Source organism: Populus alba, chromosome 1 (assembly GCF_005239225.2).
Source record: "Populus alba chromosome 1, ASM523922v2, whole genome shotgun sequence".
NCBI lineage: Eukaryota > Viridiplantae > Streptophyta > Magnoliopsida > Malpighiales > Salicaceae > Populus > Populus alba.
This window is the reverse complement of record NC_133284.1, coordinates 6,387,672-6,670,307: the sequence shown is the minus strand read 5'-3', so window position 1 is coordinate 6,670,307 and position 282,636 is coordinate 6,387,672. Positions and strand designations below refer to the sequence as shown.

The 282,636-nt window shown below is 33.6% G+C and overlaps 33 protein-coding genes and 2 pseudogenes across 51 annotated transcripts in view; 13 read left to right on the top strand and 22 right to left on the bottom strand.

The window, feature by feature from the left end:
- LOC118042101 (hsp70 nucleotide exchange factor FES1) overlaps positions 1-2,957 on the bottom strand; it is a 2,978-nt gene extending 21 nt beyond the window's left edge. Inside the window, exons 1-8 of the mRNA XM_035049673.2 lie at positions 2,476-2,957; positions 2,302-2,393; positions 2,050-2,200; positions 1,490-1,617; positions 1,136-1,294; positions 832-1,017; positions 524-730; positions 1-436 (exon numbers count right to left, since the gene is read on the bottom strand). The exon at positions 1-436 is cut by the window's left edge and continues 21 nt beyond it. Coding sequence (XP_034905564.1) covers positions 416-436; positions 524-730; positions 832-1,017; positions 1,136-1,294; positions 1,490-1,617; positions 2,050-2,200; positions 2,302-2,393; positions 2,476-2,734 — 1,203 coding nt within the window. The 5' untranslated portion in view covers positions 2,735-2,957 and the 3' untranslated portion in view covers positions 1-415. The remainder of the gene's footprint in view (positions 437-523; positions 731-831; positions 1,018-1,135; positions 1,295-1,489; positions 1,618-2,049; positions 2,201-2,301; positions 2,394-2,475) is intronic.
- A 2,870-nt stretch (positions 2,958-5,827) lies between these two features.
- Positions 5,828-10,358, top strand: LOC118042140 (U2 small nuclear ribonucleoprotein A'). Its single transcript, XM_035049722.2, has 8 exons — positions 5,828-6,063; positions 6,195-6,235; positions 6,411-6,540; positions 6,656-6,861; positions 7,131-7,304; positions 8,731-8,781; positions 8,885-9,049; positions 10,014-10,358. The coding sequence occupies exons 1-8, from the start codon at positions 5,982-5,984 to the stop codon at positions 10,017-10,019; spliced, it is 855 nt and encodes a 284-aa protein (XP_034905613.1). The 5' UTR covers positions 5,828-5,981; the 3' UTR covers positions 10,020-10,358.
- A 1,667-nt stretch (positions 10,359-12,025) lies between these two features.
- On the bottom strand, positions 12,026-14,870 carry LOC118042092 (eukaryotic peptide chain release factor subunit 1-3). Its single transcript, XM_035049661.2, has 3 exons — positions 14,719-14,870; positions 12,482-13,947; positions 12,026-12,373 (listed from the first exon to the last, which is right to left on the bottom strand). The coding sequence occupies exon 2, from the start codon at positions 13,915-13,917 to the stop codon at positions 12,607-12,609; it is 1,311 nt and encodes a 436-aa protein (XP_034905552.1). The 5' UTR covers positions 13,918-13,947; positions 14,719-14,870; the 3' UTR covers positions 12,026-12,373; positions 12,482-12,606.
- A 3,351-nt stretch (positions 14,871-18,221) lies between these two features.
- Positions 18,222-21,272, top strand: LOC118042062 (NADH dehydrogenase [ubiquinone] 1 alpha subcomplex subunit 2). The gene is made up of 3 exons (XM_035049612.2): positions 18,222-18,431; positions 18,553-18,659; positions 20,937-21,272. Exons 1-3 carry the CDS (start codon positions 18,346-18,348, stop codon positions 21,038-21,040), a joined length of 297 nt encoding a protein of 98 aa, XP_034905503.1. The 5' UTR covers positions 18,222-18,345; the 3' UTR covers positions 21,041-21,272.
- A 975-nt stretch (positions 21,273-22,247) lies between these two features.
- Positions 22,248-23,839, top strand: LOC118042053 (histone-lysine N-methyltransferase ASHR2). Its single transcript, XM_035049599.2, has one exon. The coding sequence runs from the start codon at positions 22,401-22,403 to the stop codon at positions 23,568-23,570; it is 1,170 nt and encodes a 389-aa protein (XP_034905490.1). The 5' UTR covers positions 22,248-22,400; the 3' UTR covers positions 23,571-23,839.
- A 7,046-nt stretch (positions 23,840-30,885) lies between these two features.
- LOC118042045 (uncharacterized) lies at positions 30,886-37,337 on the top strand. Its single transcript, XM_035049587.2, has 13 exons — positions 30,886-31,388; positions 33,295-33,432; positions 34,102-34,183; positions 34,437-34,513; positions 34,641-34,747; positions 35,418-35,535; positions 35,634-35,750; positions 35,881-35,972; positions 36,112-36,178; positions 36,267-36,345; positions 36,440-36,531; positions 36,749-36,892; positions 36,989-37,337. Exons 1-13 carry the CDS (start codon positions 31,167-31,169, stop codon positions 37,013-37,015), a joined length of 1,362 nt encoding a protein of 453 aa, XP_034905478.1. The 5' UTR covers positions 30,886-31,166; the 3' UTR covers positions 37,016-37,337.
- A 176-nt stretch (positions 37,338-37,513) lies between these two features.
- LOC140955764 (UPF0481 protein At3g47200-like) lies at positions 37,514-39,350 on the bottom strand. Its single transcript, XM_073410306.1, has 2 exons — positions 38,529-39,350; positions 37,514-38,448 (listed from the first exon to the last, which is right to left on the bottom strand). The coding sequence occupies exons 1-2, from the start codon at positions 39,099-39,101 to the stop codon at positions 37,615-37,617; spliced, it is 1,407 nt and encodes a 468-aa protein (XP_073266407.1). The 5' UTR covers positions 39,102-39,350; the 3' UTR covers positions 37,514-37,614.
- Positions 39,351-39,713: 363 nt separating this feature from the next.
- LOC118042974 (UPF0481 protein At3g47200) lies at positions 39,714-42,101 on the bottom strand. The gene is made up of 2 exons (XM_073408309.1): positions 41,443-42,101; positions 39,714-41,360 (listed from the first exon to the last, which is right to left on the bottom strand). Exons 1-2 carry the CDS (start codon positions 41,451-41,453, stop codon positions 40,544-40,546), a joined length of 828 nt encoding a protein of 275 aa, XP_073264410.1. The 5' UTR covers positions 41,454-42,101; the 3' UTR covers positions 39,714-40,543.
- A 14,273-nt stretch (positions 42,102-56,374) lies between these two features.
- On the bottom strand, positions 56,375-57,136 carry LOC118042038 (large ribosomal subunit protein eL21z/eL21y). The gene is made up of 2 exons (XM_035049575.2): positions 56,858-57,136; positions 56,375-56,767 (listed from the first exon to the last, which is right to left on the bottom strand). The coding sequence occupies exons 1-2, from the start codon at positions 57,092-57,094 to the stop codon at positions 56,510-56,512; spliced, it is 495 nt and encodes a 164-aa protein (XP_034905466.1). The 5' UTR covers positions 57,095-57,136; the 3' UTR covers positions 56,375-56,509.
- Positions 57,137-59,020: 1,884 nt separating this feature from the next.
- LOC118042025 (xyloglucan endotransglucosylase protein 34) lies at positions 59,021-61,678 on the bottom strand. Of its 2 annotated transcripts, XM_035049565.2 has the most exons (5): positions 61,539-61,678; positions 61,223-61,413; positions 60,978-61,078; positions 60,641-60,834; positions 59,021-59,745 (listed from the first exon to the last, which is right to left on the bottom strand). In XM_035049565.2, exons 2-5 carry the CDS (start codon positions 61,407-61,409, stop codon positions 59,346-59,348), a joined length of 882 nt encoding a protein of 293 aa, XP_034905456.1. In that variant the 5' UTR covers positions 61,410-61,413; positions 61,539-61,678; the 3' UTR covers positions 59,021-59,345. The 2 variants fall into 2 exon arrangements, with proteins under 2 accessions (XP_034905456.1, XP_034905448.1); XM_035049557.1 differs by lacking the exon at positions 61,539-61,678 and having other exon boundaries at positions 61,223-61,421.
- A 12,801-nt stretch (positions 61,679-74,479) lies between these two features.
- On the top strand, positions 74,480-79,315 carry LOC118042016 (respiratory burst oxidase homolog protein D). 3 transcript variants are annotated; one of them, XM_035049547.2, is made up of 13 exons: positions 74,480-74,569; positions 74,713-75,453; positions 75,537-75,699; positions 75,801-75,849; positions 76,041-76,154; positions 76,369-76,797; positions 76,882-77,268; positions 77,383-77,478; positions 77,588-77,703; positions 77,832-77,934; positions 78,025-78,095; positions 78,284-78,831; positions 78,961-79,315. In XM_035049547.2, exons 2-13 carry the CDS (start codon positions 74,859-74,861, stop codon positions 79,068-79,070), a joined length of 2,781 nt encoding a protein of 926 aa, XP_034905438.1. In that variant the 5' UTR covers positions 74,480-74,569; positions 74,713-74,858; the 3' UTR covers positions 79,071-79,315. The 3 variants fall into 3 exon arrangements, with proteins under 3 accessions (XP_034905438.1, XP_073266448.1, XP_034905427.1); XM_073410347.1 differs by lacking the exon at positions 74,480-74,569 and adding an exon at positions 74,613-74,629; XM_035049536.2 differs by lacking the exon at positions 74,480-74,569 and having other exon boundaries at positions 74,651-75,453.
- A 5,980-nt stretch (positions 79,316-85,295) lies between these two features.
- LOC118042009 (uncharacterized) lies at positions 85,296-89,081 on the bottom strand. The gene is made up of 2 exons (XM_035049522.2): positions 88,655-89,081; positions 85,296-86,142 (listed from the first exon to the last, which is right to left on the bottom strand). The coding sequence occupies exons 1-2, from the start codon at positions 88,954-88,956 to the stop codon at positions 85,695-85,697; spliced, it is 750 nt and encodes a 249-aa protein (XP_034905413.1). The 5' UTR covers positions 88,957-89,081; the 3' UTR covers positions 85,296-85,694.
- An 8,079-nt stretch (positions 89,082-97,160) lies between these two features.
- Positions 97,161-97,964, top strand: LOC118042964 (uncharacterized). Its single transcript, XM_035050741.1, has one exon. It carries the CDS (start codon positions 97,161-97,163, stop codon positions 97,962-97,964), a length of 804 nt encoding a protein of 267 aa, XP_034906632.1.
- An 11,095-nt stretch (positions 97,965-109,059) lies between these two features.
- Positions 109,060-111,589, bottom strand: LOC118042558 (calnexin homolog; annotated as a pseudogene).
- Positions 111,590-111,931: 342 nt separating this feature from the next.
- Positions 111,932-118,014, bottom strand: LOC118042548 (DNA replication licensing factor MCM2). Its single transcript, XM_035050252.2, has 17 exons — positions 117,738-118,014; positions 117,473-117,651; positions 116,733-116,911; positions 116,323-116,512; positions 115,987-116,206; positions 115,700-115,907; positions 115,301-115,435; positions 115,011-115,202; positions 114,746-114,918; positions 114,439-114,627; positions 114,237-114,353; positions 113,981-114,065; positions 113,751-113,900; positions 113,522-113,647; positions 113,268-113,450; positions 112,405-112,566; positions 111,932-112,305 (listed from the first exon to the last, which is right to left on the bottom strand). The coding sequence occupies exons 1-17, from the start codon at positions 117,953-117,955 to the stop codon at positions 112,186-112,188; spliced, it is 2,826 nt and encodes a 941-aa protein (XP_034906143.1). The 5' UTR covers positions 117,956-118,014; the 3' UTR covers positions 111,932-112,185.
- Positions 118,015-122,858: 4,844 nt separating this feature from the next.
- LOC118042915 (uncharacterized) lies at positions 122,859-124,167 on the bottom strand. Its single transcript, XM_035050673.2, has one exon. It carries the CDS (start codon positions 124,129-124,131, stop codon positions 123,079-123,081), a length of 1,053 nt encoding a protein of 350 aa, XP_034906564.1. The 5' UTR covers positions 124,132-124,167; the 3' UTR covers positions 122,859-123,078.
- Positions 124,168-125,676: 1,509 nt separating this feature from the next.
- LOC118043345 (probable 3-beta-hydroxysteroid-Delta(8),Delta(7)-isomerase) lies at positions 125,677-127,981 on the bottom strand (annotated as a pseudogene).
- A 1,890-nt stretch (positions 127,982-129,871) lies between these two features.
- LOC118043336 (binding partner of ACD11 1) lies at positions 129,872-131,897 on the bottom strand. Of its 2 annotated transcripts, none has more exons than XM_035051304.2 (4): positions 131,627-131,897; positions 131,446-131,521; positions 130,833-130,916; positions 129,872-130,394 (listed from the first exon to the last, which is right to left on the bottom strand). In XM_035051304.2, the coding sequence occupies exons 1-4, from the start codon at positions 131,743-131,745 to the stop codon at positions 130,107-130,109; spliced, it is 567 nt and encodes a 188-aa protein (XP_034907195.1). In that variant the 5' UTR covers positions 131,746-131,897; the 3' UTR covers positions 129,872-130,106. The 2 variants fall into 2 exon arrangements, with proteins under 2 accessions (XP_034907195.1, XP_034907187.1); XM_035051296.2 differs by having other exon boundaries at positions 131,446-131,524; positions 131,627-131,896.
- A 2,779-nt stretch (positions 131,898-134,676) lies between these two features.
- Positions 134,677-140,039, top strand: LOC118042900 (probable protein S-acyltransferase 6). Of its 5 annotated transcripts, XR_012168948.1 has the most exons (7): positions 134,679-134,856; positions 134,956-135,211; positions 136,178-136,360; positions 137,135-137,431; positions 138,520-138,753; positions 138,844-139,461; positions 139,784-140,039. XR_012168948.1 is itself a non-coding variant. In XM_035050654.2 (6 exons), exons 2-6 carry the CDS (start codon positions 135,041-135,043, stop codon positions 139,282-139,284), a joined length of 1,245 nt encoding a protein of 414 aa, XP_034906545.1. In that variant the 5' UTR covers positions 134,677-134,856; positions 134,956-135,040; the 3' UTR covers positions 139,285-139,658. The 5 variants fall into 5 exon arrangements, 4 of the variants coding, with proteins under 4 accessions (XP_034906545.1, XP_034906553.1, XP_034906536.1 ...); XM_035050654.2 differs by lacking the exon at positions 139,784-140,039 and having other exon boundaries at positions 134,677-134,856; positions 136,178-136,319; positions 137,175-137,431; positions 138,844-139,658; XM_035050645.2 differs by lacking the exon at positions 139,784-140,039 and having other exon boundaries at positions 138,844-139,658.
- A 3,438-nt stretch (positions 140,040-143,477) lies between these two features.
- Positions 143,478-148,988, bottom strand: LOC118042891 (potassium transporter 5). The gene is made up of 9 exons (XM_035050633.2): positions 148,764-148,988; positions 148,437-148,662; positions 146,746-146,994; positions 146,609-146,647; positions 146,165-146,425; positions 146,015-146,067; positions 145,519-145,633; positions 145,110-145,364; positions 143,478-144,603 (listed from the first exon to the last, which is right to left on the bottom strand). The coding sequence occupies exons 1-9, from the start codon at positions 148,923-148,925 to the stop codon at positions 143,525-143,527; spliced, it is 2,439 nt and encodes an 812-aa protein (XP_034906524.1). The 5' UTR covers positions 148,926-148,988; the 3' UTR covers positions 143,478-143,524.
- Positions 148,989-162,990: 14,002 nt separating this feature from the next.
- LOC118042874 (potassium transporter 5) lies at positions 162,991-167,489 on the bottom strand. Its single transcript, XM_035050612.2, has 9 exons — positions 167,311-167,489; positions 167,003-167,225; positions 166,408-166,656; positions 166,268-166,306; positions 165,792-166,052; positions 165,658-165,710; positions 165,239-165,353; positions 164,719-164,973; positions 162,991-164,300 (listed from the first exon to the last, which is right to left on the bottom strand). Exons 1-9 carry the CDS (start codon positions 167,482-167,484, stop codon positions 163,204-163,206), a joined length of 2,466 nt encoding a protein of 821 aa, XP_034906503.1. The 5' UTR covers positions 167,485-167,489; the 3' UTR covers positions 162,991-163,203.
- A 10,537-nt stretch (positions 167,490-178,026) lies between these two features.
- On the bottom strand, positions 178,027-181,386 carry LOC118042855 (U-box domain-containing protein 43). Its single transcript, XM_035050585.2, has 3 exons — positions 180,172-181,386; positions 179,717-180,014; positions 178,027-179,605 (listed from the first exon to the last, which is right to left on the bottom strand). The coding sequence occupies exons 1-3, from the start codon at positions 181,384-181,386 to the stop codon at positions 178,035-178,037; spliced, it is 3,084 nt and encodes a 1,027-aa protein (XP_034906476.1). The 3' UTR covers positions 178,027-178,034.
- A 2,762-nt stretch (positions 181,387-184,148) lies between these two features.
- LOC118042847 (ethylene-responsive transcription factor ERF087) lies at positions 184,149-185,554 on the bottom strand. Its single transcript, XM_035050572.2, has one exon. The coding sequence runs from the start codon at positions 185,285-185,287 to the stop codon at positions 184,406-184,408; it is 882 nt and encodes a 293-aa protein (XP_034906463.1). The 5' UTR covers positions 185,288-185,554; the 3' UTR covers positions 184,149-184,405.
- A 10,589-nt stretch (positions 185,555-196,143) lies between these two features.
- Positions 196,144-199,286, bottom strand: LOC118042834 (nudix hydrolase 12, mitochondrial). Of its 2 annotated transcripts, XM_035050560.2 has the most exons (6): positions 198,905-199,286; positions 198,694-198,788; positions 197,650-197,764; positions 197,438-197,521; positions 196,549-196,698; positions 196,144-196,458 (listed from the first exon to the last, which is right to left on the bottom strand). In XM_035050560.2, exons 2-6 carry the CDS (start codon positions 198,762-198,764, stop codon positions 196,378-196,380), a joined length of 501 nt encoding a protein of 166 aa, XP_034906451.1. In that variant the 5' UTR covers positions 198,765-198,788; positions 198,905-199,286; the 3' UTR covers positions 196,144-196,377. The 2 variants fall into 2 exon arrangements, with proteins under 2 accessions (XP_034906451.1, XP_034906447.1); XM_035050556.2 differs by having other exon boundaries at positions 198,694-199,285.
- Positions 199,287-205,567: 6,281 nt separating this feature from the next.
- Positions 205,568-206,531, bottom strand: LOC118042824 (small ribosomal subunit protein eS27y). The gene is made up of 4 exons (XM_035050550.1): positions 206,372-206,531; positions 206,182-206,283; positions 206,055-206,083; positions 205,568-205,921 (listed from the first exon to the last, which is right to left on the bottom strand). Exons 1-4 carry the CDS (start codon positions 206,372-206,374, stop codon positions 205,795-205,797), a joined length of 261 nt encoding a protein of 86 aa, XP_034906441.1. The 5' UTR covers positions 206,375-206,531; the 3' UTR covers positions 205,568-205,794.
- A 9,852-nt stretch (positions 206,532-216,383) lies between these two features.
- On the top strand, positions 216,384-219,779 carry LOC118042814 (indole-3-acetic acid-amido synthetase GH3.17). The gene is made up of 4 exons (XM_035050538.2): positions 216,384-217,038; positions 217,149-217,250; positions 217,367-218,211; positions 218,471-219,779. Exons 1-4 carry the CDS (start codon positions 216,749-216,751, stop codon positions 219,052-219,054), a joined length of 1,821 nt encoding a protein of 606 aa, XP_034906429.1. The 5' UTR covers positions 216,384-216,748; the 3' UTR covers positions 219,055-219,779.
- Positions 219,780-230,335: 10,556 nt separating this feature from the next.
- On the top strand, positions 230,336-235,524 carry LOC118042806 (uncharacterized). Its single transcript, XM_035050526.2, has 4 exons — positions 230,336-231,759; positions 232,537-233,108; positions 233,208-233,427; positions 234,099-235,524. Exons 1-4 carry the CDS (start codon positions 230,551-230,553, stop codon positions 235,443-235,445), a joined length of 3,348 nt encoding a protein of 1,115 aa, XP_034906417.1. The 5' UTR covers positions 230,336-230,550; the 3' UTR covers positions 235,446-235,524.
- Positions 235,525-236,127: 603 nt separating this feature from the next.
- On the top strand, positions 236,128-237,310 carry LOC118042799 (uncharacterized protein At4g14100). Its single transcript, XM_035050513.2, has 2 exons — positions 236,128-236,659; positions 236,870-237,310. The coding sequence occupies exons 1-2, from the start codon at positions 236,179-236,181 to the stop codon at positions 237,037-237,039; spliced, it is 651 nt and encodes a 216-aa protein (XP_034906404.1). The 5' UTR covers positions 236,128-236,178; the 3' UTR covers positions 237,040-237,310.
- Positions 237,311-241,848: 4,538 nt separating this feature from the next.
- LOC118042782 (E3 ubiquitin-protein ligase At3g02290) lies at positions 241,849-245,891 on the top strand. Of its 3 annotated transcripts, none has more exons than XM_035050494.2 (5): positions 241,849-242,452; positions 243,363-243,592; positions 244,280-244,712; positions 244,816-244,925; positions 245,477-245,891. In XM_035050494.2, the coding sequence occupies exons 2-5, from the start codon at positions 243,473-243,475 to the stop codon at positions 245,501-245,503; spliced, it is 690 nt and encodes a 229-aa protein (XP_034906385.1). In that variant the 5' UTR covers positions 241,849-242,452; positions 243,363-243,472; the 3' UTR covers positions 245,504-245,891. The 3 variants fall into 3 exon arrangements, with proteins under 3 accessions (XP_034906385.1, XP_034906377.1, XP_034906393.1); XM_035050486.2 differs by having other exon boundaries at positions 241,850-242,452; positions 243,381-243,592; XM_035050502.2 differs by lacking the exon at positions 241,849-242,452 and adding an exon at positions 242,484-242,639 and having other exon boundaries at positions 243,381-243,592.
- A 2,297-nt stretch (positions 245,892-248,188) lies between these two features.
- Positions 248,189-251,696, bottom strand: LOC118042748 (protein NRT1/ PTR FAMILY 6.1). Of its 5 annotated transcripts, none has more exons than XM_035050473.2 (6): positions 251,343-251,696; positions 251,176-251,236; positions 250,629-250,882; positions 250,081-250,298; positions 249,397-249,977; positions 248,189-249,156 (listed from the first exon to the last, which is right to left on the bottom strand). In XM_035050473.2, exons 1-6 carry the CDS (start codon positions 251,401-251,403, stop codon positions 248,277-248,279), a joined length of 2,055 nt encoding a protein of 684 aa, XP_034906364.1. In that variant the 5' UTR covers positions 251,404-251,696; the 3' UTR covers positions 248,189-248,276. The 5 variants fall into 5 exon arrangements, with proteins under 5 accessions (XP_034906364.1, XP_034906369.1, XP_034906367.1 ...); XM_035050478.2 differs by having other exon boundaries at positions 251,072-251,236; positions 251,347-251,696; XM_035050476.2 differs by having other exon boundaries at positions 251,347-251,696.
- A 3,819-nt stretch (positions 251,697-255,515) lies between these two features.
- LOC118042738 (mediator-associated protein 2) lies at positions 255,516-258,756 on the top strand. The gene is made up of 5 exons (XM_035050466.2): positions 255,516-255,698; positions 255,930-256,073; positions 256,316-256,394; positions 256,514-256,597; positions 258,156-258,756. Exons 2-5 carry the CDS (start codon positions 255,942-255,944, stop codon positions 258,554-258,556), a joined length of 696 nt encoding a protein of 231 aa, XP_034906357.1. The 5' UTR covers positions 255,516-255,698; positions 255,930-255,941; the 3' UTR covers positions 258,557-258,756.
- Positions 258,757-261,874: 3,118 nt separating this feature from the next.
- LOC118042716 (sterol 14-demethylase) lies at positions 261,875-264,533 on the top strand. The gene is made up of 3 exons (XM_035050439.2): positions 261,875-262,102; positions 262,514-263,017; positions 263,354-264,533. Exons 2-3 carry the CDS (start codon positions 262,550-262,552, stop codon positions 264,350-264,352), a joined length of 1,467 nt encoding a protein of 488 aa, XP_034906330.1. The 5' UTR covers positions 261,875-262,102; positions 262,514-262,549; the 3' UTR covers positions 264,353-264,533.
- A 301-nt stretch (positions 264,534-264,834) lies between these two features.
- On the bottom strand, positions 264,835-268,268 carry LOC118042725 (peptidyl-prolyl cis-trans isomerase FKBP19, chloroplastic). Of its 3 annotated transcripts, none has more exons than XR_004686500.2 (10): positions 268,008-268,268; positions 267,887-267,929; positions 267,659-267,799; positions 266,937-267,022; positions 266,781-266,831; positions 266,240-266,320; positions 266,115-266,159; positions 265,536-265,591; positions 265,314-265,409; positions 264,835-265,234 (listed from the first exon to the last, which is right to left on the bottom strand). XR_004686500.2 is itself a non-coding variant. In XM_035050450.2 (10 exons), exons 1-10 carry the CDS (start codon positions 268,068-268,070, stop codon positions 265,139-265,141), a joined length of 738 nt encoding a protein of 245 aa, XP_034906341.1. In that variant the 5' UTR covers positions 268,071-268,254; the 3' UTR covers positions 264,987-265,138. The 3 variants fall into 3 exon arrangements, 1 of the variants encoding a protein (XP_034906341.1); XR_004686501.2 differs by having other exon boundaries at positions 265,314-265,397; positions 268,008-268,266; XM_035050450.2 differs by having other exon boundaries at positions 264,987-265,234; positions 265,314-265,389; positions 268,008-268,254.
- A 1,508-nt stretch (positions 268,269-269,776) lies between these two features.
- On the bottom strand, positions 269,777-273,258 carry LOC118042699 (uncharacterized). 2 transcript variants are annotated; one of them, XM_035050419.2, is made up of 7 exons: positions 272,990-273,258; positions 271,965-272,136; positions 271,705-271,754; positions 271,096-271,396; positions 270,656-270,844; positions 270,359-270,541; positions 269,777-270,190 (listed from the first exon to the last, which is right to left on the bottom strand). In XM_035050419.2, exons 1-7 carry the CDS (start codon positions 273,169-273,171, stop codon positions 269,945-269,947), a joined length of 1,323 nt encoding a protein of 440 aa, XP_034906310.1. In that variant the 5' UTR covers positions 273,172-273,258; the 3' UTR covers positions 269,777-269,944. The 2 variants fall into 2 exon arrangements, with proteins under 2 accessions (XP_034906310.1, XP_034906318.1); XM_035050427.2 differs by having other exon boundaries at positions 271,965-272,130.
- Positions 273,259-277,735: 4,477 nt separating this feature from the next.
- On the bottom strand, positions 277,736-281,642 carry LOC118042689 (probable beta-1,4-xylosyltransferase IRX10). Its single transcript, XM_035050411.2, has 4 exons — positions 281,482-281,642; positions 280,195-280,583; positions 278,914-279,155; positions 277,736-278,419 (listed from the first exon to the last, which is right to left on the bottom strand). Exons 1-4 carry the CDS (start codon positions 281,573-281,575, stop codon positions 277,906-277,908), a joined length of 1,239 nt encoding a protein of 412 aa, XP_034906302.1. The 5' UTR covers positions 281,576-281,642; the 3' UTR covers positions 277,736-277,905.
- Positions 281,643-282,636: the final 994 nt, after the last annotated feature.

Here is a 282,636-nt window from a genome sequence, read left to right as displayed (position 1 = left end):
CAATTCGTGCAACCTTTTTCAGTTACCAAAATCTTAAATTTCTCTTACTCGTTTTAAAGTATTGATATTACATAGCTCTTTTCTTTTCATTAGCAAAAAATTAACCCGAAATTAACCTAGCTCACAGGGTAACAAGAGCCATTTATCTAGTATCAAACTAAAAGAACACTACTGCAGTAATCTCTACTTTTGCTGGGTGTTTTCTTTCCTTTTTATCCATATATCCTAACATTAACTAATTTCGAAGGTCAAAGTAATTCTTATGTGGAAAAATATTGGCACAACAAGTTCGAACCCATGCCCCCAGCAAAACTAGCCGCTCTATACCTATAGGAAATAAATCCATTGCAGGGCGACTGATGCAAGCACCGAAATCCCGACACCGTAAAAAGTGTATAGGCACAAGAATGTCTCTTCATGTTGGAACCTTCATCACCTGTTACAAAATTCCAGTTAATTCCTTCTAGTCAAATAAGATCGCATGGAAATTATAGCCAGAAACAAAGGAAGCTGTATTTTCCACCTTTCCTAGCTTTTCATGGAAAATCAGCTCGACTTCTCTTCTGAGGGTTTCTAAATCCACAGCATAGTCCCGATGATCTTCCTCTGCCATTAAATCTAGCAGCTGCTGCCTCATCCTCTCCAAGGAACCATCCAAATTACACAAATCCTTCAAAACCAAAGCCTCGGTTGTTTTAAGTTGCAGCAGATTCTTGATTGCAACAAGGGCCTGCAGGGATCACAGCCACGGGTTAAAACAAGGCATTGCCTGTTAAATACATTAAAACTCCATGTGATTATGCAACAACAAAACAGATTCTAAAGAACGACCTTTTCCTGGAGATCAAGATCTGTTGATGCTGTTAGATCAACTACAGACTTCAGGAAGAAGCGATTTCTGAAGCATGGAGACTCAGCTCTTACTATATTTTCTAACTGGTATTCAGCTAGATCAGCAACTACAGAAACAGCTTTCCTGCGGAGTCTAATATCATTGCTTGAGTTGCTCAGTATTTCCTGCGATGGAAGGAGAAAAGAGTGATCATTCCCAACTTTCCAAGGATCAGCACACATTGGAACACATCAAAATATTTGGTGCAATTATCAGCACTACATAGAACACTTCCTACGATACCTGAAGCATTGCATCCCCATCTTCAGCATAAAAAAATTCCTGGCCAGCTAAATTGTTTCGGATCAATGTCGAAACAGCATATAGTGCCTTAATGGCTTCTTCTATGGAACTAGATTTTACCATCTTTATCAGCTTAGACAGTGCCCCAAGTTCCAAAATCTGAAAGATATGATTTTTCAGAATTAGTTATTAACTCATTGTTAAGCATATCATCTATAAAGAACAGAGCAATCCACCACAAAAGAAGCAACCATTATTGACGAAGAGAATAAAAGATGAAGGAAGAACTTTAAAAATTATAGAATTGATGGTAAAACATGCTTCCAACAAGTTCACAGAAGAAAATTAACAGACCTGTTTTTGAACAGCTGCGTTATTCTGACAAGCTTTTCCGAGAACCCAAGCAGAAAGTCTCCTTATGTCTTGGTCAGGGTGATCAAGTTCTTGGATTACTATGGCAAGTCCACCAAGTTTGTTCAAATCTGAAACATAATAAGTGACAATATTAACACCGATAATGCAGCCAAAAAGCACATCTAGACTCTCTCCCGAACAAAACAAGCATAGGGATCATAATTATAAGGTCAGGTTCATTTAAGTAATGCAAAACTTCTCCAGGCATATCCTACAAATTGTTAGCGGGGCAAAGGAGGTTCAATAAATACGCTTACTAGATTGTTCTAGAGTATCGTAGTCTGAAGCCAGCAGGGGATCAAGAGACTAGAAGAAGAAGACGACAAGACCACTACATCTTTGTGAAATATTGGATGCACTGGTAACATTAAGAAATTTAATTAAAAAAAATTGTCTAAGCTTATTTAATTTGTTTATGACAGTGTAATAAACTCAAGTTCAAAGTTTATCGGCTCATAACCCAGAAGAAATTTATGAGAAATAGCAAGAATTACACTTACCATTTGCATTGTCAAGTGGCTCAACAAGTATAAGAAGCTCCTGCAACGCACGTTGGCGATCCTCCAAAGATGAAGAAGAATTGTTTAAATCATCTATTGCCATATGCATCAACTCTGCATCAGATGGCATTTTCATCTTCTCCATCAACTCCTAGATCACCAAAACAGCAGCAGAAAGAATTAATAACAGCTTACTAGCAGCAGCAGAAGCAAGCAAAACTAACCAAACCTTTGGTTACTAAAAATTCTAACCTTAAGTTCTAATTGACGCTTCTGTAACTCACTAGCAGACAGGCGCTGGACATCTTCCGCGCTTTCTTTTAATCTCGTTGGATCAGAATGCCCTAATTTATCACAAAAACAAGCATTATTTTCACTAAAAAACAAAAACAAAAGATTCAGAAAACAAAAGGAATGTTTTCATACCAATGGCCCAATGCAACATCCCCTCGAGAGAAGAAAACCCGCCGTCAAGGTCATCGTGGTCATTAACAACCGCAGCGGCGGATGAATCGTCGCTGTTTTCCGGCTCAGCCTTGCTCAAGAGATCAGGCTCGTCTTTACCCGTCGACCATAATAATCCAGCAGTAGCAGAAGTTTCATCAACTAGCTCGCCACTGCTCACCGCCGCAGCAGCTAAAATCACTGCCGTCGCCACCAGAAACCTTATTGCGACACGCTCCATGTTAACTAAAGATTAAACAGGAATTTGTTATGGTTGATGTAATGATTAATTGGTAATCATATGAAGTTGGGTTTGGTTTGTAAATGAAGTGGTTTCGTCTCGGTCTGTGAATGTAGAGGTTGTGGCATCACTGGTTTCTGGAAGGGAAGGAAAGAGGGAGGGGCCAGAGTCAAGGAAAGAGGTAAATAGATTCCACGTCATGTCTTAGAATCAACACCGTTGATTGGTGATCAAGTGGTGTCTATGGACTTTGATGACGGTTTTCTTTCTTTCCGTTCGAGATGATACGACAACGTATATTGCGTCATCATGTCCACTAGGAATTATCCACGTGGATGATTAGCCTTAATAGAATACTAACGTTATACTCGTACAAAAATCTGATCCTTTGTTTTTTTTTTTTTTTTTTTTATAAACAATATAAGTTACTTGATCCGCAAAACTAAAAACAAAAAAACTTAAAAACAAGCCGATAAAAAATATAAAGTATTGAAATCCAAATATAATCAAATTATATTAAAATTCGTTAAATAATTAAATTGAATCCTTCATTTGTTTTTTAAAAGGTTATACTTTATTATTTGTGTTACGTTAGTTTTTCTTTTTTGCAAAAAATAGGAAAAACAAGATTTATTAAAAAAATCGTTTATATATGTGTTGATTTAGATACATGTCATGGTTAATTGAAGAAGAAATCTAGAACAAAAAAGTTTATAGGTGTGTGTGTTAAAATTTTGAAATATGAATCGATTTATATCTCTGTTATTTACTTAAGTTCAATTAAAATTTATTTTATATGTTTCATAAACTTAAATGTAACTTTTAAAATTTATATAGAATTATTTGAAAATAAAACATGTTTATTTAATAAGTATAAAATTTACTTGTTTATTAAAAAAAACACTAAAAGTTATTAGTGTTTCTGGTATATCTTGAGGCAAAACACCAAAGATTGCAATGGTGTTTTGCCTTTTTTTCTTTATTTTTTATTATTTTATTATTATTATTTAATTTTATCATTTAATGTTGTGTTTTGCTCAGATTTAAGATTGATAACTTGTTTTGATTTTTCTTTCATGTAGTTCCTGCAATCTCAAAAAAAATATCATGCTATTAAATTGATGCTCGATCTAATAAAAAAGAATTTGAATTTTTTGTTTACAAAAATTAAAAATGAAAGGACCACAATTAAAACAAAAAAAATAAAAGCAAGCCTTTTTTTAAGAAAAATACGGTGTTGATTTCGATCCTCTTTCTCTCTTTTTTTTGGGCCTTCAATCGTCAAATTTTTTTCTTTTTAATTTAAACATTTAATGTTGTGTTGATTGGAGTTTGGGATTAAAAGTTTATTTTGATCTACTTCTTATTTAATTATCTCGATCTTAAAAAAAAAATTATTATTAAATTGATGCTCAATTTTATATATAAAAAAAGGTCTAGTTTTATTGTCCGAAAAAATTTTAAAAGAAATGGACCAAGATTGAAATAAAGATAAAACATAAGATTTTTCTCTAAAAAATTATGTCAATGCATTTTGCCTTTGCAATTTTGTCAGAAAAAAAAAAAAGTTATTCTTTTTAGTTTGTAAATTAAACAGGTTGGTCCAAAACTTTGTCTTACTCACATCATAGTTCTTAGTTTAAAAGAGAAAGAATCATTGGATTACAGTGAAAAAGTTAAATCATGAAAAATAAAGAAAAATAAAAAAGGATAAAAATAAGAAAATATTAGTTTAAAAAAGGAAAAAAAAATCAAACAAACTTGAACGAACCTTCTAAACTTGGTCTAATTTTTAAAACATGCAACTTGTGAAATCCTAGCTCTGAGTTTAATTAAAAATCTTAACTCTAAATAAATTTAATTTTAAATGATAAAATCATAAGAAAATATTAATAAAAAAATTACAAAAGAAAGAAAAAACAAAAATAATGAAGATAAAATTTGACAGAAACAAAAAAACCTAAGGAGGGTGAAATTTTAAAAAAAATCCCAAATAGAATAAATAGTAATTAAAATAATAAGAACCAAATTTGAAAGATAAAAAACTCACGGGAGGGAAATTAAAAAATATTTGTACATTGATAAATTATTTGTAGATTAAAAAAAAAGTAGGGGTGAAATTGAAAAATATTTGTAATCTGATAAATTATTTATAGATTAAAAAATAGCAAGTGGTGGAATTGAAAAACATTTGTAATTTGATAAATCATCTATGTATTTTAAAATGGTTGAGGTGAAATTGAAAAAAAATAATAATTTAATAGATTATTTTATAGATTAAAAAATAATAGAGGGGTGAAATTGAAAAACAATTGTAATTTCATAACTTATTCTAAAATAAAAAAAAATATTAATGAAAATTATAGAAACCAAATATGAAGGAAAAATAAATTGAAGGAGTTGCTCTGAAATTTTTGCATGGGTGGTGCACGATTCAAGATAGAGAGAAAGAAGAAAAAAAAAAAAAAAAGAGAGTCTATAACGCTAAACTAACAGCGATGTTGATACATACATCACACTACCATGTAGAAGATATTATGATATTTCAAACGTTGTTCTAAAAGGGTTTTTTTTATGTGGCCGAATAGCCCTGCACATGTCAATAAATGTTTTTTTCTTAATAATATTTAACATATGATAATTATAATAATACCTCTAAAAAACCTCAAAATTTACAATGAAACCAATATGAAATAATCAAAATATCCTTACTAGGAACTTAATTTTTTGTTTTTTAAAAAGGAACCAAAGTAATTTAACTATTCATGCCATACATATATAAATGCTTATATTCAGTCCCAGAGAGTGCTTGGAACGTCGAGTCAGCCCTTTTGCATTGACTTCTCTGTGGGAGGAATGCAAAGAAACTTGTTGGTGGAAAATTAGGAAGACATCCGTCACATAAGAGAAATAATAGCAAAATAGCTAGTGTGTGTGTGTGCGTGTGTGTGTGTGTGTGTTTTATCGATGATATACATCTCTGGTTTATGTTTGCGTCGCATCTTTTATGTTAGGGCCAGTGAGTGATGGTACTCGATATTACCACTAGGTCCATGAGTGTCAAATTTAATAAAACAAATAATTTGAATTTATGATAAGATTGAAAAGTAGAAAAATAGAAGAATATGAAATAAAAAAATAGTAAGCAAAAACTCGATGACAGCCAGAACGATGGAACTATAGAAAAATCTAGTAGTCTTCAAGAAGAGAATAGAGGAGAGGAGAAGAAGAAAGAATTAAAGCAGAGATGGTGAGACTGACAGCCGACTTGATTTGGAAAAGCCCTCATTTCTTCAATGCCATCAAGGAGCGCGAATTGGATCTTCGAGGTCTCTTCCTTATTTCTCCTTCCTTTCTAAACCCTAAACCCTAACAAGGACCACCCCGCACATACTCTCTCTCTTCTACTGCTTTCTTGCTCGTTAAATTTAATTGGGGGAAACCGGATTTTGACTTGCAGGTAACAAGATTCCTGTAATCGAAAACCTGGGTGCTACTGAGGTACTTCATCGTCTTCTTCTTCAACATGAACTTGCTAGCCTGAAACTTGGCTGTGTTATTTCATGTTCTGGATATCATGTGCCAGTTTTCTGTAGCATTCATTAATGGTGTAGAGTTGTATGTCCTGCACTCACGGTTCAATGACCCTGGCTTTGCTTGTTCTATTATTCACCAGGACCAATTTGATACCATCGATTTGTCTGACAACGAGATTGTCAAGCTTGAAAACATGCCTTATCTTAATCGGCTGGGCACTTTGATAATCAACAACAACAGAATTACCCGTATCAATCCTAACATTGGAGGTCAGCCTTTAACAATACTTCAATTCTTTCAAGTTATGCATCCTGTTGTAGACCTCATGGTGCCTTTTTTATTGGGTTACTAAGTACAACAAGTTTATGTTGCTTTATTTTGCAGAGTACTTGCCAAAACTTCACACGTTAGTTCTTATAAACAATAGGCTTGTCAATTTGGCAGAGATTGATCCTCTTGCTTCTCTTCCAAAGCTGCATTTCCTTAGTCTTTTGGATAATAACATCACCAAAAAGCCAAATTATAGGCTCTATGTGATTCACAAACTAAAATCACTCCGGGTTCTTGATTTTAAGAAAGTCAAAGGCAAGGTGAGACTACTTGCTTTACTGAATTTGCTTCGTTGTTCTGCAGTTCCTTGCTCTCTTCGTGTGCTTGGTGCCTTTATTTTCTCATACAGATGGTTTTGCTCAAGCAGTCTACTATATTCTACCTAAACAATACCAGAGTCTTAGACGAGTGCTATTGCATAAAAGATAAAAAAAAAAAATTCTTCTTCTGTCTGGTGTATTTTTGAAATATAGTATTTTATGTTTATTCATGTGTTGAATAGCCTTGCAATATTTCCATTGAATTGTAGGAGAGAGCGGAAGCAGAACATTTGTTTGCATCCAAAGAGGTTGAAGAAGAGGCTAGAAGGGAATCTGTCAAGACATTCACTCCAGGTGAGGTTATGAATGTTTTAGAAGTTATCGAGGAACAGCAGGCTCCTAAAGTGGTTGCCCCCACACCAGATCAGATTATAGCAATCAAGGTACTATGCTCATTTCACCTAATTACTTAATGTCAACCTCACCAGGTTTCAGCGGGTGTGGAGGTGTTGAGGGTGTTCTAACATATGTGAAGTGTCTTGGCATTGTTTTTATTGCTTAATATTTGCACTCTCTACTTGTCTATTTTGGAAGGAAAAGAGCTTGTATGATTATGATATGCTCTAGAGCATCAGGGGTGTTCAGCCTGTCTGTTCTTTCCAGCTTTGCCCAGTCCATACTTAATCTTATCTTTTCTATTATTTAGGGAAAGAAAGTCAGCCCAGTTACTAATCATGAAATAATGGTAACCTGGGTTGTCATCTGTGGATGACTGACCCCATCTGCCCTTAGCATGAACATCATTTTGTAATTTTTTTTTTTGTCTAAAATACCAAAATTCCAAATGGCATTCTCGATTTTCAATCTGCCGAGACCACCAGACACGGGAAACCATAAAATTTGTTCAATACCAAATGATCCAACCCGATTGACTTGTTTTTGCACATGGGATGCCCTGGTCTTTCTTTTTTAGTTGTATATGAGAACTGTTAATTACCTAGTGTTCGGAGATAAAGTGCTTGTGTAGCAATATCAAACAACCTATCTTTTTTTTTTCTTTGGGAAAAGAGAGAGCTGTAGCTTACAACTGGATTTGACATTGAAAAGATGGAGTTTTAGTGACTGTTTAGTGGCCGTGATTGTGAAGAATTAGGTGCATATTTCTGAAAAAAGAAAAATACAAGGGTGTAGAGGCAATTATAGCTATGGCTCATAAGCAAGCACATTCACACCAAGGAGAAGGCAATCACACCAGCTGATGGTTTCTTAAATCTCAATAATGTGATGTTATTGTCTCTGAATAAACAGATCACAGACCTCTGATTGTGATTTATCTTTGCTCTTCAACCTCTTGGAACTTGGAGTTTGGACTCTTCTATAATAAAGTAAAAAATCTCACTTCTTTTTTACCAGGAAAACCTGAATAAAGACCACATGTTGGATTAGTAAGACTGCTCAAATAATAACTTCTGCTACTATCTGTTTCCAATAAATATTGAAACTACTGAACTAATCCTAACTCTGAATCTCCAAAAAAGCCTATAAAACAATATATCAGCTGTCAAGCAACCCAAATTACCACAGCTAACTTAATGAGGACCAGAGAAAAATCAATTATGTTTGAAAAGGCCCTGATTGAGGTTAGGGCGCGCCCTCCACATTAAATATTCTTTTTCTTGAACATCCTGTTCTGTATATGTGAGGCACCATTATTGTTCCTAATGACCAGAAACTTGAATTTTGAAGTTACACGATGCTTAACGGTTTTTTTCCTTACTTGTGATGGATACTGCATATTTTGCTATCTGTGCTTCTTTAGATTAATTCAGGTTATCATTTGTTTCATTTGGTTGTATGATTGGTTTGCAGGCTGCCATTGTCAATTCCCAGACTCTTGAAGAAGTTGCAAGACTCGAGAAGGTGCATCTTTTTGCTTACTTGAATATCCTGAAATTGAAACTGTCAATATCTCATTTTTATCTCTATACTAACATTTCACATCCAAATTGTTATTGCCTAACAGGCATTGAACTCAGGTCAACTTCCTGCAGATCTTAAAATTTTGGATGGTACTGGGTCAAATAGTGTCAAAGAACAAGATGACAAAATGGCTACTGATAATCAAAATGAGGCCGAACCAAATAATTTGGAGGAACAGAAGGATAATGAAGCCACGCCTATGGAACAGGTATCATTCTACTTAAATTATGGGTTCAGAACTAATTTCTCCAAATCCTTATGCTCACGCATTCTCTTCTCCTCCTTTATAATTCTCATCATGAAGCTTTTTGTAGCATCTGCTTAAGAGGCTGGAATTTTTAGGCTTCTGTGTTTCTGAGTGCCTGTAAAATTGATTTTTTCCTCCCCTTAATGCAAGAATTTAAGCACTAATGACGGGACATGTTCCCCTTCCCATTTCCTTACTCCAGAACACCAATGGCTCTAGAACTCACTCTGGCATAACCTAATTTCCAACCCTTAGAAGCACTAAAGACAAGAATTTTATTCTACCAAGCATTTAAGGTGGTCAACTGATTTTTGAGGTGAATTTGTCTTGCACATAGTCGAAGTGGAGACAACAGTACTGGCTGGCCCCTTTCCTGACAACACATAATAAAAGGAATTCCTTTTCCAAGTCCTTTCTAACCCACTTCTAGTTGATAACCATGACTCATTAATGTGTAAAAACATTTGGTGGATAATAATAGGAAATGATTGGGATAACAGTTAATATGGTTTCTCAGCTCATACAATGAATCTGTCCTTCCATGTCAAAATAGAAAAAGCTCTCATGGGAAGACAATTAATACCTGCATTAATCTGGAAGTTTGGAGTCCAGGTCAACTCTGTGAACTTGAATGTGTTGATAGTTGTAAATTTCTTTTGTGTGGATTAGTCTTTCGTTGGCATAAAAGTTCTGTATTGTATTTATTGGAGTTTCAATCCTTTAAAATGCCTTCTTCCTTATAGTGGTACCATTTCACCCACATGGTTTTTATCCCTTTGGCAGCATGCTTTTTCAAGTTATATTATATTTTATTGTTTACTTTTCCCCCCTCGTTTCTCCCATGATAACAGGTTCTGATATTAATGCAATTTCCTTCAATCACAATGGATTCTGTTATTAATAAATCTTGTTTTTCATCTGTCAGGAATAAGAGTTATTCTCCAATCCAGTCCACAAGGAAAGTTGCGCCTTGGGAATTCCTTTGCGAGTGCTGTAATGAGAATTTCATCAGTTTTGCAGGGATCCTGTTCTGTGCAATTCTTCAAGCTTTCCCCCATCGTTCTTTGTCAGTTATTTTTTCGCTCAAGATGCATTGCTGACCTTTTGGGGATGTATACAGGTCGACTGTTATTTTTAGAGCAATCCTAGAGACCCTTTACTGATGGGTTAGCCCTAATTAGCTGCCATATTTACCTGCATTTCTGGTTTTTTTATATCCTAAAACAAGATGAATATTATTTATGCGTAAATTGCACAATTCAGACAGTTATATATCTGAAATTGAATGCCCGAGGAGAACAGAAAAGTCTTGCATAGCTTTGAAGAGGTCTGCATTCGTAGCGAATAACAACATGGAACATATAGTGATTTGTCATCTACACGCAACAAGTATGCCTATCAATCAAACTCACCACAAGTATGGCTATCCTGGCACACAAAAGGAAGGTCACGAACAGGTTTGCTTTTGGGGAAGCAAATTTGGAATTCCTGGATCCTTTTGTCTCAGATATCATTGGACTGAAAGATTCCGTACAAAATTTGATTAGGTGGTAAGTAGAGGAGATGGATTGCTGAGTTTTTCTTGCCTGATGGGATAAGTAGATCTGTTCTAACTTTGGGAAGTTGATCACTTGACTGCTCAGATTCAATTTTCATACTTTCAAAGTCTTGGATGGAAGGTTGATACTGTACAAGCTAGAATGAACGGTATGCAAGGACAGCGCTCCAAATTGTAGGGCAAACGAAAACGACTTTTTATTCGAGATAAAGGGGATGGAAGGAGGCGGAGGGAGTGCAGGTGAAGGATCACCTTGCTTCCCCACTGGAGGGAATATTTGCAGGCATGTAACATCGAAAAGGTGCTTGTTTTGCTCTTAACTGGATAAATTAAAGGAAATTAGATGAATAGAGAGAACTTGTGGCGTGATTATCTGGAATAAATTCACTTTCAATTTTCAGTTTGGCCCATCAGCACGTTGCCCTAGAACAGTTTTCTCGAATGTATCACCTGAGAATTGGTGAGGGATTTCTTCTGGGATGATGAATTCAGATCCAGCTGGGACAAAATGCTCTTTTACCGCAGGAATCGTATTCCTCAAACTGGTTCCATGACTGCAGATATTTCATGTCGATTTCCAACACCAAATCACTTCATAAAAAAAATCACATCATTGTATTATAATGAAAATTAATAGACATTTGATCGGTCCAATTTTATAAATAAAAATATTTAATTAGAAATAAATAATTGATTAAAATGAGATGTGAGTATGAAACTTCATCCTTCTGATTTTGCAAGAGAGAGTTGACGATAAAAAATCTTTGCACGAGAAGAAAACTACAAGCTTATTTGACTGGTTAGGCTCAAAGATCACCAACGTTTACAGTAAGACCTCAACGATTCATCCATTTGCATCCAAGATTATAGGATAGCCCATCTCCAACCATCATTATTTTATTGCAAAATGGCAGTTTAAATTTTAAAAGTACCAAGGGAAGTTGAAAAAGTAAAGTTCTTTGCATGCGGCAAGAGAGATTATCATAATATATTTCATCCCCGGCAAGCAAAATAATTTCAACCTGGAGTCTTGGACTAAAAACATTCCACTCTAGTCATGTGCCATTGAGATGAATGGATAAATCAGCAGCAGCTAGGCAGAGACGGTTCCTTTTCCTTCTCTCCGGAAAAAGAAGTCATATCACGGGACAGGCGGCTACGAGTTCAGACAATCGGTGTTGACGGCCTTAGAAGACATGTGGGGGGGTTGAGATATCAAACATCTCATCACCGCCAGATCACACGTTCGTTTTATCAACAAACTAACAAGCTAGTGCATGAATCAACACAACATCCAACTTCATTCAATCATGTTAATACAGTGATCTAATTCATTTGGATCAGAATATAAACTCAAATGAGATTTAGAGAGAGAGTGAGAAATAAATAAACACAATTATAATAGTAGATGATTAAGACAACCAAAAGTTAGGGTAACAATATAGGCATCTCCAATCTCACATAAGTATAAAAACTTGTTAAAGACAAACAAACCTTAATTGTTTTTAAAAATGCACAAGTATGTATTAATAAAAAACACAACCGCGGTGTTCTATGCGGATATCTGCAGTCTCATCCACTCTCACCAACCAAGTTGGTTCTGTAACATCTCAGACTCCAGGGCAACCCAAGAACATGATACATACTCCAGAAAAAATGCAGCTCCATGACACAAAGCAAGCATCATCACCACATTAAGCTTTTTGTAAATTGGAAATATGAGTCCCCTTCATTTAAAAAAAATGAACATTAGATATGTTGAAACCGGTCATTCCTCCAAAACAAAAATAAATGTAATACTATACTTTAGATGATATGAGTTCAGAGATTAGAACCTTGATTAGATCTTTAACAATGTTTTCTGAGCATTGGGGAAATTCGAGCGCGGCGCGGCGCGTGCTGGTGCAGGCTCTTTAGCCCCATTTTCCTGCACCAGCAATGGGGTGGAGTTGGCTGATTGCTATTCAGAATCATCATAAACATCTTCATCTGAAAGCTCATCAAATGATCTCATATCAAGCTGGTAACGGAGGATCCCACCAATCCCACCAAAACCTCTACAAAACTGGGATCCTTCTTGTGATTTGTTAGTAACAAACTCTAGAGAGCAACCAAACCGCTTGTACTCATTAGCAAACCACTCCAGCAGTGGCGTCTTATCCAGAACTTCTAATTCAGCATTGGTTACTGAATCCCTAAAGTTGCCCTGGTTGGATTCCTGCTCCTTATTCCAATGTTTTATGGTAACTTCACCAGTGGCAGAGTTTTTCAACTGGTACCTATTAATATCCAAACTTTCCCACACAATTAAAGTTTCAACAGCACCCATTTCCAAAGCTTTCAGTGTGTCATCTACACCAAAAACATATTTCCCAGTATCCTGACTTATCTCTTCAAAGTACTTTCCTATCAAGCGCTTCTCCTGTATAAATTTCACATTGGAAAGAATTTCCGCTGACAGCTCGATTGCCTGATTAAAACCATTCTCTCCTCCATATGAAACATCAACAACATTCAGAATCTTAGCCTGAAGTCGAGGATCAAACATATCTGATTGACTCAGCTCGGTCTTGAAGTCAGCTGATCCAGCAAGTATCAATCCCGAAACATTAGGCTGGCTGGTGGCGGGATTGATATAGAACTGGGTGGCAAGTTCTGCTGTCTTTCTCACATAGTTGTGGCGCTTCTCCATTCGAAGTCGAGCAAATCGAAGAGCAGACTGTCCTCCTCTCCCGTGCTTCTTAGGAAGGTCAACGGTAAACTTATGCAGCACTTCTCTGGTGTTGCCACTCAGTGTCCCAAAAAGAGTTCCATTCCCGTCCATGACAATAAAGCCGAACTTGTCATCAGATTCCAAGAGTTCATTCAGAGCTTCTGTGTGAAATTTGTTGTCACAGAGGTAAAGAGACGCATTTATGGGCCTGAAAGGCTCAAAGTCAATAGTTACTTTCTTTTCCTTCCCATCTTCGGTTACAATTGTTCCGGTGTAAAGCACAAGCCCATTGGGAGGAACCTTGTTGTAAAGTTTGAGCCTTTGCTGAGCAGATGTAATGGCACCCAGCACAGATTGACGATTGACCCTGCTCTTAATGTTTGAAGCAGTTCCAAACTCATCTCCAAGCATCTTAGTGACACGAGAAACCTGATCACGAGGAGGCATTATAAGGGAAATCATGCTTGTGCCATTACCTCGGGCAGCTTCCAGTGCTTTGATAAGCTTCTTAATCTTCCAAATCTCAATGTTCTTATCAGTCTCGTGGCCGTCTGACATTGTGGTGTGTTTAAGAACAGACAAATTTACCTGCAAAGACAGCACAACAATTTTATAATTAACCACCAAAACTGATACATGGTGTGGAGAGAAATCAAAAGAAAACATCAAAGAATAGTAAGATAATGGCTAAAACTAGATAATATATTAAAGCTGGAATTTATAAAATAAGATTTAGAGTTGTAGAGAAACCTGTGAAGTCTTAAGAACATATTGATAGGAAATAAAACATGTCTGTAGAATTGCTCAAGGCAGCTTTATCTATACTAGTTCTAGGTCTAAATAAACATAATAAAGAATAAGGAATCCAAATAGCACAATGATTCCTAATCTGAACAGGAATGTATAATCTTTTAGTTGTTCACGAACAATTAGCAAAGGGAAACGATATATTAATAACTTATAAAAAAACAATAAATCAAATTTCGCTGAACACAAAATCATACAACAATTCAAGTTTAGCAAAATACAAACAATTTTGGCTACCAATTTCAAACACAACATAATTTTATTCGAATCTCAATCAGATTTCATGAATTCTTGGTATAACTGCTAATCAAAGCAATCCACAAGAGAGAAATAGAATCTATGTAGCAAAAATCTAAAACAATAATAAAAAATAGAAAAATCACAAAATTCGCAAAGGGAGTAGCCAGAATCATAACTAATCGGACGATCGGTAACAAGAATCACAAAATGCACAAGAATGAAATGAAATAAAATAAAATAATGATAATAATTAAAAAATGATTTTCGCATTTAAGAAAAAGGAAAGAGAGAAAAGGAAAGACGGAGACGGACCTGTCGCCTGCTGAGAAGAAGAGCTGGGATTTTTAAGTTTGCCTGTAAAGAGAGTCCAGGGAAAAGATAGCACGCTACCTGCCTTTTTTATATGATACCCTAACCCTAACCTAGCCCAACTATTTAACCCTGGTTTGATTTTAATACCCAATCATGGTTAGATTATTCTTATTACGGAGACAATAATAAATATCGGACTTAAATATCTATTCTATCATCCAGTCTCTTCGTTGAGATAAAAAAAAAAAAAAAAAAAAAAAAAAAAAAAAAAAAAAAACCCTTCCCTCTTTGCTATTGTTTTTTTTTTTTTTTAAGTGAAAATTTTGAGTAAATTATAAGTTGGTGTTTTTATTTTATTAAAATTAGTTTACTAGTCCCTATTACCATCCTTAATTGTAGTTTCTGTATTTCAAAAACGCCTTATTTCTAATTAAATTCACCAATCTTACGTCATTCTCTCTTCTTCTTTTATTATATTTCAAAAAGTAAAAACAAAAATTTACTTGGCCTAGTACCAAACTACACCATTTCTCCGTTGACTCTAAAGCAGGACATTCACAAACGGATGCGTTTAATTGAGATTATCTGTTGAAAATATCTAATTGGATTTTTATTTTGGATTATAACATGGAGAGAGAACTCAAGAATAAAGCTGGGAATTTTTGTCGGGGGCCAGGTACGTAGGTATACAGTCGAAGGACCGGACGGGTCAAAATTGGCTTTGAGAGGAGGCCAGAGAGTAATTTTGTTTTTCATGAGAAGAGGATCGATCATCAGGTATAAAATTATCGTTTAGACAACATTTTAAAAAAATATATATTATTTTAATTTGCTAGTATAAAAAATATATATATTTTTTAATATATTCTAAACGATGAGTAATTTTAAGACATATGACTACCTCATCAACCCCATCCACGCTATCTTTGAATAAATCTATTTATAGTATGAGTGTTTTTTTTTAAAAAAAAAAAAAAAACCCTTGAATCTATTCGCTTTCTGAACTTTAAATGTAAAGTATTTTTTAAAATTGTTTCTCATTCTAAAAAGTATTAAATTAATGTTTTTTATGTGTTTTTTAATAATTGAATATATTATTGTTAAAAAAATCTAAAAAAATATTATTTTTATATATTTTTAAATAAAAAATATTTTATACTATATATTATATTGCCAAACACAAACTTAATATTTCCGACAAATGAAGCATAAACCCTGACATTCCTTGCAACTTTTTTTCTTTGCTCATCTGGCCATTCATTTTCGGAGATTCACGGGCTTTAGATTTTTAAATTAGTTAGGTGCCTCGCACTCGCACTATATCATAGGCTAACTTCTTATTTTCATAACAAATATTAAAAAAATATAAAACTAAAAGTGTCATGAGCTTCAAATATATTTAACTTATTTATCTAAAATTTTATATTTTTTAATCTTTTAAAAAAATTTGGTTTTTCTTTAGTAATAATAATAATAATTTTTAAAAATATATTAATGATAATAATAACAATGATGGATCCTTATGCAAGACCCATGAACCTTGGGTCATGACACTGGACTAAAGAGAATTGGATCCTAACATAAAACTTGGGAGAATTGGGTGTCGAGGCAAAACCTAATCAAAATAGATCCTGAGGCATGATCCATTTCCTCTAGGTCTTGACTCAAAATCAGGAGTGGGTCCAAACGCAGAACCCATTAAAATTGGTTCCTTGATACAGGACCTGAGAGAATTGGGTCCAGACCAAGTGCATTTGGGTTCCTAAAATTATTGGGTCTTGTTGTGTAGCTGAATCTAAAACTATGGTGTGTTTTAACGCCAGACCCAATAAAATTGGGCCTAACACAAGACCTAGGACCAATTGGTTTTGCATATGGAGCACTTAAGAGAATTATAATAATAATATTTATAGCATAAATAATAATATTTTTTATATTAATACTTTGAATTATAATAAAAATAATTATATTTATAACACAAATAATTATATTTAGAAACCCGAAAAATATTTATAATACAAATTATAATAATTTTTATATTAATACTTAGAATTATAGTAAAAATAATAATATTTTTGATGTAAATACTTTGAATTATATATAAAAAAATTATAACATAAATAATTATATTAAGAAACTCACTGCCCAAGACCTTTAAATTCTGACAAATGACCAAAGAAAATTGGATCTTGATGCAGAACCCAAACAAAATGGGTCATGTAAGACCCAAGACAACTGGCTCCAAACCCAGGACTCAAGAGATTTGGGTTTTGAAGAGCAACCATGCGAAATGGATCCTGATGCAAGACTTAAAAGCATTATGTCCTGACACCAAACCCAACAGAATTGCATCTAGATGTTGGATCCAAGGCCGATTGGTTCTGTGTATGGAACACCCAAGATAATTATAATAAAAATAATAATATTTATAGCACAAATAATTATATTTTTATATGAATACTTTGAGTTATGATAAAAATTATAATATTTATAGTACAAATAATAACATTTTTATATGAATACTTTAAATTATAATAAAAATAATAATATTTCAAACACAAATTATAATATTTTTGAGATGAATACTTTTAATTATATAAAAAAAAAAATACTTACAACACAAATAATTATATTAATACATTCAAGACCCAAGAACCTTGGGTCATGATGTGGGGCCCAACAACATTGGATCTTGACCCAAGACTCAAGGCTAAGGCATCCTGGGTGGATCTTTAGACCTGCTCGATTGGGTCTACAATCATAGGCATTGGTCTAGCCCCAGCATCGTGTGTCTTTAGACCCACTTGCCTAAGTCTGCAGTCATGTGTGTGGGTCTGCCTTAGCGCCTAGGGCAGCCCTAACACCATTTGTTTACAGATTGTGGCCTACAGCTCCATTTGGTTTGCAAGCACCCAAGATTTGTTTACCTTAGTCCCAAGTGCCTATAGTCCAGGGCTTGCAACCCTACCAAAACTAAAGCTAACTATTATCTCCTTAATTATCCCTTTAATGTTATATACATCCTAGTAGAAGATAACCCCATCCCTTATAGTCTTTTTAACTCTTTGTTGCAAGAGCAACTCTGCTTTTACATTATTCAATTTTACAATGTTTTGTGTTTATTTAAATAATAATAAAAACACTAATTTTTTTTAGTATATTGTATAATTTTTTTAATTATAAAATAGAAGTATTTTTTTAAAAAGCTTTTTATATTTTCTAATAACGAAGTGGTATAATTGCAAAATATTTGTCATTAAAGATTTAAATTGAAATAATTATTATATTCTTAGTCCCTGTTTGATATTATATTTTAAATAATGACCGGTAAATTTTAAAAAATTATTTTATTTAATTATTTTAAATTATTTTAAAATGTTAATATTAAAAATAATAAAAATAATATTTTAATATATTTTTAAACAATTTTTTTTTTTTTTTTAAATAACTAATACCACACGTTTATAAACACTAACAAAACCCGGTACATGCTCAGTAAAGGTAAGCTCAAGTTTTGATGTTTTTATTGTTTTAAATAAAAAAAGGGGTAAACTCAAGTGCAGAACAGAACAACAGAGGCCAAGGTTTGGAAGAGACCGAGCACCTCGTTTTGGCAGAGTAGAGATAATGGCTTGGAGAGGACAACTTTCTAAGAATCTGAAAGAGCTTCGGATTCTTCTATGTCAATCTTCTCCTTCAAGTTTATCTACTAGGTAGATATTCTCGATTTTTATTATTGATTTGTTATTGGTAACTAGAATATTTCAAGACTCCATTTTCTCTAGCCATTTTGAATTGACTGTATCCCATCATTAATGGGTTTTTCTTTGACAGAACATTTATAGAGAAGAATTACAAGGATCTGAAGACCCTTAACCCAAAACTCCCAATTCTGATCCGTGAATGCAATGGAATCGAGCCTCAGTTATGGGCAAGATATGGTATCTGTTTTCCTCTCCTTCATTTATATTTATTTATTTATTTATTTTTCTGTCATATCACTTTTTCTTTAAAATTCTCCTTATAGATGCTATATTTTGCTGTTTTTTGTGCGGACGTTTCACAGGCATTTGATTGGTTTATGGTAGAATTAGATTTCGTAGAATTTGCAAATTGATGAATGTTGGATCCCTAGATTTTATACATTTTTTGTTTTGTTTTGTTTTAATGTGGATTTATGACAATCCTTTGAAGTGGGGCTTTTCTTTTTTCTTTTTCTTTTTGAATGAATAAGTGGGGTTTTCCATTGTGTTTAGGGTTTCAATTAGTTTTTAGGGCTTTAAGCTATGGTTCTGTTCGTGCATTTGGTTAATTAAGCCTGGCTTTAGATACTCTACCTGAACATGATTTTAGAGTTTGTAGGAAGATTAAGAATAATAGTTATTCTCTTCTGAAATGACTCTAATCTATATGGTCATTTCAAATGCTCAAATCCATGAGCTTCAAATCACTTAATACGTTTCAAAATACCCAAATTGAACTAAGATTTTTTGCTTCAGATTCCTTCTATCAAATACCAAAGCGAAATGCATCCTAAACATAAATTAATACATAGAAGCCTCTTCTCAATTTGATTTTAGATACTTTTCCTTCTGAAGCATGCATATTATTGAGAAGCTGTGAGATATGCTATTGGCCCTCACATTTTCTCCTTTTCATCAATAATCTTATGGGACTGAATTCTGTATGTGCCAATGGCTTAAAGTCTTGGCAACAGCTAAGTAACAACGTAGTAACTCAATTTTCTCTAGTTAAAAGTTATACCTATGGTTTCAAGAAATATAATAGGTTAAATGGTTAAGGATGCTCATAGGTGCCATATTTTTATGGCCAACTGATAGACTTCATTTATACTTTTCTTGAATTTGTTCTATCAACTGCCTAACTTAGCTTGAAATAAAATAAATCTCAATGAGGAGCTGGTAGGCTAGCTACAGCTTACCCTTATAAGACACTTCTGATGGAATTTCAGAGGGGCAGATCATGCTATAAAATTTCTGTAGCTCTAAAGTTAAAAGGATTGGATTTCTTTTTCCAGTTACTTCTAATCTATTAACCTCAAGTTAATCTCTGACCTCATTGACTGTTTACTAATTGAAATTTTGTTGGTAAATTCAGCATTGATATGATCATCCTGTCTATTTTCATGGTTCTTATTTGATTGGAACATGTAACTTTTTTTATACAGACAGGATCTCTTGAATTTGCACATGATGCTTGCTAACTAATTACTGGACATTAAATGCACTGTTCACTTGTGCTTTTTAGGTTCTGTGGAAAAGAATTTATGTTCTCTCCGGAAGTTTATCATGATGGATGTAGATGATAATTTGGTGTTGTTTTATAAAGTCTTCTACATTCATTGATTCTTCTTCTTATTTGACTGTGGCACTTATTTGGTTCTTGCATGTTTGTTCTAAGAAAATGGGTGGGCTTGATTTATGTCTTATGCATAACCTTAATTTTGAGGTTGTCATTCATTTTATTTGTTCCTTTATCTTTTATCTTTTTTTCCTTTGGGAGTTCTCTATCCCTCACCACACACCAAGAGAGAGAGGGTGTTCCTCTAAGCTTATGCTAGAAATATAAAATCATTTTCTAACATATTTTCTGCACTCAATCATTTTATGCCTTTATATTTTGATGCATTCAAGTATCATATTGCATTGATAATGGCCTACAAATCCCTTGAAAGGAATGTTATAAATGATACAGAGTTAGTTAATTATAAAATCTTCTAGTTTTTTTCAACACTTCCTGGAATGTCTGGATGAGGCTAAAAGACGGAGAAGTAGAAGGGTCGTGTCTCACTCTATTTAGAAGTGAATTCACTCAATTGAAATTAGGAAAAGAGAACGAGGGAGATCCACAAGAAGAAGGTTCCAAAGGCTACTCAGAGAGCAAAATGGGGACAACGGGATGAAGATGCTCAACCAATCCAATCTGTCATTTGGCTAAGAAACACAACAATAGTAGTTTTTATTTTTGCGTGATGGTGAAATAACCTTGGTGTGTTTGCAACTATGGGTATGGAATTTTGTTCCATGTTCTTTCTTTGTTCATCCACAATTGCATGCTGTCCTTCATACTGGTATGAGGTATCCATTTGATGAGTAGTGTGGAATTTTTTTTGTGCTTTTATCTTTCTCTCATCACGGATTAGTTCTTTAGCTCAATGATTGTAATGTGGAGTTGTGCAACCTTCAATATCTATGCAGATTTTGGTGTTGAGAGGGGCGTTCGGTTGGAGGGTTTAAGTGAGGCGCAGATCTCGAAGGCCCTAGAAGAGCTTGGGAAAGTGGGTGCATCACTTAAAGGCTGATCTCGTTGCTGTTCATCTGTGTGAAATGAAATAAATTGATATTATGGGAAGAACTATTGAATCTGCCCTTTGCGTTGCTATCTCTCCCTGATGTGCTTGTCTAAGATTCTTATTTGGTAGTTGGACATTCAGTATTGTTGTCGTTTAGTTTGAACACAATCATAACATGGCATTGGCATGTTTCCTTCCTATTGAATAACCAGGGTTGACATTTTGTTTTTGGTATTGATAACCAGCACGACTTTTAGTTCTGTCCAAACCGGACAGGACCTCTCATTTGCAATCTTAAATGGGATGCTGGCTTCAATTGGAATCATCTTTCTTCTCTTTATCCTTGGTCGTTTGCCTTTTTGCCGCTTGACACTTGTTGGGAGTATACCGTGACAGGGGATGACAAATGTTCTTTATCGAGGATACAATGTGACATATGATGGAAACAGTAAAAGATATAAAGTTAGGGTTTTTCAAACCTTAAATAATTAGATTTTTTGCTTAGGTTTTTTTTTAAGGCGTTATACATGATGACATCATATGTTTTTAACGATATTGATCTTTAGCTAGTGGTTTTATCAAAATTTCGTGGGGATGTGGATCTTGTAGATCAGCTCGTTTGATTGTACACAAGTGGTCGAGTATATTTTGAAGGAGTGTACATCCTATGTTAACTTCATGTAGGTTTTGAGGGAATTCAGAAAATGCTAGCAAGAAAACACATAAACGGCATTGAACATCTATTCATCGTTTTTCTCCATCACCGTCCATGCTCTCTGAGATTTAAGCATACCTAATGATAACATGTTTTCATGTAAGCAACCTAATTTATCGAGTCCATTGATGTCATCTTCAAGCCCTTTGGGACGAACATGATGAGGAGGAAACAGAAATCTAACAATGGGGCGAATAAAGAATTACCTTTTGCAACATCCGTACTAAACAAGCAACAGTACAAGCGAGGCTGTCTTGTTTACCATATTCCTCGTGAGCAACAAAAACCAGCACAAGACGTCCTGTTTTGTCCCAACTCCCGTGTGGCATGTATCAATGGGCCAAGGAGAGGGGGCTTCAATTTCAGACAAATTGAACATTATGGCCCATTAAGCTCTTCTCAGTTCTCACCCAATACTATGGCATTTTGGTGGGAACTGGGAAGCTTTCTATATAATCACAGACCCTTCGGAAATATTTTTTTTTTGCCTTAGCCTTTTTAAAAAAAAAGAAGAAGAAAAAATCGTTTTTTTTTATTGACATCTATAAAAGCTAAAACCCTAGTTAAAGCACCAATTTAGCAGCTGAAGGCTCAAGTTGATTTTGAAAAGCGAGATAGAGGAGCCTAAGCCGCTCTGAAGAAAAGATAGAAAAGATGTCTGTTGGTGTAAACACAGAAACCCTAGTGAGAGTTGAGGAGATACAAGGAAGAGGAAGAGGGCTTGTATCCACTCAGCCCTTAAGAGGTGGCCAAATCGTCCTCGTAGATTCTCCAATCCTCCTCTATTCTGCACTCCCTTTAACCAAACAGCAACACTCAACCTTCCTTTACTGTGACAAATGCTTCAAAACTATACAATCAGCATCAGTATCTTGCCCCACCTGCTCTCACCAGCGTTTCTGTAGCCCCACTTGCCTTTCCGCTGCTCTGGCATCTTCTCACACTCCTTGGGTCTGCCAATCTCTTAGCCGCCTCCGCGACTGCCAAGATTTTCTACAGCATCATTCCGTGGAACGACAAATCCAAGCTCAATTCCTTGTTGCTGCTTACAATCTTGCATTCGTTTCACCTTCGGATTTTCAAATTTTGCTGTCGCTGCAAGGCCGTGCTGAAGATGAAGATCGAGCTGTTGTCCAGTCTCTGCATTCTGTAATCTCATCCCTGTGTCCTCCTCCACCAATTGAGGGTTTCTCTTTTAGCTTGGAACTTATTGCGGCTTTGGTTGCGAAAGACAGATTTAATGCTTTCGGATTAATGGAGCCTTTGAATCTTAATGAAGAGAATGGTGGGCAAAGATCGGTGAGGGCTTACGGTATTTATCCTAAGGCATCTCTTTTTAATCACGATTGCCTTCCAAATGCTTGTAGGTTTGATTATGTTGATACGAATAATAGTGGGAACACTGATATTGTTGTTAGAATGATTCATGATGTTCCGCAAGGACGGGAGATTTGTTTGAGTTATTTTCCTGTAAACAGTAATTACTCCACTAGACGGAAAAGATTGCTTGAGGACTATGGATTTACCTGTGACTGTGATCGCTGTAAGGTCGAAGCTACCTGGTCTGATGACGAGGCTGATGGTGATGATAATGAGGTGATGGAGGAGGATGTCGATGAGCCAATGGAGGCCGAATCTAATGGTGAAGAAATCGACAATGATAATAGCGCTGACTTTCCTCATGCCTATTTCTTTTTGAGATACATGTGTAATCGAAATAATTGCTGGGGTACACTAGCTCCTCTTCCTCCTCCTGATGCGAAGCCATCAAATTTATTGGAATGCAATGCCTGTGGTGTTATCAAGAATGATGAGGTTTGTTGATGCTGGCGGGGGTGCGAGCCTGGCTTTACTTGAATCATTAACCTCTTGAAGTCTCTATCTTGCTGCTTGCCAATTACTACTCAGGCCGTGTAAGTAGTGTTCTTCCATTAGAAAAGTTTTGTCAATAAATTTAATTTGAAGGGATTTCTTTTATCGTTGGTTTTTAGTTTTCTAGAATTTCAATAACAAGGAATATATGGCTTAAGTATTGAAAATGAATTCTACTATATGCTAAATGGTTTGGAGAGGTTCTATTTTATTTTATGGTAGATTCTAGAGCATTTTTGTATTATTCTAGCATTTTGTAAGCTAGGATGTGAATCAGCCATGCATTTAGCCTAAGCTCATTGCACTGTGCGGAATCAGAAAAATCTCTTTGACAACAACATTTATGAAAGAAAGACTCTTTTTAGTCTACCAATTTGAATCATGGATAATTGGATATAAAAGGTTTCATGCTTGAAAGCTCCCCGTTACTAAACTGCTGATAGAAGCATTGGTTTTCATTTAGAAAACACACTGTTTTCGTTGTATGCATACTGAATAGGAGCATCTCTTTTCTCGCTAATGAATATGTAATGGTGTAAGCCCATGTACATAGCATTTTTACCCAAGGATGACTTACATTGCATGCACAACCGAGCAGGGTTTTGATAGGTGATTGTGCAAGTCTCTGTGCCTATTGTATTTTATCTTACCTATCAACTTGGGCAAAAGGAAGAAACTTGTGTTATCCCTTTGATCTCAACCACTCTTGTATCTTCTTATTTCACTTTTCATTAATCTTTCTTCTTGGGAAAAAAATGGCTATAACTTTAATTCCATGCTTTGTTTCTCATTTTTGGACAAAAGATCTTGTTTGAAAACATCGATTATCTTATGCTGCAGCACTGCAGTTTATTGTTTTGGATTGGTGGCACTATCCTGGTACTAGGTGCTGAATTTAGAATTCAGAATTGATAAATGATGTCAAAGATGACAGAAATGCAAGTGTTATACATCCATGCACATTTTGAGGTTTCTCTTTTCAATCCTTGCCAGCCACACGCACGCAATTCTTGTGGAAAAGAATTGAAAGATTAGTGAATCTTTTGTTAGAATGAATGGCACAGTAGTTTTCGTTTCTGTGAAGCAATGCTGTAATGTTTAGTGCAAATGCATGCTGCAAATTTTCTATGGTTTTGTACCTTATGATTCAAGCGTTCTCTCTGCATAGATGCTTAAGCATGCAAAATTTGCTGGTTTGCAGAGATGGCTGTTCCTTATCATGATTATCGTCCAAAACAAAACGGAAATTAGGTGTTGTTTAGTACTTCATTGCTGTTTTTCGTTTTGTTTACTTTACTTGTTTGGTTGAATTGCTGCTTTTATTTTTACTGCGATCTAATTTAAAACTGGAGGAGTTTTTAGAAATAAGGAAAAGTGGTTTCGGATTTTTGTGATTAGAATAAATTAGTTACTACTTTATCACTATTGGCCGGATTAAAAAAAAATAACATAAAAATATTTCAAGTTGTAGAGAATTATTTGATGTCTTTATTAAATTTGACTTAATCAAATTTGTTATTTAGTCTAATTTTTAAATTAAATTATTTGAAAATAATTTTAATATGATCTAGTTGACTTAATCAATCTAAAAACATATTAATCAACTGATAGAAAAAATATATATAAGGATAAAATTAAAAAAAAAAAGAATCAACAGAACTTCTTATTTAGCTCGGCTTTAAAAAATAAATTGTCATAGGTTCACTCATTTAAAGTGGTTGTTATAAAAATATTTATTTTATCCTTAAAAATATTTAAGGATAAAATTAAAAAAAAATAATGTAATTAAAAAAAAAAAAAACTCTTCTTCAAACGTTCTGAGAATTCTTCTAATGTGATTTTGTAAATTTATCTATTTAAAAACCACCTAGAAAAATGCTAAAAAAAATTTGAGGAAATTGAAATGAAAAAAGGTGGGTTGAATTAAAAAGAGAGAAAACGAGAGAAAAAGAAGGAGAGGAGCAGCTCTATCATAATTCTCAATTGTTTTAGCATAGAAGAAATTTTTTTACAAAGAACCTTCCTTCGTCAAGTTGCTAGTTGATGAGTATGGGCTTTGCAACCCTGAAATTGAGTGATCCATGGTTGATGGGTTTGAGATAAGTTATCCCAGGTGGACGCTTGAGCTAGCTTTGAAGATCTCACTATCCGAGCCCAACTCACATGGATCTGGGCTCGAGCTTTGAAGATCTCACCATCCTGAGCTCATCATTTAAGGGCTCAAAGTCAGCTTCAAGGGCCTCACCTGGAGCCTAAGTGGTCCAATCCACTACCATTTACATGGGGTTTGAGATGGTCAGACCTGAACCCAACTCCATCATAGTGCCTTGCCTCGCAGTTGCGATTGGGATAGCCATGTCTTTGTGTCTACCTGTGCTTACCACCTTTGATTCAATGTTAACGCAACCTCTTTAACATAACATGTTTCACATCACAATATTAAGATAAGTTGCTCAGTCTATTCCATTATTTTCTCTCCTTTGCCATGCAGATTGAATTGATCCAAGGTATATAAGCATTCATAAATCACCATCAGGTAAGGGATTCAAAAAATTATCTTCTTCCACGTCTCATGCAATCTATCATCCTCATTTACTGTCTCTGCTGTAAACAATACACCTTTTCAAGCTACATTCCCCTTATTAACTTGAGCATCAAAACACTTCCTTGCACTCTATTTGTTTAGGAGGTTGCAATTTTTAAAGCCCAATAATTACCTGGGAAAGGCCCAAAATATCTCGAAGTTTGCTCTTGGCTTCTTAATTTAGCATTACAGTCCAATCTAATATATGTACAGGAGTGATTTCTATATGACTTAGTTGACTTAACTATTTAGAAGTAATTCCAATTATCGGTAAAAACATGGGTTGGTTTTTAAAGAATTTTAAGATGTTATATTTTTTAGTATTAAGATAATAATATATTGGATTAACACGAGTTTCGTGACTTACCTCACAAAACCTGCAACCTTGATTACGAACTTTACTGGGGTTAAAAATTATTTTATATTTAATGACACAATAATAAAAATAAATGTTTATAAAATTAAGTACCAAACAAATATCGATATGTTTGTTTGAGACTATAATAATTTTATAAAATACAAATTGAAATAAATTATGATGTCTAACTTAAAATCAATAAAATATTAAAAGATAAAATTGAAAGGAAAAAAAAAGAGTCAAAGAGCATTCAATAATAAAAAAAGTAAAATATATTTTTTAAAAAGAAGAAGAAGATAGGATTAAAAAGAAAAAGAAAAAGAAAAAGGAAAAAAGAACACCTCCTTTGCCATTCAAATGAACAATAGAGCAGGAAAGGAAAACTCAACTTTTTTAGTATATTAGTTGATTTTTAATGAAATTAAAACTTTATCTCATACAATTAGGCCCAAAAAGAATAAAATTAAAAAGGAAAAAAGAGTCTAGGTACCAATTTGTAAGAAAATAAAAAGCACCGAATCAAAAAGACAAAAAAATCCAAGGACGAATTTAAAAAAAAAGGTGTAAGAACAAAAGAAGTGAGGTGCTTCACTGAATCCACTTGTTTTAGTTTGTTAGGTAATTTTGATTTTATACACGTCGACAAATGGACACCGATTCAACTACTATCTTTTCCTTGTACTACGTTACACCATCATCAATGTCTTCTAGTCTTACAATAATGTTTTCCGATTTTTTTATTTTATTTTATTAGATAAAGGTTCTGCAAAACATCATGGGATAGGATGATGTCGGTTAAGAATAAAGGGAACAAACTGTAGACATTTTCTTATGCCTTATAGTTTAGGTGTCGAAATCCCATTAGGTAGCAGGCAGCTCTTGTGGATTATATGATATCGAAGATGTTTGAGTGTGGCTGTATGGAGTTAACAAGTCACATCTTGTTCTTAATTTTTCATTTTTTTGCTCAAAGAATTTAGGTATGATCATGCCTGTAATTTGTGATTGTGTGATTTTGAAGGGTAAACTAAGAATTTTGTTCTTTGTTAATGGATTTCTGTTAAAAAAGAAAGTTTAAAAGTTTGATAGTGTTTTTTTAAAATATATCTTAATAATATATTTTTTTTATTTTTTTAAAAATTACTTTTATATATCATTTTAAAACAGTTTAAAAATTTTAAAAATTAATTTTAAATTTTCATAAAACATTCCAAAATAAGTGTTTTGTTAATTATTGAAATTTATGATCTCATATAAAAAATAATTTTTTAATGGGAGAAAAAAAAACAGGTCTTGATAACTAGGCCAATTCTTTATTTAGAAAACAAGTATTTTCCATAATTAATAATTAACAATCTGGATGTGGATCCGACATTAAATAATATTTTTAAGATTAATTTTTGTTTTTCTGTAAATTCATAAGTGTTTTGTTTTTGTTTTTCATTTCTCTTCTTATCAATCGTACCATTAATAAGTATTAATTAACTGCATAATAACTTTCTAATAGTATTTTTAGCCATATTCCTATTATATACCAGACAATCTTCTCTGTTTTTTTGCCTTTAAATTACATTAATAGTTTTTTTTTGTATAATTTATACGAAAAAATGGATTAAATGTATATTATAAAAAATAAAAAAATTCTCAATAAAAAAATACAAAAACAAGATTTTAGTAACCGAAGCAACACAAGGGATTATAACCAGTGGCAAGTGGAAGTTTGAGTGAATCACAGCAATGGATTTTGATCACAAAGTAAGATAGGTATTTAGAAGTAGGGTAGTGATTATTTATCAAAATATATTAAAGTATATTTTATTTAAAAATATATTAAACTAATATATTTTTTTATTTTTAATATAATATATCAAAACAATTTGAAACATAAAAAAAATAATTAATTTAAAATAAAAAAGATAATTTTTTTTACAATACATTTAAAACGTAAAAACAATTTTGTGAATAGCTTCTGCCAGAATGCTTTGTGAACCTTTTGCCTTGGGTGGCCTCTCAATTTTGTCCACTCTAAGTTCTAACACATGGGAAACGGGGAGGAACCTTCGATCACTTTTATGCGAAGCAAAGGCATGGATTTCATTTCATGACATGCACCTTTAAGCAACCCACAATATTCCATGTGCCTCTGCCACTGCCACTGGCAGCAGTTTCTACGGCCTATGACGGCGGTGAAAAGGAAGAAGATAAGAAAAAACATCAAATTACAACCTCTAATTTTCGATTTCTTTATAGGAATATGTTACAGCCGCAGCGCCAACAGCTTGTGGGTTTGGTGGCACCGCCCCACTCCCACGGATGCAGAAGCCAGGATAACATTTATATTCTATCCGGGAAAGAATAATAATGCTATAATCTTAGAATTTAGGAGTTGTTTAACAAATAAGTACAAGTTGGGATTATGAATTTTTTTTTTTATACTATAATAGGGTTCTCTTGACTGTCCTTTTAATCTTTTGTTTGAAACAAAGAATTGTTAGTTGCTTTTGTGTTATTATAAACTAAAAACACTTGAAGTTTAATTTTTTTTTTTTTTTAAGAATACACTTGATCATTATGGATCCCATTAATCTAATGGTTTATGTGAAATTTTTAAGGTGATCAAAATTACTAAAAAATAATAATAATGAACTCTCTTCAAATGGAATAACCCAATTACACAAAGATTTTTTTTTTATATTTAGATTGCCACTAGAGACAAGTTTCTTTTTCTTTTTTCAAACTTAAATAATAAAAAATGAATATAATGAATTTTTGGGGACTATATATTTACTTTGTATTTTACATTGTGGTTGTCTTACTATAAATTTTATATTTTTACTATAATTTATTAGAGAGCAATATAAAATTATTATTGAGACCTCATCTAATAATTTAATTTTTTTTATTTTAGATGATTATTTGATATGGTATCGAAGTATTATTAATTAAATGATTATAAATTTAATTCTCACAATTCTCATTCTAATTAATAAAAATCAAGCGGATAATATATATATATATATATGTAAATTTTTAAATTTAAATGATTTTTATTTGAAAATATACATTAGAAAGTAATATAAAACTATTATCAAGAATTCAAAAATTATTATTAAGAACTTAATTAATAATTTGAACTTTTAAGTTATGATAAAAATTTGAGGATGAACATAAAAAAAAAAGGATAGATGTTAAAAATTTAAATTAATTTTAAATATTTTTATAAAACTTTTTGGAATGCAATTACAAACTACAACTATGAAAAATACTGCAACTACTCGTTCATAAAAAAAACAATTAAAAAAAAATTATAATCACTAGCAAAAAGAGAGATCTATGTATCTGGGATCACCATTGGAGCAAACTATCACAGCCTTTTTGAAACAGACGACAGTTTCTCATATCATATCATAGCAGCGAGAGAAAGGGAAAGAAATGACTAAAAATCTGAAGGGAAGATATTACTATCCAAAAAAACCAGGAAGAATTTATCGAGGAAAATCCCAATAATCAAGCTCCCTTATATCTAAAACTCACAACTATTTTTAATTTTATGCATGATGACTGGACAGCTTTTCTAAAAGTCTGACGTGGACGACAATCACCGAGGCAGTGATGGGAAACTAAAGAAAAATAAAAAAAATATGGAAAATCTGAATGTTTTTAATTCTTTAAGTTATTAGATAAAATTTCAAAAATAAAATTTATATTATTTTTTAATATATTTTTTAAATAAAAATTTTTTAGACTTGAAACTTACATAAATTCATATTATTTTATAATAAATAAAAATAATAAAATTTAATTTATAATTACTTGATCATTAAAATTTTAATATCATATTAAAAAATCATCTTAACTTATTAAATAAAATTTCAAAATATAATTTATATTATTATTTTATAATTTTCTTCTATTTCTTCATCAGAGTTTATAAGAAATAAGAATCTTATAATGAATTTATCCATCCTTTTTCTGGTTTTTGGGTAACCGAGAATAGATAAGATAAATAAAAATAGTAAAATGTTATTTTATTATTATTATTATTATTATTATAATCATCATCATCATCATCATCATCATCATCATCATCATCATCATCATCATCATCATCATCATCATCATCATCATCATCATCATCATCATGTATTAAATTTTCCTAATTCAATCTTAATTAGGATAATTTAAAAATATTAAGAAACATGACAAAACACGAGATTATATAAAAAAAAATCTCAATTTTAAAAATAAATTAAAAAAGCACAGGCAGTATAGTAATTTTAATCTGAGGCCACTACGGTGCAATAGCCTATTCGTCTGCCTATTATGTGCATAACGCACGCGCAATCCCATAAGGAAAATAAAGAGAGAGAGAAAGGGTGTGGGCACGTCGGTACACTGCAGGAAAAGCCTTTCTCCTTCTCCATATAATAGCAATCTTGAAAAGAAAAGCTTCCTGCTGTTCATCAAGAGGAGGAGGAGGAGGAGGAGGGAAAACCAGAGGAGCGAAAGCCTCAGCTGTAACCCAACAATAAATCCTCAGTAGTCTGTTATAGAGAGAAAATACTCCGTTTTTTTCTCATCTCTAGGCGGCCGAGAGCAAATAGCAATGGCAATGTACAAGCCTATTAAAGGGCAAGAGGAAGGCAGTGGAAATAGAGACAAGTCCCTGAAAAGTAACGATGAAGGTGTTCATGTGGATGATGATGAAGTTGTGGATGAAAACAAATCTTTCATCCTCCCTACTCATTCAAGGCAGCAACACGATGTACAACGACAGAAACAACAACGTCTTGTTTCTCTTGATGTTTTTCGTGGTCTCACTGTTGCGGTAATGTTTCCAGTCACCTTCTCCATTTTCATTTTTGATAATTTCTTACAACTTTATTTGTTCTTGCTTTGATGTTAAGCTTCTCTTATTGGAAAACCCATTTCGTGTTGCTCATGCATCAGACATTAACACATCTTGCGGTCTGTTTCTGTCAAGTCAATTAGACCATTCTTCTGACTCCTATTTCGCCATTGATGACCTGTTGTCCTTGCTTCTGAACCTAAAGAAAAGGACCACCACTCGCTAATATATTTCACACTCCCCGAAAAAAGAAAAACCAGAAAAGATATTGAGATATCTTAAATACAGATTTAGAAATCATGATGGATGATTCAGATGATTCCCCCTCCCCCCCCCCAGTGATTTGCCCGAAATTTATTTCTTGCCATATATAACTTCTTTTTACTTGCCTGCATTTAATTCCATCTTTAATATCCAAATAGAAAATGTATTTGGCATTATATTTTTGCTTTCATGTGTAATTTTTTAAATTAAATTAAATTTAGAAAATCTCATCATTCTGATTTTGAGTGTAATAAAAACTCACTCTCTATAAACAATACAAAAATAAATGTGGTCAGCACATTGATTTATTATATTACAAAAAAACTAATATTAAAACTAGTTTTTCTAAATAATCATTTATTCATCTTTTTTTAACTTTTGAAAAAATAAAATAAAGAAGAGATGGTAATATAAAAAATAAAATAAATTGAATTTATATATTTTTTTATAAATATATGAATTCAATTTATTTACTAATAAAATTTAAACGGAGTACAAAACACAAAATGATGAGTATGGTTACATGAATTTTTTTAAAACTATATTTCACTTTGAAATAAATTAAAATATATATTTTTTAGATTTTTTTTAACGTTAACATATTAAAATCATAAAAATATATTAATTTAATATTTTTAAAATAAAATTACTTTTAAAACGTACCTTAAAACAGTTGAAAACACAACGCCAGGACATAATCTATAAATACAGACAGGCGTTGTATGTAGTACCTATATGCTAGCAGTAATTATTTACAGTGAGCGAGTGATAATGGAGATTTATTTTTCTTGCCAGATTGATAGCTGGAAAAATGGTATTCGTGTGTAACTGTACACCCAATAAATAAATATACAGAATCCAACTATCCATCAGTTATATTTACTGAGCAATAAACAGTCAAGTTTCAGTGCATTTACATCTGTACTACTTTTATTATGAAGGGGGAGGTAAGTGTCATAGGTAGATAATTGTCTTAGACCCATTATAGAGTTCTGTCGCAACAGTCAAGTCTTGCCAATGGAGGACAGCTTGCCTGTGCTGTATACTGTATGATTCAGCTCGAGCCCTTCTTGAATGCTAAAGTAAGCCTATTGGCAGTAGAAATGACGCATCAGCCAGAACGTATCCCACTCCACTCAATTAGGCAACCATTTTTCCTCTTTATCGTTCTCTAGATACTAATAACAAATCAGAATAAAAGGAGGGTAAATGGATGTCCTGGTCTAATGTAAAAAATAACAGTGATGACATGCTTTAAGGACCGTAGCAAAGTGTTGACGAGATTTATAGAACAACCATTGATGTCCAGGATTTATTGTAAAGGAGCTTCAATGTACCAGTTCAAAAAAAAAAAGAAAAAGAAAAAAGCTTCAATGATGTAGGTAGATATTAAATTCTCCCGAAGTGGACTTTAAGTGGGTTGCACTTGGGTTTTAACCAAGTAATGAAGATTGGAGTTGGTTTAGTTGTAGCAAATTGATGATTTCTGTTCCATTTTGGCATAAAAATGACCAGGTAAACAATGGCTTACAACAGTTTCCTCTCTAATGGAACTCTGCTGTCTATATATTGTGAATTGAAGGATCATAGTTTTATGCTTTCTCACTCATGATCAATGCAGCTAATGATACTTGTGGATGATGCTGGTGGAGTTCTGCCTGCTATTAATCATTCACCATGGAATGGCTTAACACTTGCAGATGTTGTCATGCCATTTTTCCTATTCATTGTCGGTGTTTCGCTTGGACTCACATACAAGGTATCCGCGACTGGGAAATTTATTGTTTTTATGTTAGCATTCAAGCACTTGCAACATTACACTCATGCCATGATAACAATAACGAGCGCTGTTATTTTAATTTTATTTATGGGCAGCCTAAACGTATTGTGAAATCATGTTACTCGTAGATATCTAATGGTTCCCTTTCAGATGCTACTTCATCCAGCATTTCCACCAGTGTTGTCAAAAGGCGCTCACTTAAGCGCTATAGAGGCGAGGCTATAATGCTTTTATTAACCTCAGGCGAGAAATTTCAATGAAGCGTTGCCTAGGCGAGCGCCTCGTGCATTTTATAGGCTTAGCACTTTTTAGTGCCTTTTGCCTTTGACAATGCTGTTATTTCTTTAAATTATTGCATTTTGTTTTAAGGGTGAAAAATATAATTTTATATGACTATGTTATTGGTATTTTATATATTTTTTAATTTTTTAATAATCTAATCTTAATTGGGAAGATATGTATTTTAGATTTATACATATATATATTTTTTTCATATATAGCATGTCATCTTGGTTCATTTGGGCGAGTGCCTAGGGTATTTTACAAGCTTGGCACCTTTTACTTTTTTAGTGTATCTTGCCTTTGACAACACTGATTTCTACCACTACTGATGCTCTCATCCCTAACTGCATATTTTGTTTTCTACAGAAATTGTCATGCAAAGCTGTTGCAACTAGAAAAGCGATACTCCGGACGCTTAAACTTCTAATCATAGGTCTTTTTCTTCAAGGTCATCTTCAAGAACTTCAACTTTTAGATTATGTATTATAATCGAAACTCTTTCGCTATGTTCTGCCATATTTTATGTAAGTATTGTTTTCAAAAGGGAAGAGAATTGTGTGAAAAGGGTAAAAAAAAGCAAGAAGAAAGAAATGCTGCCATATTTTTTCAATTTATCCCATGGAAACAGAGTCTTCTGGCAGGTTATTCTGGAAAACACACCTTTATGTGGTTCTTAAACATTTATTATCTCTCCTTTCCAGGTGGCTTTTTACATGGTCTGAATGATCTAACTTATGGGGTTGATATGACACAGATAAGATGTATGGGTATCTTGCAGGTATTCTTTTTAACTTTCCTGATCATTTCTTATATCATCTACATGCGTTAAAGGGTTTAGTCTGGGCAGGGAATTGTTTTTTGTCAAATTGGATTGGCTCTACGTAATCCCTTGTTTTTTTCCCCAGAGAATAGCAATAGGATATTTAGTAGGTGCAATGTGTGAGATTTGGCTAAAAGGTGGTAGTCATGCTACTTCAGGATTATCCATGCTGAGGAAATATCAGTTTCAATGGTGAGTACTTTTCTCAGTGTCGCATCACACAATCATCTGCTTTGTCACTTCAATTCATGCTGCAGCAACCTACAATAAACCTGCCATGTCACTGTGCTTGTTGATTTATAAATTGAGCCAATTTGAAGTCTTTCCCCTGCTGTAAACCTGGTAATTGTGAAATTGAGTTTTGCTCTACAAGCTAGATGAATTTATTCAAAGAAACGAGAGAAATATTGTGAGATCATGCCCATGTAGCTCTGTTGTCTTAGAACTCAGTCTGTGGTTTAATTCTTTTTTCTAAAAAATGAAACTTCTTTGAGAAGAAATATGCCACATTTGAAGAGAGACAGGAGGGGGTGTGGGGAGGTGTTAAGAATCACTAATTTTACACTGCAGCATTTACTAGAAACATCGCTTCCGCTGGCATTTTAATATAACTCACATGTATTTTACCAGGAGACTATAGGTTATACCTTAAATCTGTCATGGAAACATCAAATTACATGGAAAGTTTGTCCATTATTATGAGTGAAGTATCTTGCACGTCTTTTAAGTACCTTTTAGTTGATAGCCCTTGGCAGCCTTTATTTATTCATTTGTCCCAGAAATAAATTTATGTTTGCGTGGATGCTTTTCCTTTTGTTGCTGTCAGAGAAACTTCTTAACTTGTTGGGCAACTCTCTGTCAGGGCTGCAGTTTTGATGCTTGTTACCATATATCTTTCCTTGTTATATGGTTTGCATGTTCCTGACTGGGAGTATCAGATTCCAGTTGCTGCCTCTTCTTCCACCCCTAAGATATTTCCTGTGAGCTTCTTATTTCCTTGCAATCTTTAGTAATGCTAAAGTAGGAAATTTATAAAAAAATGATAGCTCAGTGACTGATGATTTATTTTTGCTTGAAGGTGAAATGTGGGGTAAGGGGCGACACAGGACCTGCGTGTAATGCTGATGGAATGATTGACCGTACAATCTTGGGAATTCAACACCTGTATAGAAAGCCTATTTATGCACGAACTAAGGTAATTTCACCTCCGAGTGTCAGTTTTTGTTTCATTTTGGTACTTCTAAGAATGGTTCCTTGTTATTTCGGTTTTTACTATTCATTTATTATTAATGCAGATACTAATAATAGTTAATTTCCTACCACAGCCATGTAGTATCAATTCCCCTGGTTATGGCCCGCTACCTCCAGATGCTCCTTCATGGTGTCAGGCCCCTTTTGATCCTGAAGGACTCCTGAGGTTTGTTTTTGTTTCCTTGTGCCTTTCGTAAAGATCATCTTTTATGTGATACATCAGTATGTTTAAGCCTATGGGGATGACTCAATGTGTGCTTAATTTTACGGGCTCCCTGTGTGATCTTTGTACTTTGTCCTTGTAGCTCAGTAATGGCCATCGTCACCTGCCTGGTTGGTTTGCACTACGGGCACATCATTGTCCATTTCAAGGTGACATATTCTACCTGATCAAAGATTTTAATCTTTTAATTACATCAGTTTCCTTTGTTCAACTAATTTTTTCCCCTGCCACTTTCAGGAACACAAGGATAGAACCCTTCACTGGATGGTCCCATCCACTTGTTTTCTAGTCTTGGGTCTGGTTTTGGATTTGCTTGGTAAGAAGTTTATTTGCAGTTAACTTGTATTTGAATTTCATAGAGGTAGCATTACTGCTAGTACTGATTTATGGTTTCATTTTCCTACCCCTAGGAATGCATGTTAACAAGGCTCTTTACACATTCAGTTACATGTGTGTCACTGCTGGTGCTGCCGGCATTGTATTTACTGGAATCTACTTACTGGTAGGATATTTTATCACCTTTTACTGAAGATAAGTTTTTTATGATTATCATATTTATTTACTGGCATTGTATATTTGCTATTTGGCTATTTGCTATTTGGCTAGATCGTCAATTCATGTCTCATTCATTTTGTTTCTTTTCCTCTCTCTATCTACAAAGGAACCAGCCAAGTTTGTTGTAGGATAATAAGTGATGATTGAACGGGCTTTCCCTGCAGGTTGATGTGTGTGGATTCAGGTGGCCGATGTTGGTGCTAGAGTGGATGGGAATGCATGCTTTGTTGATTTTTATCCTTGCAACCAGCAATGTCTTGCCGGTGGTCCTGCAGGGATTTTATTGGAAGCAGCCTGGAAACAACATTGTAATTATTCCCTTTCTGTGGTCGGAAATTCTCTGTTTATGTGTTTGGTTTCTTCATTTGCAATATTGCAAGCTGACAAACTTCTATCTTTGGCAGCTTAGGTTCGTTGGAATTGGAAGATGAAAGGATAGCAGACTAGATGGTTTACATCTTGACCACGCTAGTTTACTTTCCAGTGCATTCTCCTGGAGAACTTGCTCGATACATTGTTCATCTCCAGTTGTAAAAAAATGATAGAGAATGTCAGCACAAGGTCTTTCTACTATTCGAAGCAGAAACATGTTCCTCCATCTCTCCCCTCGTATTTTAGGAGCTTTTTTAGTGATTCATTCAGGTTTTTTTTGTTTGTCTTGTGACAATTCTGATACGCAGCCTTATATAATGGGAGCTTTGAGATCATAAATTCGTTTTCATATTTACGACAGTCAATATTATTAACTGAAGATAAATGCCAAGAAAACATAATTGCTGTTCGGCAAACTGGCCTATCCCTGTTACAGATAAGGAAACAAATTCTCAAGAGGAGCCAACCTCATTTGTTGTCGAAGTAAATGAGATACAGGATAAAGAAAGTTATAAATCCATCCGTTTATTCATATATGATGCGATGAAACAAAACAAAAAAATAAAATAAAAGAACTGTTTCAGATAGTTGGGCGAAGCAAAGTCGCAATCCAAGGCTGTTAAAGGGAAAGAAATACAGACATTGCAAACAGTGGGATTCATAGTTTTCTGGGGGGCCAGCGTTTAGGAATGCGAGGAGGAGGAGGAGGAGGAGTTGGAAGGGGAGGGGGTGCAGCGGAACCCGTAGGAGAAAAGGGTAATCTCTTGTAATTAGAATTGTAGTAAGGTAGTATAGAATATACAGTGTTAGCACCAGTGAGGGCAAAGAGGATGAAAACAACAATAACAGACAAAAGAGCCCAAGGATTTCTGAAATAGGTGTGAATGAGATTGGCACGCCACTCATTCCAGGGCATCTGGCAATAGGCATTGACCTGCATGCGCACAACTTCAAGGCTGCTGTCTGGGTCCAACGCAATGTCCTTGGAGAGAGACTTGAACAGTTCAGCAACTGCCATGTCACTTCCAATAGCATTCTGGATGATTCCTCTTGAGTGTAGGAGGGCAACGTCCCTCTCATTATCAATGATGCTGTCCATGAAGAAGACATACGATGTTACCTCATTGCCTGCACCAACGTGGAGGCGCTCAAAGGCAATCAAATTCAGAAAGGTTGCCTCCGTGGCATCATCCACCACAATGACAGGAAGCTCAAGTACCCATCCACGGAATGAGATGCCTCTCAGGCTCTTGGTTTTGCCTTTCTTAAACTGGATTCCAGCTTCATTAATCGCTGTCGCTGATCGGATAATATCATTGGCATCATTAAGAAGTCCCCCCAGTACCCTGGGGATACGCATTTTCCAGGCGGGATCTTCCTGAATCAGGCTCTTCCTGTACAAATCCAATACATGCAAGCTTTTATCCAGCTTGGAGACGGGTGCGTTGGGGTAGCAGAAATTGAGCACGAGCTGGTTGACAAACTCTTCGTCCTGTGCGAAAGTAGAATTTTTCATAATGACAAATTGTAAAAAGGACCATCAATACAACATCAAACAAAAGATGGACGTACCTGAGCTCCGTCACTTTCAAGAGCAACCAGCTTGTAAAGAACAAGCATTGGCAGTTGATTTTCAAGCAACAACATATCACGCCGGATATACGGTGCAATGTGGAGCCTCCCGTGGCTGCTAAAAATGGGATCATTGGCAGCATAGCCATCCAATGAATGTGTAGCAAGGCGTATAATTTCCAACATGAAACAACCGTCAAGAATCATCAGTTGCAGAAATTTGTTCTTGTCATCTTTCCATGGCTCACCAAGCATATCATATGAGTCTTTTAAAACCTGGATTTCTTCATTTAAAGATTTAACGACTGCCTGTAGACGTCTTCCACCTCTGTTTAAATAATATGTGAGCGCTCGTTGCTTGTGCTCCTCCATTGGCTTCAGATGATCTTCACCATGATGGTACGGACCAAAGGAGACTGTCTGAGGCATGTAGGCAGTCTCGTTGAGGGCCGTAACAGAGGCAGGTATTTTGTAGATTGAACGTTTGTCCCAGAGAACGTTCTGCAGAGAAGTATCTGCCAAGCTCTGAAGTTCTTCTGTAACTTCAATGAGCAGCTGCTTTTCGTCGTCCATTGCTTCAAATTGCTCAACATGCAGTTTTTAGCACAGATGAGAAGAAGTGATGCAAGGCGGTCTCATTTCCGTCCACTTATATATTCCAAGAGGTAAATATATCGCAAGCATCCACTTTCTTGCCTACTTCATTTCTTCACAAACACCAAAAAAAAAAAGTAGCATAAATTCCTTCGATTAGATAAGGGCATTGTTTAAGCTAAAGAGATACGGTTCCAATTTCCAACTGCCATGTGAAAAACCCCTTGTGACCAGTAGCCCCACCTCTTCCACCTTAACTGAAATACATTCCTTTCTTCCAATAGGTGAACGCTGCAGTATCAAGCAACTCACTAGTCGTTATTGATACTTTCCCTCCTTCGAGGGCCTGGCATATATCTGTTGGGTTAAACAAAAAGTAAAGAACCTAGAAGCAATAGAGAGAAATGATTCAAAAAAAAAAAAAAAAAAAAAACCCGAATAAAACAAAGCTTAACAAAATAGATTACGTTTTATCCATTTTAGATTCCCCACAATATATATTTGATAGTCACTAGTCAGTTCAAGCAGCTATGCATAATCCATGAAAAATGTAGAGAAGCTTGTGCACATGCATAAGGAATTCGAAGGGAACATAAATTCTTATAAATCACCAGTAGTACCAAGCACCACTCTATCATTTGGTAACAGAAGGAAATAAAAGCTCAAGAAGTATAGGAGGATTCTCCGGTTATCACTTTACACACAGGCTAGCCTTTTGAAAAGAATTTTGAACTTTCTATGATTCATAGAGTAACCGAGAGGAAAAGTAGTGGCTAATGCCCCCTGCCACTGCTAGGCTAAATCTTCTAGGTTGAAAATTAAGAAGCTATTCGTCTGGTGCAAATGAGGCAACTCTTATTGCATAGATATATAAATGCTAACATTTGTACGGATAGCACGGTGATTAGCAGTTAGAACAATTGTTGTTGAAAACTCAAAGGAATATGACACTGAATATTTCATTTTTCCAACTACTGTAGTTACTCTATTGAGAAGGGTGAGATTCTGAGTCCAAATTCCATTCTTGGAAAATATACGAATAACCAAAATGAAAATCACTGGTAGAGCAGCAAAACCCTTTCTTGAGTGGGAAACAGGAATGCATCTCTTAGAACAATAGCAGAGAATCATCAGATTCTAGCACATTATATAAGCTGACACGAGGTCAATCCTCTTGCAAAATGACAAGCACTGTTTTATTAGTGAAACTAAGCAGTGGCCCAAATATTATAGCCCCAATAAAAGGTTCGTCGGAGCTTGGCATGAAATTACAACAAAATGTCAGATTATATAAAGATGACAAAAGCGCGCTGCCAAAAACCAGTAGACGGAGCATACGTTTCCGGGATACCAGCAGCAACAGGAGAGGAGGTTGATCCCAAAGAGCTAGAAACTGGGAAACCGATTGAACACAATGGCAATCAACGGCCATGCAAAGTTAGGTAGAGCGTACGAGGAAAAGTGGGAGGAGGAATAGGGGGTGGTGACGAAACCATAGGAGAGGGTGATGGAGATCCTTCTTCATAGAATTCTATTAGACTATATACCGTCTGCGCAATTGTGAGCGCAAAAAGGATGAGTGCAGCAACAAGAGATAGAATGGCCCATGGATTTCTGAAATACGTTTGGATAAGATTGGCGTGCCAGGCATTCCAAGGCTCCTTGCAGTAGGCATTGACCTGCCTGTTCACCAATTCTAGGCTGCTGTCCGGGTCCAATGCAATGTCCTTGGAAAGAGAGTTGAACAGTTTAGCAACAGCTTTGTCACTTCCAATAGCGTTCTGGATGATCCCTCTTGAGTGCAGGAGAGCAACATCCCTCTCATTGTCGATGATGTTGTCCATGAAGAAGACATAAGATGTGACCTCGTTTCCTGCACCGACATGGAAGCGCTCAAAGGCCATCAAATTCAAAAATAGCGTCTCAGTTACATCATCCACCACGATGACAGGGAGCTCAAGGACCCCATGGTGGAAGGAAATTTCTTTCAGGCTTCTAGTTTTACTTTTCTTGAACTGGATTCCAGTTTCATTGATCTCTGTTGCAGATCGGACAATATCATCGGCATCTTTATGCAGTCCACCCCATACTCTGCGTTGACGCCTTTTCCTGTTGGCGTCTTCCCGAAGGAGGCTCTTCCTGTATAAATCCCAATACATGCAAGCATTTACCCCACGTTGAGACACTCGCGTTGGGGTGACAAAAGGTGAGGACGAGCTTGTTGACGAACTCTTCATTCTGCGTAAAAGTAAAAAAATTATGGTGAACAACATAAACAAGAGATGTCGTGATTTTGTAATTCAATTAGGAGGATATATACCTTTTCCCCATCGCTTTCAGTAGCAACCAGCTTGTATAGAACAAGCATTGGTAACTGATTTTCAACAATCAACATGTCACGCCTGATAAATGGCGCCACGTAGACCCTTCCATGAATGCTAAAAACTGGATCATCAGCAGCATAGTCATTCGATGGTTGAATAGCAAGGCGCATTATTTCCAACATGAAACAGCCATCAAGAACCATCAGTTGCAGAAATTTGCCCGTATCATCATTCCATGATTTATCAAGCTGATCGTACGAATCCTTTAAATCCTGCACCACTTCATTTAAAGATAGGAGAAATAGCTCTAGAGATTTTCCAGATCTCCTTAGAAAAAAATAAAGAGCTCGGTGTTTGTGCTCCTCCATTGGCTTTAGCTGATCGTCGTAGGAATGGTAGGGCCCAAAGGACACTGTTTGGGGCCTGTAGGCTGCCCTGTTCAGGGCTGTGACAGAGGCAGGTACCTTGTAGATTGATCTTTTGTTCCATAGGATATTCTGCATCGAAGCATCCGCCTTAGTCTGAAGTTCCTCTGTAACATCAATCAGCAATTGCATTTCCTCCATTTATTCTTCAAGTCGCTAAACAGTTTTGATCACAGTGATTAAAAGAAGGAATGCAAAATACGTGCTTGATTTATCTCGCCATATCTTTTAAAAGAAGGAATTGCAAGACTATTCTTTCAAGCATCCAAGCTTAGTTTATCTGTCTTCATTGCTTCCCAGACAAGGAAATATTGATTTCTCAGTGTCAGTGCTGTTGTAATTAAGACTCTCACGTTGCCGCAGATTTATAAAATCTGTTTAATACCTTAATTTGAAGTTAATGAAATTAAAATAAATCAACATCAATTGAAAATGAATTTTAAGTAGTAGGCTTAAATTTAAGATTTAAAGAGCATATATAGAAAAACCCTTTTGATAAAAGAAGGCATAAAACTGCTTTCAGTAGTTAATGGCGGTTTGAGATCTAATGAGCTAGGATTCCCACAGAAAAACCCCTGTAAAGGCTACTATACAAGGTTCCATCTCTGCTACCTTCACTCGAAAAGAGATGACATGAACATTCTTTCTTGTAAATCGCAAAAGTTGATTCATGAGAACAAGTATGGAATCAATACTGTCGCCCTTTCTAGACAGAATATTTATCTTTTTTTTTTTTATAACCCGGGGTGTCCGGCTCAGCTTTCGCGCACCACAACTAATTTCCGGGTTCACTGAACATCTTGCAAGCCCAGTAAGCAGGTAAGACACCGCAGGGATGACAGGATACACAATATGAATATTTATCTTTTTTTTTTTAATTTAATGTAGATGTTCGGGTTCGGATAGTTTCCGCGCATCTAACTAGAAAATGACGAGAGAGAGAGAGAGAGAGAGAGAGGGGGGCTAGCAGCCAGTTTCACAGTGAGGAGCTTGCAATAGTTTATTCAGTCTTCATTGCTTCGCGAACAAGAAAAGTGATTCTCTGTGTAACTTCCCATTTCTGATGTAGCTTAGCTTGTAGATACTGACAGCTCTAAGCAGTGGAGTGATGATCTAGTAAAAAGAGAGAAAGATTCGAACAAAAAGAATGCTCAAGCAATCTATGTAATTATTATTAATTTGAAAGTTATTTGAAAGTATAGTGGTGATTATATTTTTTAATTTTTTTTATTTAAAAAATATATTAAAATAATATTTTTTTATTTTTTAAAATTATTTTTTGATTAATAACACATCAAAATAATTTAAAAACATAAAAAACCTAATTTCAAATAAAACATTTAAATTATTTAAAAAATATTGTTTGGAACACAATCCCAAATAAACGCTTGATTATAATTAATTTAATTTTGGTATTATTATTATTTAAAATTATTGTAATTTTAAACATTAATATTTTGTAAAACTTATCATAGAATCATGATCAATTTTGAAGGAATAGAAAAAATCAATAAAAAATTTAATATAATTAAATTAAAAGATTATAAATTATCATTTTTTTTTTATCTGGATCATTCTTTCTTCCATGTGTTAATCTACAGTTAGTGTTGATATTTATTTTATTTTATTTTAAAATAAGAGTATTTTTCCAGTGTCATTTGCATGAGGTTTTTTTAAAATTTATCCGTCTTAGATCATTCAATTTATCAAGCCTTAATTATTATCATGAAACCTGTCAATGAATTATTATTTTTATGTAAGTTTGCATGAAGAATAATTATTTTTTTTACAACAACAATTATTTCTATACTAATTTTTTGAGAAGAAAATAGAATTTTGTAAATTTGCATGAAGAATCATTATTTTTTTACAACTATTATTTCTGTATTGATTTCTGAAAAAAAAAAAGAGTTAAAATATTAGAAAGTAATAATCATCTTTTTTTTGTGAGGTTGTATGAGAGAAACGTAAAAAAAACATTAATTATTTTTGAAAACCAACAAAAAACAAAAGAAAAACAAAAACTATAAATCCTTATTATTTAGACCCCTTTGTTTTTCTATTGAATGTTAATCTATTTTGAGTCATTTTGTAATATATATTATATCATCTTAGATTATTAATTATAAATTATCAAACCTCTACTATTGTTAAAACACTTGAAAATTAATCATTAAGTTCTTACAAGATGATGGAGAATAAACATTTTTACAAAAATTATATTTTTATACTAATTTTTTTAAATAAAAAAAATATAAAAGTTATTAAAATAATCATCATTTTCTTATGAGGTTTTATGAAAAACACACAAACAAAAAACCATTAATTATTTGAAAAAAAAATGGTTAAAATAGTAGATAATGGAAAAAGGAAAAGAAAAAAAAAAACAAGAAGAAAGATGGTTTGATGAGGGCTGGTTATAACCATGACTTGAAAAAAATAAGAGACTTTGTGTCTACAATGACGTTGTATATAATTCAAAAATCTTCCCTACAATTAAATTGCATCCTCATGTAAGAAAAGAAAAACAAATACCTAAGTGAATTATTTCTTATTAAATAAAAACTTATTAATATTAATATCAATAATTTGTGGTCAATTGTAATCAAAAGCAATTTCTTTCTTTATAAGTCAGAATTCAACAAGTTTCTTTCTCTCTTTAAAAATAGAGATTAAAAAAAACTAAAAGTTTGGTATTATATTGAATTTATAACAACTAAAGAGACGGGGACCACCTAAAAGATAATGAACTAATTAAAATAACTTGTCAAATGAAATTTGAGGTTGCTATTTTTTTTTTCCACTTAATTTGATTCTATGTTTTTTAAATTCTAACACTTTCTTTAAAAAAAAAACAATTAGGCACTAATTTCACTTGAAAAGAGTTCAATTATACAAAAAATATATATATAATTCATGGACAAATTGAAATTTTTTTATAATGACTGTCGTCCTAATTCTACCAGGAGAGTGCACAGTACTCATTTAATAGTTAAAACAACCTAATTAATTGCTTAGTTGTTATATTAGTATATATATATATTACCTGAAGATAAATGCATTATTATGGCTGATGTTATTATTCTCATGTATGCCAAGAAAACATAATTGCTGTTCGGCAAACTGGTCCATCGTTGTTTCAGATAGGGAATTTGTGTTTAAGATAACTTAGTAGGAGTTGCAGCTAAATTATACCAATCAGACTTCTACTATTTTTTTGAGAAGGAATCTGTTTAAAACATTGATAGATAATTCTTAGACTGAGAAAAACAAGGAACTCAATAACTTCCAGGATCTAGAGAAACACACAATTAAAAAGACCCTTGACTCGTATTTAAAATAATAATTTAAACTCAAGACACTGGAAAATTACAAATACGGCTGTTAAACACATCTACATCTGTGGTGCCGGTGATTGTGGTGTGATGGTTTTGGGGGATGCATAGGAGCAGTGAGAGGAGGCGGAGTTGGAGTTGGAAGGGGAGGCGGTGCAGCGAAAACCATAGGAGGCAGAGGGTCTGTCGGGCGAGCGATTTGATTTGTAGTAAGGTATTATAGAATATGTAGTCTGAGCACCACCGTAGGAGGGCAACGAGGATGAGTGCAGCAATGACACACAAAATGGTCCATGGATTTCTGAAATAGGTGTGAATGAGATTGGCACGACACTCATTCCAGGGCATCTTGCAGAAGGAAGCATTGGGGGCCTGCATGCGCACAACCTTCAAGGCGCTGCTGGTGTGGGACCAACGCAATGTCCCTGGAGAGAGAGTTGAACAGTTGAGAAAACTGCCATATTGCTGACTTCAATAGCATTCTGGATGATTTCCTCTTGAGCGATAGTGGAGGGCAAAGTCCCTCTCATTACGAATGATGCTGTCCATGAAGGAGACATAGGATGTTACCTCGTTGCCTGCACCAACGTGGAGGCGCTCAAAGGCAATCAAATTCAGAAAGGCTACCTCGGTGGCACCATCCACCACAACGACAGGAAGCTCAAGTTACCCTCTACGGAATGAGATGCCTCTCAGGCTCTTGGTTTTACCTTTCTTGAACTGGATTCCAACATCATTAATCCCTGTCGTGATCGGTGAAAAATATCCCACTGACTAAACATTAAGAAGCCCCCCCCTTTACCCTGGGGAGACGCATTTTCCAGGCGGGATCTTCCTGAATCAGGCTCTTCCTGACAAATCCCAATACATGCAAGCTTTTCGATCAGCTTGGAGACGAGTGCGTGTATATTTGGGGTAGCTAGAAACTGAGCTGTACGTGAGCTCGTTGACAAACTCTTCGTCCTGGGCTATGAAAGTAGAAGTTTTCATACTGACAAATTGTATTATGTTAGATGTAAAAGGACCACCAATTACAAAATCAAACAAGAGATGGATGTACCTGAGCCCTCCGTCACTTTCAAGAGCAATACCAGCTATTGTAAAGAACAAGCATGTCGATGGGGGCAGTTGATTTTCAAGCAAAAACATATTCTACCCGGATAGCTTGGTGCAATGTTAGAGCCTCCCGTGGCTGCTAAAAATGGTATCATGGCTTTGCTATAGCCATCTATATTGAATGTATGTAGCAAGGGCGTAATAATTTTCCAACATGAAACAAACCGCTCAAGAATCATTTCTAGTCGCAGAAATGTTTCTTTGTCCATCTTTCCATGGCTCACCAAGCATATCATATGAGTCTCTTTTAAAACCTGGATTTCTTCATTTAAAGTCAACGACTGACCTTTTGTTAAGACGTCTTCCAGATCTATTTTAAATAATATCTGAGCGCTCTTTCGTTGCTTGTGCTCCGTCCATTGGCTTCAGATGATCTTCACCATTGATTGGTACGGACCAAAGGAGACTGCTGAGGCGGATGTAGGCAGTCTTGTTGAGGGGCCGTAACAGAGGCAGGTATTTTGTAAATTTGAACGTTTGTCCCAGAGAACATTCTGCAGAGAAGTAATCTGCCAAGTTTTATGAGTTCTTCTGCTAAATTGAATGAGCTCCTGGTTTTTCGTCCTCCATTGCTTCAAATGCTCTCAACATGCAGTTTTTAACACAGTGATGACAGAAGTGATGCAAGGCGTTCTCATTTCCGTCCTCTTTATATAAGAAACATTCCAAGAGGTACATATATCGCGAGCATCCAATTTCTTGTCGACTTCATTTCTTTCACAAAATCACAAAAAAAAAAAAAAAAGTAGCATAAATTCCGCCTTCGATTAAGATGAAGGGCATTTGTTGAAGCTAAAGAGATACGGTTTCCAATTTCCATACTGCCATTGTGAAAAACGCCTTGTGACCAGTAAGCCCCACCTCTTCGACCTTAACTGAAATACATTCCTTTCTTCCAATAGGTGAATGCTCCAATTATTAAGCAAACTCATTAGCTTTTATGACTAAGGTAAAGGATAAGGAGTTCGAATCTTGCCATTTCAATTTTATTTGATTAAAATTAAACATAAAGTAATGTGGACATATAAAAGTTCAACCGAAAAGGTTTTTTACTCGAGGAAGTATGTTAAAAAATTATATATAATTATAGTCTGAAACCTCATTTAATAGCTTAAGCTTTTAAAATTATTAATATAATTTTTTGATAATTTATTGGGGTTACATAAAAAGTTAAAACCAAGAAGCAATAGAGAGATTATTAAAAAAAAACAACAACTTATGTTTTTATCCATTTTTAATTCTCTTATAAGTATATATTTTTAGTAGTCAGTTCAAGCAGGTGTGTATAATCCATGAAACATGTAGAGGTGGTTGTGCACATGGAAGGAATTCGAAGGGAACATTTTAAATTTGTAAAAATCGAAATTTCACTAGAAGTACCAAGCCACAACTTTATCATTGTTGGTAACATATGTGATAAGCATCAACATGTTTTTTTATTTTATTATTTTTGTCTAAAAATCCTATGTTCTAAAAAAGACCAACAAAAGGTGAAGACTTAATACCTCTAGGCTCAGCTATACACCTAACCTAAGTACATGTGGGTCTGGAAAACCATCAAAAACAACATCCCTGAGCTCAAACATCTGGTGGTGTCCAGATAATAAATGTAAAATTTAAAAATCTTTTATAGGCTTCATACTAGTAGCAAGACTATTTTATAATCCTTAACATGAAATGTTAAGGACCTAGGATAGTCTTTTCTCTACACTCCTAGGCATATAAAAGTCTATCTTGTTCAAATCATCATTAATGTTGATTAAGGTATATTCCTATCAATATTAATGTTGTATGATAATAATGTATAAAACCTCATACAAAATCCTTTGTATTTCCTTACATAAATTAATGTCGAAGTAAGAGTTATTTCTATCAACATTAATGTTAATGTAAAGATTATATTTTTTTCTCGTCTTGTGTGTGTTTTTCAAGAGGAAAATGACCCTCCACTCGATCAAACAAAAATAAAAAAAGTTTGGGCGGTTTTATAAATATCCTTTGGAACTATCCAGATAATAAGGTTCAGATCTTTTATATCCTTTAGTGTGTATTTTATATTCTTAAAACATTTTATCGATCATGCATAAATAAAAACAAACACTTATGTTCTTGAATTAAAAGCTTATTCCTTTATTTATTGCAATCTCTTATAAAAAGTAATTGACTTTACCATTGGAGGACCCTTAAAAAATCCAACAAAACATGACTGCTTTTTACTATAGTGTCAAGATTTTTATCTAAACTAATTATCAATTTCTTCAAAACTTTTGAAGGCATGGATTATGGAACTGTGAGCATATGACCATCCTTTATCCAAAACACTCAAGATTCTCATCTCTATCGAACATGCAGTGGAATTTAGGACATCATTAATTGGCATTATCCGTGAGAAACTGATCAAAAAGCCATCGATTGTTTTTTTCAGAAATTAGTTTATTTGACATCCCTAATTACCATAAAAAAAAAATAATAATTAAGTCAACTTATGGAATGAGAGACCCACATAGATCTCACTGCCCAAACTATTGGTATAATCTTCTCTATCACAACCTCAACAACTCTTCAATAAGGATTAAGAAAGGTTATGCAATAATTTGATTGCTCTATGTCAGAGTATGATTTTAGCTCATTCATTCCCTAATTAACCTCTTTTAATTTTTTCTAAAGTTATTGTCTCTCTTAAAAGAGTTATCTCGCTTGGGAGACCTCTAATTATAAATTTTCTTTAGAGAAAACAACAGGACCATTAAGTAAATACATTTGCCATGTCCACCTCAATATGGTTCTCTTTGGTCTACTCACTTTAAACAAGCTTCTGTTTTGGTAAGATCATATAGTATTTTTTTTATAAAGCTCTTCCTTTACTCCACTTATTCAAGGCTTTAAAATCCATAGGCTCGATAATTTTTCAACCTTAGGCCTTCTCTTATTAAAACCTTTTAAGGCGAGGGGTTGTCAATGTTTGTGTGGACTTGTTATCCGTCCTTTCTGTGACTTTAAAAAAGTACAGTTTGGTAGAACTTTTTTTAGCTGGGATACTTGTGTTGAACCGCGTTCACTAACTTTGGTACAAGCGGTCATCAAAGCTTGTAATAAAGCCTGACTCCCAAATTATTATACCATGCACATACTAACCCCCTAAAGGTTATGAGGAGGATCTTTTCACATAAACATAACTATCTTAGATGGGCCCAATTCCAACCTATCTCCATACATTTTGCACGTGTTTCATGGTTTTTATCTTAGTAGAAATATAACCATTAGGTATACATGAGTAAACATTATAAATTACGTCACTCATTTTGATAAGGAAGAGTTTTAAATTGATGGGGGTAAGTGTAGACATTTCCGTTGCATATACTCTCCTACAAGCTGCTTTCCACTATTATGTTTATAGGTTTTTAGCATGGAACAACGAGATCAATAGCTTGCCTCCATCATTGTGATGGGGCAAATAGGTGTCTAAAATACTCATTATATGCATAAAGCATTGTCACACCCGACATCGCGGCGGCCCACAAAATTAATTCTCTCGATTATGGAAAAAAGAACAAGTTTCTGGCATCCGGTTCTTTTAAGGGAAAATATCTTGTTTAAGGAGTCGCCACCTAGTATCATGGTCACTAGGAACCCTAACTGGTCAACAGAGATTCTATGGTTCGGGACTAGTTACGTAAAAAGAAAGATATTATCACCCCTTAAACGTCCTGCCTAAGGCAGGCTGCATTGCTAGTTTCGTCTTAAATTGCTAAATGTTAATTAGTTTATGCTATGAAAATTTTCTTATAATATTCCTGACTCTGGCGCCAGTGAATATTCGAGCTCGAATAATTCCAACTCTGGCGTTGGTAAAAATTCGTAGCTACAACAAAAATTAGATCAATATATTTTATTCCCTACTCTAGCGCCGATAATTAAATTAAAACAAAAATTATTTTTAAGCATGCACATATTTTATTTTTTTCTAGTTAAATAAAATAAAAAATACAACGAATAAAAATAATATAAATTTAGACCGATATTTTTATTCCTGACTCTGGCGTCAGTGAATAAACCAGTAAATTTACATTATTTTTATTCATGCATACACATTTTTTAATTTTTTCTATTTTTTAATTTTTTCTGTTTTTTCTATTTTTTCTATTTTTTGGGCTGGGCCCAGCTCAGCCCACATGGGCTGGGCTCGACCCAGCCCAGCCCAGCCCAGCCGGTCACTGGCCCAAGCCGGTCACTGGCCCAAGCCGGTGATCAGGCTGGGCTGAGCAACACGCGTGCGCTAACGCACGCGTGTTGCTTCGGTGTGCAAGTGAATTAAAATTCACTTGCACATAGCCAATGCTAATTAAATTAACAAAGAAGCAAAGGGTTACTTACCTGGTGCTGGAGACCGAAGACGCTTGCAGTGCTGATGGGAGACGATGGGAGGTTAATGTTTGGTCTCTGTGTCTCCTGCTTGCGTTTTCCTTTTGCTTCCCCTGTCTTTCTGTTTTGAACTTCTCCCCTCGCTTTTTAACTTTGCTCGTCGCCCCGGTTGTTGAGAATGGAAGACGAAGACGATGATTGAAAAACTGGTTGGCCGACACTACCGCTTCTCCTCTGCTCCTTCTTCAGCTTTCCTTTGCTTCTGTGTTCACCGATTGCTTTCGTGTTCCAATAGCTTCTGAGATGCTGAAGGAACTAAGAAGATGATGAAGACGCTGGCTGGATTTATTTTGACTGATTTATGGGTTGTTCCGTTTTTTTTTTACAGAACAAAGACAATGGTTGCTCCTCTGCTTTTTGCTCCTCTTTTTTGTGAATTTGTTTCTCTGGATTTCTGCTCTGGGTATTTTTCTTCTGTTTTCTGGGTTTCGGTTTTTTCTTCAGTTTCTCCTGGGTCTTTTTTTCCTCCCCCCTTTCCGCGCTCAGTCGTTCCATGGCTTTTATAGCCAGAGAAAACAATGTCGTTTTCTTCCATTCATAAAGTGTGATAATTGCAGGAGGTAATGGCTGTGCGGCGGTGGGTGTCCGTTTTCGGGTCGGGGGAGGAAGATGAACAGTAACGGGAAACGGTGTCGTTTTGGTATTCACAGCTATATGCATTTCGGCCCTTGAATTTTGGAAAGTTTTGTAATTAAGCCCCTGGATAAATTGTAATTGGACCCCTGCATTTCGGCGCCTTTTACAAGTTAGTCTTTATACTTTAATCTGCTGCAATTGTGCCCCCAATTAATCCAAACTTTGGTAATTCTTCAATTAAGTCCCTGATTTCATTAATTAAATTAATTCCGAGCCAATTAAGTCCAAAAACTTATCAATTCTCCAATTAAACCTTGATTAGATTAATTAAATTAAATTTTCAAGCTTAATTAAGTCTCAAAACTTATCAATCTCTAATTAAACCTTTAATTGGATTAATTAAATTAATTTCAAGCTTAATTAAGTCTCAAAACTTATCATTCTTCCATTAAAACTCTTGATTGGATGAATTAAATTAATTCCAAGCTTAATTAAGTCTAAAAATTTTATCAATTCTTCAATTAAACCCTTAATTGGATTAAAACAAATTAATTCCAAACTTAATTAGATTTAATTCCAAAGTTTAATTAAACCCTAAAACTTCCAATCATGTTGCCCTTAGCCCAAGTTTTAATTCATTCTTTATTTATTTCATTTTACTTGTTTTTTTCATCATTTTTATTATTTTTTTTATCATCATTTTTTTATCGTTTTTTTAGTAAATAAAATAATAATAATAATTAAAATAAAAATGGTCAAAATTGGGTTATGACAAGCATCATGACGACGTTAACACTCTTTGGAAGGGGCTACCAATGAGGCTGAAAACTGTCATCATTTCATTCTACCCATACTCCTTTAGGTAGTGTAACTGTTTACAAACCCTAGATGTAACCTGTTGATATGGAGGTGTAAATGAGGGTGTTGTCACAGATGTTAAGACTTTCTGAGGTGGTAAAGTATGATTTGGCCTTTGAGTTGCAAATATAGCTTAGGTAGGGAGTTACACTTGGTTGACAAACTATTGAAAGGTTGGCTAGGCAGAAGAGTATGTTGTGGCAGGGAGGTATGTTACATATTCTATTTGAGGTGTGTTTTGATTGTCTACCATTGATGATTATTAGGGATATCAATAAACCTGTAGAGCAATTAATGCCTTTTTGATAGTTTTTTGTCGTGGTGTTAATTGATGATGTCCCAGAATCCGATACGGTAAAAAATGAGATTATTTGATGTTTGCAAGGGATTAATCATATGCTCATATCAATATTCCTCTCTTAATAGCGTAAGGAGATTATAATTAATGGTAAAAGTCCTAACACCTACAAAACAATCCATTTTGGTGGGATTTAGAAACCTTATGATGATGAAGTCAATGACTTTTAAATAAAGGATTTTGATAAATAAAATAAAGAGTTTAAAATTCCAAGAACAAAGGTGTTTGTTATTGTTTTGGTAAGATAAATGCTCTAATAATTAAGATATGAATGCTTAAGAGTAGAAATTTATGAACCTTTTATTTGGATGGTTCAGGGACTAATAATCTTTGAACCTTGTTGTTTTGATAGAGTAGAGGGGTTGGATTCATTTTATCCCGATGACTTCAATGAGAGATAAAAATTCCTTACATATTATTAGTGAAAGACAAATATCCCATGCAGATCATTAATGGGATAAGAATATGATAGGCTCTTATGAGACCTTTTATGCACCTATAGATGTGGGAAAATGATTATTTCTGACATAAATAATTCATTTTAGCAATTTTAAAAATAAATAAATAGGGCCTTATGGTCCTAACATGGATCTATAACAACCTTCATATCAATGGGGTTTGACATATAGTCAAGCCCAAGGGAGATAAGTCTGGTAGCTTGACAAACCCTTATTTTCTTGGGCTTCGCACGTGGCTAAATCCATGTATATTAAGTATGAAAGTTCGTCAAACCGTCGTTTACTTGGGCTTAACACATGGTAAAATCTAAGTATGTTAGTTTTGAAATCTCGCCACACTCACATTGACTTGGGCTCAACACATGGCCAAACCCAAATATATTAAGTTTGAAAACTCACCGGACCCACATTCACTTAGGTATTGCACATGGCCGAATTCAAGTATGTTGGGTTTGCAGTTCGCCAAGCCAACATTCATTTGGGCTCGGCACATTATAGAACCCAAGTTGGGTTTGATAGCTTGTCAGACTCATGTTCGCTTGGGTTATTATCTTGTTATGGTTTTTTAAGATTTTTTATTGAGTAAAAGATATTAAATCATCACCAATACTATACTTTTTTTCCTTTCTTTTTTTTTCGAGCAACTTACAACTACTATACCGAGGGCTTATAGACCAATGTTTTGATGAATACAAGAAATTTAATCAATAAAGAAATGGAGAGAACAAAACTCCGTGAGCATAGTAGCCCCATCGTCCCGCAATGAGGAGCATAGCAATAAAATATGTGGTAGTCAAGCTTAGAAACAATGTGTGAAATGAAAAGGCTAGAAAGACTAATGCTCCATATCACCTTAACTATATGAACTCGAAAAAAATACCTAAACCAAAGTAGATGCTTTCTGTTTAATGCTATTTTATTTTATTTTAGCACCCAGGTTAGGGAAGTTTGACCTAGACCGGTAATTAAGCCCACGCGTCCCAGTGTATAGATCTTTTTCAACTTGAGCTAACTATTTATTTATTTGTGTGTGTATAAAATCACAAAGTTAAAGATAATATCGGGATTGGAATAAGCATAATTAAAGCTTGCAGTTTTTTCCCTTCAGTTTATCAGTTTAAATTTATTTATTTAATAAATACTTAAAAGAAAATTCTATTTTAGTCTTAATAAATAGTATAAATATTATCTATTATAATCTTTAGAAAAAACTAAATAATATCACGTTATAGAAAGAAAGGATAAACGTTTAGAAATCTTTTACTTATTTTCTTTTAAATCAGTTTCAAAATCACAAATAAAAAACATTTAAATTTCATTACTTTTTGCACTATTTTTTTCTGTATGGAAATCTAAAAAAAAAAACTTGAGATGGAAGCCATTTTATTACTCAAGGTTTTTAACCCAAGATTTTTTCTTCGTTAAGAGTTATTCTACTACAATTAAAATGTCAATATGCTATCTAATATTTTTTAAATAGACGTCTACGAACTTAAAAAACTCAAAATACTAAAATTTTACTTATAATAATTTAGGATAGAGGAGAGTTCCTTTAAGACTTTTATCCATATTTATTTTTAATCACTATAAAATTAAGTCAAATATATGTCTAAAGCGAACCCGCAGTAATGCAAGGGCCATATGCTTGTGCTTCTCTATAATGACAATTACATGTACCATATTCATTCTTGTTTATCAATATGCCACAGGGTTTTAATCACAAATATTTATTATTATTATCAAACCCATCTCGTAGGCTAATCTTAAAATATTCTGATTGTCTAGCTAATATTTTAATTAAACTATGTAAAAATTAATTCATTTAATTAACTTAATTTACTTATTCAATCTAAGAACAATCAATTTAATCAATCAAGAAAAAAATAAATAAACAAAAAAAACTTCTTGCCTAACTTGGCCAATCTGGACGTAATTGAACCAAACCAATAAAAAAATAAATGATAATGAAATTAAAAATTTTAAAAAATAAAAATGATAGGAAAACCAACTTCTTGCCTAACTAGCCCTCATGTAAAAATCAAGTAGATGTAATCCATTCAACTTGATAGGTTCAAAAAAACAATTCAGATAACTGTTAAAAAATCCAAAATTGAAAAAATAATGAGATTGAAAAGAACAAAAAAAAAAGGGATCGGATTGAAAAGAGAGAAATGTTTTCCAAGTACTTTAGTTGTATCAGGTGAAAAAAAGCAATTTCTCGACAACACATACTTTTCTGAACGGCACGTTATATCAGTCCCACTCATATTCATAGCCTTGATCAATGTACCGAAAATCCTTGATCTAGAGAATCAGAAACGAAGTCCCTTGTTGAATGAAGATGCAATGTTATTGTCACATGTTGCTCTTGTTCTACTGAGAAAACACATTATTGTTATGCAGACACTTTTCATGAATTTACAACTCAGAAAAATCTCAGCTTGACGCCAATTTTACTATATGAGAAATGAATCAAATGTAAAACATAAAAAGAAGCGGATTATGAAAAAGTTTCATCATTAAAATCCACATCTCGAGACGTAACCAAACAAATAATACAGATAGCATCGATTTCCCATAAGAAATCGGGTAAACAACTAATAAATCAAGCAGAAGTGCAGTAGCGACCACTGATCAAGAAGAGAATTTAGGATTAGCCACGGAAATGTTGGGATTCGTCGTTTTATTCACTGGAATACTGAGTCAATAATGGAGTGTTAATTTTGGAGGACGCATAGGAGGAGAAGCGGAAGGAGGTGTCAGAAAAACCAAGAAGGCTAAGCATCAACAAATTCCAAAATCAACACCTCCAGAGCAAGACTTGAAAAGTGTAGATAATTTACATTTCCAGTAATCAGTAACATAAATACACCTGACAGTAGAGCCTCTATGTTGGTAACCGAGGTTCAAAGCTTAATGGATGGCAACCAGAAAAAAAATGGTCTTTAAGGAAGATTAAATTCCAAAATGGTATCAGAACAAACCTCAAACTCATGAACAGCAATCACAACCAACCCCTCCATGCAAAGACATTGAGGACATTCTCAAACAAAAGCATATAAGCGTCCAAGATTTTCAAATCTATCAGAAGCAATAAGAAGCACAACGACCCACAGAACCCATTCAACTACATGTCCAAACTAATTCCTCATCAAGCCAATAAGAATGGCAAACCAATTGTTACACCATAATGCATCATTTGCCCTAGCAAACACTCACAGCAGCAGAAACAGCAACAACTCAGATATGACAGCAGCATAGAAAATGCAAATTCATTAAAAGAAAATCAGACTGAAACCCCCAAATTAATCTATTCAGATTGATACGTAGTCAATTTCATCAGCACCAAAGGAAAGACAAACATATCTCACACGAAAGGATAATGCTAAATAATAGTAGTCTACTTTGTATGAAGCTAAATTACACATAACAAAAGTACACGTTCATCCACGTCTCACAAAACACGAGAAATTCTTGATAACAATGAAAGCATAGGAAATCATAAATAAGAAAAATCAATAACCACCCTTGAGATCATTGACCACATCATAAGGAATAGGAGTGACAGTTTCAATAGTAGCACCCTCCAACATAAATCCAGGCTTAGGTCCTTGAGGCTGCCTCTTAGTACTAATCTTTTCACCACAAGCTTTGGCCTCAGCCTTCAACTCATCATTCTTCTTCTTCCTTAACTTAAACTCCTCCCTGCACCTCGACGGCTGCACATGCTCCACCCTAACATGAATTTTCTTCCCAATAATCCTATTCCCAACCTACAAAAGTTTTGACTTTTAGTTTTCCAAAATCATAAATGAAAAATGCAAAACTACATAAAAAGTTTATTATATAGATAGATCTCGTGCCTGCTTGTTGATGACGACACCAATAGCGCGCTTGGTGACATTCCAGACGCGACCGGTGCGGCCATGGTAGAACTTGTGGGGCATGCCTTTGTGAACGGCGCCGTTTACCTTGATGTCGACATAGTCGCCTACCTTGTATGTTCTGAGATAAGTGGAGAGGGGGATGTAACCCTTCTTCCTGAAGGGACGAGCGAAGAGATCTCTGGTCCTTGATCGCACACCGTGTCCAGCCGGCATCCTTGCTGCTGCTAATATCACTACAAGGAAAGAAGTTAGCTGCCTCCATTTTCTAGCTTTTATATGGCACTCTCATTTTTTGATGCCCTAATTGGCATCTAGGGTTTTTTTTCCGGCTTTTGGGTTTGTTGATGGACCTAGTTTTTAATCTAAAGATGATGGACCTCTTGTGCTGGCCCATTTCATTATTTCACAATTAATCCCAGTTTCGAATTACTTGTAAATGTGGGCTGTGGTGGCCCAATAAAAATGAAGACCATTGAGAAATTTCAAATGGCTTCGACTTGTGTGAAATGTAAAAAACAGACCTCAAGAAATGAAGGGTTGATGTGCTCCTACATTAATTTTATGCTCGTAGTGTTCCACCCTTCCAAATTTATTTTCTTGATAACTTAAGAGCTTGTAGGATAGGCCCTAGGCCCATCCTTAGACTTTTATCTTTAGGTTTGGGCTTTGAGCCCTTTATGTAACTAAAAGGGCAAAAGGTAATAACTTGGCGCTCATTGCTCTTTTATTTTAATTATTTTAACTTCTTATATTGATCAAGTATTGCTAGTGATCAGATTCATAAATCAAAAGTTTAAGTATTTTTAATTGTGATCAGCTGACCTTGAGCCGTTTTGTTATTTTTGATCCATTACAAATGTATTCATCGTTTCGAAGTTAACGAAAATCTTAACATTCTATTCTTAAAAACGTAGAGCAGAACCCAAAGGACTAAAGAAGCAATTTATATATAGCATAGCAATTCGTCGGGGAATGAACCATGAGGCAAGAATATTAACTCGTTTTATTTTTTTCATTTGAAATTTTTTAGTTAAATTTATTTTTTCATTTTATTTATTTGTTGTAAATTTATTTTTTCACTATATTTATTTTTTCACGTGTTAGTTCCATCAATAAGTTCGTAATAATATTTTTTTATTAATAATAAATTTACCAACAGATAAAAAATTATCGATAAAAAATTTACTAATAAAATATTTTTATTGATGATTTTATTTATAAATTAATCACCAATAAAATATATATTTTACACCAACAAAAACAAAAAAATTCAATCGATAAAATTATTAAATATTATAGTGAAATTAATGGGCACCAGGTCAGGAATTGGGGAGAGAAAGTTTGCTTCCATTTTCAAGGGCGTGATTTAATTAATGAAGCATATTGTGAGAGAGGAGAGAAGGTTAGCATGAAGAGAGGAATTGCCTTGCTTTATTATTATTTTTTTGTTGATTTTTAAAATTTATTTTGACCAAAATTGTATAGTGCATAATATATAAGGGTATTATTATTTTTTCATTAATTTTTAAAATTTATTTTAACCAGAGGTGTAAAGTGTAATATTAAAAAATCTGATTGTAAAATCAAAAAATAATCAAACCATAAAATATTCAAGGTAATTTACCCATAAAAACACGATGTCGAGTGCCTCTCATCTTAATAGTAGAAGTAAAAATACCATGGTAGCTAGAAACTGATCACTTGTGTCAAATTTTGTATTGAATCTGAGAGAGAAGAAAGTTATCGAATATATCGTTGCACAATGACTTCCTTTCATCTGTTTGAGAAATTGTCCAGTAACGTCCAGAGATAATATTTTTCTTTTAGAAAAGATTTACCAGTTTTTTCATCCTCAAATACTTATAAATACAAATGTGTTCTATGGATGGAGGATGTATTTAGAAATTATAGCTATAGTTATTTTTTAAAATATTTTTCACTTGAAAATATATCAAAATAATATCTTTATATTTTTTAATATTAACATATTAAAATCATTTTTTTTTTAAATCACAGCCTTAACCAGTGATTGAATCAAGCAGGTGAACTTCAAATCCATGCATGTGAACACGTGGAAGTATCATTCATGTCAGAATACCAAACCTTGGACAGCTCATTGATCAAAGGAAACAGGCTAGGTAAAGAATAGCGATTATTTTCATTAACTTCATCAGAAGTAGGGCAAGCCGAGAGTAATAACGAAAACATGTATCCAGTGGATACGTTTTGTAGAGTAATACAAACGGTAAGACTGATGTTTAAAAAATGATAAAACAGTAGTCATCCTTGCGCAGGAGTTGCTGATGATGATGACAGAAGAGCCATAAATCACGCTCTCAATTATAGGTGGAAAAACAGGATGGAAGCAGCTGTGTGGAAATTAAGAGCTAGTGGGGCCTCGTCAATCAAACATTAATCCAATCATATAGCCAGCATCAACATGCTTGGTCTCCAACATTAGACTTCATATGTCTCTGTCTCTCTTGCATTCCGGTGGCATTGAAGCGTATCTTGATCTATCAGTGCAGTAATTGTAGATGGTGTATTTCTGGCGTACCCATCTGAGCCTCCTGTATTGCAAGGCATCAAGATCCTGGAACTCCTTCTGGTCCCACCATCTGGTGCCCTGCGTGGCGCAGAATTTCGCTTCCACGGAGGCTTCACAGCCGTCTATGTGGAAGCTCTTGTAGGAGGCTATAAAGGGCGCCTTGGACCAGTCTGTCTTCTCAAGTCCACCTCTGGTAGCCCAATCATCGGCGTTCCATAGGCTTGAGTAAATCTTCATTGGCTGGTTGAAAGGAAATTTCACTCCCAAGTCTTTGCAGTTCTTGAACACTCTGATTGGCACATCATCCACGAAGAACCTGAAGGGCACCCAGTCATATAATTAATCCAGCAGCACATCCAAAAAATTCGTTTTAACCCGTTTCTCATATAGAAATGATCACACACACATGAACGTTGCCAAGAACATGCCACTTGCACTGCAACTTTATTAAAATAAACTGCATGTACGAGAAGTTAATTAAATACTATATTATTAAACAAATTGATTGATAAGAGTATTAAATTTTACGGTTGATCTGATTGGATTTTTCCTCATATACCATGCTTGGCACATGCGTGATTTACTTTATAAGAACAGGACGGCCCAAGTTTATGTTATAAATTGTCCATTTCACATAATCAAATTAGAAAGGAGAAAAAAGTGTAGACCAGCTCAAAAGTTATGTCGGGATCGATAGTTGAAAACAATAATTTCAAGTCAGAAAAGAAACCTACTTTTACCAAATTTCAACACACGGTCCTCCAAGGTTTTGTTGATTTGTTTCGTCATTTCATATCTGTGTTTTTTGGCAATAAATCTAGTTGGATGCCAGTTGCATCAATGAGTTAGCTAGAATTCATTTATGCTGCTACATTATTCTAGTTAGGTGTTGAAGATCACCCCATGCCAAGGCCAAACTTTTGGATTTGAAGGACAAAAAAAAGTGTAGTTAGATACCAAACTTTTCAGGGGACGAAATCTAAAAGATTGATAGACCCACCCCCACCACCCACCATCTATGTTGCAGTCACATGAAACCCTCAAGAGTTTAGCCTATAACGGAGCTGCTGAAAAGAGAAAGGATCTGTATAGCCAAATGTAACTAATTTGAAAACGAAATTTAGTCAGTTCAGGTGTGGAGACCTTCTTCTTTTTGTGAGAAGGTTCCTACATAATTAATGCAGAAAGATATAATAGGAAAGGATACTTACACTACCAGGTACGAATTCCATAGGACGGAGTAAGAGTGGTATCTTGTGGTTGGGTCAAACCAGAGGTAAATCCTCTGTTCTCTGTCTCCCTTGCCTCCTGTGAAAACATTTGTCTGCAAAATGTAAGGCTGGCCAGTCCTGTTTCCTAAGAACTCAAAGTCTATTTCATCATGCTCTGAGTTTTGTGAAGATAGCTGCCAAAGAAACACACGAACAGTAACTTAATGTTAAAAAAATGGAATTAGAAGTTGGGAATGATGATAAAGGGAAAGATCTTCTAAAATCCCAAAGAAGCGAGATGAAAATGATCTGTCACGATGTGATGAGAAACGCTTACATAGAAAGCAGTAACTGTTCCAGCTGAATCACCAGGAACCAACTTCATTTGCATACTGAAATGGCCAAATAAGTATGACCCTTTTGATTGGAAACCAGTACCTTCGCAATGTCAAACCCACTACTGTTAGCACGATATACCATGTTTTGATGAAGAAAAACAAGAAATAAAAAGCCAGGAAGCTGTGTTGAAATGCAATGAACGATGGATAGCAAAAAAAAATGATCGATCTGATTGTAGTATACCCGTGTATTTATCCAGCTGGAGCTGAATCTCTGAGCCTCCATTGAAGTACTTAATGTGGTCAAAAGCCCATGTAGGAGCATAGTTCCTTCCAAAAGGCACATCCACTGGCTTCCTTGGGGCAGCTCCCATTGTCCCAGATACCATAAACAGCATGCCAAGAAACAAAGTCCATAGAGAAGCAGCCATATCTCTGCACATTTCCAAAGAACGGTTAGTTCTTGACACATAATATAAGACCTTAAAGGGACTTTAGAGATGTTAAGCGTGAGAAAAATCAAGACGCCAACATATTCAAGGTTCTAGAGCTAGCATTACCTGAGCGTAAAGAGCACTCCTGAAGGGGAGCTAGTTGGATGAGGAGAATGGAGGAGGAGAGGCCCTTTAAATAATGGTTATTTCAAAACTAAAATTAAATTATTGGAGTGTATGCGGGTGATAGCTATTTTGGGGTGTTGGTATGGTGGTGGAAAAGTATTTTTTTTAAAATTTAATTTTTTTTTTATTTTAAATTAATATGTTTCTGATGTTTTCAGATCATTTTAATATATTAATCTCAAAAATAATTTTTAAAAAATAAAAAAAATATTATTAACATGTTTTTTTAAATAAAAAACATTTTAAAAAAAAAAACAACTACACTATCAAACACATATTTAATTAAAAAAAACAATAATAATAGGCAGTGGTAATCCAGCTAGCTAGTAGCTACTACAACAGCCTGTTTTAATTTTTATGTGATGGTAGGTGGAGGAGAAATGTGCAATTATTTAACTTCTGGCTGTTGAAAATGTGGATGGACTATGGAGGGCATGCTCGACGACAGGAGAAGAAAGTGTTTTGAAAACATTTTGAAAGTTGGAAACGCCGAGACTCGTGTGGTATTTGTTTATTTTTCTGGGGGGGTTGATGGGAAAGGAAAAATATGTGAATTTGAGCACAGCTGACCACTAAATTTCCTTGTCTCCCTCTTTCTACCTGCATCTCTCACCTAAGATATCTGGGCCACCCTCACATATTCGGCTTTTGTCCCTGGTTTTTTCTCTTTTCGAGGACTGCACTTTTCTGCTTTTGTCTCGGGCTCTTTCGCTAATGATGACTTCAAGCCCACCGACTGTACTACGGTGACGTTTGGCGTGAAGGAAGGAGATTTCTACCGTCAAGGTAAATTGAAAAGATCAGGAAACACGCTCTTTCTTTTTTTCTTTCAAGAGATGAAGGTTCCGCTTCCAAAGCATTTCTCCTTTTGGTCACAAGCTTTATAACACACTTGATTTTGTTAATAGAGGCTAATTGCAGGTGAAGAGAGGCAAATTCGAGAGAAGCAAGCAAGCAAGTGAAATGGGTCGGATACTTTCTAATTTTCCTTCCTGGAAACCCACGATTACGATCTTATTATAACTTGAAAGTATAAAATTGTAAATAAATCAAATACGACGAGGAAAGGAAAAACAACAGTATTTGTGAAAAGAAAAAAATTAAGAAAATTGCATGGGTGGTGCAATGAACCGGTAAAAAATCGAAAAAAAACAAAAAAAAAAAATCAAACTACTCACATGAACAGTGAAATGAACCATTTTTTTTTAAAAAAATAAAATTAAAAAAAAAAAAAGAGAAAACTAAAAAAAAAAAGTTGCACTGTTTATGTGAACAGTGCAATGGATAGTAAAATAACCATTATTTTTATTTTAGTTTTGTTAGTGATTAGTTCATCTAAAAACAATCTACCGGTCATTATCTCCTTAATAAGTCACCTCTTTTTAAATAAATAAAAATAAAGTTAGATTTTACAAAGATAATTTTTAACCACTTGTCTAACATAACATTAGGAAAAGAAAAAAAAAGTGAAGTTTGAAAATTCAATTAATTTCTTCTTGCGAAAGATTTTGCCTAGCCTTTCGGTGCATCCTGCGTAGATGCCGCATATAAGCAACTTGAGAGATTAAACCCCAACCCATCAACTGATATCATAACTTACCATCAAGGTATTAGATCAGTTTGTTGACCAATATTAATTTTTTTGGTTTTAAAGAGCGATGCATAGATTTTCAGACGAAACAGTGAACAAAGACACTTTGTCGCTAGTGAAGAGATATGTGTACAGAAGACAACCTTTGAAATCCAGATGTGCTCCTGTCGTTGCGAGTTAGGGCTTGGGACTTGCATGAACACCGCAAGACTTCCCGCATCCACTCAATTTTATTTTCAAACGTGCCAAACATAGTGAAAAAATGGTTTCAGAAGGAGAGAAACAAGAAGAAAAAACAAAAGATGCCCCACTATCCAGTGGTCCATACTGCAGAGCATCACCATGTGTTTGCACGATCCATGTCTTTCTTCTCAGTTCTCAGCAACCACCACTTTCCATGTTCCTTTGTGTTTTCACAGACATAGCTAGCTTACGTTAAATCCTAAAAAGGTACATGTTGAACAAGTCACTACTGCGTTTTTCTTTGCCAGGACGCTTCATTTATTGTTGTTCTTTTTTCTGCTCGACAAACACATACGTTCCTGCAGAATTCTGTTGATTCGTTTATCGAAGACAGATAATTTTATGTTCCCTTTACTTGTGCTGTAGAGATTTGAATCTCACTTACAATTCGAGAGCTTATTTGTATACAATTAAGAAACACTACTTCGACGATGAAAGGTTGCCTTATTTTTAAATTTATTTTCACTGATGATTTTACATTTTTCAAGAGATAGTAAAAGAAAAGGAATTGTTCTTGAAAAATGAAAACCAAAAGTATCAATATCACTGGAACAGAAATGGAGATTATGAAATCTATTGCATGTTGCATGTTGGTGCTACGAGTTTTTAGATGCCAACTTTTAAATAATTCTATTAAGAATGATTGATGTGATTTTAAATACTTTCTATTGTTTGTTTTTGTAAAATAAATTTAAAAAATAATATAAATTATATTTTTAAACAAGTAATTAAAATTTGAAATTATATTCTTTCATCACCAGATTTTAACTTTTCAACTGCGACATGATAGATGTGCCTCCTCGTTAGTTAGAGACCAGAAAGAGATAAAGAGCGTGGGTGGGATTTAAATGTCACAGAGAGATTGGGCCACAGTTTTTTCACAATCACTGCAGCGTGGATATATATATATATATACACAGAGGATTGGGGCAGGGGGTCCATGTGAGATTATCATGTGACCTGGTCTCCGAACTCTGAACAGTGTCGTCCCTGCACATGAATGTGTTCAGGCAGTGCCACCCAAGAGATATACTAAACCCCCGACGTCAGTAAATCTCGACGGGCCAGCTGGGGGGGACCTGCGTGGTGCAAATCGTGATTTGCGATGATATCCTACCGCTGCACAGTGGGTCTTTTGTTATCTTTTTCTAAACTGATTCTGAACTGGCCTTTCTAGGGTTTTCCAGCTCCATCCGACTTGCCTTCCTGTTTGATCACCGGGAAAGATTCCGATGCCAGTTGTTAATGATGAATCTTTCTTGTTTCCTTCCCCCCTGTAATCCTCTTCCTATGTTTTTAATCGGATGAGTGCGTAACCCAGCCATGGTGTCGTCACAAATACCAAAAACACAAAAATTATTGTTTTATAATAGTTTTAGCCATGTGTGGTTAATGCTGGTACTTTAGATAAGAATTATATTACATAATAACATAAATTATATATTAAATTTTATCTAATAATTTAAGTTATTAAATTAATATAATTATTTAATATGATATCAAAATTTTAATAATTAAATAATTACGAATTCAAATCTCAATATTCTTATTTATTTAATAAAAATTAAATATAAATTAGTATGAATCTATACTACTTTTAATCCTATAGAGCTTTAACTTAAAGATTTATATTAAAAAATAATATATATAAATTATATCTTGAAATTTATCTAATAATTGAAATTATTAAATCATATAGTTATTTTTATGATTTATACGAAAATCTCATTCTGTAATTAAGTTTTATCTTTCACAATTCTTATACGATAATCCCACCCTGTAATTAAGTTTTATCTTTGGCATTTCTTTGATAGTATATGAGTTGAATTTGAACTAAGTTTTTCAACGCATCATATTTAGTATGGTTTTTTAAAACTGATTTGAGTTGTTTTTTTTTTAAAAAAAATTATAAATATATTTGTTAAGAAAAATATTTTGACTTCTAAGTTAAATCAAAATGTTGATTTAATAAAAATAAAAATTTTTCTAACTTTTTAATTTAAAAATTATAATTTATATTACATTATTTCTTAAAAAATTATGATGATCTCCAAAAAAAATTTCAATAAACTAATAAATATAGTTTTAGTGTTTGAATAATAGATGATCATATATTTATATTGATATTTCATTTCTTGTAGCTGGAAGAATAGATGATTGGTGGTTGATGTCTTAATTTCTACAAAACATTTTTTTTGTGAAATTTGGAGACTTTTCAATGATTAGATAAATAAATAGATAAGGTTTAACTCTAAAAATAAAAATATTTATTTTTGATCTTTTATGATAAATACTTTATGAATATATGATAAAAAAATAAAAATTACAATTTATTTATTGGAATAGTTAAGAGAAAATTTATAGTATTTGTATTATTAACCATGTCTCTTAGAAATGCATTAAAATAATATTATCGAAGTATAATTGTGATTGTTTTTCAAAATGCTTTTTATTTAAAAATATATTAAAATAATATATTTTTAAAAAAATTGATATCATCGTATCAAAACAACTTAAAAACACTAAATCAATATTAATTTTAAATAAATTAAAAAAAAAATTAAAAACACGGATTCAATCACTTTCCCGAATAATTTCTTATAAGGCCTATGTTCTTTTTTCTCTTAAATATTAAATATTTCTGTAAGGAAAAATTTCCTGACATTAATAATAATAATAATAATAATAATATCTTTTATACAGTGTTAATAGGGGTGGATGAGAATTATTTGTTCACAAGTCAATGCCGACAGGCTATAAAACACTTCAAGAACATATTTCGTTCATGTCAATCTCTCTATGATAAAGCAGTCGCGACCGGGAAGTGTACAGGTGTCGAGTTGTGATCAAGATTGATGGTTGATGTGGCACCTCCATCTGTATAGAAGTATGCCGACCAAAAATCAAATGCACCTTAGCTGTCTATAAATAATTCATAGCTAGTGCATGGAAGCTACCCAACTTGAACCACTCGGGGGTTCGGCTCATGTCATTGGCAACAACCAGGATTGAATAGATAGATCAGAGATAAACTAGACGTGTAACCTTGATACAGTGAATTTTTTTTATTATTATTATAAAAAATAATGTTCAAATGTTCTAAGAATTTTAAAAAAAAAAAAAAATACATAGCTGGGGTTATAGAATTGACTAAGTAAAATAAATTAATTTTTTTAAAAATTAGATGATAAAAAAGCAACGAGGGCAAATTAACTAAAAATAATAATCATAATAACTCAAAACAAATTCTAAAAAAAAAACATTTGATTAAATACAATATAATGAAATTAGATAGAAATAATAAAAAAATCAGTCCGAGTCAACCTTAAGTTAGTATGACAAACCTATAACCTGAGTAGTGTATGTAGAATAACCTAATAGAAAGTAAACGAGAAATAAATTCTCAAAATCTAATTGTGAACAAACCAACTGTAGAAGTATGAAACCGGAAAATCAAAAAATAACATAAAAAAATCAAAACCATGTAAGATGATCGAAATCCTGTGACTCGGATCATCCTAATGGAATGGCCCAATAAAAGCCAAAATATAAAAAAATGATGAAAAAGAATTTCAAAAAGAATTTCAAAAAGAATTAAATTTTGAAGGACATGATTAAAAAAAAAATTTACAATTCAATAAATAAGGATTGAGCCAACTAAGTTTAATCATCCAAACTTGTAATTTGATCATGAAATTTGGATAACCTAATATAAAAGAAAAAGAAAAAAAGAAAATTACAAGGTTTATTTTTTTTAAAAAAAAAAACCAACATCGAATGATGAGATTGTAAAAGAAAATAAGTCAAAGAAAACAAACAAAAACAAATAATGTCAACATGTGTTTACTTTTCAAACTCATGATTTATATTATTAGGCTAAAAGCATCATGTATGGAAGAACTACAAAATTAAATTCTCAACCAATCAAATATTAAAAGATAAAATTTAAAAAACAAAACAATTATACAAAAAAATCCTAAAAAAAATGGTGATTAAAGGAACGAGGAACAAAATTGAAACAAAAAAACTATATTAGAAGACAACTATAAATTATTGAATTAAAGGTGAGATTAAAAAGAAAAATCAATCCAACAAAAGAAAATGAAACAGAATCAAAAGAACAATGATCAAATTGTAAAAAATAGCATCTCATAAATTGGGATTAAATGATGAAATTGAAAACAAATCAAAATTTAAAAACAGGACTAAGAAGAAAAATAAAAAATCAAAAGATTAAAAATTAAAATTTCAATAAATAAGAGGACGAATCTAAATTTTTTAATGATCAGAGCAATTTTTAAGGGAATGAGAGAAAAAAAAAACCATTGTCAACAACAAATCACTCAATTATCAACAACATTTGCCACTCCAGCAAGAAAAAGATGCCAAAGTGATCCCAACAACATTATGAAAGAAGATTTTTGTCCCTTATGAGATGTCATACCAGTATCAAAAGACCATGAACACCTTCCATGTGCTGACGTGTGTGTTGCATGTACTAGTTATTTTTGAGTTTTTTTTATTATATTTTATACATATTAAAAGATTAAATTATCTTTCAACCAACTTGATTATAACAAAAAAAAAAAAAAAACCAAGGCTAAAAATACAAAAAAAAAAAAAAACTCATGTATATCAATTTATTTTATTTCATTACAATGTAGAAATATAAATATATTAAGTTGTCCCCAATCAATATGATAATCACTAATAGATATAAGGAAAAGGCCAAACTTTTCCTAATACCAAGCTAAAGTTTATAAAAAAATAAATTATCATTGTATTATTATAGCAAACAGTAACTTTCACTCTAGATCATGTTTTTCAGAGGACTATTAAGTTTTATTAATTCTATTATATATATATATATAATAAAATTGAGCTAATTCTCTGGATAAAAACTTGCTTAACTTTTTGCTTATTATAGTGAATCGAGTGCGAGCAATTGTTTTGAATTTGGATCCTTTGATGTTGAAAGAAAAACATGATCAATTATATATATATTCTTTCCATTTATAACATGTATAAAAATCATATGAATTCATTTTATTTTTTTTTTAAATTCTAGCAACATGAGAGAAAAAAGAGGAACACGAGAGAATCTAAACTCTTTTTTTTTCTTGAATATCCATGGGTGTATGGAAAAACAACGAAATATATACGAGAGGAATCATGAAAAGGAGGACGCCTTAAAGGGTGTCATGCTTTCAGCCCAGTCAGGTACTCCATAAAACTATCAAAATGGGTTACTGGCCTCACACTTGCCTTGGTTAATTACAAGTATGCTCTTTCTCAAAATAGTCCCACAGAAGACGTTGAATGGTTACTCATGCAGCCTGTCTGTTTAATATTGAATTAAACTTAATTTTTTAATTTTTTTTTAACACCATAAAATTAAAAATATCTAAAAATAATATAAAAATTATTTTTTTTTTCAAAAATACTTTTGCATCACCGAAATAAACAGTGCCAAAAAGCATCAGCCAGGCATAGCTGGGTCAACTGGCTTTGAGACCGCAGCTGCATGTTTGGGCTATCAATTTATGTTGATTGGGCTTTGTTGTTCCTTTCCCTTGGCAATTTCTCAGTTTTCAACCTTAATTTACAATCAGGACACCTTTATAATAATAAGCAATATACTGTCTTAGTTTTTAAACTCGGTTTATAGAATAAATCCTGGATCGGGGATTGTCATGACTCTACTCTTATGAATTCAAGTTAATTTTTTTTTTTAATTTTATAAAAAATAATAAAAAAATTAAAAAAATATATCAACAGGATTAGAGGTAAACTCAAGTTTTGTACTAAGTTATTCCATGTAAATCCTCACCCTAATTTTATTAAAACATAACTTTATTTAGATATCAAGTCACTCAAATCATGAATTAACTCGCCCGATCATGTCGGATTTTAAAACAATATTATCTATGACTCTATAGATTCATCTCATCCTCGTTCATTATTAGATGAGTGGATGGAGCAGCAGCTGGTAAAGAAACAATGACTTTGGTGGTTAAGTGAAAGCCATTAAACAAATGTACCATAGAAGGACTCCTTCCAGGTTCCAAAGGGAACAGATTTGTGAATAATTTTTAAAACAAGGCTGAAAATAAAAATTGCAATTTGATTCATCCACTCTACAGTACCGGGAGGAATTAAGTTTTGATTTTTACTATAAAAATGTTAATTCCACGTAAAACATTTCCTTGAAATCACCTTCCAACTAATAAATCAATAATATGCAATTCTTCTTTTAAGACACTTTCAAAAATTTCCATGCAATGCATTAATGGAATTAGGGTCCGCTCGTTCCATGTATGAAATTTCAACTTAATTATTATAGAAAGACTTTGAAAAAAATAATAATATATATATATATAGTTTCATCACGCCGACTATTAGCGGTCCAAGTTTCTATGTCGTAGTTTCAGTTAGACTTTAGCAACTTTCTTCGGAAGAAGATTGTGGATCCGCGTTCCGGGAAAGAGGGTGATGGAGACGTGTTGCCTCGAACCATTTTCACATGTTTTTGAAGAAGAAGCTCTAAACAAATCTCCCTCATTTTCAACACTCTTTAATTTCACTCGCGTCATGGGTTTCTCTTTAAATGGGCACCGTTTTTTGCTCATGTCTAGTGCTCAAATTGACCTCTTCATCTTAGCGATTCTGATTTACATCGATTGTCCTTGGAGCAAATACAGGGAATGATGAGAAAAAAGAGAAGCAAAGAGGTAAAATTTATGATGGGATCGTGTTTTATTTTTATTTAAAAATACAGTTGTGGTTGTTTTTTAAAATATGTTTTTACTTAGAATTATATTAAAATAATTTTTTTTATTTTTAAAAAATTATTTTAAAAATCAGCATATTAAAATAATCTAAAAACATTAAAAAATATTAATTTGAAGTAAATAAAAAAAATAATTTTTTTTTAAATTTTTAGCTTTTGAAATGCAAAAATAACCAGGACTTTCAACTTGTTTTTTTTGTTAAAATTTAATTTTTTAATTTTTTTATATTTTTAAATAGTATTGATATGTTAATATAAAAAATAATTTTTTTAAAACCATGATCAATGAAAATTAACATTAATTAATACGAGTTAATTTCATTTTATCTATATAAAAAAAAGTTTAAAAAAAATTATTTAAAAAAAAATTAAGGAATTTTAACCAAATCAACCTTTTAATTTCAACTCTAATTGTTATTATTATTTTTTTATATATAAAACTTAACTCAAATCAAACTTCATATCAACTCATTGGGCCAATCTAGTGTCATAAATTGAATACAGTATCGTGCATGTTACACAAAAGAATGAAGCATGATGATAATATTGAGTACTATGTGCTGAAAAAAAAGATAAAAAAGCTTATCAATACAAATTGCTTTTAATAATTTGTGAAGAAGGTTTCCTGGCTCGAATGAAGGGGTTCTAAACATCAAGGTTTCCTAGCTCCATTCTCAATTAAAAAAATATATACAAAACCTAGATAAAACTTACAGGATGAATAATTCATAAATAAATTTGTATTTATAATATTTTTTTAATGTGAATAACTAAGTTAACTTGTGTATATTTTAATTAATTTTATAAATTTTAAAATTAATAATTATATAAATATTTAATATACTTAAAATTAATAAAACTTGAATTAGTAACTTTTAAAAAATAAAATTTAGAATCTCATGTTCATTTTATTTGTTGTGTGGTTGCCTAAATTAGCGATGATACCTATTTCTAATCGTTCCTAGCTAGATCTATCAGTCTCATCACCGCTTCTTTTTTATAAAAGATTTAATGCCGCCATGAGAATGACAAAATAATGCACTTCTTCTTGATACTAGCATGAGTGCTACCTAATCAGCAGCACAATCCTTTCACCAAACTAATTACACATCGGTAACTGAGGCTTCCCATCATCAAATGACTTTGTCGTCATCCATCACAAATTGTTGGGCATTTACATTTCTTCCGTTTGTCTACGTGACTGCGGCTGCGTTTTATTTAAAACACAGCACGCAGCCGTTTGGTAATTAAAAATGTGTTTGGTATTGCGATAGCTGTTGTGGTTGTAGTTTAAAAAAAGTTATTTTATAAAAAGTACTTTTAGTTGAGGTTGGTTTGAAAAAATAGATGTTTGGTTAAAACTGTGGTTGAAATTGAGGTTGAAAAAAAAAGTAGTTTAATGTGTTTGGTTAAGAATGGTTTTGAAATTGAGCTTATAAAATAATTTTAAAAAATATATATTAATATTGATGGTTTTAAATTTAAATATTGTAAAATTAATTACTCCTATTACATCATGAAAAAAATAATACTTTATATAAAATATTTTTTATTATTTCATTAAACTATTTATAATTCCATTACGTACAAAATTCATTCGATAAAAACTACAAAATTGATATTATTGTGCGAATGAATTTAATTCAATCTATACTAGTTTTTCGAGAAAAAAATATTTTTTTGTGAATGAATTTAATTTTCTAAACTAGTTTTTTTTTTTAAAAAAAAAATTAATACAATTAAAACATTAAAATAAAAAAAAAACAAAAAAAAAATAAACTGTGGACAGTGCAAGTGAATTGCACTGTTCACGTGAACAATGCAATTCATTGGTGAACAGTGCAATGAATTGCACTGTTCCTTGTTTTTTATAACCGGCAGAGAATGAAAAGCATGTTTTTGTTGCTTTTTTTTTTCCAGCGTTTTAAACGTGAAAATTGCGTGGGCTCCATGAACAGTAAATCACTTTTTTTAGAAACCGTTTGGTAACGTGGTGGCTTCCACGTTTCCTACGATTTCAATCAACAAGCCGTTTGGTAATTAATAAACGCGTGTTACTGTTTACTGGGTCCCACGTGCAGCTGCGTTTAAAACGCGAGAAAAGAAGAAGCAGCTCCTGCCTGCTTTTTGCGCGTCCAAACTCAGGCTACTGTTGTGAACAGTGGATCATGCTCCACTGTTCACAAAACAGTTTTTTTTATTTATTTATTTATTACAGTGAAGGCATGCATCCACTGTTCAGTGAACAATGGAGCATGCCTCCACTGTTCGCAGAACACTTTTTTTTTTTTTTTTATATACCTATGTAGGTAATTAATTTCACTCGTATTATTTACGTGAACAACAATTTTTTTTTGTTTTTTTTAATTAGTTTAAGGTGAATTAAATTTACTCGTAATGTAATCTTAATTTTATTCTTGATAATATTTTACCTAATTTTGTAGTTCTTGTCGGATGAATTTTGTACGTAATAAAATTGTAAATAGTTTTTTGTTAAAATAATTTTTTTTATATAAAGTGTCATTTATTTCATGATGTAACAGCAATAGTTAAATCCATAATATTTAAATTAAAAACCATCAATATTAATATATATATTTTTAAAATTATTTTATAACCTCAATTTCAAAAGCATTCTTAACCAAACACATTAGAACTACTTTTTTTAAACCTCAATTTCAACCACAGTTTTAACCAAACACCTATTTTTTCAAACCAACCTCAATTAAAAGTACTTTTTATAAAATAATTTTTTTTAAACCACAACCACAACCGCTACCGCAATACCAAACACATTTTTAATTACCAAACGGCTGCGTGCTGTGTTTTAAATAAAACACAGCCGCAGTCGCGTAGACAAACTGAAGAAATGTAAATGCCCAACAATTTGTGATGGATAACGACAAAGTCATTTGATGATGGGAAGCCTCAGTTACCGATGTGTAATTAGTTTGGTGAAAGGATTGTGCTGCTGATTAGGTAGCACTCATGCTAGTATCAAGAAGAAGTGCATTATTTTGTCATTCTCATGGCGGCATTAAATCTTTAGCATCCATTTATGATCCAGAGAACATAAAAGATTTGATGAACGAAATGAGTCACAGATATGACTATTAAATTTATAGTTTTATTTTTTAAAAAATGATGCAAATGAAGTATGCCTGTTTAGAGGAAATAGAAAATAAAAAACCTTACCTGTACCATGAAACAAATAACAATTCAAAATCACAAAGCAAATAAATATAAAATTAATAATAAATTTGAAAAGTTTAGGAAAAATAACACAGCTCAAACAACAATTTTTAGTCCTTATTTCGTGAGTTTCATTAATCTCATTGGAAAATTATACGTAGAATCACCTGAAAAAATTTAATCCCGATCCAATAGTTGAATATCTTATAATCGTTGTATTTAAAAATTTTTTTTAAAAAAAATTCTTCTCACCCATTGTAAGAAATAATTCTTCATGAACTAGGCTTAAATTCAAATTCTAATTGACAAAAAATAATTTTTTATAGCCCGAAATATCTTTTTACAATAAATTCAAACCCAAACTCATAACTAGGTTCGACCTAAATCACAAACATTAGCTCAAGCAGGGTCAATGCTCATATGCTGGTTTAAGTTTAAAGCTCACTTTACATAAAACCTCCTATTTTAAAAGTTTGATGTTATTTAGGTCAAATTATAACTTTCAAATTTCCCATTTTATAAACACTATAAAAATTTTATTTATTTATTATGTAATGTAGAGTTCTTTTAGAGATTTTTTTTGTGTTTCATCAAAACATTTCAATTAATTATTCTTTGAGATTAATTTTTTTATTCACTTAGAATTTATTTAAATCATGTTACTATTCTATATTAAAAAGCTTGTGTTGGAGAATTTCAATAAAATTTTAACCTTAAAAATAAATAGATTTCATTTTAAATTTAACCTCAAATATACACTTTAACTGAGTTTTAACCAATTTTCCAACAATTATTTATGTTATCTTTAATAATGCCAACTAGCTAATTACAGTCAATATAACTCAATGCATATTCCTTGGAAGCAATCAAATTAGCGGATGTTTTAAAAATATAATAGTGATTGTTTTTTAAAATATTTTTTTAATATATTAAAATAATAATTTTTTTTATTTTTTAAAAAAATATTTTTGACATCAGCACACTGAAATAAAAAAAATTACTAAAAAATATTAATTTAATTTTTTTTTTTTAAAAAAAAACGTATAAATAAACACGGCTGGGAGTCTTTCCTGGTCTCTCCCTGATGAAGATTTCGTTTACAGCTAGCGCAAATTAGGTGAATAAACGAAGATAAAAGGAAGACTGATATGCTTGGTAGGTGATGACTCTTTGACCGGCATCCCTTTGTCGTGGTATTTGCGTATCTGACTGAAAGTATAAAAGATGCATGAAACCATTAATTCATTTATTCGCAACCTCCACTTTTTTTCTAACATTTTTGCGTCTGTATATATCAGGTTCCTCCTCCCTCTGCTCTTTGCCAACTACAATCTCTACACCAGCCAACTTTCTGCTTAAAGCTAATATTTTCTTCTTATACTTTCCCTTTCCGAACCCGCATTGTTTTAGCAAAAGTTTTGCAAGATAAGTACAGTAACTCAAAATGATCAGAAGCGAGGGCTTGAGGGGAGCTTCTTCTGAGGACAGTTCGGACACAGAAAGCATAGCAAGTGACAGAACAGCTTTTAGTGGGCCTTTAGGATCAGGAGGAGGAGGACTTCTCGATAAAAAGCATTCTTCCAAGAAGAGCGCGGGGTTCAATATTCCTCCTGAAACCACCATAAATTCCGGCTTCACTGACGATTCAACTTCCTTAGTGGAGATTACTTTGGATATTTGTGACGATTCTGTGGCAGTTCACAGCGTTCAGGGTGCTAATGAGGATCCCGAATTGACTTTGCTGGCGAAGACAGCGCTAGAGGGAAACAATTCCTCTTCGCTGCGGTCTTCCTTGTTTAGGAACACATCGTCCAAAATCAGGCAGGTCTCTCAGGAGCTAAAACGTTTCGCTTCAAGAAGGTCATCCACAGCTAGACGGTTGGATAGGACTAAGTCAGCTGCTGCTCATGCCTTGAAGGGACTTAAGTTCATTACTGCTAAAACTGGAAATGGATGGCCTGCTGTTGAGAAGCGATTTCAAGAACTTACTGCCTCTACCAATGGCCTCCTTCCAAGTTCCTTGTTTGGCGAATGCATAGGTGAGTACCGCTGTTAGCTATGAACTTATTCGTCCCCCTTCTGCGGTTGTTTCCTTACTGATCACTATATTTGTATATGACAGGTATGAACAAGGACTCTAAGGAATTTGCGAATGAATTATTTCGTGCACTTGCTCGGAGACATAACACAAATGGTGATTCAATTAACAAGGCACAGCTCAGACAGTTCTGGGATCAGATTGCCGATGAAAGCTTTGACTCTAGGCTCCAAACATTCTTTGACATGTAAAGTGTTTACTATTAATTGAACGGTTCTTTTTCCCTCTGAATTGTTGTCTATGCTGTTGATTAACAGTGACGTGTTTAATATTCGATAATCTGTGCAGGGTTGATAAAGATGCTGATGGAAGAATAACAGAAGAAGAAGTTTTGGAGGTAAGCTTCGAATGAATATTTTATTAACGTGGACCCGTTCAAACCAACCAAAAAAACATCACTCAATATGCACGATTCTTCTTCTTCTTTTCAATAAGATGAACGGAATAAATCAATCGTGATTGATTTATCGACTTTATTTCTTACATACCATTAGCAGTTGTGATTGACCATATCAAATTTATTTGTAGATTATCAGTCTAAGTGCTTCTGCAAACAAGCTCTCCAACATTCAGAAACAAGCCAAGGAGTATGCTGCACTGATTATGGAAGAATTAGACCCAGATAATGCTGGATACATCATGGTACAGCACACAAAAGTTTCCATCTTCTAAGTGCAATTAAACGACAGCCAATGTTCATTTATTTTTCTGGGCATAATTATTATTATTACTTTTAAATAATATAAATTATATCTTGAAATTTAATTAAAGATTATGTTTTTGAATTAAACTGTTTTTTTAATATAATATCTTAGATTTTTGACATGAAAATTGTTGTTTTCGTGTCAATAAACAGATTTATAACTTGGAAACACTACTATTGGAAGCTCCAACCCAATCCGTCAGAGTTAGCGATAGCCGACCTCTGAGTGAATTGTTGAGCCAAAAGCTGAAGCCTACACAAGAGAACAATCCATTAAAGAGATGGTACCCAAAAGTCAAGTACTTTTTGATGGATAACTGGCAGAGAGTTTGGATAATGATGTTGTGGATGGGAATCGTTGCCGGTTTATTTACTTACAAGTTCATAGAGTATCGACACAATAAGGCCGCATACGATGTAATGGGCTATTGCGTTTGTGTTGCCAAAGGAGGGGCAGAGACCCTTAAATTCAATATGGCCTTGATTTTACTACCAGTCTGCCGGAACACCATTACTTGGCTACGAAACAAGACCAAATTGGGAGTAGCTGTGCCTTTTGATGACAATCTAAATTTCCACAAGGTAACGAAACTAATCTATTCCATATTATGTTCGAGAAGTCTGCATGATCTTAAAATCTAAGGATGCTTGTTATGATTTGTTTAGGTTATTGCAGTAGGAATTGCCATTGGAACTGGATTACATGCAGGGGCTCATATAACGTGTGATTTCCCCCGACTTCTTCACGCCACTGAAAAAGAATACGAGCCTCTGAAACCTTACTTTGGAGATGAGCAACCTGATAACTACGGATGGTTTTTGAAAGGTGTGGAGGGGGTCACAGGCATTATAATGGTAGTGCTGATGGCCATAGGATTCACATTAGCCACGCCATGGTTCCGGCGCAACAGGCTCAACCTGCCTAAACCTCTCAAGAAACTCACTGGCTTCAATGCCTTCTGGTATTCCCACCATCTGTTCGTTATTGTCTACACTCTCCTCGTGGTCCATGGAATTTACCTCTACCTCACAAAGACATGGTATAAGAAGACGGTCAGTGCTTTGCTCCTCCCTTGCGTTGCTACTGATGAATTAAGAATTTGCTTCTCTTCTACCTCTCAAGTTGTTATAAATAAACAATCCATTTCCAATTTTTCTTGACTGCAGACATGGATGTACCTAGCAGTGCCGGTTATCCTTTATGCGTGTGAAAGGTTGATCAGGGCTTTTAGATCAAGCATCAGAGCTGTTAAGATTCTCAAGGTATGGTACAATGAAGTCTATATGAATTACGTACTACTTATCTTCAACTTCTACTGGCTAATCTGTACCATACTGAAGACCAGTATTTTGTCCATAAACACTTTATCAGGTAGCCGTCTATCCTGGAAACGTCCTGGCATTGCACATGTCAAAGCCCCAAGGCTTCAAATACAAAAGTGGGCAGTACATGTTTGTCAACTGCGCTGCTGTTTCTCCATTTCAATGGTAAGTTAATTTAATTTCCGTGGCAGATTGCTAGCTGGTGCCTACTTAATTATGCCAAAGAAACCCAATCCAATTACATTGTATAATTATTGACCTTGGACGCTAATGCATAGTTGGTATGAACACAGGCACCCATTCTCTATCACTTCTTCGCCAGGAGATGACTACCTGAGCGTGCACATTCGAACACTCGGTGATTGGACGAGGCAACTCCAAACTGTTTTCTCTGAGGTCTGTTGTTAGCTAATGACTACATCATGCAAACCAAATTTCCTTCGTGCTTTGTTCCGAACAATCTCTTATGTTTTCAATTGTTGTTAGGTTTGTCAGCCTCCACCTGCTGAGAATAGTGGATTACTCAGAGCTGATATGCAAGGAGAAAACAATCCTAGGTAAATTAAGATCTCTAATCAGCCTTCTTCTTTAATGACTCTTTTCCTTACTTCAAGAACTTGTGCCAGTTACATTTATGTGAGGTTTACGGGCTGTCTCATTTGGAATATTGGCCATCCATAATAGAAGAGTAGTTTTATTGCCTTGAACATGTCAATGACAAGTGGAGATCAAATCAATGCTACAGCTTTCCGAAGATATTAATCGATGGTCCATTCGGAGCACCGGCACAAGAGTACAAGAAATATGAAGTGGTGCTCCTTGTAGGGCTTGGCATTGGAGCCACACCTATGGTCAGCATTGTCAAGGACATCATCAACAACATGAAACTTAAGGAAAAGGATGGAGAGGATAATGGAGCACTAGAGGGCTTGGAAAGTGGTAGAGGACCACCCAATAAGAACAAGAATATTAGTAGCAGAAGTTTCAAAACAAGAAAAGCATATTTCTATTGGGTCACGAGGGAACAAGGTTCATTCGAGTGGTTCAAAGAGATGATGAATGAGGTGGCGGAGATGGACGACAAGCAGGTGATAGAATTGCACAACTATTGCACAAGTGTATACGAGGAAGGGGATGCAAGGTCAGCCCTCATTGCAATGCTCCAGTCATTACACCATGCCAAGAATGGCGTGGATGTGGTTTCAGGCACTCGGGTCAAATCCCACTTTGCCAAACCCATCTGGCGACAAGTTTACAAGAAAATCGCTCTCCGACATCCAGATGCTCGAATTGGTCAGTTCACCGACCCTTGCCCACCCACTTCGTTGGGCCCTCCTTCTTTCTTTTGTTTTTTTTTTGTCTGTCCACGAAACTAAGAAGATCTTACAAACTAATCAATGCCGTGTCAACATTTACGAGCAGGAGTTTTCTACTGCGGGGCACCAGCACTTACAAAGGAGCTAAGGCACCTGGCTCTAGACTTTTCTCACAAGACCTCTACGAAGTTTGATTTTCATAAAGAAAACTTTTAAGGAAGGAAGAAGAAATGAGAGGATTACCTTTAATGTTGCTGACTGGTGAAACGTCACTACCCCGTCAGCACCCCATTGCAAATAGTAGCTTTGTTTCCTGAATTTGCTTTGTTGACTTCTTGCTTTCAGATTGAAACAATTCTTTTAGAGGCTCATATCAAATCTGAAGTAAAAGTGTATTGCAATCCATGATTTTTGCACGCTATATTTGAGTAAAAGTATTTTCTGAAGCTATTCTTAAATTCGATCGTGAGTAAATTAGCAGAACTCATGGCTTTTTTTCAAAGAGAGCTTGGTCTCTCTCTTTTTCGCTCGGTAATTAATTATTTGTTGTTTCATTATGATTTAGTAAAAATTTAAAAACAAAGTACATGGGTGACTTGTCTTGCTAGTACTAAAAAAAATAACATTAATATCATGCACTAAGCACATACATATTTTTTAAGAAAGGTAAAGCCATAAAACATATAAAAACCAGTGCTGGATTTATCAGATATAGAGAATGGTGGGTGGAAATTACCAATGTGGGAATTCCTAATTACCCACTTACAGAGGTTGGCAGAGCCCACTAATCTGTTGATGGGTCCTAAAGTGGATTCCACATCCTGAACCTTAAGACTAGCATGAAATAGAGCTATATATGATGCAGTCTCCATCAATGGTGTTGGTGATTCCGTCTCTCACTAGATCATCTACAAAAACCTTGTGCTAAATTCTGATGCTTAATTTGATGTGACACGTTCTTCCAACAAGAGAGTGTATGTTAAAAGCTCAAACAATTAATAAGCAATATAATCTGTTGAAGCACAAATTAAAAGATCACATCCAGATTTAAACAGAGACACTTCAAAGTGGGAAATCCATCTCTTAAGACAATGATCGCAAGATCATGGTATCAAAAACAGATCCAGTTCATTGAGACACTTGCCGACGTCGCAACCAAGGTTTAGTTGCACCACCAGACACGGCTGTTGAATAGAGGCGAAAACACCTACCCTTTTCAGCTTACACGGAAGGGCTATGGCTCTGGAAAGTCCTTATCTCAAATAGGGTAATGCCCCCCGCGCTATCAAACTGATCACAGGAAAGGTCAAACCTGGCGGACGCAGTCAACTGACGGTCTCTTCGTGGAAGGATGATGGTACCTATAGGCTATAACCAGACCCGTTGGAGTATAGGCTATGGAGAAAAAAAATTAGCGTCAAGCTATTTTCTTTTTAATGTAAAAAATTGATGTTTAGGCACTCCAACTCTATTTTAAGAAGAATAATAAAAAAAAAGAGGACGCCCCTAGAGTTATATAACTAGTTAAGTCAAATAAACTGGATTTAATTAAATTAAATAAAAAACAAAAAACAATAAGATATAGATTAAATTTTAAAAAAAAGTGATTAAGATAACCTGATGAAATTTTTTTACCGAAAAAAGACAAACAATGTATCTCAATTCATAACTCATTAAATACAAAAAAACAAAGCCACATACAAAAACAGCATGAAAAACTGGTTCTGGATAACACGAGTTAACATAATAAACCTGTAAACTTAGTAATCAGAGTCAAGTCAACCTGGAATATCCCGCTAAACTCGTAACCCATATCATGAAATTGAAATAACTTAATAAAAAATAAAGACTTTTAGAAATTCTTTTTTTAAAAGAAAACCTTGTTAATTTTACAAACCAATGACCCGAGTCATTAAACCTGAAATACCTATATTTGAAAAAACTATAAAATTCAATTTTCAATCAATCAAATATTAAAAAATAATTTTTTCAAAAAAAATCAATTATACAAAAAGATTTAAAAATAGCAACTAAAAGAATAATAATCAAAATTCAAATACCAAATAAATATTATATTTTATCGAATGATGAAATTGGAAAGAAAAATTAATTTAGAAAAAAGACAAAAAAAAATCAAAAGAGGATAAAAAATGACTTAGAAAGTAAAAACTGAAGGATAAAATTGAAATGAATAATAACTTTTTTTTAAAAGAGCGAAGAAAAAAAAATTAAAAATCAAAATAATAAGGATCAAATTAAAAAAATATAATATTATCAATTTGGATTGAAAGATGAAATTAAAAACAAATAATTTTTTTACAAAAGGCCAAATAAAAAATAAAAAGTAAAAGAATAAGAACCAAGTTAAAAACTATAATACTTGTAAATTGAGATTAAATGATAAAATTGAAAACAAATAAAATTTTTATAAAATGATCAAGAATAAAAAAATAAAAAAAAATAAAGATTGAAGTTGAAATACCAACAACAAATATAATTAAATTGTAATTTTTTTTAAAAAAAAAAAAGAGAAAAGAAAAAAGATAAAAAGATTAACCATTTCATTGTTAATTTCAAGGGTTGTAAAATCATTGCATTGTTTTTTTAAAAGGGGAAAAAACCAAGCATGTCTCTGGTCATAATTAAGAGGAATTTCTCTTTTAATGGTTGCTAAAGTAAATCCATTGTATAAAAAATTTATGAAAGGAAAATATCCCTTAATAATTATAGAATGACAAATAAACATGTAAAAATATAAATTTAGCCCTATAAGCCAATTCAAATGGTTTTTTTCTAGACAAAAACATAATGCCTATATATATACATACAGAGAGAGAGACATATATTGGATCCAATGAAATATAAATTTTCGTTGAGAGTTTTCTCTTTGTATGAATTCAAGAGCTCTATCGCATATAATATATGTAAAAAACAAACAATGAAAAATAATTTACGGTATATATTCTGTCAAGGGAAAACAACAGCAAAGGAAGTGTTTTCAAACAATCGTGTGAAAGGCAAGCTTTCTGCTGCATGCGTTTACCAGAAGAAACCAGTGACGAACCTGTTCAATATTCCACAGAAAAACTAAACATTTTCCGCACTTTGAATATGCTAATCAACCAAGCTTGAAGACAAGTCCTCTGACTTGGCATACAAAAGGTGCTGAACAATAATTTCATGGAGATATATAATTTTTTTTCTGTTCTTTTTTATTTGCGAAAAAGGTGTGATGGTCGAATTGAAGAAGATCTTCGGGAAATATTCAAAGTAATACGTAAACATACAAAGGGCCGCAGAGAGAAACTGGAAAAGAAAATATATACCCAGGGCAATGCGTACTATTATTTGAATCCATTGCATCTGTACAATTAATTTCTAGCTATTTTGTAAACTAAAAACTGTGGATCTTTTACTGTACAGTACCCATCTCTTATTATTCTTCCTCTTACATTTAAAAGTCACCGTTCATAGCTAATATTTCTCCTTAGATCTTTGAAATTTTTGTTCTTTTATACTTTGATTGTTGAACTCAATTTTTTTTTCTATCTCATTCGTTTCAGTTTTCAAGTTATGTTGGCACCTGTTATTTTCTTTGGCTTATTCAATGTGTTATGAAATATTTTTAATTTTTTTTTTTAAAAAAAAAAAAAAAAACCAAGCGTGTAGGCTTGGCCTTTTCTTTTTTAAAACAAAATTTTCATTATTTTTTTCATTTTCATTTTAATTAATACTCTTATTTAATTTTAATTAATACTCTTGAATTTATAAAAATAATGTGTTTAGCGACTAGAATTAACATTTAAGATAAATTAAAAAAAAATGTATAAAATAGCCAGGACAATCGAGTTAAAACTTCGCTTCTTACAAGGAAGTTGAATTTCCCACTCGAGTTTTTAATTAGCATTGGCAACACTTTTCTAACTCTTCGGTTCATATATTTCTTAATTAATTTTATTAAGTGTAAATATCATCTTTTATTTTCTTAATTAATAAATTTTTTGATATAAAAAAATATAGCTATATTGTTGTCGTCTTATATATATATATATGTGTGTGTGTGTGTGTGTGTGTGTATATATATATATTAAAAATTAACTTAAAATTATACTTGCAGCATAATACAGGTACACCGAGTAATATTATAAACTAAAAGAATTGGAGCATTTCTATGGTATTTTCCATTATTCCTCCCGAGTCAAATGCAATGTGGATTGCACTATGCATCCATTGTGTTTTAGCCTAACAAAATATAATTTGATTCCTAAATTGTTTTTTTCTTATTTGGTTTTTAGGTTTTTCCGATTCAATCTTAAATTAGCTTTCTCAAGTTTTGTCCCTTCAATGATAAAAACAAGAGAGAAAATCGAAACAAAAGAAAAAGGAGAGAGAGAGCTTTTCGCCAGCCATATTCTAACCATAAAACTATCAATCTTGTTGACGAGTTTATCTTGGAGAGCGGAACTCTATGAAGGTTGCTTTCTCAATTAAAAATTCCAAAAATATATAGATTGTAACTCAAAAATATTTGTTTTGAATCATTTTTTTATAGGTTTTATAAAATTATTGGAAGGTGTTTTGGGATTGAAAATTGATAAAGGCAAGTTCAAAGAATTTGATAATTTTGAACCGGGAATTATGAATTTGTCACCTCCAATATTGAATCATGCATAAAGCTTAATAAACTCATTTATGGATCATCACGATAGAGTTAAACATAAGAAGATGCTTGTTCTTATAACCTAATAAGAATAACTCATAAGTTTTGATCCGATAATTAAATCAAGTTTAAAATTTATCAAATTAAAAGACTTTTAAATTAGACTTGAAAGATGTTTTAGCCAATTTTATTTTTGTATTTTAGCTTAATTTCATATTTTAAGTTTTCTTTTCTATTTGATTTAGAATTTTGATTTTTTTTTCTATATTATAAAGGTTAATTTTTAGTCTATTTAAGAAGTTGTAAATCTTTTAAAGGGACATATCAAATTAGAAAAAAAATATACTATAATAACATACAAATTAGGGCTTTTATGTTGAAAAAAAATATTATCATATTGTTTGTTTTTGTATGCTTGATATATTTATCATGTTACACTTGACTTATTTATCACCATTTTTTTCTTACCTTCATTCTTTTGTAAGAAAATATTCTCCTTTTGTTCCTTTTTTTTAACAAAAAAATAATTTATTTTTTTATTCTTTATACTTGAAGTATTATCACTATACATCACTACAACTTTCATTATAAGAAATAAGCAAAAGATAAATCCCATTGATATATAGAAGAAAACAATAACGGGAAAAAAAAAAAGAAAAAAGAGTAGTGCTACCAGCCCAAAATAGCGAAGGACAGCCTTAGTTACAAGTATTTTAAGGGTGGGTTTGCAGATAGAACAAAAGGGTTTGTGTGATCAATTGGAAGAGAAGTAGATTTGGATCCAACGTTTCCTCGATTGCCATTGAATGAAAGGAAAAGTAGATTTTAATTCAAGCAATGTTCCTCTCAATTGTGCCTCATAAACTCCTGGAAAAATTGGACCAGCAAAATGACGACGAATTTGACAGATTAGATCAGATTGTCCCAGCCATTGATCCATGGCTTAGGCAAGTGATCAACTGAATTTGCTAAACATATCCCAGCTCAATTTTTAATTTACTAGAAACCACAACAGTTTGAAATACTCACGATCAGATCTCTCCTACTTACTTCCCAATTCAATGATAAAAGATATTTTTTTCTGGACGGATTGGGCTGAACAGTTTAATCACACTGACAAGGTCCTGCTATCGACTTACACCATCCATTTTAGGGTGAAGGGCGGGAGGCATTTTTTTTTTCTGGGTTAAAAAATATAATAACCTTACTTTTGCAATACAATCTGAGTTACATCCTAGATTATATTTTAGTCCATGTATTTTGGTGGTGACAAATCAAGTTCTGGTGAGATTACCCTAGCAATTGAATTTTAGTATCTCCTTGTCAACATACGCATGAACTTAAACCTGCATGATAATTTCTACATGTCCACTTGAACCAGAAGGAGTGATCCTTCAATAAAAGAATCAAGTTTGAAGTTCCAGATTCATGGGAATCATCAATGACTTTTTGTGTCCGCCACTAAAATCTTAGACAAAACTGAAACACGAGGACTAAACGTTTAGTTCAAAGAACACAAGCCAAAATGTATCATCTAAAAAAGAAAAAAAAAAGGGGGGGGGGACTGAAAGATTAAATGTTCAACTGAGAAAGAAAGGATATATGCTCAAAGAAAGCCAAGAAAGAGCTAAGCATGCAAGTGATAATGGTAAATATGCAACCCAATAAAGCATCAAAACCACACCGAAAATAAACTTCACTGAAGGAAATTTAAATCACACTAAGAGATTATGATTGCAGCAGAATCATAAGTAAATAACATTACATGGCAAGGCAATGCATAAAAGAAAAGTTAGGCGAAATACAGTATGCTCATCATTTGTATTTTTTTCTCCACAGAAAATTAGAACACGATATCCAAAGATAGAATACAATAACAGGGAAATAGAATATGGATGCATCATGACATGGCCAAAATGTACTGTGTACTGATAGCTAATTACTGAGTTTAAGTCATCTCCTCTAAGGACAACTGAATAATCCATTGGTCAGCTTCCAACATATGATCTCTCAGTGTTTCAAGAGAAAGAAAGGGATGACCAGAAGGCATCAAATTACAGCTAAAATGGATCTGCAGGCAATAAAATGGATCAGATATTCTAAATCTTTGCTCAGTAAGAGGATAATGAAAAAACTAAACAAGTAAATAGGCACTATTGGAGTCCTTTATTGATGTTTTTCTATAGGCCCTTGCTTCCATTTTTACTAGAGGTATGAGGAGAATCATCGGTAGAGGATTCTGCCAATGTTATATCAGTAGAGTACTTTTTGATCCTCAAGGAAATAAGGATACTTGATACAATCCCAAGTAAAGGAAATAGGTAAGACCAAATCTGAGATTTTTTAGAGCCAGATGCTGAAGCAACAGCAGCACCAGCAAGGCTACCAATGGATGTGTTCTGTAGGATCATTGGGAGGCAGCCAACAACTGTAGGAAGCAGAAAATCAACCATGAACCCAACTTTTGTTGCAGCTAGAGCGTAGTTTATAAGATAGGAGGGCATGGGTGAGAAGCGAGCAAGAAGAACAAATTTCCATCCATCCTTTTCAACTCCTCTGGAAAGCAGATGGAAATATTTGTTACTCTGCACCCACTCCATTGCTGAACTGGAACTCCTGAAAACTAGCCTGAAAAAATTCGCAATGTCAAAATGGATCCTGAAACTAGTAAACAAAAACTAGAGAGAAAGCAAGTATGGCAATAAATATCAAAATGGGGAACATCGATGTTGGTAAGGCACTAAGCTCTAGTTCTCCTGTCTTCACCAACTCCTCACAGGCCTTTTTTGGTCTTGACCATTTCCTTTTAGTGCACATGACTGCACCTCAATCTTGTAGCTATAAAAACAAGAAAAACTTGAAAAGTTTCACTGAGTTCATTTTCCATTTCTTATATTGCATGTTCTCTTGTGAACTTAAATAGTTTCACTGGGTTCATTTTTCAATCAATCTAAACTTCTATGATGGAAATTATTCAAGACATGTTTCTTGATTGCACAACGTGCACCACAAAGTATGAAGTCCATATTAGGTTTCTGCTCTTCAATCATCCTACTCAATTATATGAGGAAACGATCTTTAAAGATTTTACTTTCATCTGCTTTCATGGCTTTAATATTCAGCAAAAGGTGATGATTTTGGTGTTCATTGTAGGAACAATTCCAAACAATTAGGGTTTATTTGATGGACAAAAATTTAGTTGAATTTCCTAAAACCTATATTACAATTCAACAAGAAACTGAGATGAGCATATTACTAGGAAGAACACTTCCTGATGACCTAACTAAGCCTAAACAAAACCAGGTGATGGTATGCTTGACTAGACTCGCAACAAAAGACCTATTATCCATAAAGTAAAACAACTGAAAACCAAACATTTTTAAAAAGCACCCTACATGTAGAAACTTATTTCTCATACTAATAAAACTAAAACATAGTTGATGTATTAAACCAGACAAAAAATTAATGTCTTGAGACACACAACCCATGACAGATCTGCGTATCAAAGTGTTGATCCTCTGCAATATTAATTCCCATCCACTTACTGCTTATTCCGACTTTTCACCATTAACAAACTTAGTTTCTCCATTGACAACTTAATATATTTCAAAGTAGTTATTTTAATTCATCACAGCATCTATAAGCAAAACACTTTCTGATGACCTAACTAAGCCTAAAAAAACCAAGTGATGATGTGCTTGACTAGACTCGCAAAAAAAGACCTACTATCTGTAATGCAAAACAACTGAAACCAAACATTGAAAAGCACCCTGCATATAGAATTTTATTTCTCATACTAATAAAACTAAAACATAGTTATTGTACTAAACCTGACAAAAAACTATTGTCTTGAGATGTAGAACCTATGACAGATCTGTGTATTAAAATGTTGATCCTCTGCAATATTAATTTCCGTCCACTTACTGCTTATTCTAACTTTTTACCATTAACAAACTTAGTTTCTCTATTGACAATTAAATAAAATTCAAAGTAGTTATTTTAATTGATCACAGCATCTATAAGCATGGAGTTAGTTCCCAGATGAGGTACACCATCCTTGAGTGTGAGCATGACATGCCAAGCCATGTGTGTACAAGGTGCCACCAAGCATAAGCCAGTACTTGGGGTGTATTCATGCAAGTGAGCTTGGATGAGAATGAGTTTGCAGTATCTGTGAGCTGTTTCATTGTCTAATTGGTACGGTTGCTTTTACACGTGCCATTTCAGGCATATTTCATACTATGTGTATATAGTTTATAGCAAGTCCTAAATGTCATCTCTTGATCCAAGATAGCAGAAAAGGTCAGTGTAAGAGATTCTGCGGATAAAAATATCTCCATTCACTCAAATTTTTCAACTTCTCCACTATTTGTAATTTCATTTTCATTTTCCTCCTACCCTATTTGGTAGAAGAAAATATTAGATCATATTACATCATTTGTTTACACCTCTGACAAACCTGCCACATCAATTTTATTATTCTGATAAATGTTTTACTATTTATCAACCGCACCATATCATGAATATGCTAATAACCTCTTCTAAATTTCATAGGCAAGTCAGTTAGCAACTACATTCAAGGACAAAGGAGCCCAGAAAGGATAAGATAAATCAAAACTATAAACACACGAATCCCCTATCACTCGATGACTATCCGAAAGAAAAAGCTTTAAGAAATGCGTGCCAGAGGAAACAAAAGAGCATTGAAAAGTGTAATCACATTCATGCATAGAAAGAAATTTGAACGAGCATATTTATTATATACTCACTATAATTCACTTTGAACTCTACCCCATCACTTCAAAACTGATAAAAATGAACAGAAGATTCATCTAGACAGATACAATACAAGAGAATGCAGACATGATGTACCATGAAAATTCTAGCAGGTAGCCTAAAAAGGTATAACAACAAGAAGAAGCTGGAATTTCCCCAACATTTTTGGTAAAATCCAATCACCTCAACATTAATTACCCATTAATCATCTTACAGAAGACACACATGATTTCATTTTTATGTTTCCAAGTAAAAAAAACGATCACTGTATTAATAAAGGAACCAATTGATAGAAACATAAGAAAACGCGATCTGGGAAGCAATCGAATAAAAAGGAAAAACAAATGAAGACATTTTGAAGTACCTGCCGATCCAGAAGGAAAGAGAGGCACCTAAGACCTTGGCAAAGAAGACACAGAGAACAGCAGGCAAGAACCCAAACAGCAAAGAAGCACCAGCCTCGAAGAAAACAGCGCAAGGCAAGCAGAGAGCGAGAGCGACTGTGTGAATCCCAACGTAAACAGGCATTGCCCAAACCCCTAATCGATCTGACCATTCACCAAGTAGCTCAAGAGACGCGTCTTTGTCCCATCCGAATTGTTTGCTCAGTTCTCTTGCTATAGCTATCAGCCCAATCACAGCTGCTACTTTCCACCATTTACCCATCTCTCACTGCAGGCTTTGCTTTTCTTGAAGACACAAGGCAACTTCCTCTGTTTTATTGTTAATTCTCTGTTTGTTGAATCCCTCAGGAGACGCGCATTGTTCGTTCTGTTTTGAGATGTTTTATGAATAAAGAAACAAATAGAGGCCTGCTTTCCCCATTCGTCTTTGCTGTCTATAGGCCTTTTGATGATGGGCCTTTTGGGCTATTCATTCATGGGCCATAAGGAAATTCTATTCCGAATTATTTTCCTTTTTTTTTTTCCTCATCCCTTTTCTATATCACACCCCCTTGCTTACGTCATTGATGAGAAGATAAATATATAAAATTTTAAATTTACTGAATTATATATCTAGCAGATTATGTCTCCTTACTAGCTTGTTAAGGTGACATATCTACATTATTTATTTTCATAGACTTAATTTTATTTATTTATTTTCATAACTTGTTTGGTGATTAATTTATAAAATTCTAACCTTGATTAACATCCATAAAAATACATTTTCTTGGATGCACCAATTCCATATTGAGATACGTACGTCCTTGAGATTGTCAAAGATTGGGTGTTAGTCTCTATTAGTGTTGCTGTAGAGCCAACCTTTTTATTTTTATTTTCAACACTTTAATGTTTTCTAGGTTTTTTTCTTAGCTTTTCGGTTTTCTCAAGAGAACATTGAGAATTCTTCTTTGTTTTGTCATTATAGGAGCATTTTCATCCAGAAGTGAAAGTGACAAATAACCACATACGGGGAAAAAAAAAGAATATATAAAAGAAACAGATGAATCAATTAACCGTACGTATATTTCAATATATTTAGATAGCATCAAGTACCATAATCTATTAAATTATTGTATGATATTATAATAATTGTTCTTTAAAGCATTTTTTATTTAAAAACATATTAAAATAATATTTTTAAATCATCACATTAAAATAATTCAAAAATAATAAAAAAAAAACACTAGCCTGCCAAAATAACAAACTATGGTGTTTATAATCTGTCATACAATATGAAAAACTCCTATAGTTTTTTTTTAATAGTTTCTGTCCACCTCCCAACGCCTTTTTTTCCCCTTAAAAATCAGAATAAGTACCCTTTTATTTTAATTTGAGATTCAAGTACGAATCATAGAACATAGAATATCTGTATTCAGAATTTCCAAAGGTTTCCCATTCAATCTCTTCATCTGAGAAGAAGTCGATGCCGGCATTAATTTGTGCTGGTCAGCAAAAACACGTGCACTGCTGTGGTAAGAGATTGGGTCGACCTTATCCCCCACGTCTGGATTGTATTCAAGTAGAGATGCTATCAATCTACTCTCCTTTTTTCCCCTTCAGACTCGGTGAATGATACAGTCACCTAACCCTTCTCGAATCCGCGACGACATCTTTGACACGTTCTTCCTTGTTCACATGCCAGGCTGGACCACCCCACCTCTTCATTTTAACCTATAAAGGCTGAGAAAGCAATGCTCGGGCATAATGGTGCCCTGTGCTTTTTTTTTTTTTTTTCTTTTGTTTTATATTGTGGGTATTCAGATCAATTTACGTACATCTCGATTAATTTTTTGAAGTTCTAAAATTAATAACTAGATAAATCTTTAATGACCCTGAAATTTGTAACACTCAAATTAATAATAACAAATTTAAAACCTGACCAGTTGAATTATATCATTTATATTTAAGTTAACTAATATCTTTTATAATTATTATTATTATTATTAACGTTGGTGTCCGAGTCAGTATGTGCTTATCTTGACTAATTTTATGGGTCCTAAAGTTAACGACCATGTAAGCTTTTAGTGACCATGAGGTTTGTGAGACTCGAACTGGTGATATTTGAAAATCAAATATAGAACCTGACAAATTAAATTATAACCCAGGGAGAGAGAGAGAGAGAGAGAGAGAGAGAGAGAGAGAGAGAGAGAGAGATGGTGTATGTTTGTAATGAAAGACCCCATGAAAGGCAAATATGGTGAAGGATCATTACACTAGAGATGGAAGGTCCAGGCTCGAAAAAGTTGACTCCAGTTCTCTTGCACCAATATCCTTGAACCAAGAGTTCATCCGTGAAATTCAAGCCCGTAAAAGTGCTTGAGGTGGTCCTGAATATTGTATTTTTCTTCAAGGCACCATCTTCCATCCCCATCTTTCTTCAAATTTGTATTTAGTATAACCTATTCAATCCAAATTGCGAAAGAGTGTCACGAGCCAGAACACCATGGAATAGTAAAGATGAAAAATAAAAGGAGGGAATTCCAGTTAATATATGCGATTTAGAGCTTGATTCTGATTAATTCATTTATTGTGTTAGTATTTTTTATTTAAAAATATATTAAAATAATATATAATTTTTTAAAAAAACTATATTATTATTCAAAAACATTAAAAAAAAACTTAAAAAACACAGCGCAACGTAAAACTAGGCTTGAAACGCTCTCCTCACCTCCTTCAGCCACACTACTCAACCCAGTCAACATCTAAGATTGTTTTTCCATGTCATTAGCACAATACCATTACTAATTTGCCACATCATCACTTAATATACATATCATAACTATAGCCTTTTTCATTTAAATGACACCTAATGTTTCTATTTTTTACATACCACATCTTATAATTTCACTTAATTATTATGATTTTGAGTGTCCACGCATTTATTTAAATTAAAATAAATTTTGACGTAATGCATTGTAAGAATTCCTAAAGTACATGTACTTGTTTTTTAAAGTTGGAGTCCCGTAATTCACGCCAGATATTGAATTATTTTTAAAGGATAATATTGATGTCTAGGATGATAATATTGAATTATTTTTAAAGTGACATATGCTTTAGTGATAGACTAAAAAAAAATTATTTATTCTTTTGGTTCTAGGTGTCTTTTATGTTTTTTTTTCTAGAATATGTCAATTGATATTTGTTTTATTTTGAGACTATGCTTTAGTCTAGGATGATAATATTGAATTAAGTTACATATGGTTTAGTCTCGAGACAAAACAAATATTAACTGACATATTCTAAAAAAGACACACCTAGAATCAAAAGAGTAGTTTTTTTTGGCCTGTCACTGAAGGGACTTCAGGTCATTCCGTGTGCATCAAAACTAAGCCCTTGATTAGCTCTTAAGTTGGATAATTTCATTCAAATCGATTATAATATTAGTATATATTTATAAAAATATATACTAATGGAATTAAGATAATAAATAACTGAAAATAATTTTAAATTTCAAGAATATTTTTTTCTTGAATTTTAAGTGAGTTAATACTAAAAAAATCTATATATATATATATATATATATTTATCTTAAGAAATAAAAAATTATTATCTTTTTATGTAATTATTGAAAGGGTACTTGTATCCCCAAATCTTGTCAATTATCATATTTCTAATATTTTTATAGTAAATAATTATTTATCATCAGACATATAGTTTTAGAATTTATTAATATTCAATTTCTTTGAGTTTAACTTGTTTATCAAACTCATTTTATTTTAGATAATTTTTATTTATAATTTTTTTAAAAAAAATTCAATTACCAGTAGCATTGATTTGAAACGCATGGGAGCCTATCATTGTGGGTCACAGATCACTCTCTTATTTTTATTTTTATTTTCAGAATCTTTTTTATCTTTTGTTAGAATCGGACCCAGTCGGGAGATTATGTTGGTTTCTCTGCAGAGATTATTTGAAGGTGAGATGCAGCATGCAAGCAGATTATTCCACCTTGGAACATGAACACGGTCAACAGTTGAATGAGTCCCAGATCCATCACTGATTTTTCCAGTATCCAGAGGATTTTCCTTGCGTAAATAAATTGGCAATGATCTCAGTTTTTTCAAGTGTCAAGACTCGAGAGGGACACAAATCCTTGTCGTACGCAACGTTAATTCTTGAAGTGTGGCAAACACGGAAGGCATCGATGGTCTTGATCAGCGTGCAACTGGTTGTTATGCTCCACTGCTCAACTAGTCGTATATATTGCAGCATTTGGCGCTGTGATCTGATCTTTATTGTTTGATTATTTGTAAACCAACCAAATATGTCTATACTGCTGACTGCTTTCTTTCATTATCTTGCTTGTAGATTGTGTTGATTGTATAATTAATTGTCTTTGTCACGTAATAGCGGTATCATGACAGCACCTCATCTAAACTAAACTTCAAATGTATTTATTGCAAACCAAATTATATAAAATCTTATATAAAAAAACAAATAACAATATATAATACTATAAAATACAAACTTTAAATAAAATAATAGAATAATAAAACACTGCAAGACATACTAAAAAGAAATAGGCATACCTACTCAAAAAATAAAAAATCATGAACTCTAAAGATTAATATGCGTGAAACCAGAAATCAATAAGGATAGCTAGGATGAAGATTATTAGAAACTATAACTAAAATAAAAAAAATACTTAAAAATATCTTGAAGTATATATCATAAAAAGGTTAAAACTCGTAAATTAGAGATTAAAATGTACTTATAAAATCAAAATATATCAACTCAATTGATCCCAAACACTATCTAAATTGACCGAACCTAATAAAATCAATCAATCCTTATTCCTTGATTAACTAGTTGATCAAAATTAACAAATTAGTCGGTCAAAATCATCGATTAAGATGTTGATTTACTAGTCTCCCAAAACTGCATATCCTTAAAAAATAATTTAACTTGTTCCACAAAGTTCCATGACTCAATCTAGTCCTCATTTAAATCATTTCAAACCTAACTAACATCCTAAACTATAAATTAAACATCTTAAATAATCCAATAAAATCAAGCATAGAAACTTTAGGATCTTAGCTTAAAAACCTGTGTGTGTGATAGTGACTTCACATATATATTTGAGAAATCAGATCATATATCTGTACGTGGAAAATAATGGTTCAAATTTAGCACATCTAAAATCCAAGTTTTCTATATCGAACTTCATAATTTAATAGACTGCTACACACATATATATATAGTAATCTGTCGATTAGAATTGAATTTTAAAAATTTAATATTCTAGCTTTTTATATAAAATAGTATGGCCTGGAAAAGTAAGATTTTAAGAATTTTTCTCTCTTAAAAATTCAAACTTTCGAGAATCTCACTTTCCCAACTAGGACTCAAGAACACCTAACGTGATGGGAAGAGGCCAGGTTGGGGGATTCGGATAAGGGTGGGGGCCGGATATGCCTACCGTCTCATGAAGAATCTATATACATACACCTAATTATTTACATCCACATATTTTTTTTCGGTCTTATATCAGTATATTTAAATTTTGGATAATTGATTTTTTAAAATAAAGATCTTATTGGATTTATCTTTCTATTATCTGATTTAAACAAATATCAAAATCATGGTAAAGTTCAATTTTCCTTTTCTTTTATTCACTTAATATTTATTTTTATATTATGCATCAGCCTAATTTAAGATATATTACATGTGATTATAAAAAAACATATATAATTTTATTAATAGAGATTCTTTGAGGGGGTCTCAATTTCGATGGAGGAAAAGTTTCTTTTCCTCTATCCCATGCATCGGCAATAAACAAAGGTGAGGGTACCAGCTCTAAACCACCATGCTGCTATGCTCTCCTCATCGCCCAGCTCCCTCTAACCCAGTGGAATCTTTCACAAATATATCCTAATTATTTTTATTGTTAAAACAAAAGCACAAATTGTTCTACCTAGCGCACGAGTTCAGGCATGGAGGAGGGCCTAGTATTTTTTTTTTTTTTTAATTTATCTTTTATTGTCATGATGTATATATGACATACATAATTTGTATCATTTCCTCCGATCCATCGTGCTATGGTTATCGTAACTTGCTCTGGATTTCTTTCTCTTCTTTTTACTCCCCGATAATAGCATAAATGAAGAATCGAAGGGAGACCCTGCATTTAAGTGCTTCGATTAATGGTGGTATTTTTCAATTTTGTTTACTGTCAGATATATAGGATAAAGTTTTTGATTGTTGTGAAATCCAGGAACAACTCCTAGGATGTTGATAAGTATAATATATATCGAAGTTCTCTGCAACTTAATTCGTAGAGAATGGTCAATGGGATGATTACATTGATCGAGATCAGTGGCCTGTAATTGTCTCCGTTTCCTCAGACACGGCAACACATGAAGGAGCACAGAGGAGAGAAAAAAGAGATATTCTTTGTTTATCTACAAAGTTATATTCAAATATATAAAAGTATTCCGATGCAATGTGATAATCTAGTTTTATTAGCATGGACCGTACATTCATGGCAAGACGAGAAACGTAGAAATCGACATGCAAGCAAACGACAAATACATAGAGTAGATGGACGGATGCCTCTGAATATGCTCTGGGTTTGCTCACCAGGACCAGGATCTCTCTTCTTTTTTTCCTGTTTCTGTAACTTCAAGTTCAAGGCATCTTCTGCAGTGTTCTTGAATATATTGCTAAATATATCGGTTCAATATTATTTTTTTTAATCAATGATCTGTAACTTGATTAGTATTAGAATTCCATTCTCTTAAGAAATCTTAAATTTGAATAGCTTTTTTTCTACTGAATTTTTTGTTTTTGACATCTGTTTTATTTTTTCCTTTTTTTTCCATAAATTAAAATATTAATTTCCCGATACAATTTAATCCTTCCAAAAAACCTTGAATTCAAAATCTTCATTTATAATAATAATAAAAAAAATAGACTATGACCGTTGACCATGCCTTTGGATTTTCGGTAGATGGTACCGTTAATTAAACTGAAATATTACCTTAATTCCAGTCTTGCCCGATAAGAGTCCATATGATTTTTACATAATTTAACACAACTCGCTATTTAGAAAAAATAACATAATTTAAAATACAATTGCGTTTCTAAATATTGATTTTTACACAACTCGCTATTAGAAATAACAATTGTTTAGATAGAAGTTGAAATGCACGTCTTATGCAAATTAATTCATATACATAAAAGATAAAATTCAAGATTCAATTACCAAGAAAAAGAGATAAATGGAAGAGAAAAAAAAAATGAGAAGAAATAATAGGCTAATACTGTTATAAATATTTCAACAAAACGATTCTAACCATCTATTGAAAGACCACAAAACTATTCTAATGATAAATTAACTCTAAACAAAACCTCTAAACAATATTAACCATAAATCAACCCTGAACAAAACGCCTTACAAATTATAACTTTGTTTGGTGATATTTTAATATGTAGTTAGAATTATATCATCGAAATCTTTTTAACTGTTTAGGTGTGTTAAAAACAGAATCCCAGTGTATCATCGATAACTCATTTTGCTTATTGGATCTCTATAAATATTTTGGTTAACATTTGTATATGTAAATTAATTTGTATGGGACATGCATTTTGATTTCTAACTAAACAACCGTTATTCACAATAACAGTTTTGTACAAAACTAATATTCAAAAACACAATCGTATTTAAGTCATGTTATTTTTCTAAAAAAAGTTTGTATACTATTCTGCCAAATTTTTTACCAAACTATGTGTTGAAACGGTAAAAGAACCCAAGTCCGAGTAGCCGATTTCTTTGTGAGAAATAGGGGTCGCCCTTTCTTGGTGAGAGAAGATCATCTGCTAAACAAGTATAAGATATGATGATGATAACAACAAATAATGTGAATATTATAAAATTAGTTGAAAAGTAATCATAGAAGCAGCCCCAGGCAAGGAGCAGGGTGGGAGAATCTGCAGGTTCAAAGATTTATGTTAAACCTAGTGGTAAAGGCGGGATCTAAATTTCAAAAACTTTCCTGTGGCCTCAATTGGCGTTCGGTGAAAAGGATGTGCAAAAAAAAAAAGAAAAGAAAAAAGATCCAGTCAAACTTCGGTAGTCGAAGTTTCAAACACAACAAAAACAAATGCAAAGTACTTAATTTGTGCTAAAAAATAAAAAGGCTTTTCCAGGGTCTCCCTCCCTCCCTCTCTCTCTCTCTCTCACTAAAAACCAAGCTACCCTTTCTCAAAAACCCAATTTTCTTGTATAAAAACACTCTCATCCATCCTCACCTCTCAAAAGGTAAAGCAAAGCTCACAAGTAGAAATAAAAAAGAAACCTTTCTCCTTTCTCATCACTTGTTACTATTTAATCATCATCTACTAATGAACCAAAAGTGAACCATATACTCTTACTCGCCATACATACGTCTCTCTCTGTCGTTACCTTTAAAGCTGGTTCGTGTGGAAATGGGTATAAGGTTTTTGAATCTGCAAATCATCCCGTGGTGTTTTCATTTGATGGGCAATCCTATATCATGCTTGCAAATCCAGTCTGAGCCACCGGCAGGTACAGTCAAGCTTATAAGATCGGATGGGCTAGTGAAGGTCTATGACAGACCAATCTATGTTTCTGAGCTAATGGTAGAGTTTCCTAAACACCTGGTTTGCCATTCTGATTCATTCTATATAGGCCAAAAGATCCCAGCTCTTCCTGAGAATGACCTGCTTCAATTAGGCCACAAGTACTTTCTTCTACCTAAACATTGCTTCCAATCCGTGTTGTCTTTTGTCACTATAGCTTCCTTCGCCAGCTCCTCGCTACAGCCTCAGCCATCATCTTCAAGAAATGCGTTTCTAAAAAAGGCAGCTACTTGCCAACCTTTTGATATCCAAAAATCTCCAAATGGGTGCTTGAGGATACGTGTATCAGATGAGTTTTTATCACAATTAATGGAGGAAGGTGAAGTCAAGGAGAGTGAAGAAGATGAGAACTCAAGAAATTGTAGACCAACAAGCAGAGTTTGCACTACTCCTCAGTTAGAGAAAGATTATACGCAGCTTGTTGGGTCACGCCAATGGAAACCAAAGTTGGAGTCAATAAGGGAGAACGAAAGGAGGAAGCTTTCTTCTTCCTTTGGAATGAAGAGAAGTAAGAAATCTCAGTCTAAAGTAACACAAAAGAGTACTCAAGAACAACACCTTCGCTCAACACCTACCAATCATAGCAAGTCTTCTCTAAAAGCCAAGATCAATATTAAATCAAGAAAGTGATCATGGATTTGTTTCTAGTCTCTCTTGTTTTCTGGGGTTCTTATCACCCTTGCTGTACTGTGTAAAATTAGTGATACTTAGTTAGATCATACAAAAGAACTGAATGAAAAGGGTTTCAATTTTCCATCTCTCTGTTTGAATATGTCTCTTTGTTAAAAATTTATCATCGCGTTAATTATGCTGCATTAATTGGGAATTAACTAGCAATCTGCTGTGAATGTTTTATAAACTAGATGAAAGACAATAGAAAGGAAAAACTGATGATGGCAAGAAAGAAAGTAGACCCATTTGAACATTTGGTGTGTCTATAAAGTCCATAATTTCTTTAACAAAACAGCAAAACTATAATGGCAATATGTGGCGGAAGAATGATAGGTGTTCAAAGCAGTTCTCTTAGATATTTTCTTTTTATATTATTTAATAATACTGAATTACAAGTTTTTTTATAAATATAAAATTTAAAATAATCAAGAGATTAAATAAATTCAAGAAAATTATAATCTGAATAAGAATTATATTCTATCAATTGAACCGGTCAATCATTTCTCAACCGATCTATTAATTTGTTACATCTAATTAGTTGACTGGTTTTCAATTGGTGGATTAGTTCCTTTATTCTTTAAAAAAAATTAGAAATCAATTTTAATTTTCAACACCCCTTCTAAAAGCTAATTTCTTCATAACTCTCCGCATATCTCTTATTTTGATAAAAACATCATTTTTTAGAGGTTTTGTAAATATATCCGTAACTTGATTTTATGTCTTCACATACTTGACTTTAATTTTCTTATTTGTAATACAATCTCTTAAGTAATGAAATCTTGTGTTAATATACTTACTTTTACCATGAAAAACTAGATTTTAAGTAAGGCAATGACCAATAGTTGTCAACATAAATCTCCATAGGATTCTATTGTGGTATTCAAAATTCTTTTAATAATTTTCTTGGCCGTATAAAATGATAAACACATGATATAGTAGCTATATATTTAGCTTCATATGTTGATAAAGTAACTATTAATTGTTTTTTGAACTTCATGTGAATGTTTTGTCTCCCATATATATATATATATAAAACTCATAATACTCCTTCTATCATTCATATCGATCTAACCTAATCATAATCATTATAACCCATAAGCTCAAAGTTATTAGAATAACCATAGAACAAACTAAAATCAATAATACATTTGATATACTAGAAAATTCGCTTTAATGCCATGACATGTATCTTGATTAATGTCTTTATAAACCTACTCACAAGTCTAACTCCAAAAATAATATTTAGATGAGCACATGTTAAATATCTCAAACTCCTAACTAGAATTTTGAATGTTGTAGGGTTTATCTTATCCCCTTCATCATTCTTTGACATCATTTTTGCATAATCCTCCATCTTGAATTTCTTGAGAATCTATTTCACAAACTTCTCTTGGCTTTCAAAGATTTCATCATCTCATTGTTTGATCTCAATCCCTAAGTAGCATTGGCTACTATCTCAAAAGAGACATCATCCAGATATTGGTGAATGATTGTTAGTGCTTGTTGATTCTTTTTCCATGCTTTTTGTATGACCTCTTATCTATAGGTTCCTCAAAACCTTTTTCAATTGTCACTCATACATCCTGGGAATTTAGCGATGCTTTTACTTTAATACACCAAGTTTCATATTTGTCCTTTATCAACCTAGGATAATGAAGTAAAAAGTTTGAATGGACCATGTTAAATAATCAAACTTGAGATCTGATACCACTTGTTGGAAGAAAGGTAGGTGTGGTACAATATCAAAACAGTAATGCAAAGTAAAAAACTCAAAAACAAAAAGAAGATTGAGAATAATATATATTTTTATTAGGTGTTTCTCTATAAGCTTTCTTGATTTTTCTCTCACTTTTACAAGTTTTTTTTATAGGCATGAAGTCCTAAATAATTATATTATATGGACTAAACTATTCAATCAATTTATTTAATTTAACGAGTCCGTTAGTTTCCAACAGAAGGATCGATTGCTCTTTTCTTCAAACATCCAAAAATTGAGTTTATTTTTCAAGAGCATATCATTCTACAAGGAGAAAGAAATAAATGAGGATAGAAAGAGACAAGTGATAATGATATCTTCTGCACATGATGAGCTATGAGTTTTGACCCAAAGGATAAAACATAAAACATGCATACGGTGGATTCCATTTAATCCACAGTGAATGGATGGGATGCATCTGGATATGGGCTGGCTAGCAGTGCTGTTGAACTGATTGGTCTCCGAAGAAGATCAACAAACAAGAAAGGGTGCCCAGAGTTTGATCCCTTTCAATTGAAAAGCAGAAGACGACAAACTAACAGTCAAAGAAAGCCATCTTTAACGTTTTTGCACAAGAAAATGCTACTGATACTGCCTGCCAAATTGTATGCGGGCGTCTGCTGTATGACTTAATTTTATATGCTATTAAATCAGCGACTAACTCCGTGAGCCCCCACCGGGCCACCAGGCTCACCCGTCCACACGTGCTCTACACATCCCACTCGAAGTCCAAACCGAACCAAACCCACCGATCCTTTCGTCATTTCATTTTCATGTCCTTTCTGTCCGAGTTTAAACATGTTTTTACTGCCCTTACCGTGTCCAAAGCTGTCTGCTTCTACTGTTATGGCGATCTTGGAAGTCTGCTCCACCAAAACCCAGGATGGATGGAGCAACAAGTTGTGGGTGCATGTCAGCCAATTTATGGTCAGCATTTATCAGCACTCAGCAGCGTGATTGGTTGGTATGAATGCTTGCAAAATAACAGTTGTGGAGGGAAATTATCATCTCTTTCTTTCTAAAAACACAGTACTGCAAGCTTTCATAGTTGTGGCCAGCCTATGATCCTGTCTGATCAACCAAAAAAAGGGGAATAAAAGTAATAATATGTTATGTTAGGGAGGAAACCGCTAGGTAAATAGACCTTGAAGTAAAAAACTGTAGGAAAAACCTTTTGGACGCCGACTGCGCTAGTGCTTGCTACCATTTTTTTTTTTACCTTGACCGGTGAATTCTTTTGACTGGTTCTAGAGCCCCGCGAGTCGTGCGATAATACATATAGTAGACAGTAGGAGACCACTCCAATAGAATATGGGATTTTAGGCTGACTGATAAAGTTGATTAATCTTGACTGACCAGTGGAATTGATTTGGATTAGTTTTTTCCCTTGCTTTTGCTGTTTTTTGTTGAATTATTTTAGTGATTTGGTCTTGTAGTTTTCTGAATTCAAGTTTCAATTCTAAATTTCATTGCCCTCATAATTGAATGAGGAATGGGAAAATCGCTTAGAAATAAAACGAGAGATAAAGCTTTTGATAAAGAAAAAAAAATTACTAGCCATAAAAAATGACTAATGTTCTTGTTAATGAATAAACAACCTCAATACATGTTGTTTTGTTCTTTAATCATGCTAGAAAAATAGATTGGAATCTGAAGAACTTTTGGGATTGAAAATAAAGTTACCGTGGCTTCTAAAAAAATAAAAAATTCAAGTAAAAGAGGTGGTGGAGAATCATGTTTTAGGAATTCAAAAACTCAAAATCCAACTTTTTAGCTATCAATTGATGCAATTAAACTATGTAAATAACTTAACAAATATTTTTATAGCTCAATGGGACAAATCTAGGCCCTAAAATAGGTTTGGTTGCATGAGACAAAAATAATAGCTAAAAAAAGCCATAACAAAATACCTACCATTTCATCAAACTAAAATTTTTTAAAGAGATTCATGATGCCCTCTTTAAAGAATTGAATTTGTCGTACATTTTTCATCCAAGTTTCCTGAAATTAGGCTCACAATATCATATAATTTGTTATTTTTTTTAATTTATTATTTTTTCAGATATTATATATTTTTTCTTTATGCTTTCAAATTCTTATTTTTTTTTCTAGTAAATGCTATTTTTCTAGTCTATTTTAAAAACTTGTTAACCTCTTTGAGAAGGAGACACCATTACACTTATTTTAAGAGGATAAAACAGTGCGGTTTATATCTACAATTTTTTTTGTCTTTACGTGATTATTTGCTTTTCTCTTAGCTTCCACTCATAGTGATAAAAAATTATTGTAGTGAACGATATATTGTCAGTTTGTCTCCAAGAGGGATGTAGTATGGTGGTAAAAGGTTTGAGATTTGCATAGCAGGTTTCGAGTTCGAGTCAAGACGTGCATTTTTTGTAAAAACCTGGAACAGCCGGGGTTTTACTCACTCACCTGAACCCATAAAATACGCTTTTTAGGGGACAGGATTTCCTTGAATCCAAAAAAAAAATATATATATATTATCAGTTTTATTTATTTTAAAAAAAAAAGTTGCCCAAACTTTTTTCTTTAAGGCTAGTCAAGCGAGCTCATCTTTCCGGGCCTAGGCATCCCTTGCCTTTTTAAATTCCACATCAACTCTTTTTAAAAAAATTATTTCATTTTTTTAAAATAATAATTAAAAAAATATTTGATTATGTTATAATTTTCATATAAGATTAGAGCTTTTGATAGTAATATTAATAATTATATATAAACCTGATATGCAAAAGTTTTACAAAATATGCTTATGAATATTTAATGAGAATAAAATTTTTATTTTTTTATTGTTAATTTTTTATATAATCTTATTCAAGTTAATTATTATTTTATTTTATCATACACTCACTTAAAAATTATCTAATCATGCTTTTTTTTTATTATTATTGAAACTTATTTTTCAAATCACAATGTGTTTTTATTTAAAAAAAATACTTAAGATATACAAAATTATAGCGGTGAATCCTAAATAAAATTGCACTCCTCCTTTTCATGCAAACATGAATACCACCATGAAAATTATTTATAAGCCCTATCTTTATACGAGAGAATAAGAAAATACAGTTAACGGTATACTAAATAATTTTTTTTTTTATACATGTTTGGCATTTTTGTTGTATCTATCTAGACAATTGTTTTCTTTTCCTTCTATATTAATCACTCTCGAGAATTTCAAGCATGTAAATTTATGACAGGATTTATTTTAAATTAAAAACCAATCTTTTTTTTTCATTTAAACAAAAACAATCAATTAGATAAATATATTCTGGGTTAGGAATCAAAATATAGCTTTTAAAGTATAAGGATCAAAAGGTGATTTAATTTGGTGTTCAAACTTCAAATATGTTAAATCATCCAACTCAAATTAATGAACACAATCAATCTGATCGATCAAAACATGTGAAATAAATCAAAAAAATTATATAGTCAAATTGAAAATTTCCAAACATTCCAAATCTTATAATAATGAAATTTTTCTACCCTTTATTATTATAATTATAAGAAAAAAAACATTATTTATTTTCTCAAATTTCACCATGGATTCACTATGTCAATAGTTTCTTTAAAAAATTTTTTTTTCAATATGATTTTTTTTTTTATCAATTTCTTCCTTTTAAGATCAAATTGAAGTTCAATTGCTTTAAATTTATTGACTAAGTACAAGATAAAAAGAAAGAGCACTAGAGTTAAAAAGGTGAAGAAAAAAAAAAGATGGCAGTTTTGAAATTGGGTCAAAAAGTTCATTCTCATCCTATTTTTTAAATTATAAATTTTCAATCCCTTGGTTTTTTACAAATTCAGTTTTAATCCAAAATTTTATTTTTTTTTATTTTTTTATCCCTAGTTAGAGAGAGGATAAAGAAAATGGTCAAATTCTGATTGTAGAGAAAGAAAGTCTCAATTGACACCGATTTCAACCACGGAAAAGATCAATTTTGATGTTAACAAGTTGAATTTATCCTAAGTATTATTTGCCCTTCATTTTATTTGAGATAGTAGATTTGAGTTCTAAAAGATTTTTTATTTCGAGTTGATTTTAGATATTTGGATAGATTTTTTATTTATTTGAGGCCATTGCAATGGGTTTATTGGGGTGTTTAAAACATTTTATTGATGTGTTTTGAGTCAAAAAAATGATTGAAAAATAAGTTTTTATGTCAAAAAAACCACTAAACTCAATTTTTTGCTTTTATTTAAAAAAAAACAAAAACATTTTGGGGGTGAACAACATATATATCGTGTGCCTATTACCAAATAAAAAAAATAAAATCCCTAGCGTGCCTGAATGCCCTTTAAAAATGGGAAAAATGTTTTTATTTTTAATTAATACCTTTTTTAATATATATTATTTTGAAATTAGTTTTTTTAATTTATATTTAAATTAATACTTTTCTTTCTTATTTTTTAGATTCTTTATTTAGCATTTGTTAAAAATATTGTTTTTTATTCTGTTTGTGTTTAATGTCCCAAAGAAATTATTTTAATTCATCTATATTTTTTATGTTTTATATAAAAAAAAACTTTATTTTTTAAAATAAAAAATATCTATTTCTAAAAAGAAAAAGTGACCTTTAAAAAAAAAAAAAAAAAAAACTAAACCGTGTGAAATAATCACTGGGAACCCATATATTGTAACCCTTCTCACACTCCTCCATTGTGGATTCACCATGCAAGTTTTTTTTCTCGTATTGATCTCTTCAATTTGATAGCTAAAAATGAAAGGGAGATGAACAATCACTTTTCTTACTGGGCAAAGTCGAACTGTACTGGGGCAGTGATGAAGAGAAAATATTTTAGGATATTATTCTTAGATTTCATAATTTTCTCCAACTCCTCATAACAAATTTAAATTAATTTTAATCATCAGAATATTAGAATTATTAAATTATAATTCATGCCATTTATTTTTTTATGATTTTATAAGTTAATCCTCTTGATTTTATGGTTTTTTAACCAAAAGAATTAATTAAAAAATAATTTCATTAAAGATGTAGGAATTTTCTCCAAATTAACCTATTTCAGCTAACATTACTGCAAATCGCATTATTTCATTGGCCCTTTTCTTTAATCGAATTAGATTATCTTGCATATTTCACTCATAATATCTGCACTTATAATGTGACTCATAAACTTTAGGCTTAATTGCAATATGATCGTAAAGATCATTAAGATATGATGACAAAGCATCATCACAGCATGATCATCGTACGTGTACACGGCTTAGGCTTTCATATGATAATCTTCATTAAATATTAAGTTATCAACTATAAATAATACTACCCCAGTTCATATTTCCAAATAGTAATCGAAATTGGCCTTAAAGTTTTTTTTTTTTTTCCTTAAAAAAAAGATGGTTAACAAGACCAGCATATTGACCTCCACTCCATAACGGCTAAATAACAAAAAAAATAATGTAAAAAGTATTAAAAATGTAGAGATTATTTTAAGTGTTTTAGGTGCTACTTTATAAGATTTAGATCCAGCGGCACATATCAATAACTTTTAAAATAAAAAAAAAAAAAAAATACTTCTATAGTCCTCTGAATATCCTAAGAATAGTCTACAGTGTAAATATTATATATAGATAATATCACCACAGTGATTTTTCCATGTGTTTTGTTTTAAAATTACAGTGTAATAAGCATCGGTCTCCCATCTGATTTCTGCATGTCAACGTTATTAGCGCTTGTTTGATGCTAAAATCAAATCCATAATTAAGAATTCACATGATTTTGCAATGATCAATTGTGTGGTAAAATGATTTCTTCAATCTTGGAAATCATTCGCGGGCACGTGAAGAAGGGGGGAGTTGATGAGGCCCTGAAACAGTTTCGATAGATGAATATGGATGGAATAAAACCAGACTCGCTTTCGGTTGCTAGTGTTCTTCCTGCCTGCGCAAGAACAATAGCTCATAAGAATGGGAAAGCGATTCACGGACACTTACTTGGAAATGGAAGAGACCTTAATCTTATAGTTCAAAAAGCTACTGTGGACATGTATGCCAAATCAGAACTTGTCGATTGTGCTTTAAAAGTTTTTGAAAGGATGAAGAAGAGGGATGCAATCTCATGGACTCTGATGATATTAATTAGGCTTTTTGATGAGGCAAGAGCCTTTATTGAGAAGCATCACATTGAAGGGCACGCAGAGGCACTGAGAGCACTGCTAGATGGGTGCTGGATCCACCATAGATGAAATATAGGTAAGCGAGTCTTTAAGCTAAGAGTGAGCATTTTTGGTTCGGTTCGGTTTTGAACTGAAAAAAACAACCAAACCGGTTCTTTTTTTTTTTTTGAAAAAAATCCGAAACCGTCAAACCGACCGGTTTCTGTCCAGTCCGGTTCGGTTTTTTATTTCAAAAAACCGAGAAAACCTATATGCTCATATTTTTTCTCAAACTCGCCAATAAAATGCCTTTTCACAACTATTGTTTTCCCTGCATTGTGCAAACGAATTAAAAGCCAAAAATCAACACCACTAATTTCATCCCAAATCCAAAACTCTGCTATAAATCAAAACCCAAAATTTCTTGCAAAATAAACATGGTTTTTCCTATATTTTTCAAATACCCAAATGCCAAAATTCCAAACCTTATTTTTTAAAATCAAAACCCCAAATCTTCTTATACAAATAAATCTTATCTTCCCTGCATTTAAAAGAAAACTCAAAAGCTAAAAAACAAAACCCATGTTTTTTTATATAAAAAATATCAAAACTCAAACTGGTTCTATATCAGGGGGAGGGAGAGGGAGAGGGGGCTGCTAGGAGGGAGAGGGAGAGAAAGAGTGAGAGGGGGGAATAATTTTTCTATTTATAGTGCCTTTTTTTGAACCGGTTCGGTTCGGTCCGGGTTAACCGATTCCTGCATTACAAAACCAAGAACCGAACCGAGATTTTTCCTAACTATTCTAATCGGTTTTTTTTTTCAGTATGGTTTTTTTGGTTAATTTTTTCTCGGTTTTCTGGTTTTTTTGCACAACCCTACTTTAAGCGACTTAGTTGTTTTGAACCTCTTAAAACTTGACATAAAAATTGGATTTATGTTCTTCATGAATTTGGATCGAGATACATGAGTTTGAATTGGGCTTTGTGTTTAAGCTTTGATTATTGTTGAAAAATTAAGTTCATTGTTGAAGAAGAGACTATTCATGCTTAAGTTACTAAATATATAAGAGAAAATGAGAAAAAATATAAAAATAAATTGTTGAAGAGTGAAATGTTGAATATAAAAAAAAAATTATTTTTTCATGTATTTAATGACTCAAGTATTTATAGATCTCGATGACGACAGCTTACTTTAATACGTAGAGAGTGACATAATAATTAATTAGTGAAAATATTAGGACTCATCATTGGTAATAATGTCTAGCTCTTTATTGATGAAGAGATTAGTGATTTTCAGTGACACGTTGAATATAAAGAATCATTGGTCAAGAAAGAAGATGCATGATTGTATAAAATATGATAAATGTTTACACTATCCATTGTCAATAAAATAGTGTTAACTTCACATAAAAATTTGTACTATAAGGAATATATCAATAAAAGCATAAAAATTTTGTGTGAGGATGGTGTGCGCCTTGTTTATAATTCCTTGAAACTCAAAAAATATTCCATATATGCATATTAGGCAATGTGTCAAGAGAATTAGAGAAAAAATTTATGGGTGTAATTATTTAAAATAATACATTAAGTTTATCTGTTTTTATGTTTTAAAAGTATTTTTAAAAGAAATTGAATTTTTTTCATCAAATTATTTTTTTATTATTATTTTATATCGTTAATATATTGATATTAAAAATATATTATTTTAATATATTTTAAAAAATTATTATTATTATAAAATTGGAAAAACTATTGAAGATTGGGACGTTGCCGCTTGAGCCACAGCCAACTGGCATGCTGATAATGGAAAATTGGATATGAGCTTGAAACCTAAGAGACGTTATGGCTGGATAGAGTTCCAAAATAAAGTTCACGTGTGTGGGACTGGAAATGCATCCCACCCAAGATCAGAGAATACACACACACGCACGCACACACGGAGTTGTAATGCTTGATGAAAAAAGGCAGAAACTGAAGCACAGAGGCCTGCTTCAGATGTTAGACTCCATGATGAGGATGAAGAGAGGGGGTGCATTCAAATTTGGCACAGTGAAATGCTGTCACTTTCTTTTGTGCTTATTTCTACACAGCCTAGGGCAACTATTCGCTTCCCCAAAATCCTCCGTGTGTTGCGGATGTCATGATTCTATGAAGTTTATTTCTAAGAGTAGTATAGGGAGAAATGATAATAAAGGACCCAAACTCTTTCCACCATTTTAAGGATGGAGTTTGTTCGTGGGGGGTTTCTTGGCGATTCAGTTCCTGACATCTTGATTTTGGTATCTGGGTCATCAAATTGCTGAGGTCAGAATTTCAACTCATATCCTGACAGAAGCAGAAACTCCCAAGTTTATGGCAAATCAGATGGAAATGGATTGGCATTCCTGTGTCAATCTGCATGAAATCATGTGAATCGATTTAGAAATTTGAAAATTTCATCCTGTACATTTCTTATCTCGGTTTCATTCCACCAGGCTGTCCAGTTGGTTCTAGGTTCTAACCACTGCTTCGAAAATTGAATGGGAGGGGCTGAGTCGCTGAGATGTGAAACAGCTCCACTGCTTCAGGAGAGAAAAGATACTGAAATCTATATCTCCACTCAATTTCCCACGGATGCGATGATGAAAGGTGTGGAAGATGAAATTGTCTGGAGGTTGTGGAGTGGGTTTTATGCTGCCATGTAATCCAGCAATGGAAATTGGAGCATTCAGTCAATCGAGCAGGGTGCGATGAACCAACATGTGGTGCTACCGCATCCTCTACACTGCAGCTGAAGCAAGGTATTAAGGCGATCGTGATCTGAGACTAGCACGGCTTTGAGGCCAAAAATTTCACCGAGGGATCGTACTTTGTTTTGAGTTCTTCTATGGCTTCACAACATGCATCCATCGCATTTACGAAGTGTCTGACCACCTGGTTTTTAGGAGAATGAAAACTAGAATGATTTCAGACAAATCTACGGATTACTTGTTTGAATTTAGTTTTAGTTCACCAGAAACCGGTTACTATTGGTTCTCTGAGATGTGCATTATCGTAGTTGTGTTACTGCGATTCATACCAGTGCCTTCTCATTAGTTATTCTTGACCTCGAATGAATTCCGGGTTGGCAGTAAACCTACGAAGTCAGGGAGCTCCATCCGGCATATAGAAAGGCAAAAGCTGCACAAGTTTGGATTAAGAGATCATATCACTTCTTACTGCTAAAATTACATCACCATGTGATTCAAACATAAAGATGAACATGACAGCACCATTTGTAAACTAATTCTGCAGCTCGAAGATGTCATTTAGAAAGCAATCTAGGATTAGAAACAAAGAGAAGGCCTATCTATATACACAAATGCCTACGAGTTTCCCTTCTTGTAGCCCTCCTACGAGGAGGCACAGCAGCGTCTTCATCCTCATTCTCATCATCATTCTCATCCTCACGATCCCTCTCTCTACTGCTTCCTTGGTTGATTGAAGTCACAGCAGCATCAGCACTGCTTGTTTCGGGGACATCAACCTGCAAAATTACAAAGAGAATTTGTTTCATGTCGATCAGACCGTGGAACAGCGCTTTCAAGAAACGTGTCAATGCTTTATGATTCAAACAACATACCACTGGTCTTCTGCCACCAAATAGTCTTCTATAGAAAATTGTGAAAATAACAATCACAATGGAAGCAAGGATGCCAATAGTTATATTGGGCTGTTTTTCTCCCTGTTCAATGAGGCCCTGCAAGACAAGTAATTCGGTTTCATGTTGTTTCTCTGTATGTGTCTGCGACCTTCTCATCACTAGCTATCAGAATATTGTCAAAGAGTATGCCATCCTGCATGGTCCAAATCTCAATACCAATTGCAGCAATACGCTCAAAATCAGGTTTCTCAAGCTCAAAGTAAACAGGGTTTGGGATCTCTTGAGGTTTCCATATTCCCTTGGAATTTGGGTTGTCAATTAGAGGAGCATGCCATTTTCACTTAAAAGCAGGACTTCTCTTCATCGGTCTCTTCCACTCACCACAGCCAGGTGCTAGCTCACACTTAGGATTGTCATTTTTTGGTGGCTCCCATTCACCATCCTCCTCCTCATCCCACTCTCCAGGCTTTAAAGCATCAGGATCATCAATTTCCTCAGGCTCGTCATCCAACCACCCTTCTGGTTTCACGGCATCCTCGTCTTCTATTTCCATTGGTGCATCCTCATCCCAATCATCTGGCTTCACCGCATCTGGATCTGGAATCTTTGCCCGCTCGTCCCAGTCCTTTGGTTTCCTGTCATCTGGATCAGGAATTGTCTTGGGTGGAATAAGAGCAGGCTCAGAATCTTCTGCAGATAGGAAATTTGCCTTCTTCTTCTCCTCTCCATCTATTAGAATCTTCAATTTATTATCTGGTTTCAATATTGCAGTATAGACATGGGAGAATTTGTCAGGTGGCACTGAAGGGGGGGTGCTTGAGATGGTGCTCTACAGACTCCCCACTCTTGGGGTTCTTTGAGTTTGAATATGAAGTGAACCTTGTTGGTGGAGCCACACTTGTCAAGTCCAAACATTATGGAATAAGGAGACTCATTATCAAATTCCTTGGGGTTTTCCATCCAACCTCCTGGTGACGGAGGTACTTCAAGTAGGCACGACCACATTGAAGTCCATTTTGCAGCCGAACCTCAAACTGTAGGACAACTGTCTAGCTCTTTCACAATGGCATACCTTTTGGCCTTCTCACTGACAAGAAGTCCATAATCATCATGTCCCTCGCTTTTCGAGAGCTTCCAGACACCTAATACAAAATGGATGCCATTCTAGAACACCATAAATTGCAAAAAGACTAAACCAGCCATAAAGTAAATCATGACACCTGCAACATATTCAAGTTTATACAGAATCATTATATTTAGGCAGAATTTTCTAGTACCATACAGATTCTTGTACCAGAATCAGCCTTTAGTTTTTACAGCTGAAACAATGTACAAGAATTATTACAATGCAACTCTATGAAACATATTTTCCCTTCACATTAGAATTTTCCTTCGTGACTAAAATCACAAGTAGACAGACCCCTCGACACCAATGAAGTTACATTTGTTAGCTTGATAACTAAATTAATCTCATACATCACACAGAGCAAACCTTTGTCATTACCCATCCACCAAGTTCAAAAAACCTAGGCTGATGACTGTCCTTGTCCCCTATAATGTTTCTTCAGTAACAGATTTTTACTGACAGTTATATAACATGCTCATTGAATTCTAAAAGAGAACCAAGCACAACCAAACTAGTTTGCTTAGCATTCAATTAACCAAGACATCAGGCGTAGTTCATATATATTCAGTTTTGGCGCGTGAGAACAAGACCCCCACAGTCAAGCCTTGAGTAGGTCATCCACGCTCAGATTAGTATATTGATTTCAGACATCGTTCATCTTTGAGGTCAACACAAACAGACACAGACGCAAAAGAAAAGCCATCTCTGTACTTTTTAAGAAAGAAAAAGATGATAAGCAAACTTTACAGCAAAACCCACAACAGAAAGCAAGTCAAGTGCTATGAATGAAAAAAAAAAAAAACCATCATTAGATTTCTGTAAATAAGAGCAACAAAAAATAAAAAAATTGGATATAAGAAATGAAAAGCAAAGCAAACCTTGATAGTAATCTTTCTCAGAGAGAAAATCCACTTTCCTTTAAAAGATTCATCAAATGGCTCGTAAAACATCTGAAACCATAAGTCAAGAACACCAAGCTGTATGAGATTATTATTAATATTATACTAGCCATAGTTATTAATTTATGATGGAAATAAATGAAGCTTATTAACTAGTCCTATTTCACAGACTATGTATGTAATCCTTATATTTTTTAATCCGTTTCCCTTGGATGTTTTTTTTTTGGTCAAATTCATGTTCTTTTCTGAAAAATAGAAAATGAACTCAATAGTTCAAAACAAGCGGATCTTTTCCTCAAGCAAACAGTTTTTTAGAGACTACATGCAAGAGGGCATCGGAAATGAACCCATTCCCTTTCAGAAAACAAAAGCGTCCACATGCATGAAAATGCATTTAGATCTTGCGAGAATTTCTTTTAGAATTTAAATCCACAAGTACAGTTCTTCAATCTACTAGGAATTGTTTCGAACAAAAATATATAACGAATGGCACCCGAAAAAAAGAGTTACGCCTCAAAGATATCGCCGGAGAAATTCTTCTGATAATCATTACTTTTGTTGCTCCTCCAATACCAACCAAAACACTGTTGAAATTCTAACTAAATGATTAACCTAATCTAATGATGTGCAACACATTCTGATACTGTTTAGTGTCTTGGAAGGAGATGTCTGATCATTCGTCGTTCTTCATCCAACTTGAAGTTGGCAGCAGAAAAATCAGTGCTCGAGAAGAAGGGTCTAAGATCACTGATCCCACGCTCTTCAGCCTGCAAAAAATACATCAAAACTCGAGGTCAATAATAATCAATGCGAGGTACAACCCTTTTGTGACGAAATAGGCAAACCAAAGTACTGGTTTCCGTTACCATGTTCAGCAGATCATCTACTTTCACGTCTATGTGGGTAAGCCCTGACGCCGATCCAGAAATGATTTCTTCAAAACGCAGTGCTCTGTTCACAATCTCTTGTAGAAGATTGAGAAGCATTCTATTGTAATCCATCTTGTAAGTAATGTACTTTCTGAAACTCTGCATTAGCATATCAATTATTTTCAGTAATCAACCTCTAAAAACACTAGCATTTATGTAATCAGCTAATTCCCCTGGTCAACATATTCAGGGTGTCATGACATACATGTTGCAGAGGTAGTGAAAGAGTACAGAACTGGTTGTGAGTTATAGGCAAATGGTGAGCAACACAAAAATGATGAAAGATATCCAACAGTTCAGGGGAGCAAATCCAGTACAAGGAGCTATATCCAAAAGCTTTAAAATCGATGATATGTTTTTGATTTGCAGGGATTTCTAAGTGCAGCATAATCCAGTCAGAAGCATCGGGTAACAATAGAGTTGAAAATATCATACTTGAAAATCTAAAAGTTCAGTAACCACAATGACCACTGACCAGTCGAATCTTAAAACATATTTCCATGCATCTATTTATAACCTATTTCTAACAGTAGCGCATTCAAGATGTCGAGTATTATTACTGCTGTCAACATAGAAAGAAATAAAAGTAAATCAGGGTAAAGAACGTGGCAGCTTCGTATTGTGCACTCATGCATCTCTCTCTCTCTCTCTCTCTCTCTCTCTCTCTCTCTCTCTCTCTCTGTTTCTTTCCTTTTCACGATGGACAAACTGATGTGGGTATTAGTAGCATGTCAAGAAGTGCAGACAACATAGAACAAAAGGAAGGTTTCATAAAAGAAATTAACAATTTCTTTATGTACCTTTTGCAGAGCCCTCTGCACCCCATATTTTTGTGTCGAAATGAATGAATTTAGCAAAACACTTATTGCCATGTCCACATCTTCTTCAGTGACATGCTGTCTGAGGTGCATTCTGGCATGTGCTTCAGACATCCGTATCATTGATTCTATGTGCCTCACTGCTATAGGTACACCTTGTCCATGCTGTCAAGAGATTGTTAATACAGGATTACCACTCAAAAATCATTGAGAGAAACAAGATCAATGAGTCTCACCGAAGATTCTCTCCGCAGCTCAGCATAAACTTGTGTGAGTTTTTCCATGTCAGAATCATGAAACCTTGGGAATATGTTCAACTTGGCATAGGTCAAGTACTTCTTCAGCAAATCTTGAGAAAGAATCTGAAACAAGATGGAGAATCTCTCTATGATTAAAAATCAAAGAAAAAGATGACAAAAAACAAACAGAAAAAAGAAGATGATGGTAAGAGCTTGAGCATGCCACCTCTGGATCAACTGGCCTGGCAGAGGCTTGATCTTCCTGAGACTCGCCATAGGACCTATCATCTATATTAGCACCCTTGGCCTGTGATTTGAAATGACTATCAACTACAAACTCTGCAAGCATCTCATCTGCTATGGGGTCAACCACATCCTGCAATTAATCAAACTTCCTTCCTGGTAAGATTGAGTAGACATGTAAAAAAGAAAAATCAGAGTTTGTAGAAGAGTTACCTTGACAACACAGAGGATGTCAAAACGAGAAACGATGGGATCTGTCAACTCAACATTCTGTGAAAATGTTTTGGAGGAGTCATATCTGACAGGTTGATTGAAATAAGAAGTTAACACTTGAAAAACTTGTTGCAAATTCAAATGTTTTCGCATTTGGCCCACCTGATGAGTACCCCATTAAAAAAAAAAACTCTACATGCTTTTCCTCAACCAATTTTCAGTTTTAGAAACTAAATAAATTTATCAACTTGAATACCTTCCTCCAACAGGATTTGCAGCAGCAATAACAGAGCACCGAGCCTGGAGAGAAGTAACAATGCCAGCCTTGGATATACTAATACTCTGCTGCTCCATTGCTTCATGGATGCTTACCCTGATCATGGGTAGATCTTTATTGTTCACAAAAGCAACAGGAACAGGAACTCAGATTACCAAGAAATAAACAAACGTTTCCATACCTGTCCTGATCATTCATCTTGTCAAACTCATCAATCAGACAGATCCCTTTGTCGGCTAGAACAAGGGCTCCTCCTTCAAGGGTCCACTCTCTTGTCACTGGGTCCTTGTGCACTGCAGCTGTTAGACCAACAGCAGAAGCCCCTTTACCAGTAGTATACACGGCCCTTTGTCCAGTCTTTTCAACATACCTGAGAAAAAAATATCATCCTTGGTTAATGCACCATTGCCATTATACCATCTCAAGAAAGAGACCGTATACCATCTCAAGAAAGAGACCGTTTAGAATTGTCTAAGCATAGGTCTTACTTCAGAAATTGAGATTTTGCCGTGCCAGGATCACCTAGGAGAAGCACATTGATGTCTCCTCGCAGCCGATGTTTCCCTTCAACATTTTTCTCTTGGCCTCCAAACATAGCCAGAGCTAATGCAGTTTTTATGTCCTCATGTCCATAGATGGATGGGGCAATAGACTTGATAATCTAAAAATTCAGTTCAAGAATGTAATCATAAGCAGTTTTTTATGATATAACAGAAACCACGGTCCACACAAAAGAAAACAAAGGAAACTCACTCTTTCCCCTATCCTTGGGTCTTTAGACAACTTTTCAATTTCTTCTTTGTCCTCCTGAGTGAGCTTGTATGCAGAAAAGAGATCCTGCTTCTTTGTGACATAGTTTGCTTCGATTACAGTGGAGAAGACAGGAAATCCATTCTTTGTGTTCAAAGACAAGTCAAAATTATTTGTATATATGCCAGTGACCTCCTGAGAAATACATCACGTGGATAAAAAAAGATAATGAGGAAGCAGCCACCAAGAAAGCAAGCAAGCAAAAACAAGCAAGTCCAAGAAAGGGATCATACAATTTCTTCCCCAGGGCGTGCACAGTCAATCAAATCATTCAACAGTATCACTTCCTTGTATCTTGGAAGCCGACCTGCAGGCACAATTCCAGGGCTTTCTTGGAGTGTAAGCTTCTGGTAATTTCTGTAAATTGTCTGCAGCAAGACTTAGAAAACTATGTCAACGAGTTTCAAGTCTATGAATCTACTCCATACAACTGCAAAAATAACCTTGTCGAAAACTAGTTAAATTTCTTAAGATCATATTATTTCTGGTTATTAGGACAAGGAAACAAAGATGCTCAACTGAGACTAATACAACAAGGAATATCTGATATACAAGATTAACGATAATTTCTTCATCCTCTCAGACATTTCAGCAAGGGAAGGGAGGAAATTGGACAGATATGAGATATTTACCTGCTCAATGTTAACAGTGAATGGTCCTTTTGATTGGCATTCAGGGCAAGAACCAACCTTGACTTCTGAATAAGAATTCTGAAAGAATGGTCCCAAAATTGCTCCACACTTGTTGCAATCATATTTTACCTGCTGCAACTGAGGGAAGACACCAGATCGCCTAGTCACAACTCCTCCAACACGAATCATAGTGTTCAAATGAATTTGCCTGAAAAACACATTGTACAAAGTTGAAACCTCATGGCAAAAGGGAGAAAAAGTCATAAAAATTAAATAATTAACAATACCTGATGTTTCTGATCTGATCATAGACTGGTAAGTTGGTGATGCGGACATAGATCTTCTGATGGATATTTTTGTAGTTAGGATGCAAATCAAAGACAACTTTCATGGCTACTTCTTCCATGACCTCTAGGACAGATTGAGGGGCATCAGCGAGCCAGATGGCAATATTGGGATGGACATAAATAAATTGTTTGTAATCAATCTCCAAGCTACACTTATTGGCTGCAGATGTAACATTAAATAAGTTAAATGATTAACAACAGCGAAGGCCTAGTCAGTGCATAAATTGTTTAGCATACACAATCACAAGCTAAGATCACATTTGACAGATGTTTCACCTGACACCATTTCATTTATCAGTCGAACATATTCAAAATATCCATCTTCATTCTTCGGATTCACATATGTAAGTAAGAATTCCTTAAACTTCTTAGCAATGAAACGACGAACTTCATCTCTGGTAACCCACTCCCTGAGAGTTCCTTGGACACGGTACATCTCAAACTCGCCTTCATCGCCATCTTCATCCTACATAGGTATCACTTTGGTAATGAGAAAAAATAGCATGATGCTTCGTATGAAACAGCACAAAATTATCTCAAAAATGAAGCGAAAAGATTAAACAATACTGTTCATCCTACATAGGTATCACTTTGGTAATGAGAAAAAATAGCATGATGCTTCGTATGAAACAGCACAAAATTATCTCAAAAATGAAGCGAAAAGATTAAATAATACTGTTCATCACCTCATCTTGATAATCCTCTGTTTGATCAGTCATAGGCACATCTTCCCTTGAATGTCTACTCTGTGATCTACCTGGTGAGCTTTGCAAACCATCATCAGTATCAACATTATCATAGCTTCTTGGGGGCCTGAAATCAGCTCTAGACCTTTTTGAAGGCCTGTAACTGTCATCATCCGTATCTGCAACCAAATTTCCAATGATGAACAACTTTCTTAGCATCATACATTCCACAAATTTTTGAACAAACAGTGAAATTTGAGTTTCGCCAAAAAAAGATTTCAAGTACCATTAGACATGCTAAGAGAAGTGAAAGGCTAAAATTTTAAAATGTACTTACTGTATAAATAAAATGTGTATCACATAATCATATTAGCTCATATTCGTTATTTGAAGATATTAACTTTATATAAAAAAAAGTATCTCTTAACTTCTAATTATAACATAGGAACAAATTATCCCACAAGAACAAGACTCAACAATGTCAAAAACAGAGGCGCAGCACAATGACATCTAATGAAATTAAGGTATAAACTATGATACAGGCAGCTTCAAAAACATAGATCGCGTTGAATTTGAATCTATAAACCTCTCAATTAGTCATGACAAAATCAACTAACTTAAACTCACAGAGAGCAAAAAAGAAACTGAATTTTTTTTTTTAAAAAAAAAGGCCAACTTTAGGGTTTCTTTTTTATTTTTATTTGTGCATAAAAGCTACAAATTAGTGAAGAAGAAGGTACCATTGTCATGTAGAAGCTCAGGGAGCTTCCGATTCGAAAATCTAACATCACGAGCCTCGAGCTCCAACTCAGCCGCCCTTCGATCCTGAATCACCTGATCAGGATCCCTATCATCCTCGAACGATTCGTCCAGCCCCACGGTCTCGTACTGATCATGCTCATCCATTCTCCGATAATCACTACATTTCATCCCACGTATAAATAAACATTCACACAAAAAGCAAATAATCATCATAACAATAAGAGCAATAATTAGTAAACTGACTCCATAAAATTGTCGTTGAATAGATCCTCTCCTTCCTCTTCTTCTTCTTCGGGTTCTTCGGGCTCTTCAGGGAGGATTTGGGGATCAACGGCGGCTTCATCGTCGTCGTCGGTGTAGTTCTGGCTGGTGTTGTGAGGGAGCTGATCGGTGTTGAATCCTGCAGATGTGGTTGGAGAATCCGGCGATGATGGTGGATTTCCAGAATTGCCAGACGCCATTATCTCCTTTTAGGGGGGTTTCTGGAAATGCAAGATTTGGGGATTTTCTTTTTTCTCAGCCCATACACTGTACTTATGAGAAAGTGGCGGGGGGCGTTGTTTTGGCGGGAAGTATTGGCGCCAATTTGGCATACGTGGCTGCACTCTGGGTCTGGACTATTTTATTAGCTATAGAGCCCAAGTTCATCCTTAATTTTGGGTTAGGCTAAAGTATGCTTTGGTCCATTTCAGAAATTCGGACTTGAAAGCCCAAATGTTAAATTTGAATTTGGGAAGGCTTCAAGAATCCCAGACAGCAGCGGCAGTTTGACACCGAAAAAAAAATAACCGAATTGCTTCTGTTCATTAATAGTATTTATTATGCAAAGCTCGTTCAAAATAAAACTTCAGACTTGATAAAACCAGGCTCCACTCTCTCATCTTTTTGGTTGATGAAGCTACGTTGTCTCATCTCATTTTACTATTTGTGAATAGCAATATTTACAAGGTACTATTTATGCATAATACTAATCATATTATCTATAAATAGTATTTCGTCATGTGTTTTTGTATGTACTTATTGGATACTATTCAAGCTATATATTCTTAGGTTTTGAGAAAGACAATAGGGATTTAAACACTTACCCTTATATTTCTTCATTATACAAATAAAATGAAACAAGAAACATGTATCTCGGACCAAAAAACATCATTTTCATCCTCTTGAATTTTCACACTTTTATCACTAAATAAAAACTCAAATACTAACTTAAGCATTGAAGTGTCTCTCTTTCCATGAGAAATTTATTTACAAGTACAACTAAGACCCAAAACTTATCAATTAAGGAAAGTCAATGGTTTTTTTTTTTTTTTGAAGTTTTTTCATGACTTCATCAAAAATATATTCTTCTATGAAAAGGCATCTTAGCCTAGGTTATCAATTTTCATTTCAATTCGATTATGTTTTTAATTGAAATAATACATTTTGGTTTCAAAGTATTTTATAATGTCATTGCGAGGTTATATTATTCATGTGTGTTTATGTGTAAAAAAAAAAATATATATTAATTCAACATGCATAATTCCAATTTAAATCCAAAATAAATTAACTTGAAACTATGCCATTTAAATTTTAAATACAACATCATGTATCTAGATATAATTTCAAAATTTAAGCATTCATATTTTGTAAATACAAGATTATTGGTTGGTGTTGTGCTACAAGTCAGTCATTTTTTAAAACATAAAAAGAAACATTTATATTTTATAGTAGAAAAAAAAAATTAAACAGCGTAGGAGCCGACCTCATCGACTCGATAGGTCTAGAGATAACTTGATGACTGGTAAAAACATAGTTTGACTATAAAAAATTCAAGACCATATTTTAAAATACCATTGAAACGATAACATGTTAAATCAACTTGAATTAATCTTTTAAATCCGTGATTCAGGTCATGAGACCATGATAACCCCTATATAAAATAAACTGAAACAAATTATGAAGTTTGATTCCCAAGAAACTCATTGTTAAATAACGAGATTATGAAAAATTAAATCTAAAAAAAAAACATAATAAACTGACTTAAGTCTACACGAGTTAACTTGCAAAATTTCTAACCCGGGTCATGAGATTGAGATAATATCTTAAAAAATAAACTAAAACAAATGACAAAGCTTAATTCATAATCAACCAAATATTAAAGATGTTGAATGATGAAATTGAAAAAAAAAATTAATTAAAAAAATAAACAAAAAAAACTTGAGTTAGTCGTATTAACCAGCTAGACCTATATGCATATAATTAGCTTCTCAGAGCAAGTATATAAAATAAAATATCACGGCAATACTAGTATTTTAACAAAATAAAGTTTGATAAGAAGTTACGATAATAAGTATAAAACGCCAAACAATCAATTAATTTCAACTAGGCAGGATTTAAAAAATCATGTTATGAAATATTTTTGATTTCACAAAGATTATGGCATCCTTTTTAACTATTATTCTAGTCATCGCAAAAAATTATAAACTAAATAGGAACTATTAAAAAAACCTTATTATTGTTGTCCAATAATCATAAAATGATTAGATGATTACACATGTAGTATAATTTTGTTTAGTTTATAATCATGCAAACATATAAAAACATGGTAAACTTGCAATTATTATAAAAATTTAGGTAGAATGCATGTTGAGCAAATATATAAACTTGCAACGGATATATAAAAAACAAACCTAACAGGTAAACTAAACAAGTATTAAAACCATACTTAAATAAAACTAGTTTGGAGTGCTTACTTGTTGAAGTCTTTAGAAAAGAATTCAACCTGAATATTTTTTTTATTATTGTCAAAGATTAATAATTTGTCCTCGAGGCACTTTTTCCTCCCATTTTATGCAACATGACTAACTTCAATAAACATTCAAGGATTTTAACAATCTCTTTTTGTTTATGTGTGCTTCCAAATAAGGTCTAATGAACTCAAATAAATTATACTAAATATTTATATACAAAGAGCGAACTTAATCTCCTAGAATAGAAATAATAAATAGAAGAACAAGTCTAAGAAAAACCAACAACAAATGGATGAAATAACTCAAAAAATTCTTTAATCCACTTTCACCCATTCAAAATACTTATATACAATCATTCTCATCACATAATCAATGTATTAGTTCTTGAAATATTTTGAGAATTAAAAAAAATTACTAATCAAGTAGGGATTTAATAACAAAATATTTAATAGCTTTTAGTATTCGGTTAATACTTTAAAAACTAATATCACAATTATTTTCATGTGCTCTTTTCAGAAGCTAAAATTACAACTAAAAGCCATGGCTTTCTCAAACGGAGCCATAGTGTCTTACATCATGCTAAAAGTCACATATGGTCCCTTTACTTTTCAATTAAAGCAAAAAAAAAAAAATTGTATATAAAACAAGTGAAAAGCAAGTCCCAAAACTAAGTGAAAAAGGTTAAAAAAACAACCCTCCTGCTTGGAAATAAAATGTCCCTGAAAATTCTTGCTTCCATTAGATTTTTTGTATCCGACCTTTGATTGGAAATAATGATTTAATTTAAAGTAGAGGGTTTGTCAATCAAAAATATAAAGTAAAAAGCTTTCTAGCCATTGATTATGATTTTATAATTAATATAGATATTTAAATTAACTTACATATATTTGATTAGTTAATTTTATAACTTTTAAAATTAATAATCTATAATAATTTTAAAATTTATAAAACTCAACTGATAAATTCTAAAATCTGATCAAATGATTCTAAGCGAGGAGGAGGCTGTTCTCGAACTTCAATACTCATGTGTGGCTAGCTAGATCAGCACGCATCATAGTCTCTTTTTGTCAGCGTGGATGATGAGAGAATAATGGCATATATATATATATATATATATATAAAGCTTTTGGAGGCAAGAGACGACGACGGTGATGTATTGGGTGGGGGCCTTTTTTTTATATATATATATAAAAAAAATCAGACCGGACCACAGCATAACAGAAGCCATCTATCTGGAATATTTAACACTGCAAGCCTGTCAGTGACAAACCTTCCATCAGAATTAGAACAGTGGTCAATGATTAATTGGTGGCGAATAAGCTTTTGAAGACTGGGCTAGGACGTGATTGGTTAACTAGACATATCTTGTTGGATAGCCCCGGCGAGTCCAGGGTATTTTGAGCTTCAAATATTTAGTAATATAATATTTAAAAAATTATCTAGTTTTGCACTTTAAAAAAAAACAAATTATGATAATATTAAAAATTTTACATGAATAATTCTGTATTTTTAAAGTAATTTGCTTATTAATATTGAGCGAGACATGTATTTTTATACTATAATTTTTTTATATATTTTATTCATATTCATGGCTCTTATATTTTTCATATAAAACCGTAATTTTTACCAAAATTTACTTTCATAATAAGTTTTAACTTAAAAAAAACAATGTTTTTCATAAGAAAAAATAAATACATAAATAAAAAAACAAAGTTTTTGATCAAAATTGTACATGTTTTTTCTTTTTTTTTTTTGTTTATTTCAAATCACTATGATTTCTGTGAATATTTTTGCCGACTGTTATTACTTTTTATTCAATAAACCATGAGGCCAATAAAAAGATCATTTTGTTGTCAAAATGAAAAGATTACATGAATAAGAAAATAGAGTTTTGATGAAAAAAATACATTTATTTCTCTATAACTCTGTTCTTATTTTTTTCCTTTCTACTGTGTGATTAAATAAAAAAAAGATTTAAAAAATATCATCAAAAATCATAATTGTAGCTCCTCTCTGTTAATCTAAAGAGAATGCGAGACAAGGAAACGGCAGATTAATGCATAAAGGAATTAAAGGCGGAAATGCAAAGGAATGGAACTGCTAAAGTCGCGCTCCTAATTAATCCAACAAGAAGAGCCTGCCTTCGTTCGAGTGAGGAAGGGAAATGATAGGTGTCTTCTTAGTTCTCACGCAGAGATACAAAACTATGCATTTGATTTAGAAGAAAAACTCGTCCAGACAAGATATGTCTAAAAAATCCTTAACTAAACGCCATGATCAATAGTTGCAGTCAAAGATTCTACCAACCAATTTCCATTGGAACTGGTCAAGTTTTGTGCAAATTGTCTCGTCAATTCTATGAGAAAGAATATTACAGTCGAGTTGACCTTCTGTCACCAAATTTTCACAGTTGATGGTCAGTGGACGATCTGATAGTCTGTCCGTCCGCCTCGGGGTGTGGTCAAATATGAGCTTAAATTTCCCCAATGTTCTTGTTAACTAAGATACCTGTTTCAATTACAAGCTTCAGCCATGGTGAAGAGATGGCATCTGGGCAGCAATCGATCTGGGAACGCTGCTTGTGGAATGGAAGCAAATCTTGATGCCCTGGCCTCTGCAAAAGAAGGAATCAGAGAGAAAAGAACTGGCATTCCTTTTTATTATGTATGAACAGATCGTACTGGCAGGAGCAGTACTTAGGAAACATGTCCAGCATAGCAAAAATTAGATCACAAGTCCCTAGCTAGTAGGCAGAGGGGGATTGTTTCATACAGAAATGAAATCACATCAGCCACCGAACTGCTAGTGAAAAATATGAACACCAAAATCTACTAAGAGTACTGCTAATCTAACTAGCTAAACATTACATCCCTGATTGCCCAGCCTCCAGGATACCCACATGTTCCGCAACCATACTCTGGCGTCTTCGTTGTGTACCGATATGAACCTGGACTCTGTGTCAGTGGCGATGGATATTGATGCTGACGCACTCCGTGATCCAGAGCAATTGATGGTGGAAGTTGTAATGGAAAGGCTGGCGGAGGCATAGTGTAACATACCTTTACTTGATGAGATAACTCCATGGAAGGCAACCCGGTTCCTGGTGAAGGGGAACTGAAGCTGATATCATCAAGGGAAGGGTATCGGCATGCTTTCCTTGACTTAACATCGACCTCTACGGATGGATAAAGAACTTTCTTAGGTGATGAGAAACGAATTCCAGGTGGCAAATCAACTTTTGGACTATCAATTCCTTCCTTCTGGACTTTCTCATTCACCTCATAGGAAAGATTCAGGACACCATTAGGGTTCCCATCGCTGTTTCGGACCTGATAGCTTACAAACCTGACACTACCGTTAAACTCCTCTGTCAAATCCTTGAATGGAACACAAACTTCCCCGATAGATTTGTTACCAAAGATGGCACCTTCGCAGCGCAATTTAAATTTGAAAAAGAGATGATCACCATGACCAGGAAGTGAAGTGGTATTGAGATCAAACTGCATCTTATGATTCCATTCAGGATTGCTGCCTCCTTCTCTGTCCGCTGGTGTCTTTTGCCGCTGCAGAAGTTGCTGCTGTTCGTTCTTCTGCGCTTCATCGTTTAGAGGTGTCTTTTGACACTGCAGGCGTTGTCGTTGCTTTTCGTTCTTCTTCAACACACAACGAAGAAAATCCACTGCTGTCTTTTGTCGCTGCTGTTCATTCTTCCTTGGTTCATCGTTAAAAACGGAGACAACAACATAGACTGAGAGCTTCTGAAAGAAATTGAACGCTTTGAGATCTCTGCAGGAAATTACTTTCAATTCTAGAGAGACCCCCTCCATGGTATGTTCTGCTTTCTTCTCTACTGAGCTATTGTGATCTCTTTCAACACCACATGAAAGGAATCTCCCTTTTGCCATAAATCTAGCTTTAGGAACAAGAAGCAAAATAAAACAAGGGAAGAAGCTTCGACCAAGCCTCTAAAGTATCTATCTTATGACACGCTATTTGACTGGCCCACTTAAAGAGTTTTCAAGTGTCCATTCATATCTGGTATTTTTTTTATTGTGTTTTATACTTTATTGTTTTGTATTTTTAATATTAACATATTAAAATAATCTAAATATATTATTTTTTTAATTTAAAGTAAAAATAATTATTTTTTAAAAAATATTTTTAAAATATAAAAATATAACAAAACCAGAACCAAAATAACTGTGACATGATTTCTAATGCTAAGAGCTCATGTTCTATCTTTTTACTATCAATAAATACCCTATTTGTTTTTTTTTCTTAAAAGGTATATGCATAATCATGACAAATATCTTCATTTATAATTTTGAAATCTGCCTGATCTGACAAATCGATTCAATCCGGCCATTCCAGAGCTGGAATCAAACTGAGTAAAAAAAAAATAAAAAAAATCATAATTCGTGTGATCTGGTAAGTTAACCCAATAACCTGTTATTTTTATTTTTAAATAAAATAATATTATTTTATTTTTAAAAATAAAAATTAACCTAAATAATCCAATCAAATACCTAAAACTCGAATTTTAATTCGGGTTTAAAATCTATATCCCACCATTCCAAATGGTGGCCTTAATTTCTAGCAATCATAGGCAATCCATACAAATTCAAACTTCGAGGGCAGCGTGTTTTGAATTGGCCTTCTATTTTTGAGGTACAATCGCTTTTTCATGATGTGAAAACCTAGCAGTCAAGTCGCCTTGTCGGCCCACACCAACAAAAGAGAGAAAAGAACGAAAGAAAAAGAAGCAGTCACCCTGTCCACGCAGAATGCTTCGCTTATAGATTTAGACGCTGCAATTCGATAAAGTGAGATAACTTGAAACGAACCCAAACTAACGTACCACTCAAGAACCCTAAGAAGGCACGACAAATTTTTACCAAGCGATGAAAGGACAGCTTATAATTGATGCAACAACATTACTCTTCTCCAGAAAGTTTTCCGTGTTCATTTATGCAATTATCAGCATGCCAAGGAAAATGAAGGATACTCCACAGTACGAATACAAGACCCGTCCATACAATAAACAATCAAGCACAGTACGCTTTAGCAATGGTGGGAAATCCCACTAGTGGCAGTACCAAAAACCATTTCTAGGAATTCATTTACAACATCCATTTCACTTGAGAGTTGAGACCCTGCTTTCAATCCTCTTTTTGTCAAAAAGGAAAAGAGAACCAGTTGATTTGTACCTAGGAGCATTGAAAATAGATTATTGCTCGATTGCGTTTGGTATTCTGCGAAGAAACACATCATTCTCTACTTTCAAACTCCTAAAGACATTGTATGATAACCATATAAGCTGTAAAATAAAACTAAAAAATTATGCCGAGCCGCTAAGCAAACAGATAACCCTAGTAAAATGCTTCACATCCACCAGCCGCAGACTACAAATGAAGCTCACATCCATAAGCATGGCATGGAATAGAAGGTAGTTGTGTCAGTGCAAACAATCTCTGTGGAGCAATTATTGTTTCTTGAGATTTGGAGGTCTATGTTGCTGATTGTGATAGTATAATTGGTTTCAAGATTACAAATTTGATTGCATAAATTAACAACATGAAATAAAATGCACAATAAAATCTCATACTCTTATCCAACCAAGTCTTGGTATGATATAGTCTGTATCTACCTCAGTGACTTTTGGTCCTTTTCTGGCCTTGAACTTGGACTGCTGAGCAAATCTTGTTCCAACAACGAACAGCGATGAGTGATGGTATTACAACCCAGGAGGCATTTGCACCGATATAGTACACATAATAGTGATATGAACTTGCAGCAAAGTGATCACCTTCCAAGTAGGCCGTTAGGAAATACACAGCTGTTCCATAGAGCTGTCCCAAAGAAACGGAAAACTGAAGTATGTAGCTGTATGATTTTCCTGAAGCAATAGCATACCTGCCAAAAGTCAGCAAGAAACACTGTTTAAGAATTAAGGGATTGAAGGTAATGGAAGATGATATGAAGTCTGTTGACACTTGAACAAAAAAATGAATCTTCGTTCTAGATACCAAGTCAAGTGAAATCAAACACTGCCAGGAGGCTAGCTGGACCCTCAAAAACAGCAGTCACTCCTTCAACAACAGCATCCCTTGCAGCATATCTTGAAATCACCTTTGCTATATTCTCTCCCTGCCAAAAATATAATGAGTACCATTATTTACCAAAGCTTTACAATTCCATATTCTCTCTCTGAAATAAAGGGTTAAAATGGCCTCTCAATTGTAAATAATGCTAAATGCCACAGATGAAAATGAAGTGTATATGAATAAAAGAGAAAAAGAAGAAGTACTTACAAACTTCAGCTAGATAATGAGCAGTCTTGTCCTTGTAAAATTCTGGCCAGAAAACAAAATAACCCTCGAGAATCAAGTGTGTGAGACCAGTGAGCCCACCAGCACATGAGCAATCTATCAATTTTGTCTAATTTACGAGACCTTCCTGAAATTGGAGAAATGGCCTATTGCAATTAATTAATTAATTACTCAAAAAACATTCTATTCTCTGGAAGTAAGTTCATTAGATTAATAAAACGACGAGTACCGATTATCGAATGCACTAATCACAAAGGAACAGGATGCAAAACAAATTTTGTTATAAAATCTAGTATGGACCAAAAAATATGCTAGAAACCAAAAAACTATCACTGGTCAGAGAAAATGTTGCATTTGCAGAGGTAGGAAATCTATAATGAAGATTCAAAAAATACATCTAAACAAGAAACGGTCTGCAACCGTTCCTTTTCGTTACTTGAAAGGGAGCGAGAAAAAATAAAAACATCGATTCTCCATTGGGAAAGAATTGTAGTTCCAAATCCAAAGTGAACAAGCCTTAATACCCTTTCCAGTCTACCAAGTGCAAACACGGAACAAAATTAGATCTTGAACTACATATATAAAAATTGGAAAAAAGATCTCAAATTTCAATTAGCAAATGCAGAGTAGAGTGGAATAAGTTCATCTACTTTGTTTATTTTTTATTACTCATTGAAGATTTTGTTTCTGCCAATGGGTAGCCCAGCAAGGCAACAGCCATTAATAACTAAGTGAGAAACTGAAAGCCAATCCCTCTAAAAAGATCCTTTAGCTTCTGCAGCCATAAGAATACTCTGAAAAACATCTAGTACATGATTGAAAGTTGAAATCAAAGTGGGCCATACAGAATATGCATGCTTCAAAATCTATGTTTACTGCTACTGCTAATAAACCAAAACTACAAACTGCGGGATTTTTCAAAGGGAATCTATAAAATCTACAATCCAGTAAAGTATAGTTAATGAAAGCCCACTTTCAGTCTTGGAAAAAAAGATTGAAAAAAAGAGTGTAAAAAGAGGGCAAACCAGAGAGGATCCAGATGAGAGAAACGACGAGAAGGGAGGAGAGTCCATAGACAGAGACAATGGTGAATTGAGTGAAGAAATTAGGAACATAGCCAGGCAGTTTGAGATCTGTTGGTGCGTAAGGATGCGGCTGCCCCTCCATTTTCGCTTGTTTGCCTCCGCCTCAACTCTTTCTCTTATGTGAGGCGTCGTGATGCCAACTTTGTTTTTGAATTTCTATTGGATTGGATTTGATTAGAGTCAGACGCAATGGCCTGTCGTTCTGCGGTATCTCTGGAGTGGGCGGGTGGCATTCAACTCTATCAATCTTTTTGTCTTTTTTCTTTCTCTGGTTTTTGTTTGTGCACATGATTTACTTAACACTTCTTGTTTCAAGGAGTTTCTCTAGTGAAAATGTTGATGTCAATTGGCAACACTTTAATTTGGATTAATACTCGTGAATGGATTGTTATTTCATATGTTCTTAAAACTTTTTATACTGTATATTTTAGGTTTTTTTAAAAAAAAAAATCTATATTTTTTAGTTTTTGAGAGTATTTATCATTGCAATTGATTTTTTATTTGTTTTTTTTTATATAAATATATTAAAAAATATTTTTATTTTGTAAGATTTATTTTTATATTAATAAATTCAAAAATCCAAAAACCAAATAAAAATTATTTTTTTGAAAAACAGTGTTTTAACTACAATATCAAGTCAATCATGTCAAATGTTTTTAAAATAATGTTATAATTTTGAAAAAAATTACTTTAATCCTTGTATAATTTAGTTATTATTTAATTTTTTTTTATTTTTTAAAATTACATATATTATAATTTATAAGTTATATAACACTTATCATCCTCATTAATATACACCAAAGAAATCAATAAAAAAAATTGAATTATTTGTAGAATTCTTATTATATTTCAATTAATAACTAAAAAAAAAATTGTATCAAATATTATAATTTTTCTGCTAAAAAAAACACAATCAAACCACCACCTTCATTATTTTCTCCTCATCAGAATCTGGCAATTCAAATTAAATTCACAGAGAAAACTTCTGTAAGAAATTGTATTAAATATCCATGATAATTACTCCACGATCACATTGGAATAATGAATTGACAAAATAAGAAAACTTTGAATTAGATAGCTGGAGCAAGTTAATCTTCGATGTGATATAATTATTTTTTATAAATTCTACAAGATTAGATTAATTATTTTATTATACAAAAAATTACTATTTTACTATATAATTAAATAATATAATATAATGCATATTACACATAGGTGTTTTAATCCTTTTTTTAAGCAATGTAATTATTTTTATGCATTTAAAAACAAAATCAACATAACTTTTTTACGATGATTAATTTGTCATTTTACATTGATTTTATTATAAATTTGAAGGTTATTAATAGACATCAGTGTAATCAATATATTAATATTATTAGAAAAAAGTTGCTGGCATATACAAGGTTGTCCAGCTATCAAATATCATCTTCTGTTATGACATTTGAAAGGTCTCAATGCCACCAACAAGATGTGATGGTGTGCCCTAAATGCTTTTCGGATTTGGTGCCGATTATGTTTTTCCCTTTCTTCTTTTGTTTCTCTCCACCCCATATTCAGCATCAACCCCATTAAAAATTCAGATTGGCCCTGCAATTTATTTTTTATTCATATCTAGTTTATGCCTAGTTGATTACTATTTTTTGAATAATCTATAAAATTATAAATATTTTTTTAATTTCACCCTTTAATATTTTTTTAATATATAAATAATCTATCAAATTAAAAATATTTTTTAATTTCACCACATTGTGATTTTTTAAGTTTTCAAATTTGATTTTTATTTTTTGATTGATATTTATTTTGTTTAAGATCATTTTTAATTTATTTTTTTTCTATCAAATTTTAAACAAAAAACCTAATACAATTCCAAACAAACACCAAGACAAAGCATATAAAAATTTTATGTTCCAATGTTCATACAAGCATATTGATATATATAAATATATATTTTTTTAAAACTAAATTTACGCTATACTAAACATACATGGGTCAATATCAAACTTACAACTAAACTTTTATAATGATTTCTACTAAAAATTACAAAACGGTAGAACTAAAAAGGTTGAAATTTTAAAATGTAGTGTACGTGTTTTTGTAAAATTATGTCTCAAAGTGTTTTTGCCATTCGCGTATTGAAATTATTTAATTTTTTTAAAAAGAGTATATTTAATTTTCTTTCACTCCAAGTACTTGAAAGTCATCAGCAAACATAATTTTAATGATCCACGACATAGACAGGTAAACTCTTGATGGTTGGAATATGGAAAGTCTTGTTCGATACATTTTTATATATAAGAAAGAAAAAGAAAACCCAACCTTTGTTCAGAAATCTCCAAATTGTTTGCAAATAAGAGATTATCATGCAATAAACATCAGTTTCTGTAATTAATTACAGTATGCATTTAAGCAGATCCAGCTGTAATGCGGGCAACAAATAGTAGCTAGGCTCATTTCTGCTTCTTAAAGTTAGGAGCTAGGACCATTCCTCTTCACACTCCCCAGTGACAAGACACGTTTGGACGTCTTATCAAGTGCACCGGACAGCCACCCAGCACCAGCCGAAACATAGTTTTCTGCTGCCAGCTCAGCATCATAGACTGCTGCTCTTGTTTGGAGCGCTAGTGTTCTTCCTTTCTCTGACAGCTTGTAATTCTCCTCTAGTTCTCTGGCCTTGCTCAGCATTTCAACGCTTTTCAAAGCCACTGTCTGTATCGCAACTTGCACTGCCGGAACAAATCTGGACGATCCATGGTTCTGTAATTGAATAATAGAGACTCAGTTTTCCAGGTCATGGCCACATGGTTAATTTTGAACTATCCGAAACTGATTACAGAAAGCATGAAAGATGAAGGTCGTGACGAAGAAGATGTGCAGAAGTACAAAATTACTAAGGTAATCGCCGGACTAAGATTCAGGCCGGTTGATGATGTCGTGGCCTAGGACGTCAGACCAAGCATGACCCTAGCCCAACACCAACTGAAACTAGACCTACTAGAATAGGTTGTGCCCAAGCCCACATATACAGCGACTTGAACACATGTGCATGGTAAAATGGAAGCTATTTTAACATTTTCCGGGCTAGTAGCGATTAAGGAGCCTTAATTCGGCACTCCAATTCATAACGATGTCAATATTGGAGCAAAGAGAGGAGAGAGCATCGTTTATCATAAAACACAGAGAGATAGAAAACACCTTTCTTATATCTGGACCGGTGATAGGGATCTCTATATCATGCGCAGACAATATCCGGATTGGTTGCCCACCAAGGAGAGCATCCTGCAAACAGTGATTTCTACTTTGTAATTTTAAAAATTACATCAAAGAGTTGATTAAGAGGGTGTTTAACATAGCAGATGAAAGATCTTGACAGTAATCAAGATTTACTTCCCGTGGGCTAGTCTTGACAGAAATAATATGAATTGAATAAAATATACCTGGCAATTGAGTTTTTCTCTCTAGGTTTTAAGATGAATCTTTCATCAAGAGTTAGAATTGTGGGCTTTTCCTTGAAACAACATTTGAGTTAGAATCTATGGATAACTAATGGATTTGAAAGCGAAATTCAACCAATCGAGTATTTTACGTGATGATTGTTATCTTTGAGTTTAAAATGAAGTAACTTGGATATATATAATCAAGCGAGAGGTACCTATCTATTTACCAAGGCTTCCTAAGTTAGCTTGGAGAAGTCGACGAGTGCTTACTCACAGAGACCGTGAAGTAGAAAGAAAGAAAGAAAAGCCCTTTTCTTTACCTTCAACGAACAGCATGAATATCATATTATAAAGATCAAATCCATTCTTACACTCAGGAGAAGAGCAGTCTGAAAAGCAAATGGCTGTGCGAAAGTCACCAGAGCTGACTGCATTTGGTCTTTGTCTCTGCTAAACACTCCAAAACATCAGATCATAAGAACTACTAGAAAGAAAGAAAAGAAGACATTCAGAAAATCAAAAGAGCAGATCATAATGAAACTGTTTAATTACTTCTGAAGCACAATCTTCTCAACAGTTCCACAGTAAGAGAAGAAGGTATTCAACTCTGCGTGAGTCACACTGGGGGACAGGTTGAGAACTTGAACAGTTAAATCTGACTGAGCCATCATGCTTAAAGCTTCGACCTCACCACCCTTCTACCGGAAGTCTATATATCTGTTGTAAGAGAAAGAGATGTATCTTTCTCTTACTACTACAAAGATGCCGCCAGGTAATTGAATGGATAGGTTGAACTTTATAATTAGGGATATATTTACATGGCTGAAGAATAAAGGGGAAAGGATATATTCCTCTTTAAAAAGATGAAATTGTTTCCACGATTTCCTCGGCGGATGTATTCTGCATTAGCACCTGAAAGACTATAGCATAACATGTACATGTGTAACATGACAGGAAGACATTTCCGGTAATTCATATGAAACCACACTGTAGCTATAATGTAAAAAAGCATCTAAAATACACAACTCAAAACTTTGTTGCTGATAATGTTTTCTACTTGCCCGCAACCTTGGGAGCATATAGGAAAAAAAAGAACTAATTTAATGATACTATGTAAATTAAATAGAAATCGCTTGATGATGTAGTATTTGCAAAATTTGATCGCAATTCCAATTTTGTTCCTAATTATATTTTACCTGATATTGTCGCGTGCTTAAAAAACAAAAAAAGACTGTAGTCTTTGTTAGATATATTTCATACGTGATGAAATTGTAGATAATATAATAAAACAATGAAAAATATTTTATATAAAATATTATTTATTTCATGATATAATAACAATAGTTAAATCTATAATATTTAAATTAAAAACCATGAATATTAGTATATATTTTTTAAAATTATTTTATAACTTTAATTTTAAAAATATTATTAATCAAACACGTTAAATTACTTTTTGTTCAACCTCAAATTCAACCATAATTTTAAACAAACATACATAAATATCAAATCAACCTCAACTAAAACCACTTTTTATAAAATAATTTTTTAAAATCATAATCACAATAACTATTCTTACAATATCAAACGCACTCGAATTATAGGCTTAGTTTGGATGCCTTTTCTTTTACTCTTGAATTGGGCTAGATAAGCCCTTTTCCTCTAATTCTTTTTTTTTACTCCTCCTCCTTTTTTCCTCTCCTCAGTTGGGCCTCCGTTTTTTTTTTTTATTTTCCCTCTTCCTCGATTGGGCTTAATTTTGTAGCTGGGCTGGGCTGTATTTTCTCCTCCTTTTGCAGTTCGGTGGGTTTTTTTTCATGACCTTTTCTCCAACCCTTTTGTAGGCTTTCGTTTTTGCAGCCTGGTCAATAACCTAATGCAAAAAAAAATCATAACTAGTCTATCCATATAGTTCGTTCGAATTCCACATATTGGTCCATAGAATGATTTTTTTTTAGCTTTTAATCAAAACATGAACCTCCGACATAATTTGGGCAAGTTAGGGTTGCAATTAAAGAGATTCATATCATAGATTTCAATCATTGAATTCTAAGGCCACTCGAAGTAATTCATAATAAAATGAAAAAATATAAGAGTGTGAGCTTCACCTGGCTGTGGAAAACGATACATAATTGATCATGTTTTTGTTCAATAAAAGTTTTGGCTCGATAATATGTTGATTGGATTATGTAGATATTTGTGGATGTTTTTATAAATTTTATAAAACAAGAAAGAGAGCCTAGGAAAAGTTGGAGGCAATTTGATGCCCAGCTCGCATGGACCAGGCCGAGGGCGAGGCGAGCACGCATCCATGCTTGTCTAGCTCGCCCGAGCTAGGCCATTCTGCTGAAACCTATTATTATCGTTTGTTATTAAGTGTTGGTACTACCACCTGAAAAAAGCGTACTTGGCATGATGGGGAAAAAAAATCTTAGTCGCTGGTGATGATGTTTTTAAATTTAATGTACTCATTAATGATGTTTTTTTTTGAAGTATTTGTATAATAAATAATCAAATATTTATATTAATATTTTATTCTTTAAAGTTCATAAAATTAATAATTAATGATAAAAGATGCAACACCTATAAAAATAGTTTTTTTTTTATGAAATTAAGGGATGAACTAATGTTAAAGCCAGTGATTATTAATAAAAAAGTTATAATAGATAAGAGAATTAGTTAGAGATTTTAAGAACAAGAACATTTGTTCTGCTATAAGAATAAAAATATGAATATTTAAAGAATAGAAAAATATGAATTTTTTACCTCAATAAGGGGTATATGTAAAATTGAAGTGTTATTTTCTTTTAATAATATTAATAAAAATTAAATATTATTTACACAGATTAATATTAATGAAAATATAATAAGTTTTTTATATGTATTGAGACAATTATTGCACGGAACCTATAGTGATGATCACCGGTTCCACTCGCATTTGGACAAACAATGTACACCGAGTCCGGTCACGAGTATCGAGTCAAAAAAATATCAAGGTTTTTTTTTTTTTTTTAAATAATGTAATTTTGATGAATGTTTTCTGGCCCGGGCAGGTAGAAAATCCAAAACCTAATTTCAGTGACTTTGAAAAGGGCCATGGCAGTTCGGCGTGGAGAAAAGACAGCTGCCCTCCGTAGAAAAAGAAAACAGAGATGGAAAAAAGGAATAGGGAGAATGGGGCCAAGACAGGAAACGAAAGATAAAAAGAACGTGCCACTTTTGGAGCCAAAGATTCTCCGAAGAACACTTTGGGAGCTGCGATTACATCGCTGTTCTGTAATTACTTTTTGACTCCTTTTCCTAGAGCTTTTCTCGTGCCCACGTCATTATCCCTCTTATTTGTTTTTCTTTTCCTTTTTATTCTTGTGCTAGCAAATAATAAATAATTAAGAATCATGCAAATTATTCACATCTTCAAAAGAAGATAAAGACCCGTTAGCAAACTAATTATCACATTTTTTATTATATTTTAAAATATAAAAATTATTTTAATATATTTTTAAATAAAAACATATTCTTAAAAACAATCATAACAATAAATATATTAATAATATTAGTCCATCATTAAATCCGCCGATTCAAAAAGCTACGTCTATTATTTTTTCTAGTTAAAATGAAAAAAATGGCCACGAAAGCAAAAGCACGGTTCTTCATCTTCTTCTTCTTCTCTCATCAGCTGTCTTTCCTTCCCTGTTTTTGCCCTGCCTTTTCCCTCCCCCCCTCTCTCTTTCACCTCCGGTAGGGAGATTCTCTCACCTCCCTCCATCCCTTCTTAACTCTAGGTAAAACAAGAAATTTCCTTTCCAGCTTTCCCGCCCGTTTACCTTGCCTTCCTCCTTTTGCCTTTTGTCTTTAATGTTTTTTTTTTTTTTTCGCTACAGGTTTGAAAAATGATAATAATTCCCTAGATCTCCTTGTTCATTGTAAATGGGGAGATCTGAGGGTGAGTGAAAGGGATATCTTTTAATGGGGGGCGGTGAGAGAATGCGAGGAGGAAGTGGAGGAGAAAAAATGTACAACACGTCAACTCCAATGCCTACGCATCAACTTTCCGATTCTAATCGCCGAATTATGGGTAGCCATAACGATAATAGAGCTCGTAATCTTCGAGTCTACCAAGCTTGGAAAGGCAACAATGTAATACCTTCTTTTCAACTTGTTTCCCCTTTCCCTTTTCACTTGTATTTTCTCTCCCTGTCTTTACGTGTTTGTTATTATCATGTTTTATGTTTGTCCGCCTTTCTTTTTGTTTTTGGCTCTTACCCCGCTTCGTTTCTTAGCTTTCAAACCAATTTACAACTTTTTTACCTACAAAATCAGTGAAAATAATTTGCCCCGCAATTAATTTTCTTTCTCAAAATTCTACCTTTTTTTTCCCCTTTCCAATTGCTAGTGTTTCTGCAGCCTAATGAATCTTTATGTAATCTTTTCACCAAAAAAACTTTATGTAATCTTAAATCCATCTTAGTAATTAAATGTTTCATAATAAGTATTTTGCATTACGAAGTATACTTCCTTTCGAACTAATAAATTCATGGAAACATCAAGGCTACAATGTTGGAAGTCATTAGGCATGTCAAATGCACTAATGTTTATAAGCAACTTCATAGTCAAGACCCAATATCCTGCCATCCGAGTAAAAATCACTGCTTCAGTTATTACAAGTGTTATGTTTGTTCTTTGTCCATACTGTGCTTCCAAAAAGAAGTTTTTGTTAACATTTAATAGGTGATAATCTAGCAGAAAAATCATTTTCCTGCAGCATCTGTTGATTTTTTGTTCTGTGGTTGCTTAGAACAAGAAAATTACAAGAATGATTATTGCATTTGTAACATTTGTATTTGCACATAACATGTTCTATTTCATGTGATTAACTTTCAACATGTTTCATTGGTTGAATCTTTCACAGTCTAAGTATGGATCCTTCATTTTATTTTCTTTCTTTTGTGTCGAGCAGGGTGGTGTGTCATTTAATTCATGTCTAGTTGTAGCTATCAAGTGTGCTGCTTCATGTTTACCGTTTACGGCTACAAAGCATGTGAAACGTATAGATCATGAAATAAGCAAACATACAACTGACTCGATCCTCTAATTCTTCTGCAGATATTCTGCCTTGGGGGTAGACTAGTTTTTGGTCCAGATGTCAGGTCGCTATTCCTTACAATCCTTCTAATCATGATTCCAGTAGTCTTATTTTCCGCTTTTGTTTCTCAAAGGCTCATTGAAGACTTCCAACACCAGCTAGGTGATTATATTGTAGTTATATGTGCCATCTTGACAGCATACGTGAGTCATTCCTCTTTTACTGATCTTCAATTAGAGCTGTTTCATAATATATTACCATCACTTCCCAGCATTGACAAAGTTTTTTTTTTTTTTACCAAAATGAACCTAAATATACCAATAAATAGATAAATAAAAAAAGAAGAGATCATTGTAAATGTCATAACAGGTCCCTGTATCACCAAATCTATCCTGAAAGATGGTGGTAAAATGAAGCAGATTGATGTGAAACATAAAATGAAAGCAGCTGTGGAGCTTCATCCAAATTGATTTCCTGAAAGTAGTTATAGTTAAATTTGTTTATAGCCACACTGGCCCCACACCCAAAATCTTTTGAGATTTGAGTTCTGAGAAAACGGTGTAAAAGGAGTTTGGAACCGTATTGTAAAATTGAAGCCTTCTCAACTTGGCTAAATGGCTGTACAATTTCTAGTTGATTTATGTTTCTCATTTATTGGAGACTGATATACAGCCTGCAAAGGTCTGAACTTTGACATTAGACAAAAAGGAATCAAGTTACTTTGATTCAAAGGCTGAGAGAAACTTGTCTTGCTTTTCCTTCCCTTGAGTTTTGACATGGCAGGATAATGGTCATCAATCAAACATGAAATCGTATGATATCTCATACTTCTTTTGTTGCTCTTGCTCTGAGCATTTTTTTAGCTAAAACAGTGCTAACATCATTGCTGACTGACCTTATAATGTACAAGTTCTTCCATATTCTAGTGAATTTATTTGGCAATTTGGCTTTTGTCATTGGGTTGTCAACGTGTTCAGGTTATTATTCTTCTCTTCCTTACTTCTGCAAGAGATCCAGGTATTATTCCTCGTAATCTCCACCCTCCAGAAGATGAAGGCTCAAGTATATCTTCTGATTGGCCAGGAAGTCAGGTTTCTGGCCCAAGTTTACCTCCCACAAAAGATGTTATGGTGAATGGGATGGTAGTCAAGGTCAAATACTGCCAAACGTGCATGCTATACCGCTCACCACGATGCTCTCATTGCTCTATATGCAACAACTGCGTTGAGCGTTTTGATCATCATTGCCCGTGGGTGGGGCAATGTATTGGCAAGGTATCTTCCAGTTTAACAGTGTTCTATCATGCATAATTTGATTTAATTATGGATTTGGTTCTTATCTTTTCTTAATTTTTTTTTGTACATTCACATTTTGGTTGAATGTTTTGCTTCCATCAATTTTAAACCATTTGGCTTGCCTAGGGCCAACATGATGTCCTCCAACTCCCTCATCTATTAGTGCATCCGCCACCACATATATCAGATAAAATGGTTTGAAATGCTTTTGTAGTATATACCCAATGACAACTGAATATACTGTGATTAGGCATGCCACTGTGGTAGTTCATGGCGAGTGCATTTATAGTTATGCGCTTACTGTGTGTGACAGATACTGAATCCCCTGGCTTTCTTTGGATGTTTTTAATGCTAAAATGGACTGGAAATAAAAAAAAGCAAAAAGATTGAGCTAGTAAAGAATGCATGATTTTCTTTCTTTCTTTTTCTATACACAGTGGATATTCTTGGAGCTGGCCAATGTGTAAGATTTCATTAGAATTTCGAAACCAATTTATTTGGAGAGGAGGTTTTGGGGGTGATTTAGTTAGGAGTGATATGTCAAATCAACAACCTGTTAAATGATCATATTCATGTTAGTAGTTCGAAGCTAGATCATCTGGCATGAACTTTTATGTTTCAAATTTCAATACTTGATAAGTAATCTGAGACTTGTGTCATTTTTTTTGTTCTGTAATTTGTTTTATTTCGGAGAAGATTTTTTTTATCATAGGATTGCACAATATAGCTAAATAAGCATTTTTCAGAGCTTCCAGGTTGACTTTGTGGGGGTGCTTGAGATATAAGGTCTGGGCTAAAGAGCTGAAATATTCTGCAATCTGGATTGACTGACTAATGATGTTGATTGCACATAAGATGATTCTTTAATGTATTCAGTTATTGTTTGTGAAAACTTTGTTTTAAATGGCACGGAGAACTAATGATATCCCGATCCTCCTGTAGGCAAAAAATAGATAGATCTGATCTCTTAAGATCCTACTGATTTTACTTTACTGGGTTTTGTTGTAAAATGCTGTCTGACCTTCATAGGCCTAACTATTCTATGCCTCTATGTGTTCTGTTGACAGAGGAATTACAGATTCTTTTTCATGTTTGTGTCTTCCACAACTATTCTATGCCTCTATGTTCTTGCATTCTGCTGGGTCAACATCAGGAAGATAATGGATACAGATCATTGTGATATATGGAGGGCCTTTCTGAAGTCTCCTGTTTCAGGAATCCTGGTATTGTACACATTTATATGTGCTTGGTTTGTTGGAGGCCTCACTGCATTTCATCTGTACTTGATATGCACCAATCAGGTTGCAATTTTCTCTTCACCCACACTTTCTCTGTTGTTCCAAATGCTTTTCCTCATTACTCAACCTGCAAGTTATTTTATTTTTGTGCAGACAACATACGAGAACTTCAGGTATAGGTATGATGGAAAGATGAATCCTTACAACCTTGGTTGTGTTCGTAATGTTCTGGAGGTTTTCTTCACAAAAATTCCAAAATCGAAGAACAAGTTCCGTGCAAAGGTCCTGGTTGATTCATCTTCTGGCTATGCTGCTTCAATGCCGTTGAGCCATGTCTTGAGCCCAGAGGTGCCCAAAAGGAGCTTCGACATAGAAGTGGGAAAACGACAAGCTGTTGCTGATGAGGATTTTGAAGATTTACAAAGTCAGATTGACAGTATTGGTGGATTGGAGAGGTGTGGAACCCAGCCAAGACACGCAAATTGGGATCATAAAGCCAACTGGGAGATAACACCAGATATACAGGTGTTGGCTGCTGAGTTTGGAATGGAACCTGGTTTGGCAGATGGGCAGAAAATTTCTCGTGATCATTGAAGTTTGTTTCAAAAAGCATGTTATAGTGAGTGGAAAGTTTTCTGATCCAAGTTAATATGACATCTCTAACGGGGCTGATTGAAACTGGTCCCTGACATGGCATTCAACTCAAAGTGCCCATCGAAAGGATGTTAGATGCTTCACGTGTGGAAGGAGAGAATGCTCTTGTTTGTTTAGGTATGAAATGGTACATGCTGTAAATTTGCCTGCTTTGATAGTTTGGGATTGTTGTTGTGCTATTACGTGTTCATTTTTCTGGAAATCTGTTGAGTGTTAATACTTGTCAATTGATTCGTAATGTTAGAACCGTTGGCCTCTTACATAAGCTCTAATTCAGTCATTAATGGTAGATTACAAGGGATACTTTATTGGAATGGGGGAACCACTCCCTGTTTTCAGAAGGTGGTGTAACTCAAAATTTATTATTTTTTTCTTAATTCCTTCTTAAATTTTTGTGCCAGGGAAATACTTTGCTAAACTGCAATGTGTTTGTTTCCAGGGAAAACTGAAAATAATTGGTTAATCAGTGAGAACTAATCCAGTGTCTCTATGAGGTTCCAAGTTTCTCACCTCTGTTCACGTGATATCCTGATTCATACGCCATCGGGGATCATTGAGAGAAACTAGTTTGCGAATTTGATATTGAGAAATCTCTGCAGTTACTACCAGAAAACCTTTTCTTGCTCTTTCAAATTGAAAAGAGGGAGAGCTATCATGTAGTTGTAACTTCAATTGTTTTTTGGAAAAAAAAGAAAAAGAAACATTCATCTTAAAATCACCCTCGTTTCCAAATAAATGACAGCATTGTGTAATTGTTTTTTAAAAAACAGTAGGCACACAGTACAGATGTCAGGTCGAATGCCCTAAATCCAAACAATACAATTATTTTTAAGAAGGCATCTTGCACCGACAGAGACGACACATGTTACCACTGACCCGCCACAGAACGATGCAATTGTGATGGTAGACAGGCGAACATGGCAAGCGTGTGGCAGCAGACCCTACTGAAGTCTCGTCTGAGCAAACTGTCCATGTCAGACATGATTCTTGATCTCCAACCTTTACCTTATCCAGACTTCCAGTGGACTCCTTGCTCGCGGATTGCATGTTTGGTGCTTCGTAAGCACTGATATGCTCTGCCAGCCTGATCCAAGCATCATCCTTAAGAATATGATTAAGATTTGTTACTGTCTCGGAAGAGGGGTTTGGCGGTTGCTACTGCGTGGATTCATCAAGATTGTCACCAATAAATTAACCGTAAAAAAGCAGCACACCATCTGATTCTGAGTTCCCCGAACCAGAAAATTCACGCCATGTTATTCAAAATATGATATGAACACTAACAGAAATTTTATAAAAACAGACAAAAAAAATTTCATCAATAAATTATGATGAATATCTCCATCGCTATATCCTTTATAAACAGTGCATGAATGTGTTTATAAATAAGATAGGCAAGGCAAAGTTATTAAGAAGCTGGTAAAATTGTATTCCGTTAAAAAAACACTATAATTTTATAATTTTAGATTTTACTATGTATTCAATTGAGTTTAGATTTTGTTAGATGATTCTACAAGTTCAATTTTATGACGCCTGAAAATGTGTTTTTGTTGTTAAAATTTTTTTTTCTAGATTATTTTGAATTTTAATTACTTTTTTCTACTTGGATTTTTTTATTATTATCTAGTATTATGTTATCTACCTCCCACCAGCTACGTGACATCTTAGGAGCAGAGAGACAAGCCAAATTGTGAGAGAAACAGTGATGAAGAACAAAATAAATATAGGGTTAGGAATAATCCGAATTGAAAATGGAGAAACCATGGGTCTATGGGTTTAACTTGTTTGTTTTTTCATTTCAAAATTATTTTTGAAAAAAAAATTAATTTTTTTTTTATATTTTTTTACTTTAAATTAATATTTTTTGATGATTTTAGATAATTTTGATGCGCTAATATAAAAAATAATTTAAAAAAATAAAAAGATATTATTTTAATATATTTATAAGTAAAAAATATTTTAAAAAATAACTTTAATCATACTTTCAAACACTAATAAGATTCCAAATTATTGAGCTTTTGGATTATGTTTCTTAATATGTCAGTGTAAGTTTCCAGATCTATTCAGGTATTTTCAAGAAAAAAGAAAAAGAAAAAAAAGAAGCCCGAATATGTACAATTCTGCTTATCGTGCTCGAACTTTCTTTTGTTTATCAAATTCATACAAATGTCTGTTTACATTACTATATAATTATAAAAAACTAGTTACAAAAATTCCAATAAAATTGAATATATGAAAATCGCTTTCATAAATAATGTTATAGGATTATAATTTCTAGTTTAATTGTGACTAACAAATAGGGTAAATCGAGTTTCTTTTTGTTATTTTTATTTTAAAAATGACCTCATCTTTTACATTTTTATTTTGTTATAACAAAACTTGAATTATATATAATACAATTAATTCAACAACAACAATAATCAAGTTTTGTTCTTAAAGGTTAAATTTTTTCTAATAAATATCTTTTAATATCAACATTGAAATATGAAATTGAAAAAAAAATATCAATTAAAAAATTTATCAAGGTAAAAATAATAATAATTAATAGAATGAGGATTAAATATAGTAGGAAAAAAAAATCATAAGGAAGGTAAAATTGCAAAAAAAAACACTCACTTTTAAAAATCACCTCAACTAAAACAAATATTAATTAAAAGAATAAGGACTAAATCTGACATATAAAAAAATTAAAGAAGGATAAAAATAAAAAAAACTCTAATTTTATAAATTATTTAAAATAAAAATAAATAGTAATAAAAAAATATGAATCGATTATGAAAAATAAAACAAATTAAAGAGTTGTTTTTAAAATTTAAAGGGTTAAATATAAAAATTAAGGATGAAAAAAAAAAAAAAATCACTGAAACCAAACTAAAAGCTGGTTGGTAACAGGGCCACAGGACAGACACCAAGACTATTCGAAAATTGTCAGCAGGAGAGGATGGGTCCTGGGAGATTTTTAGTCAACACAAGATAGGTTAGGCATTCAAAACTTTGAAGTTCGGCAATAAACATGAGTGCGGGGTTTGGAAGTGCCTTGTGGACTTTCCCTTGACTGAAAAATCTATTGAAATTCTTGGAGCTTATGTTAACCAAATGCTAAAAGCAATTTGTTTTTTTTTTAATATTCTCTGGGAAAGAAAGTACATTTATGGAAGCAGCCGGTCTGCGCCTGTGCGAGTGGAATTCTTCACTGGTTTACCAATCTGAATGCAAGTTGTGCAATTTTCCAGCACAACCATGTAAAAAGTGCATGAAGATCCCTAACATATTGACATGCTTTTAATCCTAAAACAATCGGGTTTGAATGCCACCAAATATCAATCAACAACATGGTACCACGCACCACCAACATGCACATGCTTATAGTAAATTCATACCTTTCATGCATATTTTTATCTCTTTTCTTTTTTTTCTCTTGTTATTACAGACTACAATTCTACATAGAAAAAAAAAAAAAAGGATTCCCACCTAGTGCAGCTTCACTGTTCTTACATAATATCTACCTCAATGCAGTCTCATTCAGCCTATCATCATTCGCGAAGAAAGGTCAAATACAATGAAGTTTTTCGAGCTTCATCGGTTGCAGTAATACAGTTGATCAATGACATTATATATCAATCTAACGTGAGTAATTACTTTTATCAAATTAGCTTACCTTGTCTTAGCGATGAGAAATAATTCATTCATTCATTTGTTTCTATGAGAGAAAGGAAAAAGAAGAATCAATTACAAGTAGCAATACCGATTCACTAAAATACAATGCTATTCTTAGAGGATGTTTGATATTGTTGTTGAAAAGTGTTTTTTAAAAAAATTAAAATATATTTTTTTTGTTTTGAATTAATATATTTTTAATGTTTTTAAATTATTTTAATATGCTAATCTCAAAAATAATTTTTAAAAAATAATAAAAAATATTATTAGCATGTTTTTTTGAATGAAAAACATTTTCAAAAATAACAACAATCATATTCTCAAACACACTCTTAATCATTTAAAATCTTCAAGGCTCGATCTTGAACCATTCTCTTGCATTACATGTAATAAAGCACTCTTGACAACAATCATACAAATAATATACATTTTGTTTTCAGTAACTTCTGCTGCTATGAAATGAACAAGCTGCACCATGCACGCACACATTTTCTTTCACACCAAAGTACTTTCAAGCACAATATCATATCTCATATGTCATTCCAACCCTGAGAATCCTTGTTCGTGGGATTGCCAAAAATTTCTCCCCTGTTCTGAAGTTCTTCCTCAGGAAAGAATAAACGTGGTTAACAACTAGTCTCTTGAACCAGGATGATTTTGGTTCTGCCACCACTTCTGTTTCTCCTAGCAGATAAACCACACCTTTCTCCCCGGCTTTTTGTACAAACTGGATCTCGTCTTCAGCACCGTTAGAGACCTGGGCAGATGCGATTCCAGCAGAAGAATTTGACAAGTTGATTCCACTGATGGATCGGATGGAACCTGAAGAAACACGGGGTGCGGTGAATGACTGATTAGGCTGTTGAAGTGGTTCCTCAACATGAACTGTTGTTGATCGTCTTCCTCGTCCATCCTTCTCTACAAGTAGAGTGGAATGTTGGATGTTCTCTGGTTCAAATGTTGATTCGATGTTGCCTGCTTCATGAATGAAGTATTCGTGGCGGATGAATTCTTTCAAGTGTTCGACGAGCTGCCTTTCAAACTCATGAGACTCCACAATTGCATCTTTGTATCCATACCTCACAACACATCGGAACATACGGTACTCTTGTGGCTCGATTTGTCGGAACAGAAATCGCTCCTCGATTGCCACTTTACTTATTGGAATAGACTTAATTGAAACAAACACTAGAACTGAATGAGTGGAAGGTATGTTGGAAATGAAGTGAGGGAATATTGGAGGAATGCCCTGGACAAGCTCAGAGTACAAAAGTCCTATTCCCGGCAGCTGGTTCATATTTGCGTTTGCCGCCAGTTGCCTGATATATTCACTAGAGACCTTGTTTTTAAGCTCGTATAGGTACCTTTCTCTGTGCACATAATGCCATGTCCCCATGGCCACCATTAAGAAAAAAGATAATGCTAGTGGAAGGTACCCACCTTGTTTGAATTTGTATAGTACAGCTGATAGATAAACGACCTCTATAGCACCAAATACAAAAAAGAAAAGAGTTACCGATAACATCCTCGCCTTCCATATAACTAGCATTATAAGTGTAACCATACAGGTTGTCATAACCATAACAGCAACCACAGCAATTCCTGCATGCAGAGAAGCTTGTCGTTCATTTCACTTGTGATAGAGAAAAGGCATATCTTGAATAATTGCCCTCCACATCTTAATGTTGTGTTTATTAATTTTAATTTACAGGACATAATTTCCGGCTGTGTGAGTGAACTGAAGATCACATCTTGAGAAATCTATTGATCAGAGGCCTATCGATCCAAACTAGACCAATTATTTAAAATCACAACTAGGCATGCGCGATTCTACTAGACGTGCACAATCTAGGCAAAAAAAAAAAAAAAACGAAGGGCAACGCATAGTCTGTAACTTTACACAAGTTTTGAGTCAATTTAGCTATCATGAAGGGCGCCATTCTTAGCACTGCAGCTCCACTATTCGCAACTGCAGTGCAACCCTTCACTATCTTTTACTTTTTCTCAAAAGAGAATTAGGAATTTTTGAATCCCAAGAATAGGAATTATAAGCTCTTTAATTAATAAAACAAATTGAGCTGCTGAAATTGAGTTTCCTGGTTGCTTACCATAGGCATGCCCAATCTTTTCAGTTGTCCTGAATGCCAAAGTGACGATTACACAAGCAACCATAAGCATGTAGTTGATCTCAGGTATGTAAACCTGACCCTCATACTTAGCAGAAGTGTGGACAATCTTAACCCTGGGAAAACAATTGAGACGCAAGGATTGAGCAACGATTGAAAATGCTCCTGAAATCATGGCTTGGCTAGCAATAATTGCAGCAGCAACAGCAACAACAAACATTGGCCAATATAATGGATCTGCGCGCCAATGAAAAGTAATTACTTTACTAGGAATTTATGCTTTCATTCTCCGACAGCAATAAATATGACCTAAGAAAGTACTTCATCCATAACGAAGAAAGAAATTGAGATGGTTAATTGCAGATGTTTTTCCTGGCCACTTGGTTTTTACCTGGCACAGACTTGTAGAAGGTATCAGACACGTCATTCGGGAATTTGGAAAGGTATGCTGCTTGCCCAGCATATGCAGCTAGTAATGCCGGAAACACTATGCTGGAGAAACTAATCTGCGAATAGAAGCACATACGATTTGTCATCTGTAATGATATGAAAAAGGATTCTAATCGTAAAAGGTTTTTTAAATTAAAAATGATTTGTGTTTAGAATCCTTATTGAAATAGTTAACTATTTATGTGTTTTTTAGTGTTTTCAACATAAATTGGCAGAATAATGGGAGTCTGGCAATAGGTTATGTCACAAACTTATATTAGTCATAATTAAAGCTATATTATAAACCATGAATCTATAGCCCAAGGACATGCTCAGTAATTAAATGAATCGTGTTCTCTCATGTTCGATTTTCGGATTCCTAAGCAGGTTTCCGTAGCTAAAACTGCTGAGAGCTGAAAGAAGATTAGAAATTAAATAATGCTTATGTATCTACTCACTTGAATTGCCCTGACGCTAAAGTGACCTAGATCAGCAAACATAGCTTCGGTCCCTGTCATGAACCTACTACGTTAGAGAAGAAAATTTACAAGGAAAAAAGAGGAAAAGAGAAAAAGAAGAGGAGAGAACTTCATAGCTAGACTGATCACCTGTAATGCATAGAACTACCCCACCAAGTGAAATCCATCCTTGCTTGCCATTTCTTTTGAAGTAATCGATTATATATTTTGGATTGAAGGCACGTAATACACCAAGATCATACTTGAACAAGTTGAAAAGACCGATTCCACCTATGAATGAAAACCACAAGAAGATAACTGGGGCGAAGGCGAAGCCCACTTTATCGGTGCCCAACCGCTGAAGAGTGAATAGGACAATCAAGATTGCAATTGAAACACCCACAACGGTATCTGGATAATTAAACAAACGCAATGTCACTGAAAGAGTTGGATCATAATTAGCCGTGTAGTGAGAGGGGTGGGTAACTAGCACCAATGTATTTCTCTCCTAAAAAAAATCCATGTTTTCTAGTTCCATTGATATGTAAGTATTTGAAAAACATAGCAGTGAAGATCATGGTTTCTAGTACGTACCTTCACCAAGGGACTTTATCCCACTCACTGCTGAAAGAACTGCAAAAGAACATTTAATCACAATTATTATTCGGGATTTCTCCGGAGAAACACTAACCTGAAATTATATATTTATATATAGTTGTCTGAGCACAAACCTGAAATGCATGGAGTGAGGACGCCATCTCCAATGACCATAGAAGTTCCCAGAATGGTTACTAGGAAAAGTATGATTTTAATGGTTTTACTACTTTCCATCTTCTCTTTAATCTCTTGAGCCCGCCTCAACTGACTAGATGGCGTGTCAAGCTTGTAGTTGGATAGTTGACCGTCCTCTGGCTGGTCATTTGGAATTAAGCTCACCTTTGCATACCGGCATAACAGCGAATAGAGTGCAAATGTTCCACCTGTTCATGAGTACATCTATTAGTTTGTAAGATGATACAGTAATGGAACCTTCACATCTACTTTCCAGCTCCTGAATGCCCAACAAGGCAACAACATGAATCGAACAGTTCCAACACGATGCTGTGCTGATTAGTCATTGAAACCGCCAGTGCTTTTGTTGTCTAGCTGATTAGTCATTTGCTAATCCAGAGTGCAAATGGGTGTGGAAAAATCATTTTTTCATCTTTTATTTAACTAAGTTTTTTTAAAAATAGAAACTATATCAACCTAATATTTATGTACTTTTTTAAAATCACAATAACCATCTAAAAAATAAATTAAAATAAAGTGTTAACTCTAAATCTATATAAACACATCATATGAGGACTAATTTTTTTTTAAAAAAATCAATAAGCAAAGGAAAAAGGGTCAAAATGCAAAAAATATATATTATGAATTACAATGCATGAGTGTGAGGAAAATTTTTGATACCATAATAACCTTATAAAAAACAAATATAAATAAATCATCAACTCTAAATTCCTATAAAGACATCATATAAAGATTAAATTTAAAAAAATATCAACAAGCAAAGGAAAAAAATAAGGGTCAAAATACAAAAAAAAAAAAAAAACAACGTGAATTCCAAGTGCAATCCACAATGCTAATAGATGTGGGGAAACAATGTTTTTACTGTACCATTTAGCTTTATAGTTAATTTTAATATAACGATAAATATATAAAAATAAATTAAAATAAATTTTTAATTTAAAATTTTTATAAACACATCATATAAGGATTAAATTAAAAAAATTAATAAGCAAAAAATAAAAAGAATCAAAATGCAAATTAATAATAATATGAAAAGAATGTTTTGCCCGCACCTTTTTAGCTTTATAGCTAATTTGATATTACGATAACCATATAAAAATAACTTTAAATAAATTATTAACTTTAAATCTTTATAAACACATCATATAAAGATGAATTAAAAAAAATAATAAGCAAAGGAATAAAAGGGTTAAAATAAAATAAAAACTATAAATTACTATAATAATCTTCCTTGCTAATAGGTGTACGGAGATTATGTTTTTCTCGCAACTTTTAACCTAATTGTTAATTATTTTTTCAGCGTAAACAAATAGTACATAGTAAGAAGGAGGTCTATAATTTATGGCACACATATCCCTTTGAAAAACATGACCGAGTCATACATATTAATTATCTTGGTACAATGATTCCTTATACATGCCAGCCCATTTTCTGTATCACATTACTGAATTAATTATATGTTCTCATTTCTTAAATATTTTAGGTGATGGAAGAACTTGAGTAGCTCATGCACCCTCAATCCCTGTTTTCGTTCTAATTTAATTTCAAAGGAATGGATATTGTCCCTGATTGTTGTCAATAAACATTAACCTTGATTTGTGAATATTCTTAACAAGATTTGGTAACTTACCGTCGCCATGATCGTTGGCTCTAAGCACGATGAAGACGTACTTAATCATGGGCACGAGCACAATGGTATAGATGATTAGGGACAGTACCCCGAGAATGTCGTCGTTTTCGTGAATGGTGCCGTCGGTGAAAGTGCTTGCATAGACGTAAAGTGGAGAGGTTCCTATGTCTCCATAAACTACTCCGACGCTTTGAAATGCCAAGCTCAATGTCCTCTTCCAATTGATCTGCACATTTACGAACACACACAAGAAATGTTAAATATATATGATCGAGGATGCATGAGTGGCAGAAAACATGGCGAACAAAGGTGATTGATATGACAGACCTTAGAGGTGTGGCTATGAGGCATGGAAACTCTTCCGGCCTCCACATTGAGGGAGTCGACGCGACGCAGCTTTGCCCATGATAACTTTCGATCTTTCAGCTTAGTTTCCACTTCTGTTGTTTGTGCTTCTTCTGCCATTTCCATCTGGTTTGTTTCCGTCATCTTCCTCTTACTGCTATTGTTTCCCTTCTGAAAGCTGCCTCGCTGCTTTGGATTTATATAGGCACTGTACTCAGAGATGGTTATTCTTTTATTGGTGATATTGTCTCATAAAAAAAATCAAAATAAATACTCAGTGGAGTCGTGCGTGTTAGTTAGATCATAGCAGCATTTCTTTTTCCTTTATTTAATTTCCTCCCTCCCTCAGATTTAGCTCTTCCTATTATTTAAATCTATGGTTTATTTGCGTTTTGTTTTGCCTACACGAGAGCTCGATCGACCCCGTAACGGGATAATGGAAAAATCACTCACTAACCGGACACCTGATCACAAGCTTTTCAATAGCATATCTCGCATGACTATCGCTGCCCTGCTACCACAAATAGTCATGTCGGCCAGTTAGTAACAAAACGGTCTTAACCTTTAGGGTTTAGCTCAGGGTTCAAATTTTATGATTTGTATCAGATGTAATTCAACAATTTCATTTTTATGATCATATCCAAAATCAAGTGGTGAAATATTTTCAAAGGAGCATAATTTAGTATGAGATGTTTCCCTGATACCATTATTTGATTGTTCAATATTATTGTGGTTTTTAGACGAAAAAAATCAGAATATTATATTTATATATCTCAGAATGAGGCTTCCAACGGCCTGGTAGAATTATAGATTGGATATGTCCTACGTTTCCAATTTGACTGGTTCATTATTGTTAATTTATAACTGCATTATTTGTGATGATATCAGGGCATCAGGCTTCCAATGACCTGTTTGTTTTCCTGGATCGCTGTGATGCCCTGATATCATCATCCCTTCAGACAATGTAGGTTTGAAGCTGATGTTTTGCCTTTATGCTGATATCACTCTGCTCCCAACAACTTCGCTAGAGAAATTTAGTACAATTATATAAGATTTTATGGGGAGGGAAAATCAAAGCACATTAAATTGAATTGCTATTGCTCTAATGATTATGCACTAATTTCTTGATCCCAACCACTCGGGCTATTTCTTTAGACAAATTCACCCGCTTTAATACTATATATTATCAACATAATATGAGGAATTTAATATATATATATATATATAGAGAGAGAGAGAGAGAAGTATATTGTTTATAATTCAATTTAATTGGATATTCTTGATGAAAAATAAGTGAATTTGATGAATTTCTTTAAAGATATTTCTTTGTTAATTTGACACAAATATATACAGTGCCTTTTTTAATTTTAATATTAGAACAACTTGAACAATTAAGACTTAAGTTGAATATAAAAATCTTGGATTCAGATCTTAAGAGAGGGGAAGGCTCCCGATTCTAGACACCCAGATTATATATTAAGAAGAAAAGAAAATCCAGCTGAAGGAGTTATTAGATTTGCTAAAATGATCGGTAACGTTGAGTAAGGAAAAAAGTGTTAATTACGCAAGAGAAAATATTGGAGTAGCTTCTCAATTTTACCCAAGAGAAAATTTATTTGATTATTCATATAATTTCTACTTTTTACACTAAACTTCACACATAACTATGATTTAAACCTTAATTTTATATATAAAAAAATAATTTTTTTTTATTTTTATTTTTTAAAAATCTATTTCTCATTTATTTTGCATAAAAAACTCATATCATAATAATTTTAACTAAATACATTTTTTATTATAAAAAAACTACAATTAAAAATATGTTTTTTTTTTTTTATAAAAACACTAAACTTTTTCTTTCTTGCAAAAAGTCAATGTCCTTATCGCTCGTGAATCCTGGAAACGTACGTACGGGGATGTACTTTGGAGCAGCAATTATTAGAAAACTCAAATTATTGAAGTAATTAGTGTCTATATATATAATGCTGACCGAAGAACATGTATTCAATACATTATTTGAAAAGTGAAGTCAAGACCCGGCAAATCAACCAAGAAAAAAAGAGAGTATTATTTCCTCATTCAAGACGTCATTGCAGCTTAAAAATCTAACAGGCCAACTTTATATATATATATAGAGAGAGAGAGAGAGAGTAAATGAAACATTATTGCAATAATAATTGGCAGTATTATAGTAGTTTAACGAAGTCAGAGACACTTATATCTTAAAATAAACGAAAAGAGGACAATAATTAGAGTTGAGAATTTCATGAAGATGGGTAAGCAATCTGCGTGTGTGTTGACTAGTTGAGATTCTTCAATTCATGCCAACTAAAGGCGCATCCATGGGAAAGTTCATGAACTGTCAGATTCGTGCATCGAGTTGCTAATTTCCTTTTCTTACTCTGTCAGGATTTGTCTTCTTCTATATTACAACCATGCCTACTGAAATTATAAAACAAGGTATTAATAGGATGTATGATAGTATGGTAGCGGTTGTTTTTTAAAATAATTTTTTATGCTAAAATATATGTTAATAATTTTTTTTTTTTTTTAAAAAATTATTTTTGACATCAACACATCAAAACGATCCAAAACGTACAAAACATATTAAATTTTAGCAAAAAAAAAAAATTAAATTTTTTGGTAACGCGGTTTACACCGCGTTCCTAAACGGTCTCTAAAAATTAAGTTTGTTATACAAGCTTTATTTCTCAAAAATAAAAATAAAATTCTTGGACCTAATTAACTTCCTTCATTCGTGCATTACAAGTTTTCATATCAAGTTATATGAAATTTATGAGTTTTAAGTTTTTTTTTTATGATAACATTAGCAATTACTTTCATGAATAATTATATATGAATCTACCATGCAAATTTTTTTTTAAAAAAATTACTCATGAATATCCAATGAGAATTGTTGCTACCCAATTTTGACCTATATTTTTGATAAATTTTAAAAATAAAAAATAGCAAAAAAACAAAGAAAAATACGCAAAAAATATATTTTTGATATATTTGCATAGTTTTTAGCATTTTCAATGTCATCTCAAAAGAATTTAAATTTTTAAAGGTATTTGGAACGCGTTTAACTTTTAACTCGTAAATTTTATAATCACTAATTTTCCTTATTGAGTCGACGTTGAAATTGCCCGCTTTCAAAACTACAAAAAAAAAAAGAAAAAAAATCAAAAATTTACAAAAAAAAAGGAAAAGAAAAGGAAAGGAAAAGTTGAGGGACCAATTTGGAAACCTAGCAACACTTCTCCTATAAATATCATGCTATGGTGAAAAAAAGGGGAGGGAGAAGAATTTACTCGCGTGGGTGGAGAAATTTTTGGGGAGACAAAAAATGGTGAAAAAAAGGAAAAGGAAAACAAAACCCTAAAAAGCCTAATTTCTCCACGCTAGGCTGCGGTGCCCCCTCCTTTGATAAAAAAAAAAAATCCAGATCCCCTTTAGCTGCGACCTTCTCCCCTGGGCCATTTCATCTTCTTTGGAGTCGTCCCTTACCTTTGAAAAAAGGCAAAAAACCAGAGAACCTTCAGCCGGTTCTCTCTCAAAACCATCAAAAGACTCCTTTTCTCCCAACACCAGGCCTAAAACACATTGTTTTATTTCAACAACAATAAGCTTACAATAGCTAAACAAAAGCTCAATACACGCCATCTCTCTTTCTCTATAGTGTTTCTCTCTAATCTCTCCACACACAATAACATAAACTTAGCTGCCTATTTATACACAAAATGAAAGTAAGAAAAAAAAAATCAAACTTCAAGTGTGAAGGCGGTTGGCGGTTTGAGAAGTCGCTGGCGGTGACTACAGACGGTGACTTGGTGGCCATGGTTGGTGGTTGCCTTCCTTGACCTTCTAGATTGAGTTTAATGCAATGCAACAAATCTCCCCTTTAAACTCAATTGAGAGATGTCATGCCAAGCATGAACTTTAACATGATAAATATTTCTCCCTTCAATGGCTTTGTAAAGATATCTGCAACTTGATCATTTGTTTTACAGGATATCAGTTCAACTTCTTTGTTCTTCACATGCTCTCGGATAAAGTGATGACGTGTGTTAATGTGTTTACTTCTTTCATGATACACTGGGTTCTTTGCTAATGTAATCACTGATCGATTATCAATATAAATCTCTGTAGGATTTTCTTGAGGAAATCCCAAATGCTTCAGCATATTCCTTAACCATATTAGATGGCATACAGCTGAGTTGGCAGTAACATACTCAGCTTCATAGCTTGATAATGTTACTATCAATTGCTTCTTGGATGACCATGTGAAAGATGTATCTCTCATGAAAAGACAAATCTTGTTGTGCTTTTCCTTTCATCCAGATCTCTACCCCAATCACTATCTGAGTAGCCAACAAGATTGAAGTTTTTAGTTGAGGTATAAAACATACCTTCATTTATTGTTTCTTTGATGTAGCGAAGAATTCTCTTGGCTGCAATCAAGTGAGACTGGTTTGGTGTCTCCATATATCTACTGATAAGTCCAACTCCTTAGAGGATATCCAGTCTGGTACATGTCAAGTACCTTAAGCTTCCTACTAAGCTTTTGAAGTAAGTTGAATCAACATTTCCAACTTTACTCTTCCTTAATTCTACTTCATTCTCAACTAGAGTTGATATCGGATTGCAGCTTTCCATCTTGAACCTTTCAAGAATATATTTGGCATAATTGCTTTGGGATATAAAAATTCCTTCTTCTTTTTGCACCACTTTTAAGCCAAGAAATTGTGCCATCAGACCAATGTCTATCATCTCAAACTCATGTACCATGCTTTTCTTGAAGGCTTTAAACATGGTAGGGTTGTTGCTGGTGAATAACAAATCATCAACATACATGCACACAAATAATATGTTGCCATCTGCTTCTTTCTTCACATATATTGCGTGTTTATATAGACATTTTTCAAATCCATTATCTTGAAAATACCTGTCAATTCTGGTATTCTAAGCACGTGGAGCTTGCTTCAAACCGTAGAGGGCTTTCTTCAACTTGTATATTTTGCCTTCATTTTCAGCTTCAATGCATCTAAGTGGTTGTTCAACATAGATCTCTTCTTCTAGGAAGCCATTCAAAAATGCTGACTTCACATCGAGTTGATAGATCTTCCATCTGTGTTGTACAGCTAGTGAGATCATCAGTTTGATTATCTCTAGCCGAGCTACTGGAGCAAATACTTATCCATAGTCAATGCCTTCTCTCTATTTATAGCCTTTTGCCACTAATCTTGCTTTGTATCTTTGCACTTCTCCTTTTGCATTCTTCTTTGTCTTATAGACCCATTTGACACCTATTGCTTTCTTGTTTTCTGGTAGATTAGTCAGCTTTCAGGTATCATTCTTCTTAATAGCATGTATTTCTTCATTCATTGCTTCTATCCATTTCTCTTATGTGATAACTTTGTTGAAGCTAAGTGGGTCATTATCTGTAAAGAAACAAAATAAAGTTGTATCTTCCATGACTTGAGTGACATCGTACAACTCGTCTAGATTTCTCATCCTTCTTGGTCCTTCTGATGAGGATGCTGATGATGGTGTTGATGATGATTCTAGTGTGTTTCTCCTGTTGAATACAGGGAATCTGTGTACCGGACTTTGTGGCTCATGACCTTCTACAAGTATTGTTGGTACTTCTACTTCGTCTTCAAGGATCAAATCAGTGCTGATCCATTTGACTGCTTCTTGATCATCATTCCATTGCCAGGATTTATCTTCTTCAAAGATAACATCTCTACTCATAATTGTATTTTTTTTTATGGGATTATACAGCTTGTATCCCATCCTTCTATCACCATATCCAACAAAGATGCATTTCTCGCTTTTATCATCGAGTTTGGTCTTTCTTGCATCTTGGATCTTTACATATGCCACACAACCAAAGACTTGTAGATGAGTAACACTTGGTTTGTGACCACTCCATGCTTCTTCTGGAGTGACAATTTGCAAACTTCTAGTTGGGCAGCGATTCAGTAGATACACTGCACATGATATAGCTTTAGTCTAGTATTGTTTGGGCAACTTCTTTGCTTTGAGTAGACTTCTTGCCATGTCAATAATAGTTCAATTCTTTCTCTTAGCTACACCATTCAGTTGTGGTGTATAAGCTGGTGTTGTTTGATGTTTGTTGCCTTGTTGTGTATAAAAGGCTTCAAAGTCATTTGCTGTATATTCTCCATCTTGATCAGATCTCACGGTTCTGATCTTATAACCACTTTGCTTCTCAACAATTACTTTAAAATCTTTAAGACAATTAAACACTTCTGACTTTCTTTTCATAAAGTATATCCATGTCTTTATGCTAAAATATCAATGAAAGTGCGGAAGTACCTATTTTGTCCAGTCGATATAGGCTTTATAGGACCACACACATTTGTGTGCACTAACTTCAGTGGCCTCTTTGCTTTCCAGTTGATTTCTTTAGCAAAATTGGATCTGTGATGTTTGCCAAGGACACAACACTCACAGACTTCATCTGGATGATCAATGTGGGGTATACCTTTGACCATCTTCTTGCATACTAGCATGCTCAGACTTGTGAAATTCAGATGTCCAAGCCTTAGGTGCCAAAACCACTCTTCACTATTGGTGATGGCACTCAAACACTTTATTGTATCAGATTGGATGTTTAAAGGAAACATCCTATTCTTGGACATCTTCACATAGGCAATTAATCTCTCATTGTAGTCTGTAATTGTCAGATGACAATTCTTCGTAAAAAGAGTATAACCTTTCTCCATAAGTTGACCTATACTCACCAAGTTCTGCTTTATGGCCGGGACATAACAAACATCGGTGATGTAGCTATGATCGCCATTCTTTAACTTGATTGAGATGTTGCCTTTACCTTTGAATGGTACTTTTAAGGTATCTCCAAAGGTGACTAGACCTTGTATGGTCTCATCTAGATCACCAAATAGATCCCGTTGGCCACACATATGATTGCTGGCTCCAGAATCTAGATACCAAATATTCTCTTGATTCTCGCCAAGTCTTTGTTGGACAAATAATGCAGCTGCTCCTCTGCTGTTGGCATCCTCTGCATAGTTGGCTTGTTCACGTACCTCTAATGGAGCTTTCCTTCGACATTCAGTGTTATAATGCCCAAATTGATTGCAATTATAACACTGGATATTCCTCTTGTCATGGTTATTGTAATCGCCTCCTCTTTCTTTAGAAGTGAATGCTTGTTGTCCTTGACCTCTTCTAGTGGTGTTTCTAACACCTCTTTCTCTGAATCTTGTATTCCAAGATCCTCTTTCTTGAAATTGCTGAAATCCTCCTCATCTTTGTTGACTTCTTCTTTGAGTGGTATATCCACTTGTTGAAGTCTCCATTTGCTCATATCTGTCCTTGAGAGACAACTTTGATTGTAAGGCATGCTCAATTGCCTTATCTCCATTTCTTTTCACAATCTTTTGCTTATGAGCTTGCAAAGAACTCATAAGCTCATCCACCATCAACTTGTCCACTTCTTTGGACTCTTTAATAGTGACAACAACAAAATCAAATTTTAGATCTAGGGATCTCAATTTTTTTTCCAGTAATTCGAGCATCTATAAAGGCTTCTTCATTTCTCTCATCTGATTGACTATCACTATAATTCTTGTGTGACACTCAGAAATAGATTATGAGGGCTTCATTTGCAACAATTCAAATTCACCTCGCAAAGATTGCAAATGAAGCTTTTTGATTCTGTTAGCACTTTTGTATTTTTATTAGAGAGCCTCTCATATCTCCTTTAATGTTTCTGCGGAAGTAATAATCTCAAATATGGCTTCATCAAGACCTTGATAGATGATGGTCTTTACTTCGTTGTCTTTCTTTCTATTTGCTTTGAGGACTTGCTTCTCGGCCTCTTGCAGAGCATCTTTTACTTCTTTGGTCTCTGGTTCATCATAACCATATTGCACAATCTCTATACACTCTTGTGAACCAAGAAATGCCTTCAATTTGATACACCAACTATCATAGTTGTCTTTAGTTAGCTTCGGGATGAGTGTTTGTGCATTTTCTGTAGTTATTTTTCTCTTTGAATCACTATATCACCTTTTGGGAGTCAAATTTGGCAAAACAGACACCATATATGGATTCAAAATGCTCAAAATAGTAGGGAACCGGTCTGACTTTGTTAAAAATAGGTCAAAAATAGGTTGAACTAGTCAAAAAACCGATTCTGGACGTCGGGCGGTTCGCTGGGGGTTGAACCAGGAATATTCTCTTGGCTCGGCTTGGCGGCGGCTCGACGCGGCTCAAATATGGCCTGCGTGTGGCTCAGTTGTCTTCTTCCTCGGGGCGCATAGGATGCACGTGAGCTACAGTGATTGAAGTTTTAAGGCATGTATAGGTTACCTCTTGCTCCGATGAAGCTGATTTTTGCATCGGTGAGTTCGTATGGATGAAACCTACACCGTGGAATGATCAAAATGTGTTTAATTTTGACAACTTTAAAAATTCAAGTATATCCCAAAACTCTTCTGTTTTCTAACGAATGGGGCTCTGATACCAATTGTTGGTGGGAGAAACCACTGGTGGTGACTTTGAAACACTCAGAGGGGATAAAACACACTGTTTTATTTCAACAACAATAAGCTTACAATAGCTAAACAAAAGCTTAATACACGCCCTCTCTTTCTCTCTAGTGTTTCTCTCTAATCTATCCTCATACAATAACATAAACTTAGCTACCTATTTATACACAAAATGAAAGTAAAAAAAAAAAAAATCAAACTTCAAGTGTGAAGGCGGCAGGGGGCTGGCAGTTTGAGAAGTCGTTGGCGGGACTGCAGGCAATGACTTGGTGGCCATGGTTGGTGATTTCCTTCCTTGACCTTCTAAATTGAATTTAATGCAATGCAACACTATTGCTTTTATGATAATGCACTAATTTCGTGATTCCAACCACTTCGGTTGTTTCTTTAGACACATTCACCTACTTTAATACTATATATTATCAACAGAATATAAGGAATTCACTATATATAGAGAGAAGTATATTGTTTATAATTCAATTTAATTGGATATTCTTGATGAAAAATAAGTGAATTTGATGAATTTCTTTAAAGATACTTCTTTGTCAATTTGACATAGATATATACCGTGTCTTTTTTAATAATAATATTAGAACAATTGAACAATTAAGACTTAAGTTGAATATGAAAATCTCGGATTCAGATCTTAAGAGAGGGGAGGGCTATCGATGCTAGACACCCCGGTTATATATTAAGAAGAAAAGAAAATCCAGCTGAAGGAGTTACTGGATTTGCTAAAGTGATCGGTAACGTTGAGACGTTGAGTCAGGAAAAGGTGTTAATTACGCAAGAGAAAATATTGAAGTAGCTTCTCAATTTTACCCAAGAGAAAATTTATTTGATTATTCATATAATTTCTATTTTTTACACTAAAGTCCACACATAACTATGATTTAAACCTTAATTTTATATATAAAAAAATAATTTGTTTTATTTTTATTTTTTAAAAATCTATTTCTCATTTATTTTGCATAAAAAACTCATATCATAATAATTTTAACTAAATACATTTAAAAAAAAAAAACTACAATTAAAAATATGTTTTTTTTTTTTATATATATAAAAACACTAAACTTTTTCTTTCTTGCAAAAAGTCAATGTCCTTATCGCTCGTGAATCCTGGAAACGTACGTACGGGGATGTACTTTGGAGCAGCAATTATTAGAAAACTCAAATTATTGAAGTAATTAGTGTCTATATATATAATGCTGACCGAAGAACATGTATTCAATATATTATTTGAAAAGAGAAGTCAAGACCCGGCAAATCAACCAAGAAAAAAAGAGAGTATTATTTCCTCATTCAAGACGTCATTGCAGCTTAAAATCTAACAGGCCAGCTATATATATATATATATATATATATATATATATAGAGTAAATGAAACATTATTGCAATAATAATTGGCAGTATTATAGTAGTTTAACGAAGTCAGAGACACTTATATCTTAAAATAAACGAAAAGAGGACAATAATTAGAGTTGAGAATTTCATGAAGATGGGTAAGCAATCTGCGTGTGTGTTGACTAGCTGAGATTCTTCAATTCATGCCAACTAAAGGCGCATCCATGGGAAAGTTCATGAACTGTCAGATTCGTGCATCGAGTTGCTAATTTCCTTTTCTTTCTGATTTGTCTTCTTCTATATTACAACCATGCCTACTGAAATTATAAAACAAGGTTTTAAAAATTAAGTTTGTTATAAAAGCTTTATTTCTTATAAAAAAAAAAAAAATTCTCGGACCTAATTAACTTCCTTCATTCGTGCATTACAAGTTTTCATATCAACTTATATGAAATTTATGAGTTTTAAGTTTTTTTATGATAACATCAGCAATTACTTTATGAATAATTATAAATGAATCTACCATGCATTTTTTTTTAAAGAAAATTACTCATGAATATCCAATGAGAATTGTTGCTACCCAATTTTGACCCATATTTTTTGAAATTTTTTTTCAGAAAAATAAAAAAATAGTAAAAAAACAAAGAAAAACCCAAAAAACGTATTTTTGATATATTTACATAGTTTTTAGCATTTTCAATGTCATCTCAAAATAATTTAAATTTTTAAAAGTATTTGGAATATGTTCAACTCTTAACACGTAAATTTTATAATCACTGATTTTTCTTGTTGAGTCAACGTTGAAATTGCCTATTTTCAAAAATACAAAAAAATAAGAAAAAATCAAAATTTACACAAAAAAAAAAAGAAAAGAAAAGGAAAAGTTGAGGGATCAATTTGGAAACCTAGCAACATTTCTCCTATAAATATCATGCTACAATGAAAAAAAGGGGCCGAGATGAATTTACTCGCGAGGGCGGAGAAAATTTTTTGGGGAGACGAAAAATGGTGAAAAAAAGGAAAAGGAAAACAAAACCCTAAAAAGCCTAATCTTCTCCATGCTAGGCCGTGATGCCCCCTCCCTTGATAAAAAAAACCAGATCCCCCTCAGCTGTGACCTTTTCCCTTGGGCCATTTCGTCTTCCCTGGAGCTGCCCCTTGCCTTTGAAAAAAGGCAAAAAACCAGAAAACCTTCAGCCGGTTCTCTCCCAAAACCATCAAAAGACTCCCCTTCTCCCAACACCAGGCCACCCTTCTCCTCCAAAAAACAAACCGGCCCCTCTCCATTTCTTTTCCTCTTCTGGAGCCACCGAACACATACTCTCAGCCTCCACAGACTACCCAAACCAGCCTTCTCCGTCTTCACCGATATGTCATCCTCTAGCTCACAGAACAAGAGCCACCATTTCCAATATCTCACTCAGTCGTTTCTCCTTCACCATCACCGTGCAGCTCATGAAGACCCGGCAACCCCTCTTCTTTTCTACATCTCCTTCAACCAGCCCCGGAACCAGCCAAAGGACAGCAGCCCCACAGGCCATTCACCCCGATTTGCTCCTTCCCCTCCAACCGAGAGGGAGCAGCCCACAGGCCCTCGTCTTCGCCAAGACACGAACCGGCCACCTACAGCTGCACAAACCGGATGGAAACCCAGAGCCTAGCAGCCGGCATCCCCCTTGATCTTGCTGCCACCTGAAACAGAGAAGAAGGTGAAACAAAAAGAACAAGAACAAATCTGCAGAAGAAACAAATTTGAAACAAGGGAAGACTGAGAGCAGATCTAAAAAAGAAAGAAAATTAAAACCAAATGTCTTGCGTTTTTTTCTTCTTCTGCAAGTAACGATGGCTGCCAGCCTGCCACCACGGGCAGGGAAGAGAAGAGAGGAGGAAACCGTTCCAAAACCCCCTGCTTGTCGGACTTTCTTGCGGCGGCGCATGAACCCACGCGCCGCCAGTGGCGGTTGCACGTGGAGGAGACACGCCGCCACTGTTCCTCCATTTCCAGAAGTCCTCCTCTGCAATTCCGGGATGTTTAGGGGTCTGTTTTGTAATTTTTACATGCTGAAACATGAGTTTAAAATTACCGTTAGTATTTTTGTTTAATTTATATTATTTTATAATATGTAAAGCTGATGCATAGTAAAAAAATGGTGTTACGGTGGGTGTTTGTATTTTCTTTTATGTATGTTTTTTTGTTAATGTAAAGAAAAAAGAGACATATAATAAAAAGAAGAAAAAGGAATTGAATGTTTTAATTTGAATATGGTCAAGTATTTTAAGGATAAATAAAATTAAGTTGTATTTCCCATGAAAATATAAGAACATGTTTCTACATATTTTGGGATTTAATAACTGATTTATTAAAGTCTTAAGAATTTGATTAATATTTCAAATTTTTAAATCACATCAAAATCATGAAGCAGCTTATCTCAGGTAGGGTGTGCTAGGGGTGCTAATATATTTCCTGACTACAACCAGTCTCTTATCCATGAATCTCTAACAAGACTAGTACACCCGAATTTCCTAGCAACCCTCAATTGAATATTATGTGGCAACTTCAATGAACCAATCAAGCAAACGAAACGAAAATATCACCGACCAATCGCCGCGCGGGTGACTTGCGACAAGAATAAAGTATTTATTTTTCTATTTTAGTAAATTTTTCTCAAACTAATTATTTTTTATCACATATAGTCATATAAAATTAACAAGATATTATAATTATTTTTTTAATCGAAACTTACGTTGCATATCATAATAAGCTTTTAAAAAATACATATTTTGTTAAAATTGTTGTGAGATTGATTTTTGCATATAAATAAATAAATAACATATTTTTTTTTTATGAATGAACAAAAATGACTTCTTTGTAAGTATAGGTGAAAGATTTGTTGTGTCGGTGGTATTGATGGGTGAAGAATTGTATAATATGGTCTCGTAGTATAATGACATTGTGTTTGTTTTTCAAACTAGTAAGTAGAAGTGTGTTTGATTTTCAATTCGGTAAGTAGAAGTTTTTTGGTTTAAGTTGGGTAAAACAAATTATTTTTTGAGAGCTTTCTTATTGGAAGACTAATATTCTCCACTATAATCTAGATGTCATGCTTATTAGAAAAAAAATATTAGAAAATATTTTTAACATGATAATAGACATAAAAGGAAAGATAAAGGACAACATTAATGTTATAATGGATATACCTTTGTTTTGTCACCATAAAAATATAAAGTTAATTTATGATGGGTCACGGGTTGCAAAACCCAAAGCCAATTTTGCCTTAGACAAAAATACATAATTACATGTCTATCAATAACTTAAGAGCTTATGTTTTTCTTATGGATATGTTTCGAACAAATCCAGATTGTTGAATTTGAAGGATTGCATATTGTATAGAAATGAATAGTCATGACTATCATATGTTTATGCAAACACTCATTTCACTTTCTTAAAATGATCTATTGCTAAAAGGAATATAGGATTCACTCACAAAGATTAATTATTTTTGTAGAGATATATGTTTTAACAAGTTGTATACCTAATACATGGAGAAGCTTGAAATGAATATCGTCCAAAAAATCTGCAAACTTGAGAAAATATTCTTTTCATCCCGCTTCAACTCAATAGAGTATCTACCAATACATTTACCGTTTGAGACAAAAATTGAAGGTCTTGTCCAATATAGATAAATATATGAATTTGAGAGGTTAAAGATTACATATGTATCCTAAATAAATTCTATTGAATTTATTTTTTTAAAAAAAATAAAAACATTCACTTTTTCAATCTTTATTCAACTTTATGTAAATTTATTTTTATATAATATAAGTCTTGTATATTGAAGCCTCAACATACATCTTATTTTATTAATTATTTTTATGGTCTTTCTATGTATTTTTTATTTATTTTAGTGGTTGTGGAAATTATATAAAAATAAATTTCAATTCATTATAATTATCACAAATACTCTTCTTTAAACTTTGTTTACTTTTTGTTTAATGAATTATGGTTCTTATGAAAAAAAAAATAGTAAAAAAACAAGAGATATCACATGAATCATTAAAGGTGTTTTTGAAAATTGAAATACATTTTTACTTCATGATATTATTCATTGTTTTTAATATGAATATCTTTTTTTATAATAGTATAATTGGTTAAAATATTAATCGCTACCAACACATGAACATTTTTTTTACATTAAAATAAATTTCGGCCCAGATGGGGTGTGGCGCTGGCACCCATTTAGGTTTTTTTCTCAAAATTTCGTCATCTGTAAGCCAGTTCAACTGTACCAATCACCATTCCTACTATTAATAATCTACTGTTGCTAATAAAAGTCAAGAGTTTATTAACATATCTTTAGATTCGCAACATGTTTTTATCAAGAACACCAGTACAACAACAAACCAACGCCTAGCACACCCTCCATGAACTGCTTTTCCTTTTTTGGTACAAGATCCTTCATCTTGCTAAGAAGCAGACGGCAGCAAACAGCAGGGCAACTATAATTAAGCAGACCAGAATTTTCTTAATTATATCATACTTCATATGTCATTCCAACCCTCAGAAGTCTGGTTCGAGGGATCGCCAGAACTGTCTGCCCTTGTCTGAAGTTTTTCCTTAGAAAACCATAACCATAATCAACAACTAGTTTCTTGAACCAGGATGATTCTGGTTTTGCCACCACTTCAGCTTCTCCTATGAGATAAATCACACCTTTCTCCATTGCTTTCTGCACAAACTGCATCTCTTCTGCGGCACCTTTTGGGACAGAGGCATGTATCATTCCACCAGAAGAATTTGCCGATTCAATCCCATTCACTGACTGAGTGGAACGTGATGATGCATTGATTGATTGAATGGAAACTGAAGAAATACTGGGTTGATTAGGCTGCTGTGGCGATTCTTCAACATGAACTGCTGGAGATACTTTGGTTTTTCCGTCTTTCACTGCTAGTAGAGTGGAATGTTGGATGTTATCTTCTTCTGGTGCTGATTCGTTGTTGCCTCCTTCACGAATGAAGTGTTCATGGCGGATGAATTCTTTCAAGTTTTCAACCAACTGGCGTTCAAATTCGTGGGGCTCCTCAGTGGCATCTTTATATCCATACCTCACAATACAACGGAACATCCTGTGTTCTCTTGGCTCAACTTGTCGGAACAAGAACCGCTCCTCAAGTGCCACTTTACTTATTGGAATAGACTTAATTGAAACAAACACTAGAACCGAGTGTGTGGAAGGTATGTTGGAAATGAAGTGAGGGAATATTGGAGGAATGCCCTGCACAAGCTCAGAGTACAGAAGTCCTATTCCTGGTAGCCGGTTTATATCTGTTCTTGCCGCCAGATCTCTGACATATTCACTAGAAACCTTGTTGTGAAGCTCATAGATGTACCTCTCTCTCTGCACATAATGCCATATCCCCATTGATATCATTAGGATAAGTGAAAATGCCAGTGGAAGGTACCCACCTTGTTTAAATTTGTATAGGACAGATGATAAATACACGGCCTCTATAGCACCAAATCCGAAGAAGAAGAGAGCAATCCACCAAATCCTTGTCTTCCATATAACTAACATTATGAGTGTAACCATACAAGTTGTGATTACCATAACAGCAACCACAGCAATTCCTGCATTCAGAGAAGTTCACCACAGCAATTACACAAGTGGTAGAGACCAATACGGCATTCAAATATTAGTTCTCCCCTGAACTATCATCTTCCTTACTTTAAGATAGAGATAAATTTTGGAATGTGCGAACCAAATCAATTTTGAAATGTCTATTTTTCATTTTTACTGAACCAATTGTACTTGATTCTGAGAGGAAAGTCATCATTAACCACAACCTTGAAGTGTTTCCTCATGATACTTTATTTCATAGACATATGTTCCCAACCCAGCTGTGAATGTAAATCCTATACAAAGTGGGTTGATAATTTCAATGAGTTTTGGTGGTTATATAGGAATTCTTCAACCCGAGAATTAAGATTAATAAATTCTTCAGTAAAATAAATAGAGCTTTCAAGTTTGAAGATCCTAGGAGCTTACCATATGCATGGCCGATCTTTTCAGTAGTCTTGAATGTAAAACAGACGACAACGCAGGCAACCATAAGCAAGTAGTTGACCTCAGGTATGTAAACTTGACCCTCGTACTTTGCAGAAGTGTGAACAACTTTGACTCTAGGAAAACAACCAAGACTCAGGGATTGAGAGATGATTGCAAACGCTCCTGATATCATGGCTTGGCTAGCAATAATTGCAGCAGCTACAGCAACAACAAATGTCGGCCAATACAATGGATCTGCATGCCCCAGTTAAAATAAACAACTCAAATCAGTTAATGTTTTTTTTCCTGGTGAATGATAAAGAAAAATCGGATCATTTCTCGATAAAGTCGATCCTTATATTTCTTATTACCATTCCAATTTCATCGAATATCCTAGAGAGGACAGTCGTTTAATGCTTCAAGTTTTGTTTGTGCTGTAGCTATGTATAAAGTATTTTAGCTGCACCAAGAAGTAATTTGACATGGTTGCAGCAGTTTTTTCTTACTCATCAGGAAATACCTGGAATAGACTTGTAGAAGGTATCAGACACATCATCTTTGAATTTGGTGAGGTATGCGGCTTGCCCACTATATGCAGCTACTAGTGCCGGAAAAACGATGCTGGAAAAACTAATCTGCATAGGAGTAGAAAAGAGGAGGCGGTTGTAACCTTAAATTGGCAGAATAGTGGAGTCTAACAATAGAATACATCACACAAGTATTATATTATCAGTCTGGTAATCATGACTAAGGCAACACCGACGACTATGAATCATGAGTCTGTAGCACAAGGACATGGTCCGTGATTCAATTAATTAATCACTGTAAGTTCGGGTGCTAGCTTGGTGTCCTCTCATATACAATTGTGGACCCTTCTAAGCATTCTTGGATAGCTAAAACCGAGAGGTGAAAGAAATTTGGAAATGCACAGACACTCACTTGGATCGCTCGCAAGTTGAAGTGACCCAGATCAGCAAACATAGCTTCCGTTCCTGTCACCTAACCAGTTAGAGACAAAAAGGTATACATGCCGTCTAAAAATACCCGACTCAATCTGCGAAACTCTTACTCACCTGTTATGCAGAGAACTACTCCGCCAAGTGAAATCCATCCTTGCTTGCCATTTCTTTTGAAGTAATCAATCATGTATTTTGGATTGAAAGCACGTAGTACACCGATATCATATTTGAACAAATTATAAAGACCGATTCCACCGATGAATGAAAACCACAACAAGATAACTGGAGCAAATGCAAAGCCCACTTTATCGGTGCCCAGTCTTTGAACAGAGAATAGAACAATCAAGATTGCTATTGAAATGCCCACAACAGCATCTGCACGTATAATTAAACAAGCTTAACGTTGTTGAAAGAAGTAGTCCTTGATAATAATTACCACCCAAATGCTATAAAATTAAGACCAGTAGTACTAGTGAAGTTAATTATAAAGCGTGTGATGGAAGAAAATTAAATTCTGCATGTTTTGAAGATCATGTATATTTTCTCTCGCTCTCGCTCTCCCTCTCTCTATGAACTATGCATAATAGTACCTTCGCCAAGAGACTTGATCCCACTCACTGCTGAAAGAACTGCAAAAGAAAATTTGTTAGTCTTACAAGTCAGTATTTCTCTGAAGTACAGTAACTAATATGCTCAGATAAGCTGAAAACATGGTTGGCTGCAGAAAAACCTGAAATGCATGGAGTGAGGACACCGTCTCCAATAACCATGGAAGTTCCTAGGATGGTGATTATGAAAAGTACGATTTTAATTATTTTACTACTTTCCATCTTCTCTCTGATCATGTGAGCACGCCTCAACTGATTGGATGGTGTGTCGAGTCTGTAGTTGGAGAGCTGGTGGTCCTCTGGCTGGTCATTTGGAATTAAGGCCACCTTCGCAGATCGGCATATCAATGAATAGAGTGCAAATGTTCCACCTGTTAAAGGGTACGACTACTCGTGATCGAATGATATCTAGGTTTACCAAAACGTACATGGACTTTCTAGCTAGCCATGTAAAAGAGTTTTTTGGTCCAAGCTTTAAGAATAGAAAGGATATTTGATAAATAATCTACGACAATTTAATTTACAGAAACATGTGTAAGAACATGTCAGTGAACACGGTCGTTTTATCATAAACTTTGACAGAGACAGACGACAAAGATCATGCCAGAAAACACTACATAAGAGTTTAGAGTTGTGTATATATATAGTTAAGCAGCCAAGATTTAACTTCAATGATTTGGGATTGGTCTTATATTAATGAGATTTTGGTTAGCTTACCATCACCGTTGTCGTTGGCCCGCAGAACAATGAAGACGTACTTGAGCAAAGGCACCAGCACAATGGTGTAGATTATTAGGGACAATACCCCAAGAATGTCTTGGTCATGGTTAATACCCTCGGTGAAAGTGCTTTCATATACGTAAAGCGGAGATGTTCCTATATCTCCATACACTACTCCAATGCTCTGAAATGCCAAACTCAACGTCCTCTGCCAATTAGTCTGCACATTTTTACGCAGATAACAAGGATTAAATAATTAACGAGGATTTCTGATTGGCATGTATTATAAAGCACAAGTAAATGACCTTAGAGGTGTGAGCACCGTGGCTGTGAGACATGGAAACTCTACCAGCCTCCAGGTTGAGTGAGTCGACGCGACGCAGGTTTCCCCATGATATCTTTCGACCTTTCAGCTTATTTTCCACCTTTGTTTCTTCTTCCATTTGCATTTGGTTTGTTTCCAACTCTTGCTCTGCCATCCTCCTTTAACTGCCGTGTTTCTGTGAAGCTGCTCAGCTTCTTGGATTTATAGGCGTCCTGAAATCAGATATGATAATTAATTAATTCACAATTACTCCAATGATTCCTTCCGGATTCTAGGTAGTGAGGTCAGAGATAATAATTAGTTAATGTATTAATCATTATTCTAATGTGTCCTTCCAATGCCGCTTTCAAGTCTCATTCAGTAGAGAGACGTGTCGGATAGCTAGATCCTAGTGGTATTTTTTTTTCCTTTTACTCCAATGATTTAATTTATAATAATATTGAAGTCAAATACTGCATATGATGATGATTTATTTTATATACCATTCCATAATATTCCTCGGTTGAACAAAAGAATACCACTAGGATTTATTTTATATACTGCATATAATGCGTTTTTGGTTTCCATTTTTCTAATTCAGAAAAAAGAACAAAAGAATTCAAGCATAAACAAATTAACTAACGTGCCGAGCATGTCACGGCATAATGGCTGTTCAATTATGATTTTAACTTGAAGAACATGCAGTATGGTTTACTTAGGCAGAATATTAATTAAAAAAATAATATAATAGAGATTGCTATTAATTACTAAATGAAAGAGAAAATGCATTCCTTGAAGAACATGTAGTATGGTTTAATTAGGCAGAAAACGTATACTTATGTGTGTGATATATGCTAGCATACTGAAGAACAGCATGTATTCAATATATTATTTGAAATGAGAAATCAAGAACCGGCAAATCAACCCAAAGAAAAAAAGAGAGGTTGTTTCCTAATTCAAGACGTCGTTGTAGCTTGTAAATCTAACAAGCCAGCTTTTTATACTTTTCTACCACTCCAAATACAGGGACTATATATATATATATATATATATATATATATATATATATATATATATATATATATATATAGAGAGAGAGAGAGAGAGAGAGAGAGAGAGAGAGTGAGTAAATGAAACATTTTTGCAATAATTGGCAATATTTTAGTAGTTTAACGAAGTCAGAGATACTTACGTATTAAAATAAACCACCCGTGCCGTTAAACAAGAGGACTTTAATTAGAGTTGAGAATATATATATATATATATATATATATTATATATATATATAGAGAGAGAGAGAGAGAGAGAGAGTAAATGAAACATTATTGCAATAATTGGCAATATTTTAGTAGTTTAACGAAGTCAGAGATACTTACGTATTAAAATAAACCACCCGTGCCGTTAAACAAGAGGACTTTAATTAGAGTTGAGAATTTCATGAAGATGAGGCGGTTCTTTCATAAGATATCTGTGTGTGTTTGTGTTGACTTCTTGATATTCTTCAATTCATGCCAACTAAAGGTGCATCCATGGGAAACTTCATGAACTGTATCAGATTCATTAAGTTGTTAATTTCCTTTTCTTTTTTTTCTTTTTTTTTTTGATTTACGTGGGTGTCCGGGCTAGCTTGCGCGCACCACGACTAATCCTACGGCTCACTGAACTTCCTGCAAACCCAGTGAACATGTAAGGCACCGCGGGGATGACAGGCATACACGCTGAGGCTTGAACCCTAGATGCAGAGGCAAAGGAAACCCTTTGCCACTGCTGGGCTACAAGCCTCGGTGTTATTTTCAACCATAATTTCCTTTTCTTTCTCTATCATGATTTGTCTTCTTCTATATTTTCAACCATGCCTACAGAAATTATAAACCAAGGTATTAAAAATTATGTTTGTTATACAAGCTTTATTTCTCAAAAAAAAAAATAATTACTTAAGATTTTTATATTTATTATGCTAATTAAAAAACCGACCCGATGGTTTCTTGACCGCTGCATGAATTAAAAAAAGGTCTTCTACATGTCAAATATACATTCTTGAAAGTAATTTGGCATTGATGTATTGTGATGATTTTCCTATCTAAAGAAAGTGAAATAAATTGTGCATATATATATCAAGTTTTATTTTTTGATAAAAAAATTCACAATAAGAAAAATCATTTTTTTGCCTACTTGCTCTTAATATATTCATAGACTAAAAAAACAGTCTTTAGACGTTAGAGTTTTACTAAATTCCAACTTTTGGATGTCATTGGTGTCTTCCTTGAACTATATATATTTTTTAATTCTTCTTTTAAGGATAGTTTCAATATGTAAATAACATATTATCAACCTATTTAGTATTATTATGTTGTATGGTGTTGCATTGTATTGTGACTATTGTGTTTCGTTTTTCGATGTCATGCTGTGGGGTAAAAATAATATTTAGTAATTAATTATTATGTTACATATATAAATGTTTAAAAGGACTAAATAGTTTAAAATATACAATATCGGTTAAGAAATAATATAAATTTTATCACGGGATTTCATTTAATAACTTAAGCTATTGAGTTGAATTGATTTTTTGACATGATATCAGAGTCTTGATGACGAAACAATCATGAGTTCGAATTTCACCATCCCTATTTATTTGATCAAAATTAAGCACAAGGTAAAATAAACATGTACAAGGACCTCACCTAATAACTCAAGCTATTGGGTTAAGTTGATTTTTTGATATGATTTATAAGAGTTCGGCTAAAAATATTTTAATAAATGCCCTTTGTTTATGTTAAATAATTTATGACTTCTTAAACTTTAAGTAACTTGTGTTCATAGTTTTTATGAAATAATTATTAAGTTAGAAAAGTTGAATAAAGCAATAATATATATAGACACACATCATTGCAATAAAATTAATGATATAAGAAATACAATTATGTAAAACACTAGCTAGCATATTTGATATGTATAATTAAAAAAAAAATGACAGAGAAAGTGTTCATATAATTAATTTAAAAAAGACCTTATATTAACCAAACATTGTTTTTAATTAAAAGGAAGTGATACCCTACTTTGATTTCAAAACAAAATAATTATTAACCAAACACTCTGTTGATCAGTGCTTGTCGACACACTCTTTTCACACGGTTTAATAAGTCTTCATTGTTTAATTTTAGAAGAAGGTTAGCTGACGCCAAAAGACGTCGAATTGTGTTTTTCGATGATCTGAAGTGACTCTTTCAAATCGGAAGGGAGATGCACCCATTAATTTATGGCCCCAGTCGGCATCGTCTAACTGGCTTGTTAGCCTAGCTGCATATTTAACTCAGTAAAGTTGATTAATTCCAAGTTAAATGTGACGCTTCTATAAAATGAGGTGGGATCGAGCTTTTAATTATGACCTTTTTTTATTTACAACCAAGAGGCTTGGATATATACCACCCGGTGAGCAATAAAAATCGGACTATTTTTTGATGAGTTGACTTCTACAAAATATAATTTATCATGTCATATTTTATTCTAAACGCAATAAATTTATTTTATTTAACTTCACTATCTCCATCTACACGACCTCGACATGTATGTGTGCGTGTCATGGAGTGGAAAATTTTGCAAAGCATGTATGCTTACTTGTACAAAATACAAGTTTAAATTATAATAATATTAATTACACTACATAATTATATTAAAAAAATTCATAAAAAGATGTGATATTTGTAAAATTTAATTGGCATTTTAATTTTGTTTCCAGTAATTTTTTAGTCAATGTTATTCCATGTTGGAGAGCCATGGATACTAGAAGCATTCTCAAATAAATTATGTAAATAATGAAATTAAAAATAGTTTAATGAGACAATAAAAATAGAATATTGTTGTTTTTATGATGTATTAATAATTCATTTTATAATAATGTAATTCAAAACTATAAAATTATTGCATGTTGATTCTAGTTATTTTATTATCAAAATCACTTTCAAAAGTAGTTTTAACTAAACATAGTTGAGCTATTTTTTATTCAACAACAATTTAAACCATAATTTTAACTAAAAGCTATATTTTATTCAACAAAGCACAACTAAAAGTGATTTTTTTGTATTTGATATTATGGTACACGATACTTTTCAAAAGTGCTTTTTTATTTCGAAATGTATTAAAATAATTTTTTTTTTAGATTTTGTTTTTGTTTTTGACATCAACATATATATCAAAATTATATATAAAAAAATATTAAAAAAATATCAATTTGATTTTTTTTCAACACCCTTTTAAAATGTATCTAAACATAATTGAAAATGCACCCAAATCAATTTTATTTTTTTTCAAACCACAATTTTTAACTTTCTTTTAATCCAATATCTTAGAGTTGGAGAGGTATAGACAATAATGATGATCATATCTACGGATCCTACCATGTTTGGTTGTGGTCACACGACATTGTGTTCCTTGCCTCCTAGGACCATATTTCAACCTTTTTGTCTTGTAATGTATCCTACTCACCAAGCGTCAACCTTATCGTACCATGTATAGAGTATGTAATCAGGGATAAGTTGGGCAATTACATTTTTTAAAAAAACAGCAAATTGATATAGGAGCAAATGTTTTTAGCAAAATAGTATCGTTTGAAATAGAACGGATTTCACATGATTTATTCATTGTTAATAGATTGATTGGGGAATATAGGTCTTTTCCACTTTTTTAGCACACTAAATTTACTAAATTACTCTTAAAAGCAAGATAATTATTTGGAGTCCAAGGGCTTTTTAATACTTTTACTTTTTTAAAGCATGATAAAATTACTGAATTACACTTTAAGCAAAATAAAAAAAAAATCTTGTTTACATGGATTTTTGATATTTTAATCAAACTAAGGTGGAATATAGTATTTTAATAAATATAAATATTATTTTAAAAAAATGGTTAATGTATGTACGCATTACCGCATGGTTAAGCAGTGCATGTTGCATCGCCCAATGACGACCTTCAAGTGAGCACTGTTAGGATTATTTTGGTGGCCATTCCATACCTGAGCAACAACCTTTTTCTTTTTGCTTCCTTTTTTTTTTTTTTTTCTTGATTTCCATTCATTCATGACCCTCCAAACTTTTAAAGCAATCATTCAATTTATTTTTTCATAAAATTTAGTCTCTATTCTTTTTATTATTATTTGTTATTTAAAATAATTTATAAAATTAAAATTATTTTTCAATTTTATCCTTTATTTTTTCATATATCAGATTTAATTCTCATTCTTTTAATTTCTATTTATTTTATTTGAGTTAATTTTTTAAATTGAATTTGTTTTTATGATTTCATCCTCCTTTCATTTTTTTTTCTTTATCAGATTTGATTCTCATTCTTTTAATTGTTATTTTTTTTTTACTTTGATAAAAATTTTAAATTGATTTTTTTTTTCTGGTGTTATCCTTCAATATAAAATTAATTTGGAATTCAACTTCTTACTTGATTTTGAGTTTGGGATTTCATGTGTTACAAGTTTAAGATATTCACCTAAATTTGCCTTTTCTTTCCCATTCTTCTAATCTCTCTTTTTTTTTCTTTCAAATTTCGTCCTTTATCCTTTATTTAAATGGAGAATGAGCTTCATTATTTTTTATTATTTTCTTTCTATAGGATTTCTCACTAATTTTTAAAATGACTTAGGTTATTACATATCTTTTTATTTGTCATTTTTTATTAAATTTAGTTTTTTTAAAAATATTTTTTTCTTTAAATTAAATTAAATTAAATGATTAAATATAAGCATAATATGCTTACTTTACAATATTTTTTTTGGTTTACTTTCCGAGTTGTTGCTTTGATGGCGTGGGTGGTCTTTTTCAATGTCGTTGTGCAACCTTTTGCAATGATGTTAAAACCATCTCGTCGTGCAACCTTTCAAGTATAATATTGACAACTCATTTTTATGGTTAATTATTGCTATTTTTTTCGTTTTATTTATTGTTGATTCTTTTTTTTTTTTCATCATATAATGAAATTAACCAATCCTATTAAATCCCTTCAATTCAATGACCTAAGTCTTAGGTTTTTCTTGCTTTTTAAAAAACGCTAGTGTCATCTAAACATTTTTTTATGCTTGGAAAAATTTGACCTGAAACATGGTATATCACATGCCATCTATCTAGTGTCTCTTTAATCCTCATCCTAGATTACACAGGTTCGAGGTAGGGGAAAACATTTTTCTCATCAGGTTTAGGCATGTTTGGGGATTTTCTACTGATAAAATGAGTATATTTTTTTAGAAAATTATATATTTGTAATTAATATTTTATAGTTAAAATTCAATGAAAAATCACTATTAAGTCCATATAAATGTGGGGTTTGACCATAACTCTTATCAATGGCTAAATACTAGGGGTGAACAAAAAAATCAAAAAACCGATTAAACCCGTTAGACTTTTAAAAAAACTGACTGGTTCAGTTCGGTTTAGGTTATATAAACCAAAAACCCAAAAAATCAAACCGAACCCAAACCGAAAAAAAAAAACTAAGCCAAACCAGAAAAAAAAAAAAAAAGCCAAACCGGGAAAAACCAAGCCAAATAAAAAAACCGAGCCAAACCGGTTTGAATCGTTTTTTATTCTAAAATAACCAAACCAAACCGAAACCGGTCAGTTTGAACAGGTTCAGTTTCTGTTTTTTTTTTTTAAACTAGGTTGGTTATTTTTTTTGATAAAAACTGAACCGAACTGAAAATGATCACCCTTACTAAATACTAAGTATTTGGCTCATGCTTCATTAAGGGTTGAATCATTTTTTTAACATAAAAAAATACGCAAGCGTCGACATGTATTTTCTATTTTCAATTAAAATATTTACTACGAACTCAAAATTTAATGTATATGAAATAAATTTTTCAAATATCAAGATGGTGACATCTTGATCAATCTAGGTTAACTTGAGATAACCCATCAAATCAACAACTTGATAATGGACTTGACATGGTTTAATAATATGGTTTTTTAAAAATAATTCTTATTTAATTATATGACAAAAAAATATATATGTTATCCGAAAAAAAAATTGATAAAATTTAAAATATATGTTTTTAGGAAAAGTTGATTGTAGTGGCAACTGACTTGATGCATATGAAGGCTCGACCACCATTATGGTGGAAGGGTTGGCCAAAAAATTCATTTTCACATCTATTTTCACCTAAAACACATCCAAAACACGATAAAGACTTTTCTAATCCACATACCAACCTCACAAAACCTCAAAATCACTAAAAAGAAATATATGAAAATCAACCAAATAAAAAAATCTAAACAATACTTGATCTATTTTCTTAGGCATATTTATATGAAAAGACCATCATAATCAAAACTCCTTTAATTGAATGAAATCCTTTGATACCAAAATTGATTATTTTTATTGTCGTAATGTAGCAACCAATATCTTTTTTTTCTGTTCTCTCAAAATAAATTTTTGAGCCAAAATAAATTTTTTTTTTTTAAGAGTGGTTGTGTATTTTCTATGTGTTTTACATTATGGTTCCTTTTCTTTTAATTTTTATTTCTACCATAATTTAAAATTTTATCTCATGAAATTAGGTCATAAAAAGATTAAATAAAAATAATTTGAGATGACATTTGACAAAAAAAAAATGAGGGTGAGGAGCTTCACTGTTTATATAAATAATGAAGTGCCTGGAGAAAAAAACCCAAGATCTAGTTATATTGATAATGATAATATAAATAATCAAAATATAATTTAAACAAAACTTTATTTTAAAAGATCAATCATTTAAGAAATACATGATAAAAAAACAAAAAACAATATGTCACTTACGTTCAGATTGGGTTTCTTATGAAATAGGAAGCATGTTTCCTTCCTTCATCCTTGTTTGCTTAAAGGAAAGAAAAACCCCTCACTCCCACCTTATGGGATCGGGTTTTGATGGGTATCATCAAGGCGGTAATTTTATCATCCTTAATTGTAACCTATAAATAGACTTGACCACTTTGGTAATAAATTACAATAAATTTACAATCAACATAGAAGATCATGTATACTAAATATTTATCCAAACTTACATTTAATATCAAAATAAAATCTAAATACATTCTAAGTATGCAAAAAAAAATTAAGAATTTGATTTAAATAAATAAAAATACTTACTTGTTAAGCTATTAAACTTTAATTGAGCTGAGAAAGTAGTTTTTATTGGTTCTTTATTCCAAATCATTTATTACTTTTTACTTGGTGCAACTAGGATATATACAATATTTTTTTCAAGATTGTCACACCAATACCTTGTTTAGATGTATTTCAAAAAAAAAATCTATAAACCGAAGATAATGGACTCAAGCGTCTTCAACAAAACACAATCTAAGCTCTAGATTGGAAGAGAAAACAATTTTTTTTAAAAAAAAGTGAGAAAAGTGTGTAAAATCAAGAAAAATAGTGCAAAAAAACTCCTTATCCACCCCGTTGTTTTATAATGGGTTTTGAAATCAAAACTAATAAAAAATTAATCCTAATAATTACCATAGAAAATTGTCTCAGGCCTTGAAAGAAAATCAGTCTTTTGTGTGGCTAGTAATTTCTTATTATAATTTCCCACCATTATCAAATTTGATTACCTGCTATAAAACCATAATTAAACCTGAATATTTTAGCTTGAAATATGATGGTTTTTAGCTAAAAAACCTATTTGGATTTAAAGAAACTCTTTTGAAAAAAAACTGATTAGATTTATGAGTTGGACTAAATAAAACAATGGACTAACAAAAATAAATTTGTATTGGCTAAAAACATGTTTTATAATAAACTCAAATTTAAAAACAAAATATATTAGTAAAAAACAAACTCAAACTTAAGGCACTGGCCTGAGCCAAGTGTGTGCATGTAGATTAAATACATACTACTTTTCTAAGTATTATGTGTGAATCTTCAACTTCCATTATATAAAAGAACAAAAATATTTTTTTTATACGGAATAGAGTCTTAAGTTTTATAAAAATATATCAACTAAAAGTTTTTTATATTAATTTTTAATCAATGTTAATATTCTATATTTCTATTAAAGAACAATTTCCAACACAATTTTAATCATTGACCTTCCATATATCCATTAATCATAATTTTTATTAAATAAATTTAAACACCTTGTACTTTGTGGCAAGCCCGCTTCCTATAGCCTCCAAACAAATCTTGAATCAGACCCCATAATGAATTGCATGCTCAACCTAACACTAGGTGCTTAAGATGGGTCTCAAGTTAATCATTGGTTGTGATGGCTTTTTTCCCAATCATATAAAAAATATTTAGTAAGTTAAATAGTTTTTACTTTCATATTGGTCCTTAACATAATTACATTTTAAATTTTAATTTTATAAAAATTAAAATAATATATTTTTTATTCATGAAAACATGTTTAAAAAATTATTATATCAAAAAAATAAATAAAATATTAATTTTTTTAAAAAAATCTTCAAAACAATAAAAGAAACTGCAGCAGCCTTCTTAGATCCAGACGTTCAGTAGGAGGCATGGATTTTTGTTCTTCTGGACAATGAGGAACTGGCTCTTCGGGCAGTGCTTTTACCAAAGGCTTACAAATCTCTGGATCCAACGGATGAGGCCAGGCCTGGATATGCAAAAAGAAAAGACATGGCGCATCAGTCTTGACCCTCGGGCCTCGCCTCTATATTCAAACAGAAAAGACATGGTATCTGGTTCATCTGCAGCGACGTCCCCTGTTTCGGATTGATGGCAGCTGGTAGTGGTACTCTCCTTCTCTCTCTGTTTTTTTTTTTTTTTAATTACTGATGTTGCCATGTGCATTCACAATAAATAGTCGGTAATGTTTTCTTATTTTAAACGCTTATTTATGAGTGGAAAGTTTAGCTCACTCTATATCATCTGTAATCTCAGAGAAACTAGAAATTAATGCATATATGGTGAGTATTAAGAACCTGTGGTTACAATACATGTAACACATGGATGGCGTCGAAAAAGTACGGAATTAATAACAAAATCTCAAATTATACATGTTTAATTGCTTGGTGTTGGTTCCTATACACTATAGTTAAAAGTCGTTCAAGACCTCCTCCTACATGTGTTTTGTGGTTTAAAGAAAAGAGAAGAGAATTCACACATTTCAGAGCATGTCAATTTGAGGATTTTGCTAATATCTGGTGCCATCTTAAGTTTTCATAGGCTAACTTAATCATTATTTAAGTTTAGAGATTATTGGGATCAGACAACAGCAGAGGTGGATAATTCATAACTACATGTGGTTGTTCTTTGTTTACTATCTTGTCTCTCATCTCATGGCCATCAGAGCGTATGTGTAGAAACAGTTCATTATTCCATTCAAAGATAGTTCTTACACCAAAATAGACAATGGTTATAGAATTCTCTGTTCAGTTTGACAACTGAAGTCTGCTTGTGTTCACTGTACAATGTTTTGAAGCCTCTCTTATGTTTCTAGTTTGAGATTTTTCCTGGAATGAATACTTCGAATTATGCGTAAGTATGAAATTGAATTCTAAAGCATCACATGGCTTACATGGCAGTACTCAGTACGGCTCCGTCTCATTTACATCAAAGCTAGTCGAAAGCAGGTGGAAGGCATTGGCTGATGCTCTCTGTTTTGGGCCCTAACTTCTGTTCTTCTCCGAACTATCAAGTCTCTAGTTTTTAGTCGCTCTGTGCGTCTCCTAGCTTTGTCCACATGATGTTTCTGTTTCGGTTTATTGACTACAAGAGGTAAATTCAGAAATATGAAGATTGCTCTGGAATGATGCTCATCTGCCTAAGCACTAGAGCTACTTTCTTTTTGAGTACATCTTCATGGAGAAGCTGAATGAGGATCCTCTCGGACTTTTGAAAAAATGGTTCAATGATCTGTGTGTGGTTTATGATTTTCTGGAAGAGATCCAGGGCTTTGCTTTTGGCCGATAAGCTTCCCTTCTCCAGAACTTGTAGAATGCCCACCACTCCCTGGTTGTCTACAATTGCAGCAGTTGCATGGGATTGTGTGTTGTGGTCAGCTAGCAATGTTTCAAGTGCTGTTAAAGCAGCCTCTGCCACACCATCATCTGTCTCGCTCAGTGCTCTAACAAGTGGCTTCACTGCATCTGCCTTGACAAGGCAGAAGGTGTCTCTTGGTGAACAGGCATCACCATGAACAGCACAGAGACTTTCGTTCACTGCTGAGGTTGAGCAGCACCAGGACATGCTGGGTAACAGGTTCATCACATGTAGCAATGCCATGGAGTTCTTGGGTTCCTTTGCCATAAGGGTTGCTTCAGGCTTTGAGGAGCTGGTTGATTGAGATATATGGGCTAGTGCAATGGCTGTCCGCTTCTTGGCAAGGGAGCTGCCACTGGAGAGGATTCGAACTAGTGATGGGTATACTTCAAGCTTGCCCACTTGTCTTTGAAGGTCCGGTTTGGTGGGCTCTGTAAAATGTAAAAGTGCCGCTAGAGCATTCTCCAGAAGAGATGAGTCTACGTTAGCAGATGCGCGGATTCCCTCATTTTCCTCTTCTGTGCAAATCACCTCACGAATGGCTTTTAATGCTTCTGATTTCTTCAATATTTCATCAATAATGATATCATCCTTGGGAAGCTGGCCGATGATTGCAGCGGCAATGGACCTTTCTTCAATATCCAATGAACAAGTGAGAAAGGCTACTAAAGTGTTGATGGCAGTTTCTTTCCAAGGAGATGGTGGGAGAGGAACTCCATCAGGGTGATTATCAGAAATACAGCTTACGAGTTTCAGTACCCATCTTTTCACCTCACGCTGATCACCATCCAGTGCAGCGAATAGTTGAACAATTGCATCCCGATCTGATCGGATTAGGTTTTGAGCTGTCTGAGATTTAGAGCTAAGTTCAAGCAGCAGGTGCAAGAACTGAATCTTAGTTTCAGGATCAGAAATGAAAACCAACTGCATAAAGAGTCTCACATTGTGCTCTGATTGCAGCTCCTGCAGGTCCTGATGCATCTCGAATTCAGGACGCTGACAGGCCCCAACCAATAGAGCAAGGATCTCACCAGCTTCTTGTTTCAAGTGTGAACTAGATCCTACAAATGAGATGAGGCCTAGAAGAAGCGGTATCATCACAGAATCTGATAGAAGCTGCTTTACAATATGAGGGTATACCATTAGCTTCTTAACGCATTTGAGGCATACTGATTTGTATGCTGGAGAGTTTGCAGAGAGCATCTGTATCAGACTTCGTATAAATTTTCCATCTTCCAAGTCCTTAAGGTTATTTTCTTTAAGTTGCATCTTTATCAAATCGGCTGCCATCAATGCTCTGCTTTCTTGGGGTCCTGCGTGAAGATATTGGTTGAGCGACTCATGGGAACAGTGGTAGTAAGGTATTATGCCAGGCATGTCTCTTTAAAAAAAAAAAAATGAGAGAGAGAAAGAAGAAGAAGAACCTTGGTTGAAACGAGCAACAAACGGTTGAAAATGTCCAGCTTCAGCCATCTTGATTACAAAGGAGGTGTTGCAAGAAAGATTCTGCAACGTGCTCTTGGCTTTCTGCGACACATCTGGATTGTCATTTTGGAGTAAAGAAACCAAGAGAGGAATGCAGTCTTTTGTTTCTCCTATTTTTTCTCTGAGAGTTTCCTTTTTGGACAACTCCAACAAAACTGCAATAGCATCTGGTCCTTTTTCACCTCTGTAGATCTGCTTAACAATGCGGCGAACCACACCTGCTTCTACTATGACTTCCTGCAATTCCACATAACAGGAATTTACACAACAGGTCAAATTCGAAATGCAAGATCGTAAATATTCAAGCTCTGCATCCAGCAATTCCACATAACAGGAATTTACACAACAGGTCAAATTCGAAATTCAAGATAGTAAATATTCAAGCTCTGCATACCTTGTGATTATCACAGTGCTTAGCCAGGTAGTAAAGACATTTCAGAGTTGCCGAGGTGTCCAGTCTCTTGTGCTTTAAGAATTCCACTAATTTTGGAACGAGTCCACCCTCTGCAACTTTGATTGCATAACGGGGAATTTCTATCAGAAATTGCATGTTCTCTAAGGCCTTATTTTGTCGAGAATAGTCATTGCTATTGATTCCTGAGACTGCAGCTTGAAATTTTAAGTCCAAGTCTCTTAGCTTCCACGCATCTATAGAGCTTCGGAGACTTACATTTGGTGTAAGCTCCAAAGATTGTAGCTCCTCTCCACAGGTGGGACAATTCCTCTCTCCTCTGTTGAAGCAGTCCTGAATTGCCTTTCTTTCAAAGCTGTGGCCACAGAAAATTGCAACAGGGTCTGTCATCATCTCATTGCACAGTGGGCATATGAATGAGTTGATTGGGTATTGCTGGTGGTGCATAGAAATTTCTTCATTTTGCGGCCTTGTAACAATTTCGGTGCTGTATAACAACTGTATCAGTTGAGCTAATTGAAGTGCCTCCGCCTGCTTCTTTTGATCCTCCATCTCCTCCTTCTCCTGCTTCAAAAGAGCCAGCTCATTTTGCACCAGGGATGCATTTTCTCTTGCACCAACAGCTTCTGCAATCTTCTCAAGAAGTTTCATGGAATTCTCTTGGTTTCGGCTATGCTGAGATATTGATTTTCCAATCTCAAAAGCTAATGTTTCTGTTGCAACTGTTGATCGGAATTCGATTGACCTCAGATTGTTGATGATCTGGTCCATCATGGTTTTCAGGTTCAGTGACATATCAAGATTGACCAGGTGGAATGAGGAGATGGTCATGGCCATCTCTTTCGACAAGTTTTGCATCTGCAAACGTATTGAGTGTGAGTGTAGTAAAAGGCGGAGACAGCTTCCAGATTTGTAGCTTTTGATAATCTTGGCAGCTTCTCTCAGCTGAGAATTCAAGGTCTCTAATGCAGCTTTTGTAGATTCTAAACCCATTGCTGATTCAACTCTTTTGGCATCCAAAGCCCGAAGGAGGGTGCTTAGCTCTGAGATGCTTCTAGAGAATTCTTGCAAGCTGTCCTTTTCAAGAACCACATCCCTTGTTTCGGTAACGATCTCCATTGCTTGAAATGTCACCTTGCTCCACAATTCCTGCAGTACTGCCGCCCCTACATCCTCAATTCCAAGATTGAAATCCATAGAATCCGTTGGAAACTGCTGATTCTTTGCAAATTCGATTCCAGTTTTATGAATTTCCTGCTGTATCAGTCCATTCAATCAACAACTAGTGGCTTCTCCATTGGCATCCTGACCTGTAATCCACTGAATCCAGGACAGGTTAGAATATGAAGCCGTGGAACAAAAATTTGGATACGTGAAGGCCTTCCACCACAACCAGAAGAAATCTTTTCCAATTTGCCTAGTTATTTCTTATTTGTGGAGGGTGGAACTAGCAGGTTTCCATGTGATGGGGCAAAGAAAGAATTTAATTTTTTCTTCTTTTGGGAGTATTGATCAGAACTTAGGATTGGGAGGGATTGAGTAACATTCCTGCAGTTTAGCAGCATGATATCGAGGGAAATTTTGTCAGCCAGCCTCCCTGAAGCACCATTATTGCCAGTTGACAAAGTAATTTTCTACAATATTTGCTCTGGTTATCATGCAATAAATAATGCCGTCTGCAGCTATTGAATATTGCCGATGAATAATCAGCCACGCAGTTTATACCCATCATGAACCGGAAGATTTTGAAGTCACAAGACTTGGTTGTGACTTCAAAAATAAGTTAAGCAGAAAGTTGTATGAAACAGAACGCTATAAAGGGACTAAGCACATCCAAGAGAGGAGGAAAATAAAAGAGGGTTCAAGTTTTGACCTGATGAGAAGCTCAAGCCAAACCGGCCTTAATAACAACGGCAGAACGAGTACGGGATCAGTTTGTAGGAATTCCCTTTCTCCGTCATCGTGAAGGAAGGGAACAGACAGATAAAGTAAATGTGAAACAATGTGGTCTCCGGTTGCATGGAAGAAAGAGCGCAGAAATTGAATAAAAGACTGGTAATGTCAAAAGTTTAGTCTTCAAAGAGATGCGTTCGTTTTGTGTATGTTGACTGGGGATAAACGCTCAAAAAGTTTTCACAGGCCCCATGACAGGAGTGAGTGCATATCTGTCGTGACTCGTGAGAGGTGAAGGGTAATTTACCGCGAGATGTAGTGGCGAAGGCAGACGCGGCTTGTAATGGAAGAGAAACTTTATTAAGATATTAAAAAATAATATAAATTATATTTTTTTTATTAGATTGAAATAATTTTTGATATGATATCAAAGCCTTGATAATCAAGTGGTCACAAGTTTAAATCTTATTATTTTTATTTATTTGATAAAAAATAAATACAAGTTTAATATGAATATGTGCAAGTTTTAAGTTTAAAAAGCTTTTACTTGAGGAAAATGTGTTAGAGAATAATATAAATTATATCTTGAAACCTCACCTAACAATTTAAATTATTGAGTTGAAATATAATCAACCTTATAATTTTTCCATCGTTCAACAACATACTTTTCAAATATTTGTTCTCATTTTTCCACTAGCTATATGACATGCTATTTGTAGAAAAAAAAATTATATTTAGTCAAGAAAAGAAAAAATCAATATAAAACAAAAAAAATAAAAAAATAATAATAACTCGTATTTACTTATTAAAACACTTTCAACTCAAATTATTTGATTGAAAGAATAAATTAAAAATAAAAACATGAAGCTCACAATATTTTTCTCACAAGTTATTGTGGATTCCATGGATTCCTACTATGGTTATATTTTATATTGTAGTAGCTTTTATGTTAAAGTGTTTTTGCTTTTAAAAAAAATATTGAATTGATGTTATTTTTTAATATTTTAGTATGTTAATATTAAAATTAAAAAAATCTAAAAAAAATTTTTTTTTAATATAATTTTTAAAAAAAAAAATTTCATAAAAACATCACGCACTATTAGTGTTTTAGCCCTTTCTGATAGAATGACATTGGCTTGTAAATTAAGCACTCTCCATCCAGCCCATTAGCAGAGACCATGTACAAAAGGGCTGAAAATGTCAGCGACAAAAAATCCAAAGCCTCTCACCAGCAGACCGAGAAATTTCCAGGTAAAGTCCTGGGTTGGGGTTTTCCATAACTGAGTTTGCGTTTCTATAATGGCGTTGACGAGAGTGAAATAGCCAACGTGAACGCGTCAGATAATAATAATAATAATAATAATGATAATGAGAGTAACATAATTGCCCACGTCATGGAGTTTGTCAGAATTGCGCCAACTCGCTTTCGAGCCCCATGTTCATCATCTGCAAATCGCGACTCGTTTTACTTCCTCTCATTGAAAGAATAAAAAATATGGCTGTGGATGTTTTTTATATAAAAATTTATTAAAATAATATATTTTTTTATTTTAAAAAATTTATTTTTAAAATTAATATGTTAAAATGATTGAAAATATTCAAAAAAATTTTATTAATTTTTAATAAAAAAAATTAAAAAAATATAAATTAGTCCGCATTTCCAAATAATTTTTAATGTTTTGATGTTATGGAATATCTTTTGTTATAAGTATTTTGTGTTTAGAATTGAGATGTAAATTGATTTGTAAAGTATATTTTATTTAGAGATATATTAAAATAATATTTTTTTTATTTTTAATATTAGTATATTAAAATAACAATAAAAATATTAATTTAAAACTAAAAAAAATAAAAAGAAATTAAAAAAAAAAAAACACACGTATTTGACCGTAGTCTCCAATCCCACATTTATTCCCAGAAAAAAAAAAAAAAAAAAAACCTTGTCGAGCACGTAGCTGAGACTTGGAGGGCCCTAAGCGACAGAGATAACTAAAATTGTGGAGTAAAATAAACGAAGACTGGGTGGCTATTCTTGATTTCTAATATAATTAATTAGTGTTTCGATTCAGTTGACTGACTTCGCATGAGAGATTGAGACGAAATACAACTTTTATAATCAAAATAATAAACTTACAAAGAGGTTATATGCAGCAATGGATGCAATAGGCTATCTAACACCGTTAACATTCTCAACGCAAGATAACAGGCAAGAAACTTCCAGGTAAAAACAAAAAAAAAAAAAACAGCATCAACCCCCAAAAACATTGATTATTTTTATGATAGGTAGGTTTATAAATATGTGTGTGCTCTGCTGCTATAGTAGTTAAAAATGAAAGGTAGATGATGAGCCCAAATCAAACCCGTCTGTGACCGTATTCGATACCGATGGCACGATCCCAAATAACGAGCCATGCAGCCCAAATTCATTAGAATCAAAGCCCAATATTGACCCACTTAATTCAAGCCCATTCACATCATGTAGCTGTTCCTCTTGAAACCCGAGAAACCCTGTGTCATTCCAGAATTCACGACCCATATCACACCCATAACAGCTAGAGTTGACATCAGGAGGCAAAGGCGGGAGCTCAATGCTGTCCGTGTTAGAGAGATAGTTAAGCCCACTAGCGACATCCAGACTGCCAGCACTGTTGGGCTCATGAGACCCACAAGGCCCAGCTCCAGCCCCAGCTCCAAATCCCTGAACCCCCCAGCCTGCTCCACCGGCTAACCAGTTGCGATTACTGTTACCATAAGCATGAGCATTGAAGGGATGCTGATCCTGAGAGAAGTAGAGCTGCTGGCAGTTGGTGTCGTTTTGATGAGTATTGTGTTGTGGAGGAGGAGCAAAGAGGGCCGAATTGTAATGTTGTGACTCGTCTGGTGAGATAATGCAAGTTACAGAGGAGGCAGGAGGCGTGTCTGAGTAGACAAAGTTGGTGCGTGCTTTGGAGCCCCTCATGGACCTGGCTGCACGGTCATAAGCCAAGGCAGCTTCCTCAGCTGTGTCAAAAGTGCCAAGCCAGTGCCTCTCTTTTGTTGAAGGGTCTCTTATTTCTGCAGCATATCTACCCCATGGCCTTCTCCTTACCCCTAAGAACCTCACTTCTTGTTGTTCTTCTTGGTTCTGCTGCTGCTGCTGCTGCTTTCTTTTGGTCTTTGAAGGAGAGGGTGATGAGTTGGTTTTTGTTGAGTAAGTAAAATCCATGATAAATAAAAAGGATATATAAGTTGGTTTAGACAAGGTTTTGTGCTCAGATTAAAGGGAGATTCTGTGTGTAGAGAGAGAGAGAGGAAGGGAGAGAGAGTGGCGCTTCTCTTCTTGTGCAAGAAGATTAGATAGAGATGATGGAGAGAAGAATGAATGAATTGTAGGGCTTGTTTATCGAGCGTTGCATGTTGGCGGTATAAATAAGGAATTAGAAGAGACTGTGCCTGTGCTATCAGCCTTTCATATTAATTTCACCACAAAAAGAAGAAGCTGTATTTAATCACCATAGTTGCCCCTCATACATACATACATTACTATATACCGGTATTAAATTATTAATAATATATCCTCCGTTACCAAATGATGATAATAATTGATGACTTCAATCCATGCTTGCTAATAATCTAAGAGTGGGCCCCCCATTCATGCCTGATGCATAGAATTCCTGTAATTTAATGAATTTCACCGGATCCTTATCATCAATACTAATTACTTAATATGAAAATCGTTTTAATCTGTTACTTAATGTTACTATTCACTTGAGACACTTGCCTAGTCACCTGGTTAATTTTCAAGAGAGAATTTTTACGTGGAGAGTCTGATTTTCTCTTAAATTAACACTATGATGTCCTTAATTTAAATGTGTGTAATATCACCAAATAGCTTTTATATATTTAGGGATATATGTGTGTATGTTAAATGATTTGGATATCAATTCTATATATTTTAAAAAAAAAACTTTGTGAGATGTTTTTATTATAGTATTTCCGTTGTGCACTCTCTTACAAATTAATTTGGATTGCATTGGTCAATTTTTAAAAAATTCTTGATTCTCATACCTTTTTTACACAATTGAGCAATTTTTAATTTAATTAACACCAAAATTGCTTTTTTTTTTTTGGAAGAAAGTGTTGGATTAAAAAGATACAGAACAAAAGAGAAAATGGTGGATAAAATAAAAGGCAACTTCAGATTTCATTTGAAAAATTTATTTTAGTTCTCCATCTTTTTTAGTTATTAAGAGGTCGATCCCTTTAGTTGTTAGAAATTCAATTTTAATACCACACTTCATTTTTGTTATTTTCAGTTTTTTTTTGTGAGAGAAAAGAGAAAAAGACTCGCTAGATTCCGGTGTAAAAAAAAAATCGTCATTAATGATTATTTCAGCCATAAAAATGATCGATGACAGTGTCAATAGAAGTTTCACCTAGATATTTTTTTCATTCTACTTGCTTAGGGAGTTGGATATGATCGTGATAGTTTTTTGGGTTGATTTTTTTAGCTCTTTTTGAAGGCCATTACTAGATTAATCAAGGTGTCTTGAGTAAAAAATAGATTAAAAATGAGGTTTTTAGCAAAAAATAACCTGGGGCCCCTGTTTTTTGTGACCTTTAGTTGTTGGATTATTTAAGAAACATATGACACATCGTCCAATTCTTTCTCAAAAAAATCATGGTGGATAAAGAAATAAATAAATAAAAGTTAAAGCAGCCTAGAAAGCTCATGCGACTGGGCTGTTTTTTTAATGTCCGAGCATGTTAGCCCACCAAGCCCCTCACACACCTATCACAAATTTTTTTTTCTTTTAAAAAATTGTTTCATGCTAAAGAATTATCATGTACTTTATTGTCATATAATTAAATGAAAAATAATTTATGGGATAAAAAATTATTAAATTTGATGACATGCATGACTATCGTCTGGAGTTTGTTTTGTTGACTAAAGGAGCTCATTTAGGTTTTATTTTTTAAAAAAATAAGTTTTTTTTTTTTTAATAATATCACCATTTAACATTAAGTTAATTCAAGATTGAGCTTTTTAATTTTTTTTTTAAGATTATCATCATGAGTTTTGGAGGTCAATCAAGTTAACCCATGTAGATTCAATATGTTTCCATCTCAAAATTAAATTAAAATATCATTCAATTCATAATAAAAATCTTTTTTTTTAGCAAACACATTACCAATATCTTTATATTTGTTTTGCTTAAAAAGTTTTTTACTCTAAACTATGGCATAGCATGAGATAATAGGCTAGTTCTATACTAAAAGAAGTTGAGTGCATTTACTTCATTGTTCCTCTTTTTTTTTCTTCCAATTTATCTTCTTTCTTTTCTCAATTTTTATACTTTTATTTTTCCATTGGTCGCTCGAGGTGCCTTTTAACTAGCCAAGTCGAATAGACAATGTTAGATTAACTCCCACACGGTTTAATTTTAAACTTGAGCTAGATAAAGAATCGGATCAAAAGGTTTTTTTTTTATCAATTTTATCCTTTATTTTCTCAACTTCATCCTCATAATTCTTTTATTGGTTAGTCAAGTTGATTTTGAACCAGTCAAGTCAACTAGGTTACGTTGGGGAAACTAATCCTGCGTACACGGTTAAATTTTAAACTCAAGTTAGGTAATGAATTGGGTCGATAGATTTTTTCTGTCAATTTCATTTTGTTTTTCTCAATTTTATTTTTAGACTTTTTTTTACTAATCAGTCAGGTTGTTTTTTATTCATCCAAATCGATTAATTTATATTCAGACAATTTTCATATAGTTTAATTTTAAACTCATGCTAGTCAAGAAGCCGGTCGAGAGATTTCAAAATTGATCTCTTGGGTTGAGTTTAATAACAATACCAAATAATTTTCAACGACTTGAATATTTTTTTATTAATTAAAAAAATAATTCGAGCTACAACATATTGCAGGCCTGTAAACTTGTATATGTATAGATTTGTATATCAATTAGAAGAAACTAAGTTTTTTGGCCCCAAACAATCTCAAAGATGGATCCTCGCATCAAGCAATTGCATTCAAAATAATAAATTCACCTTCATGTTCTCCTAATATTGATGATTTGAATCTAGTTTATATAAATATGTAGTTTATAGAACAAATATATATATATATATATATATATATATATATAATGCTTATCTTTTTAATTTATTTTATGCATATTTAGGTATCAATCTCAATTAAAATTAATGGATAATAATAACATAATTATATTGTGACTACTTTCTCATTTTTTTAAAAAATTAATTATTCTTATCCAGGCAATTGAAAACTAGAACTTTCATTTGCAAAACATTTCGATTTTCGAACGGGATTGATATTGGTTCGTTTCTTTTGTTTTTTTTACCATACATATTGGTTAGTTTTTATTTTCTCTATTTCATGATATTAAATACTAATTAGACTAATAATTAACTCAGAAATCTTTTATATATTTCCATATTAATTTGTAACTTTTAGCTGATTAAAGCATGAAATTGACGCGTTAACTAGCTAGATTGCTGAGATGGGGCGCCAATCGATCAAGAGAGTTGTTTTTTTAGTCGCTATCGATCATCCCTACCCAATATTGAAATATGTAATGATCGGCATGGCTTCGTAACAATCATTGGCTCTCACATTGAATAAGTACTTTTCTTGCAAGTTCATCTTCTCCTAAAGTTCCATCTAATTGGACTTGATTAATTTCCTTAATTATATCATGAGTTATAATATTGGCATATCTAAATAAAAGTTCCTCACATGTGAACTCATGAGAGAGAGAGAGAGATTAAGGGCCTTGCTTAATTAAATCACTGAATCAGGGACTAATCATGGATTGTAGTCAGAAAATGACTTGTATTATTATTGTTATTATTATGATTAGAGAGTGCATGCCTTTGAAAAGAAGTACTTTATTCAAACCGCAAAAGGTCTCGCAAAGACCAAACCTGCACCATATGATTGCTCAATACATGCAAGCAAATCAAGCTATCATTCCCATTATCATTCGGTAGTTAGAATTCATCATCCCGTCCCAATTAGATCGCTTTATTTTTCCTTAGTCTTTTTCTCTTTTTCTTAATTTATTGCCGAATATATATATATATATATATATATAGAGCAGTATAACTTCTTCTTCTTTTAGTTTATCGCAAGTCGTTCCATTAATGAAGTGTTAAAAAGGGATCAGAGAGTCTTCTTCTTGAACCCTGCGTGATAGTCTCCACGCACATGAGCTAGCTAGCGAAAGTGTATATACCCTCTGTTAAGAAACTAAACTTACAATTCTACTATAAGTATTCTACAGCAGGTTTAATTAAGGCTAACACATAAAACTTGCTGTATTTATTTTAATGATAGATAGAAAATACACGCACGGGTATAAAAGGTCATGTTACCCTATGCCTATAGTAATGCATATATATGGAGCCTTTTACGTGGAACACAAAGGGAATATGATTATCTCAGCCATGTGCATCCAATCTCAGCCAAATATAATGATATGTTCCACAATCCTTCTCTCAGCTTTTCAAAGTTAATGGCTTTGCTTTAATATCTTTTCATAATTTTATAATTTTGTGAAGCATGGAGAATTGGTAAATATGAACTCACTCATAGACCTCCAAATGAGGGGAAGGCATGTTGGGTTGCATGTGAGGAGTACATATAGATTGGCATGCTTTTTCGACTAAAACAATCACTAGGAAGACGACCTACTCACAAGAATTAATAAAATAGAGGGAAAAAGAACTCATCATGGCCCGGCCTCATGATCCATCTCAATTGACACATATGATGTTGATCAAGAAACTCCATCATCTCAATGGATATTGGGGCTATCATTGCTACAGGATCATCAGTCTCTTCGAGTCAAATATTTTGACCTATCGCCGAAAACAGGAAAAATTAGCCGAACTCCAATATCTATACATTTATGTAGCTAATATATAGTAGTCGCTCCTTTTTTGAGGTAAATTTTGGTCAGATTTGGAACATAGTGCTCAGATCACTGAGGGGCATGGTGCTCAGATCGATGCCGAATGACATCTCTGAAAACTAGGAAGTTCCATTTCAATGTTTTTCAAACAAAATAGAAACTTCAGTATCCCAAGTTTAAGAGCTGCAGTCAACTTCTGATCGCAAAATTTGTTCCCCACTTGTTGTCGAGGTCACAACAGGTCAAAAATGGACACAGACTTTTGAGGTTGGACGGAAAAATTGATATAAAGTTATAAGTGAGTGAGTCAGTGACCCCTACACTGCATGGGAACTTGGATTAGAAAGGACTCAGACCATTGCTAAGTAAATGAGCATTGTTGTAGTTGCTATCCGATTATTATGTGTATTACATAGAAAAAAAAAGGCATAGCATTATATTTATAGGAAAACCTTATAAATGAAAAAATATCAATTTTCCCATGCATAATATCACATATATTATTTTAGGATAATTTTAGAAATTTATTCAATCAAGTCCTTACTTTATTTTTCTAGGTCTAGAATTGTAATCTTTTGTATAAATTAAACTCTGGTCTTTAATTTTTAAAACTTATTTACAAGTAAGTCACACTTGATTAATCATCCCATTTTATTTTTTTATCAATGGTTCTTATGTATGTGACTCATTAGGTTTCCTAATATGTTGGCCCAAAAATAAGTCATAATCCTAAATAAAATAAGATGAAACAAATTAATTTATTATTAATTCAACAATTAATTAATTTATATTTGAAGAAAAGTCATGAGTGATTTGACTTAACTTTTCAGTGACCAGTTTCTCAATGTAATTATTATTCATTTATCAATAATATTGCAATTTAGACATTGTAGCATAGGATTTGTCTACTATGTCAAATCATGTTTGTTCTCAATATCATAGTCATTGATTATTTGAATAAAATTTGAAACTCTTTTCAAATCTCATCCCACTTTACATAAGAATTTACAATCAATACTATTTAAGAATAGATAAAATATTTTTCTTAATTCACGTAGGGTGATGAATTATCTATTAATTACTTAAACACTTTCATATAGTACATGTTATACCCAATATTTATCAATTTGTTACCCTTGATTAGGATAATGTGTAGCAAGATCAAAACATACTATTTATATATAAGATAACTTAGTGATCTTAAGTTTGAGGATCACTTACACAACCATCACATAAGTATTTCCATAAACACATAATATCTCTTTATATGGAATTCTCATGTGTGCTAGTTCAGTGCACATGTCATTTGATAAGCACCTACATATTAGTTTTATGAGAACAACTACTTCCTTTTATAAAAAAAAAAAAAAAAAAGAACAAATGTATAGGTATCCTCTATACCTTAATTTATTAGAGCAACTGCTTCCTTTTATAAATAAAAGAATATAATATGTATCAGTCTCAATCGCTCTAATTAATATATTATCTTGTCTTAATAGAGAATTTACCATAAATATTTTAGGACTAATGTTTTGATGCAATATAAATCTTATAATTATAATTTTATAATTTTCTTTGTAAAGAAATTTTTATCCCAATAAATTTATCTTTACTATATATTTATTAGCCAAATATTAAAGATAAATAAGCCTTTATTAATAAATTAAATTAAATATATTTACATGAACAAAGACAATGTCACATGTAACTAATTAATTGGTTACAGAACATATACACTAACAATATAAACAAGAGTTTCTTTAGAATTCCTTAACCATGCAAACAAACAATAGAGAGTTATAGAAAAACATGATTCCTAATCTAGCTATATATACCTGAATATTAAGTTATTTCTTCTTAACCAAATACCTTATGCAATGTTATACTTGAATATACATTACAGACTGGATTTATATTTCAAAGCTTTCCATCAAATAGAGAGCTAAAGATAAATAAAGGTAGAGAGAGTGTGGTCAAAGTCATTTCTAATTATGATAATTAATGATGTTCTAAAATTCAATATGCTTAGGAATAAGGGCTTTGAGTGTTTGGATAGAGGGTATTCACGCGTTCACATCAATATTCCCTTTTTTAGAATTCACAAAGTTGATGATTGGTGATGGAAAACTCGACACCTGTAAAATAGCCTTTTTTATGGGATTTAGAAATTCTCCGATGATAAAATCAATAACTCTTAAGAAGAGATTGCAATAAATGAGAGAATTAACTTTAAATTCTTAGAATAAGAGTGTTTGTTCTTAATTGTGTATGATAAATGCTGTGAAAATAAACTATGAATGCTTAGAGAATAGAAAAAATATGAATCATTTATCTGAGTGGTTCGGAGCATATGTATAGCCTCTGAACTTTGTCATGTTGCTTGAATAGAGAGGTTGGAGCATTATTTCCTCCTGATAACATTAATGAAAAATAAATATTTCTTATGCAATATTAATTAAAGATATATATCATTTACACAATATTAATGATGGACAAACATCTCTTATACTATATTAATGCTTGATGAAAATATGGTAGGCGCTTAAGAGACTTTTATGCACCTAGAGATATAAGGAGATAATCATTCTTTACTTTAACATTTTATGTTAAAAGACATAAGAATAAACAAACGAAACTTCATAACCCAGTATATAGCTTAAAAAGATTATTAACTTCACGTATATTGGGACATAGAATGATTTGAAACTCAAGGGTAATGGATTTGGCAGCTTGTCAGACCCACATGCAATTGGGTTCAACACGTGGCTGAACATAAGCGTGTTGGGTATAGTAGCTTACCAAACTCATAAGCATTTGAACTCAACACGTGGCTAAACTCAAGGGTGTTGGATCTAGCATCTTGTTAGATCCACATGCATTTAGGCTTAGCGCGTGGCTGAACACAAGGGTATTGAGTCTAACATCTTGTCACCCTCATATGCACTTGGACTTAGCACGTGATTGAACCTAAGGGTATTGGATCTAGCATGTTGTCAAGCCCTTATGCATTTAGACTAAGCTCGTGGTAAATTTAAAGGTATTGGGTTTGGCATCTTAACAGACTCGCATGCATTTGGGCTCAACCCGTGCTGAACTTAAGGGTGGTAAATGCTGCTCATATATACATGATAGTTTTGAGAGACTATCGTGTATTAGATAGGAGAAGTTCACAGCAAAGAATTATTATTCTAAAAAAAAAAACTAAAAAACACGCCCTAGGGATGTATTTTTCCTTCACTTTAGATTTGAGTTTTAAGTCCCCGATGAATCCTATTTACCAAAAAAAAGAAAAAAAATTGTAAACTTCAAAGAAAGGTGCACTTTTGTGTAATGAAACGAAAAGGTTGTGTAGCTCCATAATCATGTTCAATAGTCTCGCAATCACGAGCTGTACACCTCCACCATAGCTGGCCCACGAATGCAGGGGCGGAACTAGCCATGGCTTGAGGGAAAAATGTCACTCCCGAAGTTTTAAATTTTTTAATTTAGTCCTTATGTTTGAAGACTCTTTCATAGAGAATATACATTTGACCATAGTTATTGAACTCGAACAGGACAGACAGGTAAACCTGGTAACTTGGAACCTAACTCAAGCTGGGTCTTATTTCAAATCATATTGGATATTGATCCAATTAAATTTGAATATATTGAGGAGTTAATCCAGTTAAATACGGTGAGATCTGGTTGTGTCAATTTCAAGAATTAAAAATAAATAAAACAATGTAACTTTGAATAAAATGATGACCTGAGTTGACTTGATGACTCAAGAATTGACTTGAAAATCCTATGACTCGTGGATTAACCCAAAAAACATGCATTCTAAATAAAGTCTGGCACCGAACTAAGTCTGAGAACTATACATTTGACCCCTTCAATAATAATTATTTTGTTTTAATTTATTTATATTTTATTATTCTCATTTTATATTAACAATCTCACTTATGAAACTTAGTTTTTCTCATAACATTAGAAAACAAAAAAATAAAAGTTCACAGGAGTTAAGCTTGATATCGAAAGATGGTTCATTTCATTTTTGTATGCATGGAAAGCAACAGTCTTGTATAAAAGGAGCATGTGCTAGATGAATATGAATATTCACGACAAAAACCACTACTACAATGAAATCCACCATTTGGTACAATTTGCTTTAAATTAAGCGGTATAGACAAATTACCGAGAAAAAAAAATGTCCAAGACTAAATTTGGTTTCTACTAAAAAAGATCAAGCTCAAGCATTAGAGAATTACATGGCTAGTAGAGATCTTATCTAATTTAAATCCCTATATATATATATATATATATTAACGTGGATATTGGGTCAATTTACACGTATCTTGATTAATTTCATAAGCCCTGAAGTTAACAATTATGTAAGCTTTCAGTGGCTCTGAGGTTTGTGAGACTCGAATTAGTGACCTTTAAAAAATAAATTTAGGATCTGATTAGTTGAGCTATACTTTTTAGGATATATTAACATTACACGTGTGTTACTTAAATAATGAAGATGAATATTCAAATTTTTATTTGAAAATAATAAATAAAATATAAATATTTGTTCGGAAATAGATATAGGCATGGAGAGGATCTCAGAGAGAGCTCTAAAAAATTGATTCTAGTAAAAAGATTTTTTTTTCTCCCCTTGGATAAGAAAGCGAGCTTCTCTCCCAACAAAATTAAAAGATGTTTGGGAATGAAATAGTGATAATTTTAAAAAATAATAATAAATTAATGTATTAAAATGATATTTTTTTTTATCTAAAAAAAATTATTTTTAATATATTAATACATCAAAACAATAAAATAATTTAATTTCAAGTAAAAAATTCAAAATCTTACAAAACAGTAGTTGCACTATCCAACCAAACACTCTCTCAAATTAGAAGAGGGGAAATATTTCTACTTATTAACATTACGTTAAAATTGAAACAAGATCATTTTAAATTTCAATGTGATATGATAATTTGTTCATGTAACTTAATTTGAATGAGTTTGTGCCGAGTGGTAGGTATTGGTAACTAGAATACTGATGGGTGCTGAATCCCATGAATCTCCAATTCCTATGTATGCATAGAACAGATCACTTGTGTTAAAAACGTAAGAGAGTCAAAGGGAAACTTTTGCCTCTCTTGCTCTTTTGCATTTGGCTTCTCTGTAACTATTCTGCAAAACGATTGATGTAGCTAGAAACACGTTTTGGCAAATTAACCCTCCTCAGCCTTCAAAGTTCAAAGCCAGGAAAAAATATGAATAATTAACTCTAAATGGTATAATTTAACTGATTAAATTTTAGATTTATTTTATAAATATTATTAAATCAAGTATTATAAATTTTTAAAATTATTGAATATATTCACACTAATTAAAAAAACAAATGGTGGTATTTCATCCCGGTTTAATGCCATGCTATTAAATATTGGTAATCGAAGGAAGTTTTTCGAAGGAGCGTGAAAGCAATGAAGAAGGTCAATCTGCATCGAAGATCATGAAAAACCCCGGTTCATACTTCATGCCTGTTTTCTCCCGAAGCCTATACGCTTCGCCAACTTTCATTTTAGTTCCTAGGATTTTAGGTGAAAGTTATTTTGGTCCTTAAACTTAGTATTTTCTTGCATGTTAGTTATCAAATTGAAAGATTTTTGTCCTCGTTTTTTTGAAAAATATATTTTCATCCCTGAGTTAAAAAAAAAATTGAATTAGTCCTTGTATATCAAATATTTTTAGAAAAAAAACTGGCTGGTATTAGCATAGAGCGATGTGATGCCCATACCAGAAAGTCATGTTATTGAAATATGTTAGTCGGTGTGCCCACGTGATGTTGCAGGTAGTTTTTAAAATCTAATTTTATTTAATTCTATGATAATTAAAAAATAGTTATTTGTAAAAGAAAGCAACGGTCAAGAATCAAGATATATGGAATAATTTTAATAATTTAATTTAAAAAAAAAAAAGCGTATCTCTCCAATAAAAACTCTATGAAGCGAGTTTTAATATATAAAAAAAACATGGCTCAATAATTCCGATGTGGTTTTAGAAAAAAAAATAATAATAATTAATCGAAAAAATTACGTAAGGAACTTGTAATAAGAAATTAACAAATAGATATCTTATTCTTGTTGAATATTTATTTATGAGAAAAAAAATTATATTTTATATATTAAGTTTAGATATAATAATTCACGAAATAATTGACATTTTGACAATTGTCTTATCCCTCCCGTTTGAATGATATATGGAATCTGTACAAATGGAATCGACATTTTGACAATTGATGGTCTCAGTCTCATAAGACTAGGCGTCGCGCTCTCTACCCCATTTTCAGAAGCTGGGATCATGCGTGTCTCTCCCAGATCTTCCCTTCTGGCAAGGTCCTTGTTTCTCAAAAGAGAAGCAGAAAGTGCTTCAGAGCATCCCTCATCCAATCATACCGGCAGCATTCAAGTGCTTCGTTTACAGTAAGCTGTAACAGATGAAATAAAAAATGTAGATACAGATATGGAATCACTGTAAGTTCTCATATTTCCATTACAAGTTCACGAGAAACACTAACCCATTTTCTATTGTAACTAGCCTGTCCTGGCCAGTGGTCAAGCTCTTCAGTCACCTGCATCGCAAACATGTAGCCTCGACAACCTGCTGCCAAGCTGCAGCTATTCTGGCTGCTCTTGCTTCGGAACTCCCAAACTCCCAATGGGTTTTCCTGTAGTAAACATAAACCAGCTTTCATTTTGATGCATACCTGGAGTTATAATTAACCTCCTGGATGTAAATAGGTATTAATCATTTGTTTATACATGATTCCAGCAAACCATATGCAATCAATCATCTGATCTGAGCTCTTAAAAGAAGGTGAACTGTCTTTATTAATTACAGATTTTGAGAGCATAAGAAACTGAAATCTAGTAGCTTCATGGAAGAAGTTTTGCCTCAGACAATTAAAGTATCTCAAGTCTTTTACAGTAACTTGAATGTGTCTCTCAGATTAATACATATTTAACAGGGTAATACGGTAAGATGTTTATATGCAGCACTTGGATTATTTCGCATACAAGATGAGTGAATCAAGGCAAGTCTTCTACCTGAAATGCATTCGTTGATTTCCTTTATAATTAACAGCAAGCTGTTCTTTTTTACTCAAATAAGCCGGTGTGTCGGATGAAACTGAATTGATCAACACCGACAGATGTGGGAAATAAGTTCTATCCTGACTTGATCCCATCAATCCAAACTAAATCCAGGGCTTAAAGGCAACATGGAAGGATATGATCTTCATGGTTAAACATCTCAAGAAGTAGTTCTCATTGGAAAGAAATAAGAGCAACTAGATAGAAATATGTTTAAACCACCCGAATTAGACGATTAAATGAATGTTTTTCTTTAATGATAACAAAGCATTTGAAACAGAAGAATTGTGCCTCTCACAGGGAAAAGAGACCTACACCAAGAATTCCTTTCACTCCAGCTTCCTCGATGGCCTCACGACATGCAGCTTCGCCAAGGGTCTCATCATCCTCCCATCCACCCTGGTAATAGATAGATGAGATCAGAATTAATGACTTGGAAAATTACGTTGACAATACAATCCATGCAGATTACAAATGTGAAAATTGTTATCTCAGTTATCGAATATAAAAAGGTAGAAGATGTATACTTTTGGGAACACAAGATCATTACGATTTGGTGTCGAGATCATGAGGATGTGAACCCTGTCCTCCACATTGCAGCCTTTATCCTCGACATTCTTGTCAAGTTTGTAAGGAATGCACCTTATTTTTCACACAGCAATCAGAATCGAGCGACGAAAGAAAAATAGCAGTTGAAAAAAAAATTAAGATCTAACATTTTCGTAAAAAGCAGACTACACAAGAAGCATACACACTGATCTTAAAGCACTATGTGTCAAGTAGTCCACCAAGTCAATTGTCAATATCAATGTGAACAACATGACAGCAAAGCTACTATGATTCCCAAACTGTTCAGGTCCCAGAAAGTTCATAATTTAAGTGGGGATGTGTCACTAAGCTTGGGAATTTTGTTAGGCATATGGAAGCTGCCCAGAAAGAAATATTTTTAATCAGCCCTTAATGTCACTTGCTGAAACGAAAAAACTTTTTTCTTTTATGAAGAAATCATTCTTCATGACTAAACTAGCAGAATCTTTCGCATCATGTAGCTCTCCTACTAAAATCAGTGCTGCATACAAGGACAAGGTAGCTCTTGTCAATAATATATCAGAAGAATGATTTGGACAGCCATCTGAGCAAGTAAGAGAGACATGTTGTCTGTCCATTGTATAGAGTATCACGATTTGGATTTTGGAAGAAGAAGATAGCCTCGTCATTGCATAATGTTAACATTCCTCGACCAAAGACTTGTACAACAACAGAGTAAAGAGGAGTCAATGCTTGGGGTCAAGGTCTATTTATATGTTTATCAACAAAATTTTACGTCAAGAATCTCCTTAATTACACCTTAATAACAGTATTAACATCGCTTCTTCTAAAGAAAAGACAAAATCATCACAGACAAGCCCCAGGGCTGAACTTCCTACAAACACGTTAAAATATTCGTTTCTTTAAAAACTTTTTGAACGCGGTAATTAGCCTGGATTATGCACAAAAAAAACGTTAAACCAAAACAAAAAATTAAAATTAAAATGAAAGATGAAACAGATTTAAAGAAAAAGTTCTCATACCCGGCTACAAGCCTAAACTGATCAACGTAACGTTGTCTCTGTCTTCCTGTTCTTGCTAACAAAGTAGACATGATATATCCTTAACTTCAGTTTATCTAATAGTAGTAAAGATATCAGCACAGAAGATGAAAAGAAGCAGGAGTAACAAGTTCAAGTGCTGCATAAAATGCTTGCCTTGCCCTTTTCCTTTTAATGGTGGAAGAACTAGTACCTGTTTGTAGCAACCAAGGATTAAAACAAAAAACGAAAGGTAGAGGTTGACACCGACGAGGACATATGAGAGAAGTAAGCTAAATGAAAGAGATTAAGGGTGTTTATAAAGGGAGAGTACGTAGCCGTGCAGTCAATAATGGCAACTGAAAAACTGAACGATTCGACGTATCAAACAAGTTGCTCAACATGGAGTTGTTGGCTCTGCTCCTTCAGGGAAATAGCTAGGGGTTTGTGAATTCTCATTAGACTCAAATAGCAAAAGGGAAAGGCTCGCAGGCTTCTTCAGGGGAAGATCTCAACTCCGCCCTCTGGTCGCTGTTTATTACTAGTAAATTGCTAGATAGTGCTGCTGTGTGGTGTCTGCATGACTAGGACTTGGAAAAAGAAAACAGCTCCCTTTATATATCACCTGATTTTGACATTTTTGTTTTTCCTTTCGTTTATCGGTCATGAAAATAAGAAGGATTTAATTTACTCTATTGAATTATCTTTGATTATTGGCGTACATGTTGTTAGTTAACTTCAAAATCACATCCAAGAAAACCCAATGAAGCTCTTATTGGTAAAAATATTTGAAATTCAATAATAATAATCTTATTATGAAAATAACATATAAAATTATTTAAATAATAGTTTAAACCAATCTTGTTAGAAAAACATAAGCCAAATAAAACTTTGATACCTACTTAAAAAATAAATAAAAAAATACTATAAACGCGATTGATTTTAGTCAATTACGATCAATTTTAGTTAATGATAAGTTATTGTTCTGTCAAGATCAATTTTGATCGATTTGTCTTTGATATTATTAAATATTTTCTTTACTTTTATATTTTTCATATATATTATCAATGTTCCACGCCAATGTGCAGTCTCTCACATGGGTTTTCAATAATGTACCATATTAGTTATTTCTCCTACCATCTCCATCTTTCCATCCTTGAGCTTTATACAAAATAGAGTCAAGAAGTTGGAATAAATAAAACGGCTCGAGTGCTGGGATGCTGTGGTGAATGGAACTATATATGACCACAAACACTATAGATGATGCAATAGTGGACCGCATAAATCACCCTCAAGGGAGGAAAAATTAAATAATGCTAATTGTTATTAAAAAAATAACAATAAAAGAACAAAATGAACTTCACTTTGCGGTGAGGAGGAGACGACAAAAAAACTATGGATAGAAGATAGATGGGCGGCTCCCTCCAGCCCCAACCCCCAACCTCCCTCGAGAGGCATAAGACGTAAGCTCTTGTCCAATCCAACAGTTAATTTATACATAACCTCAAAAGCATGTCAGCAGGCCACATCAGTTTAATATTTACTGTCGTCTAGACATCCATGTCAGGTAAATAAAAGTCAAAGACGTCATATAAAATATCTTAAATTTAGAATAAATGTCGGAGACGTAATATTTTATGTCCCAGTCTTTAATTTAACTTCTTCTTTTTTTTTTTATCAATGATTCATTCTTGCACTAGAATTATAATTAATATCTGAGTTAATATTTGGATTTACTTTCTGGTCGGCTCCACGGACATTATATTCTTGCAACCTCTCTCCAAGAATATTACATCTAGTTCTTACCGTGAATTTACTTGAATCAACTTCATATTATTACCAAAACTCTAAGATGCGTAGGGAAATTCTTATACAAATAGATATATAAAAAACTATTCATTACTATAGTAAAATTACAAATTTATCCTTCGATGAAAACATAAAAAGTCTTTGTTGTGGAGGTTATTTGATTGTTTCCAATGGTTTATTGGTTATTAAAGCATTGTCATAGGTGTATGCATCTTTTTCACTTTTTTATAATAGTAAAATAAATAATATACCTTCCAAATAAAAAAAAAATGGAATTGTTGATCAAGGATATTTATATCTTTTACTTTTTAAAATATAGTATAAGGATATTTTTACCCTTGTAATAAAAACAAATTAACACATTCATCTAGGGGAGTTTTCATCCTTTCACATAGTTTTTTTTGTTGTTGTTGATTTTAGATTCACAAAGGACATTATTGTTTTTTACATTGAATAATTGAGTTTTATATTCAAAAAGTTAATGGCGCATATTCCTCCACGTATTAAGGAGTGGGAGGCACCTGTATTATTTGGATGATGCTAGCAAAGCCTCTCAGAAACCAAACATACCGTTCCATCATGTTGTTGGAGGCTCCTACGCGTCATCTTCCTCATGTGACAAGTGATAGTGGTAAATAGGTAGTTTGTTGTAGATAGTTGTTTTTTTCTTTTCTCTCCTCCTCAAAAAAAAAATACATGATGTTCCTTTTTATTTTTAATATTTCAATTTTATTCCATATTCTTTTGATTTCTAATTTTTATTCTTGACCCTTTCATAAAAAAAAAGTTCAATTTAGTTCTTCAATTACAATTTGTTATATTTTTTTCTTATTCAGTCCTTATTATTTTGATTTTTGATTTTTTTTTCTTTGGAACTTTTATTAAAGTTTTATTGGTTTTCAATTTCATCATCCAATCAAAGTTTATGGTGTATTGTTTTTTTTCTTTTTCTAATTTGGTGCTTATTCTTTTGATTTTTTTTTCCTTTATTAAAGTTATTTTTCTTTTCAATTTAACCCTCCAATCAAAAAAAAATGATTGCCCTCTAATTTATTTTTATTTTTATTTTATTTTCATTCTCATTTTCATTTTTAATTACAATCTTTTGTTTTAGATCCTTTTTTTGTAATTAAAATTTTTTTTTTTGTCATTTATGATACTTCCGGTCTAATAATCTGGGTCACGAGTTTGAAAACTTAATGCAAGTCAACATCTTTTGTTTTTGTTTTTTCTTTATTTCATTGTTTGACAATATTTTATGTTCATAAAATATTGGTTTTATGGTTTTTTTTAATTTCTTTTCTATCAAGTTATCTCAGTCTGATGATCTGGTTTAAGGGTATTGTAGGTTTACCCAAGTTGACTCACCTCTTATTACCTAAGTTACATGTCTATTATAGTAACTCAAGTTGACTTGGCTATTTTTTTTATCTTTTTGTTATCAAATTTTATACTTTCAAGGTTTCTTTTAAAGTTATCATGATCCTTTTCATTATATATATTTTTTTCATTATCGTTGTCTTTTTTATCATTTAATTAAAAGTAGAATCACCTTGTTAAATCCAATAAGACTTCTAACCTGAGACATTTGTTTTTTTTTTTTTTGAAAATGTATTTGTGACACCTAGACTATCGCTATCTTTTTATTTTTTTTATTCTAATTGAGGTTTTTATTTTATTTGGTGCCTTTTTCTAATATGTGTTTCTTTAAAATATTTTTAAAATTTATATTTTAATTAATAACCATCCTCTATGATTTTTTTATTTTGTTTATTTAACCTTTTTTAATAGAGGTTTTTCTAAAAATAAATTTGTATGTATTTAATTTTTGAAAATATTATTATTATTATTATTCTTTTTTATATATATAGATGAGCTTTATTTTTAAAAATAAAAATATTTATTTTTAAATAATATTTTTAATATGTACATTCTTGCATTTTTTTATTCAATCGATTTCATATGTTTTTATTTCAATTATCTTTTTATTAAATAATAATTTAATTTTGATAAAAATTTCAATAAATAAAACCAGATAAATATTTCATATTGTATGGTCAAATATCTTTATTTGTTTTTATTTCTTAATTTTTTTAATTTTACTTTTAGTTATTGTTAATACTTTTATTTATTTATTTACAAATGATTATCAATTTATTTAATTATATTTTTGTATAAATTTTATTTATTTATATTTAGATTTTTTTTATATAAAAATGTATCTCCACACATCTAAGTTTTTTTTTAAATAAAAATAATTAATATGAACGGGTTAAATAACTGGTTACATTCAAAGCGTTAATAGTGGGTCAACTTTTTCTACACATGAGACGAGAGAGAAGGCAAATTTTCCAAACACGAGGGAATTCTGGGGGTCCGTGCCCTTGTCCACATCTAATCAATCACAACTTGTAAGGTCCAATCGAATAGGCTCGTGTGGATCTCTTTTAAATGCTCATCAAATCACAAAGGTTAAACGATAATGGAAGGGTTCCTGTCAGGGTGTTTTTGCGTGTCATTTCGAATTACCTAAACACTTCCAAAAAAAAAAAAAAAAGTTAGAACACTATAATATATTTTTTAAAATTTTTTTTATAATAATTAAATATTATAACTGAGTTTATTAAGACGCGCGTGACAAGTCAAAATGTCACGTGTTTGAGCATTGGATTTTACACTTTTTTTCTAAATTATGACAAACAGCACATTTAAAATAATAATACAAAAAAAAAACTCAGGCGCCAGGCCTAGCCCGCTTCTGAATCTTTCTTTTTTCTTTTTCTATATTTTTTTTTACACTTCAATAAATTCTTATTTTATCAGTTCACATGCTCTTTAACTTCAACAAGGTTTTTAAATATTATTGTAAATTTAAATTTAAATTTTAATAAAAAAACCAATTACTATATATATGATTCAAAAATAATAATACAAATAATAAATTGTTAATGAAAATCCGATTAAAATTGATTTTTGATTATTAAGATATTTAAATGGATTTTAAACATAATTTTATTATATTTATGATATTCTTAGTTTTCATTCAAACAGAATATGTAAATATTATTATTTTGATAATTTTTTAATCAAAACAATTGTATTTTCAGATTTAATGACAATACAAAAGAATTTTTACCGGAATTGAAAAATAGTTTTGCGTTTAAAGAGTTTCGGATCCCCTCACAACATACCACTTGCATTCAAACTAGTTCAAATCTAAAAGAAAGGGATTATGAAAAGAAATTTAATTGAATGCATGAATGTTGGAGTATTAGAAAATAACATCTTAAACATCGAAATGAAGGAAGACACCATCTAGGTCCCATCGAGAATAACCTAGCCCAAACTACAAAGCGTGCTCATTAGAATAGATGAGGCCTCTCTTCTAAGCAGAACTCTGGTTATCCGTCCGCAAAATGCTAGCCTGAGAGACAGTATACCCAAGCCGATCAGGAAAGAACCGTAGAAATGGGATTCTAAAACAGTAAATCACACCTTTAATCAGAAGAAGAAAAGAATCGAGCGGAGGTTAAGATCAGAGACAATGTCAAAAGTTTCCTTTTCCTTTACGCCAGTGGATTCATCGCCATGACTTGGGTTTGGATGCAACCATAGTTTTACAATGCCAGTAGCATAAAAGAAATCAGAGCACACATTCACACATGCAAAACTAGAGATCCCATCTGTTTTAAAACAAGGATGGAACACTCAAAAAGTTGAAAAAGAAAATAAATATGTTGATTCGCTGAGGGCTGCTGTTCAAAACAATGGATACAAATCAAAGTGCATCGAACATTGATTTGAACAATAAGAATAAAAAATTACATTTTGAAAATGGAAGCAGAAACTGTGCAAGTTATTAATGAAATCATATTTTGTGGAACCAAGCAGAAGTAAACACAGCAGGCAAAAACGGCATTGATTTGGACAATAAGAAAGAAAAATTACAAATCAGAAATGCAATCGCCAAGTACCACACAGAGCATGCATTTTGATGGATAAAAGAAACTATAAGCTGCTGCTAAATACCGAGATATTCACGAGAATTCTACTACTTGGGAGAGGACTTTTTTTTTTGTCTGTCTATTCAGATCGTGATCAATGCTCTTCCTTTATCATTTATAGCTTTCCTCCTAGATGGAATGCATTCGTTTTTTAAACAAGTTCTATGGGATTTCAACATAGAAGTATATTGATGCCCATATGGTTCCTACTTCCAGGATGAAAAACATATCTTATATCCATTACAGAATAAAACTGAACTAAATTCCAGAATAGTTGGGAGGGTCCATGTAGGATTGTTTTCAGAGCAAATGCAAACTATAACCTTATAAATATACCTGCTACAAGTCCTCTCCAAGGGGCATGGAACCAAATTTCACATACAATCAAACATTGTACCTAAATCAAATAACACATGTCAACCAAGGTTAACAGCCTCTTTTAAAGTTGATACCTCATTCCCTAATGACAGTGATGCCATCCCTAATCGAGAAACATCAAGACCATGTTCATGTCTAAACTCTTCAAGACCTAAATTACCACCCAGAGTACCGTGCAAGGACCTAGTAATCTCAAAACAATACAGGCCATATCACAGAGAAACAACACAAATCCAGGAAGACATACATTACCCTTCAGAATGGGAAATCCATAAACAATGCAAAAGATGCCATGCAGAGGCATGTAAACTGGGGAAAGTCAATAAACATTATTACAGGTAGAACATTGCACAGGACATAGTAGATGTGTCTTCTAGGTGCCTTGACTGGACCATCATCATTCATAAAACGCAAAAGTAATTCTCCAAAATCAAGTAGTGTGTTAGCTAGAATGCTAAGAACTCCATTTATCTCGTCACAACAGATTGCCCAAAAACTACGTGCTAAACTAATAATACTACCATAGTAAAGGCTATTTAAATATCAACATTCACTACCATACCATCAACTAGCTACCACAAACTCGTGGATAAAAGGTTGAAATGCACAATGCAGCTTAGTGTGGAAACCTGGAGCCTCAAAAGAGGCATGCACAAACTAATCAACTACAGCATAACAAGAGGCAGTAACAAAACTCAAATTCTACATATTAGACTTAGATTGATATTCAAATCATTTCCGAATCCAACAAATCCAAAATCTCATGTAGTCATTGATAAACTAAGACAATCAAACATTAATCAAAATCAAAACCCAAGGTGTTCAATGCATCGTCATCATTCCTAAGAAAGACCTCTAAAACAATTTACCAAACAGGGGACGAAAATATAAAGACAGTAAATTATCATAATCTTCACTCGCTCTTCTTCCTAAAAGAGCACCCCTCTGTAAGCTTGGCACGACCACCAGTTGGCTGGCACAGCACTGTCTGGCAGTTCCCACACACCACAACAGTTTGCGAGTGACTAAAAACAGTTGTTCTGCACACAACATATTAATTTAATTAAGCAAACACCCACAACCCAATTTCAATCTAAATAGCTAAGCGCTTAAATCTTGTTATTCAGGAAAAAAAATCATCAAGAAAGATAAAAAGGCCATGACAGGACTTACATGTTGAAGCAACCCTGACACTTCACATCCTGCAAGGTTTTACAAGAAAATATAATCATAAATTAACAACATGGTCAGACGGGAAAAAAAAAAAAAACAAACGCGAATGTACGATAATTTTAATTACCATGAAAAAAGAGTTCGGAGACTGAACAAGACGCTTGAGCTTGTGCTTCCTCTTCTCTAGCTCAGCTGGTGGGTTAAGCAAATCGATATCGTTTTGGAGAACCTTTCATTAACAAGATTCAAAAAATCAGATCAGTTGAAGAACGAAACAGATCATGGCAGAGTATAAATCCTGATTCACATGGACTCACCATTTTGAACTTTGAAACAGCTTCTTTCCTTCTTTCTTTCTTTCGCAGGATTGAGAAACCCTGGACTAGAAACCCTGGAGAGCGAGAAAGAGAGGAGGTGCTCTGAGGCTGGTAGAGAAAAATATAAAGGGCTGAATGAGGATAGTGAGCCGTTGATTCCGACCTCTGTTACATCTTGGCCTTTCATCTCGAAGGGTCTAGGGCAACATAAAAAAACCAAGGGCATAATCGTCAATTTAATGATATTTTGATATTTTCACTTTTTTTCACTTGTGTCGATTCTTGATAATGTGTTTGGTACCTGCGGTCCTTGCAGTTTGCTAATGTGGTCCGTCTTTTTCATTTTGTGTTGGATTTATCCCTGCAGTCTATATTTTTCATCAAGTCTGTATTTTTGAAATAAAACAAATTACGTTTGGTTACTTGAATTTATGAATTGAATTTGTTCTAACTCGAGATACTAGTAAAAAAAATATTATAATATTTTCTATATCCTGACTCAAAATACTATTTTATTGACATCTTTTTTTTATTTTATTTATATAAAAATGTAAATGAACTGTAAAACTCGTAAAGATTTAAATCATTATATTGCATGTGTTATTCAAACCCTTTGTAATTTTTAGCATATAACATTGTAATATTTTAATAATTGTGATTCTTTATCAACTATAATTAACTATCATATATTAATATTATTTTCGAGTCTATTGGATGTTTCTATATTATTTAACATGATCTCTTATGTTTATAATTAAACTTTCAAAATAGTCAATAAAAATGTTACCACTCCCATCAATAATTCTTTATAAGTATTAACTTGCTTTAGCTTCATTTAGTTTTCGTGTTAATTGACAAAAATTCTGGCTTCTTTTTATTGATGGTCTGTCTAAAATAGTCAACATACACACACACACACACTTTATTTTCTTGGATATTTGGATTGGATGCTCTAACTCTTGTAGTTTTATCGAGTGGCTAATCTATTGTCCTCTATAATTCATTAATTTACTCACATCGTCTATAAAAATTGAAGTATATTGTTTTAGATACATTGTAATCTTCGCATGAATAACTTTTAGGTTCATTAATGCAAAAGTCAATATCTTCACATTTTTAAACTTTGATAAAAATAGCAAGATTTTAAGGGTAAAAGTAGAGATGAGCAAAAAAACTAAAAAATCAATTAAATTGAGAAAAATAAAGAAAACAAAAAAAAAACTGAAAAAATTCGAACCATAAAAAAAAAATCGATTGAGCCGATTAAATTTTTTAAAAAACCAACCAGTTTGGTTCGGTTTCGATTTTATAAACCTAAAATTGAAAAAACCAAACCAAACCCAAATTGAAAAAAACTGAGTCAAACTAATTTGAATCAATTTTGATTTGGTTTTGTTTTTTTTTTTAATAAAATTTTGGTTTAGTTACATTTTAAAAAAAAACCCGAACCGAACCGAAAATGATTAACTCTAGCAAAAGGGTAGTAAAAGAAGGCATTTATTTTTGGTTGGTAGGACCTTATCACACAAGAATAAAGTTTAAGGACCAAGATGTAATCCAGCCTTTGCTTGTAATGGTACGTGTGATGATTCGTGTCATCATGTCTTCTTCCAAGGCATTAAAGTAACTCAAAAAATTATTTGGACTGTGTATTTTTTTTTTTATTATTAACTTGAGTTTTAACGAAGCAAGTTGGCTCATGAGGCCACAAGGTGTCCAAATCCTGTAAAAGGCCTGTAAAAAAATTTGGTGTTACAGGTGTTCAAACTAAAAATTTTATTAATCAGTTCCCTAGTATTTTAAATTTCTCAAAGAATCTAGTTTGAAATCATATAAAAAAAATTCACAAAATTTTGAGTTATTTTGAGTTACGGCTTTTGTAAATTGAAGAAATCAAACAACATATCTCCAGCCACTAACCTAGTGTATTTGAAGAAATAAAGAGCAAACGAAAGAAAGAGCAAGCTGTCTTGACCACCTACCCTACCCCTTAAGATTACCAGTCATGTGTTATCCACCATATACTTACTTGATCTTACAAGAAATGTGGCGTCCATAGGTGTTTATTGGGCCTGGGCCACCTACCCTCCCCCTTATCCTATCGGCCATCCTTTAGTGGACCCTGGCCCAACTTGTTTTTTATATTTTGAAGTTCCATTTCCATCTTGTTGGGCACCAGCCAGCTACCTGGAATTTGGGTCATTTCCTAAAGTTGGTAATAGCTAAAAAGGCTAAGTACACAAGTTCAAATGATTAAATCGTAACTCGTCTTAACGTATAAACATAGTTATAATATCTAATTTGAGGTTGATTTACTTCAAGGACTCGGTTATGGATGTTGACTCGTGAGTTGATGAGTCAATTCATAATATTCCTAAAATAATGTTATTTTATTAAAAAAATAGATTTAAAATATAACTTGATTCAAAAGAAAATATCAAAAAAATATCATTTATTTAACCTGTCAGTCTATATGGTCAATCATTAGATTCACACTTCATCATTATTTTTTTTTATTTATACATTAATTTATATGAGATTTTAGTATGAAAAGTTTAGCAAATCATTTTTTTTATAATTCATAATTTTAATGGGTTAACTGGAGGTTTCTTTCCTCTCTTGACTTTTTAAGTTTGAATTTTAAAATTGATATATTTTTTCAAATTTTTAATTTTCTGACTGTACTCCTCCGATATATTTTCTACATTGTCTTGGGAAAAAAACAAAAGACTTGTAGCCAGCTTAGCTATTATTATATTATTGATGTTTTATGCTAAAGTATGTTCACTTTTATGGAGAGTGAGCTACGCAAGATTCTGCAATGGGGGTCTAACAGCTTCTGTATTTGAAAGCCAACCCTTTGCTAACTGTGTTTTTTAAAATATTTTTTACTTAGAAAATATATTAAAATAATATTTAAAAAAATTATTTTTGATATCAGCGTATCAAAACGATCCGAAAAACACTAAAAAATTATTAATTTTAAACAAAAATAAATTTTAAATTTTTTAAAATACAGGTTGGACCGTGTTTACAAACAATCCATAAATAAACATGATATCAACTCAACTGGCTCTCAGTCACCGTCCCGCATGGCCATTAACACATACAACGGGTCACCTTACACCATGCTCATGTGATCATGATTTACTCTGCTTTTTTTAATGCAGATTCTTAGTTGTGTATATCCATAATTTCCCAACTTGACCATTTTATATTATGATCATCTGGGTCTTGGATCTGGTGAGTTTCGTCAATGTCTTGTGCTCTCGATAATGATCAGAGTAAAACCATGTCAATGCCAAACCACTCGTTGACGCGAAATTGAAAAATCATGTCATCATCTGACATCTAATCGAGGCCACTCCTCTTGCCTTTGGGCACATGGTAAGGAACTCGATAGGTTCTTAACGTTACATCGAGTAAAAACAAGGATTGGATTCAGGTTTTGTAATTACTCTAGTTCGAACTAGCTAATATAATATAGTATTTGTAAGAATTTTCCGATCAAACGGCGTATTATGATGCAAACCACGGGCAGACATGTTTTAGCTTTTATTACCAGATGTTGCCTGTTCTACTTTGAAACTTCAACATGCAATTTGTGAATAAAAGGGTACGAACTAAGGATGTCTGCAGCAAGCATGACTGATGAGGGAGGCTTTTTAACTCAATGTCTTCATGTTTCGAAAGAGTTTCATGATTATAAAAAGATTTTTATCATTTACGATGACTTTTCAGTACTTTTACTTCATGGGATTATAAATCTCTCAAGATAAAGAGTTCATATTTTTTACTCCCCAAATATTTATATTTTAATTATTAGAGTATTTATCAGACAAAACAATAACAAACACTTTTATTCTTGAAATTTAAAATTTTTTAAAAAATATTTACTACAATCCCACTTAAAATTATTGATTTTATCATTGAAAAATCCTCAAATCCCACTAAGTCAAGTCTTAAAACAATGATAACAACCATTTTTGTTCTTATATTGAATCAAATCAAAGATCAACTTGACTCGTGACTCGAGCCTTGTCCCGAGTCGACCCTCGAGTTGGGTTTTAAAACCATGATAATAACTACTTTTATTCTTATAACCCATGTCAACTCGGTTCGACTTGACCCGTGATTAGACTTTGCCCTTAATCAACCGCCGAGTTGAGTTTTAAAACTATAATAATAATTATTTGTATCCTTATATATCTTAGTTGAATAATTTTGAAAAGTTGTTTATAATGATATTTTAAAATAAAAAATAAAAAATATTTTATTCGGATACATGTCTCTCATACCTCTTGTTTTAAAAAATACATGAATTCACTTAAAAATTATCATAGAAATAAATTTATTTTTATACCAATATTTTTATCTTTATAATCTTTATCTTTTTCTCCTCCGAATAATAACTAAAATCACTTATCATTTATTTTTACTTTACAAAAAAAAAAAGGCAAAATAATAAAAAATAGGCCCGTAACAAGCATCTATGTGATGGTTTTGAAATTAGCTTGCACAGCTATTTCAGTATGTATTTCCCAATCGAGCAATGGTAATAAACAGGCAATTGACCAATGTATTTATTATTTTCGGGATCCACAATTTATCGTTTATTATTCTACACCTTCAAGCATGGTTTGTTTTGTTTATAACCATTTTTCTTTCCAATTGTTTTTCCCGATCATTTTTATCAAGAAATCTGGCTCCAATCCTTCATCTTTAAGCTCGAGGATGCTCCAGAGAGCCCAGATTGCATTTGTTTTGCTGGCTAGTCAACAATGATACTTATTTCTAATAAAGAGGCCAAGTAAAAAAAACTCAACGAGCCTCCTGCCCTTGTTTCCTCCTCTTCATATGCCCATTTCAAGGGTACCCTGTCCCCCCCAGAACGCCCCTGCATTGTTTTATTCCTCTGAACATGAAAACTCTGAAACCAAATCTAGCAAATCCCGATATACATGTCCTAATATCTTTGATTAAGGATTAATGCACTATTTTTCTTCTCTAATTCAATGATCTTATCGAACATCGTTTCACAGATTTTAATAGGGATCGTTGCCTTGATATCACTGCCTGCTGTTTTTTAAGTTGCATTAACATTAATTGCTTTTATACATCTTGAACCAGCCCCATCCAACAAGGTTACAGGCAAGGCCGACTAACATTTAATTCAACAAAATGCGTTTAGGGAAAACAATCCTAAGCCTTTGGCACCAAGTCAGAAGGAGGAGTCTCCCATTTGCAAGAAATATTCAAGCCTTCCATATATTTTTTTTCTTTTTTTGCGTTCACCACAAACTAAGTGCCACATTGCTGCCCAATTAATGTTGCATTAGTGAATCAATGATATTATTTAATCATTAAAAGAAACTAAAGTTGTTGTGATATTATGTGGCAATTTTTCTTGTAGCATAAGAGTTACAAGCATGATGGATTACAATAATGAATTGATAGTGGGTTTTTAGTTGGTCAAGTTTTTTTATCCTATTTGTATTTGTTTGATTCATGATCGAACCTCATGGTTTGCTTTGGCTAGCTTTGCGTTGTGATGTCAAGAAAAAAATCTAGCACATGATTGCCACTCGATTTAGGAAAAACAAATTTGATTTTATTGATTTAAAATCATTAAAACTTTGGGGATGAAATTAAAACTTGTCAGTCTAGGGATAGGTTTGAAGGGAAAGTAGAAAATTAGAAAAAGTAAATAGCGCTTGCGTATCAATTAAGTGCCAACATGTGGGAGAGGCAGCTATACTTAGCCGGCGTAAGCAGTGTCCTACTACATCCGATTCTACCCCGGCCTTGATGTCATCCAAATCATCTTATCACGGTCTACCTCCATGTGTGACACGTGCTGATAGAGGGGCTTTGCTTTGGTTTTGGCAAACCATTCTTCCTTTCTTTCTTTCCCTCTCTTTCCTCACCTTAATTTCTACAAATGGACTCTTTAAGAACTAAAGTGGATTGCCATATTTCTTTGGTGTCAAACTTGATCTTCATTCTTTTGATTATTATTTTTACCAACTATTTTTTTCAATTTCATATTTTAATATTGGATTGGTAAGGAATTGAGATTTATGATTTTTTTTATTTGTCATCTAATAAGTAATCATAGTCTTAGATCTAGATCACTAGTTTTGAAAGAATCGCGAGTTTGTGTGATAGCTAGATTTTATTTAAAATACTACTAGTAATAGCATAAAAAAGAAAACAATTATAAATGACTTAGAATAATCTCTTCAAAACATAAATGTATATAAAAGAACTAACAATAATTGTTATTTAAAAGAGGCAAAAATTATCTAAAAAAAATATATTTTTTTATTTTTACAAATAAATTTCATCTATATAAAATATATAAAAAAATTTATAGATGAATTAGAATAATATCTTCAAAAATTAAATACATACAAAATAATTTTTTAAAAAACCTTTGTTCAAAAAAGGTTAAATAACAAAAATAAATGGATATTAATTGAAACATAAATTAAAACTTGTGACTATGGTCATGAGATTGGAATAAACCAATAGAAATTGTTTTTTGAACAAAATGACAACCAATCTTAAAAATAATAATAATAATAATAATAATAATAATGGCAAACAATGAAATCAAAAAAGAAAATAAGTTAGGAAAAGGATGTTGATTCACATTAACTTTTTAAACTCGTGATTTGGGTTATTAAACCAAAAATACCACGCATAGAAAAATAATGAAGGTCAATCATTAACAAATCAAACGTTGAATGATGAAATCATGAAAAAAATCAATTACACTAAAGGATTTGAAAAAATGTAATTAAAAGAATGAGGGTGAAAATCAAAGTAAAAAATAAATTAGAGGGTAACTTAAAATTCTTGATTGAAATGTTAAATTGAAAAGAAAAATAACTTTAATAAAAGAAAAAAAAATTAAAAGAATGAGGACCAAATCAGAACAAATAATATACCATAAACTTGGATTGAAAGATGAAATTAAAAACCATTATAACTTATACCAAAGGGCTAGAAAAAAAAAACAATAAGATAAGGACATATTAAAATACAAAAAACAAAGAGGGTCAACTTGTAATTTTTTTAGGAGAAGAGAGAAAATAAGAGGACAAGAAAAAAAAAAAAAAAAAGGTGACCAGCGACAAACCACCCCACCATTGCTAACACACATTGCACCAGGAGGAAGAAGACGTGACATAACTTTTAATGACATGACAATATGATAGTTTTGGCCACCATAAGGTGTCATACGTGCTGACACGTGGACAAAACACGTCAATAACTTTTTAAATTTACATATTAATTAATCAAGCAAAAAAAAAAATTACCCTTCATGGTTTTGGAATTAACAAACAAAACTATGTGAAATGACAAAAAAAAAAACCCTAGATGCACGATAAAGATTTCCTTTCATTGTATTTTAAAAACATGAAAAAAAGACCCTTGATTTACAACTTTAATTTTTTTAGATTTCAAAGATAATCTAGTTATTATACTGTTTTGAAAATGTAACAATTGTATATATCTTTGGACTACCTTTTAATGACCAATGTGCCATGAAAAAAAGACTTGAATTACCCTCAACACCAAGACATCTATTTATTATTTAAAATATTTATACTCTTGTTTTTAGAGCATTTATGATATACTTAACTAAGAAAAAAAATTATATTATTTTTATAATTAAAAACTCTCTTTTTTTATTTGTTATAATTTATTATTAAAAGTCATTGATTTTATCAATCCTTAAATTCCATAAAAAAAAAATTATTTTGAAAATACAAAGTTTTTTTATAATCAACCATTAATTTTATAAAATCTAGAAAAAATATTAAAATGAACATATAATTACTTATTATTCAAACACTGCGAAAATCGAATTCCTGAGCAAGTTGAATATTTGTACCATTATCCTGATCAAATCCAACATGGCTTGAATGCGAGCTACAAGTTTGGATCCCGATAACATTTTTTTTTTTTTTTTTTTTTTTGATAACGTGGGTGTCCGGGCCAGCTTACGCGCACCACGACTAATCTCATGGCCCACTGAACATCCTGCAAGCTCTAGTGAGCAGGTAAGGCACCGCGGGGATGACAGGGAGGACCCAAGAGAAATAGGAAGAGAGCAAACTCTCCAGCCCCATTTCCACTGGGATTCGAACCTGGGTTCAAAGGAAGGAGAGCTGCCCCCTTCACCACTTGAGCCACGCCCCTGTTGGTGATCCCGATAACATTTTGCTTCCACTGGTCAGCCTCCAATCATAATTTTGCTAATACCAGAGTAGGGTCCTTGAAAAGACACATGATTCACTGCCATGACAAACCCTTGCCACCTTCTTAGTTTCTTCTTGTTCTTCCTCTATTTTTTTATTAAAAGATTACTTGCAATCAATAACATAACATATACGAATTTTATATGTTATCTTTGACGACTAGATCTGGTTTTCTGTATGAAATTATCTGGAATCAACATTCAATTCGTTTTTGCTCAAATTAGAGACAAATTGGACAATACACACACACACATATATATATAATTCGTCCACCCAAATAAATGATTCATGAGGTTCCAAATTGATTATTGTTGATAGATTAATTAACATATAATCTTTTCAAAAGCCTTTGGAAAAGAGAGAAAAAGAAAAGGGTACTAAAGGGGCCATTTGTGCCAGAGTTTGCTTCTTTAATGCCAGTAATGAAGATCTACATATGGATAGCGTCTCTGCAAAAACATATCTGGATTGTATTGGTAAATAAACTGTTCATAATTTCACGACTGAGATTTTTCTGATTATGCCTTGTTGATGCCCACAGAGGCCTGAAAACTTGCTAAAACTATCTTAAAATAGCATTGCGGTTTATATAAGCATACTTCTCCCCTCAAAGTTAGGTAAGAATGGGAATGGCCATACGCCTCATTTAAGGCTCCTAGAGGCTTGGCCTTTCACCAAGTTATATTCGTTTTCTTTTTCTCTGTTTTATTTAAAACAAGTTGAGAAGACCTTCTAGTTTTAGATCAAGCACGAGAGATTGATTTGAGAGCATAAACAATTAATAACGAGGAACATAAAGTCAGTTGCTTGAAAAGATTTTCATTCTCCTGGAGGCACAGAAGTCTATAATGTGGGTCTCAGCAACCTGCTTGGCTGTGGATGCTTGCTTCCATGTCCCATTACAGAGACACTCCAAGCAGACTCCTCCTCGTTTTCTAATCCGACGTTTAGCCAAAATTGTGACGAGCAAATGCTAAATAACAGTGGTTAGGCAAGGTTTTACTCATTTCTTGAGTTTTACGAGCTTAGACTTTGGGATCAAGTGACTTGATCTTGATTGACACATAAATTAAATTAAAGAGAGAGTCATTAGGTGTATTTGCATGCAAATTTCCTGTGTGGAGCAGCCTAAAATCTACACCAGCGTCATGGACTAATTCTACAATAGAAATACTTACAGATGAGGCCCAACCCACCCTCTCCCTCTAGAATGGTGTTTGTTTCCCTGTCAGGATTCTTTGCCCAGCAAAAGAGCTGTAAAGCAATCGTCTCCATGATTGCCAATTGATCACAACATTGTCCTCTTCTCCCATGGCTTCCTCCTTAGATTTAATGCATGACTTTATTAATATTGTTAATCATTATATTTTGCCTCATTCCACCTGCCTGATCTTATTATATAGCCTGAGAGGTGGACTCTGGGCAGCATCGGATACTTACTGAACAAGCTTTTCTTTAGCATGCATACAAAGCCAGTGATTGGGTTTGAAATTCTACCAGAGTTTTACTCTTATTAAATTGTGTAAGAGGCTGATTTAATTTTTTCAAATAAAATAAAAATACATGTAGCTTATATAGGTAGTTTGACCAATAAGAGCTACATCTAAGCGCAGGTTACAAGACAAGGCCACGTGTGTAGGACCTCCATAACCTCTACTTCCCTTACATTTCCTCCTCTTTTTTTCTTATTCTTTTTTTTTTTTTAATGGAAATCTTGAATATACATCATTTCCCAAAATCCCCTCCAGAATCTGTTATTTATTCGTTCCCTCTCCACCTCCCAGCTACCCAGAAACACATTCCAGTTGTGACCTGTGAGTGGGAGAGAGGGGAGAAGCCTTTTAAGCATGAGAAGCATTAATTCCCATCAGGTCGTTCTCTTCCTGTTCTGTCCTGACCATTCTCTTTGCTCTTGCCTTTAGCTGCCAAGCTGCTGCTGCTGCTGCTGCTTCTTTTTTTAATCTAGTTGAACAGAAAGAGAGCATAAACTTGTAACAGCTTAATTTGGTTACCATTTAGCCAAAGAGTCATATGACATGCTGTAAGGCTAGCAAAAACTCTTACCAAAAACTTACATTTCATTCTAGCTTTTCCATTGTTGCAAAAAATGTTGCCAGTCTTTGATCCAAATGATAATGAAGCTGGCTTAAAGCTCTTGGAGGACCTGACCAACAATGCATGCCAGATACAACAGCAGGTATTGGAGGAAATCCTCGCCACCAATTTACATACAGAGTATCTTAAAAGCTTTCTCAATGGTGATTCTGGTAAGGAAAACTTCAAGAATAAAGTTCCCATTGTGAATTACGAGGATATCAAGCCTTGTATCGAGCGAATTGCCAACGGAGAGACTTCATCTATCATTTCAGCTCAACCAATCACTGAGCTCCTCACAAGGTATAAAAATTTATCAATTATGCTCTCATATTTCTTCAAGAAATTCCCTTGAAAGTCCTCGTCAAGTCAATCTTTCTTTCTGAGAAATTGATCAAGTTAATTATATGCAGCTCTGGTACTTCTGGAGGACAGCCAAAAATTATGCCTTCGACTGCTGAAGAACTGGAAAGGAAGACGTTCTTTTATAACCTCCTTGTGCCTGTAATGAACAAGTAAGATTACTCTCTCCATATTCTTGTTCTTTTGAATTTTGCTTCTGCCTATAAGATAATGGAACAGTGCAAGCAAGGTGAGTAGACTTGAAACAGCTTTATTTTTTCTTTTTCAGGTATGTTGATGGCTTGGACCAGGGTAAAGCAATGTATCTTTTGTTTATCAAACCCGAAATTAGCACCCCTTCTGGCTTGATGGCAAGACCTGTCCTAACCAGCTACTATAAGAGCAAAAACTTCAGAAACCGGGCTTTTAACCGTTATAATGTTTATACAAGCCCTGATGAGACCATCTTATGTTCTGATAGCAAACAGAGCATGTACTGTCAATTGCTATGTGGTTTAGTACAGCGGGATGAGGTCTTAAGAGTAGGTGCAATCTTTGCATCAGCTTTCCTGCGTGCTATCAAGTTTTTGGAGGAATATTTGAAAGAATTATGTTCCAACATAAGAGCAGGTAGTGTAAGTGATTGGATTACTGACCCTAATTGCAGAAATGCGGTATTGTCAATTCTGAGCAAACCCAATTCAGAATTGGCTGATTTGATCGAGGATGAATGTAGTGGGAAATCTTGGGAAGGAATAATCAAGAAGCTTTGGCCGAGAACAAAGTACATTGAAGTTATTGTTACAGGTTCTATGGCGCAATACATCCCAACCCTTGAATTCTATAGCGGTGGGCTTCCATTAGTTTCAACAATGTATGGCTCTTCTGAATGTTATTTGGGAATCAACTTTAAACCACTGAGCAACCCTTCTGATGTCTCTTACACCCTCCTTCCAAATATGGCCTACTTTGAATTCTTGCCTGTTGATAATAACCACAAAGAAGTGGTACCGGACGTCCAGTGCAACGGTGTTGGTGTTACAGATCGGAATGGCAAGGAAATGGTTGAAGCTGTTGATCTTGTGGAGGTCAAACTTGGTCACTACTATGAACTGATTGTCACCACTTTTACAGGTGAGTTTTTCCTTGAGCTGACTTTTTTTTTTTTTTTTCTCTTCAGAATCTCGATACTGTATATTTAAGCATCCAACGCATGACATGCCTAATTTTGCTCATCTACTTAGTGTACCATTGATTTCAACTCATCGATCCCAAATCATCCTTTAAATAGAGTAACAAATTTTATAGATGCTTTTGATTATGGATTGCAGATAAAAAGATGATGCCTTGTTTATAGCTCAGTCTCTCACTATTTTGTTTACTCTCTTCTCAGGCTTGTATAGATATAGAGTTGGAGACATTCTCATGGTGACCGGCTTCTACAATAATGCTCCACAATTTCGTTTTGTGCACCGGCGAAATGTGGTTTTAAGCATTGATACGGACAAGACCAATGAAGAAGACCTCTTAAAGGCAGTGACACGAGCGAAAGTCCTCCTTGAGCCACTCGGTTTCCTTCTAACTGAGTACACTAGCTTCGCTGACACTGCCTCAATCCCAGGTCATTATGTACTATTTTGGGAACTTAAAATGAGAGGAACTAATGATCTGCCAGAGCTTGATCCAGCTATAATGGAGCAATGCTGCTCCGTTGTTGAAGAATCGCTCGATTCTGTTTATAGGAGGTGTAGGAAGAAAGACAAATCAATTGGACCCCTGGAAGTAAGGGTGGTGACACATGGAACGTTTGATGCGCTCATGGATTTTTGTGTATCTCAAGGGTCTTCAGTTAATCAGTACAAGACACCCAGATGCATCAAATCCGAGGAGGCCTTAAAGATTTTAGATTCCAGGGTGGTGGGAAGATTTTCCAGCAACAAAACTCCTTTCTGGGAGCCATTCAGAATCGAAACCTAATTATGAATAGCTAGCTGTTCATAGTCTTTGGCACACTCTTGGGGGATTATCTTCGCGTCCTCCACATTTTGATTTCTAGTCTGGTTGATCCTGTCCTTTTCCTTCTATGTATGCTGAATTTGTTTTGAAATTAGACTATTTAGCCAACCATGTCTTCAATTACTTGTCAAAATTTAAACTACCCACCTCTCTTTTCTGACCATCAAGGATAGTTTTTCAGTATGTTTTTATGATCATTGAATTAGTCAATGACAATAGACTAGCGTGCCGACATGGGCTGAAAGTGTGATGTATCATTCTGAAAGTGAAGATGATATCTATGTTCTCATTAACCTAGGGTTCAATTCAGAGTAATCTGGAAAAGAAAGACGGTGCCTTTCCTCCATTAAATTCAGATGAGGCTAAGATCTACTTGGAAAGTGCCATTACACAGTTGCACCATCACTTTCAAGCACTGCTGTCATTATCTAGCAGCCTGCATGGCGCAATTAATACTGTAAGAAAGATACTCGCTAGCTCGTGGGAAATTAAGTATCAAGACTTGTCAAGTGGCAGGAGCAAAACCCATATGCCTTCGCACATCCAGAAAATGAAAGGTGCTGCGGTCAATTTTAAGGAGCTGTGGCTGATGAGGGCGATACATGCAAGCAGAAGGAAAAACTAACAAGCTTCCTTCATGACCAATATCATGAACATGATAATGATGATCTTATTCATCCAAAAGAAAAGTGACAGTACGAATCTGGAATGAATTGAAAGTAACAGCAGAATTTGGAGTCCAGCAAATACATACTGGAATGAGTTTTGTTTTTATGAAAATCTTGAAATTTCCTTTTCTTTTACCTGGTCAAGGGCTCGCACATAGTGATGCGGAACAATACATTAAAAGAATTAAAACAGGAAATAATGAAGAAAAATAAAAAGAAAAACCATAAAAGAGAAGAACAGGGTTGTAAAATTCTGCAACTTTATAATTTTTATTTAATTCTTTAAAACCCCCTTACGTTAAAACAAAAATATGATATAAATATTAAAACCCTAACTAGGACAAGAAATTGAGTTTATAGCCCACTAAATAAAATATTCAACAATAAATTAAATCAAACCTCATAAAATCTAATTAATAAACTTCAACTATATATCATAAACTAATAAATTAAAATTATTTTTATTTTTCTCATCATGTGTCAGAGATATCAAGAAACTCAACATGTTATTTTAAACCTATAACGTCCTTGATGTCAAGTATAAGAGGACGAGAAGCATGTTGATCTGTCTTTCTTTGTCTATGGTAATCATACAAGTGTATAAATAATTTCTCGAATCCGGTGTCTCGAGCAACAGTTTCTTGTACAAACTTTAGCCGTCGTCGTTGAAACAAGTTAATTACTAGAATAGGTGCAGAAGTAGCTAGAAATTTAGCAAAGGAAATAAAGCAGATTGATATCCACATTTATATAACTTTAAGCAAGCTGGAGTCCTTTTTATAGCGATGCAGGCAAGGGCCAACATGCGGCCACGAGTACTGGAAGTTAGGCGGGGATCCATGAACCATGGACATGGAAGGGGGACAATGAGAGCAGCCCAAGGAGACAGATTAAACTGTACAAACAAATAGGGAAGTCTGTGTAAATAGAAGCACTTTGACTTTGTCTCTTGCATTTATGAGAAACATGTGGCCTTAACCACCACCAGCTCTACCCCATCAGGGGAGGTTAGACCCTCTCCTCATCCCTCTTCCCTCTCCATTCAATATGCTGCAATGTGGCTCCACTTGCATTTCTTCTTCTTTCCCTTTTTCCCTTTTTTTCTCGATTGGAGCAATACTTTATCTTCCAGCGAGAAAGGGATGTGGGGAAGAATACTCCACGGAAAGTGTCTGCAACTTTAAGCAATTGAGCAACACATTTCACTCGAGAGAGTGACCTGAAATTCAAGCAAATGTGAAAGATAATAGAAATGAAAACGATTTAAAATATCCATGCATGCATGATATGGATTTATGAAATTAAGCTGCAATGAATCAACAAATCACAGCTCCGTGCATTTCAAAACACTTGAAATTATGGTATAATGCAATGTTTAAAGAAATCTCATATTTTATTACAGTAATTAATTAACAGGATCCATCTTATAATGTTGCAGGGACCATTGCCTGGCAGACTGCGTTCTAGCAAAGCAAAAGGGGCCATTCCCCTCCGTTTTTTGTCATTCAAAAAATAGCTCTTCTTACTCGCTTGGCATAAAGGTGGCTGCTGATAAGACATTTTACTAAGGGTCTGCTGCTCACGCGTTGATTGAACAGAGAAGTTAGGGAGTGCCCATCATTATGTAAAGTGGAGTCGGATGCGTCTCAACCCAGATATATTGTGTAATGTGGTAGGCATTTGTCAGCTTATTAATAGCTATAAAACCAGGCACACGAGTGTTGGACTCATGTTGGAGACGTTTTAGAGAAAGACACAAGCTCTTTAGCTGTCTTTGACTCAGAATCCCGGAGGGTTGTGTGTCCTTTTAATGGTGCTACGACCCTACTTCAAAAAATGCAAAATAGAACTGAGATCGGGACTTTTCCGTTGCCCTTCTTCGAGATAAGGCCATGTCTTCGTGCTTTGTGGTGAGAGTGAAAGGACCTTAAAAGTGGGTCATTGCTGCTCTCCCAGACTGTGTGGCAAGTGTTGCAAGGAAATCCAGGTATAAGGATATGATTGGGACTTTGTTCCTGCAGGCTGCTAAACAAGAACGTGATACTGGAACGCTTGGCTTTCAAGGATTGACGTATTTGAGGCAATTTACAGGGATCATGCTGAGCCTTAGGTCTTTATTTCTAATGGAGGTGGAAGATAACTCTCTGGTCACGATCACCTCACCCTGAAACCATTGGAGACTGTGTGAGTGTTAAGCAGTTTGCATTATTGTGAGAACTACAATAAAACGAAAACCACGTTTAAATTTGGTGGCTGCGCAGCCAGGAGCCTTGTTGGCATCTATTATAGAGATATTCTGTGCAGATTGTGTAACTGAAGAGAGATTTACTCTTCTTAATCAAAACTGATTGAGTAATCAAAGATTAGTTTTAATTCTTAGTAATTATAATTTTTAATGCTATTTATAATTCTTGTAACAGTCAAACAAATTCTCATATATATAGCTGTATATTGTAAACTGAATCAATAAGAAAAACCATTTTCTACATGGTATCAGACTAAACCTACGATCCTCACCTATTTCTCTTCTTTTAGTGTTTCTCTTTTTTTTTCCTTTTTCTTTCTCATGGCCACCATCTCTTCGGCTCTCTCTCAAAATATTGCTCAATTCACCAAACTTACTGAAACCAATTATCTCACTTGGCTTCGGCAAATCAAACCTTACCTTTATGGTGCCAACCTTTAGGGATATGTTGATGGCACCATTCCTGAACCATCTCTCACCATCCTGAATACTGCTTCTGCTTCTACTTCTACTTCTGACACTTAATCCGCAAGATCCATTCCTAATCCTAATCATGCTAGCTGGTTCATCATCGACCAATAAATTGTTAGCATCCTCACCACCACTCTAACAGAAAACATTGCACAACTTACCATTGGTTTCGACACATCAAAGGCAATTTGGGACTGTCTTGAACGTCACTTTTCCCAAAAGTCTGTAGCAAGTGAAACCAATCTCAAAATGCAACTTCTTGATCTCAATAAAGGCACTCAATCTGTTGATACTTATCTTCGTCATGCTAAATCAATTGCTGATGCATTAATTTCTATTAACAAGCCTGTTCCTGATGAGGATTTGGTCATCGCCACTCTTCATGGTCTTGGCCCTGATTATCTCATGCTTCGTACTGCCCTCACTCAAAATCCTCCACTCCTAGATTTCATTGAATTTCAGGCTCGAATTCTCTCTTTTGATGCTCAACAATCTCGTCCTGTTGATTCTCCTACAATCATCGCTCTTTTCAATCACACTCATGCTCCCTCTACCCGTCATGATCACCACCCTAATACTGGTCATCAATTTCCCACCAATGGTCGTCCTAACAATGGTCGCTTTAGACATGGTTGCTATTTTCAGCAGCGCGCCACTCCACAGTCACAAGTTGGGTTTTCATTTCCTATGCAACAGCAACATGTGCCTCCATCAGGGCCATTTACTTCACCAGCTTGGGCTACTCGTCCTCCACCAAATGGTATTCTTAGCCCAACACCTCAATGGTGTCCAAATTGTCACTCAAGTCACCATGGACTTTCTCAATGTCCACATAGATTTTCTAGTCCAAACACTGCCACTCCATTTGCTGGTGTACATTATGTTGCTGATCCAAACTGGTACCCAGACACAGGTGCAACTCATCACATGACAGCCATGCCCATCAATAATTCTCAATCTTATGGTGGGCCGCATAATGTCTATATAATGGGTAATGGGGACTCAATGTTATGTTTTCTCATACTGGTAACCTTCCCTTTTCATTAGGACTCTTCTACCTTCACTCTACAAAATGTCTTTCATATTCCATCTATTCGTAAAAATCTTCTATCTGTTGCTCGTTTCACTAAAGATAATCATGTTTTCTTTCTCTTTGCACCTGACTTCTATCAAATCTATTGCTTACGCACTGGATGTCTATTGTTTCAGGGCCCTTGTAAAGATGGTTTGTATCCGCTTAATCTATCAAACGTCTCTACTTCTCACAAGCCCTTGCTTCCATTCACTCCTCCATCTGGCACAATCGTTTGGGTCATCCGTCATCAAATGTCCTTGCACATCTAAGTCCTGTAATTAATTCCAAATTGTCTTTTCTTTTTTTTTGTCGAGACTGTGCACTTAGCAAGTCTCACCAATTACCTTTTACTTCCAACAAAGAGACTGCTAGCACTCCTTTTCATATTATACATATTGATGTTTGGTCCTCCTTTACCATTTCTGTAAGTGGTTTCAAATATTATATTCTATTTACTGATGAATTCTCACATTACATTTGGATTTATCCTATGCGTTGCAAAAATGAAGTCCTCACTCATTTTCAAACTTTAGTTGCCAAGATTCAAAACATCTTCCACCAAACCATTCAATTTCTTCAAAGTGATAATGAGACAGAATATGTCAATAATGCATTTTCTCATTATTGTAAATCCTTGGAAATTCAACAAAGATTTTCTTGCCCCCACACACCACAACAAAATGGCCTTGCAGAACGTAAGCACTGCCATATTGCTACAATGACTCGCAGTCTCCTTCTCACTTCTGGTACTCCACATAATCTTTGGGTTGAAGCTTTTTTAACCTCCGTTTACCTTATTAATCTTCTTCCCATACCCACTCTTCATTGGGATACTCCACATACTCATCTTTATGGTAGTTCGCCTTCCTATTCCTCTCTTCGAGTTTTTGGATGTTCATATTTTCCTCATCTTGGGTCTTATATCTCTGATAAACTTTCAAGTCGTAGCATTGAGTGTGTCTTTCTTGGTTACAGTTCTCAACACAAAGGTTATTGTGTCTAGATCCTACCATTGGTCGTGTCTATATTTTTAGGCATGTTATTTTTAACGAAACAGTTTTTCCTTACAAACAGTTGCAGGCACATTCAGTTCCCGACGCTGGCCTATTGGAATTCACACTTTTGTCCAACTCAGAGCTCCCACAACTTGCTCATTTTGGTCCAAACTCACCTGCTGAGAACAACAACTCTCCTTATCTTGTGTCTCAACCAGAGCAGTGTGAAATGGATATTGAATTCCTGATTACAACATCATCGGCTACATCCCAGTCTATGGAGCCCACTGCCGCCCTCATCTTTACTTATCAGTGCTGACGTTCATCATATCCAGTTACTTCACAGATAGCATCCACCTCTCTTCAGTCATTTGCCCCTGAAGCAACTATTCCACATCTGGTCTCAAGTGATCCTTCTCCTGTCTCTAATCCTCCAGCATCATCAACATCTTTATCACTTGCTTCTTAGTCTCTTCCTGTGCTACCAAGAACACCACCCTCTCCACCTAAGAGGACACGTCTACAGCATGGTATTGTACAACCTAAAATTCAAGCTAATGGCACTATCAAATATCCAATTCCTCGTGCTCTCCTCAATGTCATTGAAACTACAGAGCCCATATGCTACACTCAAGCTTCTAAACATGTGATATAGCGTGCTACAACGGTTGATGAAATCAATGCTTTGCTGAAAAATAAAACTTGGACATTGGTTCCTCCTTTTTCCTCTTAAAATCTTGTTGGTTGCAAATGAGTATTTCGAGTAAAGCACAACCCAAATGGCATAATTGCACGTCACAAAGCACGACTTGTGGCTAAAAGATTTCATCAACAACAAGGTATAGACTATACAGATACCTTTAGTCCTGTTATTAAACCTGCAACTATTCGTGTTGTGCTTTCTCTTGCTGTATTTAGAGGCTGGTCACTTCGTCAATTGGATGTTAAGAACGTGTTCCTCCATGGTTTTCTTAAAGAAGACGTCTATATGACTTAACCACCAGGATTCATTAATCAGTCATGGCCATCTCATGTTTGCAAGCTCAACAAAGCCATCTACGGCCTCAAGCAAGCTACTCGTGTATGGTTTCACCGAATGACATGCTTCTTATTATCAATTGGCTTTGTTCAGAGCTTGGCTGATTCATCTCTATTTTTTTTCCAACATGAGCGCCATACAATTTATTTTCTTCTCTATGTTGATGACATTGTGGTCACAGGTAGTGATGATCGACTTTTACAAAGTTTTATTGATGCTTTAAGTCGAGGCTTTGACATCACAGATCTTGGAAATCTACATTACTTTCTCGGTTTGCAGGTTACATCTTAAAATAAAGGTGTTCATATAAGTCAACTCAAATATGCATATGATCTTCTCATGAAGCATGATATGCTGCTTAGTAAACCTGTGAGTACTCCGATGTCAGCAAAAGATATTCTCACTTCTAATGATGGTGCTCTCCTTCCCAATCCATCGGTCTTTCGGGAAATTGTTGGATCATTACAATACTTGACAATCACTCGCCCTGACATTGCCTTTGCTGTTAATTCTATTGCTCAGTTCATGAGTCAACCACGCTTCCCTTACTTAATTGCTGCTAAGCGCATACTTCGCTACATCAAAGGCTCACTTGACCATGGTTTGTTCTTTGGTCCTCAGCACCATCCTACTTATCTTACTGCCTATGTGGATGCTAATTGGGCTGGCTGTTCAGAATCTCACCATTCAACGTCTGGTTATCTTGTTTATCTTGGCACTAACTTGGTCTCTTGGTGCTCTAAAAAGCAACCTACCATTGCTCGTTCCAGTGCTGAGTTTAAGTATTGTTCTCTTTCCCATGCTAGTGCAGAGTCTACTTGGTTAGCCTACTTACTCTATGAACTTGGTGCTCACATTTAGTTTCTCATTCTCTTGCATTGTGATAACCTCAGTGCTACGTACATGGCTTCCAATCTGGTATTTCATGCCTACACTAAACATATTGAACTTGATTATTACTTTGTTCGTGATAAGGTTGCACTCGGAAGCCATCATGTTTGCTTTATCCCTTCCATAGATTACCTGCAGATTTGCTCACCAAGCCTTTTCACAAGAATCGACATGTTCTTTTTACTCGCAAACTTGTCCGTGCAGGCCCGTCAAGTTTGAGGGAGGGTATTAGAGAGATATCCTCTGTTGATTGTGTAACTGAAGAGAGATTTACTCTTCTCAATCAAAACTGATTGAGTAACCGAAGATCAGTTTTAATTCTTAGTAATTATAGTTTTTAATGCTATTTATAATTCTTGTAACGGTCAAACAAATTCTCCTATATATATAGTTGTATATTGTAAACTGAATCAATAAGAAAAACCATTTTCTACAGCATCTGAGTAATTACTTGCTGCCAGAGACGCAAACATATCTTTTTAGATAGTTGTGCTCAAGAGCCAGTCCCCATTGGCCTTCTGATTACATCTTGTTTGTGAAAGTTAAGTTTTTAAACTCGCTCCTTTCTCAAGTTGGATTCTACTACTGTGCTTACATTCGCCTCAAAAGTTTACTGTTAGCTTGACTTTAATTTAATTTAATTTTTAATATAATAATTTAGAGGAGTTGGATTATTTTTATATTATTTTTAAGAATTAAATTCTATTTTAAATTGAATTAAGAAGATTTCAAAGCAAAGTTAATCATGAAAAGTTTTTTAAGAAGCTGCGGTTGCAGTTATTTGAGTTGGGCCTCCAATTGAACCTCCATGGCTTGCCTTCAAGAGGCCGCCGTTCTTGCTCGTGGAGATATTTCATCGTTGAATTCGCTGTTTTTGGGTATTTAGCCCAGAACTACATGGAAATCTCAGAGCCCCTGCAAGGCCACACCTCTCAATTTCTTTCGAATTGATGTTCCAGCATCTTGAGGTGTAATAATTAAGTGTACTGCGGGGGACATGCTTATGCGATAAATGGCTTGTTTTTTTAATGAAATTTTCATTTTAACAGTATCCATTGCTTTTACTTTTTTATTATTTTTTACTTGTTCTGCGAGAAAACATAGCGTATAAATAATAAAACTTATAAGAATTCTATATATAGTTGAGTTCAAAATTAAATATGAAACCAAAAAAAAAAGAGAAAATACAAAGGAAATATAGATGGATAATTTTTCTAAGGTCTTATAAATAAATAAATAAAAACATTTTAGTTTCAAATCTCATCAATTTGTCACTCATTATTTAGACAATGTTGGAACTGTGGTTGGAAAATATTTTAAAAAAAATTAATATATTTTTTATGTTTTTATATTATTTTGATATATTAATGGCATAAATGATTTTTTTTAATTACTTTAATATGTTTTGGAATGAAAAGTATTTAAATAATCATTATCACAATTTCAAATATACTCTTATTTGAAAAAAAAAAAAAAACCTACCTTGCTCTATTAATAAAATGAAAAACAATCTTCAAATATCTAATAATAAAACTTCTCTTGGTGTTTACTTTGCGAACGTGAGACTTGTTTCCTTACAAATCCTTGTCCTTATCATGTTAAAAAAAAGTTCATACAAAAAGACGGACGCGCAAAGTAGAAATTAGCTTATAATAAAATATTCTTGGTGATCCTCAGGAAGTCGTAAAATAAATAGTAAAGAAAAAGTTCACCTTTGCAAAAGACAAAGAATTTTAATGGTAAAATAAATTTTTGAGGTGATGATAAAGATGAAGAAATAAAAAGAGGAGACAAAAGGAGACTAGATTACAAAAAATATTTGATATGTAATTTTATTGTGAGTCAAATAATATTTTTTAGTAAAAATAAATATATTGGTATTTTCTATGTGTTTTTTATATAAAAAATCTTAGATTAAATATTCTATACATGCATTTGAAATAATAAATAAAGAGTTATTTATTTAACAAAAACAAATTATAAAGTTTGGTTTTTAATAATCAAAGTTATCAAGCCAAATAAGTGTCATGGATTCATTAGAGTTCAACAATTTTTTATATATTTTTTTTATTTAATTACATGATAAGAAAAATAAATAATTGTAAAATTAAAAACAAATTAAACATCATAATATTTATTTTAGATTGTGATAAACCCATAAATACCAAACAAAAACAAATTATATTATCTAATAAAAAAATTCATAAAATATTAAAAAAATAAGATTGGAAAAGAGTTAAGCAAGAAAAATCAATAAAAGATTTAATTGTGAAGGATTAAATTGAAAAAAAAAAACCAACCAGGAAGGATCAATATGGAAAAAAACAAGCCAATTCAAAAAAAAAAAACCCAATTGTAACAGATCAATTTGAAAAAAAAAATCTGAAAAACAAAAATAAATAAAATAAAAAGAAGAAGAAAAAGAAAAAGAAAAAAAAATGGTGTGCGTAGGCCTTGGAAAACCCACACGCATGGCCTACTAATTCTTTTTATATATTTTTTTTTTATTGTCATGTGCCCTTGATTTATTTGGAAAAAAATAGCAGGTGAATTGTCGCATGCACTGTCTAGTTTTTGACACAGAGATAGCTAAGAAGTCGGGTGTTCTGCATCCAAAAAAAATCAACTTCTAATCATATATGACCCCAAACACATAAAAAAAAAAAACATTTTAGAGAGCTAAATAACTTATTCATGCAGTGCATCAATTTGAAATTCAAAATTTTTTCAAAGTTATATCTTTTTCTTTCCAGGTAATTTAAAAGTGAAACAAAAATATACCAGGATTGACTATTTTTATAGTTAAAATCATTATTATTTTTACAGATAAAATCATTATCAATCAATATTTTCTCTTTATACTACTATAATTTATATATTTTTTATCTCTTACCCCAAATTAAAGACTAGCAAATAAAAAAAATGAAATTTTGTATAATAAATAAAATTTTGAAATACTTAGTAACTGAAAACTTTTCATTTTAAAAGTAAGAGGATCAAAGTGTATTTTTAATTTTATTTTTTAAACCACCAGCTTTTTTTCTTGTTTTAAATTTTAATCCTCTTTGTTTTAAATATGTCTCTCTTTAATAGTTGTTTTGATAAATTTAATTATGAATTTTGACATAAAAAAACATGATTGAAAAGAAACAAGGATTGAGAATCAATCTGAGAAAAAAAAAAATACCGTGAATTGCTGCTACAATACAAAATCTACGTGTTTTAGATTTTCTTTCAATAAAAAATAGAAGATAAAGGGTAAATCCGTAAATGTAGACTTAAGAAGAGAGGTTTTTTTCCCTTCTTCGTTATAAAATCTGGCATTTCACTGAAAAAAAAGGTAAAATGTTGCTTGCCACGTCAGCTCTTGACGTGTTAACATTGAACGGACACATAAGAATACCTTGGACAGCATGAAACTAAAAAGCAATTGATTGGACAGCTATGACACCCAGGCGTGGATTTGGCCCACAGTTTGGATTGTTGAGTCTATCTAAATTATGATTTTCTTAAAAAAAATAATTATGAAATAATGCTATTTCATAGCAAGATATCCACAGTTTGAATTTTTTAAGAAATATACTTGATTGCCACATCACATTTTAAATTGATGAAATATTAATTTGAAAAAGAAAATAAATAAATAAATAAATAAAATTAGTAGCTTAATTATAAAAGTTGTAAGAGTTCAGACATTTGCATGTCTATTACCATTGCTATTAACCTGGATCCGTTAATCTATGCCTTAAGTTTAAAAATAAATTTGGTAAAAATTAAATCAACTAAACCCAGTTAAAATATAATTTAATTCTTTTTTAGTCCAGATTAATCCAATTGATCGAACCAGATTGATCAGCAACCTTCGAATCCTATTATTCTCTCGCGCAAATAATGACAGAAATAGGACCAGCTAATCCATGATCCAACGACTGTTACTCCTCCAAATAGGTCACGCATTCTCCAAAACCCAAACCCAAACCCACCCGTGATTTCCTCTCAGGTCCTCTCCGCTTTCCACTCCGTCATCACCACTACCACAACTCACTCTTTCTGGTATCCCGGCGACGGCCAAAATGATACCGCCGGAGCTCCAACCGCGGTCATTCCGCCCTTACATCGCCTCCTCCATCTCCTCCCCTTCCTTCTCCTCCTCCTTCCCCGCCGCCTCTCCTTATTCCCCCAACTCTAACTTCCCTTCCCCTTCTACCTCCTCTTCTAGATCTCGTTTCTCTGCTTCTTTTTTCGCTCACAACACTCGCATCGCCCTCGCTCTCGCTCCCTGCGCTGCTTTCCTCCTTGATCTCGGTGGAGCTCCCGTAGTCGCCATCCTAACCCTGGGTTTGATGATTGCTTACATCATCGACTCACTCAATTTCAAATCCGGTGCGTTTTTCTGTGTCTGGGCTTCCCTAATTGCAGCTCAGATCGCCTTCTTTTTTAGCTCCTCGTTGATCTTCACTTTCAATTCGATCCCTCTTGGTTTGCTCGCTGCGTTCCTCTGTGCACAAACGAATTTCTTAATTGGGGCCTGGGCTTCACTTCAGTTCAAATGGATTCAATTAGAAAACCCTACTATCGTGCTCGCGCTTGAACGTTTGTTATTCGCGTGTGTTCCTTTTGCTGCTTCTTCGATATTCACTTGGGCTACAATATCTGCAGTCGGTATGCAAAATGCTGCGTATTATCTGATGATTTTTAGTTGTGTCTTCTATTGGATGTTTGCAATTCCGCGTGTTTCTTCATTTAGATCAAAACAAGAAGTGAAATATCATGGTGGAGAGGTTCCTGATGATAATTTTATACTTAGTCCACTAGAGGGTTGTTTTCATACCTTGAATTTGCTCTTCTTTCCGTTGGTATTTCATGTTGCTTCGCATTACTCGGTGATTTTCTCGTCAGCTGCGTCTGTTTGTGATTTGTTGCTTCTGTTTTTTATTCCGTTCTTGTTTCAACTATATGCATCTACGAGGGGCGCGCTTTGGTGGGTGACTAAGAATGCGAATCAGTTGCATAGCATTCGTGTCGTGAATGGTGCTGTTGCATTGATTGTTGTCGTGATTTGTTTGGAAGTTAGAGTTGTTTTCCATTCCTTTGGAAGGTATATTCAGGTTCCTCCTCCGTTGAATTATCTGCTTGTGACCGTGACGATGCTTGGAGGGGCTGCTGGTGCTGGTGCTTCTGCCCTTGGAATGATTTCTGATGCATTTAGTTACTGGTCTTTCACTGCTTTGGCTGTAACCGTCAGTTCTGCTGGAGCAATTGTTGTGGGTTTTCCTCTACTGGTACGTACCTTGATTTATCAAAGACTCTGCTCCGATTCCAGTTTTTTTTTTTTTTTTGGCAATTACGAGGTAGGAGTAAATACAGTGGGTGTGTTGTTTGTGCGTGCTTGGGGTTGCGATCTAGGACTTCTGTGCAGATTATGGGACTAAACAGTTTGATTGGCTAAAGCATTGCATTCCACTCCTAAACTTGTGTTTGCAAACTTGGACCACAATGCAATGTACAGCGTTAGTGTGAGCAGCTGAAAAGCTTCTTGTGGGCTGCTTTTTCACAATTGTTGGGTGCTCACCTTTTTGTTTCATACTCCAGTGCAATCAATGTATTTGGATGTGTCTGTTGGAATTAATCTAGCTTAGAGATGACATATCTCTTAATTAAAGAATGTATTTGGGTCAATAACAACTAACCTAGTATTTGAGCAATTTGTCCTTACTATCCTTGGGCTCCTTTTGCGCTTAGTTGTATTGGAGCTACTATTGATTTTATATTCTGTCCACAGTTGGTGCATGGTGGCCATTGCCTCCATGCTTCTTCTTCTTCTTTTTTTTTCAAATAACACGTCAGTTTATTTTGAAAGTGCATGCTCTTACACTACAATTGTCACTTTATTTTTTGCTTAATTATATTGGTTCCTCTCTTTTATACTTTATACTTGTTGCATGTTCAGGCTGTTATGTCTTTATGATTAATGTTTAACAGATATTGAAGGGAAAAAAATTAAAAGGAAATTTACATGTTAAAAAAAATATTAATCCCATTTTCCCCTTATTTTGCAGTTTCTTCCACTGCCTGCGATTGCTGGATTTGAATTTGCTCGTTTTGTTACAAAGAAAAGTCTGTCATCATATTTTTCCTTTGTTGTGCTCGGGAGCCTGATAGTTACATTGTTTGTGGTGCATAATTTCTGGGATCTAAATATTTGGATGGCAGGCATGTCCCTGAAATCATTCTGTAAACTTATAATCGCAAATGTTGTTCTCGCCATGGCTGTTCCAGGTTTAGCTCTTCTCCCACCAAAACTTCATTTTTTATCTGAGATTTGTTTGATCAGCCATGCATTGCTGTTGTGCCATATTGAGAATCGTTTCTTCAATTACCCGGGATTTTACTATCATGGAATGGAGGAGGATGTGATGTATCCAAGCTATATGGTTATTCTGACAACCTTTGTGGGTTTGGCTCTGGTAAGAAGACTATCTGTGGACCATTGGATTGGACCAAAGGCGGTTTGGATTTTGACTTGCCTGTATTCCTCAAAGCTGTCCATGCTGTTTATTTCATCAAAGCCTGTTGTATGGGTTTCAGCTGTACTTTTACTGGCTGTTACTCCCCCATTGCTCCTTTACAAGTGTGTATTGACATATTCTCCTATTTTAAGACTTTTAAATTACTTTCTAGTTACTTCTATTCAGGCATTAATTTACTCTTTGCTTGCTTGACTTTGCAGGGAGAAATCACGAACAGGCTCAAAGATGAAACCATGGAAAGGTTATGTACATGGTGGTGTGGTTGTTCTATCAATCTGGCTCTTCCGCGAAACAATTTTTGAAGCCCTTCAATGGTGGAATGGGAGGGCTCCATCTGATGGTTTGCTTTTGGGTTTCTGCATTGCCTTGACTGGATTGGCTTGTGTACCCATTGTTGCTTTGCATTTCTCTCATGTCCTGGTCTGTTTTGTCTTGAAGTTTCTTTCCCTTTTTTTTTCCCACGAATTTGCTCTTTCTGTTACATTCTTTCTCCATGAATCAAAAAATAATTAAATCAACCAGCCTATTAAGCAACCAACATATCTGATCAGATATATTTATTTCTCTCTCCAGTACAAGAAATTTCCTGTTTGTTTGATGAACTCGCTGAAATGAAGCAACTTATAGAATTGTGCTGCTTATTGTCCATTAGACAAGAAAGCTCATGAATTAGTGCAAAAGTTTTGAATGATTTGAATCGGTTAAGTAAATAATACATCGTCACTATAGTTTGTAGAAAGTTTAGCTTAAAAATTCCGTGAACGGATGAAAAAGGAGGATTTATGTTTGTTCATTTGAGTTTAATTTCAACCTGATCATTCTGTGGAGGAAAATAGTAAGAATTGGATGATTAATGAACTGAAGCAGCTCTAATTAAAAGATTTTCCTATGCTATTAAATTTCACTTGAATGTGAAGATAATTATTGTAAGACCCTTGACTATCTAAATGCCTTTTTTGGGTGCCTTGTGGCCCTTGTCCTGTCAATAAAATGTTAGGATGTTATTCAAGGCTCTCCAAGAGTTTATATTTAAACTGAACCAATAGCCAGGTGTTCTGATTACTGATTTGACTCTTATCTTCTTTCCACAGCCGGCTAAGAGATGCCTAGTACTGGTGGTGGCAACAGGTTTACTGTTTATCCTGATGCAGCCACCAATCCCACTAGCATGGACTTATCGATCTGACATAATCAGCGCAGCTCGTCAATCGTCTGATGACATTTCCATCTATGGCTTCATGGCATCAAAACCGACCTGGCCATCATGGTTGCTTATTGTTGCAATTCTGCTCACTTTAGCAGCAGTGACATCCATCATACCCATTAAGTATGTGGTAGAGCTGAGAACATTTTTCTCCATTGCAATAGGGATTGCTCTTGGAGTATACATTTCTGCTGAGTATTTTCTTCAAGCTGCTGTTCTGCACGCCCTCATTGTTGTAACCATGGTCTGCACCTCTGTGTTTGTGGTCTTCACCCATTTTCCATCTGCTTCAAGCACAAAGCTGCTACCATGGGTATTTGCTTTATTAGTAGCCCTCTTTCCTGTGACATATCTGCTGGAGGGTCAGTTGAGAATCAAAAGCATACTTGGAGATGAAGTTGGAGACCTGGCGGAGGAAGACAGGAAGCTCACTACTCTACTGGCTGTTGAGGGGGCAAGAACATCACTTCTCGGTTTATATGCAGCAATCTTCATGCTCATAGCACTGGAGATTAAGTTTGAACTTGCCTCACTGATGCGGGAAAAGTCTCTTGAAAGGGTTGGAATTAGACATGGTCAATCTAGTGAAAGTAGTTCTTCAAATTTTGCTCCACGAATGAGGTTCATGCAGCAACGGCGCGCCTCTACTGTGCCAACCTTTACAATCAAGAGAATGGTTGCTGAGGGAGCTTGGATGCCCGCGGTTGGTAATGTTGCTACTATAATGTGCTTTGCTATATGCCTGATCTTGAACGTCAATCTGACTGGGGGCTCAACCCAGGCAATCTTCTTCCTGGCTCCTATCCTGCTGCTTCTCAACCAGGACTCAGATTTTGTGGCTGGTTTTGGGGACAAACAAAGGTATTTCCCTGTTACAGTGGCCATATCAGCCTACTTGGTCTTGACAGCCCTCTACAGCATATGGGAAGATACATGGCATGGTAATTTTGGTTGGAGCCTTGAAATTGGTGGCCCTGATTGGTTCTTTGCAGTCAAGAATTTAGCCATCCTCATTCTCACGTTTCCCAGCCATATACTCTTCAACCGGTTTGTTTGGAGTAGCACAAAGCAGACGGACTCGTCACCAATGATCACGCTTCCCCTTAATCTGCCATCCATTATAATATCAGATGTTATTAAGATCAGGATATTAGGATGCTTAGGAATTGTTTATACCATAGCCCAGACCATTATTTCTAGACAGCAATATATCTCAGGGATGAAGTATATTTAGACAACAAATACACACTACTGTACAATACAACGTGTTTCGGCAATTTTCAAGTGAGTTGTGAATGTTCAAAGTTTGATTCGCACTTCTTTTCATTTGAATGGTTTATATAGCCCTGGAAATGCAAGTGCACTTTTATATAATCTCACTCACCTCAGCTCTAATTTTTAGTTCTCCCACCTTCATTTCCTGTTTGGAGCTTTGAAATGATAGGTCGTGAGTGATGCAGCGGAGGTGTTTTTTTTTATTAAAAAATATATTAAAATAATTTTACTATCCTATGTATCGTTGTGGTTATACCTGATGAAAAACTAAATTTACTTGGTATTATTCTCTGTGAAAAACAAGCAATTTGGTTGTTTAATTATTTTGTTTCCAATCATTTCTCACGTAAATGAACTATTTTGCAGCTTCGTGCTTCTTAAATCTGCAAAGCGGACGAAATATTTTAAAAGTGCAATTTCGTAATATTATCTTTATTTCCCACTTTAACTTGCGGAACATGTTAACAGTTGAGCCTTTTATTTAGGTCAAAAAAGGGGTAAATTATGAGCTCTTTCAATAAAACCTTAATAAAAAGGGTAAATTAAGAGAATCATATAGTTCAGGGGGTTATTTGATTTTGTTCTTAAGTTTGGGGGTATTCTTACAATTTAACCCATAAAAAAAATGAAAAAGACCAAAACGGAAACAAAATCCCCTACCCACCACGCGTTGCCATCTTCAACGAGTAAAGATGGCCTCCCTAACCAGACCCATCTCTATCTCTATCTCTATCTCAATTCTCCTTCTCTTCTTCTTTTCACCATTAATCAAATCATCCAGAGAAGGAGACCCAACTCCAGCGCCATGGCCTCACCAATTCCACGCAATTCTATTCATGAATTACAGTGGAACACTTCAAAAAATAGATCTCTGGTACGATTGGACTAATGGTAGAAACTTCAACATCATACAACACCAACTAGGCAAGGTTCTGTATGACCTTGAATGGAACAATGGTACTTCCTTCTTTTACACTTTAGATTCCAACAAGGAGTGTTCCACCGCGCATTTGGAGGTTGGAATTCTTCGCCCTAATTGGCTTGATGGAGCTAATTATCTAGGTCAACGACAAGTGGATGGCTTTCTTTGTAACGTTTGGGAGAAAGTGGATTTCATCTGGTACTATGAAGATGTTGTCACCAAAAGGCCTGTTCACTGGGTCTTTTACACTGGTATATATCTTTGTTTCCCAATTTGGTCTCCGCATTCCCTTTTCTACTTCTGTCACAGTACCAGTCTGGTTGTTTATATTTATGGGTCATTACTATATTCTATATCAGTTTAGATAGTTATTTTTACTGAAATTAATTTGACATGTTAAAAGGAATTTCAAAGTGGGTTTGCAAATTGCGTTGGTTTTCTTATGATTAAGATGTTCACAGGGAGGGAGGCTCATGTCATGACTTTTGAAGTGGGAGCTGCACTTGAGGATGCAAAATGGCAAGCTCCTGTGTACTGCTTTGGCAATATCCCAGAAGCTGGATATCCTATCTCTGCTACTTCACGAGAGAATTTGTTGGGTGGAGTTCTGAGAGGTTCCTTGGCACTTTGAGCATAAATGATTTATGTGTTTTTCTGCTAAGATAGTGTGATGATGTTCATCTTACTAATAATCAATCAGTTCTTTATGCAATCTCATCAGTTGATGAGGAGGCTTTCAATAACATTTTGAACTCTTGTCTGTTCTTCTGCATTTAAGTTTGCTTTAGGCCAAAGCGTAATTGCTATGGAAGTGCAAAACATGGGTTGATACTTTATCGGTGATGATGTGCACAAAAAAAATTCATGTAGTTTGGGGTAAAGTTTATATTTTGAATTTTGCATATTCAGGGTAAAGTTTATAATTTCGATAATTGGTTAATTTTTTTTTTTTTTTTTGGATAATCTGATTCATTCTTGACTAGCTGGAGATGAGTATCCGATATCAAAAGTTTTTTTTCAGTGAATTTAAAAATTCTTTAATAATTAAATTAGTGATTTTTTAAAAGAAAATATAATAATATTATAGAAAAATATTTTAAAAATAAATATACAGTTAAAAAATAATAAAGATTATAAACCTTTTGTTTAATGGATTTATGATTTATTTATAGTATATGATTATTTTTATAAAGAAAAAAGACTAAAACATAAAATTGCCCGTACTATTAAAAAAAGAAACTATCTCTTGTAATTATAATGATGTTGATGGAAAATATAACTGCTATATGTTAATAAGCAAATATGTTACTGACATATATATTAATACAAATGAAAATATGCTGGATTCTTAAAAAAAATTTATACATTATTATTTATATAATATTAATATCAATGAAAATATATTGAGTTATTAAATTTTTTTTTACACAGGTTATCTTTTATATTATATTAATATTAATGAAAATATAACAAATACTTGAAGTTTTATATATCTTGTGGGTGTGTAAAAAATAAAATCTAAAATGCAGTTAATTTTAAAGGAGGTTGGTCCTTTCTTTAACTGAGCTCAAGAGATTGAGTTTTTATATTTGGATTTATCACTTGGTAAGTATTGTTATAAGACTCGGCCTCCTTGAAAGGATAACTTGGTGACCTGCTCCCATGGTTGAGGCGAAGTTTACTATAAAATATTGGTTTTTAAAAATCAAATAATATTTTTTTAAAAAATAATTAAATGTACTTGAAGGATTGAAAGGATAATTTAGAAAATAAACAAAAGTTTGGAAATGCAAGTTAATTTATATTTTTTTTAAAAAATTATTTTTTTGTTAAAAATTAAAAAAAAATTATATCTTTCATGGATTTTGATATAATGATTTCATAAATAATTTTTAAAAATTAAAAAAAAATATCATTTTAATGTATTTTGGTATGAAAAATATTTTAAAAGACAATTATAATTATACTTTCAAACAAGTTTTAACATATAACAAGCCAAGTTACTAGAAAAAGATTGGTTTCTAAAAATCAAATAATATTATTTTATTTAATTTTTTAAATAATTAAATGTTAGATTCACTTGAATTAACGTCTAACTTACTACCCAAGCATCGGTGCTTGCAATGTTAGAATGAAAACACATCCAACAAATAAATTTTAGGCTTAGGTGGTGGTTCAAGTATCCAATATCGATATAGTTACAAGTTACAATAACAATTATATTGCAATATACAAGTATAAACTAAAATAAAAATGATTTTTTATTATTTTTTTTTTTTTTTTTTTTTTTTTTTTGTCTTTAAAATTGATTATTTTGGCTATTTTATCATCGCGGGTTGTATTAACATTGTTTTATGTGTTGAGATAATCCGTAAATGTTGTGGCTTTAAATTATAGTTATTTCTGTTAATGACATCAGACTTTTATATATATAGAACCTAAATAATAGTATCTAAGTTAATAAATTGATTTAGATTTAAATTTATATTACTAGCTAAACTTCAGTTTTAAATTTATCTTCCCGTAAATTTATTGTGAAGTTTATTTTTATTATATTAAATTTAATGATCCATGAAATTCTATATATATATATATATATATATATATATATATATATATATATATATATATAATGGAAACAAAACACCAGCATAAAATCCCTTGATTTGTATATATAGGGACCGATCAACAAGGGAAAAGATTTGAAAAACATAGCAGCACACTCAAAAGCCAAGATCATCTTAATTGGGATCTAACATTCGCATCGTAAAAGACAATTCTGGGTGTCAATTAGTTTGTTTTAAAAAGAAAAGTTTAGTTAAGGTGATTTTTTCTTTTAGCTTTTGCTAGAACAGTTACACCGGGGGCATGAAGTTTTTTTTAAAAAATTCTTTTTGATTTTTTTTTGTTTTAAAAATAATTAGAGTGTTTTATAGTTAAAAAGAATTTATTGAGATTTTTATGATTTTTTCTGAGATGATTTTAGATGAAAACAAGTTAATAATTTGATGTCCAGGGTCTAAAAACCCAAACTTTGATTCGACGTCCTAAAAAATAATTAAAAAACATAAATATGGATGACTTAAATAAACAAAATGTCACGAACATCTCTTTTTTTAAGAAAAAAAAGAAGAAAACGAGACACATATGGATGAGTTTTTTTGCTTTTAGACCATGCACACAAGCCTAAAGAAAACTATTTCCAATATAATTATTAGAGACTAATATAAAGTTATTATTGGAATTTCATAAACAATTAAAATTTTTAAATTGAAATAATTTTTTAATAAGATATCAAAACTTTATTAATCATATAGTTACACATAAATTTGTATAAATTTAAAATCTAAAAATATTTTACTCAAAAAAATATATTATAGAATAAAATAAAATTATTTTTTAAAACGTCACCCGCTTAAATTTCTGAAATGAGAAAGTTATTCGACAAGGATTAACAGAGGAGTGTTAATCTTCCAACCAATGCCAATGGGTTTTTGCTTGAGCATTGGGCTCAAATGCATCTTGTTTATTTATTTCGTTTTAGACTCTGTTTGTTTGCAGTAAAGTGTTTTTTTAAGCGAATTTTAAAAAAAATGAATTTCAAGAAAGTATTTTTCAATGTTTGGTAGTGTTATGAAAAATAAACTGAAAAACATTTTCCAGTATTTTGTTGTGTTATGGAAAATAAACTGAAAAATAATTTATTAATGAATTAATTTTTTTTTCAAGTTTATCTAATATATATAGAATATTTAATCACTTACAATAAAAAAATAAAATCTAAAAAGTATTTATAATGATGATTTTTTTTTATTATATCATATTTTCATACATAGCTTATTTTATAAAATATAACTATATATATCATATCATATTATAGAGAAATAAGCTTGTGAAATATTTTGTTTTATGTAAAACCTATTAATATATATATTTTTTTAATTTTAAAAGCTTAAAATAAGTTTTTTTTTTCTATATGAAGAAAGCCAAATTAGTTTATGGTAAGAGTTATATATTTGGGTTACCATTTTCAATTCTGAAAGAAATATAAGCTTACCATTTTCAATTGCTATTACTGTAAAAATATTCAATTGTAGTTATTAATTCCAATTCTTTTAGCATAGACAATCTCTCTATTTAATTATTTAGACCTTCAAAACTCAAACAATTGCCATAATTTTTTTTTTTAATTTCTTGCATCATTTTCTCTTATATATATAAAACAATTAATTGCTGTATTTTCAAATTTTAATACTCATTCCAAGCACTTTTGGATATTGTTTGTATAGGGTTCTGATTTCTCACTTTACAGAATGGTTTGCACTTTTGGATATGGGTTTGCTTCTGTTTCCCCTCCCGGTTTCATTTCCCCTCGTTCCCCTCATTCAGTTTCTCAATTCCCCTATCATTCCCTTGGGTTCTCTCGGGCTGTTCTCTCTCAGCTTTCTTTTTCTTCCCCTCAAGGATCTGCTCCTCAGTCCCAGTTCTCATCCCCCCCGACAATTTCCCCTCCTGTTTGCGTCTCTCTCTTTGTTCTCTTTGTTCGGGAAACAAGGTAGGACTGGTTGGGCCGAATGTTCTTTGAAAAGTTGTGTTTTTAATGGCTTGTTTGCTTGTGATAAATTTGGTTGGGTTTTTTTGTGAGATTGTTTGAATGTGACAAGGAGATGAAAAATCAAATTGGGTATGAGAAAAAAATTAAGAGGCAGCTTCCCCAACAATGATAGATTGTTTGCGCAGCAAATACAAATATAGAGAAATTGTTTTCTTCGGAACAGACAACAAATAAACAATATCAAGGTTTTTTTTGTTATAATTTTCGGACACAGATAGAGGGAGGGGAAGATGTGTTTTATCAATAAAAGAAAGTGTTTTCCTTTTGACAAGGAAAGGAAAACACTTTCCTCCGGGTAAAAAGCAATTTACTTGTTGACTTGAATTAACTTTCCTTTGACTAACTTTCCGGATGGTTGTCAAACAAAGAAAAATAAGGAAACTGAATTCCTGGAATTCAGTTTCCTTGAAACAAACAAGGCATTAATGTATCTTAATGTTGTTTTGGTATTTTAAAAATATTTTTAAAATAATTTAATTTTTTTATTTAATATTTAATGTATTAATATTAAAAATAATTTTTTAAAATAAAAAAATATTTTAAATAAATTATTTTTATAAAAAATAATAATATAATAAAAGAATATTTGAAAATACAGGCCAATCTATATTTTTAAAAATTTTATTTCTTGTAAAAAATTTATTTATTTTTTGTTTCGGATATCTGATAATTTTAAAATTAAATAAAATATAATTTTAATATATTTCAACATATAAAACACTTTAAAAAATAATCAAAACCAAACTTCCACCAAAACAGCCTCCAAAACCGACAGCACCGAAACGAGTATAGAAAAACAATCGATCCAGCTACCTTCTTTTGACTTTCAACTATCCTTGTCTTCCGGATGGTCATGAATGCTTTGAAGACATCTGTGAAGTGGCGTTTCTTCTTCTCCAACAAACTCTGTACGGCTGTGTCGCACTGGGCTACGGAGGGCTCCTCGACTTCTTCAACTATTATCAAGCTGAGCAGTCTCTCTCATGCCGGACCCTAGAAACGCACCTAATTCCACGCTATAATGGAGGGAGAGTTTTTTTTATCTTTTGAAAACAAATATTGAGCTACTCATTCAGCTAATTTAATCTCACCGACATTTAGCCTCTGTTAATCCTGTTTAAAAAGTATCTATCCATTTGTTTTCCCTTTAATTTGATTCACTGCAATTTTTAAAAGTAAATAATGATATCTTGTTAACTATTCAATAAAATAAAATAAAATAATAGAAAAAATAAAAAAAATCTCCCCTCCCTGTCCCTGCCATTAGCTCCCAAAACACTAAATCATCATAAGAAAGGAACAAGACATATTTTCATCTCCTTTTTCTCCTCGTGGACTGCAGAGGTCGTTGGCGCTGTGGCGTACTTTATAGATTTTCTTTTCCTTTTGGGGTTGCTGCTGCAGATCTTTCTCTTCACTTGTACTGAAGGTAAGTGGAAGGAAACTTCCGCTCTCTCCATTCCTTTCCTCTTTTTTTTTTTTTTTCCTTTTCCATTCACGCGTTAACCAAACCCTAGGACACTTTCAGTTCTCACAACACAACCTGCGATCATCAATATTCATATACTGCCAGATTCTTAATTTATTCTTCCTGTTCTTCTTCTATAATTTGTAGGGTGAGTGATTATAAAGGAATTAGTGTCTTTCTGTTGCTTGTTAAGTTTAGGCTGGCTGTTGTTTTACAGTGAGATTAAGTTTTTTTTTTTTTTTAAAAAAAAAACAATTGTATTATACTGCTAGTACATTGCTATTTATTTTCAAATAAATAAATAAAAATCTATCGTAGCTAATATATTGATTTATTATTCCATTGTGAAGGAATTACAGTCCATAGCAACTCACAAAACAAGAGTTTCATCAAATCCCCCCTTTCAAAGCTTCAATGATAGACAAAGAGAGCATTCGTTTTTTTTAGTTTAGATGAACATGACACTGCTCCTGGTTTCAGAGGAATTTCATGCCCGTTATCACTTTCTGGAAATGGTGTTATCAGGCATATCTCCATCTGCAATTGTTTGCCATTTCCAAATGCATAACCATGTGAAACGACTGCCCTTGAGATTCTTGAGAATTGACTTCACTGCTGACTAGTGTTATTTGCCATTCTGGTTTGTAGAAGCGTGGTGGCATTTTAATGTATCTATTCCTTTCAAAGTTTGTAGATAAAGTATTTTCGGCCTTGAAAACTCCAAAAGGTCTTCTGAGAAGGACCTAATGCCCAAGAGGGTTTCTCTGCTAAGAACTTTAGATTCTTTCTCTTTGGCCGATGATTTATGTCATTCACCTTTCTTCTCATCATTCCAATTATGCTGATACCATTTCTTATGGAGTGCTTCAAGTTTGTTTGTTTTGTACAGGTTCGCTGAAGATATAGCATCCTTGATTCCTAGCTTGTTGCTTCCTAGTTGTCAACAGCCAATTTTTTGGGTTTTATTTTTTAAGCACAAAGATGGGTGCTTTTTGCTGCTGCCCATGCAGTGATGAACATGAAGAACATGCTTACTCGGGCAATTCAATATATAGGCACTGCGTTTGCCTAAGATTCTTTTTCCACCAGTTACGCAGTGGGGTAAGCATTGAAATACAGGCAACTCAACACACTTTACTGTTGATTTTTTCATTTCACAGATGTTTGCTAAACTCTAGGCTCTTTGTTGTGGAGATTGTTTGCATAAGATCATGCAACCAAGGCATTTGGGCTAAATCTAGGGGGTTAGGTCTTTTAGGGGTTTGCTAATTTGTACTTCAATGAACGTATATAATCTTGTGATTGCATCGAGCTCAGATTTTACAAAAGCATGAAATAAACATTTAACCCAGAGGATTTGGAGTATATGCAAATAGTCATAATAAACCCTTTAGGTGCCCCAGAGTAATAAATGATTAAACAGTACCTTTCCCTTGGGTGCAATTCCAATGTCATGGTGCGCTCTATCAAAATATTTCAACCGATTTGTGACCAAAGTTTTTCTCATGTTTATGCTTTCTAATGAAACTTATCTCCTATGTGTGCTTTGTGATTTGAGGTTTAGTTTCTTAAAACTGGCTCGAAAAAACCCGATTAACTAAATTACACAATCACTTATATTCTTGATCATGGAAAGATCCTAATTTCTAAGGTGATTGTCATAATAGATTTCCCTTTCCAAGGCATGTTCTTTGGTGCTGTTGTGACACATCCTCATATTTTTTGTTGTTTTAGTTCATTCCAGTTAGGTGATGCACGCACTTATTACCTTCTGCCATGCACTTGCAGTATGGTACAGTGTTTCACAGACTTGAAGGTAGGACTGTCTCGCCAACCCAAGAAGGTACTTCTTTGGCATCAACTGGAGTTGGCACAGGATTACCAGATGGTTCTGCAAATGACACTCAACTCTCGTCATCCAGGCCACTCCCTTATGATACTGATCAGAGGTATGCTCGTTTGCAGCGTTATGGTTTAGTCTCTAGGAAGTCGATGACTCATTTCCAAGAAGAATCACAACCACTGAGAAGAAATATGAGCAGTTCTGCCGTGGAATCATTGGGCTTTGGAAGAAGAAGAAACGGGATTGATTCTGAAGATGACAATAAACTTGGCTATTCAGAGCTGTCAGACAAATCATTGGCAACAAAAGTTGCATACGGGCTAACTTATGTGCAACCATCTTCTGAAGATGAAGATGCCTGCCCTACCTGTCTTGATGGTAATTTAATGTGTTTAGATTGTGCTGCATCAGATTGTGGCTTTTAAGTTATGCGTTTTTCTTGTTCCCTCCAGTAAGGTGTTTTTGAATGATCATGTTGCAGAGTACACCCCAGAAAATCCTAAAATCACAACTCGATGCTCTCACCATTTTCACCTTGGCTGCATTTATGAATGGTTGGAAAGAAGTGAAAGTTGTCCAATATGTGGCAAGGTATGCTGAATTTCTCCTTAGATTACACAGTCAATTTCTTACTGAAAAAATATAAAAAATTCTGAGTCCTGAACCTTACTGTGAAGGCACTGATCTCTGGAAAGGTTGTAAGCAGGCTTAATTTTGTCTGTATGGACCAAATTAGTATCAGTAACTGCTAAAACTATGGCCAGTTTTTCAGATAGCCTAGAAATATAATTTCAAGCCTTTAATCATTCCGTCAGTGTGGAGATGGCATACGAGGAAGTGAAAGACAATTCGTTGAAGTGTAAACTTCTAGACATGCACACTTTTCTCTCTCATCTCATATTGATAAAATCACAGCCATCAAAACTTTACATTTACTCTGCTTTCTGCACCTACATATTACTTATTTTGAACTGATCTCAAATATTGGATAGTCACTATAGAGTGCTATGTTCACTTCCTTTTTGTGAGTTATTGCTCACTAAATAGTGTTAGAATCAGTCCTCCATTTACATGGAAATCCTAATAATAGCACCAGATTTCTTGAGGTGTTTTTGATGAACCACTTCCATTTGGGATGCTAGGAAATGGAGTTTTGTGAAAGCCCTTAAGTTGGTGTGCATCTGATTCACCGTCAATGGAGGAAGAGCTGGCTGGAGTGTAAATAAAAGCGCCCTGAGCTTTATTTAAAAGAGGCTTGCATAGATTTCTCAAAAGAAAAAAAAAGGTTTTTGCATAAAACAATTTCTCATTTTCTCTACTTACACTACCTTGTAATTTCCTGCTGCACTTGATGGTCAAATGCTGGTTGCTTTTCTTGTATATTCTACTGATCAGTGTATAGCTTATATAAACTGATTCATAAACATTATGCCGATTCATACAAGGCACAGCCTAAGTACTGCTGATATTATTACCTCATGGTTCAAACTATAGGATGATGCTTGACTATGATACACCTTTGGTTGAACCCAAATAATAAGACAACGTTGTGTGGCATCTAGAATAACGTAATCAGTTCCAGCATAAAAGAATCGAAGCACTTCGCCTGCACTTTCTAGTTTGCTATTTTGTGTAATTATATTGTTGTTCATCTGTACGTGTTTGTTGATTAAGAAGCTACTTGTGAAATATTGAGGTTCTGCTACAGTAAGTGCTACTTGTGAACAGGATGTGCATAATTGTGTTTGTTTTTTATGTAGATTTTGTGGTTGTGGTTTTTAAAAAAGTAAGTTTTAAATAAATATGGTTAGTTGGATTTAGATGTGTTTGGTAAAAAATATGGTTGAAGTTTATATTTAACAAAAAAACATGTGTAAAATGTTTGGTGGAAGTATGGTTAAGGTTGTTTTTCAAAGTGTTTTTTACTTGGAAATGCATCAAATAATATTTTTTAATTTTTTAAAAATTATTTTTGATATCAGTGCATCAAAATGATTTGAAAACATCAAAAATATATTAATTTCAAACAAAGAAAAAAAAAATTTTAAAGCACTTTTGAAATGCAAAAATAAATAGTTTTATGAAATTTAGTTAAAAAGGTATATAAAAAATTATTTCACAAAAATTATATTTTAAATTTAATTTTTTAATAGGTCCTAAAATACAAAATATAATTTGATTAACCATAACTGTAAAAACTGATGAAAAACAAATGCGGGTCCTGAATTCCCATGAAAGTAATTTTTTGTTTCAGATGTTTGATTTCACTAGCAAGATTGGACCACTTAAAAACTACTCATGCCAGTGATCCAACTTTGCATTTGGTGAAGTTATTCAACTTGCTTTTGAAATTGTTTTTAATCATTATTAAATTAATTGTTTTTCTAAGTGTGTTTTTATGATTTTGATGAATTAATGTTAAAAATAAAATTAAAATCTGAAAAAAATATATTTGAAAAATCACCAGTATTGATCTAATAAACATATCTGACATTGTAAATATATTTAATATTAAAAAAATATTAAGTTGATATTTTTTAATAATTTTGATGTATTAATATGTTAAAAATAAAAAAGATATTTTAATAAATTTTTAAATGAAAACTATTTTTAAAAAATAAGAATGTATCACAATAAACAACGCATTAAGAATGATATAGATTTATGTGGATACCAAGGAGCATGCAAACTTCATAAAAGCTACTGTATCCGTGTTGGGCTTATACAGTAACGGATAGGTAGCAATAACTTCTTATATATGAAAAAATAATTTCTTTTGAACACATAGGAATATAATAAGATGGTGAGGGATATGGTTAGGATACTTGAGAGATACGGTTATGATGTATTTTGGATGTATTTTAAGATTAAATATGTCATTTGATTAAAAAATACATTCGAATATACTTTAAGATTTTATCGTTTATGAATTAAAGAGTCTTTAAACACTTTACTAAAAATCAACATTTTCTTTAATTTATAATTTCTATAATAATGCAATATTATGATTGATAAATCAACACTCTATTGAAGTGCTAGCAAATTCAGAAAGACTTCTCCACGGGCATGGAGATTTTGGCGCCTTCCCCCCCCCTGTTTTTTCCTTTTATTTGGTGAAGTATTGAAGTGCCCTGTTTTTTTCCCCCCTGTTTTTACCACGTACTGACGAGGCTTGCAAAGGCACTGGACAATAACATCAGAGCTCATCACCACCTATGTGTGTTCTATGGCCAAATTTTTGCCTGTGCCTAGCTAATGGTCCCTTTTTTAAGCTTCTTTAATTCAGTTAGTTAGAAGAAAACACAAACTTTGTTCACCTAAAGTCTACGGAGGATTCTGGACAGCTCTGAGTGGTTTATCGAATCCTGAGGCCATGCCATGGCCCATGTTATGGTTATGCAGATTAATTTTATCAGAAGGGCTCTGAGGTTCAATTAGTTTGATGGCATTTAATATTTTGCTAGCCCCATGCATATATATGGGTGAACAACAGACAAGAAGCTCAGCAGTTACAGATACAGGCATGCATGGGGACACTGGACAGTTCCATACGGGCAACCAGCCATAAAGAGGGGCTGGCTCTAGCTTCCAACCAAACATATTGGACCCTGGCACTCATTGGCACGGCCTCCTAACTTGATCACTAGGGAATATGCCATTTCTTGAAAACCATGATCATTCACACAGCGCACATGCAATATCAGGATCTTCAATGCACCCTGAAAAGGCTGAGATAATGACAAGGGCAGGGCGCAGAATTTAAATGTTGCCAGCAACTCGATTAAATGCAGGAAAATGCAGCAGTGATTCATTTTTTATCTTGTTCTAAGTTATGTTTTAGAAGGGAAACTTCATGAAGGGGAAATCTTGCACTGGAAGAGAGAAATTTAATTGTGAAAGTGGTACTTGTCCATCTTAGATTTCGAGTTCATATACAGCTTGCTAGCCCCTGGCCGGGGTGTTTTGTTTGATGGTTACAACTTCCTGAATCCCAAATTTCTGCTCTGCCCTGTACTTGTACCTACGGGCTGAATATAGAAAGGCACAGAAATTTATCGCACCCAGAACTGTAAGCAGCCAGTAGAAATATTCAAATCTACCAGTATTTATATTCTGGGACAGCCATGATTGCTGCCTCTTGTCTGGGTTCCCTGTCACTGATTTCACAATGCTGTTCAATATACTTGCTGCAAAGCAGCCAATTCCACCTGCTAGTGCAGCATAAGCGGATCCTATACTCTTCATTGCATCAGGAGCTTCCTCGTAGAGAAATTCAAGCAAGCCCACAATGCAAAAGACTTCAGCTATTCCAATCAGGCAATACTGGATCAACAACCAGTACGCACTCAGGTTAGGCATGGGAGTCAAGAAACTAAACTCGTAGCCATGTTCTATAGCATACTTTCTCCGATACCTCTCAAAAATGGCTGCCCAGGCAACAGAAAGAATTGAAAATGCCAGACCGATTCCTACTCTTTGAAGCTGAGAAGCACCACGAGGATGGCCGGTAATGCGCCGGAATAGTGGAACAAATACCGAGTAATAGAGAGACAATATCAGGAATATACTGAGGCAAGGAAACACGGGCATGCTTGTTACTGGAAGTTTGAGATGACCCAAATGTGTATTCAAAGTATATGCCTGCTGTACTGATAGAGTCAGATACTCTGTTAAGATTAGATTGAGCATTATTGTGCAAGCTGGTATTGGAACAAGCTTTATAAGTATCTTGACTTCCTCTACTTGAGTCACCGTACAAAGCCTCCAAGGACTTGGATCTACACCATCTTCCTTCAATTGCAATGCTGCCTTGTCCAGACATCTGTTGAAGCCCACAAGTTTTGGAAATTATATGGTGAAAAATATGATTTCCTTTTCCCTTTTTTGTTTTGTTTTTTTTAGGTTTTTTAAAGAATGACCAAAACAGATTTCCTTGTAACTTGTAAGAGAAATCCTCCAAAACCATTGAACAAACAGCCAGAGGTTGAGAACCAAAATTCACACAGCCTAAAACCGTATTAATCCATGAAATATTAAAAATGCAAGAGATTAGCAATTATACCTGAAGTCATCTGTATGTGCTATCTTTCCACTACCCTTTATAGCAGAACGTTTGCCAGGAACCTCATAAAGGCCTACTAACTCGCTGCTGGAAAACGAGGCTTTTCTCTTCTGAAAGGCCGCGACCAGAACTTGGGCAACTCTTGTTAGTGGACTGCCTCCTGGCAATCTATGCCTATACAAAGGAGTACCGACAAAGAATAACAAGTTCGACATGCCCATAGCTATGGCCAGTGAACCAAAGGCAGATCCCCATCCATGTTTCATTTGAATGTAGACTACTAGAGTGAAGGCCACTATTGCTCCAATAGTTACAGAAAGATAAAAGAAGTTGAAAAACCTATCCAGATGAGACTTGTAATTTTCACCTCTTTCATCAAACTGATCGGCTCCGAAGGAAGAAACACACGGCCTTATACCTGCTGCTCCGAATCCAGTCACATAAAGAACTGTGTTAAGATAGAGCATCTGCCATGGTTTCGCTGGCTCGCAGTTACCCAAAAGCAAGGATAGCTGATCGCATTGACCCTGGTCCGGCATGAAGACATTCATTGTTGCACACAAGGTTATACCCGTCAAGCCCTCCAGGAAACAAAGATTGAAAGGAAAACGCGTCATCAGTAAACCTCTAAGGATTGAACTTGAGGAACTAATTGACGACTACGTGTTCATGAACACATCTTACCGCAAGATAGATTGTCGTGAAAATTGCAATTGTCCAATATCGACCGAGATACGCATCTGCAAGAAATCCGCCAAGCACAGAGGAAGCTTGAGAAATTCCTAAGAAATTGTTCACTGCATTGGATGAACTGGTAAAGGGTCGGTGCATAATATAGAACATGAAGGCCACCATGTTAACAGAGAGGCCAAAGTAAGCCATCCTCTCTGCCATTTCATTCCCTGGACAAAAAAAGATTCAAGCTCAGTGAGGGACCGAAATATGATTTGACCAAGCACAAACATACACATGATCTTGCACTTCTTGAACACAAGTTATAAATTAAATCCGCGAAAGAATATATAGCATATATCATATTCTATGACTACAGAAACTCTCTTATGTATTTTTGTTTTTCTGATCTAGTCCAATTCACCTGTCTATCATAATTGTAGTGCAACCTTAATTTAATCTCCCAGTTTTTACATCGGAAAACACGACTTAATTATTAACCCTCATGTGACAGTTTTCTGAGAAATGGAATGTAAACTCATATGAAGAAGTTGCTTTACCAAAAATGAATAAGGCAGCAATCCAGCCACCTGTCTTTGAGAGGTCAGGAATAGGCTTCCCATGGATGTTAACAGGAGTAGTTCCTCCAGTATATCCACGGCCAAAAGCCATCCTCCTATTGTCGGACTCGAGGAAGTGAATTCCAAGCTTCTTGCTATGAATTGGGTTTGAAACTCCATCATATGTTGCTGGTGTCTCTGGTAGACCTTCTGGTGACTTTATTTCACCGGAACCCATGTCTCTGGCTAATTCCCTGTAAGATTAATTAAGCCAACAATAATACGCATCAATTTGTGTCTACTTTCTACTATCATCACACATACTAGTAACTCCTCATATACATATAAAAGCAATTAAGCTTCTACTCTCTAACATTCTGATGCAGAACAAATAGAAGATTTAATTAATGAACTATGTATCTATGGAAATTTAACACCATCACCTCTAAGGCTAGTCCAGAAAATGACTTCCTGAGAATAACGTAACTAAACTAGCAGCTGAAAAACACTGAGGCAGTCTTATATAAGAAGAGCTTAGCTTAGATACCTAGCTGCGGTACCGGAGCTTAAGTGGGTGAATAATGTTTTCACATGCAACTTCAATGGTCCTGCATCCAAGTGAAAAGGGTTCGTGATTATGGGACAGTTAGCAGCTGCCTGGCTAGCCAGTAATAAAATGAAACCAAGAGGCAAGAACAATGAAGGAGGGCCAACCAACCCACGATGAAGCCCCATTGGAAGAGATTAAAACAAATGGCAATAAATGATCCTCCATTGAAAGTTAGGAAAGAAAGAAAGAAGCAAGAGTGATCTGGAGAGAGTAAAGAGACGTTGCATTAATGCTTTGACATATATAGTTGCACGTACAATCCCAACATTATTGATTGCTGCCTGCCTGCCTGCCTGCCTGCCCGCCCTATCATCATTATTGTAGTTCGGCTTATAAGTAATTATACCGATAACCTTTCCGCTCCCTCTCGCTCTCGGTAGTCGGCGGTGCTGATGGAATGAATGGTGGTCCAGTTCGCGGAGAGATAATCCAGCGGGGAAAAACGGGTAGACATCGATTTTCTTTGGTGTTACAGACTTCAATGAAAGCTGATGCTTTGCAATCTTTTTTGTTTTTTTGAGGTCATGGTGACGCCATCGATAAGAGTTAGGGTTGGGGTTGCGTTATCGCTCTTCACAGTATTCATTTACAATTTTTCAAATAAAAAAACATTAATAATACACTCTTTTTAAAATAAGAATACCTTCTAGCAGTACAAGAAATTAAGATTTTATATATATATATATATATATATATAATATATATATATCTTCATATTTAATTAGTATCATAAATCTAATTTCTATTATAAATATGATATAAAGATTTTGTTTTTTTATTAATAATATAGCTATAGTTTTTTTTACCCGAGCTGAAACGACGACTTCTTGTTTTTTCTTTTTTTGCAGCGGTGATGTTATAAATTGTTGAAAGGCGAGTAGCATCACACCTAAATTAATTTAGATTCTAACAAATAAAAAGGGGGCGTTGTGACGAGAAAAAATAGTAATTATAAATTGACAACAGCCTGAAAAAAGAGCAGTATTGTCTAATAATAAATGTCCACTAAAAAATTGACCACCTACTGGTATATAGTATCGATATTAATTAATGATGTTGATTTGAAATAGAAAGATAAGCTAAAGTTGTGTTTATCTCGGAAATATATTAAAAAAAATATATATTTTTTTTTAATATCAGTATATTAAAATAATTTTAAAATAAAAAAATATTAATTTAAAATTAAAAAAAAAATCAAAATTATTCAACAATTCGACATTCCCAAACTCATCCTTATCGGTTAGCGTTAATTGATATCTGCTCGGGATTGCTTTTAACACGAGCGAGTACCTTTTTATTTAATGGTGTCAATGTTTATTCGATCAAGCAAAGGTCTTTAATTGGTTATCTGTTTCAGTGATCAAGTCTAAAAATTCGTGGAGAGAGTGGAAGCCCTTTTGAAGGAATTGGGTAGGCGATGGGTACAAGGTTGAGTAGGCATGCGTTAATTGGGATTATACGAAGAAGAAAAGAATGAATTATGAGTCTCTCTCTTTTTAATTTTTAATTAATATAGCTATCTGAACCAGCTTGTATATATTTTAATTAATTCAGTAAATTCTAAAATTTATGAGATTCAAATTAGTAATTTTTAAAGAACAAACTTAAAGTCTAACCGATTAAATTATATTCTTCGTGTTTATTTTTTAATTTGTAATTATAAGCATGTATTGTGTGATTATGAAAAAATGATGTGCATGTGATCGTCACGTGACCTTGTAGGGTGGAGTTAGATTAATATTTGGTATTGCGGTAGCTTTTGTGGTTGTGGTTTGAAAAAAATTATTTTATAAAAAGTATTTTTAGTTGAGGTTGGTTTGAAAAAATAGGTGTTTGGTTAAAACTGTGGTTGAAATTGAGGTCGAAGAAAAAGTAGTTTAATGTGTTTGGTTAAAAAAAAATGCTTTTCAAATTGAGGTTATAAAATAATTAAAAAATATATATATTAATATTAATGATTTTAATTTAAATATTATAAATTTAACTACTGTTGTTACATCATGAAATAAATAATATTGATATCAAATATTTTTTATTATTATATTACACTATGTGCAATGTCATCACTCATCACATACGAAATCTATCCAACAAGGACTATATTTTTCATGGTTTTTTAAGCGCGCAACAACAAAAACTGAATCTTTTATTACGTCATCAAGTGATTTTCTTTTAATTTTTTGAATAGAACACAATTAAAATAAAAATAAAAACTGAATTTTTTTTAACTGGGCCGGACCCGGCAATAACATAATTGGAATTGCGATCAAATTTCACAAATGCTACGTCATTATAATTTTTTTAAAAAAATAAAAAAATTTAAACTCATTTTCATGGTTTTTCAAAAAAAAGAAAAAAAACAAACCTGGAAACGTGAACAGTGCGAGTGAATTAAAATGTGAACAGTGCGCAGTGGAGCCATGCTCCACTGTTGACAATAATTTGTCAGCATACCTGCGGTCCAGCCACTAAAATTAATGGGCCCTACCAGCAACCACATTTTTTGTTCCTTTAACCAAACACCTGGTAGTGTGGTTGTGGATGAACCTCACCCGCAACTACACTACGAAACAGCCACTTATTATGCGTGTTTTTCAGGTTGGAGATGGACGAGTATCAAGGACGAGATGCGTATTTTTATATTTTTTCAATCGAAAGTCAGAAAACCCAGATAGAAACCAGAAAAGCATGGGTATGGTCGGAGATGATAAGAAGCATGCTGATTCCAGCCAAAGACGGAAAACCAATATAAAAATGTTATTTCTTATAAAAAAAAAGAGATTGGATATTTGTTTTCATTTGAAATTAGGTTTATGTAGTTTTAATTAGTTTGAATAAAAAAAAATAAATTTTATTTGATTTATTCAAGTATTAATTTAATGTTGAAATTTATTTTTAATTTTACAAGAGTCTTGTATAAATTTAATTGAAACAAAACATTAAATTCAAACTCAAATGAATTTAATGTGAAAGGATAGGATAGAGAATAAAAAAATCAAATAATAAAAAAAACATCTTGGATAATTATTTTAACTTGTGGTCGTTTATGTCTTTATCTCATGTTGTATTTCCATCATATATTTAATATCTTTTATGCCTTATATTGCCTTACATGTTTATAATTTCAAATATTATTTGATGGTATATCAAGCATCAATTTTACAAAACCAAACTATAATTATTAAATTAAAAAACAAAATGACATAATCGAAAAATAAAAATTAAGAAGATCATGAATATAAAATTCTTGTTTACTCTCTCAATCTCTAAACTCACAGCTATTTTGGAGGGGGCAATTTATTTATTTGTAAGGACACAACTGAAAACATTCATGAAAATATAAGGACTGATGTGAAACTTTGGGGGGAGTTGTTGTTGTCCCTCCCATGTCCCTGTAGCTCCCCCCTGAGATGGATGAATCTCACAGGTGAGCCTGTAGTACATGGCATCCATGGAACAGGGATAACAATTTAAAGATCCTACCTAAATAAATAAGTATTTTTTAGACTTGATAAATAATAGGTATATTATTAAATTTACTTGAAACTTATATGAATTTAAATCAAAATATATATTTATATTATATAAATATATTTGTAAAATATTTAGATTTCCCCCCAATATAATATGATATATACACACCTTAATATTAATATAAAAATAAATACATGGATAATATTTATCATTTTATCATTTAATATATTAATATACATATTTGAATTTAGTGTGTGAGTGTGTGTGTATTAAATGATTAAAATTTGATAGTTTATGAATATTTAAATTCCTTACCTAAAGAATAATGATAATAAGTATAAATATCAAGAAATCCAATTTATAAATACTCATGGTCATCTCTATAATGGACAAAGCGGTTAAGTATGATGATAATAATTTTATACATTCTCAAAAAAATAAAAATTATAAAGAGTTTCAACCACTAAATCGATGAAATCCATCACTCATTTGCAGAGTATTTTTTATATTTCCATCCAATAAAATTTAAGCTACAGAATAAAGATATCTCTTCTCAATTATATTGGTACTTAAGTAATTAATTATTCACCGGAAATAATATCATTTAATTATAAAAAGAAAGAAAAGAAGAATATTATTCAGGATAGATATTTCTTAATGGATAAAATAATTACACCTGAAATAAAAAGTGGGACGTGTCTACAACTGGGCTGGGTTGCTTCCAGTATTTTGAGCCCATAAGGGCCTTAGATAAGCCTCGTATCTTTTGGACATTTGTTTCTAATTTTTCCCACTAGGCTTCGGCCTCTTAACACACTACCTCCTTCTGCAAAATATTTTTGCTACCAGACAAAACAGAGAGGAAAGCCGAGAGGTTTTTAGGTTTCGCTGCTTAAACCCCCCTGCAACTGCAAGCAACAAGCACCACGACTGAAGAAGAAGAAAAACTTCCTTGTTCGCCGTTGCTCTTATTACTATCCATAAAGGTACCTCTCTCTTCCTCTCTCTTCTCGTTATCTTTCACGTAACTTCTATTCAATCTCTAAAGTTTCCCTCTGCACAAGCAGCAAGCTCCTTTGTTTTTTTTTTTTTTTTAATTAACAAAATTGGTAATTGTAACACCTATAAAGAAAAAGGAAAGGGATGAAAATTTTTTGGAAGGTGTTTGATGAAATGTTTGAATGAAGAGTGATGTTATATTTTTTTTGTTTTCGCAGAGGTATTGGGCAATGGATGATGTTGAGGAGGTCGAGGGTTACAAGCCTGAACCAGGATTTGAAGAAGATTCGAGGGAACCATTGGCTGATATTAGTTTGTCAGATTCGACTGAGCTCTGGCTCATTCAATGGCCTATTAATGAAGTAAGCAAGCTTTACATGCTCTTTTTATTATCTCAATAAATAAATGACTCATATTTTCATTAAGTAAATTATTATTTTATTACTGAGTTTTGCGTTCATTGTTGTTATGGGAAAACAAATTTATCAGTATTATTTAATAAGGTGCCAGTTATTTGGTCATTGTAAACATTGCTATCATTGTTTCGCGATTCATGGAGAGTAAGATTTAATTGCTAACATTCTTAATCGTATGTGTATCTCAGCTTCCTGATTTTAATGGGAAAGAACTATCGCTCAGTCTTGATCAGGATGGATGTTTGGGAAGTTTCGAGGCATCTCCAGGTATCAACAACTGATGCAGTTTCTGTCATTGAAAATAGCATACAGTTACTGTATGTGTGCTAATCTTGGCGTGTGCATAATTTGGAAATAACAAGGGTTATTATTACTTGTTGTGGCAGGGAAAGCATTTGATCTGGTCAACTGCTCTGCTCAAGGGCTAGATGCAACGGTTTTCCTTTCTTCTGAATTGGAAACGAAGATTGGTAAATTTGGCTTTTCTACTTTCTCTTTCTTCCTGAATTATAAATGAATTGTATTTTATGAAATAACTTTATCCCCAACATGATACTGTTTTCTGTTCTTTTCAATTGTTTAGTATTTTATGTTGTTGATTGTTCCAATCAATTGCATAGACTTGCATATAAGTGAGCCCTTGAGCTATAGAGCTAGATGTTGACACCAGGGTCTTTCGATAACTAAGAGTTGAAGTGGTGAAGGTTGTCGTAGATGTATCTATATCACAAATAAATTCTCCATGTGGATTTTTCCCATAATGGTGTTGAATTGTTGAGAGCTATTTCCATCAAATGAAGTCAGCACTTTAACAAGGGAAAATATAGACAAGAAAGAAAAGGTGAGGTCATTTCTACTTATGTCCAGTATCTTGTCTCACGGTGGAATATGAATTAGATAGCAATTGAACAAGTAGTTTGATGAACTGTTTAGTTAACCTACGAATTAAATTTGTATCAGATTCGAGGTTGACTCTTTATCAAAAGGTGAGGTCATTTCTACTTATGTCCAGTATCTTGTCTCACGGTGGAATATGATTTAGATAGCAATTGAACAAGTAGTTTGATGAACTGTTTAGTTAACCTACGAATTAAATTTGTATCAGATTCGAGGTTGACTCTTTATCTAGGCATATGGAGAGTGATACTGGGATGAAATAAAAATGGTCATTTTAATGTGATTCTTCTATGGAGTTTGTGGAAGGATTGTTCTGGTCAGGCATTGAGGTGAATAGCAAGGTAGCAACTTCTCGCTGAGAGGAACTTAAAGGTTAAAATTCCAAAATACCCTCTGTAGTGTCCTTTTTCACTTGGGAGCTGCCTTGGAGTATGTTTTAACTATTAAAAAGGTGTTGGTAAATAGATACTTTTAAAAAAACAGCTGAATCTCTTACTCTTTTGTTTTTGGGGAAGAACTGTATGAGAATTGGTTTTTGAAGCTGTTGGGTTTTGTGGGGGTCAAGTCAGGTTCCTGTAAGTTTGGAGGGGCAAGGAAGAGGAGAGCTCTGGGGTTGCATTTCATTAGCATATTTTGATGGTTGTGAGAATAATGCTCTGCACAATCAAGGGGAAGAATCATGTTTGTCCTCCTCACTAGATTTAATTGGATTAAGGTGTTTGCTTCTTTGCATATCATGAAAGAATGTATTGCTATACTATGTTTGTGTCCCCCCCCCCCCATAATAGGGGCAATATATATTTGATGCCTTTTAGTAATTATAAAAAAAACTAGTACTTCTATGAGCTTGGAACCATCGCTCATCAAATCAGTTGCATGCAAGTGTATCACTGGATGTCTAGTGTTTTAGGTGTCTTAATTTAACATGGATGTCTTTTGTTTGTCATAGACTGTCCTTAATCAACACTGCAATTGATTATTCGTCCCTGATTATTAAAATAGTCCAAAAATATACATCCATTGTTGTTGTTGTGATAGCTTTGTGCACTGTTGATTTAATTCTGCGAATCCAATCCTGTTGTGGTAAAATCTTATTTAAGTATTACCTGACATGGTTATCTGCACTGATAGTTGGTAAAATTTCAAGGCAAGTTTCACTTGTGCATTATCCTGACCCTAAAGAACTTGAGAAACAAGAAGCAGAAAAGAAATCAAAACGTTCATATCAGATGTCTGCTGGATCTTCATTGATGAATTCTTCCCTCCATTCTGGAACTACAACCCCAAGTTCCAAGCTGAGAAACTCACAGTTGTCAAGGGGACATGCTGCGTCTACACGTAGTAGCAGACATAAGAGTTCATTGTCTGAAGCTGGGGAGCAATCAAATTCTAAACAAAGGCGTATGCATAATCGCAGTGGATCCACAGATCGGTCTACTCTAGACTCAGGAAGAGGTCATAGTGGTCATGCTTACTCAGGGTCCTCAGGGCTTTCACACCAAGGGAAATCGGAGGAGATATCAAATGAGTGAGATTCCTCTCCTTGCTGTATTTCCCCCATAGTACTTTTTTGTTCGCATCTTTTATCTCTGAACATTATGATTGTAATTTAGAAACTGTACGCTTTTGATTTTATTGGCTCTTGGCCTCGAAGCTTTGGTTGGTGAAGCAACTAAGCTCTAATTCCCAGGGAGCCCATGGGTGGCAGTTTCATTTTCTTGTCCAAGATTTACATATTTGTTTGTGGTCCTCTCCAGTCTCTTCTCCTTTATGCCCCCCACCCCCCTAAAAGAAGAGCTTTGTTGGTGGAAACCTTGACACCATAATTTAATGCATTGATACTTTTTTCTGTTTTTTAAACTGCGCGATCTGCATCTAGCACACAAACACCACCATTGTATTCTACTCATATGACCGATACTTTCGTTCTCTTTCTTATTTTGGTGCTGGGCCAATAAATCGTTAGTCTCTGACTGGTGTTCCACTCCTTGAGAAAACACAGGATATGTTAACTGGCCTGTTGCTGTTAGCTCTTGGCGGTGATGATGGATCCGGGATTGAAGACTCGAGAGGGCAAAATTTTTTTAAAACAAGAAATGGACCAAATTGGATATATTTTTAAGTTGGGTGTCGAATATTTTATCCATCGGGGCCAACGCTCCACGCTGGATCCGTCGTTTGCTATTTAGTGCGCTGCCATGAAATTCGAAGATGGTGGAGAAGTGCATACTTTCCATAGACGGGAAAATTAAATAAATAGAAGAGATAGATGGAGATGGTGGTTTGCATGGTGTTTAATTATTGTATTGAGATAGAAGAAATGAAATCAGAAGAGATATTTCTTCCCATATCTTTGCTTTGATGGGATTAGATCATTCAATAATTGTCTTACAAACAAATTCATTTTATATTTTTTCAACCAAATATATTTTTGTTATTTTTTTTTTAATTTTAGTACAGACTAGATCTTCTACTTTGCAGCTAATTATTTTTTTAATGTAAAAAATATAAAAGCATTACTAACTTGTTTTTTATTTAATCATGAAAAAAATCTGATGCATATTAGACTATTTTCTTTTTAAATACTGAATATTTTTTAAAAAAATATTTAGATAGTGAGATACTAGATCCATTAAATATTAAAAGATAAAATTAAAAAAAAAATAGATGATATTTTTGTAATTAATAAGATATTATTTAGCTTAGTGGCATTTTTTATTTATTTTTTAGCTTAAAGGGTTCTTTCTGGCATTCCAATAAATAAATTGACTATTATTGTTGACATTTTTTCAAGGAGGATGTTAGGAAACTAAATGATATAAAATATAATGTTTTAAACCACAAGCGAACAATCACAATTTAAACCAAACCTTTGGATATTAAATGTATTTTTTCAAAAAAAATAAAATAAGAGGAAAAAAATCATTTCTAAAAAAATTAAGAAAAAAAAAAAACAACCTAAATTAGCCTGTGTTAAACTACTAAACACCTGATTCAGGTCATGAGAAGGACATAACTTCATATTAAGCAAAATAAATAAATAAAAAAAGATTTGAAACTCAATCCTCAACCAATTCAATATTGAACGATGAAATTAAAAAAAAAATATTTTTTTTTTAAAAAAAAAACTTACCCAAGTTATCCTAAGATAAACCACCTAACCCGCACCCAGGTCATGATATCTAATAACTTGAAGTAAACTGCATCTTTAGATCCCAACTACCAATAAGGTGTTTGGAAAATCAAGCAATGAGTTCTTTAATTCAAAAACTTATTTTAACTTTAAATATCTTTAAAACCTCGATGAATCAATTTCTCAACTCAAAACATTTTAACATTGCTTTAAAATTGTAAAATTAAGTTGTATTTTTATCTCTCAACCTTGATATGCTTTTCTTGACAAGATGGAGAAGGGCTTAAAATACTCTAATAAAACTCCTCTCATAAAATAAAACTTATTAACATCCAAAACGATTATTTTAGTTGTCAGATCATGGCAAAATGATGAGTTTTGTTCTCATTAGGTTGTTTTTCAGCTATTCTCCATATTTTCTCTCTAGCCCAATGATTAAAATGAAAGAAAAATAAAGTTCTAGGCTAAAATATAAAAATCTCAAAAAATAAGGATTTAAAATGAAAATTAAAAACTCCAGTGACTAAAAATGTTAAAAGCATATCTCCAATAAAATTGAAAAAAAAGAAAGAATAAAAGGCTCGGAATTTTTTGCCTCGTTAATTTTGGTTCTTAAAGTTTTTGTTATATTTAGTGAAGAAAATTAAATTTGATTTTACCAAATTAAGCATTGCTTTAATTCTAAATTTATTTTTCAACTATTAAGCTACCTTGCACCTCAAATGTATTTAATTTTTTTTGGAGAATATTTTTTAGATTATCATTAATTATTTGGACCTCGAGATTCTTCTCTATTAAATTAGTGTTTAATAATATAATATAAATTTTTTTTAATAAAAAATATATTAAAATGATATTTTTTAAAATTTATTTTTAATATTATAATATAAAAACTATAAAAAACACATAAAATATATTTTTTAAAATAAAAAACAATTTAAAAACCAGGTTGAAAAAACAAATCTCCCAAATCAATTCCCAGTGCCTCCGGAGAAGAGAGGTAGAGTGGCACAGAAGAGTCAAGCGCCAGTGTTATCTGTCTCCAACATGGCACGTGTCAATAGAGATTTTTCCCAAATTCCTCCAATCAAAAACAACAAAACAACAGAGTGACACCCACTGTTTTGTTTTGCTTCCAGATCCGAGCCAAGTAACAAATATACTAAAATGGATGGGTGTTCTACTGTACCTCCCGTTATATTCCTCATCATCTCGTCTTTCACACGGTGTTTAAATATTGCTGGTTTATCGCTGATGAGTTTTCCTTTGTTTTTTTTTTCATTTTCATTTTTTTTTCTCAACCTGATAAATACACTGTAATTCTCATTGTTATTTATATTTTAGATCTTGTTCTTTAGTTTTGATTTCTGTACATTTTTCATTTTTCTTTTTATTAAAGTTTTGTTGTTTTTCAATTTAACTCTTATTTTTTAATTTGTATAGATAAAATTTTTTATTCAATTTTTTTACTTTTAATTTTTTATCTTTGCCATTTATCTTTTTGTTAAAGTTTTTATAGCTTTTAATTTTATCCATTTATAGTTTTTTTTTTTTTCAACAATAATAACGATTTTAATTTGGAATTTTGTTTTTAGATTTTTTATTGTTTTTCTTGATTTTTTTATTAAATTTTTTTATAATTTATAATTTTATTTTTTTAATAGTAATAGTAGTGATGTTATAAAAAAGGCTAGTGAACAACTAACCACAGTCTCCTTGTGAACTCAACCTCCTTTCCTTCATTTAAGTTAACCCATCATGATTAACACTCCCGTAAAATCCTAAACCCACACCCCACACACGCCTTTCAGAAGACCTCCACCCTCCCTCCTCTTTTGCTATTTCTACTTTTGAAGAGAAAGTGAAAAGAAACCTCACTTTGCCTCTCATTTATGTGATTTGATTTCTTTCTCTGCCAGTACTCCCCTTTTCAATCTGAAATCAGGTACTTCTACTTCTTCACTCTGATTTCAACTCTGTCATTAATTCATTACTTTCTGATAGATGTTAAACGTGTAGTGTCCGAGTTTGTTACCGCATTTTCTTGGTTTTTTTTCACCGTCTGCATGCACGTGCTACTAGTTTCTTGTTTCTCCTTCAAGGAAAGAAAATTTTGCTTTTTCATGAACTGGATTCTGGGTTGTTTCTGATTGGATATTTCCAGTTTGGGGCTCTCAGGTTTTTGAAATCTGTTAAGCTTTGTTATTCATAGTTATTTGATTTCAATGTCAACTAAAGATGGAACCTTTAGATCTGCTTTCATCTTAACTGTTAGAAACTCATGTTGGGTTTAAGCTGTTCCATGTGACGTGGGTATTAGTTATCTGATATTTCTGTTTCTTGTTTGGATTTTCAGTTTATCAAATCAAATTATAAATCTATTGGCTTTATAATGACTGGAGATACGGATAACAAGTTCTTGAATGTGGGTCTACTCATTATAGCCACTCTACTAGTGGCCAAGCTCATCTCTGCTCTTATAATGCCTAGATCTCAAAAGCGCTTGCCCCCTGTTATGAAGGGATGGCCTTTGATTGGAGGGCTCATTCGGTTCCTTAAAGGTCCTATTGTGATGCTTCGCGAAGAGTACCCAAAACTTGGCAGTGTGTTTACTGTGAATTTAGTTAATAGGAAGATTACTTTCTTGATTGGCCCTGAGGTGTCCGCGCATTTCTTCAAGGCTTTGGAAGTGGATTTGAGCCAGCAGGAGGTGTATCAGTTCAATGTGCCTACTTTTGGTCCGGGTGTTGTGTTTGATGTGGAGTACTCCGTTAGGCAAGAGCAGTTTCGGTTCTTCACGGAGGCTTTAAGAGTGAACAAACTCAAGGGATATGTCGACCAGATGGTGGTAGAAGCAGAGGTGAGCAAGTTTATTGATCTGTCAGCTGTTTCTGTTTTTTACTATTTACTTTCTACGCTATCAGTTCTTGCGTGTCCGAGTTTCATTGATAACCCTTTTCTTTAATGCTGGCTATTTAAACATAAAAGGTTGCTGTGGGTTTTAAATTCAAGGCTGATGACCATGCTTCCACCAATCATTCTAGAGAATCATCATTGAATTCTGGTCTTGTTCGTACAATTTGCATAATGTTACATTAGATTTTTACCCCTGTATGATTTCTAGAACAATCATGCTGTGCTCATGATGTGGGAATTCGTGGTTCTAATCATTTTATCATCATTTTGGAAATGGCAGGCTTACTTCTCAAAATGGGGAGACAGTGGGGTGGTAGACTTGAAGTATGAGCTTGAGCATCTGATCATTTTGACAGCCAGTAGATGTCTACTTGGACGAGAAGTGCGCGATAAGCTTTTTGATGATGTGTCTGCTCTATTCCATGACCTTGACAATGGAATGCTCCCAGTTAGTGTTTTATTCCCATACTTGCCCATCCCGGCTCATCGCCGCCGTGACCGGGCACGCAAGAAGCTTGCAGAAATCTTTGCAAACATCATAAATTCTCGTAAGCTTGCCAGCAAATCAGAGAATGACATGTTGCAGTGCTTCATTGATTCAAAGTATAAAGATGGTCGCCCAACAACTGAGTCTGAGATCACAGGCTTGCTCATTGCTGCTCTCTTTGCTGGGCAGCACACCAGTTCCATCACCTCTACATGGACTGGAGCCTATCTTCTGCGACACAATGAATACCTATCTGCTGTACTGGAGGAGCAGAAGAACCTGATGAAAAAGCACGGGAACAAGGTTGATCATGATATTTTATCCGAGATGGATGTCCTGTATCGGTGCATCAAGGAGGCTCTTAGACTCCATCCTCCACTAATTATGCTTCTACGGAGCTCACACAGTGACTTCAGTGTGACAACACGAGATGGGAAAGAATATGACATCCCAAAGGGCCACATTGTCGCAACATCTCCGGCATTTGCTAACCGGCTTCCTCATGTCTTCAAGGACCCAGATAGCTATGATCCCGACAGATTTGCTTATGGGAGAGAAGAAGACAAAGCAGCAGGGGCATTTTCATATATTTCTTTTGGAGGTGGCAGGCACGGGTGCCTCGGTGAACCATTTGCTTACTTGCAGATAAAAGCGATATGGAGTCATTTGCTGAGGAACTTTGAACTGGAGCTCATATCTCCTTTCCCTGAGATAGACTGGAATGCAATGGTCGTTGGTGTGAAAGACAAGGTCATGGTGCGTTACAAGCGGCGTGAGCTTTCAGTAAATTAGGGGAGCAATTTCTGTAGAATGACTTTTCCCTAGCTGTGCTTTGTTTTATTTGTTCCCGGTGGTTGTTGCAAGGTTTTGTTTGATTTATAACTGCCCGAACTTGGGTTTTAGACCTGTGTTATGCTAGTAATCCAGGTTGAGTTTTTCATAAGCAATGAAATAGGTCAGCGATCACTCTGGATGTGGATGGTCTTTGGTTTTTGCACTGCCTCAATGACACCAATAATTAGTCTTTGCTTAGCCAGTTTGGCAGAAGGCCCTACCGTATCGTCCCACAACACAAAGCGAGAGGAAATTACGCTCTCAAGTCTCAATCACGAGATTAAGAACGTGTCAACATTTGACAATCAAATGTTCCAGCAGTCGAGTAGGAAAGCATTCAATAATTCAGTCGTGTGGTCTTGACATGTGTAAATCACCAGAATGGGAAGAATGTGATACATGGGTGATTATGCAATTATTTGATGTCCTGGAATTTCCAATTGAAGCAGCAGAAATCAAACAATGAAGATTCATCCATGTTCACAGCTAGCAAACCAAGATGCAATTCTATCTTTCGCCAAAAATACCTTGGCAATGATGTTGCACAAATAAAAGCCAGATAGAAAAAGAATCTTCTCGAGGAACAAGGCGGTCAAATTCAAAACTTCCTTTCAGATTTTGATGTGGATATACAGTAATATATATATTGGCCTCTATTTCAATACCCAAAAGAAGAAAATCTAACCCGAATGTTTGACGGCAATAGTGGAATACGTACACCCTGACAGGGGAATCAGCTCGGAGTTAGCCTGGGATTACTTTAAGGAGTTCAATATCGAACAGCAAAGTTTTGTCTATCAGCCCTTGGTTCCTCAACACAAAATCCAAGGCTCGTTGACCCTGCCGAACACAATCATTTTTCATTTTAGAATCATATATAAACTGCAAACAAGCGACAGCAATTTCACTTGAGCATTACCGAAAATGTTGTTGGTCTTGGCCCACTCTTGTTGTAGTCATTCTCAGGATATCCTAGTTCTGGGGGCACAATGATCCTGCATCGCTGTGAAGCATACTGTGAAATTTGCAAACACACTTACAAAGATTGAAATGCTATTATATTTTATTCATGGCAAATTTATGTAATAGAGAACTTCAAACATAACAAAGGTTATATCCTTGAGAAAAGCAGAAGCAGCACCTTCTAATGCCACCCGGAGCCATTCCTGAAACAGCTTCTTCAAAAGCAGGTATAACCTGAATGCTCAAGAACCCAATCAATCTCATCAGCGAGGCATCAGAATTGATATTTGATGACATAGTCCTAACTTTCAACGGAAAACATTTGAAACATTTCTATGTTTTCCAGCTGCACTTTACCCAACCCAATTGAAAAAATAATCCAGTCCTATGAATGTAAAGTTATTTGACAATTTATCTATTGTTACATGTTGACTCATTCTCATTTAACTTTTTAATTTGTAAGATTTGTTCCTCTAAGTTATTTTCCAGCTATTTTCCATGACATAACCAAACACTGGAAAGTGTTTTCCAGTTCATTTTCCATAACACTACCAAACATCGGAATTCACTTTCCCGGAATTCACTTTCCAGGAATTCACTTTCCCCGGAATTCACTTTCCAAAAGGAATTCACTTTCCTGCAAACAAACGGAGCCTTGGAAGAAAGTTAAATTTGAAAAAGATGTTCATTCTCAATTCCATTAAGTCTGATCTACAGAATCAATTTTTTTATATACAAACGAGAAAGGATATGCTACCTGTCTGGACCCTAGTCTGAATTTGAAGAAGTCCTTGTCATCTCCCTGCAGATCAAGAGGTCACAGAGCATTGATAAAGCTAATCAAGTCTTTGAACTCCAGAATGATGAGAAAGCATCTCATACCTCAAAGGAGCCACCTTTTGTCTTGTTTCGAGCTTCAAATATGCGACCATAGTATCCTATGGTGTAACCATCCCAATCAACCTAAAACGATTTCATGATTCATAAACTACTTTAACTACACTGATCAGAAAAGAAAACAACCAAATTTGTTGTTAACTCACAGCATAGGATATTCGTAACTCATCTTATAGTTAAAACTGGTGAGCATCATAGTTGTTTGAAGCATGATTATTGTGAACAACTAAATTTATTGTAGTTTAGTTATTTTGACTATGACTTGAGCATTCACAAGTATCTCTCAGGCTTTCGTAACAGAGAATAGGAGCCTCTTTGTTTGCTGTTATCGAAAATTCTCCATGTACTCCAAACTTCAGTTACATGAATTATAATATATAAATCTCCTGTGCTTCATTCAGATTATGAAGAAACTAAATCATCTAAAATCCAAAAGTCTATTGCCCCAATTACTTGGATTCAAATTAGGCCAGCCAAGAAAACTATGCCAAACTTTAAATTCTTGCACACCGCCTAAGAAACTTACCACAACTGTCTCTCCCATCTTCGGCAAGGGACCATTTCCCGCTCGCAAGTCCTGCACACCTTTTCATTTTAGAATTTGAATGCATAACTAAACTAACCATGTGCATGCACAAATATAAAAGATAAAATTAGAAACATTTACTATCCAATAAATGACCTTATACTGAAGACCTGATTCTGTTTCTGTATAGTCTGGATACCGCATTTTTGTTTTGCCATAATCCTTCCCCCTGAGAGCTGGCACTGCATGCCCAGAAAAACATGGTCAAGAGTAATTCTATTACAGTTGTTATATGTCTCTCTGTTTTTTTTTTTTAACCGGAACAATTTCACATTACTCTGCCATCCACAGTAACACTGCATGGTTTTAAAACGGGGATAGCAACCATAACATTGCAAGTTCAAGTCTTGAGAGCAAATTGGATAGCAATCTCTTATTATTAGCTATCTACACCAACAAGGGTTCAAGTAATGAAACAAGCAATACATTATATATGCGATTCTTGCTCCCTCACAAATGTAAGGTGTAAACTTGGATGTGCGAATTGTTGTAAGGATTAGAATGTGAAAAGTTGATTCTCTCCTATAGGAGGAAGTGGGAAGGCAGTAGTCTAAAACATAGCGAAGAAAAGGATAGTTCATTGAACAGTTTATTGATAATAACAACGCTCAACTGTCCAGAATACAGTGATGAACTAGTGACAAACCAAACTCATGGAGACTAGCCTTTATTGATGCAGTTAACAAACAACTCCCCGGAAGTTTCTAGACAAACATCAGCACGAAGCAAGGATCAATTTTGTCCATAATATAGCAGAAACACACATAAATAAAACCCATAAATGCAAGAAAAGAAGGGACATCGTGAGATGAGATTACTGTCAGTGAATTCGGCTGCCATAGCTGCAGCATCTTTATTTGAAGAAGAATGCTGCAGAGCTGCTCCGGCCAGTAACCCAACAGATAACATTATAACTTGTCTTCTCTCGATGACCCCGGCACATTTTTTAATACAAACATCTACAAGTCAAATTGCATCAAAAGATAAGAGTGAGGAGAAGGTTTTTCAAGATTTCCATCGAAATAAACTTAGATAGGAGAATGAACCTGGATGATGAGAAGTTAGAGTTGCAATCGGTCTGCGACATCTCTGAAACAACAATTTTATCGTCGCTTTTAAAATTGAAGTGAAATTAAAAGATAGACAAATAGAGGGAAGAAGACGTACTGTGGATGTTGAAGCTCTTCCAGGAGATTGGAATGGAATTCCAAGAGTTGAAATGGAGGCCATTAATGTACAAGTTTCCAGTAAGAGAGGAAGAAAGAGAGAGAGAGAGTGATATGAGCCGCGGGAAGATAACAGCCTCAGTTTTTCTACGAGTATTAAAGAAGAAGAAGAGACCACCGTGTTGCGAGTTTTATGTCGATCGGCTATTAGTATCTTGTTAATTATTTTATATTATTCACTTTGAATAAATATACAAATATATAAATTCTAGGTGCCTATAGTTTTATTATTTTCGATGGATAATAAGTTTTATATGTTTTAGTCTGTTTTCTTTATTTAAGTACATCTAAAAAATAACTAATAGTTGTCGCTAACTAATCTATGAAAAATCATTTTTTTTTTTTTTTTTTTTTTATGTTGTTGCATTTTGTTCGGCCCACCACGGCTAAATCCATATTTTTGGCTTACACGTGATTGATAGTTAAAATAATTTTTTTTTTTATTTTTTTATATCATACATTAACATATTAAAATTATAAAAAGTATTAGTTTAATATTTTTTTAAATAAAATATTATAAAAAACATAAGCTACAACAATTCCTCATTTATTTTATTTTTTCAAAAGTGGTAGGGTTAATTTTCCTTTTCATTCTCTAGGATTAATTTATACTTTAATTAAAACTATTTTTATCGAATGGTTTTAAGAATATATTATTTATTTAATTATTTTCTTAAATGCTAAACTTAAGATTTGAATTCAAATAAAACAAACTACTTTAATTAAAATAATATTTTATGATTTTTAAAAAAAATTAAAATTTAAGTTAACATATTAACTTATAGTTTATCTAGCTCACAACTATATTAAAATCAAAATTCCGAATTATATTTACTTTTAAAGATCATTAGTTCGAATCTTATAAATTTTAAAATTTGAAGCTTACATAGTTATTAATTTTAAACATGTAAGATTAATCGAGTACGTGCAAACTAATCTGGATACTCATATTAATAAAAAAAAAAATCAGAATTATAACTGTGCATTGCATTAATTTGTTGTTCTCTCTCTCACGCTCAGTATTTCCCTCTCGTCTTCAATTCCATCTACAAGACAAAAAAGAAGAGCGTGATAGTGAATGTGGATGAGATGTATGCAATAATTTCTCGAGCATGGAGCAAAATTCTTCAATTTTTTTCTTCTTAAAAAGAGCCTTCAAAAAAATGATGTAAAGTAAAACATGCAAGGCAAAGAGACCTTCACTCATACCGTATGTAAAAGATGACATTACTTTTTTCCTTCTTTTGAGAAATCCATGGCACAAAATTCTGTGCTTCGTTTTTTATTTTAGTTCCTCTAAGCGTGGGCAGGTTCTCTATATTTCCTTTTTTAAAAATAGATTTGTTAAAGTTAAAAATTATCCTGTTTATGGATGATAACACGACTAGTTTTTAATTAAAGATCTCCCCGCATAGGAGAAGCTTGGCCCAAATATAAAAGAAGGGGAATGGCCGCTGAGTTGTGGTTTTAAACCGGTTGAAAATTATATACATAGCAATTTCATTTTAGATGCTGCGGCTCCGGACAGTTCTAAAACAGTAACAAAATTGAAACTCTCTCCTATCAGGCATATAATAGTTTAAGCATTCAACCTCTTAATACAAAGAAAATAGTTAGAATTAACCAAATGTTGATGAGCTCTTATTATTTTGTCCTAAAAAGTTATTCTAAATAGATTAAAACATGTTTGATCGGAGAAACAAACGAAGATAAAAACATAAAATAAATCTATCTTTAGAATACATTGTAGAGTGGATTTTTGTGATATACGTAGTTGACTTCTTACACAGCACTCACCGATGGGTTTTCTTTTCTACGGCAAGATCGATGTCCTCTTTTATTACATTGAATTCATACTATAAGCAAATAATAAAAGGCTTACGGGCTAACCAATTTCAGAGAATTTGCCTTCTCTTGCAGGGTATCAAGAAGACTATCGAAGCTCTTCTTGAAAGAATCCACTCCTTCAACTTCAAGCTGGTCTCCCACGTAGCCCCAATCAATTCCCAACTTCTCAAGTGCATTGTAAATTCCTTCAGCTTCAGAAACATTTGAGTCGATTGTCCTTGCAACACTTCCATGATCAACAAATGCTTGGAGAGCTTGGTCAGGCATGGTTGAGACCTATCATGAGAAAAACCAAACCACACAAGGGGAAACATTAAGCAACAAATTACAGTTTAAAACGTGAATGCTCCCTCTTGAACATGATATCATTTCCTTCCAGAAATATCTACGCAGCAATGCACATAAAATACAGGAGACAGGGTTCTGAGATATAAGATGGCTTACTGTGTCAGGTCCAATGAGGGGAGCAACATATAAAGTGTCTGGGTAGGCAGGGTTCTTGACACTGGTTGATGCCCACAGCAACCTCTGCTTCTTAGCACCCTTCTTCACCAAAGCCTCCCATCTTGGACCAGAGAATTTCTTTTGGTAGAGCTTGTATGCTAGGCCTGCTTGAGCCACAGCAGCCTAAAACAGTACACATCCAGTCACATTAATGAAAGTTGACAAACTGGGTTACGGATTCTTTAGAATATAATGAGAATTAATGGTATACAAGAACAAGAGTTCAGAGCAAATTACTTTTCCTCGTAGATCAAGGGCTTCTGGGGTTCCGATCTTTTCTAGCATTTTGTCAATGAGAGTGTCCACCCTACTGACAAAGAAGGAAGCAACACTTGTAACTCTGGAGAGGTCACTTAGTCCAGATGCCTCAAGGCCATCCAAGTAGGCATCAATGACCGCTTCATATCTGGTGAGAGAGAATATCAGCTGCACAGGCGAAAAAGGAGAACAGTCTGAATCTGATTTAATAAAAGAGTCACTTCTTAAAACTACATGATCATTCAAGATTGCTTTTCCCAAACTTGGTTTGACCATGACTTCAACCATTAGGTCATCAGGATCACTTCATCAGCATATGATCATGGAAAAAGACTACTTATGTGCACATCATTTACAGTGACAAAATCATTAGCCAACAATAATGCCTAAGCAATAAAGAATGCACAGAAAGAACATACAGTCACATTGACACTGATGCCAAGAGAAATAACTTCCTTGATTGAGGGGATGCAAGGAGCAGTAGCAGGAATTTTAATGTACACGTTGGGGCGATCAACCACTTTATGAAGCCACTTTGCAGCCTCAACAGTCCCTTGAGTATCATCAGCTAGTCTGGGAGACACTTCAACAGAAACATAGCCATCACCACCATCTGTTTGATCATATATTGGCTCAAAAAGTTTGCATGCGTCTTGTATGTCCTTCACCACAAGTTCCCAGTAAGCAGTTTCAATGTCTTTTCCCGCTTGCACAAGTTCTCTGAAGGTACCAACATTCTAAAATCAGAGTAGAAATATATGAACACTATAGTGATCAGCTTGACAATCTTAAAATTCTGACATGGAAATTAACATCCAACTTTCAAACCCCAAGAGTATGCAGTAATCGGCAGACTTAGAAGAGATATGTGAACTTCGTTTTGTTTTTCCCCTCTTGGCATAACAGGTAAATTTCATATACATCATGTAACAGAAAAGAGCAGAGTAATCAATTCTGAATAATAATAATAATAATAATAATAATAATAAACATGATAAAACTAGTTAATTGCAATTGATTGGATTTACCTGAATTGGTCATTGTAAGCATTTGAAGATGATATTGCCTTCTGGAAAATCTGCAATCATATGTTTTAAACAGCCCATTATACAGGACCGAGGATAATGAAGAAAAGCCACTAAACAAGTGTTGAAGATACACCCTTATTAATTCCATCTTTCTTTTCAATTTCAACCACTTAACTTTCTTCAACTTAATTCAAGGAAAGTCATATTTTTATGCATGTTGGACAAGTCTTGATTTTTTTTTTAAAGATAATAGTTATTACCGCTGGGTTACTCGTTACACCTCTGACTCCACTCTCAATCAGAGGAATCAGATCCGTCACAGGCCTGCAGAGGTTGTCATACCATGGACTCTGCCCCTCCCGTTCATAGAGATCATGAAGGGTAGTTCTCTTTATCGGACTACCATTTCCACTGGATTGAGAGCACCTGACACTGTGATAGAGATCTTGTTAAACAACAACTGAACAAAGTCCACAATTATCAAAGGGAAAGAGGAAAGGATTAAATAACCAGCAACAACCATGAATTAAAGATAATAGATCATTGCTTTGAATTCATTCAGCTACAGCTCAAAAACCAAGAAATTCTATATCTGGAATTAACTCTTCCTTGTTATCCACTATCACAGAATCTGATATCTTCTAAGCTAGCTCAAAGCTACAAACTCCAAATTCCATTAGAAGCGCTGATCGAGATCAATTAGTCAGCAGTTTTAACACCATCAAAACATGTTGTAATTTTGTGTTTAACAGGATTAACACATGTTCATTCACACAAAAAAAATCCGAAACAAATGCTTGTAATTAGATGGACCAATTTACTTGATGGCAAATCATTTCAAAAGGATTGAATAAGAACCGGAGCAAAAGTTCATGATATAAGAACATATCGACAATGTATTTATTACAAGGCCTGCGGCTGAAAAGATTAAGCAATAACTAGCATCCCTTTGTACATGTTAATAATTCTTAAGATATACTTTCTACGGCATAGAAAATGAAGAAGACATGTTCCCTAAACTAATTACCTCAATAATGATACTAATTATTTATCATAAACCGGTACCTCAAGCCCCTAGAAGGCTAGAGAATATACGTTAAAGCAAGGTCTAAAGCGTAGAAACTGTATCACATATTCATAAAAAAGATGACGCTTGATCATCGACGTATGAAAAGATCAGAAGGCGAAACCAAGCAAGAACACGAGAGCTAAGATGATCACCGCCAAATAAACACCGATAGAGAGAGAGAGAGAGAGATCATAAAAATGAAGTAAAAATACTTACACAAAGGAGGTCCTCCAAGGTTGGGTGTTTGTCAAAGACAACCTAGAAGAAGATGATGCAACTTTGGAGAAAGAAGTTTTGGTATTGAAACCAAGGAAAACTCTAGGCAAAGAAGAAGAAGAAGAACGAGCTGGTACAGAGGCAGCAGGGCTTGGATTTGATAGCTTTGAAATTGTAGCCATAGTGATTCAGATCACAAACCGAGAGAGAGGGGGGGTGCAGAGAGGGTTTGGTGAAAATTTTAGTAGAAGGTATTGCAAAATTTGATCAGTGTTTTTTTTTCCCCTCATTTAACGGGACAGGTGGGGGGCTTTCAGTGCTGTTTGAAAATAGTGAATGCTATTTTTATTTTTATTTGATAATATATTAAAATATATATTTTATTTTTTATTTTATTTTTAATATTAATATAATTAAAAAATAATATAAATTATATCTTAAAATCTCATAAAATTGAATTAATTATTTAATATAATATCATAAACTTAATGACTAAATAATCATTAATTCGAAACTCATTATTTTTATTTTATTTAATTAAAAAAATTAAGCATAAAGTAGTATAGGTTTGTACAAGTTTCAAGATTAAAAGATTTTTATTTAAGAAGATGTGTTGAAAAATAATATAAATTTTATTTTAAATTTTATTTAATAATTTAAAATATTATGATAAGATAGTTATTTAATAAATATATCTAAACAATTAAAAATACATAAAATATTTTAATTTTTTTTTAATACAATAAAACTGAAATATATTAGTTGATTGCTATAATTACCAATTAGGCGTCTCCAGATATTTTAAAGGTGACCACGTCCTTATTCCTAATTTTGCTGTCATATTTTACGTGAGAGTCTCCAATTTGTGTTTCGAATCTCTAGTCTGACTTTTCTTTTTATAACAAATTTGGTGCTGACTATTGAATTTGAGATATTATCTCTTTCTGCTGATTAATTTATTTTTCTAACGCCAAAAATGTTTTGCTCGATTTTTTTTTTTTTTTTTGGTAATATGGGAGTCGAGGGATTGCCGAGTGATTATTGTGCAGAAATCAAATTCAGCCCGGATAATTAGAATTGCTTGCTTGGATGGATTTTGATGTTTATTTTTGTATTTTAAAAAAAAATTTTTTTAAAAAACTGAATTTTATTGTATTTTTTTTCATCAAATTAATTTTTTATACATATTTTTAGATTATTTTAATGGACTAATATCAAAAATAATTTTTTTAAAATAAAAAATATTTTAAAACATAACCATAATAACAATTTAAAACACGCTTGAATGATTACATGTGACTTTTTAAGATAATCTACATGCATGAGATCTCATGGATATCAAACGGCAACTCAAGTTCGAAGGCTTTGCTTGTTAGGTGACATCTACAGTTAGGCTTCTGTATTTTAAATTATACAACAATTTGAATTCTAACTACTTTTATTCTTGTTTGTAGGTATAGACCGAGTTGAAATTATTTAATCCAACTTAACTCAGATCAATTCTTTAATTGCTGGCGTACAGTTGAGATTAAAAAGAAGAATTCGGAATCTGAATCGTGGAAAGCCTCTAGCTTTGATTTTTTTATTTGTTGGAAAATGTTTTTGTAAGAATTTATTTTATTTTGATTTATTAATATCAAAAATAATTTGTTAAAAAATAAATACTATTTCAATACATTTTCTATATATGTAAAAATAATATCAAACATTCTCTTCATTAATCAGCTTCGGTTATCCAAGAAAAAGTAATAAAAACAAAAAATTTACCATCACGCAAACAAACAAATTTGAGAGCAGCTGAAAAGTTTGGGATACATCAACCAATTCAACCAAGGGATTAATTGGAACTTTTTTTTTGTTACAAACTAGTCCCTGGATTTGGAAACTTCATGCAGGCAAAAACCTTCCAAACCAGTCCCAGATTTTGTACCTTGTCTGCGATAGAATGACTATTATTATTATTATTTTCACGATTTAAGCAGTCCAATTCCTCCTTGCTTTGTTTTGGGTATGGTTATAATCCGAGATTATTTAGGGAAATGAGAACCGTGGAAGATCCTGAAAGCCGCAATCTTATCTTTGACTTTAACCTGGCCATTGTTATAGCTCAAAGGATGCCCCGTCAACTCCCTGCCTGCTACTTTGAACTAAGCCCTTAGTGCCCGTTTGGCATTGTAGTTGGATCTGTATTTCAAAAAAAATTCAAATTTTTTTTTTTTGCTAAAATTAAATGCGGTTTGTAATTTTTGGATCGTTTTGATGTATTGATATTAAAAATAATTTTTAAAAAATAAAAAAATATTATTGATATACTTTTTAGTAAAAAGTTATTTGAAAAGTAACCGCTACAACACTCCCAAACACAAAAAAGGAACATTGTATTGGGGAGCGTGTCACACTAGGCACCATTGGATCATCAAAACCAAGCAAATGCCGAGAAAAATAAAATAAAATTCTCACATCACATGGGAGCAAGAGAAACTGTTATTTTTATATTTATTATGAAGGTGTTCTTTCCACTCCAAGATCCGCGACAGACAAGCTTTGTGGCTTGTTGAGGGCAAAATAGGTAGACCTGGTACCCGAAATCAACTTCATTTTTAAGGGACAGCGAAGGAGAGTCTTCATATTCCTAATTTCTATATAGTACACATAAACACTAATCTTGTCTGCTTTCGTTTAATCACTAATTAACCAGATATTATGATAAAGTATTCCCGTTTATACATGGAAAAGCTTTATTCTATAAATAAAGGCAGTTATTTGTTAAAAAAAAACAACTTATCATATTTGAAAAAAATACATGGAAAGCAAGGTTCAAGAAAGCTAGTTACAAGAAATACACTTGCTATTAGAATAATAAGGGGATGTGTGAGAGCGATCAAAAACTAAATTTGATATAAAAATTAACTAAATAAAAAAATAAAAGATACAATTAAAAAAATAAAATAAATTAAAAAACTGATAAAAAACAGTAATTAAAAGAATAAGGATATAATAAATAAAAAATTTAGTCAATTAATAAAATCACATGCTCTACATGCCAAAGTAACTTTGTAGCTAAATTCAACAATTTGACGCAACCAATTAATATATATATATATATATATATATATATATATATATATATATATATATATATATATATAACGAGTTGATTGACAAGTGCGAATGGGTTAATCATCTAGTCCATTATATCAAGATTGAATTAAATATGGCAGTAAATATATTAAAATTAAAGTGAATTAAATACTTGGATTGGTGAAGTTTTAATTCAAAGTGTCATTTCAATTTTTCTAAGTAATCTTTCACAAAAATTTCTTCGTTAAGATTTGACTTTTCAAGTAATATTTGTACTTGTCATTTTCATCTTTTTTAAAAAAACAAAAATAGCTCTCCTTTCTTTTCTCTGTGTGATCTCCCATGCCTTATCATCTTTTATGAGCTTGTACTTGGCCTCTCTTGACTTCTATCTTTCTCCGATACATCAGTTTACAGCTTTTCTTTCTTTCTTTTTTTTCTTTGGACATTGCTTTTGAATCCACTCACTCTTAGAATTTCTTATATATTGAGTGGATTGACGAGTGCTAGTAGGTTAATCATCTTGGTCCTCGTGTCGAGACTAAATGGAACACTAAGATTAACAATCTTGATCTTACATAAAAAGATTGAAGTGAATTGAATACTTGGCAGGTGAAGTGTTGGATTAATTTTGAAGTTTAAATTCAAAGTATTTTTCTGTTTTTCCAAGTACATATATTGAAACAGTTGTCATCCGAGTTCACAAGTTCATAGGACTTCCTCTTATTTGAGAGTAACATACCATAAAATAAGAGAGATATGTTCCCCTGTGTTTTCTTCTTTGCCCCTCTAATTTTTCTATCATATTATTAGAGATATTTCAATCGTGTAGAATATGCAAGATATTAGAGTACATGTGTAAAACAAAGATAGAAGAAGCTGAAGGTAGGCAACTCATATATAAAAAAAAAAAAAAAATGAATAATTGCATAAGAGATGGTGTGGTATAAAAGAGGCCACACATAAAAATTAGAAAATAATAAGATAAAACTGAAGGGTCACTTAAAAGTCAAATCTTGATAATAATGACTTTTAATCAAAGAAATTTGACAGCATCTATAGGAAGAGAAAAAATAGCTAAAAGTAATCATCTTCAAGCAAATACTATTAATGGTAGAGGATAGTTGATACAAGTATACTTGAACTTTACAAGATGGAGTGTAAGTGTCAGGAGATGATGGGTGAAAACAAGATTTTGAGAATCCAAATGTCATCCAACGAGGAGAAATTTTACAAGCATGGCCAATATATTCTCAAATCTCAAGAGATATTTCGAAAAATAAGAGTGTTGAAATTAATTAATTTCAACATTCCTCTTTGATTTTAAAAATCTCACATCTTTGTGAATATGATGGATGGAGTGAAGTTGTGTTGCTTTGTAATTCAAGGGAAATATTATCAATACGTACAGTTATGTCCTCTTGTTTGAGAAATAAGTTTAGTTATGTCCTTGGACCAGGCTAAAAAGTGCCTTTTTTCTTGATAGTTTGAAATGCAAGAAACTGTAACCGAGGGTTTGGCGGATGGTTGACGACATGGGGGATATAATCTATAACCAAGGAAAATAGAGATTGAAATTATGCAGCAAGGATGATGGCAAATGCAATCTGTCCCAACCAAAGAAAAAACTATTTTAAGTGTAAGAAATCACAGCAATTGTCAATATCAAGAAAAATGCGAAGTTATTTAAAGCATCGAACTATGTCCCAGATGTACACGTGAAATTCAAGAATCTATACAAAAATCAAAACTTCAAAGGGAAGTTTACAGTCCTTGCGATTAGATGAAACAGTAGATACACCACAGCCATGTCTGTTGAGGAAATGACACTTCTCTTACCAGGGTTTCAGGTCCCCAACTGGTCCTGCTGTCCAATTCAAAATATTCTGACCAGACTTCAAGTAAACACTCCTGTCATGTGGCAACTTACGCGCCAGCCCGTTTAGGATTTGGTGGAAAGCATCACCTGGTTGTGCAGGTTGTGGGAATAACATTGCACGTTTCATGGAAGGATTTGCAAGAAGCCTTTGTTTCCTTAAAATCACTTCTGGTGGTATGGATGTTAGGATTGTGTCCAGGTTAGGGACATCTTCCTCTGCTACGAACACCCCAATTTCCTCCCATGGGATAGCATCGGCAAATGGCAAAACAATATCATCTGCTATGATGACAGGAATGCATCCAAATACCACTGCTTCAACTAATCTAGGGCTCCATGGAGCCCAACCGAGTGGACACAAGCAAAATATAGCTCGCTGCATGTCTTCATAATATGTTGTTGGATGGTCAGTGGAGATGTCGAAGAGTGGATTGTTCTTGAAATTCTCCCAAACTGCAGCCCTTGCTCCTCTGTCAGTCAAACAAAAAGGTTAAGTAACTAATATAAGCCCAACAGGCAACAGCCTCACAGAAGCCATACAAGATGTCTGAACCAGCAGATTCGCTACCATAAATTCTTAGCTACAGACTATAAAGTCTCGAAGCACATATTTATCAGAAGAAATGAGGACCTGGATCTTTGAATCTGAAATTCACCAAACGTATAAATTCACAGGAGGGTGTGAAGGATGAAGACATGGCATCATTAATCTGATAGCCTACTCTGATGAGCAAACATGGATACTACTTGGGTCCTGGCGGGTTTGAATTTATACTTGATAACCTAAGTTCATTAAATCTCTACTTCATTACATCTAAGATTGGATGTTTGGATTTATATCTTCCATGAGAGTATTGCCTTTTGGTCTAAACTATATATATATATATATATATATATAAAAAAAAACTATATCAGGCTAGACATATTGCAATTCACTCTTTTTGGAAGATCAGCAGAAGCATACCTTGCATAATAACCACCTTCTGGATCATTATTTACATCATAAAACAATCCACGGAAATAGACAAAAATGGACCGTGGAATGTCAGGGGGAATCTGGTGGGCCTGCATCTTTTGAGGAGGAGCAAAAGGAGGAATTGTAATTGAACCCTCATTCAAGCACACATGATTTCGCTGCCCAAAAGTTTGAACCAAAGTAGAACGCTGGAGTAGAGGAAGAATGCCCCGCTCAACGGCTTTCTCTTCCTACGTTATTTGAGATAATAAATGAGTCACATATAATACAAATTGTTTGCTCAATTAACGCAAATAAGAGGATCAAAAGGTTCGTGACACTTGAGGAGATCTTGATTTTAAATGGTTCCAGAGGGGAGTCCGAAGAAGTTACAAGCTCCATTAAACCTTTTTGACATATCGATTTATCATGTATGGAAGCAGAAACGATTTAACCAAGTACTAAAATCTTAATTCTGCTCACATGTTCAGTCAAAATTGATCCTGTCATCAAGCTTCATATATCATAATTCCATGGGTGTAGGATCACATTATATTGGCTTTCAAAAGTTGTAGCGTTACCATTACCCCCTTTGAGGAGATTGGTACATTGGGTGTATTGTTCGCCAACCTGTGTGGCCATAAGGGAGAGTCAGGTTCCTCCCACCACCACCCCAGAAGACCAAAAACAAAAAAGTGTAGCAGCAAGAGCATTGAAAAAAACTGCAAGCTAGACCACTTTTTGTAACAGCTGAGAGAAGCAAGGGGGGCTACCTGGAAAGGCAAGGACCAAGTCTAATAATATGGTCATATTTGTTATAGAAATATTAGAAACTACAAGTCACCCAGTATATGTAGAACATGAATGTTTAATAGTCTTAAAGATAAATTTTCTTCTTTTTTTTCCCCTCTCCCTCTCTAGGTCCAATAAAGAATTCAGAAATTTTAAAGGGTCTCTAGATGCACATTCTTGAGTTTAAATTAACATTAACCATGTTGTGCCAGGGTCCTTCAAGCTCACATCCTTGTCAAAATCTAATCACCGCGAAACCAAAGCCAAACTTATCAAAATCTCCATTACCTAGTTACACGACCAATGGCAACATCTCAATGCAGACAGACTACAGGATCAGCACCTAATGAAACTGGGAAGTCACACTAAAAACGAAACACAAGTTGAACTTAAGCATGTATAGTGCAGATTGATGACATCAAGATATTTTTGTTCTTTCAAAATGGGGCAAGACATGGTTACTAAGAAAGTATAATCCAACAGCATTAGCAGTCCTACCTGATAGTGGAAGCAGGCTCCAAAGTCATGGGGCACAACAAAAAAGTGATCAGCACCTTCCGTACGATTCCAGTAAGGCCAATTGGAGGAGATTAGCTGTATCGCACTTCTCATCATCCTAGGAGATTTGAAGGGCAACGGCAAGCCCATGGGTGTGAGATCACAAGTGGGGTATATAGGGGAATAAAACCAATCTGCTTCATCTGGATTTAGGGTTCGAACTGGGCTGGATAAGAGAAATCTATGCATGAAGATTTCAGCAGCAAACATATGGGTGAGACATCTGGGGTCCTTCTGCAGCAGTTTCTTGTTGTATTTACTCGGAAGCTCATAAACATAGACCTTCAACCTACCCACTGGATCATCATCCAACACATCCCCAGCGCTTCCTGCGTTATTGAAACCCAAAACACATTTGGTTATCAATACCATGCCTCAGAGTCAATAAAGCAAACAGCTCGAGCGAGTTTAGACAAAATAGATTTCCTCACAATTCAACCAGACTCCATTTTTGCAGAAAAAAAAAAAAAGTTCATAGAAGGATGGATATCAGCCTCTTGTAAAAGTGACCACAGCTTTGCAATATCAGAAGGAAAGAAAAAAACATCCACTGGCAGGCACTATGTTCATAATAGAGTTGTTGTGGTTCATAAAGCATAAAAACGCATCATCATAAATACACATAAACACCCTTGCATCCAAACACGACGAATTTTAAACGGCACATAAAGAATAGTTCATACGAAAAAAGTAAATATCTAAAAAAGTAATAGAAAGATTAGCAAGCAGACTTCCCCTTCCATCAAGGTTCTCCAGGATGAGAAGTAGATTTTAACACGAATTTTTTTTCTTTTTCTATCAATTAAATGAGAAAAAAGATACCCGGGTCCATGAAAAAGGTTTAGTAAGTGTCCTGGTGAATCAGATGAACATTTCCTTTGAATCCAAATCAAATAAGAAACAATCCAGATCCCCAAAGCCCTGAACTAAATATAAAAAAAATTCCCAAAAGTTCCAAGAATTAATTAATTTGCACATAGCTAAAACCAAAATGTGTTAAAACTTTTACTCTTCAAGTTCACGAGCCATTCTGATTCATTACTACTGATGCCAAAAATCTCGAACCCGGGCCATAACTATAACTAAGTACAGAAAGCCCCCGTTCTCTATATCGTATTCTTGCAAAACTTCAAGTTGTAAAATGGAACTAAAACAGTAGCATTGTAAAAAAGCTACAGCTTAAAATCCAATAATAAGCAAGACATTAAGGAGATAAAAGAATGCCACCTGAAATCCTCTCTGTGCGCAACCTTTCAATTTTTTTTCCATCAACAAAACCGAAAACAAGAACCACAGCAAAAACCCACAAGCATGTCCTCATATTTCCAGCTCCCAACCCAAGATTTCGACTAAAAACCGAAATGGGGCTTCAGAGTGAATCCCAAAGCAGAGGTAAAAGGCAGTATTTATGAAGAGTCTGTAGTTGGTATGTCATATTGAGGAGTAGTTGAGGAGTTTACTTAGAGCGTGGGTTATAGGACTTCATACAAAAAAAGAAGGGGGTCGTTTTTCCAGGTAGAGATTGAAAGGGAAAGAAGCAGAGAAGAATTTGCTTGAAGAAACAGAGAAAGACAGCATTTTTTACATGGAAATGCAGCGAACAACAACATGTACAAATCTTATTATATGTGTGGGTTAAGCGAAAGCTTTGTTTGCTTTGCCGGTTTGATGACAGGTCTTTCTCACTCCATTTTATTAACTAACAAAAAACCTCTCGCCTCTTTGGCTCCAATTTCTTAAAGCCTATGGATGGTGGTTTGTTGTACCCTATATGCGGCACCGTTTTGAAGCCCCCCACTCTCTCTCTTTTTTCCTTTGATTTTTTTTAATTTCTTCACCAAAATAAATTATAACATAATTCTAACAAGCCATTGTCTTCGTAAAATTTTAACGGAAGACTCACACTGTTTAATGTAGAGTGTTCAGTCAAAGATAGATTGTGTTTTCTTTACTTGCCCATCGACGGAGGAAGGATGTTGAATCGGTTGTGTTGTTAACATTTTTTTATAGAGAAGTTATTTTAGAATAAATATGAAAAATAGAGATAAAAAATTGTGCTTTTTTAAAAAAATCTTTCCTTTTATATTTTTCTTTTTTACAAACTCTTTTGTCAAGATTTTTCTGCCCTAACGTTTAAATTTTAATTCCTTGTTTATAGAATAAAATATTAAATAGGCATGAAAAACAGTATTACAATTATACTAGTAGCATAAAACATAAAAAATAAATTGTTTTAAAATCGGAGAATAATCCAATCACTGAAGAAAGAAGGAAGGAGCAGCACTTTTATATTTACAAAAAAGGATTTTTAGAATTGTTTTTTTTTTTTTTTTAAAGGAATCATTTCATTAACATGAGCCCAACAGCATAAAGTTACAATAA

Bases quoted from the DNA above. Each gene is read 5' to 3' on its own strand.
- LOC118042824 (XM_035050550.1), bottom strand. The intron at 206,084-206,181 runs GTAATTAAAATT...AAAACCTTGCAG, and splicing joins CTCCGAACTCTTTTTTCATG to GATGTGAAGTGTCAGGGTTG. The intron at 205,922-206,054 runs GTAAGTCCTGTC...TGTTGTGTGCAG, and splicing joins TGTCAGGGTTGCTTCAACAT to AACAACTGTTTTTAGTCACT.
- LOC118042855 (XM_035050585.2), bottom strand. From the start codon at position 181,386: ATGGATTTCAATCTTGGAATTGAGGATGTAGGGGCGGCAGTACTGCAG. The intron at 180,015-180,171 runs GTATGCAGAGCT...GTGGAATTGCAG, and splicing joins AGCACTGTGATAATCACAAG to GAAGTCATAGTAGAAGCAGG. The intron at 179,606-179,716 runs GTTCTTCTTCTT...ATCTTCACGCAG, and splicing joins TGTTGCTCGTTTCAACCAAG to GACCCCAAGAAAGCAGAGCA.
- LOC118042915 (XM_035050673.2), bottom strand. From the start codon at position 124,131: ATGGCAAAAGGGAGATTCCTTTCATGTGGTGTTGAAAGAGATCACAAT.
- LOC118042891 (XM_035050633.2), bottom strand. From the start codon at position 148,925: ATGACGGAAACAAACCAGATGGAAATGGCAGAAGAAGCACAAACAACA. The intron at 146,648-146,745 runs GTTTGTGCTCAG...GTTCTTTTGCAG, and splicing joins CCTCACTCCATGCATTTCAG to TTCTTTCAGCAGTGAGTGGG. The intron at 146,068-146,164 runs GTGATCAGTCTA...GGTTCATGACAG, and splicing joins GGTAGTTCTATGCATTACAG to GGACCGAAGCTATGTTTGCT.
- LOC118042725 (XM_035050450.2), bottom strand. From the start codon at position 268,070: ATGGCCTCCATTTCAACTCTTGGAATTCCATTCCAATCTCCTGGAAGA. The intron at 267,930-268,007 runs GTACGTCTTCTT...TTGTTGTTTCAG, and splicing joins GAAGAGCTTCAACATCCACA to AGATGTCGCAGACCGATTGC. The intron at 265,235-265,313 runs GTAATGCTCAAG...TGTGTTCGGCAG, and splicing joins CAAGACCAACAACATTTTCG to GGTCAACGAGCCTTGGATTT.
- LOC118042834 (XM_035050560.2), bottom strand. From the start codon at position 198,764: ATGTCTACTTTGTTAGCAAGAACAGGAAGACAGAGACAACGTTACGTT. The intron at 197,522-197,649 runs GTATACATCTTC...ATCTATTACCAG, and splicing joins ATGATCTTGTGTTCCCAAAA to GGTGGATGGGAGGATGATGA. The intron at 196,699-197,437 runs GTAGGTCTCTTT...TGTTTACTACAG, and splicing joins GAGTGAAAGGAATTCTTGGT to GAAAACCCATTGGGAGTTTG.
- LOC118042045 (XM_035049587.2), top strand. From the start codon at position 31,167: ATGGCAATGTACAAGCCTATTAAAGGGCAAGAGGAAGGCAGTGGAAAT. The intron at 34,748-35,417 runs GTGAGTACTTTT...ACTCTCTGTCAG, and splicing joins AGGAAATATCAGTTTCAATG to GGCTGCAGTTTTGATGCTTG. The intron at 35,536-35,633 runs GTGAGCTTCTTA...TTTTGCTTGAAG, and splicing joins CCACCCCTAAGATATTTCCT to GTGAAATGTGGGGTAAGGGG.
- LOC118042053 (XM_035049599.2), top strand. From the start codon at position 22,401: ATGTCTGTTGGTGTAAACACAGAAACCCTAGTGAGAGTTGAGGAGATA.
- LOC118042806 (XM_035050526.2), top strand. From the start codon at position 230,551: ATGATACCGCCGGAGCTCCAACCGCGGTCATTCCGCCCTTACATCGCC. The intron at 233,109-233,207 runs GTGTGTATTGAC...TTGACTTTGCAG, and splicing joins CCCCCATTGCTCCTTTACAA to GGAGAAATCACGAACAGGCT. The intron at 233,428-234,098 runs GTCTGTTTTGTC...TTCTTTCCACAG, and splicing joins TGCATTTCTCTCATGTCCTG to CCGGCTAAGAGATGCCTAGT.
- LOC118042874 (XM_035050612.2), bottom strand. From the start codon at position 167,484: ATGGCAGAGCAAGAGTTGGAAACAAACCAAATGCAAATGGAAGAAGAA. The intron at 166,053-166,267 runs GTACTATTATGC...TTATACGTGCAG, and splicing joins GATCAAGTCTCTTGGCGAAG to ATGCTGTTGTGGGCATTTCA. The intron at 164,974-165,238 runs GTATTTCCTGAT...TGGGGCATGCAG, and splicing joins CTTCTACAAGTCTATTCCAG to ATCCATTGTATTGGCCGACA.
- LOC118042748 (XM_073405004.1), bottom strand. From the start codon at position 251,363: ATGGGGCTTCATCGTGGGTTGGTTGGCCCTCCTTCATTGTTCTTGCCT. The intron at 249,978-250,080 runs GTAAGATGTGTT...TGTTTCCTGGAG, and splicing joins TCACGACAATCTATCTTGCG to GGCTTGACGGGTATAACCTT. The intron at 249,157-249,396 runs GTATAATTGCTA...GGGCTTCAACAG, and splicing joins GCACATACAGATGACTTCAG to ATGTCTGGACAAGGCAGCAT.
- LOC118042689 (XM_035050411.2), bottom strand. From the start codon at position 281,575: ATGAGGACATGCTTGTGGGTTTTTGCTGTGGTTCTTGTTTTCGGTTTT. The intron at 280,584-281,481 runs GTGGCATTCTTT...TCAATAACGCAG, and splicing joins GCGCACAGAGAGGATTTCAG to GAAGCGCTGGGGATGTGTTG. The intron at 279,156-280,194 runs GTAGGACTGCTA...CAAATAACGTAG, and splicing joins GAGCCTGCTTCCACTATCAG to GAAGAGAAAGCCGTTGAGCG.
- LOC118042038 (XM_035049575.2), bottom strand. From the start codon at position 57,094: ATGCCGGCTGGACACGGTGTGCGATCAAGGACCAGAGATCTCTTCGCT. The intron at 56,768-56,857 runs GCACGAGATCTA...AAACTTTTGTAG, and splicing joins GTGTCGTCATCAACAAGCAG to GTTGGGAATAGGATTATTGG.
- LOC118042699 (XM_035050419.2), bottom strand. From the start codon at position 273,171: ATGGCTACAATTTCAAAGCTATCAAATCCAAGCCCTGCTGCCTCTGTA. The intron at 271,755-271,964 runs GTAATAACTATT...ATATGATTGCAG, and splicing joins GTGTAACGAGTAACCCAGCG to ATTTTCCAGAAGGCAATATC. The intron at 270,191-270,358 runs GTAAGCCATCTT...TTCTCATGATAG, and splicing joins CCCTCATTGGACCTGACACA to GTCTCAACCATGCCTGACCA.
- LOC118042548 (XM_035050252.2), bottom strand. From the start codon at position 117,955: ATGGCGTCTGGCAATTCTGGAAATCCACCATCATCGCCGGATTCTCCA. The intron at 115,908-115,986 runs GTATTGTTAATT...TGTGTTTTTCAG, and splicing joins GATCAGATCAGAAACATCAG to GCAAATTCATTTGAACACTA. The intron at 115,203-115,300 runs GTATGATCCCTT...TGTATTTCTCAG, and splicing joins CACGCCCTGGGGAAGAAATT to GAGGTCACTGGCATATATAC.
- LOC118042814 (XM_035050538.2), top strand. From the start codon at position 216,749: ATGTTGCCAGTCTTTGATCCAAATGATAATGAAGCTGGCTTAAAGCTC. The intron at 217,251-217,366 runs GTAAGATTACTC...TTTCTTTTTCAG, and splicing joins CTTGTGCCTGTAATGAACAA to GTATGTTGATGGCTTGGACC. The intron at 218,212-218,470 runs GTGAGTTTTTCC...CTCTCTTCTCAG, and splicing joins GATTGTCACCACTTTTACAG to GCTTGTATAGATATAGAGTT.
- LOC118042964 (XM_035050741.1), top strand. From the start codon at position 97,161: ATGGGTATAAGGTTTTTGAATCTGCAAATCATCCCGTGGTGTTTTCAT.
- LOC118042782 (XM_035050494.2), top strand. From the start codon at position 243,473: ATGGGTGCTTTTTGCTGCTGCCCATGCAGTGATGAACATGAAGAACAT. The intron at 243,593-244,279 runs GTAAGCATTGAA...ATGCACTTGCAG, and splicing joins TCCACCAGTTACGCAGTGGG to TATGGTACAGTGTTTCACAG. The intron at 244,926-245,476 runs GTATGCTGAATT...TTGGGATGCTAG, and splicing joins GTTGTCCAATATGTGGCAAG to GAAATGGAGTTTTGTGAAAG.
- LOC118042025 (XM_035049557.1), bottom strand. From the start codon at position 61,421: ATGTGCAGAGATATGGCTGCTTCTCTATGGACTTTGTTTCTTGGCATG. The intron at 61,079-61,222 runs GTATACTACAAT...GACATTGCGAAG, and splicing joins CCAGCTGGATAAATACACGG to GTACTGGTTTCCAATCAAAA. The intron at 59,746-60,640 runs GTAAGTATCCTT...GGTGCCCTTCAG, and splicing joins TGGAATTCGTACCTGGTAGT to GTTCTTCGTGGATGATGTGC.
- LOC118042016 (XM_035049547.2), top strand. From the start codon at position 74,859: ATGATCAGAAGCGAGGGCTTGAGGGGAGCTTCTTCTGAGGACAGTTCG. The intron at 75,850-76,040 runs GTAAGCTTCGAA...ATTTATTTGTAG, and splicing joins CAGAAGAAGAAGTTTTGGAG to ATTATCAGTCTAAGTGCTTC. The intron at 76,155-76,368 runs GTACAGCACACA...GTCAATAAACAG, and splicing joins ATAATGCTGGATACATCATG to ATTTATAACTTGGAAACACT.
- LOC118042716 (XM_035050439.2), top strand. From the start codon at position 262,550: ATGACTGGAGATACGGATAACAAGTTCTTGAATGTGGGTCTACTCATT. The intron at 263,018-263,353 runs GTGAGCAAGTTT...TGGAAATGGCAG, and splicing joins AGATGGTGGTAGAAGCAGAG to GCTTACTTCTCAAAATGGGG.
- LOC118042847 (XM_035050572.2), bottom strand. From the start codon at position 185,287: ATGGATTTTACTTACTCAACAAAAACCAACTCATCACCCTCTCCTTCA.
- LOC118043336 (XM_035051296.2), bottom strand. From the start codon at position 131,745: ATGATGGCTCAGTCAGATTTAACTGTTCAAGTTCTCAACCTGTCCCCC. The intron at 131,525-131,626 runs GTAATTAAACAG...TGGAGTGTTTAG, and splicing joins GAGAAGATTGTGCTTCAGAA to CAGAGACAAAGACCAAATGC. The intron at 130,395-130,832 runs GTGTTTTCTATC...ATTCAATTACAG, and splicing joins CCGGTCCAGATATAAGAAAG to AACCATGGATCGTCCAGATT.
- LOC118042799 (XM_035050513.2), top strand. From the start codon at position 236,179: ATGGCCTCCCTAACCAGACCCATCTCTATCTCTATCTCTATCTCAATT. The intron at 236,660-236,869 runs GTATATATCTTT...AGATGTTCACAG, and splicing joins TCACTGGGTCTTTTACACTG to GGAGGGAGGCTCATGTCATG.
- LOC118042738 (XM_035050466.2), top strand. From the start codon at position 255,942: ATGGATGATGTTGAGGAGGTCGAGGGTTACAAGCCTGAACCAGGATTT. The intron at 256,074-256,315 runs GTAAGCAAGCTT...TGTGTATCTCAG, and splicing joins TTCAATGGCCTATTAATGAA to CTTCCTGATTTTAATGGGAA. The intron at 256,598-258,155 runs GTAAATTTGGCT...CTGCACTGATAG, and splicing joins TGAATTGGAAACGAAGATTG to TTGGTAAAATTTCAAGGCAA.
- LOC118042009 (XM_035049522.2), bottom strand. From the start codon at position 88,956: ATGGGTAAATGGTGGAAAGTAGCAGCTGTGATTGGGCTGATAGCTATA. The intron at 86,143-88,654 runs GTACTTCAAAAT...GAATTTTTTCAG, and splicing joins CTTTCCTTCTGGATCGGCAG to GCTAGTTTTCAGGAGTTCCA.
- LOC140955764 (XM_073410306.1), bottom strand. From the start codon at position 39,101: ATGGACGACGAAAAGCAGCTGCTCATTGAAGTTACAGAAGAACTTCAG. The intron at 38,449-38,528 runs GTACGTCCATCT...ACTTTCGCACAG, and splicing joins TTGAAAGTGACGGAGCTCAG to GACGAAGAGTTTGTCAACCA.
- LOC118042092 (XM_035049661.2), bottom strand. From the start codon at position 13,917: ATGTCAGACGGCCACGAGACTGATAAGAACATTGAGATTTGGAAGATT.
- LOC118042900 (XM_035050645.2), top strand. From the start codon at position 135,041: ATGGGGGGCGGTGAGAGAATGCGAGGAGGAAGTGGAGGAGAAAAAATG. The intron at 135,212-136,177 runs GTAATACCTTCT...ATTCTTCTGCAG, and splicing joins AAGCTTGGAAAGGCAACAAT to ATATTCTGCCTTGGGGGTAG. The intron at 138,754-138,843 runs GTTGCAATTTTC...ATTTTTGTGCAG, and splicing joins ACTTGATATGCACCAATCAG to ACAACATACGAGAACTTCAG.
- LOC118042140 (XM_035049722.2), top strand. From the start codon at position 5,982: ATGGTGAGACTGACAGCCGACTTGATTTGGAAAAGCCCTCATTTCTTC. The intron at 6,236-6,410 runs GTACTTCATCGT...ATTATTCACCAG, and splicing joins AAAACCTGGGTGCTACTGAG to GACCAATTTGATACCATCGA. The intron at 6,541-6,655 runs GTCAGCCTTTAA...TTTATTTTGCAG, and splicing joins TATCAATCCTAACATTGGAG to AGTACTTGCCAAAACTTCAC.
- LOC118042062 (XM_035049612.2), top strand. From the start codon at position 18,346: ATGGCTTGGAGAGGACAACTTTCTAAGAATCTGAAAGAGCTTCGGATT. The intron at 18,432-18,552 runs GTAGATATTCTC...TTTCTTTGACAG, and splicing joins CCTTCAAGTTTATCTACTAG to AACATTTATAGAGAAGAATT. The intron at 18,660-20,936 runs GTATCTGTTTTC...ATATCTATGCAG, and splicing joins TCAGTTATGGGCAAGATATG to ATTTTGGTGTTGAGAGGGGC.